Below are 253,357 nucleotides of genomic sequence, written 5' to 3'. Positions count from 1 at the left end.
CAAGCGCTCATCAATTGGTCCTGCCATTCCCTCACGTTGCGAGGTGGTAACGTGGCAGCGTTCTTTGCTTTACGCTTGTCCAAAAAAAAAAAAAAAAAGGTGTGCAGCAGGCGCGGATAATTGGGAGTTTACTGTATTTAATTGTGGTACCCTCGGCGGAACGGGTTGTTATGTTGGGAAGTGAACCTGCAACTGAAAGTTCCATTCTGAACTACTGGATTTTGAATTCTTTGAATTGAATAATGGATTTGAGTGCTTTGAAAGCTCAAAGCAAAGGGCTGAGAACAGCATTTTCTCTAAACCTAAAAAAAGATTGAAACCGAAATTAAGGAAGAACCGATTTATTTGAACCTACTTTCGATTTTGAAAGTACAAATTATGGATAAATTTAAGAGATTCGACACTTGTCAGAATCAAGTCTCTGTACAATTCTTGGAAACGAAAAAAAAGCCGAGCTAACTATATTTGGATGATATGGAAGAAGCAGAAAGCTACCATGACCGTTATATTGAAATTTGTTCCCGAGTGGATTTGAAATTACAAGAAGCTACTATTCCGATAGAGACGGAAAGACAAATTTTGAAATTGCCTGAAATTGAATTGAAAAGATTTAGTGGTGAAGCTAAAGACTTTTCGGCCTTCTGGAGTCAATTCCAGAAAGTTCATAATGATAGAAGTATTGTGGGTGAAGATAAGATGCAATACTTATTGCAGTCCGTAGAACCGAAATCGAAAGCAGAATGATTAATTTAAAGTTTTTCTGCTACGGCAGATAACTAACTATCCTGCCATTCAACAACTAAAGGAGAAATATGGCCATGAAGATTTGCTTGTACAAATTTATGTTCCAGAACTTTTAAATTTAGAAGAATTATTTTTATGAAGAATGTTGTTGGAAGAACGAAAACGGATTTGCCCTCCTTGTACGACGAACTTGAAGGTAAATTGCGGTCATTAGAGAGCCTTGGACGAACTCAAGTATGGAGTCTTTTTAATGCTTTTGGTGGAATCCTGTTTACCTGAGGAAGTCCTGGTTGCCTGTGAGGGAAAACGAAGTAATGAGACGGACGCCAAAGGATCGCGTTCTTTAGAACATTTAATGACTTTCCTTCGCCTAGAAGTCCAAGGGGACGAGATGGTGTAACTGGCTAAATCCGGTTTTGGAACATAGAAAGAGAGATCCCCCAACTGAAATGATTAAACCTAATAATTTTATGACTGCATCATCCCTGGTAAGCTCCGAAAATTCTACAGGTAAGAAGAGCAGCAATTGTATTTTTTGTGATAAATTTCATCCTAGTGAAAAAAAGCGACAATTACTATTAAGAAAAGGTGCTTGTTTTATATGTTTGAAAGCAGGTCAATTGAGTAAAAATTGTGAATTTAAAAATAATATTAAGTGTTCTAAATGTAATTATGTGCTCTAAATTGGATAACAATTATACATTTTATTGAGTGTCATTTCTAATTATTTAATAGTTAGATTCTGGATTAACAGCTATTGAAACTGTTGGGATGAAACGAGCGGACTATTTTTCTCGCGTAGGAATATCTGTGTGACTCCGCTTCTGGCGCTTCGTTCCGGCACCATTCCTCCCGCGAACAAGATGCTGTGTGCTTAATTGTAAATACCTGTGTTCTTTTCTTTTCTTTTCTATGTCCAATAAATGTGCTGTCTTCAAAAACCATGCTGAGATTATTGAAAAGTAACAACAAATTGGTAGCAGAGCGTGGTTCTGGTTCGTGGTAAATGTTTCGTTAAAATTTCTAAGTGAACTGTGTGACTGAAACGAAACTGTCAAAAACGAAATTGCAAGCATGGATAAAGTAAATATCCCTGAGCTGAATGGAACTAATTATTTCATTTGGGCATTGAAAATACAGGCAGCGCTGAGTTTGAAAAGATTGAACTCTGTTATATCCGCGGTGAAACCAGATAATCTAAGTGAAAAAGATGCAGCAGAATGGAACCAGAAAAATTCTGACGCCGTTGCTTACATTAAGTTATCATTGTCAGACGAACAGGCCCTACAGTTCGCAGCAGAGGAAAATGCAAAAATTCTTTGGGATAAAATAAAGTCAACATTTACGGGTCAAGCAGAAGACCGCAAAATAGATGCCGGCAATGAATTGAAAAATCTTCAAATGAAAAATAATGAATCGGCAAACGATTATGTTGCCAGAGCAAGAGGAATTGCTACAAAATGTCATTCTTTAGGACTGGATGTCACACCTAGGGAGCTCGTTTATTATACAGTGCGCGGACTAAAAGGAAAATTCTCTAAAGTGCGAGAAATTCTCAAAACCCAACGTGGCAAGTCAATGGACGAAATATTAGAAATTTTACGTGAAGAAGAAAATACCTGTTATTCGCCGACGAGTACTCGCGCTGAAGGAATCAGTGCGGAAGTGTTTTATTCTAGAGAAAACAAAAGTTCTGGTGTAAGGCTCTGTTACATCTGCAGACGCCCAAATCATATCGCCAAGGACTGTTTTTACAGGAATAAAAATGCTAGTAGAAGTGCTCCATGTAATGAAAATAATCAAAGGAGCTTTGGCACAACATCGTGCCAATCAATCAACAAAACGACGAAGTGTTAGTGATGTGTTTACTACTTCTCATCAAGAAGAAAGCCTAAGTGATAAAATATGGCTGCTGGACAGTGGAGCTTCTTGTCATATGGCCAAAGACAGTATGTGGTTTGAAAAAATAATCCCTGAAACAAGGGATATTTATTTAGCTGGTAAAGACTCTAAAATTTTGTGTGATGGAATCGGAACAGTTAAAACAAAAACTGCAAGTATTAATCCTAGAAATTTAACAATTACTAATGTTAGCTATGTTCCTGAACTAAGATATAATTTATTGTCAGTAACTTGTTTGATGGATAAGGGTTGTAAAATTAAATCGAATAATAATTGCATGTTGATTTTTGATAAAGATAATAATTTAGTTACTAAAGCATTTAAAAATAACAATAGATTAGAATTATATTTGGAACCATTGTATAATTCAGAGTGTTATTTTTCTAAACAATCCGCTAGTAATTATGAGATTTGGCATTACAGATTATGTCATTTAAATCCTAAATATATGCTTAAAATGAAAGATTATATTGATATTAATGATATAAATGATTTTAGATGTGAAACTTGTGACATAAGTAAGATAACCAGAAAAACTCATCCTAATATTGATGTAAATCAAAGTTCTGAAATTCTTGAATTGATTCATGCTGATCTGTGTGGTCCTATTAAACCTGAATCATTTGGTGGTGCAAAATATTTCATGATATTGGTGGATGATTTTTCTGGCATGTATTTTACTTATTTCTTAAAAAATAAAAATGAAGTGTTTAATATATTTTCACAATTTAAAGCCAAATATGAAAATTTAACCGATAAAAGAATTAAAAAATTAAGAACTGACAATGACTTAGAATTTGTAAATGAACAACTTGATACTTATTTTGCTAATTCAGGAATATTTCATGAAAAAACTATTCCGTACAATAGTGAAAGTAACGGTAAAGCTGAAAGGGCGAACCGCATTCTTTTAGAAAGGGCTAGATCTTTGTTATATGAAAGTGAGCTTCCATTAAACTTTTGGGCCGAAGCCATTAATTGTAGCACCCAAGTGTCTAATGTAACCCCACGTAAAGGAAAAGAAAAAATACCCCTTGAAATTTGGACAGGTAGAAAACCGAAATTAAATTATCTTAAAAAATTCGGCTGTGTGGCTTATTTTCACGTTCCGAAAGTAATGAGAAATAAATTTGAAGTTCCAGGGAAACGTGGTATAATGCTAGGATACGCTAGAGAAAGAAAGGGTTATCGAATTTATGACATCAAAAGCCGAAAAATAATAGAAGAGAGATCAGTTAAATTCAATGAATCTTTAAAAGGTAGTACGTATTTGGGGAAAACGAAAGCAGAAACTTGGGATATTAATTCACTTCTTGAAACTTCTCCAGCGGCATGCGAGATAAATCAAAAAACAAAAAGTGAAATATCTAGTTTAGAAATTCCTGATGAATCGGCAGAGGATGAGAATAGTGATTCATCAATTCTATACCATAGTAGAACTTCGCGTCAGACAGACGCCGCTATAGGGGATGAAAACGAAACACCAGATGTTGAATCAAGTAGTAATAATATCGTAAATCAGATTCCAGTCAGACGTGCGGAAAGGCTCAAATCTAAAAGGTCAGCTAATGTAATTTATAACATTCCGAATACATACTTAGAGGCAAAAAATAGTGCTGATTGGAAGAACTGGGAAAGAGCAATGAAAAATGAATTGGATTCGTTAAATAAACATGAAGTTTGGGAAATAGTAAATAAGCCTGCATAAACAAAATTAATAAAAAGTAAATGGGTATATTCTTTAAAACAAGATAACTCTGGTGAAACAAAATATAAAGCGAGACTTGTAGCAGCAGGTTTTAATCAAATAAAAAATAAAGATTTTTCCGAGTCTTATTCACCCGTTGTGAACATCGAATCTTTCAGAATGCTAATGGCACTTGCATCTAAATTAAATTTATTTTTTAAGTTCTTTGATGTTAAAACTGCATATTTATATAGTGATATTGAAGAAACTGTTTATATGTTACCTCCACCTGGTTATGAAAAATTAATTGGAGATGAAAAAGTTTGTAAGTTGCAAAAGAGTATCTATGGCTTACCACAATCTGGTAGAAACTGGTATATGACTATAAAAGGTGAATTAGAAAAATTAGGATTGATGCAACTGGCCTCTGACAATTGTGTATTCATTAAAACTGTTGGTAAAAATATTTTTATATTATGTATGTATGTAGATGATTTAGCAATTTTTTCTAATAATGATGAAATGTATCAAGAGATTGTAAATAGCATCAAAAGCATATTTGAATTACAAGAGAACAAAACCGGTAAATTTTTAGGTATAGAAATTGTGAAACATGAAAATGGTATTGGTCTGTGTCAATTTGAATATATTGAATCATTATTGGTTAAACATAATCTAGAAAAATGTAAAAGTGTTAAAACTCCAATTGTAAAAGGAGAAGATAAGAGTTTCCCTTCCACAAATGAACTGGTTGACATCACGATGTATCAAGAATTAATTGGTGAACTTTTATATTTAGCTAATAGAACGCGGCCTGATTTATCATTTGTAACAACATATTTGTCACAATTTAATCATAAACCAGAAAAAAGGCACTATAATTTAGCTAAAAGAGTTCTAAGATATTTAATGGGTTCAAAAGATAAAAAATTGTTTTATGACAGTAAGTTTGGTTTTCTTAATGCAAGTTCTGATGCTAGTTGGGGGAATGCAGAAAATGGCAAATCATTTTCTGGTGGTGTAATTAAATTAGGTAATTCATTAATTTCATGGAAATGTCATAAACAAAAAAGTGTCAGTCTGTCAACATGTGAAGCTGAGTTATTTGCTATTTCTGAAATATGTAAAGACATTATTTGCACTGTAAACTTATTAACTGAGTTAAACTGTAAACAATTTATAAATAATGCTGTAACCTTAAATTCAGATAGTCAAGCAGCAATTCAGTGGATTAAGTGCACCAGGTCTTCAAATAAATCAAGACATATGAATTTACGTTTTCATTTTGTGAAAGATTTGTTGAAAGATAATGTAATTAAATTAGAATATGTTCAAACAGAATGTTTAATTGCAGATTTTCTTACAAAAGCTGTTAGTGAAGAAAAACTGAAGTATTCTGTGAAAAATATTTCGTTAATTTCTTAATTTTTGTATGTACATATAATTTTTTGTATTGTTGTGTGCATTTAATTTTTATTTGTATTATAAATGCTCGAAAAATGTCACTCGCAGGAGGGGTGTGTTGGGATGAAGCGAGCGGACTATTTTTCTCGCGTAGGAATATCTGTGTGACTCCGCTTCTGGCGCTTCGTTCCGGCACCATTCCTCCCGCGAACAAGATGCTGTGTGCTTAATTGTAAATACCTGTGTTCTTTTCTTTTCTTTTCTATGTCCAATAAATGTGCTGTCTTCAAAAACCATGCTGAGATTATTGAAAAGTAACAACAGAAACTAAACTAGGATGGACGGTAATCGGAAAATTAAATTCGAACGTTAAAAATACTATGTTAGCGACATCTTCATTGCATGCAAGGAATGTTGGTGTTAAAGAATTATGGGAATTAGATGTTTTAGGAATAACAGGCCCTTCCTTAATGAAAGCACAAGTTTGATTTAATTGATTTTAAGGATAAAATGAAAATTCTTACCGATGGGAGATTTGAAGTAATGCTGCCATGGAAATGTAATTTTTCGAATTTGCCTAGTAACAAAGAACTAACGTGGAAGAGGCATTTACCATGATAAATAATTTAAGAAACTGTAAATTTTTTGATGATTATACAAATGTATTTAGGGAATGGGAAAATTTGAATATCATTGAACGTGTGCCATTAGCCGAATTGAACAATGATTGTCATTATTTTCCTTATAGACATGCGATTAAATTAGATAGTGCGGCTATAAAAATAAGACCGGTATTCGATGCTTCCGCCTGTGAAAAAGAACGCCTTTGAACAATCATTCAAAGGAAACCCACCTTTGAATGATTGTTTATGTATAGGCGTAAATTTTATTGAACTAATACCTGCCATTTTGAATCGTTTTAGGCTTTTTGTTGCTATCTGTTGCATCGAAAGATAGAGATTATCTCAGCTTTTTTTTTTTTTTTTTTTTTTTTACCGCATGCAGTGGGAAAACAATTAGTGTACAGACATTGGCGAGTTGTCTTTGGGGTGTCTTCCAGCCCTTACTTATTGAATTCATCTTTTGGAAAACTGTAGTCCTGAATTTATAGAAGTTGCACAAAAATTAGAATCTTTTTATGTAGATAATTGTGTAGCTAGTGTTTTCAATGTTGATGAAATAGAGAACTTCATTGAGAAGACTAAATTGATAATGTCTGGAAGATGTTTTAATTAACGTAATTTTGAGAGCTATGTAGCTAGTAGAAGTTTTGATAAACACTCCGGTGATACTTTTATTTTGGGTATCTTCTGGGACTTTGACAATGTTGTTTTGAAATGTTGCACTAATTTAGAATCATTAACGTGCGAAATGAAAATCGCAAAACGATTAGTTTTGTCTACAATACAGAAAGTTTTCGATCCCATTGGGATGTTAGCGCCATCTACATTGCCCCCCATATTGCAGGAACTATGGGAAATGAAAATTGCATGGGATCAGGAATTACCTAAAAATGTTGCAAATAAATTTTTGAAATGGTTTAATGAAATTCAAATTTTGAAAGATATAACTGTGCCACGTTACATGAAAATTGATTTTCTTATTTGATTGTGTGTATTTGTCGATGCAAGCAAGGAGTCATATGCGGGGTGTGTCTTTGCTAGATCAATAGTGGATTCTAGAGTTAGTGTAATTCTCGTTAGAGCAAAGTCTAGAGTCGCTCCACTCAAACCTTTTGAGTATACCGAGTTTAGAACTAATGGCTTGTTGTATAGATGCTCGATTTGTAAATTCTGTTTTGAAGGTGCTTAATATGCCAGACTTGAAAGTTACTCTTTGGTCTGATTCCACTACAGCACTTTGGTGGATTAAGGAATATGGAAATTGGTCAGTTTTTGTAGCGATTAGGGTAAAGGAAATTAGACAAGTGACTGAAGTTCAATCATGGAAGTACAGTACACTCCCGATTATCCGCGGAATTGGGTGGCGCGGCAACCGCGGATAACAAAAATCGCGGATAATCCGAAAAAAGCTAAAAACGGGTATAGCAAAAGAGAAAACAGTCCTTCCAACTTTGAAACATCGTTTTATGTACAATAAAACATAAAATAAACAGCAGGAAATGTTTAACTAACGCTTAATATTTTAGTATATCACTCAAAACTAACCTAAAATGCATTGTGTTAATGAAAACAGAAAAGTGTTTTAGATGATGTATTTACGAGAGGCGTCAAGGATACACAGAAAAATTAATACATATGTACTGTTTTAATACTGTAATATATTATGTAATTACAAAAGCATAACTGTAAAACCACACCTTTTTGAAAAAATCAGTCAAAAAAAAAAAAAAAAAAACTTTGTGCGGCAGGCGCGGATAATCCGCACCGCGGATAACCCGCCCGCGGATAATCGGGAGTCTACTGTATGTCCCAAGAAACATGAATATCGCGGATTTGCTATTTCGTGGTTGCTCTCCACGACAAATGCTTAATTCTAAATGGTGGGAAGGGCCTTCCTGGTTGAAACCAAATCCGGAACAATGGCCAGATGGTGAAATCAGTTGTGAGCCTCGAGAAGTTAATGTAAAAAGAAAAAGCTAGAAATGCAAATGTTTATCTGGCAAAATGATGCACCTCCCTTGCTTATATGTAATGTCTGATTATGATAAAATGATTAGAGTATTTGCGTAGGTTTTAAGATTTGTGAATAACGAGGTGACGTAAAAGTCACATGTCATGAACTTCTGCGCATGGCATTTAAGTTTCATTCGCGACGCTTTCGTCGATTAGTTTGCCATTAACATTTCTCTTTTTATGTGTTAAAAGAGGAAATTCTAGTGTGCTGATGGATGCTTTAATGCGAAACACGAGTGATTGTCATGATAAAATGTTTTCTTATTTTCCTGTCAACAATCCTAACTTGGGTTGTTAGCTTTGACATAGAAGGTTTCAAGCCTTCGAAGTCGGTGATATGCTCCGATCATTTGAAAAATTCATTCAGTGTGTGTCCATTTATTAAATATAGCTGTTGCAGTAATTTTTGTCGAAAAACTCTTCGAAGAAAAAGAAATCGGTAAGCGATTTGCCATCAAAAACAGTAAAACAAAATCGTGAGTGCATTGCTAATTTACTTTATTCACATTTGATGAAATTTCTGATAATTTTGAATATGCTTAGAAGGTTTTAAAATGTTTACATGAATATTGCATTACATTTTTCCTACAAAATCTTATCTAAATTTAATTAATGTAAGTAAACAAACTCCTGTTGCAAAAATAACTATCATAATGCTGAACTTAGGTGGAAGTGAATGCATTTCTTAAAGATTTTTTAATAAGTGAATCCTTTACTAACTATTGAAAATCCAATTTTCTTATTGATTATTATAATATATATATAATTGATGTATTTTATTAAAACTGCTCTTAATTTGATAAATTGAATGCTACATATAAGAAATTATTTTTACTAATTTTCTCTGATATCATGTGTCATTACTTTTATTTATTCATTTATTTTTAACGTAACCTTGGGGTTAGATAAATCTAATTTATTTGGGTAAATAATTTTTCTTGATGTCAAAAGCAGTATGGGAAATTTCAAATGCAACGCTCTTTAATATTATGTATAAGACCATGAAGACACAAAAACTCAATATTTTAAATAATAATATAAAAAGAGTCATTTGCAATTGTACAAAAATTTAAGTATGCAATTCGAAATAAAACAAAAATACACAATATAAATGTCGAATTTCTGTAAATAATAATAATATTATTGATGAATTCACTTACATCGATTGAGTCAAGAACTTATGATGGAAATTTTTTTAGAACACTTCTTGATGAATCACAGGAAAGCAAAATTTTGAGCACTGGAATATAGGGCAACTATTTTAAAATTGAAGGAAGGTGATTATTATTAGTGTGGCGAGAATGGAACACAAAAATGACGTCTCGGAAATCTGGATGGGTCATTTGGCACATGCAAGGCTGAATGGAACTTCTGTAAGATGAAAAGGAACACAAAGGAATGAAAGCAGTGAAGGCATGCAATGATAACTGGTCACTTGGAGTTATGGATGGCGTAAGATACTCCATCGGCGGCGTGGTCCGGATCCGAAGGCTGTGAAGAAGTTGAGTCTCGTTCCCGACTAAACGTGGCCGGTTAGCCGGGACGAAATTAGCGGCGTTGCCGGAAGCATTGCGTCGGCATTATCTTGCTTGCCTCTCCCATAATTTTATTTCTTTAATTATTTGAGTTTTTAAGGGCAGAAAACTAATCCTGTCGACTTACTGTAATGTAAACACATATTTTTAAGCAGCTTCGTAGCCGAAAAGAGAAAGCACTTTGAAAGTTTAAAACTTCCGATTTATTCCATCTCAAGAGGCATAATTTATGTACAAGAAAGAGGCGATGATGGAACTGACGTCTATCCACAAACAATACAAAAGCAGAAGAGAGCGAAATATTTTTCCCGAGTGAATTTATACTATAATTTTCTGATAAAGATTTTCTTTCCATTTAGTTAAGGGAATTTAGGCATCCTTTAAAAAAATTGCTAGACTTGACATATTTTTATCCCTTTACTTGGAGCATGTGAAAGTGCTGATTAAAGCAGTTTTACTGAGCTCGTGTAGCATTAATTAAATTAAAAAAGGTGGAATTGGAGTAGGAAAAAAGAGAACATTTTTGAATTAAGTTAATATTATTACGAATTTACTTCGATTCCACTTCTAACTACTAAGCCCGTAGAGTCACCGGGTTCGTTTATGGTGGTGTATTGTGTGAAAACAATCTGCAGGCCTCAGTAGAAAACAACAACGACGTTTATTTAACACGAAGACATATCTACAGCCGAGACGAACACAGGACAGCACACTACAGCAAACAGTAGCCCACAAGTAGTAATCGACCACAGCACACAAAACGCCCAGACAGAATTCAGCAGGAGAGGGGATCCTCGGAGCTTCACTCTACTGTCTCTCCAAAAGGCTGAAATTCTCACTGTCACCTCGCTTTAGCTGTATCCAACTGCTGATTCACTACCATACGACTGGCTACACCACACTCAACTAGATGCTGCTTCCACAATAGACAACAGGACTCGGCAAACAGCTCGGTTCAGCAGTAGCTTGGGCTCCACACAACGCTGGCACTCCGCTGTTGCTTCGCTATCCTCTCGAAGACGTGTTACTTGTCTCCGACTACGCTTCCGATCTGGTTCATTGCAGCTTCACACTACCATCCTTTTATAGTGCAACTACTCAGTGCAAAAGCTCCAAAATTGGTGAGTATTCTATTCAAGACATGGGGAGACAGATTACGCAAAAAAAAAAAAAAAAAAAAAAAAAATAGTTCCTTAAACACCAATCGATAGTGCTGTACGAAAAAAAAAAAAAAAAGGCTGAAAAGACTCAAAATACACTTTTGTAACACATTTTATTCGAGCGTATCAAACATTTAATCACAAGGACTTCATCCTCTTCAGTCCTAAGGCACACATATGTGTTATGAATGTAGTTTCCATTTCACATCAATAAATAGCACTACAGTTCGATATTTTTTTCATATCCATCGCTATTAATTAGAGACATAACAAAAATGGCGTTGTACAGAAAACACAGCAAATATAAGTACATTTTTTAATATTTATTATTAAAATTAACGCTTGTATATTTTTTTATAAAATACTAAGTGTCTGGTTAAAATTATTACCAAATTATATATTGTTATCTATACTTATATAAAGCTCAATGTGTTTGTGTGTGTGTTAGCGCTCTACAGGCCAGTTTGTTCTACCTACAGCTACCAAATTTGGTACATTCATTCCTCGGAGGTCGAGAATGTGCACCTGTGGTCCCTTTTTTTGAATTTTTAATTCTAATTTTAATTATTTATTAAAAACTAACTTTCCCGCCAAAAAAATCTTTTCATTTCCCCACCGCCAAATGAGTAAGGTTTCAGTTTTTTTCCCCACGCTAACAAGGATAGGCTTAACATATATTCAGCCGATTATTTCAAACGATTCTGTTTATTTTCTTAGTATTTGATGCATTTAAAATTAAACATTGTTAATTAATCGATCTTTCAGATTCATTTTGAAGTACTTTTGAATTAAAATGAAAGAGAAAAAAGGAAATTAAAAATTTCTAATCTGCGTAGCGTTACCCCAACCGGCGTAGAAAATTCACGCATTTGCGTTACCATAACTGGTGTGAAAATTCACGCATGCGCATTGTGTTCTGATTGTTGACAACTATTTTCAACGGAAGCGGACTTGATTTAAATTATTTTTAGGTTGGTTTTATGCTTTTGTAATTAAATTGTATTTATGTTTGTCATATATTTTTTGTATATGCTTGTAGTTTTAAGTGCATTTTTTAAGCAGTTTTTTTAACCTGTTTTCGACCTATTATTTTAAACGATTCTGTTTATTTTCTTAGTGTTTGATGCATTTAAAATCAACACTGTTAATTAATCGATCTGCTCATGATGAATCTGAGAAAGTTTTGTTGACAAATTCTTGAGATATTATATAAATTAAGAAACATATTCTTTAGTGCCCATAAGGTTTAAATGCTCAGTAACTCTGTTTTCAATAATCATATTATTAAAAAAATTCTTTGTTTCAGTAAAAAGTATTATTATATTAATTGCAGATTAATCATTTCCACTTCAATTTAAAGCATAAATTCTACGGGAGGTAAGAGAAAATTAGAGAGATACATATTACATTATGACTGAAGGCCTTTATATATGAGTGAATTATAGGATTATCAAGATTTGAAGTTTTGAAATATTTTAATGAAGAAGCTATTAAAGTAGGAATTACATAAAATATTTAATTATTAAAATTTTAACGAGCATTAAGATTGGCGGACTGGTAGCCAAAGGTGCCTAGTCTATAATAGAATCGGTGAAAATACAAATTTAACTGTGCACCTCAGGCGTTTTCGATCTCGTTTCCTGACTGCTTGCGATCCATTGCTCTGTTTATCTTTTGAGCGCTTGTTTTCAAATTGTCATTTCTTGTCCTTGAATATATATTGTATATCTTTTTTATATATAATAAATTATTCTTATGTTCTGTATACTTTTGTAATGTAATAAAATATAAATTAAAACATTTATTTTTTAACTTTAGTAATAAATTTAATTTTATAGCTGTCTTGTAGTCAGTAATTGATATTTGAAACAGACATCATGTATAGAATATACGGAATTTTATAAGCTAATAATGATTTTTTTTCACGTCAAGTGGCTTTAACTCAAAAAGATTTATTGAACTTTTAGGAAAAAGTGATTTTAGGGGAAGCAATAGAATTTCTCATGTATCGAAAATAATGAAACCTGGCAAATAGGATGAATAGATCACAGACGATAGTCAAATGTGCCTTGTCAAGTAGAAAGATAATATATCCGTGACTATTATCCACATGTATAGGTAATGAGCCAATTGGAATAGGCAGAAGACAGACAAAATAATTGAAAAATAAAAGCTGATATAAAATAATCTGCTATTGTAAAAGCATATAATATGGGATGCATCGACCATTATTTTGCATATTACCGGTATGCAGTAATCACAACCGACGCGAGCATTCACGCATTTTCTAGATTTAGTAGTTGTCAAATGCTTGATATATTATAAAATGGTGGCAAAGCGACAAGCTGAGCTATCAGGAATGAAGCCGAAAATGTTTTGACCTTATTGAAATTTCAAATGCATATAATTCGATCCCTGTTGAAATATGAAGGAATTCTCGTCATCAGCAAGAAAGGAAACCAAGAAAAAGTAAAAAATCATCTTTTAATGATAACAAATTAATAGAGGAATAGTCATGAAATGATCGAAATGCAATTAAAAGATCATTGGAGATTTCATTACCACCATCTGGTAAAAATAACTCTAAAAGAGCAAGAAAAATTGTCCTTCCCAGTTAAAAAGAAATAAGACTAGATATGTCAAACTATCTATAACATTACATGAGCAATAAGTATGTATCAAAATGCAGGTATTCAGGATGTAAACTCTAGGAGAAGAGTCAAGTGCTCAAAATGCAGTATCTATTTACGTAATATTTTTAAAAAAATTAAATTTCATTCAAAATAAGCTTTAATAGATTATTAATATAATAAATTTTGTATTTTTTTTATTTATAAGGAAATATAGCTATTAAGTAACCAGGAAAATTAAATATTTTTTTTTTGTCAAGGATGCTTTAACTTGCTTAAGACCTGAGGTAAACATTTGTGTACCTTACAATTATGGGACTTAAAATTGTTTGATCAGCAAATATTTTTTTCCACAAACTATTGAGATGTGACAAAGGTAAAAGATCTTGAAATCAAATTTTTAAACCAGTTTTAAAAAAGTCAGGACGGAAGAGGTTATCAATGCAAGGGAAACTGCTCAGCGTGGTTCCCTTCCTCCAGATATAAAATCTGCATTCTGCGGACAGCTTGTTCAATTGCAGATTCTAATTGGTCGATTGAGATGTTTCTCACATGCAAAGTGATACTGTCTTTCAAATCTGCCAAGGTTACCAGACGTCCTCGATAAACAAGATTTTTTAAGTATCCCAAAGCCAAAAATTGCAAGGATTAAGATGTGTAGAAGGAGATGGTTAGGTTGCCGGCAACGCACGACTAATTACTATATCATTAGTTAAATGTTACCGAAGAAACTGCTGTACACAGAGTCAAATGTGTGAAGACGATTCATCTTGCAGAAAGGTAATTGAATCAAGACATTAGCGCTGTTGCATTACAACAAAAGTTTCAAGAATGTTTCGGTACCTGCTGGTTCTTTGCATAAATTTTTAAGTCGACGAAACTCTCGAAGTGCAGCTGCAGCATTTCCTTCGTTTTCATAAAACAACTTCACAAATAAAGTGCGAAGCCATCGCTGATAAGAGGGACATTTTCCCTGCTTTATCCCTTTTATGCCTAGAATAGTAGCAGCAAACAAGGATGTATGCAAATTTTTCAGCTTACAGTGCGAAACTGCACTTACAATGACAGTTTCAGTTTCTTCACTTTTTGTATCTGCTTCTTCCTCATTTTTTTTTTTTTTTTTCATTTTTGCAATAGAAATTAGAAAGGAAAAAAAAATCCATATCGCTTTTTTTTTGTGGGTATAATTATTTTTATCTTTCTAGCATGTTTTCTGTTGTACAACGCCATCTATAGGAGTTTCTGGAGCTAATTTTTTTCGCGTAGCCCCCCCCCCCCGCATGCCTTGAATAGTATGTTCATAAATTTTGGAGCCTTTACACTGAGTAGTTCTTTGTATAGCGAGCACAGAGTAGTTGTGTTTTAATTTTGATTACCTTGTATATATAATATATGAAAAACATAAATGTCATTTAGTTATTTCAAAATACTATATTGTTTCAGATTTTGTTCATCAGTAAAGTTCTTAAAACCAATGCGACTTTTCCTTTTTTTAAAAATTTATTTCTGTGCTGTTTATTCTGGAAAAGGAGATATGCTGACCGGATCAATCATATAGGTAATTGGCCAAGGGGTTTTCAACTTTACGGCACTTTTATCGAATCAATGCATTTTGAATTTTAATTGAATATACGAAAACGATTTGCTAGAACTTATTCAAATTAAAATAATTATGTATCGTTTTAATTTTAGAATCTTATTCAAATATTCTTCCTTACTTTTTTATAAACATTTTATAATTCTAAAAAAAAAATGCTTCATAATTTTCTAAAAGAATATCCGTTTCTATTACCAAACAGCATTCATATTATGTTAAAACGTTTTGAATTTTATTATTATTCCTAAAAAGTTATTTTGAAGCTTCAATTAGCAATTGTTTAAAAATCGATATGCCGAAACCAATTAACTCTCTTAAAAATAATTCATTGTTTAACTTTTTAGTATTCAAGTTTTTCAAAAGTTTCTTGAAACTGCTTATATACAGGGTGTCCCATAAATATTGGGACAAACTTTAAGGGGAGGTAGGGGACATCACAAGGATTCAGATTTGCATAGCAACTCGTAGCCCGAAACGCCTTCATTCGGCGCTAGGTGATGTTTAAGGAAGCAGACCTGCAATCCCTCAGTCATTTGAGCTGCGATCGCCCGCAGAGGAGTATGGAACGCTTTACGAACACGGAGCTGGCAGATATGCACCTGATTTATGGATTGGCAGAAGGAAATGCAAGAGTGGCTGAAAGGTTGTATCGGGAAAGGTACCCACAGAGAGATGCACCGGACCGCTGGATGTTCAGTAATTTGCATCACAATTTGTGTGAATATGGGTCGTTACGAGGTAATAGAAATAGTGAGGGCAGGCCGCGAGTGACTTTAACTTCCAGGATGGAAGAAAAATGTGTTGGATACCGTTAGAAGGAATCCGAGTGCCAGCGTACGAGCCGTCGCTACCGCTGTTGGAGGATCTCGGAATAGTGTTCATCGTGTTTTGCAACGTGAAGGCTTACACCCATACCATCTGCAAAGCGTACAGTTACTGCTTCCCGCAGATTATCCTCCTCGTGAACGTTTTGCACGGTGGTATCTTGATCAATGTTGTAAGAATGCAAATTTCCCATTCTACGTTTTAATGACAGATGAAGCGTACTTAACGCGAGATGGGATGTTCAACTATCACAATGCGCATTTATGGGCTGGCGAGAATCCCCATGGCATAAGACCACATGCTGCCCAACATCGCTTTTCAGTGAATGTTTGGGATGGTGTGGTTGGTGACGTCTTAGTCGAACCTAATTCGTTGCCATCTCCACTAACATCTGCACAATATCTCATCTTTTTGCAAGAGGTTCTACCAACATTATTTGACCCTGTGCCACAACATATCAGACACCATATGTGGTTTCAACATGATGGGGCACCTCTCTATTATGGCAGATGTGTATTAGAACATTTGAATCAGGTGTTTGGTCATCGATGGATTGGTCGTGGTGGACCAGTTCCCTGGCCACCACGCTCTCCTGATTTAAAAAGCATCGATTTCTTTCTTTGGATTGCACTGAAAAGTGATGTCTACGCAACACCTGTGGATTCAGAAATAGATCTGGTTGCAAGAATCGTCCGTGCTGCTGCGGATATCCATGGATAATCCGGATGTATTTGAGAGAGTTCGCCAGTCTATAGTCCGACGGTGTAACGCATGCATCGCTAACAATGCTGGAAACTTTAAACATCTTTTGTGACATTTTCAAATATCATGTACCACAGCACATGTAACATCTTTGACCAATAAACATTTCAAATCTCAATCTTGTGTCTCTTCATTTCTTGTACCTGTCATACTACTTTCCCATGGCGTTTCCGACCACGGGTTACTATGCAAATATGAATCCTTGTGATGTACCCTACCTCCCCTTAAAGTTTGTCCCAATATTTATGGGACACCCTGTAGACATTAAATTAAAACTAAGAAAAGATATCTGGACTTCTAAGATAAAGGACTTCTAGATAGTTTAATCAAGCCTGGAAACTTGTAACAGGTTTAATAAACACCAGATAACATATAACCGTTTTTAATGAGTATATATATATATATACAGGGTGTTGCCGAATTCGACCGACAAATTCAGAGGGGTGATAGTGGGCATCAAGAGGATAAAGAATCACCATACAACATGGGGTCCTAAATAGAGATTGCAATACCGGGATACCGAATACCGGTATTTTGAGCCATTTGTACAATTTTGTAATACCGGTATTCTCAGGTTTAAATACAGGTTTTTCGGTATTTACTAGAAATTTTTAAAATTGTCTCCACTATATGTTCAGGGATCGCCAACATAGCAAAATAGTATACGTTTTTGTTTTGTCTCCCTAACGGGCGAAATTAATTAGCTAATTAATGGCTTAATTAATTGCTTAAATCTAAATTAGCGAAACATAGATTATCTCGGAACGGAGATATTGTATCCATAACGACTGATGGAGCAACAGTTATGAAAAAAGTTGGAAAGTTGATTGGTGCAAATCAGCAATTGTGCTATGCCCTTGGAATTCAATTAGGAGAAAAATAAAGAACAGAAGAATCCAAATACTGTGGATATAGAAACTTCGGATTCCAACTTTGAAGAGAGTAAGAGTGATATTGACAATGAAGATAATGATAATGTAATTGTTAAAGAAGATATTGCTAATGAGGATGGAATATTAACCCATCAAGAATTGTTTCCTATAATTTATAAAGTTCGAAAAATTGTTAAGATATTTGTATGTTCCCCTATAACGAATGACATATTACTAAAATATATACTAACTGAAAATAAAACAGAATATATATTAATATTAGATTCTAAAACACGTTGGAACAGTTTACTCCTAATGATGGAACGATTTTTGAAACAGAAATCGAATCCAAAAAGCAATAATCGACTTAAACATGTAAATTAATTTTTCAGATAGTGAATTCGACTTAATATCCCGAACTGCATCAACTCTACTTCCAATAAAAGTGACTATTGAGGCATTATGTCGGAGAGATTCTAATTTATTAACAGCTAATGCAACAATAAATTTCATGTTGCAGTCACTGAAACAACAGCACACATCATTATCTGAAGAATTATATATTACATTGAAAAATCGCACAGAAGAAAGGCATACCGAAATAGAAAATGCCTTAAGGTATTTACATAATTATAATGATTTTAAAAATGAAAAAGAAGAAAAGAAAATAACCATTTTAAATCTGATCAAGTTTATAGCATATTTTCATACATTTTTTTTTATTCACAAACCTATCCATTTTCAGAAGAACTCGATACAGTTATCGAAGATTATGATGACACTAATGTCGATAGTGAAACGGAATTGTCTCTTGAACAAAAATTAGAATTAGCGATAAATAAAAAAATTTCAACGAACCAAAATACAATACAGAAATTAGCTATATCCAAAACCATTCGATGAGAAATCTATTTATTTGAAGATGAGAGAATTAGAGGTAAATACTTGGAAAAAAATATATCGCGCATTGCTAACAGCACCACCAACTATCATAGATGCCGAAAGAGCGTTTTCGACAGATGGTAATTTTTGCACAAAATTACTTTTCAGGCTTAATGACAGTGCAATTGATGCATTATGTTTTTTAAGATCACATTTCAAAAATTTGTAATAGTACCACAAACTGAATAGTGATATTTACACTTTTTTGTGATTTATATAAATAAGACGTTCCTTTACTTTTTTGTGATTCTTCATAAGTTAGAAATTTTTTTGTGATATTTACACTCTCTAATAAAACTGGCAAATAAAGCAAAGAAACACTTGTGTTTTCTTTCTTTTTCTAAAATTTCTAATACCGGTATTAAAACCGGTATCCTGGTATTAAGATCTAAAAAATACCGAATACCGGTGTTGAAATTTTGTTTCGATATTGCAATCCCTAGGCCTAAACGACGTTTAGGGAGTGAAAATCGCAAAAATATAGGGAGTCGGAGAACTGTTGGAAACTGTAAAAAATTAATAAAAAAATAACAAATAGTGTTTCAACTATGAATTTTTTTAAGTGAAAGTACATTCCTAAAGGCTAGTTTTCATGAAAGTAAGATGCTGATTTTATGAACCAGGGGGGTCGTAAATTATTGAAAACGAAAAAGTAGTTTAGAACCCTTATCTGCAAAAATATTAAAACTTTAAGAAAAATAAAAGCTTGAAAATATAAGGAATTTTATACTCTTTAATTTGATATAAGTTTGTAATGTGAAAACTGAGGAGGTTTTAAGATATTCAAGAATAACTAAAATGTTTGCCGAGAAACATCGCAGCAACATCGGTACCGATGTTTACAGAGGGTGTTGCCAAATTCGGCAGGTAAATTTAGAGAAGTGATAGTAGGCATTAAGGAGATGAAAAATTATCATAAAACATAGGGTCACAGGACACATTTATTCTGTGAAAATCGCAAAAACAGATATCGAAGAGACAATTAGTCTGGCGAAGAGAATAGCTCTATGAATGCGAGAATTTGGAACCAGGTAGTCGAGAAGAAGCTTTCTCGTATGTAAATTTTCCATGCATTCGAGGAATATAAAAGCAGCGAGCATTAAAGAATTGATGGTTCGAGGAATATATATATTCACCACACCACAGCAGCATTGCAAATATTGATCGATGGTTGCGGGAGACAGGATCCTTCAAAATAATGAGGCCAAATGTACGGCAAGAATGCAGTGTGCGCACACCTGAAACAGAAAACTTGAGTTTTGCAGCGCTTTGCCGATATCCCATTGACAACCTGAATGCAGCTGCATTGGGATTAGGCACGAAATGGTGTGGAAAGTGATGTGCGCTGAAAACGTGTACCTCTTCCACTTGCAGAGAGTCCAACTCCTATGCGATGTCGATTTCCCATGTCGGATGGAGTTTACACACTGGATTCTTGGTGTCACATAGGAAGATGCACTCTTTCCTGCAAGAATTTTATTCTCAGATAAAGCCTGCTTTACTAGAGAAGGCGTCTTCAACACGCACAATGCACATATTTGGTCATCTGCAAATCCCCATATCACTATCTCGTCGAACGTGCAACACAAATTTAGGATTTACATCTGGGCAGGAATTCTCGGAGATCATCTGTTGGGACCGTATCTTATGCCCTAACGCCTCAATGGCGCAAAGTACCTTGTTTTCTTGTAGCACGTGCTTCCGGATTTACTGTAGGGAATACCGTCCATTGCACGCCAGAACATCTGGTTAATGCATGATGGTGCACTACCTAGATGATACATATCCTGGGAGGTGGCGAGGACGCAGTGGACTGTTGATTGACTCCACGTTCCCCAGACCGCAATCCCTTGGATTTCTTCTTATGGGACCACATGAAATCTCTTGTTTATCGGACACATTTGGATACAGTGGAAAATCTTGTAGCAGGGATCATAATCATTGCTGGAGAAATCGCAAGCACACCTGGTATGTTTGAACGCGTCCGGCGGTCCTTTAAACGTCGATGTCAGTTGTATAATGACCTTCGCGGCTGCAACATTGAGCAATTTTTATAAAAGTTTCTCATCGTCTCTTTTCTTGCGTTAAAATGCCTGTGCTGTAAATGTATGCTGTATCTGTATTCCACCAAATAAATTTTCACCTCGTTTACGACTTTATATTTCTTTGGAAACTTATCGCCTTGATGCCTACTATCACTCCTCAGAATTTTTCGGTAGAATTTTGCAATACCTTCTGTAAACATCGATGCCGATGTGCAGCGATGTTTCCTGGCAAATATATTAGTTTTTCTTCAATATCTTAGAACATGCTCAGTTTTCGCACTACAGACTTAAATCAAATTAAAAAGTATAAAATTCCTTATATTTTCAAGTTTTTATATTTCTTAACGTTTTAATATTTTAGGAGATAAAGATCCTGTACTATTTTTTTGCTTTCAATAATTTACAACCCCCTGGTTCATCAAATCGGCATGTTACTTACATGAAAAATAGCCTTTGAAAATGTGCTTTCATTAAAAAAAAAAATCATAGCTGAAATACCATTTGTTATTTTTTATTAATTTTTTACTGTTTCCAACAGTTCTACAACTCCCTATATTTTTGCGATTTTCACCCCCTAAATTTCATATTTAACCCCATGTTGTATGGTGATTCTTTATCCTCTTGATGCCTACTATCACCTCTCTGAATTTGTCGGTCGAATTCGGCAACACCCTGTATATATATATGTAATGATAATTTAAACTCTTAATTTAATCCAAATTAATTTCCAAAACTTTATCTTAATTTAGCCCATCGTAACTTCATTCTAAAATATTCTCTTATTTCGTGATTCAATTCCACTTTCGGTTTAACCCCTTTGTAAAAATTATGCGCCATTAGAACTACGTATTAAGAAAAAGTGATATCTTCGGTTGCCCTTGAAAAGGTGTCAATGGTCACCATGTGTATTGAATTGGCGCCTGGTCAGAAATCCTATGTTATATAAGACTAGTGATTATTTGCTCGCCCCTTTTTGCCTTATGCTTTTGTGCCGCAGTGCGCCTTCTTGTAAATAATCATGTTTGCCTCTCGAGAGAGAATAAAACGAAATTAAAACTACAAAGTCTCTTCACTGCTACGAACCTGCATTGTGCTTCAACCGAAAATATGTTACATATTATTTAACCGACAGGATTCAAATAATATATATATAATATATACTCATTAAAAAAAAATTTTCCTAGATCATTTGATATAATTTTATTATTTTGATTATTAAACATCGTTAGCTTTTTGAAAAATGTCTGTTGTTTTGATGTTAGGACAGATTTTGTCTCAGTAGTTCCTTCACATACTGATGTAACAGAGGTTATTTTTCCTCATATATATTTGTTTCACAACCTTTATTGCATCTACAGGCTATCAGATACTCTACTTTAGAGTAGTATATATAAAGATATAATAGATGCTTAAAAAATTAACATGTATAACTTTTTCATTGTTATTCATATATATATATATATTTATATTTCTTTTCAAAAGATATATATATATATATATATATATATATATATATATATATATATATATTGTTACGAACTTTCCGGGTTCGTTTGGATAGTGGAAGTTATATGGTGTGGAGAGCGCTCCATCAGCAGGCGGCAGTAGAAAAAAAAAACGACGTTTATTTACAAGAAGACACACAGGACAGCACAAAGACGGAAACTATATACAGCACAGAGAGGGCAATTATCTTCAGCTGCGAGATGTGCAAACAGCAGCACACAGCAAGACTCTACTGCAGACAGTAGCGCACAGCTTAGTTCAGCACTAGCTTGACTCCGTCGCTGCTCTGCTAATCCCTTGAAGACCAGTTCTTCACCGTCGATTCCGACTGCTCTTCTCTGTCGGTTCCGACTACTCTTCTCTGTCGCTTCCGACTACCCTTCACCGTCGATTCCGACTACTCTCCTCCGCCGCTTCCGACTACTCTTCACCGTCGCTTCCGACTACTCTTCACCGTCGCTTCCGACTACTCTACTTTGGCACTTCCGACTACCCTTCCCTGGCAGTTGCGGCTGCCTCCTTTTATAGGTCTCAGGAAGGGGGCTAGAAGCCTCTCAACTAATCAGGAACGTTCGAGGCGTATCTCGGTTCCTACTGGACGGATCGGGAAAATTCTCGATGTTTCGGTTATAATCTATTTTGGCGCCAAAGTCTCGAAATTCGTCGTCAAGTCGCGAAATGGTTGCCAAGTTTGTCGTCAAGCTCTGGGGCCTCCAACGCGACACCCGGACTCCATCCAATACCGATGATTGTAAAACTGTGTTTCTGATGCTGGGAAGCCGCATCACAGATTCGTAACAATATATATATATATATATATATATATATATATATATATATATATATATATATATATATATATATATATATATATATATATATATTGTTACAAATCTGTAATTTTGCTACCCGGAACGAATATTGTCATCGTGGGAAAAACCGTTGTAAGATCTGTCCTGTACGTGCTGAGCTCAATAAACTCAGAGCTTAGCGACTAAATTGGCGAGCATTTGGCTGTTTGGCGATGAATTTGGCGACAAAATGGATCATACTGGAAAGTTCGAGAAGTTTCACGCTCCATCCAGTAGGAACCAAGATACACCCTGATTGGTCTGGAAGATTCTAGCCCCGCCTCCCGGAACTATAAAAGACGGGCACTCTGAAGCTGCAGTGAAGTGCTTTATTTACACAGCTAAAAAGTTTCGAGACCTAACTCGTAAATTTTATCCCTTAATTTCTCGAAACTCCAAAATGAGTAGACAAAATAAAATGCTTATTTACTCTGCCTACTTGCGTCCAGTATTAACTTATGCCTGCCCTGTGTGGGGATATGCTGCCAAGACTAATCTTAGACTTATTGAACGCCAGCAAAATAACTTAATTAGAAATTTCTGCAATATGAAATAGTACATGCCCAATACAAATATGTACTTATGCCTAGACTATCCACCTCTTAAAAAATTCATTAAAAATCTAGCCACTAACTTCTTTAAAAACATAGATAAGAATGAAAATGAAGCAATAGCTAAAATCCCTAAATATAAACCATCTACAAACTCTAGAAGACCCCGTAATATACTACTTTAATTTATCTCAGCCCTTTAGTTTTTCTTCCTAACTTTTATTTTTTCAAACTCAAATTAAACAGTATCTCAATAGACAATTCTAGCTGACAAGCAGTAAAAACTTACTAAGCCCAACGGCAGCGTAACCTCTCCCCCCACCCTCACCCTAATATCGGACAATCACAATGAGTCTTGACACTCGTCATCTCCAAATTTCGTCGAAGACGGCCACGGCAAAGTATAGACAGCAAAGCACTATGAAGTCTCTCCTTACCGGGGATAAGCCCCTGCCGGGGCTAGGCGCCCCGTCAACCCAACCATCAAGCTGCAGTGAAGTTGTGTGGATCGTCAGAAGTCGTGTGTGAGAGAGTCGGAGTCGCCGACAAATAGAGATTTTAGAGGATTAGACAGCAAGCAACCTGGTGAACTATAGCGATTAAATGCGTTACGTTATTATAATTGATCGACGGTATTTTGTTGTAGAAAATTTTTTGTAGCAATATATATATAATGAGTATAAATCTTTTAAAGTATGATAGTATCATTTTTTATTTGTATTTCACCTATGTAATAAAAGTTCCGCACTAGCAACCATTTGAATTATAAAATAAGAATGGAGAAAATTCCTTTATTAAATGTAGCATAAAATTTTCGAACTGATTTTTATAAAATTTATTTTGAAATATTCTTATTTAAGGGCTGTCCTTATCTAATGATCACTGTGAAATTATTTGTAATGTTTAAATCATATCAATTCCAAAATATTTGATATAGTGATGTGCAAAACTTAAGCAACAATATAAGTTTTAAGCAGATAACCATGAAATTTCAGAAAAGGGGTTATTGCGATCAGTACAATGAACACGCAATTCAGTAGAAAGGTGATGCGTGTGTAAATGTCAGGAACAAAACATCATGGGCGACGTGAGTGTTCGCAAAACGCGTACAGTCGGCGCACACAGCTCAAGACTACAAGGAAAGGAAGAACGAAGGCACAATTAAAGACATTCACTACAAGTGCAAGTGAGCTCTTTCATGAAATATGGCTAGAAGAAATCACCTGGACGACCTCACATATGGTAGAATGATCGGAAAGCTGGAAAAGAGGCGCAGTGTGATCAGTGTAACTGAAGAGTTCGGAATCAACAAAAGTGTCGTTTCGCGTGCTTGAAAAATCTTCCAACCATAGGTACAGTTGTTAGAAAGGTTGGTGGTGGCTGCACTAGGAAAACAACTGCAGTGGATGATCATATATCGTCCTGCAGGCGAAAAGAACCCGATACCAGTAAGAAAGCACCACTGCTCAGCAACCATGTACAGCAACAGGGCGACATGTGTCCGATTTACTATTGTCCAACGGTGGGCAAATAGGCTGCCTTCACAAAGGTGGCCTGAACGCTGCATCCATTTGAAAGTTGGCCATCGGTTTCACCGTTAGAGTGGTGTAAGGAGCTCAAAAACTGGACATCTCATCAATGGAGTCGTGTCCTCTTTACGGATGAGAGTCGTTTCAGCACCACAAGTGATTCTCAACGCTAGTTGATTTAGAGAGAGGTCTGGGCACGGTTTCATCCCAGTAACATCACGGAAAGAGACCACTACGGTGATCCTGGAATTGTCGTTGAGGAGGCATTACACTAAATAGGTAGACTGGGCTTTACGTTTTCGACAGAGGTTCTGTAACCGGAGAACGCTATTGTAAGGAGGTGATCCTTCCCCATGTGTTCTTCTCCGAGGTGCTATTAGACCAGACTTCGTTTTTATGGATGACAATGCACGGCCACACCGAACTGCTAATGTTCAGCAGCTACTGGAAAGTGAAGATATCACTCGAATGGATTGAAAAGCATTCTCTCCCGATTTAAATCCCATAGAACATGTGTAGGATGCTTTGGGGAGATGCTCCGGGGAAAACCCAGCAACTGAAGCAGATACTAATTGAGGAATGGGCACTTACTTCAAGAACTGTTGGACAATTTAGTGCTGAGTATGGAGAGACGGTGCAAAGAAACCATTGCAGTAAGGGGAGGGCATATCCCATACTAAGGAACATCTGTTTTTCGTTTTTCCTCTTTGACATACAATCATGTGTAACGCAACTATTCTTTCGTCATCGTTTAAGTACAAAATGCGGTCTCTCATTTGTGAATTACATGTCTCTCAGATGATTTCTCGTGAAGTTATGGCAAAAAAAAAAAAAAAAACACTCACTGCGTAAGTTTTGCACACCAGTGTATATTATTATTTAGGCTTAGTTGTAATTTCAGACTTTACCTCATCAATATAAAAGGTAAGAAAAAAAATGAAGGTTGCGTTTCAAAACACAGAATGAAGGTCACAGTGTTGGTATTTGGCCCGGGCATCTTTTTATTTTTATGAGGACACGCTATTGGGGTGGGGCACATCATATGCAAGAATTTAGAATACCTAAATCCACCATGAATGCTTCACAAAATGCATCATTGAAAAAGCTAATGGCATTATACAATTAAGTCAAAACAATTACAATATTTTGCATTAACTAAATACAAAATAAATAAATAAATAAATAATTCAGATGCAATTAAGCCTTTTTTTCACACTTTCAATGTTTATAAATTTAATTTATGACTAGATTTCCAAATTTTATGTTTACAGAAGGTAGCCTGTTCAATTTTAAACTCTGTTACAAATTTTCTCTTCCAAAATAAAATGCAGAGAACATTTTTTTTCAAGGGCTAGATTGAATAAGCTGATAAGAACATCACTGATAAAAACAAAGTATTTCGAATATTTAACTAAATAATATTTATTTATTACATTTCAAGTTTGGATTTTCAATTAAATCTTTGACATACTTAAAAAAAATACAGTCCTTTAAATAAAATATATTATTACAGGAAATATAGGCTAGATATAAGTTTTAATCTAATTTAATAATTTGTACAATAATTAACTGCTTTTACAAACAATCATAGTTGCAATTTGTTTTATAACTGTTTTAAGGTTAGATTTATTTTTCTTTTATTTTATTTCAATGGTTTAAGTGGAATGTGAATAATTTTATTATTGCCCATCTATTCAATAAATTGACTTTAAAAATTTATTATTTATTAGTGGGTGTTGAAGTGTTATGATTAAAAACTTCACGTATATTTTCCTTTAATGAGTATCTAATATAATAAATTATAAGTTAAAATGAAAGATATAATTTTTGAATCATACATTTGTTCCAAAACAAAATTTGAGGAAGCCTACGAATCTAGTGGATTATCATTTGTTTCGTAAATCGAGAAATTCCTGACTTTTAACAAGAAACTGGAGTCACCCGAGTCAGGAAAAACTATAAGAAGAAGCTTACAATTTAAATATATATCAGAATGCAAAATTCTACAATATATCTGGGAATATAAGCAACAACCATGTTTTCTTTATATAAGAATTATTTATAAATACCTGAACCACTCTTTCAGTGTCTAGCAAGTTTTTCTTTTTCAATGTTTGCAAATAATTAATGAGAGGTAAACTGAAAGCGTTTATGGATAGTACTGACTTTTTTTTATTATTAAATTTTTCATTTGACAATACATCTTTTTTCTGTTAGTGAATTATCATTTGCTTCCATCCAGTTTTAATTTGAGTTTTCCTGAACATTATTGGATTGCAAACATCTCATTTTTTTAACACTGTTTTCTGGCAAAGGTTAATGAATTGAGGTCTGCTGATTCATAATGTTCTTACTTTAGATGGAAATTATTACTAATCTTTTCTTTTAGCATTATTTTTATTTTGGACTTGTCATTTTATTTCTACAGAAATACAGATTTCAGCATTTTTTTTTTTTTTTTTTTTTGAGCATTCAGCATTGAATCTTGCCATTCTCGAGAATAGTTTTTATTTATGCAATAATTCTACAATATTGTTAATATCCCAAGCCCTTTTTGCATTTTCATTTTATAAAGTTCATTTTGTTTTTGTTTGTTAGTGAATATTGATTTATTTTTGTTAATGGATCACTACTTGTTTGAAACCGATTCTAGTACTTATATTTTATTTGAATGTCCGTGAGTATTATGGATAAGAAAGATCCTAATGTAAGGAAATAAAAACTTTTGATGTTACTATATATTTAATCTAAAGTGAATTACAAATAATATTTATTATTATTTCTAAAGCATATTGCCTTGTACTTGAAATCTTTTAAAGACTTTTGTTAGTTCATCTGTGATAATCATAATTGAGATATTGTTAACAAGACAACAGCTTGGCTAGATGGTCATATCTTCTAATTAAAATATATAATTTCTAGGAAGCATGGTGTTTACTGGTAAAAAGCACTCTTAAAATTTAATAAAGCAGTGCTTCATTTTGCTTTTGTGATCATAATGCGAGTTTACCAATTACAAGTAATTTTTCTTCATTATAAACAGTTATACCTAAGTTTAAAAATAGGAATTGACTCAAAAACAAAAGTTTCATGAAATACATTTATTCTAAAATTTCTGGCACTCATAAATAAGCAACAAAACAGTAAAAACTAAATACTAAAACATCTGAATAATTTCAATATATACAGTGCATTATGATGCTATGGCCAACGAAATGAGCTTATGATGCAGTTAGTAAACATATAATGGCATTTTTGTGATTTTTTTTAAAAAATACTCACTATGCTGAAATAAATAGCAAAAACATGAAGAAATCAATATTTGCAAAAAAATCTAAATGCTTATGATATTAAAAAAGTCTGTTAGAAATTAATAGTTTACCATTTTTATTTTAACACTAATTGTTCAGAATTCCTCAATTGTTTTTAATCAGCAAAATGAACTATATCAGTATCTTGCAATAAAATTATTAATATGCACACAAACTGTGTCAACTTTTCAAATCTTAAGTAGCAAGCACGTCATTTTAGTATACTCTGTGTAAATCATAATAGATGAAAAACTATTTTAATGAAAGAAAAAATCTAAAGATATAAGTACAAAATTATCACGCAGAGAACAAATTTTTCAGTCTCAATAATATAAAATGACTAGCTCTTGCAATTTTTAAATTCCAATTCATAAAACATGGGGAGGGGATTCTACATAATATCACAAAAAGTGCAAAACTCCATCCAACAAACACAATCTACATACGATTTTAAAACTTCATTTTACTTATCAAATTTAATACTTCAGAAAACTAATATAAATTAAGAGATATATATATATATATGTAGTTTGACATTTTCAATAAAAATTAAAGCTTTAATTCTTTCAACTCAGTCTTAAAATATTAAATGAGCAAGCTTTATAATACAGTTTTGCATGAAATACCAGGAATTTATCACAGATACTTGAAGTATATTTACTTATTCAAGAACCAATATGAAAAATAAACAATATAGGAGGCAAATCCTTAGCAACAAATATACTGCTAAATTGGTTGATAAATAAATATATTTATAAGATTAAAAAAATAATAGGAAAAAGCGATTTTAATTCAGTCTATTACAGTGGATTCAAACTAAAAAAACAAAACTATTTTTAAAAATTGGTATACTGTTAAATATTTCTTTTTTACAGCAATGAAAAATCCTTCAGTTAGAAAAATATTACCTTGGTCACATATTTCAAAGAAAAGCAGGCATTAAACACCGAATATAAAATAAGAAAGAAAATGTATAAAAGCTGATACATAATAATAAAAAAATAATCATATTTAGCAATAATTAAAAGTAAACCTATGTTATAAAATCTGTTCCTCAGCATTAGATAATGAAAAAACATCAAAAAATATTTTCTTTATACCATGTTCAATTGAAGTAGTATTGAGTGGAAGAAAATCAATTAAAAGATCTTGATATACAAGAAGGAAAATACAAGAAGTTGCATTTTATCAATGTTTTTACAGAATTAGATGTAAGTACCTGAGGATAACGTTGAAATTTGATCATACATTATTCACAGATCAATGTAGATTAGAAAAACAAATGCATTTAAGTACAATAAATTTTCATAAAAATAACAGTCCATAAAGAAGTAAGTGCATGGTTTATATTTATAAAAATAAATTTTCTTTAAATTTCTGAGATTATTTTCAATGAAACAACAAAAAATCATGCATCAAATTTTGCTTCAGTGATTAATACATTATTTTTACATTTAAATTTGAAGATTAAAACTGCATATTAAAGTTTCTATAATACTTTGATTATTCACGCCTCTAACTTTTAAATAAATTTAAAAGTTAATTTCTAAATTTTTTAATATAAATTAAAATGAATTTTAAGTTCAGGCAACCTCCTCTCATCAAAACACATTTATAATGTACAAATGAAAATTTTGATGTCATTGATAAAATTCTTAAAATAGTTTTGTTATCAAAATAATTTCATACAGGTCAATCAAATAAATGCATTAATTAATTCAAAATACTTAGTTAAAAGTACAATTTTTTTTAAAGTATAGTATTTGGACCCATTTAGGAATATGTATATATATATATGTGTGTGTGTGTGTATTAAACAACATTTCCATAACAAGCTAAAATATATTTTGCCAAGTACACATTTTTCATACATAAAGGCAATGATATATCTCATTATAACTGAGACATATTTTTATGCAGTGTGATTATTTGCATATGAAAAAATAGTTTTGGAACTTCATAATGCCATTTAGATTTACCCTGTCATATAAAATATAGAATTTGATATAATCTTGGTAGATAAACAACAAATACTTCTGAAAACAACTTTTATAAGAAGTTATGACAGTTCAGGCACTACACACAGGCCATAACAAAACAAGATTCGGACCATCTTTTTTGAAGGCTGGATGGACTGTAATGTTGGTTGATTCCACAGCAAGAGTTCTGCTTTTATTCCCTAACATACACTGAAGCTGTGGATTTACTATAACTCTTAAATCCTTTCCTTGCAATCTGAAATAGAAACAACAAGCCTTCAATGAAGTATTTACATATACTTGAATTTTTTTAATACTTTTTCTATTGGATTAACAGTAACTGTAAATTTATAAACACAAAATATTCTGTAAGCAATTTATAACAAGCTGTTTATTAGCAATCAAAGTGAATGCAATTAAGAAAAAATGCAGAAACTTTTTATATAAACTTGAAAATAAACATAGTTTTGTTGCACTGGATATTAAAAAAATTTTACACTGTAACATATTTAATGCAAATTTTAGCTGATAATGATATTGCAAAATCCCTTTTGGATTAGCAACAGTATTATATGCTTGTTTGTTTAAATACACATCTTTTTTTCTGTATGGGCATATTTGTTTATTATATTTCCAATAGATATTTTTACAACAATAAATAATTTTAAGTAAATATTTTCACAAAAATTTTCAATCAAGATTTAAAAATTTTAATGACAATTTTTATCACCACTATCATTCTCAACATTTCAGCTATTTCATCAAAATAATAGCATTAAAAGCTATCACACAGCTAAGTTATTGAAGGTATTTTTTTTTTGTCCCCACATTCTTTTTTAGTCAGTTATTTAAAGGACGATTCTTTTTTTTTTTTTTTTTAATAATGCAACATAATTTAAATCACCTGGTGGTTGGGAAATTAAAACCTTCTGATTAGAAAAAAAAAAATGCTTAATCATACATCAACAAAAAAAGACTATCTATCCATCTAACATGAAATATAGCTTTAAAGTTGCAATGGATTATTATAAATGCTTAAATATAGTGTAGAAGCATCACTTCAGATTCAACATCCTACTTTCTCTTACTGGAAGAAATTTTTAAAATGCTTAATAAAACATTTCCATTAATAATATTATCATAGAAATTCAGCAAAGAAAATAAAATTAATATCAAACATCTAGTTGTATATAAAAAAATTAAATGCCCTTATTCTAAGAAAAATCAATTAAAAAAATTGAACAAAAATTCATTTTAACAAGAAACCCACAACTATAACAATACAGCAGATTTTGTTACAGCAACAATAAATATAATTAAAAAAAATATGTAGACTCACTGGAACCACTGATGAACGATAATGCCTACAAGCTCCCCAACTCTATCTTCATCTTGGCAGGATGTTAAGGCAGTAACTAAATCATTACCTCCTCTCAAGTGAAGAATGATCATTTGATCAGGACCAGGTGTTACACTAATGCCAGTCAACTAAAAAAATAAATTTATAATTACTGACTGACATGGCCACTGATGTTTCTTATCATAAATGAGAAAAAAGTTTCTTGAAATAATGTACTACATTTAAAAACTAGACATATGAATATCTGTAACAAGTAACATAATTAATATAATCATACTTACATCTGTAATTGGTATAGCAGAGCGAAGAGGTTTAAATCGTTTACTGTCAAGTTTGTAGATAAATTTGTCAGTTATAACAATAGCTCTTTCAGCACATTTATTATGCTTGTTAACCTAAAAAATATGAATATAATTATAAATCAACAGAATGATCTTTAAGGCTATAAACATAATATTATATATTATTGAATTTTTTCATTGGTAACATTTTTAACATGAATTGTTTTGTATATATAATTATTCCGTAAAAAGTCAAATTTAAAAGAAATGTCTCTTCTTACAATATATTTGTATTCAATATTTAACAAACTAAAATACAGGGTGTAGGAAATGCTAATAGATATGAAATATTTTAATAATTGAAAAAAAAAAAAAGGAAAAATAAAATAAAATAAAAACACAAACAAAAAAGACAATTTCTGCATTTCAGTTAATATCTGGCTACAATAATATTTACCTTTTTTATAAAACTGGAAAAGAGAACTTTCTGAAAATGATCTTTAGACTTCAGACTTCCCATTGATGATACAAATGAAGCTGTATTATCATTTTCAGAAGTCTATTAAGAAATAAAATTTGTTGAAAAATACAGAGAAAATTAATCATTATAAGGTAAATGGATGAAATATAAGTTGAACACCACAAATGCTTTTAAATAAATGGAATTAAAAGATAATACATCATGATTATCAAAAAACTATTTCAAAATACTTTATATATAAGAAAATAATAAAAGGTTCAGGATAAGTTCATAAACACTTAACAAAATATTCTTCCCTAAAATTTTATAATTAAACACACCCACCCACCCACCCACCCACCCACCCACACACACACACACACACACACACACACACACACACAAAAAACAACAACATTATAATGATTTAAATTATTAAGAATTTATTATCATAATATAAATTTAGAAGACATTCAATAGAATAAATTATTTAGTAAAAAAAAAAAAAAAAAGAAAAATATTTAATTACCGAAGCAAGATAATTGCCTTCCCATTTTCTATGATAGCCCCAATTGTCCCGGCGTCCTCTAAGAACTTCAGCCGCAGTAACTTTCAAATGCATCTCTGGCCACTGTTCTCGGGGAATTTTACGTAGGACCATATAAGCACGCCACCTGTGCATAAATTTCTTTTAATAAATGCTTTGAAAATTAGAGATCTTTAAATGGAAAGTAATGGTATATTGAAGTAATGTTAAGACAAAATTAGTTCAATAAATTATTCTAATACAGTGTGAAAAAAAAAATTGACAATCTTAAATGCTATTTTTTAAAAATTGCCTTGAAGTTCATTAACTTCTGTATTTTAACATGAAATTATTTAAATTTGTACTATTCTTTGTTATTTTCTTTTACTGCTTGACAATGAAAACCTATTAATGGTTATGAATTCATTAGGTGTACATTTGCAATCTTAGTACATAAATATATAAATTTATATTTGTTCATTCATATAACATCACCTTATTTATATGCCAAGTAATACATATTAATAATCAGAACAATCAAAGGTCACAATTTCTATTTTCCTTTTTTTGAAACAAAGATATTTTTTCTAAAATTCCCAACTCCATTGGGAAATAAGATTAGAGATACCTTTAAATTGTGGATTAACTATTCTTCCCTTTACACATTAACAATATATTAAATACCAAATGGCCAGATTATGTGCTAATTATAAGTGATTAAAAATTCTTTAGATTATGGAAAGTGATATTTTAATAGTTTAGAGATAAATGATGGTTAATTTAGAAAAGGTAAAAATTAATATAAAATCTCAACCACTTACAAAGGAAAAATGAAAATTTCTGGCTGAGTTGAAATCTTAATATTGCTTACATTATGAAAACTTTATAACGTTTATTTAATCTTATAGTTTCCCTTTACTCTTTAAAATGATTGAGAAAATTCTCGATTTCTAAGAGCCTTTTTTATTCTTTTTTTCAATCACTTTTTAATTTTTTTAGAGGGGGGGGGCGTAATTGCATGTATAATTTAACATTATACAAAAGAAATTCTAATATAAATATAATAAACCTGGTTCCAATGATAAATGCTGTATATTTTCATAAATTACGATGTATTCTCTCATAATATTAAAGATAAATTTTTCATTAAAAGTTACAGAAGATATGAAAATAAAGAAGAACACCACCATTTTCCTTTATTTTTTTTAAATAGATAACTTAAGCAATATAGTGGCAGTCTTATCTGTCCAAAAACAATATAAGAAAGATTCCATCTTCTAATATTTTATTTGGAATCACATAAATAAAATTATTTAACTAACAGATATATATATATATATATATATATATATATATATTTCAAAGTTCATAATTAAGAAATCCATTTTGTGGATATCATATAAAAAAGTTCATCTAAATCTATATTTTTCCCATCCTATTTATTAAATTTACTTTTTACCATAAAATACACAAATTTAAATAAAAAATGAGTAAATATATCATAGTTAATAAATCTAAGTATAATTATAAGATTTCTACAATAAAGTAAATAATCCATACCTGTCATGTATTTTATGAAGTGTGTTGGCAAATTCCTTATGTGCAGTCGGTGCAGGGGGCCAGGTTATTTTTTTACCATAATCTTTCATTGTCTTAACGTTTCTATAAAAATTAAAGATAATTATGAGAAATAAAATAAACAATGGTGAAAAAACATACAGAGTAATAAAAATGTATGAAATGATTTTATTTTAATGATAATTTCGTAGAAATAAAATTTGATGAAAATAACAAAATTGGTATAAGAGGCAGTCAAGGGGGGGGCAATTTTCTCCCCCTTATCTGATCTTTCAGTTAAAAAAATATTAACTTTCAATTTTTGTAATATTAGTTAAAAGAATTTCAAAACTAAGGAGAAAAATCATTGTAAATATTTTACAGTCAGTCAAAAATCTTTAAATATCTAATTGAAAATTCTTTTTTTTTAAATTTAAGAAATAAATACATTGAATACTTCTGGGTTGTTTACCAATAGTACCGGTTATGAATAAATGACAATCAACTATTATTTTAATAATACATATTCCTACATTTCACTCAAGGATGAAAAACTATCTGTATAGCAAGATTACACTTTAAAAATTATATATTTTTGATAAAGTAAAAACAATAAAAACTTTAAAGTAGATTGTACAGTTTGAAATTATAAATTAAAGCAATGTAAATTTGATCTGCTATGCAACAATAAACTTTCAAATGCTAATCATTTAAAATTTTCTAGTTGTTGCCTTTTTGAATTGATTCAAGGAATATACAAATAGTTGCTTCAAAGTTAATAGTTATAGAATTTGTAATGAACAAAACTATACCTGAAAGCATGATTTACTTGATCAATATATTTTCGCAATTTTTGATGTCTATAGAATTTTATAATGGCCAACATGGCAAGCATTTTTCGGTATCTTAATCTAGCTATAGCACCTCGCCACATCTGGAAAAAAAAAATCCTTTTATAGAGCACAGAATAACTAAAATAATAAAAAATAAGACCTTTTTGAATCATGTAAAGATTCATTTTAAAACTGGATTGATGCCAATTGTTTATCAATATACTTATAATGATAAAAAGAAATTAACAGATAAAAATAATAATATTTTCCTAAATTAATAAGAATATCATAGATTTAAATCCAATAATATAGTTTCAAGTAGGGAATTTTATAACTAAAAAGTTTAAATAGTTTCATGAACATATTAATATTTAATTTAAAATATCTAATAGTATCTCAACAGAAAAAAAAAAAAAATTAACCCTTTCTAATTTTATGATGCCAATTTTACATCAATGGAGCAAGATGCTTTTTTACACATTTCTGTTTTTTATTTGTGCTGGAAAGACTAAGTGAAAAAAAAAATTAAAGAATATTATTTGATAAGTCTGTAATTTAAAAAAATACTTTCTTATCTTTCAAATATTATCTTTACTTTTATTAAGAATCTTTTAAGGTCATATAAGCAAATGATTTTCAAGTTGGAGTCTTATATTATTAGTACTAAATAATATAAATTATTTCTGCTATTAATTCATCTTAATATTATTTCCTTATAAAAAAAAGAATGTGTAAATCATTTTTTCAGAATACTTTTTTTGAAAACTTGAGCAAATTCTATGCTAAAAAAGGAAAAGAAATAACTAAGAACAGGAACCTTAAACAAGGAAAGAAAAAACACTTTTCCACTCACAATGAATATTTTTAATAATTTTTTTTGCAATAAATCACCTTTTGTAGGAATACAACAATTCCAGGTATTAATTCTAAGCGTAGATATTCCAACTGTGATATAGTTTGTGGAGATCGAATAAATATCTTGGTTGCACCATATTGTACATCATCGGAAAAGTTTTGCTCATCAATAAGAACTCTACAACCATCTTTCTCAGATCCACCTCTAAAATTTGGCCATGTGTATTTTGAAATCATTTTGTATCTGGAAATGAATAAGCAAACAAATTTTTTCATTATAAGCAACATTCAATAAAATTAGGTAAATAACTTTATGAAATAACTTTGTAAAATGTATATCTTGATATCTTTGAAAAGTTTCGAGCTCGGTTGAAGCTAAAATAGTTATATGTAAACAATTTTCATAGGCAGAATTAAAAAAAGTCCTGAAATAACGTTTTTGGTTGAAAATTAAAAGAAAATCTTCAAAATAAATAAGACAACTTTTAGCGTATGTACTATAAGTTTAATGGAAACACAAGGTGAATTTTTGGAAGAAATGCCTTAATTGTTAATTAAAAATAAAGTTGAAACAAATAATGTTTGAATACCATGCACCAACATAATATCAAACTTACAAATTTTTAAAACAATATTAACCATAAAAATGCTAAAGTTTCTTTTTTCATAAAAAAAAAATAATAATAATGTAAAAACGTGAACTGAAAATTGTCACGGAAATACAAATATTAAATTGAATTCTCAAATCTTTCTAAGATATCTTTTGACTGGTTGCAAATATCACTGAATTAGAACTGTTAGCTAAGCCAAATGATACAATCATTCATTTTTTTATTGCACAGAACAGTGTTATTACATTGTATTTTTCCTCAAAACTATTTCAAACATTACATATGATTAATTAATAAAAAAATTATTTTTTTGATCCCTCAGGATTTTTTTTTTTTTAACATTACTTACCTGCGTAAAAATCGATTATAGGTTTGACGATAAGCAAAACCAGCACGTCTCACTCGAACATTCTCTAATAATCCAAGATAAGCAACTTGGTGTTCCACCATAGTATCATCAAATAAAGCTGGTGACTTTTGATCATTAGGTTTAATACACCGAACATAATAAGGTTCCTAGATAATGTAAAAATGTTTCACAAAACACAATTAACAGTCCATAAATTATACAAGTGGCATAATTTCCTTATCTAAATAACAATCAAATATTTCCTTCTCTATTTAACAGATTTTATTTAGCTTAATTTTTAATTTGATAGCTAAACAGAATTGTGTAATTCATAATATGCTTTCATTTGGTTATCAACTTTCATACCAATCATTAAGAATTAAAAATGAGAGTTAAATAAATTTTGTATTTTGCATCTAAATATGCATCAAACATTACATAAACTAACAATTTTATCATGGCATAAAAAAAAAAATCAAATTTTTATATAGAAGTGTTATACAATATTTAGCAAAAGAAAAAAAAAAAAAAAAACAAAACAAAAAAAACACCTTTATAACCATGCATGCAAAATAAGTATAAACAACTTTGAATTTTCTGATTGAGTATCAACTGAAACAATTATTCTACATATTCAGTAATTATTTCTGATAAATGTTATAGTTCCATTTATTATAACTTGATTTAAGTGCAAAAACAACAAACTATTTTTTTAAAAACTGAAATTGTTGATTTCTTTTTACGAAATACTTATATCAAGATTCACATATTTAACTACTACTTCAAATAAATTGAAATTACTTTAAGGGTATTATATATTTTTAAATGAGCTAAAATAAATCAAAGATGTGCATTTATCAGATAAACATACAAATATAATCTATATGTTAGAATATTAAAGCAATGAACCAGGCTTATCATCATTCAATCAGTAATAAATATTTGCATCAAAGCCATGCACTTATTAGATAAAGATACAATGAGTAGAGAAAATGTAAACATATAGAATGAACTTTTAGAATTTTGTTCAATTTTTTTTCAGTAAAGTGAAGTAATAATAACACAGCTTTAGAAAAATGATAAAAATAATTCCGTTTATCTGGTACCTTTGAGCCCAGATTCTTCACAAGAGCTACCATTGAATTTTTGAATAATGTCCCAGCAGTTAAAGGTCTCTTTGTAACCTACAAATGAAAAATGTTAAAATATTACAAAATTAATGTAAAACTATAGAAAAGAATTAGATTACATTATCAAGATAATGAGTATGAGCTTTTATGATAAATTAAAACATCAACATATAAAAACTTGAGTACCTGAGTAATATCTTTATCACCATCTGGCCACATTTGTGATATTAAAGGATCAGCACTAAAAACAAAAACAAAATTTATCAATAAATGAGATCTCAATGCAGAATTGTCTAATCCACTGTAAAAAAGACAAATCTTGAAAAATTTGACAAATTTATATAAAATGCTATTAAAGTAGACTAAAACCTTTAATTGGCAACTTTGCATTCTATAAGTAGACAAATGATATTTCCTGGGATGTAGTTTTTAATAATAATTACAATCAGTAGCAGATTTCCGATTAGGCAGCTTCCTACAGCTGTTAGATTGAAAGGTGGCAACACATATGAGGATTAAAAAATATTATCAACCTAGTTGCTGCATAAATTTATTTACAATATTATATAAATTCTATGATTATAAAATATTAGAATAAAACTGACATTGTGTCAAGTAACTGATCAGATTTATATCTATTTCATTAGATTCACTTTGTATAACTCATTCACTTTATTTTCACTCATTCATAACAGAGTTTATAAAACCACGCATCTGCTTAAATATTATGTATAAACGCCATTTTAGTCATGATAATAATAAATAAAAAAATATATTCCCAAAGTTAATAACATTTTAAAAAATAATATTGAATTATTATAATGCTTATTATATTCAAAATGTATTGAAATTTATGTACTGAAATTATAACCAGTTTGTTATAAGAGGAGTCTCATAATGTGCACTACAAATTGTTACAAACTATCTAAATCTACAACTGATCACAATAATAATGTATTTTTTAAAAAAGAATTATGATTTATATAAGTCTTGAAATAAATCTCACAATATTTAAGCAATTCAAAATATAAATAAAAACAAGTTTTACCTGCAGAACATCAGTCTTTTAAAGTCTTGATATAAAGAATCCATATTTTTCTCCATAAAGCCAGTAATAGAGTAAGTCACATCACCAGCATAATGTCTTATTCTAAAATCACGACGATGTTCTAATGTCTTATCAGTTGGAGCAAGCTGCCAAAAAAATATAATTCAATTTCATAACAACTTGTACAAAAAAAAAAAAAAAAAAAACCATAAATATTTTTGAAGCAATTCTAAAATGACCATTTGTTGGTTTGCCTATTCTTATCTTCCCAAACTATAAAACTATTTATTATATAAGTTATAGTATAATAGGGCAGAGGTGAAACTATCTACAAAGCAATAAAAGATACAACAGATTAGTAGTATAAAGATTCAACGTGATATAGTATATGAATTAGATATGCATTGCCATTCAGAAGACATTGTTTATTATTATAAAATATATTTATTAGTAAAAATTTATCAATATTTTGAATATTAATTAAGAATACTTAGTAAAGCATAAGTTTAATTCGAGCAAATAGTTATATTTAAGCATATAAAAATATAGAATAGCATAAGCACAAATTAAAAATTTCTATGTAACAAAGTGAGGGATGATGGAAGTGCATATATTTTGAAGAAAATGTAGTCACAGTAATCAAAAATCCGCTTATTTTAATTTTGAAGCATATTTCTTTATAAAATGCAAGATGAAATTAAATCTTTCAGAAGGCATTTAAAAGTAATTTGAACCATAACTGTTTGGCAGGAACATTACATGTAAACATCACTAGTGAAAAATGAAAACAAAAAATGACAATTACAAAGACTTGATTCAACCTTTATTTGAGGTTTACGAAATGCATGGGATGTAATAGATCAATATCAGATAATTAAAGTTTTTTAATGCAATTTTGGAAAAACAAACAGCCAAATATAATGCAGCTCAGAAGTTGAAGTGTTTTTATCTTTGAATTTAAATGATGAGAGCAACAATTAATTTTAAACAAGTAGATAAATCAAATTTATTACAAATGGATAAATACTAACATCCATGAAGATCAATAATTTTTAAAAATTTAATATAGCCATGTTAAAATGAACATATTTTATAACAAATCAAATGAATATATAATTTCAAATCATTCATAGAAAATAATTCATTTCTTTTTAAAAGAAAAAGTGATATTTTCTAAGATAAATTGAACTACAAACTAAGATACTATAGATGGAAACTAATAACCCAGATGCAAAAATTTATTCAATCCAAGAATGAATTTCAGATATCATCAAAAACAGATAAGGCACATAACATACAGGATATTATTTAATATAAATTGAATCATGCTTTAAACAGTATATCTTATAATAACATTCAATATTTACATAAATAAAAAAATGTGTAATGAAAGGAATTTAATTTTTCAAAAAATGATAAGTTTTTTACTTTTTAACTGAACAATTCTATTCATTGCATAATGACATTTAATAATATTAATAAAGGTAAAAAAGAAGAGAGAAAGAAACATAATGATCCATACTTTGCGACTAGTATAATGTTTGTGATTAGCAAGTTTGTTATCCATGGCTTCTATTAGCATCTGTAAAAACATAACAAATCAATTGTTTTAAACAATTTTCAAAATATAAATAATTTCACTTAAATAATAATTCCAATGCATAAATAGTGAGTACCTCATCTGTAATTTTTCCAACAGAAAGGCAAGCTTCATCAGCAATTGCAAAGATTCCTTTATGAGGTTCATCAATCAAGGTACATATTATAGCATTGTTAAAGTAATCAATATTTTGCCACTGAATTCCTTCTCTTCGATATTCCTCCTGTTCTTGTTTCAAAACCAATTCAATGAACAGCTGCTGAAGTTTCTCATTGCAGTAATTAATGCAAAACTGTTCAAAACTACAAGTACACAGCAGAATAAAATTATTTATTAATAAAAAGAGTAATTAAAATGATAATATTTATAAATAAGCATAAATTCGAAAACCAAATGTCATCCATGTGAATTGATATTTATCTTTTGTAGGCATCAAAATTAAATATATAATTAAAATGGCAATTAAAAAAAACAAAATTTATCAGATGACATTTTAAATAAAAAACTTTCAGATTTTTTTTACTTTTTACAATTCATTTACAAACAAAATTATTTTCATGTCACTATGATACAAAACCAAACTCATTATTTTAAATGGAATATTTTTATACTTGTTAGGAGTGTATTCCAAAATGTTAAATCTTTCTCTTATACAAAATACACATGCATACTAAATTTTTTCAGTATAGCAATATATTATATATAAAATTTATATGCAATCAATTGTGTAATTGTGAAAATATATAAAAAAAAATGAAAATTATTTACAAAACATTAATAAATCACAGAATAGGTAAAAAGTAGATATATACTGATTTCTTTTGTATCTCATTTATTTTTCTATTTATTTTTTTATTTTCAATTGCAAAGAACTATTAATAGTTTTGAATTAGAAGATCAAAATGAAATAAATTAAAATAAACTAAAGTTTTTTTTTTTCATTTGTTAAAAAAAAAAATTAAGAATTGTAGTGTAATTGTTTGGAAGTTAACACACAATTATATTACAATTGTTGAAATTATACTGATATATCTGTTGTCATACAAAATCAATTTTATCTACATGCATAGACAAATCTTCATTAATAATAAAGACATTTCATCAAATTAAATTCATTCTTCAAACTAATTAGTATAATTCTTGAGAAATCCAAAGTAATGTAATATTAAAATAAAGTAATTAGTTAAAAAAAAAAAAAAAGGATGCAGATGGAATGGATTGCAAAATAAAACTAAAATACTTTATCTTCAGTTAGATAACTTTTAAAATACAGGGTGTTTATAAAGTCCTGGACCCATTTTGATGTTTAATAACTCATAAAATAATGAAGATATAAACAAACTTATGGCATTTATTGATGGAATAACTCGTATATTTTCCTTTTCATGTTTGAATATTTTTACCTTTGTAAATATCGTCTGCACGTGTGGTTAACTTCAGATAATTTCATTTTCCAGTCTAAATATCTGTACTTTTCTAAATATCGTCTGCTTATTAATTGCATTTTTCTCTTTTGTTTTTGGCAACTATTGCAATGTTATGTTTACTTTTGATGTGTTTGTTCTATGTAGTACTTTTGTATGTGATGTTTTATTCCAGCGGATATTAAGGAGAATGCATACACACCACAAGAGAAAGCACAGATTTTATGGTGGTTCATAGAAACGAAATCGATAGTGCAAGCACTGAGAAATTTCAGAAGAATATACCAAAAAGATCCTCCATCCAAAAACAGCATCTTGCGGTGGAAAAAGAATTTTCTAGAAATTGGAAGTATCGCAGATAAGAAACGTTCCGGAAGTCCTTACACAAGTGATTTTGATGTTGAGCGTGTCAAAGAGACATTTTTACACAATCCTAGAATATCTGTGAGATCAGCGGCAACAGAATTGGATATGCCAAATTCGATGGTGTGCAAGGTTATTAAGAAAAAATTAAGACTGCGTGCATACAAAGTTCAAATTGTTCAAGTTTTGGAACCGAACGATAGACCTAGGAGGATGGCCTTTGCAACAGATATGCTAAGGAGGATAGAAGATGCTACCTGGCGTGAAATTGACTATCGACTTGATATTCTCCGTGCGACAAAGGGGGCACACGTGGAAGTTCATTGACAAGGGTCATGAAACTTTTTGAGTCTATTTAACCATTTATGTTATTAATTTTAATCTATCTTTATTATTTTATGAGTTATTAAACATCAAAATGGGTCCGCGACTAAATAAACACCCTGTACTTTTAAATGCAAACATAACTAAGAAAAAATGGAAGATATTATTTAAAGAAAAACACCTGTTCAGTTCAAAAATTTCAAATCCATATATATCTAGAACACCCATAACTGTGTTGTTCTTTTTTAGACCATGTCCATTTGTCCCAACCTCTATGGCGTCATTTATGCGGTTCACAATAAAGCAGAACAATCTCTCATATATAGCCTAAAAATATATTTAAAAAAAGGTTAACATTTAAGAACTTATAGATTTATAATAAATATTGCCAATTCAGATATTACAAAACATCATAACATGAAAACACTATTGTTTGATAACAAATATGGCTTAAATGCATTTTGAAGCTAAACTCATGAGCAATAATTGAATTTAGAATAAATAGTAAAACTAAAATCAAAGTTTATGTTCGAAATGCTTAAAATTTACTAAAATCTTATAATCTAATATGCTATTAATAGATAAAGTTTTGAATTCAAAATTAATTTATTAAACAAAAAAATATCACAATCAGATAATATTTAATTCCATAAAAATAGAATTCTTAAACCAATATTATATTAAATTAGTCTAAATATTTTTTCATAATAGTATAAGTAAACATTTGATTTGAATATGTCACAGAAGAAGTACACTTTTGTTGCAAATATATTTTTTATGTATGTAACAATCTTAAATAAATTAAATGGATTATTTGAGATTTAGACATTCCAGCAGCATTTCTTTAAACAATTCATTGGATAAGCTGAATGAAATTTCATAAATACAAGTTACAATGAGCATAAATTACACAACATATATTAGTGTAAACAAATTTTTAAAAAAATCTTTTTTTTTTTTGAAAAATGAAAGGGGCAGAAATTATAATTTAAAGTTTGGTAAGCAAAAGGCATATATTTACCAAGACTTTGGGAAAAGTGTTATAAAATAATATTTTCATTAAACAATGAAAATATGTTTAACAGTTTTCGGAAAATAAAAGTATTTATTATTAAAGATTTGAAGTTATGAGGCACTGTTCAGAAATTCGGTAATATAATGATGTTTATTCATGCAATAGATTTCAAATTGCTCTGATTATTACCTTAGCAAATGCATCTCTGCCATACACTGCTTCAGATACAGTATGGACCTTTTCCATGACTTCTCCTCTGGCAGCAATAACCCTTTGACACAAAGCCTTTTCAAGCTCTTCCTCGGACACACCTAAGCATTGAGAAACAGAAGCAAGGTATTCTGGAGTTTTTATTGAAGTTGCATCATTTTCATGCTCAAATTCCATATTTCCCTGAAAAATAAAATAGTTAATTTTCAAACCAGTTTATATAAATGATAAATATATTTTTATATTATAGCAAAAAAAAAAAAAAAAAAAAAAAAAAGTGAAAATTCAAATATTTAAACATACATTTTAACACCAAGAGGCTGATTTTTTAAAACAAAAAATTGAGAGTAACCCTTCTTTTCACAATAAACATTTTTAAAACAGTTATTTCATCCCATATATACACATAAAAGTGAACAGTATGTATATCTTAGTATGCAAATGTAAGCTAATATAACTAGCTTTCTATCATATATATATATATATGAAATGAATTGCTACAACATAATTTTTATTTCAGAAGTATTTTTCTAATTCTAAGTATTACACAATAATAACAAATAAATGACTAAATCAATGACAAAAAAACTTATTTAATATACAATTTAACAAAATGGAACAAAACTGTAAATCCTTCAGATTAGAAATATACATATGTAAGTAATTAAGAGAAATAATAAAACAAATATTTACTAATTGCAAAATTGCTGCAAGTATCCTCCATAAAGTTTCTGATTGTTGTTGGTGGAATCCAAGAACTTTTAAAGCATTACAAACAGCTTTATGATCTGTTTTATCATTTATTGAATCAACCTACAAATGTAAAGACAAATAACAGCATGAGAATATATATTATATATATATATACACACACACAATACATTTAAATAAACTGAACATTTTTAAAGTTTGGCGAGCAATAATTTCAATTAATATGTAAAAAAATTTTCTAAAAACAAATTTATCATCCTTCCATTTATAGGTTTTAATTTCTTTTCTGGGCTTTCACAGTGAAAGAGAAAAAAAAAATGATAAAGCAAGTTTTTTCTTAAGAAATCTAGAAATGCAATGCAAAAATATACAGTGTTGATATTAAAATATCAACAAATTTTGATTCAATGGTCAAACACAATCAATATGAAGCATTCTGAATTAAAAAAAAGAAAGAAAAAAAATTAATTAATTCGATTATGAAAAAGTATCACTTAGATTAAAGGCAATAATGAAACTATTTAAATTTAAAGATGCTAAGAGATAAATTTGTCTTTGCTGAACCATAACATTTCATATATGCAAACAAAATATTTGTGTTAACATATTGACACATAATATTCAGTAATAGTTTCTTCTAATTTAAATATAATTTTTCTTCAAGAGACCTAATATTTTCCAAACTGACCTTAGGACTTCCTCCTTGTTTTGTGTAATTATATAAAGATGCATCTCTCTTAACTCCATATTTTGATAATAAAGCTTCAGGTGTACCAAAAAGAAGTTGATAAAATGCATGGAAATTTCGTTCACCTTTTTGTTGAGCAACAACACGAGACTGAAAGAAAGAGGAGGGGGGAGAATTACTAAAAATCTGCTTAATGAAAAATAATAGAAAAAAATATCATAAACACAAATATATCATAAATACAAAACTTTCAGTATAAAATAATAACATATTACATAAAAAAAATACCAAAAGGTTAAAAATTTTTTTTATCTATTACTGGATTTTTGAGTTTCATAAAATTCTACATCTTATGCTAAATTAATTCAAAAATGGGTGTAAGTTATTGCTTTAATTATAACGACAAAGCCAGAAGGACTTTCTCTTAACAGTCTTATTATCCTCTGCATATATTGTGCCTTGTATTATAGTACAGATAACTAAGGAATCTTTTTCTAAAAAAGTTTTTTCGTCAACTAAAGCTAAAAGTTGACCAACAACTACAATTTCAATAAAAAGATCATATACCAAATTTCATTTATGCATGTCATTGCATTTCCGAGTTATCATATGTATATGCTTGTAAATTTATAGATTGACAGACAATCAACCCTTTATTGGATTTGGTTCAAAATTTCATATTCTTCTATGCTTAGTAATTATCTTGTTCATTTGCTCCAAGATAGAAAAATGAACTTTTTGTGTATAGAATTTGCAAAAAATCTATGAATTCGGTGTTAATCAGTCATCAAATTTTATCATATATTTTATATTTTTAAACATATCAAACTTTATTGGTCTAGCTCAAAGTATTTTTGAGTTATGTTCACGGACAAATAAAATTCCAAAATGCATTTTTTGGACTTGGAGGTCTAAAACGTGGGGAAATATCAAAATTTCCAAGTCAAATTTTTTGATGATTTCAATACTTTCTCTTTACATATGTTGCATTGGAAAGAACAAAAATGGAATAATATATATCTGCAACTGTCCCTTCTCCTTCCCTTTTTTTTTCAAAAGAAGTAAAATTGGAAATAAAAAAGTTTTTGAGTTTAAATATTGTTCTTACCTCCTTCTGCATTATGAGGAAAACTATATTATAAACAATGTGATGGAAGCAACTGGAAAACAGTAAGTTGCTACATGTAGCATTAAAATGAAATACGCTTTCAAATTGAATGGGCTAATACAGATATATGACTTTACGAGCTAACAATGTGTTGATAGATCGCTGCTAATGTTTATAAAACACGAGTGAAAAAAAAAAAAAAAAAAAAAAGAACTGTAGTTTCTATAAGATAGAGGCAAGACATAAAAGAAAGTGCAAGGATTCCACCAAGAATCCATAACTAGTTTAATTTGCCATTTTTAGGAACAGTGCATTGAACAATAGTAATAGTAATGGTAAAATGAGTAGAGATTACAAAACCTTCATTAATCATAGTAATATAAAAAAATAACACTTTTGGAAAATGTAGTGAGATATACTTGTCACTTGTCAAAAAATGCAGAAAAAAATTGTTCTTGATTTTTTTTGTGTGGCAATAGCTAATGGCTAGATTAGAATTTGCAGAATCAATTTTAACTCAATGCTTATTATTCGAATACACAATTAGCTTCATGTGGACATTTTTAAAATGTAAAAATGCATACAATAATCAACTTGCACCTAAGAATAATATAAAATTCATTTTGGCACATAACATAATTTGTCTTTACCAAGTTCAATTTCAACCCTTTTATTATTACTGTTGAATATATATGACTGGAAAAAAATCCTTTGTCAAGTAACTATTTGTCTAAAAAATTTTTATTATTCTTGACAAGGATTATCATATGTAGTTTAATTTCCCACTAAGAATTAAAACATAATTTAAATATCTAATAAAATTTATTCTCACTTTTTCTAAAAGATAATTGCTAATGTGTCCACCATAAGGATCACCTTTGAAGTCAAAGTTGATGTCCATGTATTTGCCGAAACGACTAGAATTATCATTTCTATTTGTTTTTGCATTTCCAAACGCTTCTAATACACAATTTGATTGCAAAAGGATATTCTTCACTCTAAAAAAATGTAAATAATTCATTAAAATCAACATTGTAAAGCATTCTTCTAACAGATAAATATAGTGGAGAAAAATCGGAATCGAACATTAAAATTTAATACCTTTCAATTTCTTTTTGGCCACTAGTATTTGTAATAGCAGCAACATATCTCATTATTATTTTGGATGCTTCAGTCTTTCCAGCACCACTTTCACCTAAAAAATATAATATGATTAGAAACTACCGTATTATTTGAGAAAAAAAATAATTACATTAATACAAAAAAAAAAAAAAAAAACCCACATAAATAAAGAATGAAGCACAGCACATTTACTCAGGGGAAAAAAAAAAAAAACTTATAACAAAAATTCCAATAAATGAAGCTTAGTGTTCATAATAAATGTGATGTCAATTAGCTCACTAAAATAAAAATAATAAAATGAATATAGTAAGATAAAAAAAAAAAGGCAACAGGGGCGGAGGTAGGCAGGACAGGAAATATAAATTTTAATTCTATAATCAAAAGATTCTTAAAAGTTCAAAATAATAGTAACTAATATAATTTTAACACAAACATTAACTATAATTTTAATCTTGATTTCAACATACATGTATGAAGAGTATTCTTAGTTGACATTATTATGTTCTGCAAAAAAAAAAAAGGGAGGGGGGAGGGTTGACTCTAAATATACACATACTTAAGTTGTTAACTGGTCAATTCATCTCCCACTATACAATGAGTTTCATTTTCATGGATGTTCTCTGTCTTCTAAAATATGACTAGACAGTCCATCACCTCTGAACACAGCAAATAAAGACTAAAAATGCTAAATAATTACTCATAATTACATGGCCAACCATTTTTCATGTGAACAAAGCTTTACAAAGTGATAAACATGAAAGTCTCAACATAGTTCAAAACAGTATGCAAAGAAGTCACTATCGTGAACAGTAGAATGCATTCATGAAACTTAGTTGTTCAGGGTTATTTCAGAAAACAAAAATAAATCAATACCTGATATGACTATACATGTGTCTACAGCATTACGTTTCATGGATTTGTATGCAGCATCTGCTATTGCAAATATGTGAGGTGGCCTTTCAAAGATTTCTCGACCTTGATAACTGTTGATATAATCTTGTCCATAAATGTTCATAGTTCTGTAAGGATTTACAGATACACATACTTCTCCAATGTAGGTGTAGATATGGCCTGCATTATATCTAAAAAAAATATTTACATATTTAAAAATATTTTAATAATAAACAATAATATATTTCATCATTTCTTTTAAAACTACCTTCATATGATTGCAATATCAACAGCAACAAAAAATACAAAGAAAATAACGACAGGTAAAATATAATTAAAATGAAACTGAATTGAGCTAAAAAAAATTAGCCCAAACTTAAAAAATCTTTAAATAATAATAACCTTTTATACAATCTTTAAATAGAAAATGCCAAGAGAAAACAAGATTCATGATAGGATGTATTTTGAGACGAACATTTATCATTCCCATGTTCACTCAAATTTTCATAAATACTCTATATAGAAGTTGCTTTAATCAATGATTGTAACATAGGATAAAATAATTTTGCTGAAAATTTGTGTATATTACGATATTTAATTCCAACCTTTTTACAGTTTTTCAAATGTTGAAAAATTAATTTAGTTCATTTGCAATGCACATAAAAATTTGCGCACATTATCCTAAAATCCTTTTATAATAATAATAAGAAAAACTGATTAGGGATTTTTTTGGAAATTAGTATTGAATAAACTAATTTAATTGAATACACAATAGAGAACTTAGAATCCTTTGTCAATCAGTTATTTATACAAAATGGCAGATTATACAGAGGCCTAGGGTCACTAAACTGAGAGAAGATTACAAGCAGGTCGATTAAAAAACTTTATTATTTTCCAAGTTCTCCATCCAAAAAAATGGTTGAAAAAGTACAAATGCTATGAATGATATAGTATTAGAATATTATGAACATTTTTCAAATATAATTCAAGTAATTTCAAGATTATTATAATTAATCAAGTATTATAATAATTTTTCCAGTATAATAATAAAAAACAAGAAATATAATTTTCCAGTATAAGAAATTATTTCAAGTATAATTTCATAATTCAAGTATAATTAATTTTTCAAATAATTATTAACCAAGTATCAAGTAAAATTTCAAGTATACAAGGAAGTATAATGAAGAATTAATTGGCAATCAAGTATAATCTGACAAATTAATCAAGTATTAATTGGTCAGACTTCTATACGTTCTTTATTACGCTCACTTAGTTATTTGAATAATTATAAACATGGAGACTTTACTTCAATAACAGTGTGTACAAATGTGAATGTTGAGTAAACGTGCATCATAATAGACACAAAAATTAATCCATTTTCACAAAATCAATAAAAAAAAGTTTACATAAAGTAATCATTAAAATGTTAAAAATGAGAAACTAAATTGGCACCTTTATTAAAAGAAAGGCATCATTATCTGCATCGATTGAGATCACAAAATACCTAAATCCATCACTGAATATTTATATACAGATTTGAAGCCCATAAATATTATATCTAAAAATGTACATTTAACTAAAAATTATTTTTTTTGATAATTATTTTAATGCAATATTATATAATTTTAAAACGAATTTATTATATATAAGTATAGCAATACATAAATCTATACACGCATTATCAATGCTATAACTGAATAATGTAATGATAATTAAACCAATTTATAATAATGGTGTTCATGAAACTGTCCAGAATATATGAGATATCATTTCTATGTTGCTTTAAGCAAATTTTTTCAATGGCATATTTCAGAAATGTCCTTTCAAACATATTGAAATTCTCTTTAAAAGTTAAAATTCTATTGTCTAATTTCGAGAAAAAAAAAGCGTTCGAAATTTTAAAAAAAAAATATGATGAGTAAAACTGAGATTTTAAAAAGATAGTTCCCAAAATGAAATAAAGCAACATGAGTCATTAAATTTTGTTGCATTCTCCTAAACGGTGAAAAAGTACTGCCATCATCCAAAAAATTGACGATTGTTATACTTTTTGATGAATTTCCATATTTTAAAACTCCTTAAATTCCAAGGGGGGGGGTTATTTCCGGAATTATATCTGCTGTCTGTGTGAAAACGAAACTCACTCGATAAAAGCAGTATTTCCAAAAACATACTTTTATTGTATGTAGCATGAAACAGAATTTTAAATAATTATTTACTACCCTTTAGTGTTTGATTTAAAATACATTGCTAAAAATGTTACAGAATTTTGAACACATCCCCCCCCCTCACATTCGCTACTAGGAGGGTCATTTTCATGGAATCAAAAGTTATTTAAATTGATTGATGAACTGTTAATTAAGTTCTGAATATATCAATATAATTTGGCATCGAGAACACATAAGTGTACAAAATTTCAAAAACTCTAGAACATTAAGAAGCGAGTTAAAAATTTCCACCTGGACAAACATGAAACAAGTCAATTTAAATAAGAGCGAACTATGCGCAGAAAAGCAGTTTTTCGATTATTATACTAACTTTACTACTTTTTTTATCACAGGTATGGAAGTACTGTTTTAATTATACATGCGGAATAACATGATTATTAGTCAGCTTTGCACGCAAAGCATTGAAACGGCATTATCAATCCAGTTACTGAGACTGGGGATTTTCAACAAGGTTTTATTTTAAGGCATTTCTAGAAAATGGTGATCAGCAGAACGTAATAATGGATAACGTATCGAAACATAAGCACACATCCCCCCCCCCTCACATTCGCTACTAGGAGGGTCATTTTCATGGAATCAAAAGTTATTTAAATTGATTGATGAACTGTTAATTAAGTTCTGAATATATCAATATAATTTGGCATCGAGAACACATAAGTGTACAAAATTTCAAAAACTCTAGAACATTAAGAAGCGAGTTAAAAATTTCCACCTGGACAAACATGAAACAAGTCAATTTAAATAAGAGCGAACTATGCGCAGAAAAGCAGTTTTTCGATTATTATACTAACTTTACTACTTTTTTTATCACAGGTATGGAAGTACTGTTTTAATTATACATGCGGAATAACATGATTATTAGTCAGCTTTGCACGCAAAGCATTGAAACGGCATTATCAATCCAGTTACTGAGACTGGGGATTTTCAACAAGGTTTTATTTTAAGGCATTTCTAGAAAATGGTGATCAGCAGAACGTAATAATGGATAACGTATCGAAACATAAGCTTTCAAGCAAAAAAAAAAAAAAAAAAAAACTGGTGAAATTGGTACCATGATTGGGACTGGCCGATAGTCATGGTTTTCCTCCTATAGAGAATGTACAGTAAAGTATCTTTTCAAGATTTTTGCCGCAAATGAGGGTTTGTGAGAACCTGATGACCGCATTAATAATTTATCTAAGTGTCGAACTTTCATATTTAAAAAATCGTCGAAATCAGGTTAGTGGTTGGGGCTGGAGGATTAGTTCTTTGATTTTTCAAATTATTTTAAATGTAACGATTGGCGAAATCAAATTAGTTTTTAAACCAAAGGGATGCGACGTTGTTCAAAAAATTGTGATACCTTTAAAGAAGAAAGGTCGGAAAGAGAAGATGACAACTGGTGATGTTTAAATGTCTTTATTATTTTAAACACACACACACACACACACACACACACACACACACACACACACACACACACACACACACACACACACACACACACACACACACACACACACACACACACACACACACACACACACCAGCCAGATGAAAGAGATTCAATATGCAATTTTCACATCAAAAGGATAGATTTCTATTAAATAGGGGAGAAATTCCGTCTAGATGAATTTTTTTTTTCTTCTTATTTCTATGTCAACATGTTTACTCATAAAATGTAACAGGTAGAAAAGGTGCAATTTAGTATGTAATCTACACATCTTGATTTAATTTTGGATTAAATCCTTCAACGGATACACCGCCTGTTTGTTTATGTGTAAATGTGTATGTAAAACATGATAATCAAACAATGCAACAAATTACATAAACGAAATTTGTATGCAGTCTTTCTAACGAATTAGCAGACATATATCCAATTTTGGATCCAATCAGTCAGAGGGAAACGATCCAAAATGTATACTTTAATTTGTTCACTATATTGTGAAAATAGCCGTTTTAAATATATGAAAAGGTCGAGGAGTACATTCCAGCAGGTCTGTACATTAAAGGCTTAGAAAGCACTGAAATGTTAAGGTTGCATACCTTTAGAGAGTGAAAGAAATTGAATTTCAGAATGCAAAAATCTAAACTTAATCAAATTGTACTTCAGAAAAAGAGAGAATAAAAGCTGCTGTTAGTATCAATGAAGTCTATTTTTCATCACATGATACATATCAAGCGTTTCATGACTATTTAATTTTGAAATCCACCGTGTATCTTTTAAGGGGGAAAAAAATTACTAAATCCAATGTGAACTGTGCCGACTTAGAAACGCTGCTCACAAACACGCTTTTGAAGAATCAGCTCAAAGCACCTATATGTAAGATACAAAAACTAAATCTGAAATAAACCGGTTTGGAAATCACTCATTTCAACATCGGGCAACGCTCTCAGTTCTCAGAGAACGGTAATAATAAAATTAAAGAAAATAAAGAAACACAATGAAACTGAAGGGCTTTTAATGCCAGGAGTATTTCTGTTGTTTATATGAATTATCAATAATATATGCATATTTTACATTCCATTATTACAAATACATTTTGCATTCTATTTTTCAAAATAGAAATAATTCTATTAACGTGCATTCTGAAAATATAAAATTTGGCATGCATTAAACCAAAATAGAAAAATGACAACTGCTTGATGGAGAAGTGCACATCTTCATAACTGCTTGAAGTAAACAAATGTCAGTAAATTACGACTTAAATCTGTATAACAAAATTATTGTTGAAATACAATAAAACATACACATATACATATATATAATATATTTTGCTCTGTTCTTTGTTTTTACTTAGGTGCATTTCTTTGGATTCTTCCACGCAGATTCTTACTGTTACCGTTTAAGACACAGCTAAAACTGCCGCATTTTTTAAATTCAAGAACTCTTTTCAAGGCAGTCACAATTATTTAAAGAAGTAAACTGGAGATACTTTATAAATGAAATTGACTAGTTAAAAAAAAATCCTATTTTTCTTTCCCTTCTATCATGCTCTTATAGCGAGGAAAACTTGCTAATGGTGAGGAATATAACAAGGAAAATGAATAAATAAAATGTATTGATATTTTCCACTTCCTCATAAAAAGCGATGTACTCAATTTTTTAGAGTAATAATATTGCTTATATATTAATCGGCCACTTTCCGATTCTCTGCAAACAAAACAAAAATACGTGAAATTATTTCAGTATGCAATTTTTAGTACCTAATCATCACCGTAATTTTCATACACAATTTTGTTGATGAATTACAAGAGTTCAATGTATATGCTTACCAAAATATTAAAGATATTATATATGTAGTGACGAGCGCCTGTTGGCGAGCGCCATTTGCTGGTTGTTAGACGGAGTTGACGCTGGTTAGACGGAGAGCAGATCAGACGGATCTGGACGAGAGAAAAGACGTGTCAGATCAGACGGATCTGGACGAGAGTGTAGACGTGTCGGATCAGACGGATCTGGAGGAAAGTAAAGAAGTGGCAGATCAGACGGATCTGGACGAGAGAAAAGACGTGTCAGATCAGACGGATCTGGACGAGAGTGTAGACGTGTCGGATCAGACGGATCTGGACGAGAGAAAAGACGTGTCAGATCAGACGGATCTGGACGAGAGAAAAGACGTGTCAGATCAGACGGATCTGGACGAGAGTAAAGACGTGTCAGATCAGACGGATCTGGACGAAGTAAAGACGAGACTAGACGAGACGAGACGCGACGTATTCGACGAAATCTACTGAATGTTCAATTCTTTTATGTTAATGTATATATATCCTAAATGTCCTAATCGTCCTAAATGTAATTAAATGTGCGTTCTAAAATAGTAGTGATTTCTGAGTCCTACATATATATTAGATTTCAAATATATATAGATATTAGATCAAATTTTTGGTTGCTTGCGATAGCAAACAAAACAATCATACAGCACTAAAATTTAAAAAAAAAAAAAAAAAATCCCTTGAAATGCTGGATATCACTGTTGTAGCGGGAAATATTACACAAAACCAAAAGCACGCGTTCAAAGTCATTGAAAAGTGTGTAAGATCGAAAATAAACACGAATTCAGCAGAAGGGAAAATATATTGTTATAAATCGATAAGTTTAAATTAATTTTAAAAGATTAATTAAAATAAAAAAAATATTCGTTTGGAAATAAAATTTGTGAAATCGATTTTTTAAAAATTTTAAAATGGCGTAAAATTAAATTTTGTGCAGAGATATGTTCCGAAGTTAGCAGAAAACTGAATGCCATTCCACTCCCTTCCATTTCATCCTTCTAAGGTGCTAAAGAACTCAGGGGTGTTTGTGGGACCCCAAAAAGTCCCCTGAAACTTTTACGGACTTACTACCGGCATTTTGGAGTTTCGAGAAGGGGGGGGGAGAGAAATGAAAAATTACAATTATGAAGTATTGAATGACCTAATTATAAAAGTTCAATGAATTACTTTTTTTGCAAAATTAATAACCATAAATTTTCAAACATATAAACTACTACATTTTATGCAAATATTTTAAATTACCTGAATTAATTCTTTTAAAAAAAATTATCTAATTTCTGCTGCTTTTTTTTTATTTTCTGATGTTTGTGGGCTTGTCTTTCTTTTGTGGTGAACTTCATAATTGCAGGAAGGTTGACTTTTATTTTCCTCATTTACAGTTGAAGAAATTTCCTCGAGAACAGCACATGCAGAGGTAGAAGCTTTTCTGCTAATGTAGAAGGTTTTTCAGAGACTTTTATAGGTGACTCATCTGAAATACATGTTTTTAAGTCCTCTTGATATGTTTTCCAACTTCTGTTCATATTCAGTAAGAGATCTTTTGTGAATTGGATCAGTCATTGGATTTTTTGAGCCATATTTTTCACATGAGGTTTCTTTAGAAGCCATTAAATCATATTTAATAGTCTGCACTGCATCTAGGGAATCAATCTTAAGAGAGGTTCTATAGTCAGTGACAAGTGTATCCATTAAGTTGAATGCACTTTCCACTAATGGGCCATGGAAGCAGCTAAGGCAGGCTTTGACCAATTTAGCCAATGTAGGATACTTATAATCATTTGTGAAATCATCTTTTAAATTAAAAACTTTAGACCAATATTTATCAATTGTACACTTGACTTGATTTCCACTTTCATCAGATGTGTAGAGCATTTCTTTGGTGATATCAATATCACTCTGGTATAACCTTATTTCAGCTTCTACTTTTGACTTTTCATTATCACTAAAAATATGGGACATAAAAGATGATAATTTTTCAAAAGCTAATATTGTACTGGTTTTACCTCTTAGCTCTGGATCTAATGCTGTAAAACTAATTAGATATGAATTTTTAAGGGGTAATTTCTGTTTCATATGCTGAAATTTCTGAATGAAATTCTCTTGCGTACATAAATAAAAAAATATTTCAATAAGCGAAACGAAAAATTTACACGTGCATCAATAAATGAAACGAAAATTTTACACAGCGAAGAAAAAAAAGTTCCGAAGCGATCAATGACAAATAGCTAATACGGCGAAAAATTCCCCTTCTCTATTTATTGGCGCCACGCCAGGAGAGATAAGACCTTTGAACCCAGAGTCACGTTATCGCACATCTGGTCGAACGAAGTCTCCCCCTTTTTTTTCTGCCGCGCTTACTTGCCGAAAAGAATCCAGAAGAGAATGTCCGAGAACCGGGGGAATGAGTCATAACTCGCAATAAGGAAAGAACAAAAAAGAAGTTTTTCCCCCTTTTCACGCATTATCACTGCCTTTGGAGAAAGAAAGGAAAAGTTTTCGCCACACACACTGACCTTGCGTTTTCTGCTTTAAAAGCAAACAAAATTACCCAGATCAAAATAAATAATTCATTATTATTCCTACTTCCTTTTGAACGACGATCCCCGGAAATTCCGGGGATCGAAGTTCAAAATCCCCGGAATTCCGGGGTTTCCCCGGAGCACAAACACCCCTGAGAACATATATGAATTTTGTGAGACTCTGTCAAGGGGGTATGGTTCAAGGCATAAGGTTCAAAGCAAATAAACGAATATTCGATTTTGTATATAACGATTAAACAGTGAAGAGATTAATTTCAAAACTATACTGCATATTTCTATTATCATAAACAAACGTTAAGAATAAATTCAGAATAATTTTAAAAAAAATTGCTTTATTAGTGTTGTTTACTTTGTCTCAAATATTTTACTTACATTGTTCAAATGGTATTAGTGTAAATTTACAAATCGGTTAATTTAAAGTAATAATAATAATAATAATTTTTACAATGCGAAAATGTTCCAGACCAGGAGTTCCCACACTTTTCAACATTGCGGCCCACTTTTAAAAAACAAAACTTACAGTGAACCACTTCATCTTCGATGTACTGAATTTTTCCAAAGACGAATAGCACACATTCTTTACGAAAGAGATTTTTATGGGACAAAAAGGAACTTTTGCTAAGAAACAACATTTATTAACAAATATAACTTCACAAAACAAATTTCTAATGTGTAGTTTGATAAAGATTATGCGCCCACATCACATTTCTGCAAATGGTGGAAAGATTCATATACATTCAAGGTCTGGTTGCCAACCATAGTTTGGGATCCTCTGCTTCACACAAAAGTCTGCATCGTGACATTTATTGTGGGAATGATAGTATCTAATTTTAAGTTGCGGTTGGTCGTGATCTATTACTTATTCTGCTAATAAGATTAATTATAAGACAAATAAAAGATTTATTTACAAAAGATGCAATCATTAAATATAAGACTAGGGTGAATTAATCTCACGGTGTTTAACTTGCGCACATAGGCTCAATCCAGTTTCCACAATAAAGATTGAGGACTAAGAAGACTTAGTATCTGGAGAAATGCTCTGAATAGATATACAGAAAGTACAAGCGCTGCTTATCATTCTTCTCGTAAAGATCTACACAAATATACTACAAAATATTTAATTCTTAATATATAACGGCCGAGACCTTTCTTTTCTTTTCTCCCCCCCCCTTTTTGTATGGTTGTAATAAGTTGCAATATTTGATAAAGAAAACTACAGCGATGACAAGTAAATGAAATTAAAACTAAATTCCCAGTATTGGGACCTTTTGGCTATTAAGGGTTAAAGCAAGTTTGAATTTCTACGATAATATATCCCAACATGATAATGTTTTAGCCTTGATTCGTCTATTTTGATTTTATTAAAAAAAATTTACTCATATTTATCACACAACGATAGAATGCACACAAAAAGCATTATGAATATTGTCACAATATGCATGAATATAAATTTAATAACTAAAACAATAAAAAAAAATTACTGTAAATTTAAAAAAATTACTAAATTAAGAGAGGAAAATTACACGAAAATAAAATTGGCAACACTAAAAAGCTTATGTCATGAATTAAAAAAAAAGTGTAAAAACAGCTTTCATATGCAAGAATATTGCCCAAAGTTTTTGATAAAAAATATTAACTTTGATTTGAAAAAAGAAAACTTTATTAGTGAGCATCTACTGTTCAGTAAGAGAACCGCAAATTTGGTACCTTTAGGCCCAAAGGTCTGCCCTGTGGAACGTTTGGAATGATTTTTAATCCTGCATATTGCAAACAATATGTTAGGTTATTAAAGCATATCAAAAGAATATTTAAAATTTCAATCTACTTAAGACAAAAAAAAAAAAAAAAATGCTAGTGAATATGTAAATAAAAAAGAAAGAAATGGACCAATAAATAAAATGCGATTCTTAAATCAGTTTATCAACAAACATGAATACTATTATGCCGGCGGTAACTTTCTCCACTGGAATTTTTTTTGCATACTTACATAATGCGGATTTTTTGTTCAGCTTTGTTAGTCGAGATAATCAAATATGTTTTTTTTTTCAAAGACTTAATTTGATATGAATCTAAAATTTATTAAGTCACATGCCTAAGTTAATTTATCTTGTTCGGTATGTTTTTTTTAATGATGTTTATGTACATAAGAACAAGCAGTCTAACTTTTTACGGACTGTCAACAAGATAATGTTAATGATCTATGCTTTTGGTGCAAAAACAATATATAAATTCACTCAGATAGAATCGCGAATTTCAGATCGACAGCCAATCAATCATTTAACAGATCTAGTCCACAATTTCATACTGACCTACAATTCCAGTCAAAAGAATACAACAGAATATATTGACATAGAAAATTTCGCTTTTAAGGTATCATGTTCATAATCAAATAAACGATTAACTTCCAGGTTACAGATTTAGTCCAAAGTTTGATAAAAAATCTAGAATTTAAGTGCATAGACTACATATCAAATTTCATTCATCTAGCTTTTTATTGATGGTATAGTATTTCAATAAGTTATGATTTTTAGAGACATACAGGTTTAATTTATTCACCCTTACTCCACCCCACCCCGGATCCTGAGATTTAAAACATGGTACTTCCACAAAATCTCGATGCAATATTTTTTTGACAATATCCTTCGTATATGAAAAAGTAAAAACTGAAATGAAGCCAGCAACAACAGAGATGGAAAGGTCAAAGATATCATAAATAAGCTACAGTAAATAACAAATTAAAGAACAAAACAGGTTTATTAATTATCCCAATTCAATCAGATAAGATTAAATAACACGAAATAATGAATTTTAAAACATGAGAAATAGTAATCTCACTTTCAGATATAAAAGTGAAACGAGAAGGAAATGATAAAAAACGCGTCGAATCTAGGGTAGAATTATAAGTGACACGCAACAGTGACTGAAAGCAGGTCGCGAGACGATTTGGTGATAACCCATCACCTTGCTAAACGAGCACGCGCAGCACTCCACGGTCCGTCAAGTCAAACAAATCATACCTCGATCTGCACTTCCTATGAGGTCAGATTGACAGGACTGCCTGCAATACGGAAAACATAACGGTGTGGAATTATATGAACGTTGACGAATTTCTGACAATTTTCCCGCCAATTCCTTTTTTAAGTGATATCTTCCTAACTTTTAATCATCATAAATCGGTGGCGACGGGCACGCTTCGGTTATTCTGACATGTGTAGACGAACCTGCTTTTGTTTTTTCTCTTGTATCAATTACGCGATATGTCACAGGAACTTAATAAATCCCTTGAAATTAAATTAGTAGGACTTATTAGAAAGAGAAACAAACTTTGAAATGATGCTTCATCCGGATATTTATAACAATATAAATATTTTCAATCAATTTTTAATTTCTTAATCATTTTAATCATTCTAATTAAGAGCAAATCTATAAGTAAAGAATGCAGTCGCTTTTTCTTAACGCTAGAACTAACAAGACCGGCATTTTGATAGTTTTCAAATTTCATGCCTAAAAATTGCTATATAATTTATGTATTGCTCTAGAACTTTATGCCGACTATTCAACTTCTACTCAGCCATTTTAACTTGCATAAGCAATATGACTTAAACTAATTTATACTAAGACCCAATTTATAATGACGGCTTTAGCAATTTCAAAGTTTATAATATGGATCATCTATGCAATGATGGACATCAATACGTATTTAAATTCATTTATACATCTCTTTCAGACATTTCCTGGAAAAATTTGAATTACATTTTTCATATGGAATTATATTGATTGATCCAAAGTGTTTGGAAGCCGTTATAATAATTAAAATTTCCATTATGAATATTATTAATAATTATAATTATTTTATTTCGATTATGATTCAGTTTAGAACAAAGAGCTCTAATTGGATATCCTCTTATAAATGCAAATACAAACTGTTTTCCTTAGGGTTTTTATTAATAATTAATGAATTATTATATTAAATGTTGTTTTTGTTAAATTATATTATTTTATTGACATAAACTAAGCCAAAAGTTACACTGATGATCAAAAACCCGTCAATCTGAAGGGTGTGGTAAAACTAGGTATGTATTTAACATCGGTAGTTCTAGTGTTGATCTACAGTATTTACGTGGAAAGAGGAAAATTTAGTGGACAATTCTTTGGCATTAACTGTTGCGATGCAATTCCAAATGAAATAAATAACAATGAAGAGAGCCTGTTTCAACACGCATCAGGTAGATTTGGGCAATGAACTGCAGAACCAACAAAAGGAAAGAAAATTCCTCGTCATTGTTCATTGATGTTATATTCTAAGTTAAGATTATTCATTTTCATATTTAGCATCATTCAAATTGTATTACTGTAATTCAAAATGAAATGATAAGTTTTAAAAGAAAACTTTAGATTATCTAAGCTGACTGGGACAGCAATCACTTCGGGTAATCGAAAATTCGGTTAATAGAGACTGCATTTTAAATTGCGACTTTTCATTCGATAAATGTTTCCAAGACCGATTATTTGAAATTATACAAATAGGCCCGTAAGTACTAAAACGTATTAACCATTAACATGGATAGTTCTAGTGTTGATCTACAATATTTACGTAGAAAGAGGAAAATTTAATGGACAATTATCTGACATTAACCAATAAAAGTGTTTGCTATAATGCTATCAGAATAATTACATACATATTTGAAGCACAGTTTAACTTTAATGAAAGGAATATAATTAATTGTCGTCTGCACTTTCTCAATGATTTTTTTTAAGGGAATGTACATTTTCCCTCTCTGAATAAAGCGAAACGCTTTTATAAATGCCTTACTTTCCTGGAAATGCATGGAATCTGATTATTATTAAGGCACTTAAGAATAGAACCTTTTTTATTTACTTATCTATCTTCTCTCCTGCCTCCACTGAACGGCTTAAAAAAAATAACTACTGATAACGACCTTTACAAACCTCGCATCATGAAAAACGGATCTAATATGATCTTTGACACATTTTCTTGGAAAATTCGATAACTCTAGATAATAGAAACTTTAAACAAAGGAATCACACCATGAACATTTACCTATAAAAAATTGGATCTGTTTGCATTTGATATCTTTACTAAGCTAATATATACAAAATATCAAAAATAATTTTATACAATAAAGCCATTCTAGAGCAATAATCCTCTTTTCCAAGCAAACCTAGTTGTTCAGAAGGTTTGTTGGTAGCTCTGAAAGGTATTCATTTTTGCAAGGCAAAATATTTATCAAAACAAGCTCTAATTTATAATTTCTGACACAGTGAATTTTAAAATGTATCTTAAAAAAAAAAGCTTAAATAAAAGTTCATTCCCCCCCTTTTGTTTCTTTATTTTAAAGAAAATACAATTTGTGTGCTCTTAGATCTTTTTCTTGTACATAATATTATCGCTATCATAAAAATTCCAACTCTAGATTTTTACGAATCTCCATGTTTCAAACCTCATTCTCTCTGCAATTATGTTAACCCAAAAATGCTTGAAGTCAGCCGAATAAAATTTGGCATGTGGTCTTTATACTAAATACGTTGATTTCCACCAACTTTTGAATGAAATCCATTCACAGGAAGTCTGTCAGTCTGGCTAACAGTATACAAGTGAAGGTAACGACAAAATGCAAAGAGAGATGGATAAAATTAAGTGCATAGATTTAGCATTTAAACTGTGAATCCCTATCAACTTAAGAGGCAAATCCATCATGGAATTGGATGCTTATCGGTTTGTGCTTTTGTACGAAACACGACGTTCATAAACGCAACAATTAGAACAAAAGAAATTTGGTACACACTTTCATTATCTTAAGTATAGATACGTATCAAATCTTGAGCCAAATTTGCCATAGGATTGACTGACTGTCGATCTATGTAAATGCGAAAACTAAAAACACAAGCATGTAAATGCGAAAACTAAAATCGCAACGACTTAAAATACATGAGATTTGGTAAATGATCTTGTTCTTAAAAGTAGTCATAAGTCGGATTTTAGTTTCAATCAACTGAATAAATATAGTGCAAGATGCAATTTCGGTTTCTTTACTACATTATGAAAAACAAAACCTCATTACTTTTAATCATATTCGCGCATCACATTTTAACGTAGCTCTCGATTCTGAAAAATGCACTTGGACATCATTTAGATGTCAAAGGGCTTGATGATGAAAATGACTCCTTGCTTTAAATTCAGTAACCACAGTTATTTGAATCTCCCAACCAGTAAAGAGCGAAGTTCATTTTTCTTTCCACATTGGGAAATGTTTGATTTCGATTTGGTTTTAAGTGTTGCTTTTAAATGCATCTACTCTTAGTTCCTCTTTCTTTAAATAAAACATCCAAAGTCAAAAATAAAAAATTTAATAAATCTGTGAAATTTCACGGAATTTTTCCAAGTGAAATGAATAGTGCTTCTAGAAATGAACATTATGTCTAGGAACTATAAATTGTATATTAATTAAAAGTGACAGCTGAGAGAGGCTATGAAGGGGTGGTAGCTTAATATAAAAATTTAAGCGTAATTATAATTAATTTTAAATTAATTAATTAAATTAAAAATCTAAGTAAAGAATGCCTGCAATTTGTTCGTTAAATTTTGATTCCATTAATAGCTTGTATACAATGCGAAAATCCAGAAAACTTAATATCAATAGTTGATACACGATGTTTAAAAGCCAACTCACTCAAAAATAACTTTAAAATCTTAGGAATCAAAATTGTAGTTCTGTCCATACGGAAATTGCGATTTAAATTTCATTTAATGCATTATTTTATGTTAAATTATTTTCAATTCTATACATAAATTTTAATGCTAATAATCATCATTATTTAATCCTTAAACTTCAGTTTTTTTTTTTTTTTTTTTTTGTGTGTGTGTGTGTGTGTGTGTACGTGTACGATATAATGAGAGATATCACCATCAATAATTTCGACTCGATGATTTTAATGAATCTTCACGTTTTCGTTTGTTTCTCCCCATTCGATAACAAGATTAAAAAATGTCTGTTTGGAATTATAGTTTGTTCATTTGTGTAAACATGATAACTGAAAATGGCAAAAAGTTTGATAAAAGAAATTCGACGTACGGCTTTATTAATAGAATTAAGGTCTAAAAGTGGGAAACTCTTAAGGTCTTGAAGCCGACATAATGTTTGGAAATGAGGGGGGGGGGTTCGAATAGCATGTAGGAACAAAGCACATGTAACATAATTTTAATTTAGTACTGATATGAGAACTACCGAGCAATTTTCCCGTTTATCTCGTTATAAAATATTGTTCAATATACACTTTAACATCAAAATATGTCTGATTTTTTGTATTTTTTTTAACCATCTTAATGTAATATGACCCCTTCCATGGTTTTAATCTTCAACTGTAAGTCTTTACCAAGTTTCGGGTCATATTCCCCCCACGACCTCATTGTCTTGTCAATCTAACTATTCATGCACATTTGAAAACGAAAACAGAAATACAATCATTTACACAAATAAGACTCGGCGTTTGAACCTGAAACTAAAACTGTCGATGTGTATCAATTCTCAAAGGTCAAAGAACTCTTGATTTTTTTCACTATCATAAGAAATCTTATAAACAATGTTCAATATTTTTTTAAGTACGTAGGGTCTCGATAATCCGGATCTGTACCAATTCGGTTTCTCTCATAATCCGGCATTTTCAGAGATTCAGTTCAGTTATGTTAACGTCCCGTTTTAAAAGCAACACTAGGGCTATTTTGGGACGGACCTCGTATTTTGAACTGTGGTCAGATGAAGAGGACGACATCTGAACTGGCACTCCCTCTCCTAACTTCTGTAACACACCAGCGGGAGGACGTTTTGACGCGACGGATTCAACGTGCACCAAACCCGCTTACACGACGGTTCTTCGGTGGAATCAGGTTTTGAACCTAAAGCCCTCCGGTTCCGAAACCGAGATCTCACCACTAGGCCATTTCAGCCCCGGCATTTTCAGAGAAGCGAATGGATAGTGTTCACTGGCGGATTAAAGCACCGAAAACGATACATACTATGATATCTCACTTTTAACAAACTGATAAATTAGTTCAAATCTGTTCATATTTTTAATTTAATCAGCACTGACATAATAGTTTTTTTTTTTTAATTTTAGTATTTTTGTGAAAATACATTAGTTCTTATTGATTTATTTATTATAACTCATTCCAGTATGTACATAAATTTCTAGTACCTTCCAAGTATTTATAAAATTATATTTAAGCAGACACTAGACGTATACAAATACTATAATTGTTAAATGAATGTAATGAAACAGGTAGAACTTCACCAATTATAGTTAACAAGGTATTAACAGTATTCTAATATTTTGTTACTCAAAGAATTTGATTTCTTTTTTCAAATTTATTTATTTGGTAGAGAAGTTAATGAAAGTCTTTTTAAAATAGATCTAACTTTGGTGCTCCCAAGGTTTCAGCGCCTCTAGGCCACTGCCTAGACGAAGCCCGCCACTGGGAGCATTAAAAGGGAAAGAGGAGAAGAGTAAAGTTTCAAGTCTTTAGATCATCGGGACATCATTTTAAAATCGATAGTAAAATTTGTACCAAACAGACAAACAAGAAGGCTAGCTAACAAAAGCATTAAAATATAGTTTTAATATCATCATAACGTGTGTGTAGAAATGTAGTAACTAACTCAATAACTAAATGAAAAGTTTTACAAAATAAATTTAAAACGTTTTGGAAAAATCATTAATTTTTTTTAAAAAAATGTAAGGAAATAAAACTGGTATTATGGAAATGCCAGTTTTTTTTTTTTTTTTAATTCCACAATCGTACAAAAATGTGTGTGTGTGTGTATGTATACAATAATATGCTCTGAAGTTATTGAGGGAAAATGGTAAGACCTTTTCTCAGCGGATACCTAAAACCCAAGAAGTAATTACGCGCCACATTTTGTAGCTTTAAGGCCAAAGTTATGTCCTGCAAACATTTTGAAACATTCGCAATACCTGACAGTATGCACATTATAAATATAATCACGTTAAAAGAAAGCCCTTTCTAAAAAGCCAAGTTTTTATGTTTTTCTATAAATTTTTATATTAAATGTAACTAGTGAGAGAATGTCAACATGGTGCATTGTAAATTTAAATAATACTTTATATAAAATTGTCAGAAGAACGCTTGACTCTAGCAAGAAATTTAATCCGTATATATAAATCTAAGGGTTCGCGTACATCTAAATCCAGTAACTAGGCCAATTTTCGTATCACGGAAACATCTAAACTTCTAACTTTCTAAGCTATCTAATATTAGATACCGGAAGACAGCATGAACTCGAAAGCACATCAACATTTTGACCCATTTTTACGTACAAAACTCGATCAAGTGAAAGGACTGAAAAGCGCTTTTTATTAGTTATAAAACAAAACCACACATCAATGGAATTCCTCTGGGTAAAGACTGCTTTCCAAATCATAAAATTCATTATTCTCATGTTAAATACAATTTTACTTTGAGGCTGATTATAGAATTGTAGATGTTCTTCCTTTAAAAACTTTAAACACGTAATGCTTTATGAGTAACATGATGATGCAAAGACTAAACAGAATTCTAAGGTGTGCCACGCAGACTTGTTTCATGAAACCATTTTTTTATTGTAGTTTTTTTCCCTCTCCACAAGCGTGCATTCCAGAGGCAGTGGCTTCCAACTTCTCTCACGTGATAGGAAACGGAAAGCTTGTTTCTGACTAGCTTATCAAAATGAATCACATCTTCCTTACTTAAAAATGATGCAAAAGTAATGCATCACATTTGAATAATTATTTACGGGCTTACATATATTTTTTTCAAACAATATAAATAGACATGACTATCAAATATTCATTAGAATTTTCCTATGAAATCAGTACTCTATTTATACCAAATGAATGCACTCACTGATTTTTCAAGATTGAAATACATTGGAACATGAAAAATTTAAAATGTTGATAATTTGAATTTTCTTTTGGTCAGTTTTCAAATTTCCAATTAATTAATTATAAAATGTCACCTAAAATTTCAATTTGATTAATTCTAAATCATAAATCGTACTAAAAAGAATTTATGAATCATTTTCGTTATTTTGTGTAATAGGTTCGTACCTTATATCCTCGATGATCGTAACTGAATAATTTTAAGATCCTAAATTCCCTCGAAGACTTCGCTGTACTACGATATATTAAATCAAAAAGCTAAAAAAAAATTTCCCATAAAATTTCGCACTAGTGGATTATTCTGTTTTTTTTTTGAGGCATTAATGGATAGTTGTATTAAAAGTGCTGCATATTGCTTGTTTCTTAAAACTATTAATTTATCTATTGAAATGATTGTTCTTTTGTTTATTAAACTTTTGGGTGTCGACCCAAAATATCGTTCCAATGAGAAGAATTCCATGTGAATTTGACGCTTTTGCTAAGGTTTGAAATACAGCTCATGAAAAACAAAATAAAAATGACGTTTATAAAATTCAAAAAGGTAGATACTACGAAATAAAGGGAAAAAATTATTGTCAATTGTATTTCAACATTTGTTGAAAAATAAGCTTCCATCATATATGCAACGATATATCTTCTCTGATAAGTTCCGTAGCTGTTATCAAAGATGATATATCGTCATTTGGCACTAAACGGGTTACTCCTTTTTAATCAATTATGTATTATTTATTTACAAATTTAATTTTAAGCATAAATCTTATCATTTTCATTTCAAGAATAGTCACTGCAATCATTTTTAGACTATTTTTTTCTCAATTCGGATGTTTTTTTAGATAAATTGAATTTATATTAAGAAACTTCCTAATTACATACCCTTTCCAATATTGGTTACTCCTGCGCATTTTTTACCGATTTGTTACATATAACGTAGTATGAACAAATTATTGAAAAAAAAAGTATTTCTAAAGAATTTTAATTAATTTAATTTTAAAGTTAATTAATGTTAAAATAATTAGTAATAATGATATTAATTAATTTTAAAACAAATATTTTCCAACATTATTCGAAATTTTTTTGTAGTGATTTATTATTAACTAAATATATAAGTAAAATATTTTTTTTAAAAATCACACAACACGATTTTGTTGATCATATAAATTCCAGTGTTTCTGCATTCATGCTAGAACAGGATTCCCTCTCCCCTCCCCAACTACTGTGAGCGAAGATTTAGGTAAAAGATCTTTTCAGCTTTTTTTTTTTTTTTTTTTTTTTTTTTAAATTTTCTATAGTTTTTCTATCCGTAATTCCGTAGTTTTCACCTAATTTTCGTAAATTCCGTAGCAGATGGTGGTATGTAATCAGCCAAGTTTCACTGCATTAATAACGTGTACACCTCAAAAAAGTGTGCAAAATGCTTATAGATTTAGAATGATCATATTTAATTTCAACACAAGAAGGAGTTTTGATATAAGAGCACTGCCAGTGTGGTCAGATTTTAATTAAATGAAATTAGTTGCCGATTATGAAATCAAAAGGGAATTATATTTCAATGGTTAAATGAGAAAATCAAGAGGATTCCAAAGAACAACTGGATGCAATTAAAGAATTGAAAACAAACCACCATTTTACGGATTTATGGTTGGCCAATGAAAATTGAACCCAAATATGCGTAAGAAAAAATTGAAATAAATACAATCCGTTGCGGAATAGATTTCTAATAAACCAATCATTAATTCTGAAAAAATGCAACATCAGAATTTTTTTTTCCCCTTCTTCTGCAGCGTTTTCCGTAAACAGCTGTACAGCAAATATCTTCGTTTAATTCACAACACTAATTACGAAAGCTTAAACATATATAATAATTCAACATGGAAGGATTTTATTTATTATTAACAGCAGAAAACGCTTACGTTCATTTACATTCATAAAGATAGAACAAAATTTTACTATGGAGTTTATTTAAAGAACAGACGGGGAAATGTTGATGTAAAAATTAATAATCCGAAAGAATTTTTTTTAGACCGCCAGCACTTCGAAAAAATATAGGAGGTCGAATTAAGATGGCAATTCTGCAATATTAATCCACAACTTACTGATTGGTCCGAGTGATTTGTAGGGGCAAAACTTTATCGTGAGTACCAACTTATTTATGTCACTGACTTCACATCAGGGCCTAGGAAGATGACACTTGCATGCCTACCAAACTAACGATGCATGGTAAATTCGATTTTTATCAAAATGCAAAAGGAGAAAAAACAGTTTCCATTTCCTTTTATATTTAAAAAAAAACAAAAAACATTCCAATCAATTGAAAAATAAAATCACTAAATGAAAAACTGTCTTAACTACGATCTGAAATAAAATTCGAACTGAAGAGAAAATCGAGGGACGGGAACATAACAGATTATTTTCCAACATTATAAGTCCTGACATCCAACTTCAGAGAATCTAAATTTAGAAATTGCTCAACTTGTGCGATAAGTGGTTTGCAAAAATAAAGAGTTCGAGTAGCTGACGCCACCAGTCAATAAAAAGTAGAAGAGTGAAAGTCGTTTAACCCCGTGACGCCCAATTAAACCGCTCTCTTGATGGGGGAATGAGTTTTATTTCAGACATGTATTTTCCATAAATGAAAAAAAAAAAAAGAATTAATTAGATACTTGAAATATTAATCCTTTAATGAGCCAAGATAGAAATGAGTTCCAAACCAATAGGGAAATGGGATATAGGTGCTATAATCATAGGCAATCCAAGTATACGGCACAGGAAGTTATGAGCAGTCGAATAAATGGCAGATGGAATAGTATGTGTTTCTACATGTATAAAGTCAATAAAAAGAGATAAATGAAATTAAACTACAGTTTAAATATAACTTCCGTTTAAAATGCTTGTTATAAGAATATCAATATGTGGCATATAGATGAATTTATAAGTTACTTTTAAATGTATAAGAATTATAATCAGGAATATTTCACTTATACATATACATAGATAAATTGTAAAATGAACAGTAACGCTAAGTTAATTACGTCCATAATTTTTAATAATTGACAGCAGAAAGGAAAAAAAAAAAAAAAAATTCACGTTCAACATGAAAAAGTTGCTTAAGAAATGATTTCTTTAAACATTTATTGTAGCTATATTTTCAAAGCTTTAAGGTCATTGACTATCTCTCAATTAGTGTAATGATAAATCAGTTTTCATAAATAGACATCAGAGCCGACAGGTGAGATATCTTGCAAATAACTTAAACATAAAAATCTGCTCTGAAAAACTGCCATATCAACTTAGAAGTTCCACTCTCTTTTCATCGCAAATTCATGAAGGTACATATGCAAGTTACATGTACTAGTGGCAATACAAGCAATCTTTACATATATTCGCCAAGCAATGAGATTAATGTCATTCATCCAAAAACCTTGGAGTAACAAGTATTTAACAAATAATAAATTAGAATTGAGGGTTTTCAACCCTTTTAAGGAATTGAAAATAAAAAATCGAAAACTGTCCAACCTAAAAATATGCGTGTTATGCTTTTTCTTTCATAGACACAGAACAGATAAAAGCAACGGCCAATAAAAAATATATATACCAAAAATTATTATATTCATGTCACACGAGAGGAAAATGACATTAGATTAGGTTAGATAACGATCATTCTTGATTAATGACCATCTTGACCATTACTAGATTCAGATCTAAGTCAAACTTTTGAAGTAGAGTTTCTTTAAAAATTTTAAAATTAAATTAAATGAAGCATTTTTCGTAAGGTACACGTAATACTGAACGCATCAATTTCCACACAAAATTAAGTTTGTTCTATTTTATTTGGGGACCAACTTTAGATGCTAAATGAAAACATTTAAATCCTCTTTTTGTTTAGAATGCATATAAGTACCGCAAAACAAAAGGAAAAAGAGGAAAATTTAAAATACGACTTAGAAAGAAAGGGTAAAAGTATACAAATAGCAACAAAACGCAGAATTCCAGTCATAAAATAGACCTCTTTCGTGAGCAGCGTATTAAAAAAAAAAAAAAAAAAAAAGGTTAAAAACAATAATAACAGAAAGATCGAAATAAAAGAGTTGATAGGTCGCAGAGAAGAATTTATAGATTTTTCCTCGCATTTTAATACTTAAATATTCTTTGAAATCGTGAACAATTCAAGTACGCCGAATGATGTATCGGTACTTACCTTGTATTTCCTTCAGTTGCCACAATTCCGGACATTGTGATGTCGTAAGCTATGACAATAAAAGCCTAGATTCGACAGCTATAAATAACAATTTGGTAACAAATATGTAGGCATTGAGAAATCGCTAGTGTTCAAATAAAGGCTCTGAGAAGTTATGCTGCAATTTCTTAATTTCTTTTCTTGAAGATGTAAAAATAATTGAAAACAATTTAATTTAATCAAATGTCTTAATTTAGCTATCTTCTAAAAAGAATATCAAATTAAAAAAAAGAAATGCTAATTCGATACATGCTATTTTAATATCTAAAGGAAAGTAAATTTCCAAATATTGCCTAATCAGTTCCCGAAATTTTATCACAATCATTTCTATTAAGAGTAACATAATCGTATAATATATGCATCATTTAGTTTCAGAATTCAGCAACATCTATATATATAAATGTGTATTTATTTCTTCGAATATCATATAATTCCACACACAGACATGGATTCGAAGGAAATTTGGCCCATATTTTCTTTAGCGCTTAGAAGGATTAGATACATTAAAAAAAAAAAAAAAAAACACTTTTAAAGGGAGTGAAAGAGGGATGAAAAGTTTTAATAATTTTCAGTCATCATTTTAAAACATATCACTGCAAAAAAGATAAAATTCACAAACATTTACTTTTCCAATAATGCTTAATCCATTCTTACAATTATTTCTTTGATTTTTATCTACTTTTCATAATTTTTCATTTAATTTAAATGCAATTTCTAACAATTGCCTTTTTTTCTTTCTTGCAACATCTAAAATTTAACTCACTGTTTAATCATATCTATTACTCGCACACTTAAAAAAATTAAATCAATTCCTTCAGGCGTTTTTCGCTTCTATTTTTACGATGTAGAATAAGCACTGTAAGTACAGTAATTTGCCTTTAAAATTATTATTTTTTAAATTATTGCATTCTCTTTTACTGTTTCGGTTGGAGTATCATACGAGTCATTTGCTGTTTTTTTTTAAAAGTTGAGTTCACTAATTTTATTTCCTAAAATAATAATTTTATCAATTTTTATTACATTATTTGATATTTAGTCTACTTTTTAAAATGTGTCAATGGGCATTTCTTTTTAGCTCTGCATTTTCTAACCACAGAATTTGGCCTATTTTTTAACTTTGTTATGTCTATAATTCAAACTATTTTTCCTATTACAGTCATATCATCAGAACTCAAAATCTAAATACTGGACTTTTAATATTTGATTAAACATTAGATTACATCACTGTTCTTAAAGTAGAACGGCAGTCTCCGCTTAAATCTGTGAATCTTCTAAAAACGACAATAACAATCAAGAACTCCATGTTTCTCCAACGATCAATTATAATTATTAAACTCTAGAATGAGTCTCAAAAACACTATCTTTACATATAAGCCCCAGACGTATAGTCTAAAATTGCTATTTAATCAAAAGTTTAATAGTAATTAATTAGATATTATTAATTGAGTTTCAGAATCTTAAAACCTCTAAAAGGGTTGAATATAAGAATTCGAAAACTGTAAGACTTGTAAGATATGCGTTGCTGTTTTTACTTGCATACGTACAGAATGAATAAACGTAGGCAAAGTCGCAGATACAGCAGCTAATATTAAATATAGCTTATTGTTTCTTTTATTACTAACTTCAATCGGCTGTATCATTATTAGCAGCTTTTCAATTCTGCCTGAAGTTGAGTATATGAGTGAATAAATATATAAGTGATCATCCTTTTATCTTTCCTGTGCTTCGGCTTTTTAAGTATGCTCAACGTGCCGTAATTAAAAAATGCAGTACTACCCACGGGACTAAGAAACTATCAAAGCAGTGGTTTGTCATCGCAGCGTAATATAAAATTAACATTTTCAACATGTTTCAAGCGACTCGAACAAAATAAATAAAGCGAAATTCAAGAAAAGTAGATATTCCAAAATTAAATCAATTGAATTTTTTCAGGAAACCTATTCTATTTGCAATGTTAAAACAAGAGGGGGTAATTATCAATTAAACTTTTAAATGAAAGAAGTCGGTGAAAGAGTAAACGATGTATTCGGAATATAAAAATTTCGGTTTAAAGGAAGAGGAAATGACTCAACTATTTATGAACTTCTAGCAAACAGGTATTAAGAAACGCATTCTTACTATTACGCAGTGTCAGAAATATAAATTTATCTTGAAATGACATCACATCCGCGTTTTCATCACACATTTTAAATGGATATAAATACTATTTACGAAAGTATTACGAAATCTGATTTCACAATTTTAATACTTGGTTTTAGGCAGAATCTCCGATCTGAATCCAGAATCTCCGAATCTGAATACTTAAACGTAAATATTTAAAATAATTTGCAAACAAAGCACAATCAATGTACTGCGCTATAGGAACTTAATAGTCTTAATACTTTGCACTAAGAACGTAGCCTCACTTTTCTGACAGACATACACAACGAATGCTTGTGCGCAATAACGAGATTAATTTACTTTATATTTAAAAATCATGCCCGCCAGTAAAGTGCTAAAATACACATTAAAAATTCCGATTTCCAGATAATTAACAAGAATGTCACTTATAATATATTTGAAATAATTGTATTTAAGCTTCACGGAATAAGATATCCTCATTTAGTATCAATATAAATATTCTTATATTATACTAAATTCCCTATATCATATAGTTTTACCATTCTTTTCCGTATTCAAAACATGAACTAATTATATTCAATTAACTGTTAATTCAAAGACATAACTTTGCCATCCAGAAAAGAGACCGCGGATGTCAAAATGATATGATAAGGTTATATATTATTGCATAAATAATATCTTAGTTTAATTTAAATCCTAATTATTTTTCTCATTTTAATCTTAAATTAGCTCATGTTACTTTATTCTAAAATTTTCTCTTATTTCCTGATTGAAATCCCACTTTAATTATTTCTAAAACGCGCTCTAAAAAAATGCTAATTTTTTTTCCACGTTTCATTAAAATCCCTAAAGCATACAGCATTTTTTCAAAGATACCTAAAATTCCCTAACCTAAATTGATAAGTGTCAAAAAATCCCTATCAGAATATAATAGTAAAATTATTGAAAGGAAAAATTGTCTCTTTTCTCTTGTGTTCTGGTGCGAACATACATGTTCCGCCTTCCGTCCTTGTAAATACAGGGTGTTTATAAAGTCCCGGACCCATTTTGATGTTTAATAACTCATAAAATAATAAAGATAGATTTAAATTAATAACATAAATGGTTAAATAGACTCAAAAAGTTTCATGACCCTTGTCAATGAACTTCCACGTGTGCCCCCTTCGTCGCACGGAGAATATCAAGTCGATAGTCAATTTCACGCCAGGTAGCGACAAGCATGTCAGCAACCACAGAGCCATTTGCGCACTTTATGGCGATTAACAATGCCAGAAACATGAAAGGATGCTTCATCGGAGAACATTATGCTCTTCAGAAAATCAGCAGCATCTTCTATCCTCCTTAGCATATCTGTTGCAAAGGCCATCCTCCTAGGCCTATCGTTCAGTTCCAAAACTTGAACAATTTGAACTTTGTATGCATGCAGTATTAATTTTTTCTTAATAACCTTGTACACCGTCGAAATTGTGATATCCAATTCTGTTGCCGCTGATCTCACAGATATTCTAGGATTGTGTAAAAATGTCTCTCTGACACCCTCAACATCAAAATCACTTGTGCAAGGACGTCTGGAACGTTTCTTATCTTCGATACTTCCAATTTCTAGAAAATTCTTTTTCCACCGCAAGATGCTGTTTTTGGATGGAGGATCTTTTTGGTAAATTCTTCTGAAATTTCTCTGTGCTTGCACTATCGATTTCATTTCTATGAACCACCATAAAATCTGTGCTTTCTGTTGTGGTGTATGCATTCTCCTTAATATCCGCTAGAATAAAACATCACATACAAAAGTACTACATAGAACAAACACATCAAAAGTAAACATAACATTGCAATAGTTGCCAAAAACAAAAGAGAGAAAAATGCAATTAATAATCAGACAATATTTAGAAAAGTACAGATATTTAGACTGGAAAATGAAATTATCTGAAATTAACCACACGTGCAGACGATATTTACAAAAGTAAAAATATTCAAACCTGAAAAGGAAAATATATGAGTTATTCCATCAATAAATGCCATAAGTTTGTTTATATCTTTATTATTTTACGAGTTATTAAACATCAAAATGGGTCCGGGACTTTATAAACACCCTGTATATTGAAGCTCATTCCAAAAGTTTTTGGCACACATTCGTAAAATTATGCTCACAATAAGATTATATACATTTACTTTTAAATTTAATTATAGTCATATAAAGGGTCGTTCAAATAAATTTGTTTGGTATTGCCAATCCACATGAATATAAATGTAAAAATTAAAAACATACTTAGGATTTTCATGTTAATGGCAATGCGCATGTAAACAAAAAGTATCCTTGTAATTTAGGTTCGTCCTTTTATGTAGCTTTTAATGTAAAGAAAAATTCAAGCAACCTCAGGCAAATTCTTAATACTAAAGGATTTCATCTAAAATTTTAAACAAACCTATAACTTTGACCTAAAGATTTCATGATAAATTCCAACTATTTATCTAGCCTGATTTTTTGAATTATTCTACACACATAAGTTATATATATATATATATATATAAATGTTTTCTTCGAATGAAATAGGTCTAAAATATAATGATATTTAGGCAGGAAATAAGAATTAAATTTCTCGCTGATATACGAAATTCATGAAGGAAAATTCTGATGCTGAAAAACTAATTTGACTCTAAATAGCGATCTCTTTAAAAACAAAACGCTTACATTAATTTAAATCAAATCAGCTGAATTGTAAATTCAACATTTGCATGCAATTATTTGGCTAATGTGTCTATAAACTCTAAGAACTCCAGTGGATAGCCAAACTATGAATATACAAAATTATATTCTGTATTTTGGTGCTCAAAAATATGTACATGATGAATAGAAACACTCGATGAACAGATGAATCAACGTGATGAATTGAAATTCGAACTTTCCGAAGGGCAGAGCCGGATTAATCTCTCTAGGTACCCTTAACTAATGCATCTTTCGACGCCTACCCTTCCCCTCTTTCACTTCTAAAACAAGAATTTTATTATTGATTTCAATTAAATTTTCATAAAAGCAGTTTTAAACAATTAAATTTTGACGAACTAAAATAGCAAATGCTAAAATTCTAGATCACTTTTTAAAAGATCATATTGCGGACAAAAGATGTGGAATTCAAAAATAATTTTACAAAAAAATAGTAGACTTTTTACATAAAATAATACAGACTTTTCTACACAATCTAAATATAACTAACTTATAAAATTGGAGTTTTCTTTAAAGAAGTATAAAATCACGGAATATAAAACTTACAAATGGTAAATAATTAAAAAAGCTGTCGGGAATATTGTGGCAAAATTTAAACGATATTCGATTTTAATTTGAATAATTTCGAGTACATGATCTAGGTAGTTGCTTATTTCGACTATTTAGTAATCCGGTCCTGTTTCTGTAAATGAGTTCAGTTAAATTAACATCGCGTTTTGTTACAATATAAGGCTATCTGAGAATTCCATAATTTCGAACCGTGGTCAGATGACAAGAACGATAATTGTTCAAACTTCCATGTCACATTACTGAAAGACTTTTCAACATCAAGCCATCATATTACTATAATCCTATATGTCAATGAGATTAGAACCAGTATTACTTCCCACAGAAAAGGATAGTCTTTGTATTTTCTTCAAAACGGGAACAATATAGTTTTAGCATTAAGAAATAGTGTGAAGTGAGGGTAATAAACTAATCACATGGCTTACTCCTAATATGATTAAAAGAACACATTTCTTCTATGACAGCTGAAAAATTCTAAAAGCTAAAGTATTCAATTGCTATTAAAAACAAAACAAAAGAGAATTAAAGATCAAAGTTCGGTTCCCGAGTGGAAACAGTTCGACCTTCATACACAAATTTACAGCAAATGAGTATTTCAACAAATACGAGAAAAACAAAAACTACTACCAAACGATTTTTGATTACTATGTTTTTAAATAAGCATATAGCAAGTCAAGTCAATTCCATTTACAACATCATCCGTTCAATGTCATGGCTTGAAGAAATTCAATGTTGCATGAAATTTATTCCAATCGATTTACAATTCTTACGCTTACGATTTCACCTTCATATTCAGCAAGGTCAAGTTCTTTGTGGTAATTTTTTTAATATTGTTTGCTCAAAGGTCCGTATTTTTTTTTTTTTTCAATTAGAAGAACTAATGAACAATTGAATTTACACTAAATAATAAAATTAAACAAGCAAAATATGAAAAAGTCATTTTCTTTATATGTTGTAAAATGTTATTGCTTGCGTATTTGATCCGTCCATACTTTTGTACATTTAATTATTCACTACTTATAATTGTTTTCGTACCTTCTGGATCTTATTCCAGCAGCCAGGTTTGAAAAATTTACCATAATAATTCCTTTTACTTTTCTCATTACTAAAATCACTAACCAATGTAAAATTAGGAACACATGACAAAGATAACTAGCATGTCATTAACAGCACACTGCCTTCAGTTAGGGATACGATGTTACATTTTTATTATTTTTTCCCCCTCCTGCGTGATACGTAATGGATTCCAAAATTAAATTGATGCGTATATATTACGATACATGATATTACATGTGGATAATATCGAAATGGGATCCTTCTCCACTTTTTCTTTTTATTATTATTCATTTCGCTTAAGCAATTTTAATACGATTAAACGCGATAATCAGAAAATGTAATAATACTTGAATAAAAATTTGGTTTATAGTTTCAGTAATTAAAAGAGTAGATTCTTATCAAATTTTGTTCCAAATCTGTCAAAAGGCTTACCATTTATCTTTCTGTATTTTCGCTTGCATGTAAACGCAATAACCAAAAAGCAGTGAATTAAATAGTTGAAATTTGATACGTGATCCTGTGACTCACTGTAGTTCCAAATCAAATTTTCGTTTCAATCCATCGGGGAGGGGAAAAAAAAAAAAAGACCAAAGTGCATGTTCAATTTTCTCGTATCTATGCATAAACAAATCGTATGAGAGCGATTAATCGCCCCAAAAAAATGCTGAAGATCGCACTCTAGATTCAGTAAAAATGCTAGATTTACAGAAAAGAATAAAATTTCGTTTTTTTTTCCTTCCTAACTTTATATATATATATATCTATATATATCTTGTTCAAATTTTCAATCGTTAATAAAATACTTTTTATTCATCCACTCAAGTTCAAATACATTTTTTTAAACGTGTAGTGGATGACACTTTTGACAGATTTTTTCTAATATTAATTAATTAAATTTATCCAGTATATTTGGTCGCCATATCCGTCGCCATGTTGCTAAATGATCGCCAAATTTGTCGCAAGTTTAATAAAAAGTTTTTTTTTTTTTTTTTTACCTAAGTAGGAATTGACTTAATTTATATATATATATATATATATATATATATATATATATATATATATATATATATATATATATATATTACTTGTTCTTGTTTTGTTTTGTTTCCCAAAGCCACATTGGTAACACACGCACTCGCTATGAGCACTCGTGGCTATAGATTTGGCAACAATACAAGCATAATCACGTGATTTCTCTTTCAAAACGTAAACAAATGCGATTTTCATTCTAACTGTTTATTTTTATTACTTAAACATGAATCTCAGCTATTCTTTCAATATTATGGGGACACAGAAATAAGCCGAATTCAACGGGCAAACGAATCTATCGAAAGTTTTGAAAGATGTTCAAGAAGATGGATTATATTTTTTCAACACGCGCAGCCAGCTTGCGTACTATATGTGGATGTTCAGAAAGTTGATGTGGAAGAGAACTATCTGTTTTGGAGCTTGTCTTTTGGAAAGTGAAAGAAACACTTCCAGTAATTGTTGCCATGATGACAATGTCCACTTGCCGGCGTTATCGAGCTGTCCAGAGTTGATGAAAGAGCTTTCACGCTCCGATTCACCGGAATCCCGTAACTACGGGTTACAAATTCGCAAATACAATTGCATTAACTTTCCCGTGTATGGGTGTAGAGATAAATATTCCAAATGGTATTCTGAGGATGAAGGTGAAGATATGAAAAGCAAATCAATTTAGGACTTTCATTAATTCACAAAATTGGCTTTTTTTTTTTTTTTCATATTATATATATATCAGTGTGTGGTGTGTAATGATATCTCTTCATCTAATTTAAATCGCAATTAATTTCCTAATTTTTATCTTAATTTAGCCCATATTAACTCTTATGTTCTCTTATTCCCTGATCCGATTCCCACTTTTTTTTATTTAATTACATTTAAAAAGAAGAACGCTCAAGAAGACTTCAAATTCAGCAGGTTCTCGACGCTCTCAGAAAAGGGATAAAAATCCAAAATGTTTGCGACATTCTTTTAAAGATACCTAAATTTCTCTATCCTAAATCGCCACGTGTCAAAGAAATCTCTATAAAAAATCTTATTGTAAAAACCACTGAAGGGAAAATTTCGCTCTTTTCGTCTCTTCTGCTCTTGTGTGGAGATATAAACCGACGTATTGCTTACCGCTTTTTATCTGCATATATTATGCCTCACAGGATGGAATAAATCAAAGTTTAAAAATTTCAAAAGTTTCTTCTATTTGGCCACGAACTGCTAAAATATGTTTTACATTACATATACAACAATTATATATATGTGTTTGTGCGTGCGTGTGTATATAATTGTGTTATGTATGATATGTCGCGCAAGGAATTCTAAATCTAAGTTTTTTTGATTATTTGACTAAATAATTTCTATTCAGGATTCTCTTTAAATAATCTTAAAACTTTTATTTCCTGCCTTTTGCACTTTCATAACTTTTATTGTTATTTCATTTCTTTTCTAAATGCTTACAAAAATAAAGAAACAGGCCCTTTTCAAGGCCAAAAAACTTAATTTTACACTAACTAATGAAGGCGTTATAAGCAAATGAATTAAACTCTCTCTTTTAACAATAATTAAGCTAGGACGCAGGGTTTTCACGTTAGTGAGCAATGTTTAAGTAGCAAAACTGAGAGGACAGCAATGTACTCTTCCAGGGATTGGCGTGAACAAGAACCTTATTAGATGATATATTCGGGATTGCTCGGTATAACATTTTCAAGTTTTTAATTAATGATAAATGTCTAGTGAATTGTCGCAAAAATTCATTAAAAGTTACTTATATTTCAGTATTTGTCCACAAAATGTAAAATATTTATAACATAATAGATACTTACAGAAAAAGTAAAAAGTTATTATGCATCAAATTAGCAATTAAAAGCTAGAGATATAAACACAGTATTTAAGAACTTAAAAATATATTTGATACCACTTGTTGGAATTCCCACGCATTCGCAGACAAATTCTTTTTAAATAACTTATTTTTAACGTAAAAGTTTACTTTACATAAAATATTACAACAAACAAACACTTTTTCATCGTCAGCAGCACAATCTTAATTGAAAATGCGAAAGTCTGTTTTAGCAAAGAGATTTAATATCTCTTCACTTCTCAAAAAATTGTAGATAAACTCAAACAATTTTTCAGTACATCAGAAAGTTTTTTTTCCAGTAATAATACAAAAACTTAATTAAGGATTGTGATTGATTTCTTAATATGTATTTACGACAAAGAATACAAAGGCAGATATTTTCAAACGTGAATTTCAATATTATTAACCATACAAAGAAAATATTTAAATTTCGTATTTTTTACATCACAGAAAAAAAATAACAGTAAAATAATTCCTATTTAAATTTCTCTTTTCCCTGCGTTTTGGCTACTTTAAATTTCACTTAAGAAATAAATCTTGGTCGCCGCCATGTTGTTAACTGCAGAAATACTGCACATGTGTAATGGAGACAAATTTTTAATAAAAATTAACAGGTTAGTTAATAATTAATGCGAAATCTACTCTAAATCCTGCCTTACAATATTTCGAAGAAAAATTTGCAAAAAATCTATTCAATAGCTTGGATTTCTACAGGAAGTAAAAACTGGTATTTCAATTTTATTTTATATCGAAAAAGCAAAGGTAGTAAATTTTTAATAAATTAAATGTACTTTTTTTTTGTTTGATGGAAATTAGTGTTTTACTTGTATAGATAAAAATAAGAAAGTAATAATAATAGCGCACATGAATCTGTAAAAGGCTCAGAGAAAAATCCAAAAACCATAAAAGTTCATTCATTTCGCAGAGAATAACCATAACTTGGGCAATTACCTTACCGAAAGGTATAATTAAACCTTTAGATAGTTTTAATTATACCTTTCGATTAAATGAATAAAATACGAATAAGAGCATACCTTAAAAAGAAAAACTGACATTTAAGTTCACTTGCACAATCACTAACAAATATTAGAAGCTTTTTTTTTTTTTTTTTCCAAACGTAAACACATAAATACAAAATTATTTTCACATTTGAAACACACATTTTTAAACGGGAAAAACAAAGATAATCAAGTAGCCGAAAAAATAGTAATTCCCAAAAAATTACTCAAGAAGAGATGAAATAATAATCCCTGCGCCAAAATTTCAACACCGAAATGAATTAGATGGTGGATAAAATTTAATAAGGGCATCTTTTAACTGTTTTTTTTCCCCCTCATTTGGAACGCGGAAATGAAGCAAGGAGGAAGACAAGCAAAAGTTGAAATTTCATAAGAACTAGGTTAAAAACTACAATGAGTGGATTTTAAAAAGATAATAAAAAAGTAGCAGTCATTAAATATCATTATAGAAATCAAGAGTTCAGAGAGGGGAAGAAAAAAACAAACAAACTGCTGAATAGTAAATGCGTAATTGGTAAACATCTCTTAAATTTGGACATTTATCAAATCATGTTTCCTTAAAGTAGTATTTTTCCGCCTTCATCTGTCGTACATCAGCGTATCGACATTTCATTCAAAAATCAAAATTGCACATTAAAGTAAACTAACATAGAAAACATTCGTGATTTTTTTTTTTATTTTATCGAGAATGAAACATATGCAAAGAGAAAATATCGTAAAAGTTTAAATCATTCGATTCTGAGATTTTTATGAAAAAATTTAAAACGTGAAAATGAAAATTAATAAGTAGTCTACTACAAAATTCCATGTATGTATATAACTTTAGAGAAAATATCATACAATGTTTGTCTGCCTGTGAGCTTATAAACAGAAGGAATTTGATGTATGAAATCTGACATAAGTTTTTTATCCCTAGAATTGCAGATGAGTAGATAGACCAAATCTGTCTTTGGGTTGACTATTTGTCGAACTCTACTAATATGTTACTCGCTGCATGTCGATATTGTTTATTTATCAATTACCCCCCAAAAAGTAGCAAATTAAATGAATTGTAGTATATGAATCTCACCAAAATTGTAGATATTTATCAAATTTTGGACGTAGTCTATCAACAGGAAAACATCCAAAATGCCATCTCAAACTACAATCAAATAAAGAGGACGAAAGATGAGGTAGCAACCAGTCTCATTTCCATCACACAATATGAAAACATTGACTCATCACAGCAGATTTAATGTGAACCAGTACCATATACAGGAAGGTGGAATTGGGTTGCAAAAAAACGATATACCGATATTAGTTTCTAGTACTAAGCTACAGCGATTCTCCATAACTTCTACACACGATAAGTGTCATGTCAGTAACGGTGACTGATACTTTCCAATCGAACTACGTCAGCTACTTTTATTTCTCATTTCGAAGTCAACAGTGATTAACTTAACACTTTTCGTTCATGCCACATCAGTAACTGCTGACTGACAAAGTAATTTTAATTTATTTTGTCTTACTCATTACTGATTGATGATATAGATTTAAAGAAATTGTATTCTCTAAATAAATTTTAACATGAAGATCACAATGCGGTAAATACATGAAATCTTATCGCAACTTTCCATAAATCTCTGACTGTCAGCATATAAAAGAAATAGAAAATGGTGGGCTAGACAGGAAGTATACCAAAATAAGTTTGGACCTTAACGAGTGTAATTACTATTGATCTCTCTCGTGATATAAACGATAAAGTTGGAAATTTTTAACCATGCGAAAATAAAACTGTGCGTACAAACAAAATCAAGCTAAAACACGAAATCGCACACACTAAGAAAACCACATCGAAATTGTCCAGAATCGAAACAATTTTGATATTTAATTGGACTTAACTAACAACGATTTTTCATCATTAACAGCTGTAATGACAAAATTTTCAGCAGATATTGTTCCTATTACAATCATTCTTTTTCTTCTAGACAGTTGCAAAGAAAATAAACTATCGATTCGGAAACTAAGCAGAAGCATAGTGACCACACCTTAGCTCGCGGCCTATGTCTCCAAAATGTGTTAACTGGAGAAGTTCGCGATTTCCGCCGACAGCACTGGCTTGCGAAACCGAGCACGTTTTTCCATGCTTGGTACTTAATGTCCGCAGTAATAACAATTACTCTCACGTATTCGTCAACGTGTTGCAACGGGAGAAAGTTCGAGCATTGTGTTTCTACTTCACCTTCTCTTTCGATCTATAAAAAGCACGTGAGATCACTTCTTTTTTTGGGGCAGTGACATAAACGGAGGTATACGAATAAATATATAAGATTCAAGAGTCCCCCCCCCAAGGTAAAAAAGTGCATACTTATTTCTAGCCTTACGACATCGACTTGTTCTAAAACATCCCGTGTATTCCTTTTTTTCTGCCAGCAATTCCGGTAATTACATTTTTAATAGACAAAATAAAGGGGGAAATCTTTCAGTGATTATCCTCTTACGATATAGATATCTTCCGTTAGAAAATGTTTTCAAACTAGTTGGAATGGTCTCCCCGCAACTTTCCCGCATACTCTCCAGTCATTATTCCCTTAAGTTAAATTGTGGATCATGAGTAAGACTGCGAGTACCTTGCATTGCATTGGTCAAAAATAGTTACGGAAAGATCTTTGGCGTGAATTTTATTGAATCTAGAGTGCAATCTTTGGCGATTAATCCTTGACATGGTGAATGCACAAGAACCAAAATTCGGAAATGTAACTTTGAATCTTTTTTTTTTTCTGGCTGATTGAAACCTAACTTTGACATAGAATTACAGTTGTAATCATTAGATCGAATAGTGAATTTCATTGATTTAAATTATTGTGTTTACTTGCATGCGAAAATACAAAAAAAGAAGACGGTCAACCCTTTGTAATATTTGCTTCAAAAATTTTTAAGAATTTATATTTTAAATGTCAAACCTGTGTAGCAAATCTCTTTATCAATCTAGGCACCTGTATACCAATCCAGTTCTTTAAGCTTAATAGTTATAGAATTCACCTGCACTCGAACAGTCAGGCAGACAGACTTCCTTTGAACGGAAGTCGTTTAAAATTTGATACAGATCTATAAATTTCGTCTGAAGTTCCATAAACCGAAATTCATCAGTCTCGCTCACAGTATTTTTGAGTTAATAGCGTTCATAAACAAATTGATGCAGTTACAAAAATGTATTTTTCGAAGTCAGAATTTCAAAATCTCGAATTCGAATTTTTTGACAATTACAATATTTTCTCTATATTTTATATATATGAAAGTAAAAGTGTATTAGAATTAAGATTTCACTGAATAAGTAATAAACATTATTTGAAATAACTGTAGTTAAATTATTCACTAATTCAATAAAAAAGTGTCCATAAATTGTTTATTTATACAGTCATTTTTTAAAATTATTGTTCCAAATTACGTATTTTATCTTAATTTCATTGCGATAGTGTTGCTTTCCTCTTATCTCTCTCTATATATAATTGAAATTCCGTTTGTTTGTTTGAACCTTACACAATTCCACAGCTTTCGACAGAATAGAAAAAAATTTAGCCTTTACATATAGGATTAACTACGCTATTAAAAAATTTCTACAATCCTCCCTATTGGAATAAAATACGAGAAGAATGATTTTATGTTTTTCCGCCATAGGTCTGGAACATGTCATTGCAAAAAATTATTTTTACACATCTTAAAAATTTTAGAAGTTGGCTCTTGAGTGACATAAATAAGTTTCATATCTGTATTACTATTTTTCTAATTAAATTAATTTTTCAAAAATAAAATTAATTTAAATTAGAGCAGTACAATTCGTAACAATGGCCATACCTTTAAAATATTAAACTTTTTATTTCTTTCTTTATTATTATTTCTACTGTTTAATCACATTTCGCACTTGCATGCTTTTGCCAATGTTAAAGTTTCGGACATTTTCACCTTTGCTCTTATTTCTTAATAACTTAAATATAAGAACCCAGTAATTTTAATATTGTCGGACTTAAATTTTAAGGTCTCGTTTGACATATCATATGTCTTTACCATTTCTGTTTTTTCAATTGTTATTATTGCATTATCAAATTATTAGTACAATTATTATTATTAGTATTAAATCAAAGTATCTTTTAGATTGTCTTCTCTTAAAACTGATATCCTCTTAAATTAAAATTAAATCTCTTAAAACTGAAAGCATAAACTTAAAAACTTCATATTTCTTCTGCAACCAAATACTATATGTTACAAAATTCTAGAGTGGTAATTCCATTTAAACTTTACATTTATGCAACAAACGGGAAAACCAATTGTTTATTTAAAATCTTAAATAATAAGGAAAATCAGATGTATTATACTTTTTCTCACATATATACAATTCAATTAGTTTGAGTTCTTTTGGCGCAATAGCCATGATGTTGCCTATGTTGCGCCAAATTGATAAAATCGTATAAATTTTATCATGGATTTTAAAAATGTAAAAAGTTGAGCATGAGGTGTCTTATCAAGTAAGAAAAAATAAAGGAATGTTAGGCTTTTGAAAAAGAAAACACACACACACACACACACACACACACACACACACACACACACACACACACACACACACACACACACACACACACACAGTACAAATAATAAACACAGCCGCAATTTTTAACCGTGATCAAATGAAGAAGACAGCTCTTTACATTAAGGTCTAGTGCACACATGCGATTTGTATCAGATAAGTCATTAGCGACAAATGTCGAATGATTAGTGAATGGCATGAACATTGATAGCAGGTGTGGGCACCACATTTAATCAGCGAGAGAAAGTTTCACCAAATACATATTGTACCTTCGGAACACATATAAGAATCGTAGTTACCTAAATCTGAAGCCAAATATTGGACATGATGTGACTAACTGCGAGCTTCCTTAAAATGCTCTGAGCGCATTGCAACAAATTTTGATCATTTCATGCACCAAAAAAATCAGCCTCAAAGTTACAAGAAGAAATTTTTAACATGGATCGCAAAATATAGTGGAAACAAATTGTACAGGACTTCCCTCCATTTGACTTTACACTCCTCATATTTCTACAATGACACGTTTTGAGTTTTGCTTTGCCGCACAGTGAATAACTTAGCATGCATTTTGGAATAGTACCTCTTCCCACATACCGATTGTGTTCAAAATTTAATGTACATCTGTTAATTTTCATACTTAATTATACTCCATATATACTTTAATTATATTTCATGCTTAGCGAATTTCATTTTTTTAGTTTGTTGCGTATTTGAGTTAACATGCTCGATATAAGCCGACCAACAAAAAGTGTCCTCTTTGATGGAATTAATCTAAAATTATATATAGATCTACAGTTTTGATGTTCAGAACGCAAACTAAAAAATCATCCAATCTCCTTATTGCATTTGTAAGTATTGTGTTCACACCTATGAACATGTATGCCAACAGAAAGTCCATTCTATGATATATCATAGAATTCTATCTCTATGATATATCATAGAATTGATAGTCTGTTCCCAGTATACTGGGTATGTATAAAGTCTTTCCCTTATTGCAAAGCTATTGAATAAAATACTATAAAAATTCTTTTTGAACAGTTCGCGTCCTTAAATTATTTTTAATCCAAAAAGTACAACTCAGAATAGTGATTTTACATTCAGTTGTAATCAAAATGGCGTTAATGACGCGGGAAAAAAAAAAAAATTTAATACATTTTTTGAGATTAAATATATTTGTATTGATAATAAACTGTTAAACGCCATTACATTTTAATCTCAATTCTCTTTGAGTTTACATAAAGAACACAAGGTTTGCAATGCCAATTGATGGTACTGATCCACTCTGAATTACGATCACAGATGCCAGTGTGACAGCGGAAATGTCGGACGATAATTGAAAAGAATTAAGATGCAGCTATAACATTCTTCGAGGTACAAGATTTTCACACTTAAACTTATTGATATTAAGTGGATGTATTAAAAATTTTATAAACGATTTTACAATATATGGAAACTACCATATGTCAAATTAATTTTTTTTTGTAATTAGGGGGGGGGGGGAAATAATGAGACCACCTTGCATTTCTCTCAAAATTTAATATACGCATATAATTATAATACGAAAAAAATAATATTTAATCTATTTAATTCGTTGTGTACAGACCATGTGTGTAGTTAAATATTCTTTTGATATCTTACAATTTTATTATTATTTTTATTTCGCCCAAAATTTGAGAATCTACAGTTTTGGTATAAACCTTACATAACAAATCTTATCTGAATAGTTACCGAGTTATCAAATTCACAGGCAGATGCATTAAAAAATAAAAAGTTTCTTGAACTCAGGAAATTTTAAAAAGTGGAGACTCCTGAACACCTGGAAGTAAAATTTTCTTATAACTAAAATAATTCCTCTTTCTAAGAGTTCGCATACCAGAAAGTGAAAGAGCTGGATTATAGGCATAAATTAAACTTTGAGAAAGCAGCAATTACGAGGGAATCATTAAAACGCATGACAAGCATGAACTCGATACGACAAAAGTATGGAAAAGAAAAGTTTTTTCCTTTCTTTCCCATGCTTTTCAAAAAAAAAAAAAAAGTAGCTATTTTGTGGAAAATGTTTATTCTATACATATGAATGACAGTTTTCTTTTTTATATAAGAGTCGGGAGGGGGGGGGATCAACCACGGTTCTTGATTTAAAAGATGAGCCGCTTTCAGGGCCGGATTTTAGGTTAAGTAAGCATATCTACAGTCTTTCTACCGGTTCTTTCTTTTCAAGAATAACAAAAGATGTTGTTGCTGAATACAAAAGAAAAAAGTAATGAAATAATGCACAGGATCCAAAACGATGAATTCCAGAATAATACATAATTTGGGCTTTAGTAAAACTTTTCAATTTTGGAAAGATTGTAGATCACCTTAAAGCATCAGCCCAGAAAAAATTAAACAGATATCTACAAAATTAGATATAAAACATGTTATTTCATTAAATAATTCGATTATTTAAACTGATAGGAACCAATTCAAATATTTGAAAACTCGATTAATAAAGAGAAATTTAAAAAAAAATCTTCAGAACAGGTTTTCCACGAAGAAAATAAGTATTGGCACATATTAATATTCTCAACAAACTTTTATTAGTCACCGAACTTCAAGCATGTAATTTCTATAACATTAATTAAATTTTTATAAAGAATTCTCAGTTATATACATATACAATCAACGAATATATAACTTAAATACCTCATAAACGAAAAAGTAAAATAAATAAAAATAAAAATCAACGAAATGTATATTATGCACGCAATTATCAGAATCTCGTTGCAGAAACAATTCACAGATGTTTAAAAGATCACACTTCTTGCTTTCGATTTTCTATCTGACCTGTTCACATGGCGAGATCGCTGCAACGTTTGGAAACCCTTTGGTATGGTATTCCACTTTCAACTATTTATCTCTCTCTTGAGGCAGATGGCAATAAAATATACAGTTTACAAATTTTCCACACAACATCGTTTCCTCTTGTACTTTTTATTAATTGTTATATTTTAACCCTTTAAAGGGCCATTTTTTTTCTAGTCATATAATGTAAAATATCTTTAGGCTTGAAATTAGAATAAGAAAAGGGATTCATTTAGCTTATTAGATAAATTTAATTTTATTAATTAATTTGGTTAATTAATAATTAAGTACAAATCAAGATACATCATTTTGTGTGAGATAAAGAACTGAAGCATCTAAGTTTCTGTCTTTCTAAAAACATTTGTCAGAACTTATGCCAACCTACATAATTTCATACAAAGATTGATAAATTTGGTGGGAAGCATATTTTCTACGGCCCTAGAAAGGGCTAAGTAAATCCTCAAATTTTCTTGTGCAACCACTTATTAAGTGATCTCATTGCCATACCATTACCCTATTCACATGTTATGTTCGGAGGTTAAGAACCTCGAGTTCAAGCACTCCGTGACACTCTCCACAAATCGGCAAATTATACATGTCATCTAACAATTATATTGCGATGTTCAATGGCAATATATCCTTTCTTTTCTACCCTAAGATTTATAATGGACTCTTTAAGTCGAGCGAACAAATTGACATAAGCATGACTTGATAAATTTATTTAGAATATTTTTATGAATGACAGCAAAAATTATAAATTGTATTACTTTGACCAAATCTTTTTTTTCCCCTTCTTCTTCCCCCCCCCCCAATTCGTGCCATCGCTTCAAAACATTTTGATAAAGAAAATACAGGCTATTATTTTTTACTCTTTCGACCAGGGGTGTTTGTGGGACCCCAAAAAATCCCCTGAAACTTTTACGGACTTACTACCGGCATTTTGGAGTTTCGAGAAGGGGGGGGGGGATGAAAAATTACAATTATGAAGTATTGAATGACCTAATTATAAAAGTTCAATGAATTACTTTTTTTGCAAAATTAATAACCATAAATTTTCAAACATATAAACTACTACATTTTATGCAAATATTTTAAATTACCTGAATTAATTCTTTTAAAAAAAATTATCTAATTTCTGCTGCTTTTTTTTTATTTTCTGATGTTTAAAGGCTTGTCTTTCTTTTGTGGTGAACTTCATAATTGCAGGAAGGTTGACTTTTATTTTCCTCATTTACAGTTGAAGAAATTTCCTCGAGAACAGCACATGCAGAGGTAGAAGCTTTTCTGCTAATGTAGAAGGTTTTTCAGAGACTTTTATAGGTGACTCATCTGAAATACATGTTTTTAAGTCCTCTTGATATGTTTTCCAACTTCTGTTCATATTCAGTAAGAGATCTTTGTGAATTGGATCAGTCATTGGATTTTTTGAGCCATATTTTTCACATGAGGTTTCTTTAGAAGTCATTAAATCATATTTAATAGTCTGCACTGCATCTAGGGAATCAATCTTAAGAGAGGTTCTATAGTCAGTGACAAGTGTATCCATTAAGTTGAATGCACTTTCCACTAATGGGCCATGGAAACAGCTAAGGCAGGCTTTGACCATTTTAGCCAATGTAGGATACTTATAATCATTTGTGAAATCATCTTTTAAATTAAAAACTTTAGACCAATATTTATCAGTTGTACACTTGACTTGATTTCCACTTTCATCAGATGTGTAGAGCATTTCTTTGGTGATATCAATATCACTCTGGTATAACCTTATTTCAGCTTCTACTTTTGACTTTTCATTATCACTAAAAATATGGGACATAAAAGATGATAATTTTTCAAAAGCTAATATTGTACTGGTTTTACTTCTTATCTCTGGATCTAATGCTGTAAAACTAATTAGATATGAATTTTTAAGGGGTAATTTCTGTTTCCAATGCTGAAATTTCAAAGTGAAATTCTCTTGCATACATAAATAAAAAAATATTTCAATAAGCAAAACGAAAAATTTACACGTGCAGCAATAAATGAAACAAAAATTTTACACAGCGGAGAAAAAAAAGTTGCGAAGCGATCAATGACAAATAGCTAATACGGCGAAAAATCCCCCTTCTCTACTTATTGGCGCCACGCCAGGAGAGATAAGACCTTTGAACCCAGAGTCACGTTATCGCACATCTGGTCGAACAAAGTCTCTCCCTTTTTTTTCTGCCGCGCCTACTTGCCGAAAAGAATCCAGAAGAGAATGTCCGAGAACCGGGGGAATGAGTCATAACTCGCAATAAGGAAAGAACAAAAAAGAAGTTTTTACCCCCTTTTCACGCATTATCACTGCCTTTGGAGAAAGAAAGGAAAAGTTTTCACCACACACACTGACCTTGCGTTTTCTGCTTTCAAAGCAAACAAAATTACCCAGATCAAAATAATTCCTTATTATTCCTACTTCCTTTTGAACGACGATCCCCGGAATTTCCGGGTATCGAAGTTCAAAATCCCCGGAATTCCGGGGTTTCCCCGGAGCACAAACACCCCTGTTCGACCTAAATTCAATATATAGGAAGTAAAAAAAATAAAAATAAACTGTTAACTTTGTAGAAATTTAAAAATTTAATTTATACGAATACCATTGCAGTCTCAATGAATAACATTGATAATAATAAAAGAAATAAAAGTATTTAAAATGAAAAATAATTTGTCTGAGAACGAAACAACAAGCCAAAATTTACAGTTTATTGATGATTAACATAAAAAAAAATTGGATAAATAAAACAATGAAACAAAATAACTAAGTATTTAATAGTTTTCATAAACAAACGATTCAATGGATTATGCATCAAATATGCAGAAACCTACAGCAAAAATTTCACTTCCAACATAAATGAGAATTTCACGCGAAACTTCATGTTGGAAAAAAAAAGGGGGGGGGGGAACTGTCAATTAAAAAAAAAAGCCATATGATAAATGAATATTATTTCCATTTGAATATAAATATTTTTTTAAACCGTTTCTTCTATAAAGTGGGAAAATAAGAAGATTTCGATTATTGCGCTATAAAATAAAGAACATAATATGTAAACTTATGATAAAAAGACAGACATATATTTTTTTCTCTTCGGTAGAGAAGGGGGGGGGGGGTAAGATTTTGATAATATATTTGAAGAAATATGAAGAGGGATAAAAGGAAGACATGAAACAACATACAAATATGTAATTTTCTTTACACAATGTCTGTAAAATATCCACGCAAGCAATATAAATTTTTCTCTTAAATGGGAAAATATATCTGTCACAGACATTACAAGCCGGCGTCCTGACATAGGGATTGCGAGTCTTCCCCGCGATCTGGGCGTCCCGGGTTCGAGTCCCAGTTCGGGCACGGTTATTCTTCTGTGTTCTATCTGTCAGGTGTGTAAATGTTCCCTCCTATAAAAAGGAATTGTGCAAGCGAATGTGATGCATGAAGTAGCTAAGTCGTACTCTTGGCCCTAGTTGGCGATACTGGAAAAACAAGAGACGCTCACTCGGTTTAAATCGCTGACAGATAACTGTCAGCGGGCTTCTAAAGTGCCTTAAGTCACAACACAACAACAACAGACATTACGACTATAGTAAACTTTCTTAAATGCGTTCAAGGAACCACTCAAAAACAACATATAATGTATCTTGATTCAAAATGTAATTAACTACTTTTTTAACGCAATATAATGGTACAAATGGACTTTTAGTTGAAATTTCATAATCATTTTAGAATTTTATTATGCTCTTATGAGTATAATAAAACTCTAAAATAATTTGTTCCGACCTGTCACTGTGCTGCCCTCTTGCGGCAAAAGGGAAAACACTTCAGTGTATCGTGTAGCGTTAGCGAGTGTGTGTGCGGTAGCAGGGCAGCTCCTGCTAAGCAATGATGACCAGAATAAAAGGAAAAAAGAGTCCAAATTTATTCTTGTGGTGTGATTTTTTAATAATGTGAGAGCTATCGACATAAATTTAGTGCATGTGTAATCATATGGTCCGTCTCGGAGGAGATAAAATAGCGATCAGCGATGGATTACGTTTTTTTTTGTGTGTGAAAATATGCGAAGTGGATTAGCGTAGGCTTAGGAAACGAAACTTGTGCTTGAGTGGTGTTTTCTGTTTCTGTTCTCTGTGTTTTCGCTTATTCTCTCGTCCCAATTCTCAAGGATAATTATTGTGGGTAAGTGTTCAATTACTTAAATTTTCATTATGTCTTTGTCTAGTTTGAAGAAAGACGAATTAAAGAGTTTGTGTACGGAACTAAATATTGAATTTGCATCTTCCGCTAAAGTTGTAGATTTGATAAGTATAATTGAGAATAGTGACATTTATAAGCAAAAAATTGAGGTCGTGAAAAATTTAATTAAAGAGATTTCAGACGAAAGAAGTAAAAATTCGGATCAAGCCGAAAACGAAAGGCGTTCATTAGAACAAAAATTGGAGATTGAAAGGCTTTCGCTTTTGCGTGTAGAGAAAGAAATAGAGCTTTTAAAACTCAAATCCTCATCGTGTGAGCTTAACGATAATGAACAGAGTTTTAGTTTAGAGAATTTAATTAAGAGTATCAAAGTTTTGACGATTCCTGTTCCCAAAAATGCTGAATGTTTTAATCTCTTTTTCAATTCGCTCGAAAAAGCTTTCAAAACAAAAGCAGTTAGTGATAAATTTAAAGCGGAAATTCTATTAAATCTTTTAGGGGATAGAATTGGCAATTTAATGGTTTATATCAAAGAAGAAGAGTTGAGTGACTATGAAAAAATTAAATCTATTGTCTTAAAACAATTTCAACCAACTTATCAAGAATGTCTAAAACAATTTAAAAGTGCAGTAAAATTGCCAACAGAAAATTATGTGCAATTTGCTTCAAGAGTTAGATCTGTTTTTGAGTATTACATTCAACTTCGTAATGTGAATGATTTTTCTAAATTGTGTGAGTTAATGGTTTCTGATCAGATTTTTAGCACTCTTCCTCAAGATTTAAAAAGTCATATCAGTATTAAACAAGGAGAATCTGTTTTTAATGTGCAGGAATTAAGTAGAGAATGTGATTTATTTGTGGCTTCTAAAACCAAAACCAAAACTGAGTGCGTTTCGTTTTCCCGCGCATTCGTTACGAATAGAAATGAGCAAAGGAATTTCGGTAAAGGAAATTTTGAGAATCGTAATAGAAATGTTTCTAAAGTGTTCTTATCGAATACTAATTCTAAATGCGTTATGTGCCAGAACAACCACTCAATATTTAAATGTCAGGAATTTCAAAAACTTTCTGTTAGTGATAGAGTTTCATTTGTGAAATCCCAAAACTTATGTTTTAAATGCCTCTCACCAATGTGCAATGTGAAAATGTGTTCTGCAAGAAATTGCTTTTGTAATAAACCTCATAATAGGTTACTTCATTATCCCAGAGAGTTTGATCATTTCAGTGGGAGTGGTAAAAACGAAACTAGTACCATAGTTAATAAAGGGGAAAGTTCAACTTTAAACCCGGAAGTTAATTCCTTTTATCCAACTTCTTGCGCAACTAATGAAAATGTGCAATCGACATTTTCAGCTACGAGTACGGTTGAAAATAAACAAATGAGAACTGGATTGTTAAGCACGGCTAAATTTTATATTCGAGATAAATTTGGGAATCTGCAATGTGTTAGAGGGTTACTGGATGTAGGAAGTCAGTCCGATATTATGACTTCGGAGTGTGCAAACAGATTAGGGTTAAAACAAGAAAAAATAAATGTAACAATTTCATGTTTAAATAATTCCTCAATGACTGTTACCAAATTTATTAAAGCTGAAATTTCAAATGCTGATAAGAGCTTTAAGCAAAATTTTGAGTTTCTTGTTGTAGATAAAATCACTGAGTTAACCCCAGTTAAATATTTAAGTGTTAAAGAACAAATTCCTTCTAATATTAATTTGGCTGATAATTTTATGGTTCCCCAAAAAGTTGATTGTCTCCTAGGTGCTAAATCGTTCTATCATTTGTTGAGGCCAGAAAAGATCTACTCATCAAATGCAGAGTTGTTTTTTCAAAATAGTGTTTTTGGATTTTTGGCTTGCGGTAGTGTAATGGAATTTGATTCCCCAAAAATTCATTGTGGGTTAATTATTGATGAAGATTTAAACAATACCATGAAAAAATTCTGGGAACTAGAAACTGTTGAGTTAGAGACCCCTAAATCCCATGAGGCAAAAATCGCTGAGGAACATTTTGTTAAAACTCATTATAGAGAGCCTAGTGGAAAATATGTAGTCACAATCCCACTTAAAGAGGAACCTAGTTGTTTAGGCGAGTCTAAAAGTATAGCATTAAAAAGGTTAAATTCACTTTGGAGTAAACTATCTAGTGATAAAACTTATTTAAAATTGTATGAAGAATTTATTAATGAGTATGAAAAGTTGGGACATATGAGAGACGTGACGCATGAGACAGAACCAGAAACAGTGTATTACATGCCCCATCATGGAGTATATAGACCAGAGAAAATGACCACTAAGCTTCGTGTAGTATTTAATGCCTCTAGTGCAACCACGAATGGAACATCATTCAATAGCTTACAATTTAATGGGGGAATTGTGCAGGAGGACTTAATTTCAATTATGATGCGATTCCGCAAACATCCATATGCATTTATTGTGGACATTGAAAAAATGTATAGGATGATTTACATTCATCCCAGTCAGCGAAACCTACAAAGAATACTTTGGAAGGACAGTGAGTATGGTTCAGTGAAAACGTTTGAACTGTCGACAATTACTTACGGTACTACTAGTGCCCCATTTTTAGCTACTCGAACGCTAATTCAAATTGCAAGGGATGAGGGACACAATTTTCCCCTTGCAGCACCCGTTGTTGAGAAAGATTTTTATGTGGACGATGTGCTATCTGGTGCTAAGACTTTACCTGTGTGCATAGAGATGCAACAGCAGCTCACTTCCATGTTAAAACGAGCTGGCATGAACTTGCATAAATGGCGAGGCAATCATCCTCAGTTGTCTACCACTTCTGGATGCAACTACGACTTTGCAGACTGTGATAACAAAACTTTAGGTGTCACGTGGGACCATACTAATGACTGTTTTTGTTTTAAGGTGTCCATAACTTCAACGGATGTTCATACTAAACGAACAGTTCTATCCACAATAGCCAAGTTGTTTGACCCTCTGGGCCTCCTTGGTCCTGTGATTTCACTAGCGAAGATCTTTCTACAAAAATTGTGGCTTCTGAATCTTCAATGGGATGATCAGCTTCCTCCTGAAAATCATAGTGAATGGGAGAAGTTTTCAACCGAGTTACAGTGCATTAACAACATCAAGGTGAGCAGATGTATTCTTCCATTTTCCGACGTCGAAGCTATAGAGCTTCATGGTTTCAGCGACGCTTCTGAAGCTGCCTTTGGAGCTGTTGTGTACTGCAAATCCCAAACACCTGCTGGTGAGGTTGTTGTCAAGATGGTGGCCAGTAAATCCAGAGTGGCTCCACTGAAGAAGCTCACGATCCCGAGATTGGAGCTCTGTGCTGCTGGTGAAATTGATGCAGCGTATCCAGTCGGCTCTTCGACTGAAAGTGTCCAATACCTATTACTGGAGCGATAGTATGATTGTGCTGTCATGGATTAAAAAAGAGACGTCCCAGTTAAAAACCTTCGTGGCAAACCGTGTAGCCACACTTCAAGACCTTTCGTGTCAGGAGCAGTGGAGACATGTTTCATCAGGTGATAATCCAGCTGATCTTATCAGTCGTGGTGTAAATCCGTCCAAAATGCTCAAGAGTAACTTGTGGTGGGAAGGCCCTGCCTTTCTAAAAAACTGAGTATCCGTGCAGAGAAATCTCTGACTCTGTGATAAAGGACGATGTAGACTGTGAACTCAAAAAAGTTGACTGTGAAAGTGTTTTAGTTACTACATTGAACAATTCATGTGTTACTGATATTCTTAATTGTAGTAATAGTTATACTAAAATATTGCATGTAATAAGTTATGTTTTCAGATTTCTCCACAACTTGAGGAGTCCAACTGAAAGGAGACTGGGTTCCTTGAAAACAGAGGAAATTAGGAAGGCTGAAACCTTCATAATAAAGGAAATCCAGAGTAGGGAATTTTCAGAAGAGTTAAGGTGTTTAAATAAAAATAAACCTGTTCTTGGCAAAAGTATGTCACCGGATGAAAGATTAAATATTATTATGGATTGATGAAAATTGTACAACTTTCGATTCTGTTTCACCATTATGGTAATGTGATAGAACTGCTGTTTTTTGGAAATTATTCTGTTATAACAATTTTGTGAAATTTTTATATATTAACTGTTAAACTGCTTCATAGTATTGCATAAGAAATTGTGATTTAAATTAATGTAGCTATTTATATCAAACTCATGTGAAAATTCAATATGAGATTAATATCTGTTAGTAAAATATTCGAAAAATAATTTGTTATGCATATTACTTACTTTATTAAATATTTTCTATTCTCTAGCTTTGTCCACCCCCTCAAAAATGGGCATTAGGTAGAATAATTGAGTGTTATCTGGGCGAAGATAAAAGGGTCAGAGTTGTAAAAGTTAAAACTCATTCTGGAGTTTATAAAAGAGCCATTTCAAAATTTTGTATTTTACCTATTGATGTGTAATCTTATATTAGTGTTCTTTATTGTGTGATTAATGTTATTACCTTGTAATGTGTAGTGTTTAAAATCTGAATTTGTGTGTTTTTATTCAGCATTGTGTATTGAATTGTGATATTTCATAGTTTTTCCTTGTGTGTGTGTGTTGACAACATTATGTCAAGGCGGGCGGTATGTTCCGACCTGTCACTGTGCTGCCCTCTTGCGGCAAAAGGGAAAACACTTCAGTGTAGCGTTAGCGAGTGTGTGTGCGGTAGCAGGGCAGCTCCTGCTAAGCAATGATGACCAGAATAAAAGGAAAAAAGAGTCCAAATTTATTCTTGTGGTGTGATTTTTTAATAATGTGAGAGCTATCGACATAAATTTAGTGCATGTGTAATCATAATTATTTTCAGGCAATATTAATAAAATTCTGAATATTAAAAAAATTTTACCATTTTTTTTTAATTGAACATTTTTTTTTTTTTTTTTGCAATAAGCCTTGTTGAATAATGAAATATAGATATTTCTTCTTTACTGAATTTTTATTCCAATACATATAACAGACGCAGAAAAAAAATATCCATTACTGGCTATATTAAGATATTCTAGATAATCTTTGAAAACTGAATTTAGATCCTTTTCTCCTGTGGTTTTAAGCAAGGTACTATTATACAATTTCAAACAACAAAATGAACAGGTATTAATTAGAACTAACACAAAACAAGTTCTAAAGAAGATTCACACCATTTTGTTAAAAAACTGCATTCAAAAAATGCTAGTTATCTAAAAGTTTCCAATTTGAGCTAAAACTGATTTTAAAAAGGGTTTTTTCCCCCTCTATTTAAATATAATTTGAGCATTATAATACTGATAATCTTAAAACAAAAATTACATGCACACTCAATATCAATTATATTTGGCATGGAAAAAAGAGTGAAAGTCGGTAGCTAGCAAGTAAGACTCAAAAGCACAGAAGGATTGAATTTCAAAAAGAACTATTTCATTGGGTTCCTAATGAAAACAATTATATCAATCTTCCGATGACAGAACAATTTGCAGCATTTAACATTTCAATTTCTCTTTCATAAAATTAAAGTTCAATTAGAGCAGAATAACACTAATCAGAGCAAATAATAAGATTTCATGCAACTGGAATACGATTTAGTCTTATAGAATTAAAAGTGATGACAGGATTCTCTGCACAGGATTTTCATTTCGCGACACGGTCTAGTTCACAATAAATTTGTACAAAACTAAACAAGACCAATGGATTTCAGCAGGACAAAAAATCGAAAACATAAATGAAAAAGAAAAAGCATGCTCCAGTTTCAACGATTATAATCATGAATCTTCTTTCTAGTAGTCATCTGTGTATTTTATAATCCACTCTAATATAATCCGAGTAAATGAAAATCCAAAAGAAAAAACAAAAAATTAAGGAAATTTAAACAAATAATATTAAGCATAAAGAGAGGAAAAGGTGATCATACAAGAATTAGATTATTGTATGCAAAATTCTTAGTATGTTTCGAACCAGATTAATAGCTATAAAAGGTAAAAGAAATAGTTATAAAAGTATAAAATATATATTTTGGAAAGTATAATTTTTATATTCATTTTGCTTAATTATAATATTAATTTTTATTAATATTATAAATATACCTAATTAAATATTTACTTATTTTAATCATAAAATTCAAACAGAATAAAAAAAAAAGTATATATATATGTACTGATATTTTAAGCTTTAATTTCAATTTAATTAATTCCCAAGATTTTATCTTAATTTAGCCCATAGTAACTTCATTCTAAAATATTCTCTTATTTGTTGATCCAATTTCACTTTCTCTACTTAATTAATTCAAGAGAAGCTTTATAAAATTGCTGAATCGGCTAAACGCCGACACATTCACACGCTCCGCGTGAAGGGATGGAAAACTGTCCAGTAAGCACATTCTTTTTAAAAGATCCCTGTGTTTCCCTTACTTGTGATTGGCATGCGTCAGAAATCCTTATCAGAATCTTAATAATGTATTAGCACTGTAAAGAAATATTTTCCCTATCCATATCTCATGTTATATAAGACGAGGGATATTTTATTTCGTTCTTTTTCGACTTCTGCTTTTGTGCCGCGCTGTGGCGGACGTTGCCTTGTCCGCGCCTTCTTGTAAATAATTATGCTTTCCCGGAATGGATATTAAAATTAATTCAAGAAATTGAAAGTATTTTCACTGTCTTCAAAACTGCATCCTGCTTCACATAAAATAATGCCTACATATATTATCTTAATATATATAAGATAGATAGATATATAGAGACAGATTAAAGTTTAATTTTTTTTTAAACACAGTACACTCCCGATTATCCGCGGAATTGGGTGGCGTGGCCGCCGCGGATAACAAAAATCGCGGATAATCCGAAAAAAGCTAAAATCGGGTATAGCAAAAGAGAAAACAGTCATTCCAACTTTGAAAAATCGTTTTATGTACAATAAAACGTAAAATAAACAGCTGGAAATGTTTAACTAACGCTTACTATTTAGTATATCACTCAAAACTAACCTAAAATGCATTTTGTTAATGAAAACAGAAAAGTGCTTTGTACTTACGAGAGGCATCAAGGATACACAGAAAAATTAGTACATATGCACTGTTTTAATACTGTAATGTATTATGTAATTACAAAAGCATAATTGTAAAACTGCATCTTTCTGAAGAAATCAGTCATTTGTGTTTGCTTCTTGCTTTGGAAGCATTTTCTCTTTGCTTGGAAGCAAAAAAAAAAAAAAAACTTAGTGCGGCAGGCGCGGATAATCGGGAGTCTACTGTAATTCAATTCGGTTAAAAACGAGAATATAAAAGTATTTTGATTTGATTTGCATAAAAAACAATAATGGCAAAGAAAGTTCATAAAAATAACGTTTATTTATGGAAAAATTATTAAAAGCGCAATATTTATTTCATGATTTTTCATCCCAATATTTATTAAATTTTATATTTATTTCGGAAACATTAGATGATGCTTTCTAAATCGAAATATTTTTTGTTTAAGAATTCGGTAACGAATCCGCTCCCCCCCCCCTCATTGTACATTTTGGAAGAAAAATTCCATTTCTCCTAAAATATCATTTCTACATCAAAATGATATTTTTTGTTTAAATATTGGGCAACGAATTTTTTTTTTTTTTTTTTTTTTTTTTGTCCATTGTATAATTGCATTTCCATAGGTGCTCTCTAATAATTTCGAAAACATGTACATCTACGCCAACGCATTTTTCGAACTTCTTAAAGCAACCGTTTTCATCATAATACTGACCTAATACCATTATTTTGATATCAGACTATAAATAGCGTTTACAACTACAAGGCACTAAATATTTTATCATCGACATCCGTTTCTTCCTTTTTCAAGAAAGAATGAACGGGAGAGAGAGACACCCTTGGCGAGTTTTTTATTGACACTTACCGGCAACCGCGACGCTTTCCCGTTAGGTGACGCAAGCGGTTGCGTATCAGTTCCGTTTCAACGGTTGCAGAACTCTTTCGAATCAGAAGACGACTCTTCGAAAAAGATTCGGTCGCAATGACATTGTATTTGCGTGACTCAGGCGTTGAGAAATTCGATATCCCCTTTCTCTCCACCCAACATTTGTGTCAAGAATATAATTCATATCGTCTGCAGCCTTGTTTTGAATGTTCTAAAGCAGTTTGAAATTCTTTTCAAAACATTCTGTTATAGTTAAAAGAAGATTAGAATTTGAATAGCATATACAAAAATGGAATGTTTTTAATAGTCAATAAGGTCTTAATATCTTTCATCTTAAAGCATTTTTGTCCCACACGTGCAATGTTCAGAATTACAAAATCTCTAATAATGAAAAAGAATACGTATTTTTGTCGGTCACTGGTTTACAGCTAGACCGTTTAACTTAGAGCTGTCAAATTAGCACAAATGCTCTTTGGAGGGTAAAAATGTTGACGTTGGAGTTATTTTTTTATTTCAATTTCAATTATTTAAAAATTACGAAGGATTTTAACTTTTAACCGTAATAACATTCGAAATTTTAATTGCACAAAAGTAATTTTTGCAAAGCATAATTGCAGCGTAATTTATTTTTCTTGCAATATATGTATGTATATATTGCATAATTTTCTACAATACTTTTTATTGTAGCAATGAAACTCGAAAAATTTCATTGTTTTGTGAAATATTTAATAGTGCGATTTTTTTTCCATTGCTAAAAAAGAAGTATTCTCTTTATTATTTCGTCAATTTACATGAGAAATAAGAAAATGAAATATTGCGAAAGTCAATACGCAATTAAAAGATAGATTATCCAGACAGTAATGTTTTGAAATTCAATATGACATGGGATTTGATCTTATTAGGAAGGTTTGAAAAACCTCCCATTTTGGATTGTCCATTCTGTACATAAGGTTATATAATTACATAGAATTAAAAATACTTCGTTTGGTGTGTGTGTGTGGGGGGGGGGGGGGAATCATGGACATTTATAGTTATGCATAAGAGATTTAACTAAAATAAACACAAAAATGGTCACTAAAGATAGCTAGTTATAAATTATAGAAGAAAAATTATATACAGTATAAATGTAAAGTATACAGTTGTGTGAAGATAAAATTGAAAAAAAATAATAATAAAAGAAATTACTGTTTTATATTTTTATTATTATTATTATTTTGAGACGCTAAAATTGACGAGTTACGCAAAATTCACGCAAACTGATAAATGAACGATATATTATTATAAATAAAAATTAAATAATAGGAAAGTTTTAAAAAATAAAGGGGTAAAAGTTATTAAATTTTTTTAGAGATATACCCTAGGGTAAAACTTATAAAAATTCTGACAGAAGCAATCCACATTTTGCGCATTTGACTTAAGATCAAGTAATACTGTTTCCTTAGCAATTGGATATACTTTTCCCCTAAACTTTTAATCGTTTATTCAAGAAAAATCGATGGATGATTCTGGAAATAAAATTTCATTATTCCTAAACTTTAATTTGTCCCACTAAATGAGAAACAAGATAATTAAAGGTAGAAATAGCCTATCGCTTTGAACTTTTTGCATGTATACTAAACGGATGATGGTTTAAACTAACCACCCAAAGTTGATTAAATAATTTTTATTCTGAATCATGTGAAACTGGAACATCAGTTCAAAAATTAGGAAGAGTCAATTGTTCAGAGAATGAAAACTTAAAAATATCTATTTTCCCATCTTACATAAAAAGAATGCCATCCAAAAATGATTATGTTGAAAAACATTCAAAGTTTTGAAATATATTAAAAAAGCAAAAACAAAATGATAATCTAATTTTTATTTTGCTTAGTCAAGCCAGCGAAAGTGGTCTCCCTGAAACTTTCTCACACATTCTCTAATAAAGCTGTTATCCTCCCTGTATTTTCATAAAAATGTGCACTTTACGCAAGGTCGTAAACGCCACGAATACTTAAGAAAACCGATACTTCGGTCTAAATATGCACTAACAAGATTTCACATCAATTATTGGCATTAATTTATTCCTTTTACTGGATCTAACTGGATTGGATTGTGGGATTTATAGACGCAAAAGCCATAGCTGACTATGGATTCTAACCGCCAGACATACGGTTAGAATAGAAAAAGCACGTCTTTATGTAAAAACCTGTAAAATTACAAGCTAATTAAAAATTACTTGGCAATGTCTCTTAAAATTAGAAACGAGATTAAAAAATGGCAACAAGATGAAACATTAAATTAGATGATATAAACCAATTGCTTATAAAAATTTAAAAAGATTTTTGTGGGGACGTTCCCCTACAAGCATTTGCATGTCCGCTGTTGAAACATTACAAAAATCGTAAACGATGATGATTAAAATCAGGGCATTCAATTAAAAGGTGATGAACCGTTAAAATCGTTTGGCATCTGGAGCAAAAAGGAGCTCCATCATCTAATAAAAGATGTCTGTGTGGTAAACGAGTGTGACCAATGCAGAGTCTAGTTAATTACTGGATCTAACAGCCGATCTTGGCGATAATCGTTAAGATGCGGTTAATACAATTATAGTCACAAGATCATACACAAAATTTTATTTAAGTCGGTGCGTTTTTTCAGTTTTATCGCATTTACATGTATGAGAAAGTGCAGACCGATACTGATGTCAACCCCTTGGCGGATTCGGTTCCAAATTTTGTCTGTAACTTGTTATAAGTATTTCGTTCACTTGTAATCGGACAGTCGGACTTTCTCTGAACGGATTTCATTCAAAATTTGATAGAAATACATAAATTTTTAGTGTAGAATTATCCGTTTTTAAGTTATCATGTTCACAGACAGAACATAATTCCAAAAATTCGTTTCTTAGATTCAATGAGATCTGAAACATGGAGATCCGTCAAAATATCAAGATCGAATTTTTTGACAATTACAATATTTTCTCTTTGTGTGCTTCGTATACAAGAAAGAAATAAGAGCAGTTAAATTATTGACTGATACCCACAACTGCTATTGTATAGCAAGCAGTAAAAGGAAACAAACTCGTGTTTAAAACTTCGAACAATTTAGTAAAAATGAAGAAAAAAAATTAAAGGAGATCCTAACCTTTAAGTCTGAAACATCGTGCCGTGATATTGTTTTAGATTTGATTCTTCTGTTTTCATATTAAATTTTAAAATTTTTCTCTTAAAACACACAAATTCATTAAAAACTTTGCAATATGCGTGTGTATAATTACAATTTAAAAAAATGTTGTGATGAAAAATATATATAAATATTCTTTACAAGATTATTAAATTTAAGGAAGGGGATCTAACAAAAGTGGTCGCCCAAAATTTTCTCGCATACTCCTGAATAAAAGTATTATCCCCCCCCCCCCCCACACACACACGCTGCATAAAATTGCAAACCTTGGATAATCTCACGCATGCTTTGCATGATAGTGGCGAACAAACAATTGAGAAATATAGATGCTAAGCGTGAATCGAGGTTTCTTTGCTGAATTTATCGCGCTATCTTTGGCAATGAAACCTTGGCATGCGATTAATACGCAAATATCCGAAAACCGAATACATATTTTGGATGACTTTTTTCAGGCCGATTGAAACTACGATTTGACACAATTTTATATCTGTATAAAATTTTAAATATTTAAGATATTATATGTTTGCATGCATACAAAAATACAGACCAACAAACGGCCTACCTTTTGACAGATTTGGTTCAAAATTTGATAAGAATCTACATTTTAAATTCTTAACTTGCGTACCAAATTTCATCAATCTAGTTCTTTATGTTTTGTAATTATCAAGTACACTTATACCTGAACACAAATACAAATTACCTCTGAATGGATTTCGTTCAAAATTTGTCAGAAATATACAAATTTGGTGTAAAATTGATAAACCAAATTTTATCTACCTGTGTGAAAGCGTTTTTGAGTTATCGTGTTCATACATAGATAAACATAATATCAGAAATGTATTTTCCGAATTCAGGGAAATCATGATCGTGAAAATTTGTTAAAATTACAAAATCGAATTTTTTGACGCTTACAATACTTTTTTTATCGTATCCTTGATATAAGGGAAAGTAAAAATGATATGAAAATAAAATTAGTTTCATTAAAAAATTATTGCGGATTAAACATTTCGATCTAATTAAAATGAAATAAAATTTTTTAAAGTCCTTTCGCATCTATTACCGAAAAAGCAACTACATGCCACATTTGGTTCAAAGATTTGTTCCATGGACTTGAAGCGTTTTTGCTTTTACATATAGTATACTAGCCTCAAAACGTTATCTTAAAAATGATATATTTATTAGCCAGCGATTAAACTCAGAATAAAATTTACATGTATATATTATAAATTCATAAAATGTAGATTAACAAAGCACTACAATGGCCTATATAAAGCAAACTTATAACAACCACAGAACGAGCAAGAGAAAAAAAACTTCTGAAACTTATAAACTAATCAACAAAAATATTTAATGTCTTTCCTCCAGGTCAGTCATGGGGAAAAAGTCTCGGAACACAGCAACTTGGTAACAACAAGCAGATAAAACCCACTAATAAGAAGAAATAAACAATCGTTATCCATTTGCTACAATAATGGTCGAACAAATATGTCAGCTTAGACAAATAGAAATAGTTTTATAGCATAAAAAAAATTACAGAAGACAAGTACCACATGATAGAACAGAACTTTCATTAATTTTCAACTATTTCTCGCATTTAATGTACTTCTATTCAAAACAAAACACAAACCGGCAACAACTATAGGTGGAATAAAAACTGTTTTTAATAAACAGTGGGGAGAACACCGGACTGGTATATGTAAAATAAAGTGGATGCAAATCAGAGAAGGGGGAGAAAAAAAAAACCCGAAAGAGAACTAAAATTAATGCGGAAATAAAGTATTTCGAGAAACTATTAAATATTTTATAGTAGATAAAACAAAATCGCATAACAGGAATGCAAAATTTCTGCATTAAATTTTATGAGAAAAGAACAAAATTTATAGTTTAATTCATAGAAATTGATGCAGCAGAAAGACCGTAGGCGTGAAAGGTTTTTCCACAGACGAAAAGTCAGCAACCTTGCGCATGAAACATCAAAAATTTTGATAGACGGAATAGTGCTCATTAAAACTGGCCCATTTATTTATAATAAAAGTTTCTCTTTTAGAAAAGATACTTTTGCGGTTTAACCGATATTTTTAATTCTCACCCTTACTACAATTCCTTCAATGTGTTGTGCTTTTTTTTTCTTTCAGGTTATTCCCAAACATCTGGTAAACAAAAGCTATTCAACTTGCCTTATATTTAATTAGCGTAGAAAAATCATATTACCTATATATCTTTCAGATTAGTTTCTCTATTCAGATTTAATTTACACCCTACGAATATTTAGAAGTGACAAAGAAAAGAAAGGAAAAATAAATAAATAAATAATAATAAATACAGGATATTCCAAATTCTCGTTATCGTTTACAAGACTGTTCATTGTGCCTCTTCCCCTTCTCAGATTTCCAGGATATTTTTACCGAAGTTAATTTTCCTCCGATTTAGACCATTATTCCTCTAATCTTTGAGAGTATAAAACACGGGTAATGTATACACATACATTGGTTATGTTTTTTGACAATAAATAAATAAAAATTGATGGACATATTTCTCCACATTATGACAAACTGTCTGAAATTTTTTTAACTCTTTTTGTACAAGACTTCCTTTCCACATAAGAACTACATTTTTATAAGAACCAAAATTTTCATCAAAACTTTGATAATTTTTTAAAAATTCTTCTCTATTTTCAATATAAATAAAGGTGAATGCAACTATATGGATAGCAATTTTAAAAAAAATGCAAAATCAAGGAAACCATAATTTTTAACTTAAATGTTTAATATGCATTCAAACTTAATAAATAAACCCTAACTTTTATCTAAAAATTTGTTTACTGATTCTGTCCGTTATTTATTCCCCCCCCCCCTTTGTTATTATCCGTCCCATTTGTTATCGTAACAATAACATTAGTTGCTAAGCACCTGAGGAGTTGAACGAATTTCAAGACGATTACGAAACTGCTTAAAATGAAACGCTGTTCTTTGATTACTTCAAGTGAATATTTATTTTTGTTTACAACCGCAAATGATAATTGTAGAGATATGTCAAAAGAAAAATAAAAATCTTTTTTCTGTAATCCAAAAAAAAAAAAAAAAAAAAGAAAGAAAGAAAGAAAGTAAGACGATAAAAATGTCTCATCCTTTTCTCAAGAAATTCGAGTAACGCATTTTATAAGTAGAACTTTCAGAGGTAAAACTATTTTCGAATACACATCAAAACTTAACTCAGCCGATATTTTTAGCTGATAGCTTCTGTTGATTTTCTTTTCTTTTCTTCGCCCGTATGTAAAAACTTTAAACTAATGTATCCATAACGATTCTTCTTTCAATAATTTCAATTCAAATGGTAAATCATCTGAATACATTTCTTTCTCTTTAAGAAAATTTGAAAGAACTTTATCATTGTAATTTAATTTAAATCCAACACGCATCTTTACTTAAAAAATTTTTTTAAAGAACTCTTACCGACTTTTAACAGATGGAGTATGCTATGCTATAAATATAATTTACATAGTTAAAAATGAATGAATTGTTTATTAAATTCATTTACAAATCGGCAGTTCAGAAAATATTTTTTAAAAAATGATTATGTTATGTAAAAACTATATTTAATAGATTAATTTTCTGTGAACTTTGAAAATTATGATAATATTACAAACATGAATAATTTATAACCAGTTTCAGATTTCATTACATTTGCTTATTTTTCTATATAAAAAATGTCCCATCAATTAGAATTTTTTTTAAAAAAAAATTACTCGTTTATATAATGCACTCCCCCCCCCCCTTCAACAAACCCTAAAAACACATTTTTACAACTCATTAGCGAGATTTAAAATGCATCAATGCAAGGATAAATAAAGTAAGTTAACCTTATTTTTAAGTTCATAAATAATTTTTTGTGCAGAAAATTTATAAAAAATAATAAGTTAATAACATTATAAATGAGGAATGTAGTATAGTAGATAAGCAAAGGAAGCCATATCATAAGAGGAAACAAAGAAAAAAGAAAAAGAAAGAAACCAAGAAGAATGTACATTTCTAGTGTACTTAAAGGAATTATTTAAAAAAAATCAGATTACAAAAAAGAATATTTGCAACAAAAATACTAGCAAAAATACTTTATATGTTTACTATTTGCATTTCCTCATGCTTTTTTTTTTTTTTTTCCTTTCTTTTTGGTATTACCTGTAATTTTTTTAAAAAAATACATAGTAGTTTTTCTAGCAAAATATCAATGAGAAACTAATTCAGTTTAGTTTAGATTATTATTGTCTGTTTTGAAGCTACATGAGAGCCAATTTGGAGGAAACTTCATAATTTTTAATCATGATCATATGAAAATAATGACACTTGAATCGTCTTACCCTCAACAGATTTTATGTGCCAAAAGTCCACATGCATAACTGATATCCTGTCAAAATGAATTCCAAACTGGTAGCCCTCTTGTTCCAAAATTGTGACTCTGCTATTGCAGTTATTATAATGTATATAATATTTAGTAATATATATATATATATATATATATATATATAGTATTTTATATATTTAGTATTATATATAGAAAAAATTCTAGCAAAAACTAACGATGACAATCAAAAGGAACAGATAAAACCATTTACAGTTTCATAGTAAATCCTTTAATCAAACATGGATTTATATTACATTTATCAACCAATATCTTCAATAAGTAGCAAATTTGCAAATCCAAAACAAGAAATTATAATTTTGTCATATTACTGAAGTAACATGAAACTAGTTTCTTATTTTTCCTTTGCATATATTCAAACAAAGCAAGTTAAAGGTTGCAAAGGCATGTTAGAAGTTCACATGCTATAGTAGCAGATTTTTTTAACACAATAAATTATGCAATCTATAAGCTGTGTAGTGCAAAAATTATGTGAAAAAAAATTAAAGAATCCAGCAGAAGAATGTGTTGTTATAAGGCAAATGGATAAAAGGCAGACAGATGGACAAAAAAGGTAAGTAAACTTTTTTCCCCTGTAAATTATGAGATATAGAAAGCATTGGATGCAAAAGTAGCAATCAAGTAGCATGAAACACTTATAAATAACAAATATGCAGTGATATTTCAGACCAGAGATCTGAAATGTTGTATGTACCACTCCCCCTTTGCATATGTGGATACTAAACTATGGTACCAACAACTCACAAGGACTTTTCTCTTTCTGACCATTTCTGTCACACAAGATTAGAATATATGTGGCATTCTATTTTGGTCCTATTACATCACAGCATGATATTGAATTGATTTCTAATGAAGAGTAAAAAACTATAAGTAATTCCACAGATGTTATGCAGGAACTTTATTTTTAATTCCTCGAATGAAATCAAACATTCTGTGAAATTCAACCCAAGTGAAATCAATTTTCTGTCTCCATATTTGATTAATGAAATATAACAATTTTTTGTATTTGCAATCTATAAGGCAAAATGAATAATTATTGATATTTATATAAAGAAACTGATAGTTTATAAAAGTTTTTCTTATGGAGACTTCACACAAAGTTCCAAATAGAAATCTTATTAGAAATGTCTATCAATTTAATAAATTTAAATACTTTGGATGAATGAGATAGTTATATTCACTACAAAAGGAAGAATGGAAGCATATTAACAACAGAAAGTTGAATGGTACAGGAATCAATAAAAAAGTTGACAAGATTAAAAAAAAAAAAAAACTTTTATATTAAACCTGCCATAGTATATGTCACATACAAAACAAAGAGTCAGTTTTACTATTCTTTTTTTCCCTCCATTCCTATACAATATACACAAACTTTACATAGTAATTAGAGAATTTTTACTATATATTTATTACTTATATATGGGATTTTTGTTAAATATTTCAAATTATACAAATTTATTGCATCTGAACTATCTTCATTCAGCATTAGCCAGATATATTTTTTCATAAATACTATTAATATATTTTACAGTACCATAAAAATTTTAATTGTTCTCTTAATCCAAAGCCATCTTCTAGCATTAAGGCTGATATAGGAAGTATAATTTACAGGCCTTAATGACAAGTAATTTAAATTCCACAACACTTGTTCAAACAGCATGGTTACTAACATAAAGTATTTGCATACTCAGATTTTTTTTCCTCCTCTAATTACAAAGCAGAATATATATATGCCATTATTGCACTACTTCAGTCTTTTTCGTATGATCAATCCATTGATTTCTAACTATCCTGCTGACAGTTTTATTCCTCAGTTCTACAGGAAACTAATATATGTGATGATTAACTAATGACGGAAGACAAGAAGAATAAGTAATTTACCATAAGTAAAGAAGCCTTATTTGTGCATATTTTGAAAATGAAACTTTGTTTCCTCAACAAAATTACTATTTCAAAGAGATATTTCATATTTCCTCTAATTATTAATCTTATATTTACATTTCTTTCACATAATTAAGAGGATCCTTTTAAATTGTTACTCTATAATAAACATCTCAATTTTTAATATCAGTCTTGAATTAACTATAAAAATGAAAGCAAGAAAGAAATAACTTGAATGATGCAAATTTATTTTTTACACTGAACTTTTTCTACTTTTTTTTCTTTCTTTCTCCTTCCTTTTCAGTTTCATATACCAAATCATATGATTCAAGTGTACTACAATGGTCTCCTAATAAAAAGCCAGCCACCCTACAATATTTGAACACATGAAAAATATTTTTACGCCATTTAAATCCTATCTATTCATATTTTGACTCAAACTGTAAGAAAAAGAAAGCTGTAATTCCATTCAACTAAAAAAATTAATATAATGTTCAACTTATGCATTCAATATACTTGATTTGATAATTTGATTGACTTTAAAATGAAATAAACAAGCACTTTTACAAATATTTAACACTTCATTAAAAAGAATTCAAATTTTCATAATTAAGCAATTAAAAATCCTACTAAATAATATTACATAATTTAGTGAAGAAACTATTAAGGCAGATTAATTTATCATATCTATGTCAGCCAAGTAAATAAATTAAAGCACATATAAACATTTAATAAATCATATGGTTTGCTTAATTGAGTGATGAAATCAAATTTGTAACAATTAATGCCTAGGAGATAAAAATGCTATTTTTTTTATTTTATAGACTAATTTTTAGTATAAAATGAATAAAAAAATTATTGAACATACTGGGTTCCAATGAATTATTTGCTTTATATAAAAGACAATTTTTCTCTTAAAATGTCAGTCAACACTGATTTTCAAATCAATTAATTTTTAAATCAGCTATCAAATTACAAAATGCCACATGTACAAAAAGATTTGTACTATTAAATAATTCAGTGTCAATTTTACCACAGTAACAAATTTCTAATGGAGAAAAAGCATTATTATTATTATTTTTTAACTTTTAAAATCTAAGAGATCAAATTCTGTTTTTTTCTTCATGAATAATACAATTTAAGGAAAATATAAATTCAGTTTTATCGATATTTAGAGAATTATTTGGATTTTAATAACTTATTATCTCTTTTTGCATAAAATTTCAATAAATCAGTATCCGGCGAAAGTTTTTTGAAATAAATATAAGTTGAACTATTTTTTTAAGAATTTATATTTTTCGAAAAAACGTTACGAATCTATTTTTAAGGCTACATTTGTTAATATATCATTCTCAGATCTCAAAATCCAACCACATTTTAGAAGTCATTCACTTTAATACGAATTTGTTTTCATGCCCTGAAAGCACATCTTGACCGGTAAACCATGCTTTCGCAAGCAACACAAAGGGAGGGGCAAGTTGTCAAAGTTGTTGTTTACAATTTTTACAAGCAGGACAAGTTAAGAAAAATATTGCTTTACCGTATCTTCAAATTTTTCATAAATTCTTCCATGCATATATCCTCTAGGAGCACAAAATCCCCTATTCCAGCTTCGCCGAAATCGGCCATTGTTACGTTAAATTTGTGACAGGGCTCACTCAAAATTCAATGTTCAGTACACAACACCAAACTAGAAATGCTTCTCCTGCTTTTCCACAAACAACGTTTAGTCGGTTAGAAAGGTTGCCACATTGGGCAACTCTTGGCGAAAAGCTTTTATCGCCAAATGATTGACGTTGGCAACTCATTGGTTAGATTAGAAAGTGAAACTGAAAATCTCCAACCGCATCGAAAAATAATTTTATCTTTATTTTAGCGTTGATAATGGTAAGTTTATTAATATATGTTTAGAATTACGCGGAAATCTAGAAAAGTTGTTTAATTATGTCGAGAATATTAGCATTAGTTTTTATTTGCATCTTTCGGACAGTATGATTTAAGACGGCAGAATATATGTCTTAGAATATATATGATTTTTCTGTCCCATTTCTACTTTTTTTTCCGGTTCATATGTGGAAATCAGCTCAGTTTTTAAACGCTCATAACTATAAATGACATGACAAAATGTAGAAATCTTCTAAAATGGTTGTATATTTTATTTCAATAGAAAGCAGAAAATCAATTCATAAGTCAGCGTCCGCATTTTAAAAAAAATATTATTATTTTATTTGATAACTTTTTACTCTCTGAGTTTTTCAAAATCTTACGATTTTTTTTTTTATTATTCATTTCAGAATTTATAAACACCCTAGACAACCGAGTATGCGGCCTAATATACATGAAGACAATGATAAACAAAAAAGCCAGATATTTAATAAATGCTCATTTTCTATCTTTCTATTCTTTTTTTTATATCAAAATTCCCTCATCATATTTCCTGATCTCATAACAATGACTAGATCTTTATGAATGTTTATTTTATTTAGTTATTGTGCTAGATGGTATAAGCGGTGTTGAGCAGGATTAAAATCCCGTCATAAATTCTTTGTATAAAATATAATATGCAAAGCCTTTGTTCAGACTTATATGTTGAAATATAAGGAAATTTATATACTATATATATATATATATATATATATATATATATATATATATATATATATATATATATATATATATATATATATATATATATATATATATATATATATATAAGCATAATTTTTTCTGAAAGCAGAAGACAGTTTCGAAGATAGTGAAGACACTTTGCATTTTTAAGTTTGCTTTAATCCATCCCGGGATGCATATTTATTTACAAGAGGTGCTGATAAGGCATGTCAGCTCACAGCGCGGCATAAGAGCGAAAAAGGCAAGAAGAGAGAGAAATAAATTATCCTTGGTCTTATATATCATATTTTGATAGGGTAAATATTTTTTCACAGTACTTTTTTACTATTAAGATTCTGATAGGGACACATGTCGATTCTGATAAAGGAAACACAGGGATTTTTTAAAAGAATGTGCTTGCTGGACATTTTTCTATCCCTTCACGCAGAGCGTGTGAACCGCTGACGAAAGCATTTTTACAAAGCTTCTCTTGAATTAATTAAATAGGAAAAATGTGGAATTGGATCAGGAAATAAGAGAACATTTTAGAATGAAGTGAATATGGGCTAAATTAAGATAAAAATTACGAAATTAATTAAATTTAAATTAGATTTTAAAATATCATTGCACCCACACACACACATATATAAATATATATATGTGTGTGTGTGTAATTATGTTTTTTAATCTAAATTAAACCCTAATTAATTTCCTAATTTTTATCTTAATTTAGCCCATATTCACTTCATTCTAAAATGTTCTCTTATTTCCTGATCCAATTCCACATTTTTATTTTGTTCTGTGAAAAAAAATGGCAAAATATTACTTAATTTCTCATAGCCTGAAGTCGCTAACTGTCTTGAACTTCTGCTGCATTTGCTGGCCAGAGCTTTACTCTTCTTGCCTTCATTTGACTTACACCTACTTTTAGGCATTGTGTGTGTTAAATGACTACTTCGAAACAAACAAAAATTTAATAAAAAAATAAAATAAATAAAATTAAATAAAACAAAAAATTAAAAATAGTAGTAGGGTACTTCAAAGTTAACATTAATATAAATGCATTTACATATTTTTTTACAGTTAATAACAATCGCAAGAAATATTGTACAGAAATGAAACTTATTTTATGGAACTATTAAAATTTTGTATTTTCGGACGGTTAAAAATATTTCTTCTGGAGTAATTTGTCTTGAAATTACTGAAGGGGGGTGGAACTTTGGTTAGTTTCAAATTAATTGAATATTTAATTAATTTCGGTTGTTTAGGAGGAGATGTGGAACATGCATATATAAATACATATTCAAACATAGTCACTATAATTTTTATTTATACCAAAATTGTACGCCTTTCTTATAGGAATTTCAAGGAAAAAAAAACTATTGCATGCATTTCATGACACCTTTTATAACGCTTAACTGTAGAAAGCAGAAAATCACGCGTAATATACACTATGGAAACATGCAGTCTTAAAATAAAGAAATCATTAACATAAAATGTAGGGTTAAGTCTTTCAAAAATATTTAAACTTATTTTACTTTTTATTGATAAATATTACTGTAATTTGAAAAGGTAAGTAGTTCCTACGGTTCTTAGATGAAAGATGCAAAATTGACAGTTTTTAATTTTTTGAAAAAGTATAGCGCTTTGTCAAAGTAAATTATTTGTTTTATCACAGAAAATTATTTTTTTAGTAAGATTGGTTAGTCGAAAGCAAAGCATTCTAGAATTTAATGTATTTCAAAGTCTGCAAAAATGTGGGAAATTTTATTTAATTAATAATGAATCAGTAATCACAATAAAGTTAAAAATAATACAAATATTTATTTGAAATTTAAAAAAAAATTTCCACAGTATTTGCAAGAATGAGTGAATAAACACATAGCTGATTTTCAATGAAATTTTCTTAACCTTTTTAAAAACTTATTTACTGCATGAAAAGTAATAATTGTCTTAATCACGTTTAATGCATCTTTATTAAATAAATAGCTGATCACAAACCTTTTATATTTGACAACTTGTTATTAAATTTTATCGAAACTGTTTCCTGTACAAGTTAGGTTATGACAATGGCAATGAAGAATTGACAATTGGACAATGGCAGTGGCAATTGTATTAGTACGCCATTCACCCGGTTTGGATGACCGCCGAGAGGCCGAAACGTTATTATTATCATTTCATGTTCTTGAAGCCAAATAGATAAGAGGCGAAACAAATACTTTGCCTTAAGTTTCATTTACCTTTCTTATACTAATGAATTATTATTAAATGATTTAAATAATTTAGCTTAATTCAAAAATGCTTATTAAACAGAGAAGTTTTTATTCAAAAGAATATATTAATGCATTTTATTGAACTTCTTATAAAAATCCTCGATCTCTTCCTGCAGGCAGTCTGATCGTAGAGACAAATATATTGTTAGAGCGTCGATCGATCTACTAATTTTTGAATAATAATGTTCAGAGCACAAGACTGCAGATATTCTTTTTCTTTTAGTCGCCTTTCATATTCTTTTTCTTTTCTTCTTAGATAAAACAGTTATATTAAAATAAATTTAATATAATTAACTACTCTGCATTTGAATACTGGATATATTTCATACTAGCCGCCTTTGGCGACCAGCCGGTTCGCCATTCTTAATGCTCGTTAAAATTTTAATAATTAAATATTTTATGTAATTCCTACTTTAATAGTTTCTTCATTAAAATATTTTAAAACTTCAAATTTCAATTCACTCATAATATTATAAAGACCTTCAGTCATAACGTAATCTATATCTCTCTAATTTTCTGTTAGCTCCCGTAGAATTTATGCTTTAAATTAAAGTGGAAATGATTAATCTGCAATTAATCTAATAATATTTTTTACTGAAACAAAGCATTTTTTTTGTAATATGATTACTGAAAACAGAGTCACTGAGCATTTAAACCTTATGGACACAAAAGAATATCTTTCTTAATTTATGTAATATCTCAAGAATTTGTCAACAAAATTTTTTCAGATTCATCATGAGCAGTTGTTATTAATGAACAATGTTTAATTTTAAATGCCTCAAACATTAAGAAAATAAACAGAATCATTTAAAATAATCGGTCGAAAACAGGTAAAAAAAATACTTAAAAAACGATGAACTTAAACTAACATAAATACAATTTAGTTACAAAAGCATACAACTAACCTAAAAATAATTTAAATCTAGTCCGCTTCCGTTGAAAATAGATGTAAACAATCAGAACACAATGACAATGCGTGAATTTTTCTACGCCAATTGGGGTAAAGCTATGCAGATTAGAAATTTTTAATTTCCGTTATTCTGTTTTATTTTAATTCAAAAGTACTTCAGAATGAATCTGAAAGATCGATTCATTAACAACGTTTAATTTTAAATGCATCAAATATTAAGAAAATAAACAGAATCATTTGAAATAATCGGCCGAAAAATGTTAAGCCTAAGCCTCATTAGTGTTGGGAAAAAATGCTGAAGCCTTACTCATTTGGCGGTGGGGAAATGAAGATTTTTTTGGCGGGAAAGTTAGTTTTTAATTAATAATTAAAATTCAATTCCGACATTCCCGACCTCCAAGGTATACACGTACCAAATTTGGTAGCTGTAGGTCAAATGGTCTTTTCTGTAGAGCGCCAACACACACACATATACACATTGAACTTTATATAAGTATAGATTTTTAGATAGATTCTTTATACCTACTGCAATGAATATAAATGACTACATACTGCAATAATTCTTATAACACGACTTTGGAAAATTTTTTGAATCTTCACGCAATATCATTTCTAGAAGTCAGAATCACATTCTGTTCAAAAGTTTATAATATATTGGCAGGTCGTCCCCAAAAAGTGGAACAATGCTAACTATTGGAATTAGAGATATACTTCTAAACGCAAACTTCAATCAAATAAGATATCCCGATGTACAAAAATACATTGGCTTCTGTAGAGGAGGAAAATAAAAACGTACAAAAATTAAATTTTTATACAGCATCCAAAGAAAAAAAATATCAGTGAGTAAAATGTTTTTCTTATACACATCCATAAGGACAAAAGTTTTCATGCTTCCGTATGTGGAAAATATACTAAGATATTAAAAGACAAATTGAATGACTTAGAAAATTTATCCATACCTCTGACCACTACTGGAGCGAGACTTTCGTCACATTTTTCAGGGATAATACACGAATAACGAAAATTATTAAAAGGACAAAATCAGGAAATAAAAACGCATTTATTAATATTGATTTAATTTTTAGCAAATAGTCAAATAATACATAAAGTAAAATGATTAAAAATTTGTTCAAAATGAACATTTTCGAGAAGTATACAAATTTGCAATTTTTTAACTATACCTGCGCATATGCGATTGAGTTCATCTCGTATAATTTAAAGAGAGGTTTTTTGGATTCGTCAGCAAAAAAGGAGAGCGTAAATTGGCCTGAATCAATTCGCCTTTTAGTTCCGATGTATTGCCAAGCAAAATTGACTGAATATATCGATCATCAATTAGCATACTGTTTACAGAGTGGAACCAGCCAAAGAGTTTCTAAACATGCTTTAGCACACATCTATAAAAAAATGCCATTAACGATAAGTTTATTGTACACAGAATAGCTTCTTAGTGATAGTTTTGGATATTAATGTTTATATCTTGATTAAAATTATGTTCGTCCGTCTAAATTGCATTTTTCAGAAAAGAAGAATTTGATTTTACTTAAGGAAGGAACCAATTATAAAATTCTATATACTGATCGTGTAGCTGTTCTGCCAGTCCTGGAAACCACAAATGCCGTATGGATGTCTGTTATTATATTTTGTACAATGTCAGCTTTGAAACTTTGAGTTTTGATCTTTTCTTCTTCTTCTTATGCTAGCATGAAGGTAACTTGAAAAAATAAAACAAAACGTCAATTTATGCATCATATGTATAATAGCTCTTGTTTCTTTACCTTTCCAGGGAATTTAGGATCCTATAATTCCTAAAATGTCGCGATCTTGGAAAACGACGTTTGTATTCTAGTATTTAAGGCTTTATATACATGCTTATACAGGATGTCCACTCTGATTGGGTCCCAATACATTATTCCTAAACAGTTAATATTAGATTTACACATCTAAAAAGAAAAATGGTCTAAATGAGATAAATAATATTATTTTAAGCAGCTTCAATCAACGCACATTCTGTGGAATATTACGAATTTTATAATTTTCTATAGGTTTTCGGTCCTATGAGTCATACTTAGTAAAATATTATTCTTGAGACACTAACATTTTAAGAAATGCTCACTTTATTGCGATTAAAACTGAATCACATATAAAAATTTAAATATTACTATATTATAAAAAGGCGAGATTTTTAACTACTTCATTGATTGTTTCAAAGAATGGTTTCAGCAAAAAAGTTTCTGAAGTTTAATCGCTTCAATTTCTATTTAAAGTTCAAATTTTGTAGGAACTGACAAATACATAGTGCAATGAACAAAATGATATAAGGCTTGTGTAATTGTATGAGTTGTAAGATTATCAAAATGTAAAGATTAAAGATATTTTGCTGAAGAATATTTTTAAGAGACTAAGTTACATTAATTTTTATTTGGAAATTTTAGCAATCATCGATCCCGGCAATCCAGCTAGTCATTAAAGGCAGCTAATTAATAATAAATAAAATTTATACATCATCTCTATTATACCGAAATATCGCATTTCAAAAACTTTTTTTATTGCAGGAATTTTATTATCACGTGAGAACGTGATGTTGTTTTGGTTAGAAAGCTTTGAAGCTCAAAATCACATAGGCAATGAATATTGAAGCTCGAAATCGCATAGCCAATTAATATTGAAGCTCGAAATTGCGCAGTCAATGAATGAAGCATAAATGGCAATATTCATCATCATTTTTAATCGCATATATAATTTTTTATCTGCTTTTACCAGTATTGCATTATTATTATGTATGCTTCTTTGAAAGTAGGCGCGTTTTTAAAAGGTTGACCTGCTTTTACCAGTATTGCTTGTTTGACAGCAGGAGCGTTTTTAAAAGGTTAACGTAGAATTATGACATCATAGCTGTTATTTCCATAGAATGCAATTTTTTTCGGAGGAAATTAAATAATTTAATTTTTATAATATGTTCAAAAAAACTTCAATCGCGTTTATTAACAATTTTGATAAAAGTATTTTCTCCTTCCCCCAATGGGGAAATATCACTTCATTCATTATTATGTGTGAAACATTGAAGGATTTGACTCCTGTTCTAAGATTAATCCATTATGAAACTGTTTTATGATCTCAGAAATTAGAAAATAGCAGTTTGTTTACAAAAATCTTGTTTTCATAAAAAATGTATATAAATTAATATGTTTAAAAATTTAATGATAAATAGTTTATCATTTGAAAATCGCATTGCTCTCGTTATTCAGGTTCCAAAAGTGGCATTCGTTTTTGCGAGAGCATGATGTTGTTTTGGTTAGGGGGTTTTGAAGATTGAAATCGCGTAGGCAATAAATAAAGCATAAATGGCAATTTTCATTTTAAATTTTTTTCTTTTCTGGCAAAAAAGTTTTGGAGCTCTCACAAACAGGTTTAAACCGATTAATGACTTAAATTATTATTAATAATAATAACAGGTTTAAACAAATAATGTCTTAAAAATAATAATGTTCTCATATGATAACTTGAAATTTGCGATCGTAGATTTCATTTTCTTCTTCTTCTTTATTTATTTATTGGATCTGTAAATACAAATTTTCTACTCATTATGAAAAATCATAGAAAATATTCAGTTTTACACTAAAAACGAAGCTGAATGATTTTATCCTTACATACTTTACGAGTATGTTTTATTTTAGCAAACAAGCAAAACAAAGCTTCAAAAATACGAAGAGTTAAATGCCTATCGAAATTCGAGGTTTAAAATATATAGTTGAACTAATCTTTAAAAGCAAACTAAGTGTAATAATATTGAAATTTTTAGCTACTTTTAATCCCAGCGAGCCAACAGATCGACAAGGGCATCTTATGATTTATAATTTTGCGGGAATTTTGCAAAGAATTATTTTCTTTCTGATTATGCATTTATTGCATTGCCACGGAATTTCGATTATCTATAGGGGAAAAAGAACTTTCAAAAACTAAGATTTTATAGTAAACATCACTCTCTTTCTATTTGCTCTGTACTTTTATTTAGATGAGATCTGTGCTTAGAAAAAATGCTCTTGAATTATTTTTTTTCAGCGAGAACGAGCCAACTAATTCCTTTCGTTGAATTGCAAATAATCCAATTTAATTGAAACGCAGCGTTAATTTGCCAAATCTGGCAACCTTGATCTTTTATGTATTCTGTCTCGTTCCTGTTGGCGAAAATAACCATTTATGTAAGTGTAGCACCGATTTGTTTGTATCGTGCAACACAGCTAACGGAGGTATTTACAGCTGACTGGTGAAGTGTGAATCAGCGTCTTTCATTATATTACGTCTAAATGATTTCAATTAAATGCTGCATTACCTTTTCAGCAATAAAATATTTTTTATTTACTTTGATAAACTCTGTTTAATAGAGCCGTATGGCTCAATTAAGGAAAAATGTGGAGTATAATTTTCTGATTTTTTTTAAAATAGAATTTTTTTTGTGCTGTGTCTTTTTAAGTGTTTTTTATTAAACTAATAAAAGTATATTATTAAATTTATATGGCATTAAATAATTTTGTATATAATTTTAGTCCTGTAAAGAAATATAGTATTTATGAAAATTTATTATATCATATTAATATCATTAAATTAATAGGTTTATTTATATTAATGTATATAGAGGCATTATATTTCAGATAAAAATTAAAATTACCAAAAGAATAATATTTTTTTTTCTTTTAACTTTTTAAGATATTTTAAATCACACTTCTGTTAAGTTAGTACTAGATTGAGGTTACGTCTATAAAGCAGAACATCTCTAATGATATAGCGAATCAATTATGGATGATAATTAATATATATTGGTTGTTGGTTAAAAGTTAGTTGCAAAGAACATCAGTAAGCAGGAAATTTTTAATTTAAAAAAAAGTGTAAAATGTAAAATTTCCTTTGAAAAATCACTCTATTTTAAAAATTATTTTGTTTTATTCTTATGATTCCAGATGGACATTTTTTAATCGTGCATTTTTAGTTTCCATTTTTATAATTTTCTGAGATTTTTTTTTGGTTTATTTTAACTTTTATTTCTTTATTTTTTTGAATCTTAATTTAAACATTTCTGTTTGAACATATCACTTTCTATCATTGATTTGCTTCAAATTTTTCGGAATAATTTCTAAGCCTGTATTTGTACGTTTTTAATATGATTTGATCAAATAACTACTACATACCACAAAAATACTCTTTCAATGACAAAATAATCTTCTCTCTTTGCATAATTGATACGATTAGACAAATCATAGGCATTCTCTATAAATGTATTTTACTCTCGGGACATTACAATATTACTTCACTTTTAGACTTTCGTCTTTAACTGTTTCGCCACATTTACATTCTTTTGGTCGGTTATTCTTAGATTTCCTATATTCAGAAAAATTTAAAATTTCCAAGTTTATACTTCTGAAATTTTATATTTTCTCGCCTTTTACAGCAAGTTAAATATCATGGGGAAAAAAAATAACCCTCGAAGAAAAGCAGCGTCGTGTAGCAAAAGGGTGAAAATAATTTTCGATAATCCTTATGAACTAACATTAAAGACAATTAAAAAAAAAAAGCATTTGGATTACATGTTTTTGTTGGAAGTAGTAATTGGTGTTCTTCACCTGTCTATAAATAAATGTCTTTTAATATTGTAAATAGATTACTAGCTATTAAAATTTAAATATTCTATACAGAGGAGTTCTTTTATTTCATTTTATGTAATTCTATATCCGTATTAAGAAAGATAGCCAAAGCAGAAAAATATGTTATACAATATTTTAGTTACTCTTCTCCTCGCTAATTAATTACAAAATTACAAAAAAAAAAAAAAAACGAGTAGTATCAGCGAGTAATTTGAATTGAATATTGATTTCTGGAAAGCGCTAAATAAAAATAATGCTTTATAACATCAATAGTGTAGATTTTTGAAACTTTTACCTCTTTTTTTCATGGCCATCTTCACTTAATTAAGTAATGTTCCCATGCATTAAGTAGTGTTAATTTTGGAGAGCAATTTAATTTGAAAAATATTGAATATTCAAATGAAAATGGCGTACCAGCATGTTGAATTTATCATAAACATCATTGCTGCTGGGGCTTAACTGAGGGAAGAATATGTATTCATTTTCTGTAGCAAAAAGAGAAAATTAAGATAACTAATATAGCAATGTAAAAGAGTTTGCAAAACTTCTATATTCAATTATTCGAAAACAAGCTATACATCTTTCTGCAAAGTTTAACTGTAAGAAAACAAAATCAAATCTCCATCTTTTTAAAAAAAAGAAGCGAAAATCAAGGTAGTCTGGATGATACTGTATAATCTTTTGCCAAAATCTCCAGATTCAGTTTTTTGTAAACGATCTGTACATTTTTAATGACAGTTTATTTCTAAAAGTCCTTCTAGTGGGTAAATGTGACAACCTTAAATTTCGATTTCAACTCTTTTAGATAAAATGGTTGTCGGCGACAACTACTTGAAAATGAAAATATCTAAATCGCTATAAATCTAATTTGCATGGCTATATAATTATTAAAAAAAAATATTAACATGGGGAGTATGATTTAACTGTTTACTAAATGATTACTAAAAGTGTATTTGATAAAATGCTCTTGAAAAATCTTTTATGAATAGATTATTTATGACCTTATTTTAGTGCGGACTTTTAAGTATTTAAATGTTTTTAACTTTTAAGTGTACATGGATTCATGAAGTAAAATATAATGAGGATTTGCATAAACTGAACTGATTACCATTTATTTTTAAGTTAATAATTAGTAAACTAATCAGCAACTAAGTATAACCAAGAAAAATAAGCCTACGGAAATTATAACTAGCAGAAGTTAAGCTTCCTAGATGGATGGTAATCCAACTTATAGAAGGAAGTTAATCCCCCAATTTTTCAAGGTCGCAGCACGGTTCAAAGACATTCTGCCATACAAATGTGATTCCCAAGCATTTACGTTGTCATTGGCAATTAACTCGTCCATGTTATTGGTTCTAACTTAACTTCAAAATCTTAAGCCGACAGCCAACAATACGCCTTTCTCGTACAGCTGCTTTAAAAAGAATTTTGTTCCTAGTGTTTTAGAAGTTGGGGTCGAAACTGGGTTAATTGGGGCGTTCCTATCTTTGAAGATTCGGATGATATCATTAGTGCAAATGGATTTTTCCAGTGGGTGCCTCTGACTTCATGCTGGTGAATGGTATAAAGAGTTCTTTTCTCAATAGCTTGAGCTTATTACGTGGTCGCTTCGCTCATTTCCCACGCAATGCACTGTTAATAGAGAGTTTTAATAGCACATTCAGTTTGGTAGATTTCTGTTCAAGTATATTTTAAAAATAAGCTCACAAAATTTATTTCTTTGGCATATTTTATTATTGTTAAATTTTTGATGACGGTGGAAATTAAAACATAAGAACAAGGAAACTTCAAAGAATACAGAGCTTAATATTACAACAAATTCTCGCTTATTCGGTTATTATTAAGCTGCAATCCTGTTTCTTAGGCATAAATGAAGACTACTAATCTTAATATAAATAACCTGGAATTTTTATTATTTATATTTAGTTATATTATATATTGAGGCTATTAATGTGTATATGTATATTCCACATCTCTTCCTAATTTAATCGCCCTTTATCAACTAACATTACATTCTAATTCAGGTCTTATTCAATAATTAATTATTTTTTCTATGTTCATTAATTCTCAAATTAGACACAAAACACAGGTTGTAACTTAAATTTTGGGGGGCAAGTGTATATGCCTAAGTGCAGTATTTAAGGAAATAAAAACTTGTTCTACTTTTTTGGGACACTTGTATATTATTTTCACTAAATATGTAGGCACTATCCACATTAAAATAATTTTCATAAATATGATGCTGCCGTATTTCAGAGTAGGAAATCATGTGTAAAGAAAAAATAAATATATCTTCTGATTGGTAAAATTTTACCAAAATTTGATAAACATTTTTAAATTTGAGATCAAAAATAGATGTTAGATTTCATTCCTCAAGTTTGAAATCTCTTTGAATTGTAATGTTAGCATATACAGGAACAGAAGACAAACTTCCCTTTGATGACGCTGTTCCAAAATGTGATACATATCCACAATTTAAATGCAAAAAAATAGCTTGTCAAATTTCATCTATCAAATTTATTGTATTTTTAGAGTTATAAAATTCGCATACATATGAACAAACAAGCGTTCTTCAAGAATTAAAATAAAAATTACAAAACATTCTAAAATGTCAAAGTTATCATTTTTTTCAGAATCAAGAATGCAATATTTATTCTGTTCTAATTTCGTTCACAAGAAGTAAAAACGAAACAAGAAAAACTATAAACGGCTAGAAGCGAATTCTACCTTTTATTTTTTTTAATTCGATGTGATGTAAACATTAAGCTAATATTTGTTCAAGTACATTTAATTCATATTGTCATACAATTATCCATTTATACGCCCATTTGAGATGTATTTTTATAACTTACAGATATAAGAACTCATCAAAATAAAAGCAACTGAAACTGACTTCCGCTTGAATCTGAAATATTAGATCATTTCCTGCCAATGGATGTTTTCCAGATGGCTTTAGATGTTAGAGATTCACGCTATATTTAGAGCTAAAGCTCACTTTCTCGACAGAACGAATTGTTATATTTTTTTCAACTAAGCTTGAACTTTCGCCGAGCTGTTAAAGGGATCTTTCTTTTAAAGTTGTCCAATATTTGACATTCTTGTTATCCATTTGTTTGGCTATCCATTTAAATAATACTGAGCTGATTAGACATCCAGTTTTTCATATTAGATAGAACATTTCTGAATTTTGAATGTTAGCCCTGGATAAAAAGCCATCCCTGATTTGTCCCGAATTGAATTAAATGTCTCGGATTGTCCCGATTTCTATATAGTTCATATTTAAAAATCAAACATAATATTAAAAGAATGAAAAAACATTTATAGATTACTGCCACCTTAATTTTGTTAGAGTAAGGGAAAAAAAAATCTTCTTGTAAAGTTATCGCAAGTCCTTGATTTGTCTTAAGTCAAAAAGTCGTCCACATTTTTCACTTTTTGTACCTGATTGAAATAATAGAAAATACTACTTTTATGTAAATAGTTTATTTAAAAAGATAACTAGATTTAATTATTCTGAGTTTAAAAAGTGATCTAGAATTAAATTCAATGTTTCCGATTTTTAAAAATTAATTTATATTTATTTTTTTACTTATGAGTTAACGCTGACCCGTCACTAAATTTTAAATGTCTTTTATAATTTAGTTAGTAATAAATTATTTTGATTTACTTTTTAGTTAATTACTTTTTAGTTAATTTTAGTTAATTACTTTTTAGTTAATTTGATTCCCAATTTTGCTCTTCTCAGTATGCATCAATGAGATTGAAGATGAAAACAATACCCAAATAAATCGAAAAATGTATTGTTTATTTTTTTTATTCTTTTTTTTTTTAGAACTTTCAATAAATGATAATTTAGTTGCTCCAAATTTCTTATTTAATTTTTTTCTATTTTTTTTATTTTGTCCAATACGTCCAATTTCAGATTACTCGCATCCGAACATATCCGTCCAATTTCAGATCCTAAACATTCCGAATTAAAATTTAGCAAATATATTATTTTAATAAATTAAAATTTAGCACTTCAGTAACGCATAATTCTTGTTAACAGATAAATGATGTCTTAATTACATTTTTTAGGCGATGCTTCTTCTAAGAAATGTAATTGTTGCCACGTTTTACTGTTCGTTTCACGGTATTGAGATTAGCACTTTTCGATGATTGTACTTCGCTAAGAGGTGATGCGTCGAAAGGCGAGTAATTATTACGTTTCCTATTCCGCGAATAATCTGAGTTCATTCTATTGCGAAATGTAAACATCTCCTCTGTCGATCTTTCCTCTCGCCCCTTTTTTGGTGAAATAAACGCTTCTTGACGCATGCGCAAAAGTGTGGAGAATTTTCGAATCCGAGAATGAACAATATCTTTACTCATTTGTAGTGGAATACATTTTACATTACACGATACATTTTAAGTTCAATATTCATTGCCGATTTAGAAATAAATGTGTGCTTGTAATACAATGTGTAATTAAATGTCATATGAAATGTTAAATTACGAATTAATCGGACAATTTTTATTTAAATTTACAATTACATTTAATTTGTATCCATGATGTCACAGGTAGAGACTTAATTTTTCATTTCATTTATTATTTATGAGAAAATGAATACGATATATAATATTTGGGAGAGATTTTCAGAATTATTTCAAATTTTACTTGTATTTTGAAGTAATAAAATTTCAGGTAATTAGTAATTTGTACTAGCTAAATTTTCTAGCGTGTCACAAAAAATATTAGCTTCAGAAACAAAAATATTTTAAATATTAATATTACTTGAAATCAAATTCGAGATCATCTAATGAATGGATGGATTAGTTGATTGACTGAATGAAGTTCCACTTTATAGCAATAACATAGCGAGGATGAGATTTGTGCTTTTGAAACGCGATCAAATAACGATATCGACACTTGACCCGGAGCTCCCTTTTCCTAACTTTCTCAGCGCATTAGTGAGAACCAGTCTGACCTCAACTAATTCGATGTGCATAAGGCCGTGACCATCGTCATTTCGCCCCTCTAAAGTCACGACAAGACCAGGATGCACGAATTTGTAGAAGAATAGAGTGTCAAACCCACGTCCTTCCGATCCCGAATCTGAGAATCTATGGCAAGGCCACTGCGGCTCTATAGATTTCTTGGGACGACATCTGTTCTTTCCCATTCATAGATGCTCATAGCAATTAAAAAAAATTATTTCTATACAAGTGATCTTCCCCAAACATTCTCGCATACTATCTAATAAACTTGTCATTCCAGAGAGAAGGCCTTACATGACATTGGCGTACAACTGTTACGAAATATTAACTTTTGGCTGGAATTTAGCAGTTTTAGTAAATCTGTCGTATCCCCTTGGTGAATTATTTGGCCATTAATCCCAGGCATTCATTAATAGTATCCCAAAACCAATTTTGTGTGCTAGACACATTTTTCTTGACCGATTAAAACAAAAATTGGAAACAAAACTGCAGTTATAGTTACAAAATCCCAAACCATATTGGATACATTTAAGTCATTGCGTTTTCGAATTATCGGGTTTACGTATTTCTGATAGTATAGACCGACAGACAGACAACCCGATTTGGCTCAAAATTTGACAGTAATCTATACTAGACATATTACATCTGTGTATCGAATTTTATCTATCTAGCTCTCTTCGTTTTGGAATTATCGCATTAACCGTCGGACAGTCGAACAGACGGACTTCCTCTGAATTTGTTATAAATACTGTTTACTAATGTTTAGCCGGCGTCCTGGCATAGGGGTAGCGCGTCTTCCCCGTGATCTGGCCGTCCTGGGTTCGAGTCTTGGTTTGGGCATGGTTGTTCTTCATCTGTTCTATCTGTGAGATGTGTGAATGTGCCCCCCCCCCTGTATAAAGGGGCTGTGCAAGCGAATGTGATGCGTGAGTAGCTAAGACGTATTCTTGGTCCAAGTTGGCATCACAAATAAACAAGAGACGCACCCTCGGCTTAAAAAATTGCTGATTTCGTCAGCGAGCTTGTCCATGGCAAGTGCCTTTAGATAACAACAACTAAATTTTAACTGTCTAGCTCAAAGACTTTTTGAGTTATCTTTGTCACAGACGGACATTTTCCAAAAATATGTTTTTCGAACTCATTGAGATCTAAAACGTGGTGATTCGTCAAAATCTCGAGTTCGAATTTTTTTGTCGATTACTACACTTTCACTATACTACGTATACGGAAAAGTAAAAATTTATTTGTAGTGTAAAACGAATATTCACAATGTTTTTCTAGCACCAAAATTTACTTCTCTTTAAAACTGAGTATCTTAAACTGAGTATAAATTACTTTTAAAAGAAAACAAAGTCTTTTTAATTACTTTAATTTACTGTATGTATAAACGGTATTTAAGAAACTTATATTGGGACAAATTGAAAAGAACAAAACATTTAATTGCTTGTTACTTTCAAGAGTATTGACGTATCAAAAAAATTTAAAATGTAATTTTGAAATAAAATAGCAAAAAAAAAAAAAAAAAAAAGAATAAAACATTTTTAACACAGTCTGATATTTAATAATCCTGCCAAAGTTTTCTAGGATTATTGACTTTTTAGTTAATCAGTCAGCTAATTACAAAGATTTGGACCACACTTATCTAAAACAAAACTTTAAAACACGAAAAACAATTTGGAGAATAATGTTCTAAAATTTAATCGTTAATCGATTTTAATTTGGATACATTTGAGTACATGATCTATTCAAATCAAATGAAAACATAATATTGGCAATGGAAATACCGTAAAATAAGTCTGGGAGCCTTGGGGTGCCAAGGGAACTGATCAATAGTAGATTCTTGGGGTTTTTTTGTGATCCTAGGCACAATATGAGACCCCTTTTTAATGACAGGGTCAGTTTATTTTTATATTTTCATGCATTTTTAACATGTTAATGATTTTTTTAGGTTAATATTATTTATTTTCTTAATTTTAAGGATAGTATTTGTTTTTATTTTTCCATTGTGATTCCAGATTAATTGCGAGCGACGTCGGGTATATAAACTAGTTAATTATAAAAGATGATGTATATGTGCGTATTGGCGATGTCAGGGTAGACCGTTCAACCTAGAACTGTCTCATTTGGCACAAATATACTTAGAGTTTTGAATGTGTACTTGGAAGCTAATTTTTAAAAGTTTAATTATTCAAAATTCAGGCGAAATTTTGATATTTTTCTGGATGACTTCTGAAATTATTATAGCACATTTTTTTTTACAGGATCTAAAAATTCAACTACTTTTTCTAGATACCAATTTAGATATAACAAAATTTTTTTTGTTTACTTTCAATCAATTAAATAACAACAATTTTACAACAATATGTTTCCTCGTTGCAATGAATCTCAAATCGCTTTCATTGTTACTAAGCCTTATTGTTTTATTCTGTATTTTTCTTCCATTATTAATGTTGAAGATATGGCTTACTTTTTCATATTTAATATCTGTGTAAATTATATTTTTAATAATTCTTTTAAAATATTTGTTGTAATTGCAAATAAAGTGTACTTTCAAAAGTAAACAATTATCAATTTTTTAAAATTCGTATTTTCTCAAGCATTGCTGCTTTTTACTGCTTCCTTAAATGTAGATGCTTATTAAAGTACCCTAAAATTTCTGTTGAATCCAGAATTTTCGTTGAATAATCCTCTGAGATATTATTAAATTGTGAATATTAATAATAATAAACTGTAGAGTTTAATTCATACTCTGTAAACACAAGATTTTAATATTTAAAGGCTATATGTTCTATTCTTATATATTTAATAAACATGTTTGTGTCAGCAAAAAAAAAAAAAAAAAAAAAAAATGGATTAGCTGACATTTAATGTCATCTTTTTCAAATTTTAGGTAAGATGACAGAAAAATAGGTAGATACATAGAACAATGAACAGAAGGTGTAAATCTTCAAAGACAGTACGGGTTAAATGACTATCAAAATTAGAATTCAAAAAATATGTTACTGAAAACCAAATTACATTATATATTGTATTATGTTTTTTTGTCGGAAATTTTTAGTAACCATTAATTCCAACTAACCAACTAGTCGTCAAGGGGTGATAGTAGTCTTAATATATAATTGATGCGTGAACTGCATTAAATGGGTTGGTAGTATGGTTAACTTATAATCTTTTTATCAAATACTGTTGGCGAGATCATTTGTTGAATTCATGGATTAAAGATGCCGATATGGCTATTGAACTCAGGAAGTAATGAATTAAATTGAGAAGTTTCGTAAAATAAAAGAAACGAAAAATTGCTTCACTTGTATTTCCTGTGATCCCATATAATAATAAGGAAAAAAAAAAAAAAAAAAAAGGTGAAGTCTTGAAGAGAACACTCTTTGAAGAGAATACATTTTTATTAGTTCTAGCATAAGTTACAAAAAAATGATACAATGTGTAAAACTGGATCAGGTCTTAAATTAAAATTTCGGGCTGTGTCCATTGTACAAATTTGCTCTTCAAAGCTATACAGTGCAAGCAAAGCCAAAACAAAACACGGGAATTGAAGAAGAGGAAGAAGAGATTAAACACTTCAAAGGATTCATTACAGCTTGGAAGTATGGACATGTAAACTCGCATTTTAACGCTCGCTTGCAAGCTTGGAGGCTTCGCTGAAAGAGAAAACAATCACTGGTTAGTATTTTTTTTTGTTTAATTTTTGAATCAAATGAAATGGAAGAATGAATTCATGGATTGTATGCATTACGTTCCGTAAACATTTTCATCACATTCCTTGAAAGTATCACGTTTAGAGCCTGAGGTATAAGATAAATAAAATTAAAAAACGAATGAATGAAATGTCCCCAAGGAGATTTCGGATTATCATTCTACTATTATAAATTCTAGTTAAAAATATTTTGTTTACTTTATTATGCATTCTTTTCATAATTTAACAAATCCAATAATGTGATAATTCTGATTAATAAGCCACCATCAAAACTATCGAATTCAAATTCGATAAAGTTAATTAATTATTTACTACTCTATATTCAAACAACATTAATAGTAACATCTGTTCTTTCCCAATCATGATGCACTCCCGAATTATTTATATTTTTGTGATTCATTACGAGTTCCTGCTGAGAGTAAAATTTGATTTGATGAATTTTTTTTAATTCTCAAACTATTAAATTACATTTAAAATTTAATTCTGGAATGAAATATACACAATTGTTTGAGCTCTTGAAATATGATGTAGCCGATACTATCTGTAACGATATTTCTCTTTGGTCACAACGAAGTTCTCATTTACTCAAAATATTTTGAGCCTTGCACAGTCATAATTACTTTTTAACTGCAACTACAGTACACTCCCGATTATCCGCGGAATTGGGTGGCGCGGCCGCCGCGGATAACAAAAATCGCGGATAATCCGAAAAAAGCTAAAAACGGGTATAGCAAAAAAGGAAACAGTCATTCCAACTTTGAAACATCGTTTTATGTACAATAAAACGTAAAATAAACAGCAGGAAATGTTTAACTAACGCTTAATATTTTAGTATATCACTCAAAACTAACCTAAAATGCATTGTGTTAATGAAAACAGAAAAGTGCTTTGTATTTACGAGAGGCGTCAAGGATACACAGAAAAATTAATACATATGTACTGTTTTAATACTGTAATATATTATGTAATTACAAAAGCATAACTGTAAAACCACACCTTTTTGAAAAAATCAGTCAAAAAAAAAAAAAAAAACTTTGTGCGGCAGGCGCGGATAATCCGCACCGCGGATAACCCGTCCGCGGATAATCGGGAGTCTACTGTATTTACAAAGATAAATTTTCCTCTTTAGAAAGCTGATAATGTATATAACCCAAGCCATATTTCCTGCAAAACAAGGCTCTACGTCAGGAATGAAGGATATGGCATCCCATTGTCAGATTAAAAAAAAAAAAAACGGTGTTTGTCCCCGCGTTGAAGTATTGACTCTTTGTTTCTTTTTACTTTTTTATGTCGGATAAAGCCATAGGGGGTATTGAAATCTGCATAAGTGTTTGTCGGTTATAGAATTTAATAATCTAGAGACTATCATCCCTTAAAATATCAATTCTTTGTGGTTTCCCTCTCTTCTATTGTCGATTAATTTGCTTTTACGGGCCAATATGAATTATTTTCAGGTCTATAAAAGTTGCCATTGCAAGGGAAATTTGTCTGTCTCCAATCTCTGAAGGTTGCCGTAGTCCACTTTGTTTTAAAAAGGGGGGTTGGGAGGTTTTCTTTCTTCACGTGATAACTATCGAACTTTTCCGTTCATAGTTCAGATACTACTCATTTCGGATAGACCACATTCGTAAAAACATTAGCGTTTGAAGAAATTATTTCGTAAGTCGATCAAAGAGTGAAGCAAGTTGATGCTGCTAAAAACACAGAATTTCATAAGTGGAAATTTCATAGCTATATTTTTGAAAAAAAGTAAATAGATATTGAAGATGCTATGGAAAGAAGCAAAGTCAATAAAAAATGAAAAAGATTCAAAGATAGCATAAATGATCATGTTGGCAAAGCTAACCTAGGATAAATCACGATGATTGCAAAACGTGCCTATTAGTGGACCTATTTCTGGAAAAAAAAAAAAAGAATCAAGAAAATTTGGTTCTTTACAAGGCAGCAACGATTTCAAAGCCAGCAATGGATTGTTTCCTCCCTCTCGTGAACATTAAGGAATTATTTTTGAAAATTATCGTGTGTGGGGAAAAAGCAGCCTCATTTAATGATGCAACATTCTGGAAACAAAGCTAAAAAAGAGAGAAGTTAGGAAAAATATGTTCTGATGATAACTAATACAATGCAGATGAAATAGGGTGTTCTCTCAGCTGAAGACAGATAAAGCATCCTTCTTTAAAGGAGAAAAGTGTAAAACTGAAAATTAATCGAAGTAGAGACTAATTATCTTGCTGTGATCAAATAGTACTGGAATCGATAGATTGAAGCTATTAGTCATTGAGAAGTGCATGCAGTCAAAGTACTTTAAAAATGCAAAAATTTACCAGTTGACTACAAGGCAAGTAAGAAGGCTTGGATGACAGAGAAAGTTCTTCAACTACTGGCTGCTTGATATTTGTAAGCTGATATTGGAAGTTTGACGATGATTGAAAAAAAAAAAAAAAGGAAAGAAAAAGAAGAATATTACTCTCGCAGTTAATAATTGCAAACCTCACAACACTTCCCCAAGGCGCCATGAAGTGTTTCAAAGTATATTATCGAAAAATATTAGTTCAGAACGTTGTTTAAAACCTGGATAACTAACTTCCAAACTCGTATGCTATTGATGTAACACATTAATTTGATTGGGACTTATGAAGCTAGAATTTTGTAACAGCATCCGCGCTCCAAAACTGTTATATGAAAGCTCATTATTTGAAGAAAAAAGTCACGAAAACACGGATATTGACCTTACTGGCATCGCCGGAAAAGAAGGTGAAGACAGTTTATCCGCAGCTGTTGGTGTTTTCCAAGCGTCGTCACCTTCCTTTTCCATTCAACGCTGAAGATATTTAGACAATCATGTGCAAAAACGTAAGTGATGAAAATGTTTTAGCAAAATCAAGTCTAGGTAATCAGAGTGACGAGGAAACAACGGCTGATTGTTCCAAAAACAAAATTTAAATTTCTCCTGAGAATGCCTTAATTAATACTTTTTAGGATTTTGTTGCAACAGTACCAAATATTTCTGACGTGCATCTAAGTTCGTTAGTTCAACGTGCACCTGAGTTCGTTAGTCCGAATTCCAACTGAGTTCGTTATTTGTTCGTTAGATTGAAATACATTTGCAAGTAATTTTTTTTTTGTATCAAAAAGTAAGTAAAGGAAATTAACAGATTTTTTTTCCTAAATAATTTTTTTCCTGTAATTTTCCTACGAAATAAACTTATATATCTCTTTTATGCATATTTTTATATTGTTGATTTATTGTTTAAAAAAATTCATTTTGAAATGCTTATAAAAAGCTTATAGAATTTAAAGTTTTATATATGCAAATTGTCTATAAAATCAACATATTTTTGTCAATATCCTAGGTCTCTAAAGAATCGTTATATCATAGTTTCAATGTTTTAAGTATCTGAGTAGCTGCACAAGTATGCAACATTTCCAGATTTGTAAGCATTTACTATGAATAAATTGCATACAAATATTTATATTGGATATAAGATTTCCAAAGTCTGTCCTTGGAATGTAAATATATTGCTAGGTATCGATTTTAAGTACAACATTTCAAGATACCATTGTTTATTCAAGCAATACAGAAAGAATTCAAAGATGCAACTGAAGATATAATGAAAAATATATTTAATATCGTCGCAATTCTCCTGAGTATAAAATCATGTTACAGAACAATAAAAAAATATTATAAAATATACATAAAATATTTTAAAATTTAATAAAATCAAAAATTGTAAGAAAATAAAACTGATATCTTTCAAATAAACTCATTTCATATATACCAAATCATACCTCATTTCATGCATACCATTCATATATACCAAAGTTATTGAGGATAAACTTTAAAATTCGATTAATTTTTAGTTAAAAATTCTGTTACATTTTTTAAAAATCCTTTCTTAATGAGCACTTTTTCCTGAAAACAACTACGTGCCAAAATTTGAAACTAGGTCCTGTAGAAAGCCCTGGATAATTTTATTTTTCATCATGCATGTCACAGTTTAATAGACAGCACATCAGCCTATAATCATTATCGTGTTAAAAAATTATAATGCTGAATTTTCACAAAACTAATTACTGTATAGAAGTTCGACATGTAATGGATTCAATTTTGGCTTGATGAATATACCCACTTAGGAACAATTTCTGATGACGATTCCATAATCTGCAAGATGAAGTTTATCGTTCAGGTATATTACCTCCATGTAGCATTTTAGAGCTATACGAAAGCCATGGAAAGGGACATCGCAATTTCGTGAGACAGTTAGTCCTCCAACACGACACTTGAACCAATACATGAGATTCTAATTTCCCACAACGTACAAATATGGAAATGTTTGAGTCATCATCATTGACTGATTGTGAATACGAATAAATATTCGATGGGAACTATTCACGAATTCTCATTGATTCGAGGCTCTGAAGCCGACACAGTATCACAAACATCAACACCTAAGTAATCTTCGAAAATACTAATATAATTGGTATATTGATATCAGAAGGAAAATAATAAAATATTTTGTTATTATATTTTACAATTAATGTCTTATACATCAAAATTATGAAGTTTTAACAATTTTGACACATAAATAAGAATAAAAAATCATGTGCATCATTGTAATACAAGTATGAAAAATATTTGTACGCTTATTACCATTATGAATTCAACACCTAAGTTTGTATGAATGTGTTTAGCTATCAAAGCACTAAGTAAAAAAGCCAGCTAATGGGATGTTTTGTTTCATTAACTTAATTTTTGAAAAAATCTACTACTCGCTCCAATATTAACCCCAGAATCATAATTAGCAAATAATCAATGTGGCTGGATATATAGACGTCAGTCTAAAGGGGGCGCAAAAACATGGTAAAATAAAAAAGTATCTGAATCATAAAGATTAAATCAAAATATTAAAATAGGTCTCATTTTATTTTTATTTTGAGCTCACATTTAACTCTTTTGTGCAAAAGTTGCACCACCAAAAGTAATTTACAATTAGAGATATTTATAATTTAGTTTGAGAAACGCTATTTCATATCAAACATTTTAATTAACCAAATTGTAACTCCTCGTTTAATATACAAAAAAGCTTATAGTTGATGCATTTCATATTCCAATGTTTAAATTTCTTTTAAATGAATAAGAAAACAGCTAATTTTCAGACTTCTGCGCACTGTTTTCCCGTATAAAGATAAAAGGCCAAAACGAAGAAGGGGAAATTTCTTCAATGAAAGTTGATAAGAACAACTCATTTATAAATAAGAAAGCTAGTTATTCATTCAGACTTATTCAGAGAAAGTCCAGAAACATATTTCTGTATTAACAAGAAACTTTTCCAACAACCTGGTAGGAAACATAACTTTACGAAATCGAACAGCAATCTCGTTTCGAAGATCCAGTCTATGGTTTAGTTCTTATGCGTCTAAGTCTAGCACAGTTGCATTTTAAAATTAGAAGTTATTTTTAAATTTTATTTCATTACAGGAATGAAAGGAATTGTCATGAGTTGTATTCATTCAAGATTATATTATCACAATATTTGATTTGAGAGATTTTAAGTGGGAATAATTCATTCATATTCTTGCATCTCATATTTTAACAACTGTTTTAAAACTGAAATAAATTATGAATTTTAAAACGATAATGAGCAACGATATAATATTTGCAAAATGAGTAATGAGTGTAATGAGCAATGAGCTTTATCCAATTTGGCATGCAATTACTCTTTGAATATTAGGTGTTAAATAAAAAGCGGGTGTACAAAATTTTCACTAGGTTTCTCAAATGAAAACCAATACAAAACTAATATACTAACACAATAACTTCAATTATTGCATAAAAACCTACGTGATTTTCTTTACATTATTTTAAATCTTTTTTTTTTTAAGTAAGCTTTTCAGTGAAACCAATATCAGTTTTCTCTAATTATACTAATTTTAAAAAATTATTTTTAAATATATTTTACAAATAAATTTTTCATTGATTTAGTTGTTGGATTTATTATATGGTAGTTACAACACTATTGATGCAAGAATTACCTAGCAACGAGGCTGAATGCTGAATAAGAGATGCGAGGAAAAAATCTCAAAATTCATAAAGTTCGGACAGATAGGTCATCCAACAATGAATCTTTGTTAAAGAGAAATATTTGGGACTGACATTAATATCTTATATTTTCATTATGACAATCGATAAACAATTTATTATAATGCAAATTCCGAAATCGAGCCTTTGTCTCCAATAGCAATCGAAATCATATTTTTTTTTTTTTTTTGTATTATTCTCGTTGTTTTTGAACTCTGAAAACAGTAAAAAAGAATACTAAAAGTATTCCAATAACACTTACTAAACGAATTAATAACATTTCAGTTCAATTAATTTAATAGAAATATTGAAAAAATTCTAATTAGACGTTAAAAATTCAACTAAATGATTCAGTCCAAAGAGAACTCAGTCTGAATTCTGAAAATATTAAATTTTATAAAGTATAATTTTATACAGTGAGGACAACAATGTATTGATGCATGCGTGCATATGTTGATGATGAATTTTTTCTGTTTATCAATTAAAAATCTCTCAAAAAATAAAACTGCCTTGCTTTAAAAATTTATTAACACTTTTAATGAAAAAGGTTCTTAATTTTACTAATGAAAAATAATTAATTACACAAAATATCCTAAATTTGATATTTAAATAAATATATAATTCGGAAATATTTGATGAAATAATGAAATTTTGTTATTTATAACTAGCCGTCTTTGGCGATCAGCCGGTTCACCAGTATTAATGCTCGCTAAAATGTTCAATTAATACTTTATGTAATCTGGTCCCATAATAGTTTTTTTTTAAAATTAAAGTTAAGTTAAAATATTTTTAAACTTTAAATTTTAATAGTCGTGTAGTTCACTTATACTATTACGTAGGCTTTAAGCCATTCTCTTCATTGTACTACGGATCTCTCTCTAATTTTCTATCAGCGCCCGCAAAATTCAATTTTAAATTAAAGTGGACATGAGGAAACTGCAATTAATATAATGACATTTTTTACTTAAACCAAACATATAATTAAAAAAAATTGAGAACTTAAAGCAGAGTCGTTCAGCATTGAAGTCTTATGTGCACTACAGAATAATTTTCATAATATTTGATATCTCAAGGAATGATTCAACAAAAATTTCACGGACTCATCTTAAAATTCAGCTTTTAGTTTTATTTTCAAAAGGATGTAAATGACTTCAATAATAATATTTTATTTTTTTGGGTTTACAAATACACTTTAAAAATTATGAAGTTTAAATTTTAGACAGTCCTAAGGAATCATAATCTGCAAATTATTCTTGACACTTCAACTTTTAAATAACTAAATAAACGTATCTATCTGTGGTGAAATTTTACCTATTTATTAAATATTGAAATTACAATTTTAGAACAATAAAAAATTTTATATTCTTGGCTAATCACTCGTTAGAAACCCTAGGAGGTGACTGGCTTCTTTGAAACGGTCAATGAAGCAATCTAAAATCGCCCGTTTTTATAGAATCGTGATATTTAGATTTCCATAAATCTGTCAGCCTTAATGATTGATTTAGTTGATTGGAATGTAACTCTTTTTATTTAAGATATTAGTGTCACAAGAATATTTTGTTAAATGTGATTCACAAGGCAGAGGATATATGTAAAAATTTAAAATTCCTAATTCATAAGAGCATTTATTGATTCAAATTACATAAAAAATATAATTATTTACTTCGTTTTGTTGGCAGATGTATGCCCCAAATTAGCGTTGGACCCTGATTAGAGTGGATATCCTGTATATATTACACTATGTATGCCTTAATTAAAACTGAATTAATAATATAGCTATTTTAAATCGTCAATGAAAACTTTCTCTCGTAAGTCTTTTCCTTTTGTAGAGCACCAAAGCATACAGACACACACGCATACACAAACACACATGCATGTAATAATCACCCTTGGAAAAATTCAGAGTACCGATTGGTGTATTTTTTTCTAAAATCGTTCGGTGTAGGTCTAAAATCGTTCGTTTTATAGAACAATGATATTCAAATTTTCATGAATCATTCATCCTTAATGATTGATTTAATTGACTGTAGTGTAACTCTTTTTATTTAAAATATTAGTGTCACGAAAATATATTGTTAAATATATTTTTGAAGAAAGTGGATCTATGTAAAAATTTAAAATTCGTAATTCATTTACATTGAGAATTTATTGACTCAAGTGGCATAAAATATAACCATTTACTACATTTAGAGCATATTGTTGACAGAAGTATGTCTTTTGTTAAAAGTTTACCAAGTAGATATTGGGTTCTGATTAGAGTGGTATCCTGTATATACTAAATCCATATTTGCATCAAATAAAACCCATTTATTCAATTAATAATAGAGGTACAGTAAAAAGTTAGGAAAATTTTTCTTGCATTTATTTTTTAGAAAATATCATATTTCATTTCATGCTGACACGTGCTGAAAATTACTCATTTCTAGATTTAATTTCTAATAATAGTCAACTTATTTTTTTTTAAATTAGAGCTTTATCAATGTTATGGCAACACGTTCATGAAGGCTACTTTTTTCCCATGAAACCGAAATGTGGTCGTGCCGTTTAAATTTTATTTTGCATAAAATTGTTGAAAAATATAATTAGAATATTTTTTTAAAAATTCATTAAAAATAGAAACTTAAGTCCTATGTTAAAACACTTGTATCATTAGAAAGCTAATTTTTTTATCTTTAACTTGATATAAAAATCATGTTTGTGCGATAATGTTTTTGGAAGTTATCGCAAAAAAACACCGAAATTTCGCTTATTTTTTAATTAATTAAAATTCTAATTAAAAGATAAAAAAATCGCTCCGAGGTGCACATTTCCGGTCTCTAAGGTATGTACATGCCAAATTATTATCTTTATCTCGAACGGTCTGGCCTATAAAGTGCCAACACACACACACACACACACACTGAGCTTTATTATAAATATAGATATATATAAAAAAACTTAATTTGAAATCTCTTTATTTAATATGGCATGCTTAAAATGCAATCTATATAGCATGATCAGATTTGAAGCATTTTAAACATGAATGAAATGTTCATGAATATTAATTCATGAGTGGAAATAGTTAAAAAAAATAGAAAAAGGAATTGCTTACAGTCATCAGATCATTCCAAGAAAATATATTTAAGAAGTCGTCATCTCTTGATTAGGATGATTCCATCGACTTCCAGAGTATGTTTTGTTTTTATATATTTTTTATGATGACAGCACAAGACCATTTTTTTTTTTATTAAATACAATGTTAAATCTATTAGCAAAATCAACATTTGTTATTTCCAAATTCCGAAAACAAAACATTTTAAATGATTTCAATAATATCACAGAATGAAGATAGATGAAGATAAACATAGATATTCTTCATAGATATGAAGAATACCACTTTGACAGAACAAAAAGTGTAGGAAAGGATACCATAAAACGGGAGATTGTCAATTTATTGATTGATATTTTATACTGCTCTTTTAAAATTAAATCTATTCATTATCTTTTATATGTTTCAGAAGTTTATTCTAATCTTCGAAACATATTTTGAAAATTTTGTGCACCTTACTTATGATTCGCAAATAGCTTTCTTTCTTATTTTATTAACACTGAAATATAAAATTCGGAGATGGAAAAAAAGTCACACATTGTTATATCAGGTAAATGCAGAATCGTTAATTATTAAATTTTTGAGCAAAATTTAGGAATAAAGTTAATTTCCTATAAAGTGCAAGATGCCGTAAAATATTTTTCTCTCTTTGGAGTTACGTCGTACTACTAAAATGAATGAACGAAATAAATGAAATTTCATAAACAGGCTGTGGAGACACAGGACAAAAAATTATTAACAAAAGTCGCCAATAAAAGACGCTTTGGCGCTGCCGAAACGAAACTGGGTCACAATAAACGCTTGGAAACATGGACTTTGTAAAATTTCATCAATATTCGCATAGTAAAAAAATAACATGTAGAAATGAATGATACGAAACTTACAGGAAATAACCTTTTATTAATTACATTAGAGTCACCTGATCCGTTATATAACATTTCCAATGAACTGAATTTTTTTGTGTACAAGATACTGCATACTAGTTTTTGGTAATTTTTTTGTAGAATTCATCTTTATATGCCTTTGTAGTTTGCTTATGAAATATGGTTCCATTCCTTTCGATAGTCTTAGTTGTGGAAATTTTCAAACAGAGAAACTTATTTTATGGTCACCCGCTACTTTTTAAGGAATTTCCTGTTATGAATGTTCGAAATAAATCATTCGTTATTTTTTGATCAGAATAATAGGTATTGATATTTGTAAAGATGACCAAAATATCTCTTTATGCATATGTAAGAATTTGAGGGAATATATTTCTAAATCCAGATTACAAGGATTGGTTTTACGCTTTTTTCCCCCCACTATATGGGATTTTTTTTCCAATTGCACTTTTCTTTTCTGTTTTGCAGGTGTTTTTCAATGTGGCGTTATTGTTAAGTCAACTTTGATCGGTTAATCAGAATTTTGATGGTAAAAATGTGAATTTAATTAATAAATAACTCAAAAGAAGTACCCAGAGAGATTGCTTAAACTCTTATTATTTATAATAAAACTCCTCTTTTCAGATCGTTATTGACATATTTTGCATCATCATATCAACTTCATATAAACAAAAAGCAAATTAAGTACTTCCATGAGTAGCAAAATTAGCATGGCAAATTGCCACATAAAATCAAAATTATAACGACAAAACATATTGATACAATAAGCATGTAATAATGTAAACAATAGAAATAAGTATCAAATGAGGAAAAAAATGAAAATGGAATGGAGTTACATTTAGTAACCGTAAGAAATACACATATTCATACAATAGCAAAAAATGATTGCAAAAAAAGTGTTTTATCAGTTGATTTTTTTTTCTCTTTTAAAGGTACATGATGATGTAATATAAAGACAAAGAAATGAACAAATAAAAATAAGGAGCTAAACAAATAAAATGACAAATGTTCTTTTTGAACATTAAAATGAACAAATAAAATGACAAATGTTCTTTTTGAACATTAAAATGAACAAATAAACAATATGAAATTGTGCTAATTTTTCTTTCATTTTATGTACATTTACCCGAATTTCAAAAGAAAATGTGGATTACCTGATGAGTTTTAGAAGACTTGAATGCGATGGTTTTCGCGGTCGCAAGCCAGTATCTGTCCCGTCGGAGACACTGCTACCCCTTCTAAGCCTTTGAACTCGCCGTCTCCAGAACCCCATGTGCCGAATGCTTTCAGGAACGTCCCGTCGGGATGGAATATCTGAAATTTAAAGTAGGAATGGAGGTAAGAATCCAATATGTTTGAAGAGACAAGTGTATTTTAATTTCACACAAGCAACCACAAAATAAGATAGCTCTTTGTTTCAAAAACATTCATTAAAAAGGAATTAACGCATTATGAACATTGAAATTTTGATGAACTAATATTCTGTACCGTTTATAAATGATATGTAGGATTTTTAATGACAAGTAACCATCTTCTCATAAAAAGAAGTGTTTTTTTTTTAATACGAAACAGAATATATATATATGAATCTTGCATTATTAATTAATAATTTTAACATTTAAGAAATAAAAATTCACTTTTTTTTCAGCTTTGCAAATTGGCAATTGCCACTAAAACTAAAAAGGAAGATAGAGACTCTGAAATCGCTCTGATTTGTCAAATACAACTAGGGTTCCAGATATGAAATTTTGCTAATAGCGTCCTTTTTAATTCATTACAGCCAGTCACCCCATTACCGCACAACTAAGTCGTATAAACAGGGATTATTGTGACTGGTTGTTATGCTCTTAACGCTCTAAATTTGAGCGTAAGAAAACAACGGCCAACAAAAGTTCAAAGAATCTTAAAACTGTTAGTAATGCTAATAGCGTCTGGAAGGAAAATTACATCACCCGTTTTCCTTTTTAATTGTAAAGATGCGACTGATCACTGAAGTTTCATGCTGCTCCAATCAATTTAAATCTCAGAATTTCCGATTTTCAACCTCAGCTTAGCTTAGTATGTCGTAGTGTAGTACGTCAGATTAGCTTAGTATGTCGTAGTTCTTAAACTGCAAACTATGTTAATCAAAACAAATCGTCATCCGCCAACACACCATGCAAACACCAGTTCCCGTCATCTTAAGCTGGAAAAGGGAAATTAGTTTCGTTCGTGGCTATTGCAAAACAGCTTAAATATCACTCAGCTTTAAGGCCGTGAGCCCCGTAGTTGGAGACTGGCCGTAATAGCATTCCAAATTATAAACCCCCACCTGCGCGCATGCGCCATCTAGAGGGAATTCCACTATTCTCTGTTAAACTCTGACTTCTTGGTTTGTCAACTTTTTGATTTCTGGATATTCCATGTCCTCGCCCATCCATCCCCAGAGTATATTGTGGTCGATCATTGAGCCGGGTAGACCTCACCTGTATTCTGTTGTTTCCGCTGTCTCCGACGATCAGATACCCCTGGTCGTCCACAGCTACACCTCGTGGGTACTTGAACTGGCCTTCTTCTGACCCCTCGGTGCCGAAAGTGGACAGCAAGCGGCCGTTCACGTCAAAGATCTGGATGCGGTGATTGTTGCTGTCGCTCACGATCACTCGGTTTGTTGTACTGACGGCCACGTAGTGGGGATGCTCCAGCTCTCCAGGGCGTTGCCCGATGCCTCCGAATTTTGTGACGAACGTCCCGTCTCCCTGGAACACCTGAAAGATTCGAAACAAACACATTTTGTATCAATAAAGCCATGTTTAAAGTGATGGCGAGTGGAAATTGGATCTGATATGAGGGACAATAGTATAAGGATATAAATGACATCCTGATGACATAGTGCATATTTTTGTCTCCCTGAAGAAATTATCTTCATACATTTAATTTTTAAAAAATTATTTTAAGTTCCAGGATTTTAATTCCAGCTTTAAAAAAATCTTTAATAATATTAAAGATGAATATATATACAGTAGGCAAAATGATTATTTGTACACCACTGTATATCTCCCTCTCTGTGTGTTGGTGTTCTACAGACCAGACAATTTGACCTAAAGCTGCCAAATTTGTCACATATATATCTTTAAAAAGTAAAAAATATACGCCTTGGAGTAATTTTTTTTTTTTTTTTGAAAATTTAACTAATTGAAAATTAAGCTGAATTTTGGCCTTTCTTCTCGATAACTGGCAAAAATATTACTGCACAAAATGAATTTTGCACTGTATCAATTTTTTTTAAATATTGTCTTTTTAATGATAGCAATGTAATAATTAAGCAAATATTTTTAAAATTTGTTTTTTTTGATTGGTGAGGAGTACAGCATTTCGGAAAATTTGGTTATTCTATTCAGTAAGTTTATTTTTAAAACAAAGGGGAAAATTTTACCTAGAATGAAGGTGAATTAAGTAACAAATGAAATACATAAACTTTTATTATTTTTTTTTACTATTTCAAGTATTTTAAAGTTTACGAAAATATTAAAGTAATTTGATCAGAAACAAATCTACGGATTTTTAAAATTTGTTTTATTATTACTCAAATTCAGAAGTATATGAATGTTTATGAGAAGTAAATCACTCTCATCACTTAAAAAAATGATTATTTTAATCCACAATTACATGCGAAAATCATAACAGGATTAATTTATTTCTGTTTAAGAATATGCTACTTGTAATGTTATGCTGACAAAAACTTTAAAGATTTTCCTTTGAAATGCCTTTGCAACTAAAAATCCTTTTATCTGGAACAATAAAACATTTACTTAAGTCTTGAAATAAAATATTATATGGCTGTATTATCAGCGATTCCAATTCACGAATTGAAATATGCGTGCTTTCTTTTGTGCTGCCATCTATTGAGTAAATGATGCACTAATAAGCTCAATCGTAAAAGATCATTACAAACTATTAATATGATTAACAAGCTTTTTCTGCAGAGAGTCATAAAAAAGTTAACCCATCTGATGTATTATTCTTTTAAATTCTAGTACATTTTTAAAACAAAATGCATATTATTATTGTTTACTAATAATGGGTACAATCTATCGATAGTCCTAAATAAAATTATTTACAATTAGAATTTGATACATATTTGAAATTTTTTTTCATAGATTAATTCTATGATTGTTAAATTAATAGTAATCTTTTAGTAAACTTTATGTAACTTTTAGTAACTTAAGTAGTTTTATGAGTTAATTTATTAATGTTTTCTTTCTATAGAAGCATACTCATAAATGCTTAGTTCCCCAGATATTAATTTTTATTTCGAGGATTTATAAAAATATCTCAAAGTAAAGGAAGGATGAGGTAAGTCAAAATTGAGCGTACAATTTCAGATGGAAACGAAATATTTTTGCAAATACATAATACAAAAATTTTATCTTTTCAGCCAAAGTGAATGATATCAACAACTGTTCATAGAATAGAGAGAAACTCGATTGATTATTTTTGGCTTATGAATTAAAAATAATCTCTTGATCACAGCTAATTATATATTAAAAGTTAAGTTTTTATTAGGTTAAAAAAATTAAGTATATTGAAAGCAGTTAGGTGATTAAGTATATATAGCAGTTAGGTGATCGAAAAATGAATAGAAAATTATATAAATTCTTAAATTTTTTATTTTCTTTCTTATAGATAATAAACAAGCATACAAATTTTTAAGAGCTAAATTTTCACTAGTACTTTATATTTAGATAAAATTTCAAAACAGATGAAATTGTGATTTGTATTGTTAAAAATAACTAAACAAAAGAATTTTCCTCCTAAAAATAAATAATTTCTATTACCTTTGTAATGGGAGGTAAAAAAATTTTGATTAGGGAAGGATGAAGGAATTTTTATTAAAATTAAAGTCTGTATTTACATGCATATGAAAATAATGCATATTTTCTTGAAACCGAAATACGACGTATGAATATTTTATTAAAATTTTTATCATTATTTTATCCGTTATATTAATTATTTTATCCGTTTGGATAAAAAATACAATGACAAAACTTAGAAAAATATTTCAACGATGACAATGAGCACCTTAGAAATGCTCAATCGTAAAATTTCAGTTAGACTATGCCTTTAAAATGTTCACCTGAATAATATGCAGTTGTCAGAATCAAACAGCTGACTTCATTATTGCTAAAGATATGACAGATTGCATAACAGGTTGCAATAGATATGAAGTGTTATAATCTTCCATTAAATTGAATAATATATCTAACACATCATCAATTTACATTTTTTTAAGAGTATATGTTTTTTTTAATAAATATACGGCTTACATGCTTACACTATTATCTCTTCTCATTTTCATAACCAGTGCATATACTCTTTTTTTTTTGCTGGATTGCTATGTATCGATGCTCGGTTAGCCTGACTCTTATTCATAAATGATTCAATCATTTTAGAATAACAAATATTTTCGATAATATGCGTACTTTCTCAGAGATTAAAACAGAAAAATGATTTTCAAAACCAGGAATTGAACTAAAAATGTGTTTCAGAAGTCGAAAGATTATATATAATATGTTTATGTATAATTAATTGAATTTTTGATTACTTTGGAAGTTCCATAACAAGAAAGTAATTATAAAAGCAAAAAGTTTTACTTTAATTGGGGCTTACAGGTTTTGCATGAAATGCGCTTTATTTGATTTTTCATCGGTTTAAATTTATTTAATTTATCGAAAAAACCGCTTACTGACAACTAAGAATTTTTTTTATAATTCATTTATATAAATGTTTTCTTAAACCTCGATTCTAATTATTGAATAAAAATTTTAATTGAGTTGGCCGCAAAAAAAAAAAAAAAGTGCTTTCGTTTTTTTTAGTCTGTCAACAAACGGCTAGTTGTGTGTAATCAAGCATTACGCTGCCTTTAGATAAAAAAAGAAAAAGAACAAAAAATAGTAGTGAGGGCCTACTTCGAATTCTAGTGGTGCTATTTCGGTCATAAACTACTTTTAGATTTCGAAGAAATATCGCCAAGCTTGTCAGTATATACTGTCCTTACTAATTGCGCAACAGTAAACCTAGCTTTATTCGGTGAATCCCCCTCACAACGTAACAGCATCGTAACGAGATGTAAAAAAAAAAAAAACATGTTCGAGTAGAAAAACAGTGCATCGCCACCTCAGATGCGGCTAGAAAGAAATCCTCATAAAGTCCAAAAATAAAAACAGTTCTAAGTGCAAAAGTAAAAACAAGATGCAGGTCCCAAAGTATGCCATCATTCTTAGTTTAAATGGCACAGTTTTTCCACCTCATCTTTCGTCGTCTAGTTGAACAACTTTTTTGCCACCTGGGACTCAGGAGGAAGGAATGGTTCCCAGTTCCCATGCCAGACATCCTTTAGCGTAAGAAGGCCTGCGGATGAGACTATTTGAAATGAAATATTGTAGCAAATATTACTTTCTTTTGATGGTTGAATAATAGACGATCACAAACAACTGCTTGAATAACATTCATTGTGGTTGCATTGCGAGCTATAAATAGTTACTTAGGATTTCTTAATAAAATAAATTTGTTAAAGGAAACGAAACTGAGGCTTTGGAACAGTTTTTTTGTCACCCTTCTGAGTCATTTTGAAACAGTAGAAGACATTTTTAGGAGAAAAAAAAATCATCACTCAGTTTTAAGGCTAAAAAATTTAATTTAATTTGTTTACATATTCAACATTCTGTAATTTTGCTCAGAGCATGTCAAGATTTAATTCTTAATGGATTAGATAGATTGAAATTTTTAAAAATGAAAACAAGGAAAAGAATTAAGAAAGGAAGTAAAAAAAAAAAAAATTGAATAATCATATCTGTAAGTTTATTTGAATTTAAAAACAATAAAGCGCTATAACAATTACGAAATTATGAAGCAATAATATTAATAAAAAAATAGTGTTGATGATACAAAAATGATTTTTCTGACTTTATAATATTTTATAACAGAATAATTCCATAGATCCTTCCATAGTTGAAACAAATCAGCAATAAAAAATTGATTACCAGCATAAATATATTAGAAATTTTGTTAGTACATTATTTCTTTTTAGACTGAAGAAAATGAATAATTTTTTTTTGATGATATGATGGTTAGAAACACGGATTATAATTGTTTCTATTCGCTTTTTGAATTCGAGTAACAAGTCTGGATGAAAAAAAATTAAAAATTAAACTGTAATTTAATTTAGCAAAATTGGAAATTTTTTTTATGGATGGCTGCTAAAAATATCATTTATAAGATAGTTTTTATAAATAAAGTTTCAAGTAAATGTAAGACAACTCAAATCAAAAGTTTTCTTGCTGAGGAAGCATAATTAATATTAGATAATGTAGCGGTTACATAACTATACCCTCTTCTCTTTTGATACAACAGATGGCGTTACCTTATTAACATCAAGGTATATTTCCCATGATCCTTCTTCGGGGGGGGGGGTTATTAGATTGTATACGAAGTGAATGTCGTATATTTTTGTGTCTGTGTTTGTTTTATCTTGTGAAATGTGGAACTTAAAAATAATTAAGTAACTTTCCTGAAACTCATTTGTTATTTTCATCTACTTCATAATGAAGTTATAAAGAGTCTCGTCCCTCTACAATAATTAATTATGTTGCCAACCTTACAATTTACAATTTTTAAGATAAAAGCAATCGAAAGTTAGTTTATGGAAAATAAAGCTTACATACAATTCTCCTTTGTTTTACTATTACTATTCAGAACTTTTTCAAAGCTTTATTTCTTCAATTATCCTAATGTTTCTACTTGATCAATTAATCAACAAAATCAATTGCTCTAAATTTAGCTATAATATCATAGGAAAGCATTTTTATTTCTTAACTAATGAATTTCATTTAGAAAAGTGAAATAAACGAATTTTTTATCATGGAATTGTTAAAGATGGAGAATTCTTGTCTTAGATGTTTATAAATTATGGTGACCTCTGAATTTTTTTCTCATTCAAGAGGCGTAACCCTTAATTTTGCTTCATTTGATTACCAAAGTTACTGCTTAGACCTTCAGTCTGGTTGGAATAGACTCACAGTCTACGAATTTCTGAATAGGAACCTCATAAGAACAGATGAGTAAACTGAAGAAATCGTCACAATCTATTTAGAGCTCTAGAGGTTAATGGGAATGCCTAGAATTGTGACTAACAAATCAGGTATGAAAACACAATGGGATGTCACAATAAGGCAATAAGAATTGCGTGAAAGTTTTAATTTGCCTCACCTCGTAATACATACATTTTCTATTCCAAGGACAAAGAAGGCGCTTTTTCTTCGCCATAAATATTCCCCAAACCTCGCCAACTCTTTCTTCTAGAGTCCCAGGAAATACGCAAGAATTTTTTTTTTCTTTCGTTTCTTTCTCTTCGAGTCGAGTTGAAAATTTTAGAACTGTCAAGAATACAGCAGGCAATTTTCCAAGACATTGAAATAGGTAAATGTTTCGTATTGTTCCCCCTCGGGGGAAAAATAAAAGAAAGAAGAAAACTTCAAAGGCTCTTGTGTTTGGATAGAAAGGGGAGACATCTTTTTTTAAAAGCATTTTTTTATTGGTATGTGAGTAGAAGTAAATCTTTCCTTCGAGTTTTGGAAAAAAGATGAGCTTTTAAGGAGCATGTGCAATTTATGCTGTTTTCTAGACCCTAATTATCTCCATTATTTATGTTCACCTAATATTGAATATAGCATGGTTATTTAGGGCATATTGTTGTTCCAATCAATGACTTCATTAAAGTAGAAAACCAGAATACCCTGCTTTTCGATACATAAAAATTATATCAAATCAAGTTGATTTAATATCCTGTTTTAAAGGTTCATGAGAACTCTTTTGGAAGGGCTTCGTAACTAATAGCCCTGATCCGATGACGGAGGCAACACATAAACTGGCAACCCTATCTAGAAAGTTCCGCAAAACATCAGCTTGAGGGCGTTTGTCCCAAAAGATTTAATGTGTATCTGGCATGTAATCATGGTTGATCATCAGTCGATGTGGGCTTTCGGACCTATGACTCTTTAAATATCAAGCTGAGACTCTGCCACCAAAACACAGCGGTCAAACGAAAGTTAGAAAAGATCAGGCCTATCCCTAACCAGTTCTCCAAGCAAACATACGCAATGGAATATAATGCAATAAATTCTCGAACTCGTGACCTTCTAATTACGAATTGAAGACTCCAGATTACAAGGGGTCCTTTTTATAGATTTCTATCAAATTTTGAGCAAAATCTCTTCAGTGGAAGTCTGTTTGTCCAGCTATTCCAATATAAGTTAACACGATAAATGCGAAACGAAGGGGGCTATACAGATAAAATTCGGTACACATAATTAACATCTACAGTATAGATACTTATTAAAATTTGTGCCGAATCAAACAGGGGATCGATCATCTGTCCGTCTGTACTTTCAGAAATATGTAAACGCGATAACTCAAAAACGCGATGACTTCAATACATCAAATTTGGTATCGGTTCTTGTGATTACAAGTGTAGTTTTGTGTCAAATTTTTCTTTCAATCGGTTTGTAAAACAAGTGGCTGTAACACAAATTCGATTTTTAAATACTATTAACCGCATGTCAGGAATTAATCGCCGAGGATGACACGATAGACCCAGTAAAAATGTTAAATTCACGCCAAAAGTTAATATTTTATGACTGTTACTGCCACTGCCAAAGTTCTATGGGATAACACCTTCATTAGAGAGTATGCGAGAAAGTTTTGGGGAGACAACACCCGCTGGTTAATATTATTTAAAAAAGGCATATAATAATCATTGAAATCCAAGTCGGAAAAAGCATAAACAAATAAGTTAGTCATAACTTGGGAAATTTTTCCATTTGAAACACATCGCTACTTACCTGTATTCGATGATTCTCTTTATCACATACGTAGATGAATCCCAGGTTATCTGTTGCTACTCCCCAAGGGTAACTAAACTTCCCATCCATTCTGCCTTCACATCCGAATGCTCTTATGAATCGTCCGTTCGGATCGAACACCTGTAGCCTATGATTGTAGCGATCGGACACTATAAACTGCCCAATTCTGTTAACAGTCACACCAGCCAGGCAATCAAATTCACCTTCACTGCTGCCGTAAGATCCGAACTGCTGAATGAACTTCCCGTTCGACGTGAATACCTGAAGAAAAAAAAAAGAGTTGTTAACAATATGCATAAAAGCATATTGCAATATTTTTTTCTTTTTAAATTATAGTGATAATCTATAAAAGGAAAATATTGACTACTGATTATTATTGTCAGCATCATATTAACTCTAGATAACGTTAATTAAAAATATTATTTTTTCATAAAAATAACATTTTTTATATCAGCAAACATTATATATTTGAAATATTATCTTCATTCAAATAAAAACGATATTTACAAACAAATATGTACAAAAGTGTTTCGTATATACCTATTATGTACGCCTTTAAGGCCAGCAATGAGAGAATATTTGCCGCAATTACAAGGTCATTTGGTTTATCATTGTAATGTGACTATCATTCATACTAGCTTATTAAAGAATAAATATTGACGGGATCGTAATGAGTTCATACGAGTTTTTAATTTAGGTTAATTCTATATCAGTATAAACTCTGCTTTATACGATTCATTTCTCTAAACAAAAGATAATTTTTTAGAAATATGAACTTTAGCAATAAAATATTAATAAATCCTTTTAAGACATCCATTTTTCAGAGTTCACAGCTTGGTTTTAGCTGTGGTTAATCTATATATCTATACTTATAATAAAGCTCAATGTGTGTGTGTGTGTGTGTGTTGGCGCTCTACAGGCCAGACCGTTCGACCAACAGCTACGAAATTTGGCACGTGTATACCTTGGAGGCCGGAAATGTGCACCTCGGGGTTATTTTTTTGAATTTTTAATTAAAATTTTATTTATTTAAAAAATAAGCGAAATTTTAGCGTGTTTCTGCTATAACTTCCGAAAATATTACCGCACAAAAAAGATTTTTACATCAAGTTAAAGATCAAAAATTTATCTTTTAAATGATACCAATGTTTTAACCTTAAAATTAAATTTCTATTTTTAATTAATTTTTAAATAAATAATTTAACTATATTTTTCAACAATTTTTTTCGTACAAAATAAAAATAAAATTTAAGCTGCACGAGCGCGTTTCGCATTCATGGGGAAAAAATTAGCTTTTTTCAAAGTGTTGCCATCACATCAATTAAAGCTCCATTTAAAAATAAATTAAATCTTTTTGGCAATGAAATCTGCAAAAATATGATTTTCGTCACGTGTCTGTAGGAAATGAAACAAATATGAAATATTGTTTTTTTTCTAAAAAATAAATTCAAGAAAAATTATTTTATGGTCTTTTACACTATCTATATTATTAATCCAATAAATCAGTTTTATTTTAAGGCAAGTTTTGTTTAATATGAACAGGATATCCATTCAAATCAGGGCCACACTGCTAATTTGTAAACCTTTAGTAATAGACACAGATCTGCTAAAATGGTCTAAATGGAAAATGATTATATTTTATGTAACTTGATCCAATAAATACTCTAATATATAACGAATTTTTGATTTTACATGAAGCTTCTGCTGTGGAAATCACGTTTAACAAAATGTTCTTGAAACACTAATATTTTAAATAAAGAATTAATTTCCAATCAACAAAATCAATCACTTAAACTGACTGATTTATAAAAATTTGAATATCACTATTCAAAAAAAAAAAAAAAAAAAAAAAAGGATAATTTTAGATTTTCCATCGATCGTTTTAAAGAAAATACGCCAATCAGCGCGCAGGCTTCTCAAGATTAATTGGCCTAAGATTATAAAAATGTTGAGTTTTTCTAAATTTTTAACATTTAAAACTTCATAAATCAGTCTTAGTTAATCGTGGAAAATAGAAACATTCATTCATTTATTTAAAATTTGGTGTATCCAGAATATTTCTCAGAATATGATACCTTACTGCATAAAATTTAGACTTCATAATTTTTGAAATATATTTATAGGCCAGAACAAAATATTATTATTGATTTCATTTCAATCCTTTTGAAAGCAAAACTAAAAACTGAATTTTATGATGAATCTGAGAAATTTTTGTTGAATAATTCTTTGAGATATTACGCAAATTATGAAAAATATTTTGTAGTTCACATAAGACTTAAATACCGAACGATTCTGTTTGCAGTACTCATATTCAATAATAATAATAATAAATAAATAACAACAAAAATGATAAATAAAATAAAACGCTTGGTTTCATTAAAAAATATCTTTATATTAATTGCAATTTCAGCATTTCCACTTTAAATTAAAGTTGAAGTTTTACCGGAAATGACACCAAATTAGCAAAATATATATAGTAAATTGAACGAAACGATCTAAACAACAGTATAAGTTTGGTATGACTATCAAAATTTGAAGATTAAAAATGTTTTGTTTGAGAATCTATTAAGAGACAAGTTACTTAAAATATTTAATTGAAAATTGTAGCGAGCGGTAATACTGGTGAACCGGCTGGTCGCCAAAGGCGGCTAGTATAATATAAAATGAAGTCTCCTGAAAGCGTCTGTATGTTGAAACCCTAAAAACTCGCTAAATACTTAACTAATTTTGGAAATATTTGTACCATTTTGTAGGGCATTTATTGGGGAAGGTTTTAGTATATTGAAGACATATCAAAATAAAAAAAGGAGTTCTTTAATTGCGATTTTAATTATTTTCCTACTACGATTCGCGCATGCGTAAAGCAGCAGTATCTGTGCTTTGCACTTATTCGCGCGTGAACGGAAATCTCAAACTTCGCATGAACAAATAGCAAGAGCTGTGGTATTCATATGCGATCCATTTCTTTGTTTACGTCTGATTTTAAACAGCGGTTCAAATCTCATTATCCCCAAATAAAGGAAATCCAACCTTGGCCGGAACACATTAAATGCCAAAACGCTTCGTTTGTTGCGCGATAATGAAAATGTAGAGGAAAGGAACGTTAGGTTAGCGAATATCAGATAAAGAATGTCCACACTTTCTTCAAAGGTGAGTCTTTGGCTGAGCGAAGTAACCGTCTCTCTTTAAATCGCAATGCAATTGAATTACAGAGACAGAATGAATCTCGCCTGTCTGCTGACAGAGAAAGGCATTTAAATTTGAGACACAGGAGAAGAAGTGAAAGAACAAACGTTCTTGATATTTGGTCAGAAAAGGAATACGCCGCTCTGAATTTCGATCCATGTGTGGATTGCAGAAATGATGCTTCGGTTTCAATAGGAACAATGTCTATAATCTGTCCATATTGTTGAGCTTTAGAAACAGCTTTGATATACAGTTATTTTCGCCAAAAAATAATTTTTATTTTTTATTTTAACGAAATGGCCGAATGTGGCGAGAACGGCAGCAATAGGGTAACGGTAGTAAAAGTGACACCAAAAAAGTGCCAACCTCGCAAGGAGCAAAATGACTGTATATGAAAGCTTATCCCAGCTTTAAAATGGAAATATGAATCAAAAGGCGTGTGCTGTTTACAAGGGAAAATTGAAACCATTTCAAAAGTCTAAATATGGAACAGCATTGATATACAGTCATTTTCACCCACAAAGTTTATCGCCAAATTTTAGCGAAATGGCTGAATGTGGTGCTAACGGTAGCAATAGCGTTTCCAATCTGAAGGTTCCGAGGAACGCTGCAGCAAATTAACAGAAATATAGGAAAAATAGTCAATAAATGCAGTAAAATGAAATGCATGCAAAAAAATTTAATGGAAAAAAAATGAAAGAAATCAGAAGAAGTATGTGCAGCAGAAACAAATCATGGGAAATGAATAAGAAAGATCGAAATACAGTAGCATAACATACAGTAACATAAAAAAAATGGCGGCCACGTCAACCCCCAAAAAAGCGCCACCGAAAAATTGCCTAACTCGCAAGGCGCCAAATGACTGTATATCAAAGCTTAGCTCTAAATATTTCTGAATATGTGCTAAAAAAATTGTTTTGTAGTTATTTTTTATAATTTCTAAATATCTTTTTGATCCCGCATGACATTCTCATATCATATCGGGTGAAGGCTAGATTTAAGAATAAAGCTAATTTTTCCTTTTAAATGTTATGCCACGGGCAACGCTGTGCGGGTACTGCTAGTTTTATATAAGTGTTAATTCTGCTTCATTATTCAGTTTTCATTCAGTTTTTTTGGTATTTTTTCCTCCTTATAAGTTAAAACTGGAAGGACAAATGAAAAAATTTGAGTTTTCCCCAAGAAATATTTTAAACATTAACTTATTTTCTATTCTGCAAATCAATATTTGAGAAGAAAAGTAAAAAAATATTGTTAATAATTTTCTGCTCTTAATCAAAACATATTAGTTTTTTCAGAAGGTTGCATGATGATTCATTAAAACATTTTTCACGGAAACTTATACTACTTAAATAATTTTTTTTGAAAAATCTCAGATTATTTTCATGTTTCCAAACATTAAATAAATTCTTCACGATTTAAGCAAAATTCAAATTCCAATTTCATGCAAAATGAAGTAATTAATCCATTAGTTAGTATAATAGTTAGTTAGTATTGCACATAGCACTGTTAAATGATATACTATTTATACTTAATTAATCCACGTTTGAATTTTTTTATTTTTGTTCATCCTGGACTTCAATCAAGTATTAATGGTTGAATATTCTTGCATTATTAATAAGTTATAACAATGTTTCTTATGTTTAGCTTTTTAGAAAGTAAATTAATTTTTTAAAACTTAAAATAAAATTAGTTTTTTAAAACTTAAAATAAAATTAGTTTTTTAAAACTTAAAATAAAATTAGTTTTTAAAATTAAAAGAAAAAACTGAAGCATTTTTTGTACCTGCAACATAATAGTGGCAATTTGCAATTTTATCAATGTGTCCTCTCTCTCTCTCTTCCCCATTAGAGGCACTTTATGTGACATCACTGTCTCTCGATAAATCAATGAAATTTAACATTTGTCCTTTATTTAACACTAGCCGCCTTTGGCGACCAGCTGGTTCACCAATCTTAATGTTCTTTAAAATTTAAATAATTAAATATTTTATGCAAGTCCTACTTTAATAGCTTCTTCATCAAAATATTTTAAAATTTCAAATTTTGATAGTCATATTATATACTTATAATATTATAAACGCCTTCAGTCATAAAGTAATATGTATCGCTCTAATTTTCTTTTAGCTCCCGTAGAATTTATGCTTTAAATTAAAGTGGAAAAGATTAATCTACAATTAATATAATAATATTTTTTACTGAAACAAAGTATCTTTTTGTAATATGATTACTGAAAACAGTCACTGAGCGTTTAAACTTTATGGGCACTAAAGAATATCTTTCTTAATTTATGTAATATTTCAAGAATTTGTCAACAAAATTTTCTCAGATTCATCATGACCAGATCGATTAATTAACAATATTTAATTTTAAATGCATCAAACACTAAGAAAATAAAACGAATCGTTTAAAATAATCGGTTGAAAACAGGTTAAAAAAAAACTACTTAAAAAACGATGAACTTGAAACTATAAGCATATACAAAAAATATATAACTAACATAAATACAATTTAATTACAAAAGCATGCAACTAACCTAAAAATAATTTAAATCATTGAAAACAGGTTAAAAAAAACTACTTAAAAAACGATGTACTTAAAACTATAAGCATATACAAAAATATATAACTAACATAAATACACTTTAATTACAAAAGCATGCAACTAATCTAAAAATAATTTAAATCATCCGTTGATAATGGTTATCATGTCAACAATCAGAACACAATGCGCATGCGTGAATTTTCAACGCCAGTTACGGTAACGCAAATGCATGAGTTTTTCTACGCCAGTTGGGGTAATGCTATGCAGATTAGAAACTTTTAGTTACCTTTATTCTGTTTTATTTTAATTCAAAAGTACTTCAGAATGAATCTGAAAGATCGATTCATTAATAATGTTTAATTTTAAATGCATCAAACATTAAGAAAATAAACAGAATCGTTTGAAATAATCAGCCGAAAAATCTTAAGCCTAACCTCATTGCTGTTGGGAAAAAAAAAATGAACCCCTACTCATTTGGCGGTGGGGAAAATAAAAAGATTTTTTTGGCGGGAAAGTTAGCTTTTAATTAATAATTAAAATTCTAATTAAAAATTAAAAAAGAGACCCTAGGTGCACATTCCCGACCTCCAAGGTATACATGTACCAAATTTGGTAGCTGTAGGTCAAATGGTCTTTTCTGTAGAGCGCCAACACACACACACACACACACACACACACACACACACACACACACACACACACACACACACACACACACACACACACACACACACACACACACACACACACACACACACACATTGAGCTTTATATATAAGTATAGATTACGCTGTGACGTTATGTCCTATATTCTTTCATAAGACACGCAATGGATATTAAAATTACATGGTTGGGGATATATTTCATATGCTGGACATGGATTGATTCCATTTTTCTTAAAAGTTAAAAATTTCATGCAACATTACCTAATAACAACTATATAGGTGTAAAGTTGTATATCTATTTTTAGCAAAAATATATTGTTAAACATATGAGCGCTACTATGAAGAAAAGAAAATTAATTTATTCACATTATTAGATTTATATATTGGCTAAATGTAGGAAAGCTAATCAATAAGAATAATTATTTGTCACATAATTAAAACCGGTTCAGCAGGTGAGATGTGTAATGAGATCAGCAAGCGGCAAGCTACTAGTTACCATTGTATATGGTAACTATATTGTATATGTATCTTGCCATTGTATATGGTAACTATCATACATTGTAGCTACCAATGCGTATGTATTTTCAAAAAAAAAAAAAAAAAAAAATCCGAGGAAGTTAAATGCATTTTTGAAAATCATAACATTGTAATACAAATATATAAAATTAAATCGCATCGATTAATAACGCACCATTCTGTTAAATTAAGATTTTCACATTCTTTCTCTTACCTGCACTCTATGATTATTGCTATCTGCCACAACAATAGTATTATCAGTTCCAACAGTAACCCCTCTTGGCCACGTAAACTGTCCCACATCAGCTCCTCTCGAACCGAATTTAATGCAAGACTTTCCTTTCTGCATGTAAGTCCTTCGTGGGAGACTGAACCCACGTGGCGAGCTGCTGTCTCCTCTCCTGCCATACTCACGCCTTCGTGGTGGAGTATCTTCATCAGAACTGTTCTCACTGTCGCTTTTTGGAACGGCAAGAGATGCTGAGGTCCTACTCCGTACCAGACCAGACCCATACTTGTTCTTCATGTACTGAGACCATGAATGTGGGGGCGTTTCCTCAGGGCTGGCCTCCCTGTTTCTTCGGGCTCGATACCTATTTCTGATGGCTGTCAAGACATCATCCTCGGGGCTGTCATCAGCTGGATACAAATCATGGGAACTTTTGCTTCTAGCAATGCGATTCTTCCTGGCAGCGTAGCTGTTATCCTCGGGACTCTTATCTCTTGTTTGTGCACCAGAATTGACACTGGAACGCCGACGTTCGAGAAATCGACTGTATGGTGAAACGCGCCCTTCTGGTTCGGCCACAGTGGCTGTTTTACGCCTGTAAGTGAAGTTAAGATTTCACAAGTGCATATAAATTTTTTTATCAAAATTTTTTTTTATAAGTTGATAGTATAAAATGAATGCAGTTATACAATCGCAAATCAATTATCGTTTAAGGAATTTGGCTTTCAATATCGTAAACTGTATGTAAATGAATATATTTTGCTATGAAAAATTGAACTATTTTCAATTTGTTGTACAACAGATTGTTTAGAATTATTAAATTTGGAAATGAACCGTTTTATCACAAAAATGTGTGTTCTGGTGATTTCCAATTATGTAATTCTAAAATATATGTGTTTTTAATATATAATAGAGAATTCAAAAATTTTTAGATCTTTCATTTACAAACAATTATTTTAGATGATGCACACATGCTAATGAGTGTATTAGTAGCAAAGCAGTTGGAAGAAGCAGTTTATCAGAATGAAATTAGTAGTGGTGTAAACCCCAGATTTAGTGGCTGGAATTGAAATTTGATTGAGATTTCTAGAAAAATCATATCATTTTTATTTTTCCCATTTTGGAAGGTAATTTTTTTAGAAATAAACTTATAACGACTTAAAGGATCTTTTTTTTAAAACTATCCATATTTTTGATTTTAAAAGCAAGCAATACTTTTGATCATTTTAAAATACCAAATTTTTAAAAAATTGCTGACTTTAATGAATTTATACAGATAGTTTTGGTGAAAATGTGGCGTCCAAAAGTAGCTTAGTGATTTGAAGTAGATATTATTCACTGGAAGAAATAATCTCAGGAACACTCATGCGTTAGAAGTTGCAAATCAGTTTAAAAAAAAAAAAGGGGAATTTTTTTTCCAGATATAAATTAGAATGTCCTAATAATTTCTGCTCCTTTTTATATCAAGAGATAAATTCTCACCTTGACGATGAGATACTATCTTTATCCCTGGAAGGTTCGTCATCTTTTCGAATATTATCTCGCCATGATCTGGTGCCTGGCCTTGGAAGTTTGTCGTCAGGTCGACCTAAGAGCCTAGCCTGAGTCGAGGCACTCTGCTTCCTGGCCTGAGCACTTCGTGCAAGAAGCGTGTTGACAGACGGACTTATGTCACCTCTATTCACAGCGGTTTCACTGTCCACCTCGTCACTTTCACTGTCAGAACTAGAGCTACTATCACTGATGGGCGGAGAATTGTGATCTGGCCTTATGGCGAGGCGCAGGCTTGGCCGGTCGTCCTTTCTGTCCAAAGCACTAGGACGGCCGGCAGAACTTAGATTCGAACGGCGTTGCATCAAAGAAGGAGATTTGGTGGTTTCGGTGGGAGAGTCCTCTCGATCCAAAGAGGAATTTTTTGTTAAGTACGAGCGACCCGCAGGTCTGTTGCTGGAAAATAAATGAAATAGCGAAGTTAGTCAGAACTACAGCATGTTTTACGGAGCAGCTAACATTTTTTAAAAATTTCTTTTCTTTTTCTTTTTTAAGGAATGTATCAGGTAATCAAATATTGTTAGAAGCGTCACATCAAAAGCAAATTAGTTCTAGGTTAGTTGAAGCATTTGATTTTGCAAAATTTATAAAACTTTGATCTTTAATCCAATAAATGTCTTATTCTGAAACATAAACTGAAAAATGAACTTCTTACCAGAATATTCAATTTTAAAACATAAAATTCCTTCTATTTTGTTTGTTGTTCTCTATTTTTGTTGTATTTCATTTACCGGATTCTATTTGGGGAATGAATTTATACAAAGTGATCCTTAACTTTTTAAAGTGTGGTGATTCATTTCCTGAACCGCTTATACCAAGATATAAATAAAGATTTTAATTAATATTTTTATTAATTTTTAAAACATTTAATGAAGAAAGTATATTTTCAAAGCTTAAAAATATACTTTTGAACCTGAACCTTTAAAAACTGAAACCACAAAATATTAAATATGTTAATCAAAATATTTTAATAAGCTCATATATCTACAATTAAACGTGAAAGTACGAAATATTCTATAATTGTTATATAAGTAGTAATATCCTTGATATTAATGGAAATATAAAATAAATTTTCCACCTTTTATTAGGCAATTATTTGAGCATCCAGAATCAAATTAGGAAACAAAAAAAAATTGCTTTTTCTTCTTTTTTTAATAAAGTTTTGTTTTATTGAATTCTTCTGAAATTAAATAGTAAAAATACAAACCAAAACCTGTATTATTTTAATAGTTTTCTTGGGTTCATTTATTTCTGGCAGATAAATGACTTTTTGTGAGCATATATTCTTTCTTTAATGATGAGATTGAAATGTAACATTTTTATCGGAAAAATTTCATAGATTTATTGGAGAATTGATTAAATTATAGAGTAAAAATCACCACCATATGTTGTTATTTCATGACAATTACATATTATAGTGTCATTTTATTAATATATATTGATGTTTTATATAAATGTACATTGTAATTTTATTAATATACGTATTGTTATTTTAAGGGAAATCAACATAAATGTTGTACCTGCTTGGGGGAGGCCTAGGAGAAACAGGTGGTTTTTGGGTATCTCTATTCCTGGTTGGTGAACTAGGAGGACTCAAAGAAACATCTCGTTCAGTAGCAGCACTACTAGTGGTTCTCCAGCTTCTGATTCTTGGCGGGGGTGTTTGCGTTTCTTCTCTTGGGCTTTGCCTACCAGCAGGTTCTTCAATGGAAGTTCTGTTTCTTGGCTTTGGTGTACTAGTATCATCGACAGATGACCGAGTTGAACCGTACCTTGAACTATAGGAACGGCTTGTAGGTTCGTCATCTTTTTTCAGAATGGACGGCTTTGAAGTTTTAGTTGAAGTTTCTGTTCCTGAAGTAGCCTTTTCAAAAGAAAAGTTATCAAACATTTTTTTCTTTCTAAAATTTCTTGATAAACGATTATTACACGTATTTTGAAAGAAATTAAGAAGAGTATAGAATACCAAAAAGTAGGATGAAATGAAATCTATTTAAAAATTAGAATTTTTGAACTATTTCAAAGGTTTATATTTTTTAGTGAAACTTAATCTATGTTATTCGAAAATCCGAAATCCATCACTCAATAACTTTTCTGTTTAAATAAGAAAATTTTATCTAAACAAAGCATATTTAAAATCTAAAAAATGATACTAATACTCTTGGAAGATTGAGACTTCTTAATTTCTTGTTACTGCATTATCATAGGTAAATTATTCAGTCAAATAATCCCTATTCCAACAACTTGCTGTTATTGTTGTGATTTAAGGTATCTCCTTTATATTTGTAATAAATTTATTTAACAATTTCAGAAACAGAAACTGAAAAAAAAATATATATATATATCGACAAGATTTGCAGTTTGTACCCCCCCCCCCCAAAAAAAAAAAAAACAACAACAACATTCAAACACGATAGTGGAAAGATTTTGTCTGATAAATGTGTATGTAAATTTTTAAGATAATAATATACTTAAAATTATTCTAATTAAGATAAACTAATTTATCTATCAAACTATTTTAATTTCTAAATTCAAACTAATTTATCTTGTCTGTAGTAGATATCAAACCTTAGAATTAAAGATTGGCTATAACCAATGCAAAAGGGCCTTTTAATTCTTTAATGCACTTTGAAAAATCAAAGAAGGATATCAATATTCAGTGGTGGATTTCTGACTGTGCAGTTGCGTTCTTTGCCCGCTAGACTGAAAGAAGTCCTAATGCTCCTCGCGGTACATTATTTCCCTAAATGTCAAATAAATAAATTTGTTAAAAATACAAATTTATTGAATTATAAAACACTGGCATAACGTTAATACCTTTTCAAGTAAAATTGTGTCAGTTTCTTATATGTTTTATTACGTTCTTTCTGTCATTTGAATATTTATAAAACCGAACGTATATCTCAATAATATTGTTTGCAATCATAATAGAAAAATACCTTTCTGCACATTTTATAAAATAAAAAAAAAAGATTATCCTAAAATGAATCATTAACATGTTAAAAATGTGTTGAAACACGAAACTTAATTGTCCAGTTCAGAGAGACTTCATAATGTACACTGAATCCCCCAAAATCAATATCTATTATAAACAAGATTACTGATGTGAACGATCAGTTATCCCATGGTATATTAATGTTTTGGAATGATTTAAATGCTATTAACGATTGATGACCGTGAAATAATTGTTTGCAAGCGAATATGCTAGAGTAATTTTGCAACAAGAAAGTGTCAAAATTCATAGGATTAATCTAATATATGCTATGTCTTCTAAGGCAAAGAGAAAAATTATATAAACTGACTTTAGAATAGCATACTTTAATACTTGAACGTCAAGTAAAATTTTAATTGTAAAAATAAGGGTTGCACATTTCAGTTACCTTAGCTGTTGCAGTATTGGATGCTGTGTTCGTCGCTGCAGAGGCAGCAGCAGCTGCTTTATTTGCTTTCTTCTGTTTTTCGATTTCGTCTTCGCTCAATTGTCTCGTCATGGGCCTCGAAACAGGAGGAGGAGCAGGTTTCGGCATTTTAGCCTTCCTTTCCTCTTCCTCCCTCTGTTTCTTCTGCTTCACTTCACTATGGTGCAACCTTTCCATCACGTGGGGACTGTCCAGTATCTTGATGACCCCACTTAGAGGTCCCTTTGTGGCATCCTCCGTCTCACTGACCCCATCTCTCACCGGAGAGAGTGACTGATGATTCCTGGAAGACGTATTTTCCACTTCGTAGTCTCCGATTTCATCAATAGCTTCTCTGGACGCAAAACGTATCTTTTGACTGCTTCTGACATCATCCAGCTCTCTCCTCCAAGAGGAAGGAGAGTGATCTCGATTGTTGGAATTATCTCTCTCGGAACTTTCTTTGTCCTTGACAAATCTGTCCCTAAATCTCCTCGACAAAGGCTCAATTTCCTCATTCTTGTCTTTTCGTTTTTGAGATTGTCTTTGATTGCACAATTTGTGGTCACTTTGACTCCTCGACAAGGCGCTGCCTTGGGGTGGTGTTAGAGTTACAGTAGGGCCATTCACATTTGTGGAACTATTGTACATACCACCATTTTGGGTTTCCCCATTGGGAACGGGATTGTGTATAACTTCATCATTCAATTTTACTTCAGCAAAGTCTATAAGGGTCTTGTGAATAACATCTGGATCTGAGCGGGGATGAAATTTGACCTTTCGGACGCAATCCGTTGGGTCAGAGTCAAAAGCTCTTAAGAAGTCCAAAGTTTTCATGAATATTTCTTTGTAGTCAGTTAGTTCTGCGTCAGTCCAGTCTACTCCATTATTAACATATTTATCTACTAAATCACAGTTGCTGTTGACATTATTCAGTTCGATCTGAAGATCGTGCTCCAGTTTTTTCATACTCCTGAGTTCTGTTTTAAGATACACATCTAGGTGATGTTTTAATTTTGCTTCTGTGCTTAACAAATCTCTTGTATAGCGTCGTATAACTTCTTCAATTTCATCCTTCACCTGAAAAAAATATTCGGTGTTAAGTAGAATTAAAGTAATTTCACATCTCTGAATACCAAGAAATATTTTTTTAATATTATTAAGCTTTAAAAAAACATAAGAAGCCCATATATAAGTAATATATTATATAAGTAATTTATAATAAGTGATTACCCTTAAAAACAAACATGTTCTTTCAGAAGAAAAGATTTTAATATTGCAATAATGCTATACAATATGTGACAATGCTATACAATATGGCTTTTGTAACTATCATTTTCATAATACAGAATAAAATCTTCAGTTAATAATGAGATTACGTTTTAAATTAAAGCACAGCCTGCAATTGTATTAATATTTACTGTTATCATAATACTTTTTATTGATATTTTTCTAATTCATTCATAATTTTAAAATTTTGTATACTTAAAAATCGGATAGTAAATTTTCTAAATTATATATTTTTACATGCTTTTATGTCTATAAAAAAATTAAAAACTAAAAGTCGAATGTAGAGAAAGAAATGATTATTAAAAATATAAAATATGTAATAAGAAAAGACAATCCCTTAAATTTTAAAAAGAAAGGTTTGCATATTAACTGCATATTTGGAAATCTCAAATACTTAATTTAATTATGAATCCTTTAAATATCATAACTTGAGATACTAAAACGATATCATTTTCTATAAATATTAATGTAATATAGAATTAAAAAAAAAAACTTAAAATTTTTTAACAGCATTTACCTGGCTATAGTTCTTCTGTAGTTTATCAGCATTTTCCTCAGTATCATGAAGGGATTTGCTGAGTTGCTGAAGGCCTTCCCTTACTTGCTCATTGATGAGGGCGATTTCTTTTCGTAGAATTTTCACATGAGCTGCTTTACACTCTTTACAAACTTTGCGATTGCAGTGAGCACACATCTCCAACTGGCCTTTCTCTTTACAAGTATTACACCTCTGCATGGAAGCCGGAAGATCGGGTTCAACCCCACTGACCTGTTGACGGAGTTCCAGGAAACGACCTAAGGTCACATTGTGCGGAAATCCCTGGACGCCACCTTTGATGGGAAGTCGATGCTCAGAGGAACATTCCGGACATTTCACTGATCCTTTGCCCTTTTCGATGCATCTCGAAAGGCAGGGCTCTGCACAGAATGTGTGGTTACAAGGCAAAAGTTTCGGATTCCGAAACCTGTCCGAACACACCGAACATTTCAAAAGTTGGTCCATACGAAACCAAGGGCCAGACATGGTGGTTGGTGGTAAATTGCACACTTCGGAGAGAGAATATATTAATAAATTCTAACGTCTTTTGATTTATTCCACTCAGCTGACTGAAAAGAAGCAATTTAACCACACCATTGTATACGAAATGTTTGAACTGTTATGTAAAAAGATGAAGAAATGCAACTGCCAACTTCGTTACAATTGAGATTCTTTCATGTTGGTGTCATAAAACTTTAGCTAAGTAATTTGTCTGTAATTTAGTTCTGAAGGATTACATTATTCCATCGTATAATGACTTCTGTTTACCTGAAGGAATAAAAAAAAAGGGTTCAAAGAAAGCTGCTATTTATAACGCATAATAATGATAGAACAGAATCTTAAATTAGATCCTTACTAGATGCTTCGTTGCTTGTTGTTTGCTTCTTGGTGTGCAAAGAACTTAAGATCTGCGAATTAAATCGTGATTTGGTGACGACTCCATTCAGCATCTGGTGCGATAGAGAGGGTTTTGTACGGAGATCTATTTAACCACTGCATCATTGTAGCGGAACAACAGGTGTTGGTCTGCTTCCAACTCTTACGGGGAAGAATTCCAGTGACACAAGGATGAGTCAGAGAAGTTGCTAAAATAATCTATTCTTCAATGCCAAGTATCTAAGTTTGATCGGTTTGAAACAGCCTCTTGATTTTTATTTTCTGGGTTATTTATCTGTAATGGAAAAAGAGAGTTGTAGAATTTGCTTATATAAAATTTTTACTTTGAAAAATAGGGGACTAATATTTTTATTACCATTCAATGAGCATGATACTGACAGAATAAATGTGATTTGCGTATATTGAAAAAATTAATACTGAAATCTATTGAATAATTAATCAAAATTGTAATAAAATAATAAATGATAAAAAAGAGCCATTATAGAAAATCATACTAATAATTTTCATAATCATTTTCGATACTAGGCGCTTAAATGGCCAACAAAAACATGAAATTGTATAGAAAACGATCTATATTCACGCAAATGAAAATCTCCGCATATGGAATAATGAAATATTTTTGATATAATAGATAAAATATAAATTTATTATACAATTTTATGAAAATATATAATAAATATAGTTTTGATATAATAAAAAAAATAAGTTAATATTTTATATTTTACTATGCTCTTGCTGTTGGTTATATTCACCTGGCGATTAATTATTTTCTTACTGAATACTATTATTGCTTCCTTTTATCTATGTTAAATCCAATAATAATATCTGTGAGGGAATGGCCTATCAATATTCAATATGCCACTCATTCCGATGTCAATGTAACTAGTAACCTGACGATAAAACAAATCACCTTCTCAGCTTCATTAGCTTCCTAAGATGTAAAAAACCAAAAGCAAATATCAGAGCTCAAGCATTTATAAAGCTTATATCCTGCGCATCATATGTAGCGTATTTTTCGTAGTTTTTTTTTAAAAACTATGTTATAGAAATAGTACTTTTTTCTCTTTATTTTTATGCACATCGAGCAAGGATTCGCGTTTTGAGCAATTTGTAGACCAAATAATTTCAAGATAATCATGAAATTATTTCTAAGAAACATATAATGGTACATTACGTTAAGTATAAGGATGTAAAAATCAAACAAATCTTTCAAAATAAAATATAAAAATCAGCTTCTAAAAAAGTATTATACCAATGCAGCTTTCATCTAAAACATTTTTATCGTCTTGTTGTAATAAAAATGTTTGCTTTTGTTGCTGGTAAAATAATAATGCCATTAGAGTTTTAATATTGGTGTAATAAAAATATGAAGTAGCAGTCATTTCAAATAATATTTCATTTATTTTCTACCGCAGATACATAAATGCTTATTGCATGAAATAATCTCACAAAAATTATAGTTCCTGGATTTGAAAGCGATAAACGATATCATGCCATTGATGCATAGCTGTAACTGTATGTCGCAACTGCTCAGAATTGTTCTTTAAATGTTCTCGATTAGAATTTTTTTTTAATACGTCAAAAACTTTTTTCTGTGTATGTTGATTTTGTGTTCGTGATTAAATGTTGACAGAAGAGTAATGTTGGTGATTCAATGTTGGGTGAGGCAATGATTATTTTTTAATTGATCCTCACTTCATTTTTTTTCATTTATTTTTATTGGGTTTTGTTCATGACACATCGAGAGAGATATTAATTACATATTAAACGAGGTTTTATTGAAATACTGACACTTCTTAAAAAATAAATAAGAGTATTTTTTCTTTTACAGAATATTAAAAATTGGTCACCGAAAATGCTTCTAGATGGTCTCCTTTGTTTTGTTCCAAGGCATTTCCCAACATCTGGCATCCGTCCCCGGCCGCAAAAGATTTTGAAAACACTGAGCGATTTTCTAATTTTAGAAATTCTGACAGGTGACATTGCCACCCCCCAGAAGAGACGTTTTATTTATGTTTCGAAAAGTCTCAGTCTCTTCTCAATAACGTCATTCATTAATGTCTGAAATATTCCTCAGGTATGTTTTTCGTGATTCGTATCGCGACGGAGTGGTGTTCTGAATCACATGTTGGCGATTGCGTACCTCTGATGCAATCGCAGGTTTTTGGCCGAAATCTGCGACGCCAAATGTGAGAAACCAACGCAACGAGAATTTTTTCTTCATTTATTTGGCATTTAGAAGTTTAACGCCGGAGGAAAAAGTATTACGGGAAGTAAATGGAAGGAAGAAAGAACAATCCCAGTGACCCGTGTATTATTAAATTAAATCTTAATAATAACTGCAGCACTTAGCTAATTATTTTTGATGTCGATTGCTTTCAAAACAAGAGGAACTAAATAAAAAAAAAGAAATATAACATAAAAATAAAGCAAGAATTTTTTTAAAAAAATATTTTAATACATTATTTTGTATTCTTGGATTCCGAAACATAAATTGCTACTTTTGACAATCCATTCTTTTATGTTCCTATTAATGCTACTTATGCAATTTTAAAGTAATAACTGTTTTTGGGACCACATTTTTATTAATATACTAAAAAGCAGAATTTTTCATTTTAACTTGTTTTTATTTCTCAGCTTTGAATTTATAACCTATTTTTATAGATATTTCCCTTATTAGCGATAACCTGAAAGAATGCCCATTCTCTGAAAAACTTAATTCAGTGTAATTTTCAAGTGAATCTCAGGAGTTTTTTTTTTTTTTTACATCCCCCCCCCTTTTTTTTTCTTCTTTTTTTACTGAAGTCCATTATTTTTCAAATTCTTTTCTGGATAATGTCATTGTTATGGATTCAAAAGTAAGTTAAGTTAATAATGAATTAATATTTAATTCATGAAAACTGTAAAATGATGCGTCGTCATCAAAAATGCAAAAGTGAAAAAAAAAAAAAATTCAAATCTTTAATTATAGGATCTGTATAAACCCATCTTTACAAACATGAAATAAATCATATTAAAGGAAAAATGAGTAAAAACGATGCATATTATCAACAGATCAATGAGTTTCATTTAACAAAAGTTACTTTTTTCAGTTCTTTGAATAAGCTTTCAAATATTTGTAGTGATCAAAGAATTAGTTTTAAAGATTCTTCCTGTAATCAATAGAGTTTTTAATTATTGAATTGAAGTATTGTAGGTACTATTGACGGTTATAACTTGAACACAGAAATTGATATTCAGAATTCAGCTTCAATAACAACGGAAATTCCCAATTAGCGATAACATGAAAGAATGAACCATTCTCTGAAAAAAAAACCCCTAATTCAGGGTATTTTCACGCTAATCTCAGGAGTTGTTTTTAAAATTAAGAAATATTAATTACGTATTATTATGTAAAATCTTCAATAAACACTTTTTCATCAGTTGCCTATAAGAATAGTTTGTCCTCCCTTTCGGAATTTTGAATCTCGTAAAAACCGAAAATAAATTCCTTTTGTTAAATCTATTTTATTATATCCGTTTTAATGAGAAAAATATACTGGAGACTTGTATGCTACCTTCCTCGTTTTATCAATAGGAAATTAAACCACTATTTAATATTCATAAAATTATGCATTGCTAAAGATATAATAAAAGTATATAATATTTAATAATACATATTATATATTAGTAAGCGTAAGATTCGCGTCCCTTAGGTTGCGAGTTCGAACCCCGCCGGCCGAAGGTCCCCCGGGTACTCGGTGGCTGACTCGCGTTAAATCTGTCGTGGTCATAAAGTCCTCCATGTCGAGAGTAATACCACTGGGGGTACTGGATCAGGGGTGATCGTTCTCTGATTCAGGTCTAAATTACGATCTGTGGTTGAGTGAATGAAATCCGCCCCGTATAAAGGGTTATGACGTGCGTGTAGCTAAGTCGTTCTCTTGGCCCTAGATGGCGCTACTATAGAAACAAGAGACGCCCCCCCTCAGGCTTAAATCGGCTGTCTTCGAACAGCGAGCTTGTCCATGGCAAGTGCCATAAGAAACAACAACAACATATATTAGTAAAGGTCATGAAATCAAAAAAATAATAGACGAGGATGGTAGCATACATATATGATGAATGTATAACTATATGCATTATCATGGGGTAAAAATTCTAGAATAAAATAAATAAGAAGGTAATATAGCAATAGTAAACGAGTTAGAAATTTTGTGCAAAACAAAGAAGCCATGAAAATAGTTGGTTGCCTTTTCTTTTCAATTTATGATTTCTATAGCGAACTTTTGATGCAACGGTAACCCTTTCATCTAGACATTCAACGAAATTTTCCCCATTTCATTCATCAATTATATATACCAGGACTTTTTATTGATTTATTATGTTCTCAAGTGAACATATTTTTATCACTTATATTCATATTTTAATATGAAATTTTTTCCCTATAGATGAGTAAATTAGCGAAATACAATTTACATCTAGAGTATGAAAAGTTCCTGGTCCGAGCATTACACAAACAATAAAAAGAGAGAAAGCTGTAATCTGCGACCGACTTGATATTTCTGAAGATGACCATACCCTTGTTTGCATGTATCTTGAAACAAAATGATGAAGGTATGCATCAGCAATGCAATTTTGTTTTCTAAGAATTATTATCGGGAATTTGCTTAATTGCATTGAATTCTAGATATTTAGGGAAAATGGAACTATAGAAAAGAATTAATATTTGTAAACCGACTTTCAAGAGCAAATATTAATAGATATTAAATGTTCACAACGATATTACCACGTCATCGCAGAAAAAAAAAATGGATGCACCTTATACTAATCTTGGATATAGAAATGGATTAATTAATGAATTTCTTTTTACTGGTTTTTATCTAGATAACATCATTAGAACTGAACTGTCAGATGGCTTCGGCGAGTTCATGAGAAATTTAAAATTGTTTAAGGGAAAAAAAAATCCCCTCTCAGTTAATGTTCATTAACATACTTTTGTCTCCTAAATGTTTCTTTCTTTTCTTTTTTGTAGTGAAGTCAATAGAGTCTTGGAGCTCCACATTTTTAAAACTATGAGGAACTTCAAGAAAAATTCTTTTTAAGAAATGTCTTCCTATTTAGGATGGATGCTTACAAAAGTAGCTAAAATTATTCTGATTAAATGTATATTTTCATTTTTTTTTTTCGGAAATTTCTAGAGCCAACTTAGATTATTTGAATGTTGATATTTTTAAGTTCGGTTGGAAGAGAAAAATTAATGCAATCAACCATTAACATGTATTGAAATGTGCAGGTGAAAGGTCTTTGATGTACATTCGAGTTACAGATGTTATTAGCGCTCCTTCTAATGTAATTAATATCGAATTGATTGGGCTTTACAAAACTAAATATAAACAGGGGTTACATGCAATTATTGTTCAGTATATTTTTAGAGGGTATAAGTTTTTTTTTGTTGATATTTTTACCCCCCCCCCCTTTGCATGTTCTTAAACACTAGAAGTATTTAACCATATTAAAGTGAAAACAATGATTATTTTTAATCATTTTTCTTTTATTATTTTAGTTTAGGTAAAATAAAATCCTAAGGTATATTATCACGTTTATATATCCCCCCCCCTCTGTCCCCAGCTTCTTTAAAATTAGAAATACATAACATAGAGTGATAACCATGAGCAGAATGCTTTAGAACGGATTGACAGAGTTTTTTTTTTATTTAATACTCTTCTTATGATCCCTAACTTTTTATAAGATTTGTTTCTAACATGTGTATAACGAAGGAAATATGGAACAATACATTTTGAATATTACGCATCTCTTCCTATTTACTCTAGGCGTAGTTGCAACAATTTAGTCTTCTATTTGGCTTTCACAAGAGAAAACTTTTTTTTCTTCCTCTTTTTTTTAAAAAAAAAATTTATGTAGATGTTATGCTGTTTCGAAATGACAGAGCTATGAGGAAATGTAAATTTTATTTGTTCTGGGTGTTCTACTGAGAACTACGAGGAAAGATTGTTATTTAGCAGAGCTATAAGTAAACACATTTCTGGTGTCTTCTGTCGTTATAAAATGAGAGGAAAGTTGCTATTTTTAGCTTCTTAAATCCGAGTTTTGTTTGTTTTTCCGTGGATGTTTAAAACTAAATTCCCCAGAAAAAAATCAACAAATAGGGAGCTAGGGTAACGCTCTCATTTCTTCACCGGACTGTAAAGCAGACACCAAACAGCACGAGTGATGAAAGCAGGCTGCGCAACTATTTGGCGACAAGACTAACAAAAATTCTCGATTCTTCGTAGCTGAAGTGAAAATAAATATTTTTATCAGCTGAACGTATAAACAATCAATAAACCTGACAACCTCAGTCGAATAAAATACTAAAAATGGCAAAAAAAAAAAAAAAAAAAAAAAGAGTAACAGACGAGAAAGCTCCTTTTTCTTGGTTAAATTTTAAAAAATTATCTTAAAATTTTCACGTTACTGAGATCTTTAGTGTTATTGATAATCGTGTAAAATCATTTAAGAAATAATATATTTTTAATAGAACAGCTAATTTGCTCTTATATTTTCTATCGTTCATTTACCTTAACTGTAAATGAATATGATTGATTCCATTTACATAAATTGTAAATGAATATGGTTCATTCCATTTACTTTAAGTACAAATGAATATGGTTCATTCCATTTACTTTAAGTACAAATGAATATGGTTTATTCCGTTTACGTTAAGTGTAAATGAAAATTGTTGATTACATTTATGCGGCTAACGGCCCGTAAGATTTTCAGCAACGGGATTCAGTAAGCTGTTCGGGATGAATTTCGAAATTTTAAATACCTTCTTTCAAACGATAGCTCTATGCTTGTCTCAGATTTTCACATATATAAAACACCCAAGCCATTTCTCTTCAGTGACGGTACATACAATAACATGAAAATGTGAACGGAATACCAGAAGTGCATGACTAGAACAAGCGACAATAATTCAAAGAAAAAAAAAAGTCTTCTGTCAATATAAGGAAAAGCATTTGTTCTCGGCTCAAAGAACTGCTTGAAAGATTCAAATAATGTCACGATGAGTTTAAATTCAGAAAAATGCTAAGCTAGTTTAAAAGGGTTAATATTCAAAAGTTCCATATTAATTAATTTAAAGCATAAATCTTTAAACCACATTTTTTTTATCTCATTCTAATGTGGTTGATTTATACTCATATTAAAACATGTAAAATGAATGCACCTATTTAATTTCGAAATTCATTGAGCATTTAAGGAGAGAAAAAATAAAATATATTTTGATGCAGTTCAAGAAGATGAGTAGTTAAGTGTCCAATTTTCTCTTTCAACACCCTCTGATGACACGTGAATTGATTCCAGTGAATACCTTTGAAAAACAAAGATGACAAGTACTAAATCTTTTTTCTGAAGAAAACCCGTGAATAATCAGAGGATTTCAATTACAAACATTACAAAAACATTGTAGAACATTTTTTTGTCACTTCTGTCACAAAATATGCGGAGTCTGTCTTTCAGAATAATTAATCTTCATAGAATTTAACAAGCCGTCTTAAAGAAAAGTTCCATCACCTCTTCCAAATTTAAAAAAAGACAACCCCTAAAGAAAATTAAAAAATTTACCTCATCTTTTTTTGAATGGGGCAGACATGTTCTACAGAAACAAAATAGTACGAGAAAATATGCCACTGTATCTGAATGATGATACTTCCGCCTGAACTTTAGGTTTAAAGAATGGCATTCTTGGATGGTTGTGACATGCCAGTTTTTGGGAGGAAATATCCCTTTCGAAAACATTCGCAGTTCTCCCTCCCCCCGGTAGAATTTTGTTCTGTTTCCTAGTTGTTTCTTCTTTGAGTGGTATCCAAAGAAAACACTAACTTGAAAACGTTAAACAGGATTCGACAAAGGCTTTGAAACTACTGAACTGGTATCGAATATCAGATAAGAGATTTGAAAAATTACGTTAGTAAAGTTAGATGTAATTCCAAGAATCTGTAACAGACTCAAATGTTTTTCGATTCAGAAGCCAATGATTAAATAACGTCATACTTTTCATTCTCTTAAGATACTCATCAAATTCAAAGCATAAACTTCCGTTAGGATCTGCATTCAGAAGAAGGGAACGTTATAAGCATCACGAAAGAATTTAAGGCATAGTTGCGTTAACCCTTTATTTACCAGCGGTACTTTAAAGTAACATTTAAATCAGGCAGTTATCTTTTTAATATAACTATTTTTTCTAATTGTATGCAAAAGAACAGGAAGAATGTATCTCCAATAGAAAGCAACATTTAAAATCTTTTAATTATTAATTAAATTATTTTAATTAATTAGAAAAGTTTTTTCTTCTTCCTCGGGTTTATTCAGTACCAAAACTTATCTAATGGTTCAAAAATAAATTTGAAGAATTGATGGTAAAATAGTTCGGTAAATAAAGGGTAAAAAAGGACATTGGCATCAGTAAATATGTTTATGATACTGATGTGACATCGCGTAGTTTGACTATTTTCTACTTCTTCTTCTTCTTCTTTTTTTTTTTTTGTCATATTTATGTCACATGACAATGGGCTTTTCTGGTTTGTGCTTCAATCAAATCATTTAAACTTTCACTAATTTTTTTAAAAGAAACAATCTAAAATTTTAAAAACATGCATTGATGTGATTTTATTTCTTTTTTCTGTAATAATAAAAATAAATTGTTCATGCAGATAGTTTTTTATTTCCGATTTTTCATATCAGTATTCATTAAGGGATATTTTTTGCAATTTACATTTAACCTTTTTTTTGTTATGAAATTCTATTTTGAACAGTAATTGCCTGTACTTAAAAAATCTACATCAAAATGGAAATTACTGCAATAAAGATATAAAATATACTCCCCCCCCAAATTATGTCTATCTAAAAATTTTGAGTTCTTTTAAGAGGCTAAGAAATATTATATAAATATATTTGTTTCATTTCCTAATAATCATTCTGAGAATTTTGGGCTTATATAATAATCGTTATCAAACAAAAATCAATTGTATAAACCAACATGGAGAATCAAATTCGACATGCTAGTGCAAGGAATTAATAATAAATTGTTCTTGAAACTTTCTAATTTAGGAAGAAATTAAAATTCTATAAAAGATTACATTGCTGTGGGAAGTACTTTTGAGCATCCATCTAAGATAAAATAACATAAAACAATTCGTAACAGGTTTTCTTATTATACTTTATACTATATTTTCACAGGTTCTTTTTGTAGTTGTCCGATGAAAATGAAGTTTAATCGATTTCAATTTGATTGATATTGATATTCATACACAATTTAGCATCACTTTGGGGATACACGTGATTATTTTAAAAAGAATATGAGAAAGAGTATGATATTTACTTGACATTACGACTCTACAATATTGTTTTAAAAATTACTATGTCCTTAATATAATAGAAATTTGACAAAAATGAAAATGTGCAACTATTTTGAAGACGAAGAAAATGTTTTGAATCATTCAATTTATAAAAGATCTTCAAACGAAAACTTTAAAAAATTCGGAATTTTAGTTAAGAATATGAGAAAAATGAATTTCGCATTATATATATAAATGTTTTATTACTTTAATACTTGGGAACCATCTTTCTGTCTTTTTATTCTTTCGTATCAATCTATAAAATTATATTTTTCACTTTTATTTTCTAGTTTTCAGAAAATAAAATGACGAAAAACTTCATATCATAACCAACCTTTTGGAATCTGATTTTTTATTTATTTATTTAGTTAGTTTTCTTGTTTATGACAATGCGCATGCCTTCTACTGTTGTTTTATCAAAAATGGTTTTTTTTTTTGTCAGGAATTGGTGCATTTTGTAAAATACAGCAATTACAGTACATCAGACCAAAACTGACATCTCAACATTGCTTTAAAATTTGGATTTTTAAAAGAAAGCATCTTTAATAAAAAAGTAAGCTAATGTAATTTGGATTTTTAAATTTAATGCAGTTTTTTCTTTCTTTAAGAGAAAAGGCACATATACTTACAATGATAATGAGATTTAGTTTTAGCAGTATAGTATAATTATACACGGATATCTATTTTTACGAACAATTTTGTTATATTTGAATATTATATTTTAATATAAATCTTCACAGTAAAAGCTTAATTACGAGCATTAGAATCCTATTAAAGGATTATTGTTAAAGAAAGGAGTAAAAGGCAAAACAAGAGTAAAAAAAAAAGATAGTTATTAAATTTTTTAAAAAAAATAAAAGTGTTATGCATACCATTCGTAACATTTTAAAAATAAATACTATCAATATGTCACTTGATGTATATAGAAAATTTTTTATTGAAAAATAATGTGCAAGATGAATTTAAATGAAATTAATAGCTAATTTACTTCCGACAGAAATGATAAAAATATCTTTTAATGGAGATTGTTGTCAGAAAAATATGTGAAGACTTCAGTATTTAAAATTTGTTTGAAAGAAGGGGTTGTATGCAAGCGTTAAAAAAAGGGACAGGGGTAGGTAGTTTATCAATTTCATAAGTTTGCCATCGATTACAAACATTATGAAAAATTTATTTAGCTGATAAAAATAAGTTTCAATTCAGTGTTATCGGTTATAGTTCATTTGGTGAATTCTCTATTTTATCAATACCTATTTATTCTTATCCTTATTGAAGAAGCGAATAAACCGATGAATAATAAATCTCTTGTTATGATACTCATCAAATAATAAACGATTAAATTTTCTTCCTAGAAGGAAAAAAATAAAGTAATTCCAAGCATCGGTTTTGAAAGCAGTTAAAAGTCGTTAAAGAAATAACATCACCTCATTGTGAACATTTTTTTCTCCTTGTGTTTTCTAAATATTTAAGATTAGCGCTGTTTGGTGTTTTGCCAAAGGAAAGTAGGCCTGCTTGAAAAATAAACTTTAATAAAAGAAGAGAGAATGAAAAATAATTTTCTTCAAAGACCTTACAAAATATTTAGTGAGACAAAGTCACGTCTATTTTTGCAATCTTACGAAAAGAGAATAGAAGCCATTATACAAAGGCATATTTGAAGTGAATGGAAGAAATCAGATGACACCTTAAAGTTTTTGTATTTTCACGCCCTCTTTTAGGGAGAAAAGATTAAATATGAAAGTTTTTGAGGTATCTCTTGTGGTCATTTGGTGTGAGAAATCCTGAAATAAATATTTCATTCCCAATACCTATTTTCCTACAGATTTTTTAAAAATAAATCAAAATACTGAAAGTCAGGATAACAATAATAATATCCAATGTGCATTCATGTAATCATTGTCATCCAGTAAAGTTTCTCTGTTATTAACCACGACGCAATTTGGAGTTGCCCAGAACAATTTTTAGATGATTGAACTTTTAACAGAGTTATTACTTCCACTTTTCCAATATTTATAATGAAAGTAATTTAGAAAATCATTTGAACGTAAAATTAGCCTTAAAATCATGTTTCTTTGAGTGTACGTTAATTTAGTGTTCCATTTTCTAATTTATTTTTAAGTAATAAAGTCACGATAAAATTTTTCAGACAAAAATGAGATTTCGAAATTGTTTACTATTCATATGGCCTCTTAATCAGAACAAATTTGTGAAATCCTATAAATATGTGGGAAGATATTACGATATTATTATTTCATATATTATTTATCTTTAAAAAAATAAGGAACTCAATTACTGTTGAATTTATAAATTTAGTTAAAAAAGTTTAAAAAAAATTGTTGTTTAAAATATTTTTTAAAAAGAAATATGGCGAAAAGTTTTGAATCTGTTTGAATTTTATTAATATTTTTTTCAATGTCTCAATATTTCTCATCTCTTTCCTCAAAGAATATTTATAGCCTAGGTCAATTTTTGTAAAATTAGCGCCATAATTCTCATTTCCTTACATAATGAAGAGAAAATGAAGTATTAAAAGAATAATTTTTACCAAAAACAGTCCAAATTGAACACATATTCACTAATTTGTACTATCAGTCGCATGACAAACTTAATTCATCTAATTTGTTTTAATTTTAAAATATAATTCTCACACTCATATTCAAAATTTGACATACACACTATCGTTGTGTAAAGATCGTATTCGGTTTTTCATCCTTTTATCTTGGTACATTTCAGAGTTTTTGTTCATATATTACAAACAAAGAGACAATCAGACGGTCAATTATAATTCCAAAAATAATTTTTACGGACTCGGGTAGGTTTAAAGCATGGAGATTCATCAAAACCTCATAGATTGAACTGTTCCATGATTACGGCGCTTTCTCTTTATTATACTTTACATTTAATAAAGTGAAAAAAGAATAGACTATTTAACAGTATTAATGTTTATATTAAAAATTCTAATTACCAATCATTCATTTAGATTTCTATATCTAGTTTGGAAAGGTACTTTAATATATTTAGCACATTTTTAAATTGGCAAATAAAGTATACACATTCATTAATAAATATATTTATTTATTTATATTTTATATTCTAATTAATTAAATAAATCGAATATTTTTATGGTAATTTAATGGAAACAAGTACACGTTTAACTACGTTTGAGATACAAATTCATATTTTTGAAGGAACATTTTGCTATATTTTTAAGGTGACTTTTTTCTGATTTCTGCTTTTTCAAAGCATTATCACTTTATACAATCCTATGAAAATCATTTTAGAGTAAGTATTTTAAAATTATCATTTTAAATCAGGAAGTTCTGATGGTTACTGAGTGGTGTAGCTCTGAACGCCGGCGTTAAAGGGTTCGATAAAAAATAAAACTTCAGTGCTGTTATGCCACTTTTTAAAGAGAACATAAATGGATGAAAATATACAATTCTTGTATGCCATTTATATTTTTCTAAACCAATAATGGCGATTGAGAACAAAGAAGATATTATGTTTCACTCGTCGATTATCCTCGATACGACACTGGATTTATGTTAAACATTTAATATAAATTAAACAATTTATGGTAATTAATATGGTAATTTATGGTAATTAATTAAATAATTTATATTCAATACCGTGCGATAATAATTTTTAACAATACCGTGCGGTTTAAATGAACGCAATTCGAAATAATTTTTTCTATTCAAATAGTTAAGGGAAATATTTTATAACAATACTAATATTTTATACAAATATTATATATAAATATTTTATTAAGGGAAATATTAAGATACGTCCTAATTCAATTATTTTTTAAAATAGGATAAGACATTTATAAATAAAATAGTTTATAGCTCTAATAAAAGAATTTTGATAAAATAAAATTTCAACAATTTTATTGGAGATCAGTAACATAACAAGTTTCAGCTAAAGACACATCCTAATTCAATTATTTTTTCAATTTTTTATTTTAGAAACATTATTTAAACAATGTTAGCTTAATTTCAAATTATATTCGACGATAAAAATAATTTCATGAACTTTTTACCCAGTTCTCAGTAAATATATTCTTTTATTTCATACATAGTGTGCATGCAGTGTCAACATCAACGAAGAAATGAAAAAAAGTGCCTATATTCTATTGTGAAATTTTTAGTTCATAAATTCAAATGAGAAATTAAAAGCATTTAGCAGAATTCTAAGTTTCCAGAAAACTTGTAATGGCTTACTCCTGTTTTGATTTCGTAAAATTATTCCGTACAATGATATTTTTCACGTCATATTTTATCACTAATTTTTTTATATAAATTATTTAACACAAATATGGCATTTAAACAATTCATTCTAGGGCAGTTCTATTTTCAAATATTCTAAAAATATTCTTATCCAAAAATAGTAGGTATACAATATCTGTTAATGTGAATCCTTATCTGAATGACTAGTTCATGAGACTAGTGAGCTTAATTATTTAATTTTATAGTTTAAATAACGAAGCATTTATCTCACCAAGATGTTATTGAATAAGTAAATAAATATACATATAAATTTATACCATATCCTCTAACAAATATAAATAAGAAAGGCAACAGAGAGTATAAATCAATATACTGTTAATCAATACTGAATAGTAGTATGATATTACACATAACATAAACATAACTTATTCAATGATTGTTAAACTGATAAGTACTGAAATATTAGAATATTTTAAAGAAATATCATAGAACTTTTTTACATAAAAGCATAAGAAATTCATCAAAATTACAAAATCCCAATCAGGCCAATTATTACAATATACAATCAGACGTACAAGCGTTCGATAGTTTACTTTTTCACAGCTTGTTATTTATGCATGCCTTATCAGCTTTAAAAATATCCCACCGCATCAAAAATAACAGTTCCGTCTCAGTGCTAATTCAACCAAGACACAAGCATTTACCAAATGATATCCACTGTTTTGACATATGACACCAAACTTAACCTTACCTTTCAAGATGCCCAAAACAATGGAATCCAGAAGCTAGTTATACTTTCACAGTTTCTTGCAACCACACTATCCTCAAGCAAGCACCCGTCAACACGCTGCCCTGACTTCTCCAACGGATCTTTGGGAAAAACTAACTCACCTCTTCCTCCGAACCTCGGATTTCTGAAACGTCTTCGCGAGTCACCCCCAAATCAGGCTGGACTATTTTTAAACTTCGTCATAGGGATGGATCCTGTTAAATGGAAGCTGGGAATGCGCGCGCGTATGCGTGGTGTGTGGGGATGTATGTGAGTCAAAATGTGACAGGTTATGCTGCGGCCTTTTTTCTTTTTTGAAGTTAGAATGAAAGTCAACCTGAAAGAAGTTTTTTTTTCACGTGTAGGCGGATTGAAGAAGATTAAAGAACGCGGAATGTGGAGAATTCTAGTTAGGATACTGGATATGAATAATTAAGATTTCAAGGTTGGAGCAAAGAAAAGTGCTATCCATGTTTGCTGACCTAAAAAAATAATGTATCTGAAATGGAAATGAGTCGGTGTTCAAAATTTGCAAAAAAATTAAATTAATAGTAATTAAACTTCAGTGAATGACTTGAAATTAAATCAATTCACTGAAGAAATTTTGGCAAAAATTTTTATCAAACAAAAAGGAAAAAGAAAATTACTTACGTTAGAAATGAATTAAAATGACTTATCTTCATAAATGCATAATACGACACTAGCAAAATCATCTGATTGTTTAAAAGGAAAACTATTTCATGCAACTTTTGTTATTTTTTAACTCTTTTGGCCATGATGAGCTTATACGTCCCTGCGAACTGACTTCATTCTCTTTCGGGTAGATAAATCATACTTTCACATTGGTTATCGTAGAAAGAACAATTTTTACATGGGATTTAAAATTTTAACCACGCAAAGTCGGACCAAAAGGGTTTATATACTTTTGAAAGGTGGTAATAGTAAATATTTTATGTATATCATGTTTGAAACACGTTTGATTTAGGTTTAGTTCAGATTTTTCACTTTCTATACGCAAGCAGCATTGTTTCAAATGTAATACGAAGAAATAAATTTTTCATTTAACTCAGTTTTTGCAGCATAAGTCTTCGTTAGAGATAATCAAATATGTCATGGTAAAAAAAAATATACATAAAAACTACTACGCTCATAATTTTTTTTTCTTTCGAAAGCTTCTATTCTAAGTAATAAAATGAAGTAAAATGAAGTTTAAAGTTTAAAAAAAGTGACATATGAAAGGAATAGAAGGGAAGTTCTTCAGTGTTTTTACTTTCTTGTGTATGAAGAGAAAGTATAGCAATTCTCAAAACATTCGAACTTGAGATTTTGATAAATGCCTATATTCTAGATCTCTCTGAGTCTGGAAAGCACTTTTTTGAAATTACGTCCGTCAATCACTCTGTATTTCTCTAAACGCGATAGCTCAAAAAAGGAAATTTAGTGTGTGGTCTTTATACCAAATTTGAAGATTTCTGTCAAATTTGGAATGAAATCCATTGACAGGAAGTTTATCGTTTCTGCTGTCCGAGTACAAGTGAACACAATAAATACGAAACTTAAAGAGCTTAATAGATAAAATATGAAAAACGAAGATTTAGTATTTAATTGTATATCAGTATCAAATTTTAAATCAAACATATCAAGGGATTGATCGACTTTGTTTTTTCATGCACGTAAACTCGATGCATAAAAATACGCATGGAGTTAAAACTGGTACATGATTCTGCTAATTAAATTGTAGCTCTTTTCCAGTTTCGATTTTAATCAATTGAAGGGAAAAAAAGCGTTCAAAATGCTTATTCGATTTTCTTTACTAAACTTCGAAGCACGAAACTCTCACGTATGGGACTCTAAAAATAAAAATCTGTACATTCATAACATTATCTTTGCCTAAACTCCAGACGGGGAGTGGAGAGAGGATCTCAAATCCAATCCATGCGGGAATGGGATGGAGGATTACTACTGTATTTGAGAGTATGCGAGAAAATTTTGGGAAGACTACTGCCGCTGGTTTTCTTTCGAAAAAGTTAATACAGGGGAAAAAAATTAAAACTGAATTGTATTTATTTATGAAATATTTACCGATTTCATTTCTTTGCCTCTCATTATTAAAATCGGTGCTTTAGAAAAAATAAAGGAATATTAATGAAATTGCACCTTTCTGGATATTAAGGTGTACGTATACACTGGAAGGTTTTTTTTAAAATTTTAACTTTAAAAATCCAGTTTTTTCACAGTAGATTATTAATATATGTTTAAACTCATTTCAGTGAGAGAAAAAAACCATATTACACTAATTATTAATTAACTAAATAATATTTAAGGAGCTAATTAGCATATTTTTTGAAACATGATATCTTAAATTCTAATTTGTACAGATATACAATTCTAGTTGGAAATTATGCCTAATATTAGTCTTCATGTTGTCCGCCTCAATCAAGTTATAAAAATATAGTTGTTGCTTTTTACCAATTTTTTCATCAACGATGAATAGAAAATGCGAGATTTTTTTCTGTACTTTTACTAAATAGCTATTAAAATTTTATTTCTATAAATTAACTTTGATTGAGGCACAAAACATCCATTGTTTCATACAGATTATTTTGATATGTAAATAATTGTATTTGGTTAATTTTTTGTTGAGTTATGATTGTTTGAATGAAGCAACATAGTGGAAAAATATCATTCTTCATAAAATGAGTTTAAAAAAACCGAAGCTAGAGATTTTAGTGAAAGTACTTCAAGAAAAATAATTATAACTCGAGAAATATTCCGAATATTGACAACATCTTGGTATCGTTTGAAATATAAAGGATCAGAGAACATTTTGAAGCAATAAAAAAATATTCGATATTTTGAATGATTTTCGAAGTGTCAAGTGTGTACGTACACCTTAAAGTCACTTTGTTTTGTATCTTAAAAAAAAGTCGAGATTCCAAATTTTAGGATCTTGTTCGTCTGATATTGCGCTATCAAAACGAAGACTTGAAGGAAACTTGGAAACGTTAGGTGGTTTGAAATTCAACACATTTTCACAATATTTAAAATTTTAATAAATATAGAACTATCAATATATGTTTTATTGTTTTCATGCTTAAAATGTTTAATCCGTAAGTAGTTATTAAATGTTTCAGGTAGATAATTTTACTAAATGTGACTAAATTATTTTCCCATCCTATTGCTATATTCGATGTCAATCCATTCCTATTCAAGGGAATGCTGATAAAGTTTTGTAACTTAAATAGTAAAACAACAATTTCATTCTAAAAATGTTTTTCCTTATGAAGCATTTGAAATATATGTTCCATAAATTCTGTACAAAATTCGGAATACATTTCACAAGAAATAATAATTGTCTAAATATAAGAGAGAAAGAGAGTCATAAATATTTTTAATTCAGTTAATAAAATCATACAAATTAGGTATACTCTTTACAGAAAAAAAAACTCTTAATGTTACTCTATCATAATAAATATAATTTTCTTCTTAGATAATAGTTTGGAACATTTTTCCTCACAGCTAAACTCACTGAAATCCGATTTTAATACATCACACTTTAAACACCGTTTTGCAGCTATATGGGCGTTTATCTTTGGAATTTCCGAAGAGGAAGGTAACCATCATCAAATTCTGTGGTATTGAAAGATCCAAATGTGTTTTTAGACAATGCTTTGTGATTAAAGCTTGAAGAATAACTCCCTTCACTTGCTGAATACTTGATCTTCATTTTCAGTTGATGGGATGTGAACAATGTTTATATTTTTCTTGACATATCAGAAATGTCGAAAGCCACTGACAGTATTTCAGTGGCAATCGCAAGTCAGCATGCATTAGTCAATCATCTGGAGTCATCTTGTCCAATCATGTTGCCAGTCAGCGTCTCAACAAAAATGTTAATTATGAGAAAGAAATTCAACATAACATTACTTAATCTCTTTTTTTCCACCTTTAACATAAAATGTCTTGATTATATTCCTCCTGTGAATTAAATATTGGTAATTACTACATATTTCGGGAAACGAAGATAATATAAATATTAAATATATATATAAATCATTCTTTGGTGTTCTTTGCTCTAGCGAAAACAGGAACCTACTTAAAATATGAAATGCTTAACATTTCGCATTTTAGGAAGAAAAAAAAAAGATATTATCAAAATAATGACATCTAAAACCACTGTCTATATGTTGGTAAGATCATTAACATTTTCAGCACAATTACTAAAGAAACTATCCAAAAGTCCATGTAATGGTTTGTTCAACCCATATTTTTAAAGTATTCTCTGGATGTCCGACCAACCAATTGTATTAAACGCATTTTCAATATCTAATAACAAACATTTTCAGCTGCGTGTTTTATGTGAAGAAATACAGGACCATATACTTCTTCATGCCATCTTATTAGAGTTTTGGATAAATTTAAATTTGCTGAGTTTGAAACAACTCTGTCTTCAAGACAGCAGATAATTATATATCCTTCGTACTGATCCCATGAAATTTCTATCATTAGGAAGTGAAATAAATGTTCTTTTATTCTCATCTGCATGTAAGAAATCGTTGTAAATGTAGTGGATTTTCAGAGTTGTGCCATATGGATTGCAATTCCTGTTTTTCAGAAGCGGTTAAAATTAGACTTCAAGGGAAAGGAATAATATCTAGCGCATACCTGATCAATTGCCTATATCAGGTGCCTGATCCATTGCCTGCTGTAATAAAAAGATGTGAATGTATGTCTTATAGATATCATTAGAGCAATACATAAATGCCCTTATTTTCTTTGAAATAAGTGTTGTGAACTATTACTGGCTGTTTAATATAGCTGCAAGAAAGGTTCTTCTACTATATATCTTGCCAAGCTTAATTTTATTCTCTTCGAATAGATTCCCCTTGAATCTTCTCTTGGGATAGATTCAAATTGAATGTAATTGATTTTATTCGTCTTATTGCTATAAAACTTATTTCAGAACTAGGTTAAATATAAAACCTCGGAATTTAATATCTGTCTGTTTTTTCTAAGCAGCTATAAAGAGTATATTTTTAGAAATTTCAGAAAAAAAAAATGGATTAAATAATTAGGGTTTAAAAAAAATTTAAATGGAACATTCATTTGCGGGAGGGAGTTGGTATTTTTTTCAGCGATCCCGTTCTTTCCGCTCTTTAGTCAAATTAGTATCAAAATGAAATATGTCGTCCTTTAAACAAAACCAGTTACTTTTTATATGCTAACCGGCAAAACTAATTGATAGAAATTAAATTTGCAAGAATTTTACTTAAGATTTACATGCATTTAAAGAAAATAAAAAGAAGCGTTCGATTTGAAAAATCTGTTACAATATTTTTTTTTCTTGGGCAGAAAAGACTCAAAATTACAAAATATTATGGAACGTGTATACATGCATTTTGGTGTACTAATTTCAATGTAATTCACGATAAGTGAGATAATATAACACAAAACTTTCATATACTCATATTACAAAAACTTTTATTGTGCGTTTAATTATTTTGAGTTATTCAGGAACAGAATTGAAACACAATTACCATGAAGTCAATTCATATTGCTAGGGAAATTTTCCGAAACTCAGTCTGTGGGTTGTATGGTGAAAAGTCCAACAGGCTCAGTAACAAATATTAACACTTTATTAATGAGTGTTTATTACAAATACAACACTCATTAACACATATTAACACTTTGTACCGTGTCTATTCAAAGACATGGTACAAAGGTATAAGTACAAATAATTAGCATAGATGAAGCATATACAAAATAGCACTACAGTAAACAGCAGCAAATCGGTAAGAAATAAACGTATCAACGCAAAACACTCGAAAGAACTCACAGGAGAAAGTTTTTACTCCTTCTCTCACTTCTTTACTTACTCACGTCCTTACTCCTTCTCTTCTTTTACTCCATCTACTCACTTCTCTCATCTGCTACTCAGTCCACTGGTTCGGTACTGATTGACTCCTAACATTTTCACTCTTTTTTTTAATAAGTTCCAAGATAAGGGGCAGAAGCTTCTAGAAGGATCGGCATAACTCGAACCCTAATGAAGCTATCGTCAAAATTCTTCTAATTTCTGGAATCTCTGATTTTGTCGCAAAAGTCGCCATGCTGGTCGTCCATTTAGCAGCTATATGTAAAATTACTTTCCTTACTAGGAGATTTATTGTCTTGAGAAGTAATATTATAAATTAGTAACAATATAATGTCTGAACCATATGAATAAAGCAACTGAATATGAACTCATTCACTTGCCATTCTAATATTTTAATTTTCCCGAAGACGTTTGCTTAAGTTGCCTTCAAGGTTTTAGAATAGAAAAGCTATTAATTATTCATCTTCTGCTTAGAATAAAGAAAAAGAGAAAAATGCGAACACGCGAAAATGTTTTCTGAATTTCTTGAGTTGTTAAAAGTATAAACAGTGAAAATTCGAATGGACTTCCATATCATATTATACATTGTATTTTTTTCAAATATAAAAGTCTTATGATTATGATGTTTTCAGATTAACATTTTTGCACATATGGCAAGGATTATTGCAATCATGTCAGATGAAAACAAGACAGACGGATCAAGCATAAAACTATTATGCTGCGACTTTTCCGATTAGAGATTCCAAATCAATTCATTGATTAATCATATTTCTTAACTAAACTGTAAAAAAAATAAAATAATAAATACTTTAAATAAAATTAATTAAACCTATTATAAATTCAAAAAAATGTCAATACAAATTAAATTATAGTTTCTTAATAAAACTAACGATCAAAAATAATTCTGTCATAAACAAAAGGAAAAAAATGTATTAAATAAATTAGGCAATGTTTAACAATTAACAAAAATAATAAAAACTGAAACATATTTTTAGTATGATAATTAAAATGCAATTAAACTATAATTTTAAACAGCAAAAGAAATGTCTTTAATGTTATCAGCAGCAATTGAACAGCATAAGCAGATCCAAAAATCTAAATGGCCCGGGCCACTTAACGTTTATCATGTGATCATAAGTTATCTTTCGAAAAATTATTTGATATTCGTCATCAGAGAATTTACCCTTTCTCATTCTAAAGAATTCAATTGAAAAAAAATGTACATTCTGCATTAATTTTCGAAAGTGCAAAAAATATTAATATAGAACAATGAATTAAAATAAACCTAAATACTCATTTTCGCAGCTGAGAGGAATGAAATTCTGATAGAGAACTGATTTAATTTCGCATAAAAACTTTTATTTCACCGTAGTAACTAATGACCAAGTACCTAACCGAAAGAAGTAAATTTTAAACGTCTTGCCAATTTTGTGTAAAAATTCTGCAAGAGCCTTTTTTAAGTATTTTATGCGAGTTCGCAAATTGTACAGACTAACTCTATGGCAAAGGATACCGACGTGCTCTGATTGGTTTCAGCCTTGGCATCTTTTTGGCAATGTTTTGCACTCATAATATTGTAGTTTTCGCTTATTTGGCTCAAACCTTGCAAAACTGTGCCAAACTGTTTCAGATCTATGTTGATATTCTTGAATCGATTCCTAAAATATGTGTTACAAAAATGCAAGAAATAAGTATTCAAAAGAAATGTATAAACTATTTATATATTTATAAATCTTAATATTAAGTTAATAACAAATATCCGGATTAATAATTAGATTGTTAATAACTATATGAATCTAAATATCTTAACAAATATTGCACATTTGCAGATAGACATCTTATGGTAATAATTTGAATATGAAATTAATAAATAAATATCTCTTTATTTTATTTTGCATGAATATTCAATAAGATAATGATTTCTATTCCGTTTAATGTCGTCTAAATATTTTAATAAATATAGCATATTTGCATATAAATATTTATGGTAATGATTTTAACGTGAAAATTCAATAAAAAATATTGGCCGATCATTTCCCGTAAAATAAAAGCTTAATTTTCAAGTCTTATTTTAATAATACTCCTTAATTATCCTTAATTTAATTCCTCCATTTTGAAAAATGACAGGCAAAAAAATACGTAGAAACCAAACAATGCAACAGGGTTGCAACAGCTACAGCATAGAATGCCAGTGCGAAAGAAATCGGCCAATCAGAGCACGTCGGTATCCTTTGCCATAGAGTTAGTCTGTACAATTTGCGAACTCGCATATATATATATATTTAAATAAAATTTTATCTAGGATGCCACAATCACATGATGAAATACAAAGAAAAGTAAAGGGGATTAAAATATGATTTTATACAAACTACAGAATAGCAAACAATAAATCATGTTGCAAATAAAAGCAATTATATTCAATTAACAAATCTTATGACGAAGCGTGCTTCTACAAGTTTAAAAAAATTATTAAAAATTAAGTTTTGAGTATATATAAGTTGAAATACACTACTACATTACTTGCTCAAAATTATAAACTCATGACATTTTCTTTCGTTTCGATCAGAATTTAAACCAGCATGAGTTTGCTTAAAAAATAAATAAAAAGAATTAGAAAAATCTTCTAAACTTAATATGTCTCGAAAACAATATAAAAAATAATATTATAAAGAAAATGCACGTTTGAAATTTTAGTGTTACTTAAATCTGGACAGAATTATGAACTCAAAGGTAGAAATTTTTGGATTACAATATTTTCTTTTGTAATAATAAAATCATTTTTCGAATAAAACATGGAAATATGTGCCATTAATGGCCGCTTATTTTCTTTATTGTTCATGAAAGTATCAAACGATAATAATCCGTAAAAAAAAAGTTCTAAGGCCTGAAATTCTAGATTCTAGGATGTTTTGTTATATTTCGTGCAATTTATGAGAAAAAAACGAAAACGAATTACAATTCTTAACAGCATCAATCAGTCTTTCTATCAACTTTTAATTTTTTTTATTTTCATTTTGTACAAAAAGTATCATAAAAGGAAAGCGGTTTTTCCCAGTAGGCCAAGAAATTATAATTTAAAGCAAATATTTTCCATATTTTTTTTCATCCTGGACTGTTTAATTAAAATTCTATCACGTGATTTTTAATTTGTATCAGATTAAGTAGTGGCTCTTTAATTTTTATTTAGTAAGTTTTAAGTATATGTTGTTTATTCTGTTGAGGAACTATAAATTATTTCTTGGTTCATTGAAATAAAAAAAAGAAATCTGAGTTGGAACTTGATTTTGGTTGATGAAATGGTGATTGACATCTGGTAAAATTTTAGCTTTCAGAACTTTTGGAAAAGAAAAACCAACGTAAAATTGTTACGCTGTTGAAATGTTGACGGAGCAATAAAAAAAAATGTTCTAAAAGATCCACTTGCTTTTGGAAAAAAAAGAGAAAAAAAGTGTGGAGGAAAGTAGCTGCTATTCGAAAATAAAAACGAAGAGAAATTGAAGTGCGCATGGTATGTGCAAAACAGCACACGGCATGGTGGAACTTAGTCATTTGGATACGTGAAAATTTTTTAAGTTAGGCAACTCAGGTGGTTTAAGATACTATTAGAACAATATTCAGTTGGAACAGAAAATGTTCCATCTTATTTCTTAAGTATTTCATATCCCTGCTATATTTCAAGAGTGTAACTAACCTGTACAGATAGTAGTCGTTATACAGCAAACGAAAAACTTATTGAAATGCCAAGGATGTACAGTACAACGATGCGATCAATCGCAATGCTAATGGATCTGCAAAAGGATAGAAACGTACATTTACCACTTCTCGACATCCTTCTGGAAGATTTATTTCTCGATTGGAATAATGAATACTAGAAAGAGTAAACGTACATCTTACAGGACAATTAGAAAGGTCCAGATTTCACTCAAATGATGAAGATATTGGTATTTTAGTTTTCTTTTGAAGGATAGGCTTAGCTTTTAGCTTACTTTTGCATCCTTTTAGTTTACTTCACTTACTTGAGCTTACTTTGCATCCTTCTGAAAGATTTATTTCTCAATTGGAATAATGAATGTTAGAAAGAGTAAACGTACATCTTGCAGGTGAATTAGAAAGGATCAGATTTGCTCAAATGATGAAGATATTGATATTTCAGTTTATTTTTGCAGGTATCCATATAGAATGTATAAGCCAGTAATTGCTTCACAATTGAATGTATAATGTACAACAGTGTGAAAAACATTGAAAGGGGGAAAATACCCATTCATTTTGCATTCATAATGTGCAAGGGCAAGTGTCAACACATTGTCAACATCGTACAGATTTTTATAATTGGACTCTTAATCAGAAAGATGGAAATCCCTTGTTCCTTATAAGGATAAATTTAGACTGACAAATGCTGTTAGAAAAAAGATAGATGCGTAAATCCTTAAAATGAATACTTCAGGTCTAACACATATCCATTCGTGGTAAGCGATATTCATTATCAAAATTTTTTTTCTGTGAATGCATAATGGGGTTTTTTAGATGTTGATGTTGATGTTGGTTGAGATTTATTGGCGCAAGAGCCATGTTTTGGCTAAAACTGCGCCAGACATACGATTAAAATATTTTCCATAACAATTTAAAAGCGTTATAAGAATTAAGTTGATCTGACCAATGTTTTTAAATTCCACATGTAAATTTAAAAAGTAAAACAAAAACTGGAACAGAGACGATTTAAAAGGCAATAAAAACTAAATAGAATTATAAAAACCAATGGTTTTTAAGAAGCGAAAAATATTTTTGTGGGGATATTCACCCACTAAGTCTAGAAGTGTTAATGATAATGGCGAAGAAAACAAATGATTGCGATGATGATTAAAGGAGGGACATTGTATTAAAATGTGTAAAACAGTGAAGTCTACACGGCATGTCGGACATTTCGGTGCTTCATCTCCAAACAACAAATGTTTATGGGTAAAACGGGTGTGCCCTATGCGAAGACGAGTCAGTTTTACATCAATCTCTCGCATAGGTAGAGCAGGCCACAAATTAACAGAAGTTTTTATTGAATGAAGCTTATTATGGACCTGTGTATCCCAGTCATTCTGCCATAACTGATTAATAAAATAAGAGAATGCTCTCTTCGCATCCGTATATACAAGAGATTGTTGCAGAAACAAAGAAGCTTCTTTTGCAGCTTTATCCGCCAACTCATTTCCAAAGACACCAACATGGCTAAGAACCCAACAGAAAATTATATTAAAACCATTATTATTAAGCGTATGTAGAGAGGATAAAATATCAACAGCAACCGGGTGAATTCGGTTGCTAAAATTAGAAAGGGTTTTCAAGGCACTCATGCTATCAGAGTATATACAAAATTTACGCTGGGTAGAAACTCTAATCTGCTGAAGTGCACAAAAAATGGCTGTTAATTCAGCAGTAAAGACTGAACAAGAGTTATGCAGGCGATGACTGTGAATAGTAGATCCAAAAACTATTCCACAGCCAACATGTTCATCTGCTTTTGAACCATCGGTGTAAATAGGTGTGTAGGAATGATAATGGTTGCGATGAGAATTAAAAATTTGCTGAAAAACAATCGGAGCTGTTGTGGATTTGTCAAAGCCAGAAAAAGGATTCAAGAAGGAAAAAACTGGTATATCCCAAGGTGGAAAAACCGAAGGGTCAGAAGTTTGTAAAGTAACGTTGCTCAGGTTCGATTCGTGTACAATGCCTTTGATTCTCTCACTGAAAGGTAGTATGTGAGAAGGGCGAGCTTCATAAAGTCTACGGAGGGAAGCAGGAAATTGAATATGAGAACTCGGATGTTGTGGGACACAAAGTGTTCGAAAATAGTATTGAATAGAGATTTTCTTTCTGCGTAATTCGAGCGGTAACTGATGGCATAAAACATAAAGGCTCTTCACAGGTGAAGTGCGGAAAGCACCAGAGCAAATTCTTAGAGCTGCATGATGAATAGTATCTAACCTGTGTAAAACAGAAGATCTGGCAGAACCATAAACTATACATGCATAATCCATCCGAGATAAAATAACAGCATTGTAGATACGAAGAAGGGATGCGCGATCAGCACCCCAAGATGTACAGGAAAGCACCTTAAGGATATTTAATGACTTTTCACACTTCTTCCGTAATTGCAAGATATGCGGGAGGAAAGTGAGTTTCCTGTCGAAAACCACTCCCAAAAACCGCACTTCGTCAACAACAGGAATAATAATATTTCTTATTGACAGGATAGGGTCAAGATGAATGCTCCTTTTTCTACAGAAATGGACACACTTGCTCTTTTCAGCTGAAAGTTTATGTCCATTGTCATCGCACCAACTCAACAATTTGTTGATAGCATTTTGTAATTGCCGTTCAATTAAGTGCATGTTACTCCCTTGACAAGATATCTGCAAATCATCGACATATAAAGTTCCGTTGACAGATGGTGGCAAAATATTTAAAATTTCACTAAAATGCAGGATAAAAAGTGTTACGCTGAGGACACTTCCTTGCGGAACACCCTCAGCCTGAATAAAAGCATCAGAATAAAAATTTCCCAATCGTACTCGAAACGTACGAGTCGACAAGAAACGTTCAATAAAAATTGGAAGGTTTCCTTTAAAACCCAAGTCGAAAAGTGTTTTTAAAATTCCATAACGCCAAGTACGGTCATATGCCTTTTCTATGTCAAAGAAAATGGAGACAAGGTGATTTCTACGGACAAACGCGTTACGAATTTGGGTTTCTATTTGAACAATGTTATCAATAGTTGAACGTCCTTTACGAAAACCACTTTGTTGGGGCGGAATGCAAGCTTTCTTCTCCAATTCAAAGACAAGTCGGGCATTGACCATACGCTCAAGTGTCTTACAAAGGACACTAGTTAGAGCAATCGGTCTGTAATTCAGAGGGTTAGCAGGGTCTTTGCCCGGTTTCAGGATGGGAATCACAAAAGCTTCTTGCCACTGGTATGGGAAATTTTGCTCACTCCAAACTCTGTTAAACAGATATAGGAGATTGGAGAGCGATACCTCATCTAAGTGGCGAAGCATATTATAAGTGATACCATCTGGGCCAGGGCTGGTATCATGAGCTTGAGATAAAGCTGAAATTAATTCAATCATCTTGAACTCACAGTTGTACGGAACAGGTTTTCGAGTATGAAATTTCAAAGACTGTTTTTCCGCGCGATTCTTAGTTGCTATGAATGAAGAACTATAGCAATCAATTGAGGAATTTTGTGCAAATGTCTGCCCAAAAATATTAACGATATCCAATGGAGCAGAGTGAGTCGTACTTCCAGTTTTAAGAACAGGAAAAGAAAATTCCTGATAGACTCCATTTGCTGCCTTTACCTTCTTCCACAACTGTTTACTTGTAGTACAAGATGTAATCGAAGATACATATTTTCTCCAGGAATCCCTCTGACTTTGACGACGAATGCGACGAGCAATGGCTTTGGCACGTTTGAATGCGACGAGATTTTCTGTGGTGGGGTACCTTCGGAAGATGTTCCACAGCTTTTTCTGCTGTTTGTGGCTGTCACGACAGGCTTCATTCCACCAGGGTTTTCGGAATTTCCGTAAGCGTGGTGAAGTTTTAGGAATTGTTTTTTCAGCGGCACTAATTAAACATTTAATGACGTTTCGTACTGCTTCCGTGATGCATGTAGTATTGACCATAGACTTTGTAATTTTTGCCAATTGTCTGAAAGTCTCCCAATCCGCTCGCTGGAATAGATAACGCTGTGGCAGACAGGTTCCACAGCCTCTATCAGCATGCGAGACAATTAGAGGAAAATGATCACTATTATGAAGATCATCCCCAACTTTCAAATTCAAAAATGGTAATAGCTCGGGGGAACATATGGCCAAATCGAGATTATGGAAGGTACGTGTGGGTTCATGGAAATACGTTTTATCATCCTTATTGAGCAGACAGAGACAGTTATCAGTTAAAAACTGTTCAATCTGTCGCCCACGAATGTTTGTATTTCCTGAACCCCACAAGGAACTATGTGCATTGAAATCTCCAATGATCAAAAATGGTGTTGGAAGCTGGTCCACCAAGTTGTTAAGTGCTTGTAAGTTAATAACATCATGAGGTGGTAAGTAGATACTACAGACTGTAACCAGTGTTCTGATATGAACTTGTACAGCCACAGCCTGTAGAGGTGTATGTAAATTTAACGGTGTGCTTGGGTATAGATTTGATGTCAAAATACAGACACCTCCAGAATTGTGCACTCCGGTGCCTGCATCTTTCCGAACACAATTATAGCCTCGTAGTTTTAATGGAATGTTGGGTGTCAAGAAGGTCTCTTGAACACCAAAACAAACAGGATGAAAGGTGTTGATAATGGTCTTCATGTCCTGAAGTTTGGACCGAATGCCGCGACAATTCCACGAAAGGAAGGTACCCATTAAGAGAGATGTGTCACAGAATTATAAGGAGCAACAGTAGGAGTTGCAGAAACGTCGCAACTCATATCAAAATCATCCTCATCTTCCGATGGGCGCAGTTTAAGGTCGGGACTATTACGTTTACCACCGAATACGGACGTCAAGTCCTTATGTGCTAAACCTTGTGCCGCTAGTCCCAAAGCGACAGAATTTTTTCTAATAGATTTCTTAAGTTTCGCAGATAGATCTTTCTGCGTTTGGCCACGCTTTGCAAGTTTTAATTTCATTGACTTTTGAGGTCTAGATTTGGTTTGAGGTTTTACTTGTTTGTCAGTGTCAGAAGCACTGTTTATGGATTGTTCTGTATCCGATTCAGAGGTTTTCTTTCCTGCTTTGACAGATTTCGTACAACTGGGACATGTACAATTTGCACAAAAAGATTTTTGGACAGCAGACGCATAACTTACACCAGGCGTAGGCGTTTGTATTGCGATTTTCCGCCTAGCCTCAGGATATGAGATGTTTTCCTTGATTTTAATTGTTGTTATTTTCTTTTCTAAGATCCAACGTTCACACGATCGAGAGAAGGATGTATGATTTCCCCCGCAGTTCACGCACTTTTCTTGTGCGGTACACTGCTGGCTATCATGTTCTTTTCCTGCACAGCGGGCGCAAGTGAGGGTCCCGCGGCAGTTCGCCTTCGAGTGGCCAAAACGCTGGCAATTAAAACACCTCAGGGGATTAGGTATGTATGGTCTGACAGGTCGCCTTATATATCCCACATATATAAATTCAGGTAATTTTGGGGACTTAAAAGTTAAGATATGGTGTTTTGTCTCAATTATATTGCCGTCTCTCCGGATGGTAATGCGGCGGACATCTGTGACACCTTGAGACTTCAATTCCTTTGTAATTAAGTCTACAGGAAGATTCAGTATTTCACCACAAGTTATGACACCCTTAGATATATTTAGCGAGTGGTGAGGGCTGACACTGACAGGTATTGTAGATAACGCTTTCAATTTTTGAATTTGCTGGGCTTGCTTTCGGGAATTTACCTCGACAAGCAAGTCACCAGAACGCATCTTGCGAATAGATGTAATGTCACCAACAGTTGCAGCGATAGCCTTTTGCACTAAAAATGGCGAAACGGTTTCAAACGTTTCATTATTTTCGGAAATACGTTTGATGACGAAAAACTTATCAAAATGGTTTTCAAAATTGACTTGTTGAGGAATAATGTGACGCCCACTAAAGGGACCTTTCTTGGGAGGAGCCATATGATATTGAAGGAGATTCGGGCCCGACGGCACCGCCCACCACGGAGCCCTACAAGGGAAGGCAATTACCGGCTCTGGTCTTTTCCAGCCTCGGCATACACCTCAGTGCTAGCCGAAACCTATACGCTGGGAGTTACCCCCGGGGACAGTGACCACCCTTAACGCCAAGCCCAAGGAGTAACCCCTTCGCTTGATCCCTAGCAGACTAGCCACTCGGGTGACCATCTACCAGCCGATTGATGCACAGGGGACCACAGTACACCACCCGTCTTTCAAATGGGTCGCCACGCACGGCCAACACGTGGGACATTGGCTGTCCATGAGAAGCAAGAAGCAAACAGAGTGGCGACAGCTTCTCATGGAGAGCTCCCTCGCTTGCCGTCGAGGGAAAGAAAAAACAAAGGCGACAGCAGAAGGCGCAGAGGAGAGTAAACCTAAAGGGAGTAAAGATCCCTGGGTACCTCGGGATTGGGACACCCGTACTCACCTATAGTAGGTGAGCCCCTGAGGGGTGGGGTTTTTTAGAAACCGCTTGCTTGGATCCATACTGTATAAAGACACCTCGATCGGAGACAAATATGTTATGAGTTTTTCCTGATTTTATGTATTATTATGATTTTATTCCTGATTTTATACAAATAAATACTATTTATTTACGTAATCATAGCTTCTTTTCGCAAACGATCATCCGACATGATTTTTTCTCTTCCCTTTGCGAACTCATAGCTGAGACGTGGTATAAGACAGTATTTGTGTATTTTTATGTATCTGAAACTTTTTTTTATGATAAAATGCTGAAATGTTGCGCATCAACTTCTTATTGTATGGGGTACATTTTACTTATTGTATTATTTTTTGTACTGGAATTGATATGAAAGAGGGAATCATTAATATCAAGTTAGACCTAAGAATTGAAATTAAACGCAACTAATATTCCTGAAGAATCGGTTGATCACCAAAAGAGACTAACAAGATAAATTTTAGAACTAAACCGAATGTGTGATCAAATAAATAAATAAAATCTCTATTTTTCACAAGCTGTCAACTTCGCGTTATTCCCATGCTCTGATCACCAGTTGAAAGTCATATTTTTGATTTCTTGTATACGGAGAATAGAAAAATATATTTTAATCATGAAAAAAAAATTCAAACTCGGCATTTATATGAATCTACATGCTTTAGACTTCTCTGAGTTCGAAAAACACATTTTTTGGCATTATGTCTGTCTATCTATGAATTAAAAATTCAAAAACACTTTAAAGTAAATGGGTAAAATTTTGTATATAGTCTACTTTGTAGATTTCTTCCAAATTTTGAACGAAATGCATTTAGCGAAAGTCTGTCTATCCGGCTCTTCGAATATGAGTTCACTCTTTGCACTCGGATGTCTCCTCTAAGACATCATTCAAGACGGTGCATCATTTTGACATTTTACATATTTTAAAAAAAAAAATGTTTATTAAAAATATTTACAAAGTGATAAAAAGATGTAGATTAATTTTTCGGGGAACTTCATCTTAAAACAGTTATATAAGTTTATTTTTCGGTGCAATAAGCATGCCCTTGTATTATGTGAATAATTATGGATCGAATTACTTTCCTGAGTGCAAAGGATTGACAGGATAACAACAAAATAAAGAGCTAGATGAATGAAATTTTGTTCATAGATTTAACATCTAAAATATATATGATTATCAAATTTGGTTCTAAATCGGTCAGATAGTCGACAGCCTATCGGTCTATATTTTCACAAGAATGTAAACGCGACAACTCTAAAACGTTGAAAGATTGATATAGGCATCAAATTTGATATGCAATTTTATGACCAAAATTGTATTTCTGTGAGAAATTTTGATTTCAATCGGTTTGGAAGAAAGCATCTAAAACTCAAATTCGATTTTCGCGTGCTATTAACTGATTGTCTGGTTTTAATCGCCAAAAAACCATAGATTCAATAAAAATGCTAGATTCGTACCAAATCTATATTTTTTTCACAAATGTTTAACAATGCCATGCAAAGTATTCATGGATTTGCACAAGGTCCTCGATTTTACATTTCTCTTACACCTTTTAAAAAAGAGCACGAGAAAAGTTTTGGGAGACTAATCTCGCTGCTTTTATTTGTTGTCTATACATTTTAACATTTTCTGTCCATATGCCAAATCCTTACTGTTCTTCAACCCAAAATAAAATTATACTGACGCATGAAAAGATATACTAACAAAAGAATGATTTGCAATTGCATCAAAACTGATTCATAAATAATGCATAATGATTGATGTTTATGTGCCGAGAAAATTTATTCCATGAAGTAATTTTTCATCAATCTTGCATTCAATAATTTTTTTTTGAAGATAGCCTTGTCTTAAGGTTTTGGATGGATTCGAGGGCGTAGTTCAAAACACGATTTTACCAAAACTCCGTCGTATTTGCAGGCTTGATGCAAATTAAATATGACACCAAAAGTCAAAGGTCTGCCGTTAACATGATGTGAAATATTCGAGATAACAGTTTTTACCTCATGTATGCTTTTGTCATTTGACCATGTATTTAAAATATGAATTTCGTCCAAAAACGCCTTTTGTACTGCTTTAAAATGGAATGTTAATGTAAATAAACTTAATTAAATTATATCTTTCTCAAACATTATCAAACAGAAATTGTAGCAAAGACAAAATCCAGTTTGAAGTACAAACTAAACCTTCCTAAGATATTTGCTGTCTTAAATTCAAGACAGTTGAGAAAATCTATGAACTATATCTACGTAACTGAGATGCAGTCTTGAAAAACGTTTAGTGCCAGCGGAAGAACTCTTTAGTCGCGCATTTAGAATAATCATTCACGGCCCATTGTTAATGTTCAAGGAAAATGAGCCACCATATAACAAAGGCTTGATTTAGATTGTGATAAGCGAATTCTGTAAGAGTTTTTCGCTGTCAAAATTAAGCAAGAAGAATATTTGGAAGTTATCCAGTTATGGTTCCTTTGTTTCTGAGTTTCGATAGATGGTGGGGAAGAAAAAAAAAATACAAGCTTGATTATTATCTGGTCGCATCAATCATTTTCTTTCCTAATTCGTTTAATCCTGTAAGAAAACACATACATTTATTGCGAAACAGTTTTTGAGATTAACGTGTGGCGTTGAGACTATCTGAGGACTATTTAGAGATGAACCTCGTCAATTTGAAACATGGTCAGATGACGAGATGACCTCCCTATCTCATTTTTCTTTTCCAAACCATACCATCAGGGTGTTGAATTCAATAGATTTGACATATATCGGGTCTGTTTATCATACCTATTTGATGATCCAAGAGGGTCGTAAATTACTGAAAATTAAAAAGTAGTTTATAACCCTTATCTGCACTAATTTTAAAATTTGAAGAAAAATAAAAGCTTGAAAATGTAAGAAATTTCATGCTGTTTAATTTCATATAAAGATATAGTATGAAAACTGAGGAAGTTTTAAGATATTCAAGAAAAACTAAAGTGTGTACCAGGAGACATCGCTGCAACATCGGTACCGATGTTTGCACAGGGTGTTGTCAAATTCGAAATACAAATTTAGAGAGGTGATAATAGGCATTAAGCAGATGAAAAATTACCAGAAAACATAGGATTTCAGATAATGTTTATTCAGTGAAAACCGCAAGAACAGACGTCGAAAAGACAATGAGCCTGGCGAAGAGAATGATCCTATGAATCAGAGGATTAGGAACAAGGTAAACAACATTCAGTTGATGCATGATGATGCATCAGCACATTTCAGTTGCATTCATGAAATCTGACATGCTATTTGAGAATGAAGTTTAACGACTATCAATTCTACAATGCTCATTAATGAATACTTTCTCGCAGCTTTTAGTTTCCTCGAACGCATGGAAAATTTACTCACAAGAAGGTTTCTTCTTCTCGATTACCTTGTTCCTAATCCTTGCATTCATATGGCCATTCTCTTCGTCAGGCTCGTTGTCTTTTCAACGTCTGTTTTTGCGGTTTTCATCGAATAAACGTCACCTGCGACCCTATGTTTTATAGTAATTTTTCCTCTCCTTAATGCCTACTATCACCTCTCTGAATTTATCTTTCGAATTTGACAACACCCTCAGCAAACATCGGTACCGATGTTGCAGCGATGTCTCCTGGTACACATTTTAGTTTTTCTTGAATATCTTAAAACCTCCTCAGTTTTCATACTACGTGTTTATATCAAATTAAAGAGCATGGAATTTCTTCCATTTTCAAGATTTTATTTTTATTCAAGTTTTAATATCTTTGCAGATAATGGTTATGAATTACTTTTTTGTTTAAAGTAATTTACGACCCCCTGGATCATGAAATCGGCATATTACTTACATGAAAAATAACCTTTAAGAATGTGCTTTCAATTAAAGGAAAATTCATTGTTGAAGCATCATTTGTTATTTTTTAATTAATTTTTTAGTTTCCGACAATTTTCGGGCTTTCTATGTTTTTACCATTTCCACCTACTAAACATCATTTGGGACCCTACGTTGTATAGCGAGTCTTAATCCTATTGATGCGTACTATCATCTCTCTGAATTTCTCTGTCAAATTCGGCAACACCCTGCGTATTTGATAATATAGTTTTTTTTTGTATGATAATAATATAATGCGCAAATGTGCAGCGACGTATGCTTTATGTTTTTTTAAAAACTATTGTCAGATCGGGGATGTCAAGCACAATTTTAAGCAAAATATATGTTTTTGAAGTTCTTCTATGCTATAAAAAATCATATAGAATACGGCGGAAAGTGTAGTTCACCCAGTTATGTTACTGAATGGAGCGAAGTCACATGAAAAACTTATAAAGTGTTTTTTCCGATCATTATTTTCTCCTATGCAATGTATGCTATAAAAGTTGCAGTGTCAACTGATAATTCAAATTGTTAATTTAGTTAAACACTAAATTATGATTTCGTAACAATATATAAAGTTTCATTTCCACCCACTCTTAAAAGGCTCACAAATGCTTAGTGTAGGGCACTCCATTCAGAATCTCAGGTATTAGGAAAGGAGCAATATTTTTTTCTTTATCAGATTTGTCAAGCCAGCACAACATTAAATGATATTTATTTAGTTATTCTTCTGCCAAATCATAAAAAAGTGATATTGAATACTACTGAAAATGTGGTTCATTATCTGACACTCGGCTACTGAATCGGATATTGAAATTTTGAAAATTTGGTACTCTAGCCATTGCTCCATCCTGTGTAATATAAGCTACCGAACGATTACAAAAATTAATTATGGTTTCGCAACAAAGAGTCCGATTTCATATCCGTCCTTTCCGTACAAACAGTATTTTTTTATTTACATTTGCTTGCGAATTGTTATTTGTTAAAGTTGTTTCTAAATCATATATTTTTATAATTTCTGAAAAACTTAAACGAGATCCCACTGTAGATATAGAAATCAGATTCTTGAGACAATTTGCACCACTAATCCTCGAATCAAGATAATTGACACGAACAAAACTATTTGGGTTGAAATGAGAAGAATCTGATGTGTTTTCTCATAATTTCATAGTCAAATGTCATCCTTTTTGTTTCCGCTCACAATTATTACAGTATGTAGGAATGAAGAGGTCAGCTAAACAAATTCTGTCCTATTTTGAAAATAATGAATCTTAAAAAAGTAATTAAAGGAATAAATTAAACTAATAAGAATTAAAGGGCTTCGCGCAGATTAAATATTGAAATCTTTCTCGCAACCTGCTGTCGAAAAAAATACAATATTACGGTTCACGTACAGAAACCACCAGTTAGATGGTATGTGAAATGTGCAGTTACATTTTTTTATGGATGCGGCATCAAAGGAAATGATACAGTGGAATTAAAAAAGAAAACTTTAGTAACAAGTTAATTCGACATAAAAGACAAATTTGATCTACATTTCAAATCTCTTTAATAAAAATACCAGCGGGGTTGCAAATACACAAATTAAAAAAAAAATGACAATTTTTCCACAAACAAAATTATTTAAATTCCTTGGTAAATAGGTAGTATTGTTATACTTCATCAAATTTTATATATACCCTTTAATAGTAATCGCATCTTGCAACATCCGCAACAAAGTTTTAGGTCACCCACATTTTGTGATTGATTACACGAAATGTTATATTACAATCGCAACTGAGAAGAATGTTTATAAATTGTCATATAAATAAATGTTTCAACTCTACCTCGAAGTTATACCTTTTATCAAGAAATGACACCATCATTTGACAAAGGATCCATCAGCGAGAGCTTTTTCGAGTTACCCCAAGCGCAGTAATGAAATCCGACACAGTTGCCGCACTATCTGCTTCAGTCATCGTTCGTTGGAGTCACTGTACTTGAAATCGAGTCCAACTCGTTAGGCCCAGACAAAAATGTCTTTCTTGGAATCCCTGAATAGAATTACGCAATTTCGGAACGTTGATCTTCATCTGAAGACATGCTGTCTATGCTGTATTTTAGGACTTCTATCCATCAAGACTTTAGCAACTCGAACTGTTCTAAATAACCTGGCATTTATAGGCTGTGATTGTTTAAAGAACCACACAACGTGCATCTAAGCAAGCGTTAATTACCCAATCATCAACTTATTTCAGATTTAAAAAAATATTCATTCGTTCTAGAAAAAAAATTAAGAAATAATTATAAATATTTTTACTACATTTATTTATTTGTATTTGATTTACAGAATTTTTGATATATAAATTTATAATCATGTCAAAAAGCTATGAATGTAAAAGAAAAAAAAAAAGCCATTTTGTCTCACACATGTATCCCAAATATCAGTTCCTCTTTTATATAAATTGAAATATCAATAAATGTAGTAAATAATTATTTATAAGGAGGTCAAAATCAGTCTTGTACTTGGATCAAGAATTAACCATTTGCAGTTGGAAAAGTAATTCGATACAAATTATTCAGTTAACACAAGGACTTGCTTATTGGTATGAAAAAAAGTATATATTATCGCTTTAAGTTGAATTTTACCGAGAAATTAATTTACATCTTTTTACCATTCTTTAAATATTTTTAAAAAATCAAAATTGGAAAAAAAAAATAACTGAGTAAAATGTCAAAATGATACACCATCTTGAATGGTGAGGGAGAGGCACCATCCGAATGCAAAGGGTTAATAATTAAATATCTATTTTACTTGAATTCTATAATAAGCATGAGTTTTTACCTCTACATATTTTAAAGTCATTTAATTATTTTTAAAAAATACTGGAAATCACCTAAGAAAGTTAAAAAAAAAATCGATAACATAGAATACTAAATGTTTATGTGTTCAGAATCTTGCTCCAGAATTTTTTTTAGAAAAATTAAAAATCCATACTTTTCAACTTTGATTTGATTTTTCATTTCGATCTCTTTTCTTAATTGCGTAGTTTGTTGCTGCATTTTTATCTGTTTGTTACATTTTTATTGAATCCGGTTTTTTTTTGTGTGATGGAAATAATATTTACAAATCTCACATAAAAAATTACATTTTCCATTTATTCTATGAGATATTCATCATTTAAATATGTAAAGAATTCCATATCTGAAGTATTGGACAAGCGGTGAAAACACTTTTCTTTTTTTCCCTTCCAAATCGTAAAAAAGTAATTATGGCGAAAAGAAGAGAAACCTTACTTTATTTCTCCTGACAGTTTTGGATGATCATATACTCTATATTTATTACAGTTTTAAAATGAGGCACTACTTAGAAAAATTAAATTAGCAAATCATTTTTAATACGATATTTTCTTTATCTTTATAAAGTAGTCATATCTTTTACGATCAACAAACTATCATACATATTTCAGATTGCTTCATTCATTAAATATTGTCACAGATGTATTAAACTCAACGCTTCGCCCAGTTATTTAATGGAGTTGCAAAATTTTGTTAGAACTATTCTGGACGTGTTTCACGAAATGAAGATGTTCAAAGTACATTCGATAAGAGGAAAGAAGATATAAATGAAATAACGAAATAGATTTCGGTACTTTTCCGTTAGCCGGGCCAAATGTCGCCAATTGTGAACCAAACGCAAATTTGGCGTAAGAAATTTGTTGGAATTCTACATTATTTGACGATTTGTCACTTGAGCCCAGCTAACGGAAAAGTACCTAGATTTCAAACGAAAAGTTTAATCGAGGTCAAAAAATAGGTTTACCCATCTCGCGATAAGCAATCGTGGTTAGGTTTTAGATTAATTAACTGTTTCTTGACAAGCACATCAAAATCGTGCCAATCGTTCAAAAACTCGCCTAAAAACTGCTATTCCGGATGGATACCAGAAATGGTAACAAATGGTTTTTAGAGATTGGAAAAAAAAAAAATGGCGACAAATTACCTCAAGCTATTTCAATTTTGGCAACCATGGATTAATTTATGTCAAGCCATATCGTTATGAAGTACCTATGGAAATTGTTATTCATATTATCTGAAACAATTGGCTTTCAAAAAATGACCTTTGCACTGTCTTTAGACTAATATATATATATATATATATATATATATATATATATATATATATATATATATATATATATATATGGGAAGCGCTGACAGATCCCGTATCCTGTATGGCGCCATGCTGGCCATGTTGCGTCACGTCATTAATCACGTGATGCTTTCCCGCCATTATTGGCAGACGAGAGTTAGGCAGTGAGACTGCAAGACATGTAGCTCACGCTCATGTATCTTTTATGTTCTATGTAGTAATGTTTTGTCCTTTGTACTTTAATCCTAATAAATATATTTCAAATATTAATGCTGGTCGTTGCCTTTTCCCACATTTTTGGGGGCTCGGCCTTTCTCGTGAATACCCCTAGCAAATCCCGCCAAATTGTTGAAAAGCTGTGGACGTTAGTACAATTTAAGACGTTAAATTGATGCTAAGAATTTTGATAAGAGTGGATTTTTGCCGTGGATATTTTAATGGACGTTAGTGCACGTTTTGGATGGATATGATTCAAGTGGAAACGTTAAAGGTTCAAGTACTTCGTGTTCTTGTGCAACTGTGCTGACATATACTGGCTGCTTTAAAAAAAAAGGAACTTTTAAGAGTGAATAATTCGACTGCTCCCAACCAGGTAGGCGCAATTTTTTCCCAAGTTTGTAATTTATAGTATAGTACGTTACTTTATTCCATTCTCCCTTTAAATTTTAATCCCGAGTGAATGTGCATTAGTTCTGTTTTAATTCATTACAATGTCTTTAAAACTAGGCGATATTGAATTAATCGCTAACTCCCTTAAATATGCAAAAACTAATTCCGTAAAATTGCTTAACTCTGTGTTAGGTTACAGTAATTTTGACCATTCTTCTCGAAAAAGAATGAGAAATTTTGAAAGATTTGAAAATTTAGATGTAGAAAAACATAAACAAGAATTGCTGAAGATTTTTTCTTTATCTGACTTTATCTCCGTTTCTAATTTATTACACTTAGAAGTAACTGAGACCGACAAAGATGCTTTGTGTGAAAATATTTTTAAAGCCCTAACAAATTTAAATGAATTTCAGAACTCGCTAGATACTAGTTTTTTATCGGAAATAGAAGAAAAACCTTTGTCTCCTCAAAAGGTTTCTCAAACCAAAAGTTCATCTATTTATAACAGCTCTATGAGTAATACGGGTAATAATTCTTCCTTCCCCATCCCCGTAACTTCAGACGAAACATTAATAAATAACAGTCAGGCATTAATTACTGGCGCCAAAAGGGAATCACTCGAAAATGATCCCTCGAATAAACAAACGATGAATGAAATAAACCTTCAGTTTTGTTTTTTATTACGCGATCTCTGTGGTAGTAGCAGAAACTTCACAGGAAATGATTCCTATTCGATTAAAAGTTTTTTTTATGATGTTGAAGAGAATTTTTCTCTTTTTCCTTCTTTAAGCGAACAACAAAAATTAATCTTTGTAAAGAGATTAGTTTCCGGCGCAGCTAAATCTTTTTTATTCTCTCAAAGAAATCTAAATTCCTATCATGCTTTTAAAAGTGCATTCATTAATGAATTTTCCGATAAAGTAACTTCGATTGAAATACATAAACAACTAGAAAGACGTAAAATGCGCTCGAATGAAACTTTTATGCAATATTTTATTTCCATGCGTGAAATTGCGAATCAGTCTGAAACCCTTATTGATGAATGTTCTGTTATTCAATACACAATAAATGGGATACAGGGTTCTCCTTCTGATAAAATTATTCTTTATGGTGCAAAATGTTATTCTGAGTTTAAAGAAAAATTACGAATTTTCGAAACTATCGTAAGTGCAATGAACGCAAATAATTCAAAGATGTCGTATTCTAGATATGCTAATGACGGCCAAAGACGTGATACAATACATAAAATCCCTGTCCAACAAAGAGAATCAAAATTGAATCTTAGTAATCCGACTAACAGTAAGACGCGTTGTTTTAACTGTAACGATTTTGGACATATCGCAAAGTCTTGCCCTAATCGTAATCGTGGTCCTAAATGTCTTTCTTGTAATTTTTTCGGACATAAATCTTCCGATTGTCATCGTACTACTCGGAATGACAGTTCTACCCCACGGGATAATGTCAACACTTTACATTTATTGCATTCTCCGTCGAATATGCATAAAGAGGTTGTTATTCTTAATAATACACTTTCCGGATTAGTCGATACTGGTAGTTTTTCGACACTTCTCAAACATTCTGCATGGATTAAACTAGGATCGCCGCCGTTGACGAATAACAAGATGACACTAACTGGATTCGGTTTTTCCCAAACTAAAATAATAGGTTCCTTTGAATCTGAAATTATTATTGACAAACAAAGTTTTCCTGTTTTTATTTCTGTGGTACCTAATAATTGTACTACTTATGACCTAATAATAGGTTGCGACGTAATAAATCAGGCAAATTTGACAATTAAACCTGACGGTGTTGTATTTTCCAAAATTTCTAAATCTGATGATCCTGTTGAAACTGACAGTTTTATAATGGCTATTTCTGCCGAAACTCCCACGTTTGATATAGGTCCGAATATTTCTAAACAAACTCGCAATGAGGTTGAACAGATTTTGTTAGCCTATAAACCTAACAAAACTAAAACCACGAACATCGCACTTGATATAACGCTTACTGACGATGAGCCAATTTTCCACTCTCCTCGACGTTTACCCTTTGCCGAACGTGATATAGTAAATGCGCAGATAGACGAGTGGTTAAAAAATGGAATTATAGAACCATGTTCTTCACCCTATGCTAGTCAAGTTGTCGTAGTTCGTAAGAAAGATGGAAAACATAGAGTCTGTATAGATTATAGAAAATTAAATCGTAAATTAGTTAAAGACCATTATCCACTACCATTAATTGATGACATTTTAGATCGTCTTCAAAATGCTAAAATTTTCAGTACTCTCGATTTGCGTAACGGATTTTTTCATGTGCCGGTAAAAGAAAAAAGTCGTTGTTACACCAGTTTCGTCACAAATACAGGTCAATTTCAATTCCGTTATATGCCATTCGGTTTAAGTTCATGTCCTCCTGTCTTTATGCGATACATAAATGCCGTTTTTCGTGATCTTATTGCAAAAGGCATTGTCCTCCCGTATATGGATGACATCGTCATTCCAGCAAATAATGAATCTGAGGCTCTCGAACGCCTTAACACTGTTCTAAAAGTAGCTCGCGATTATGGACTAGATATAAACTTTAAAAAATGTCAATTTTTGCATAGTCAGATTGAATTTTTGGGTCACGTAGTAGAACACGGCAAATTGCTCCCTTCACCCTCCAAAACTAAAGCCGTTCTTAATTATCCTGAGTTAAAAAATGCAAAAGACGTACAACGTTTTCTAGGTCTTACGGGATACTTTAGAAAATTTATTCCCTCATACTCTACTATAGCAAAACCACTTAGTGATCTTCTTCGTAAGGACAGCCCCTTTCTATTTCAAGCTCAGCAAAAAACTGCGTTTTTACGCTTAAAACAGTTACTTTCTGATAAACCCGTTTTAACTATTTTTAATCAAGGCAGTCCCATTGAAATTCATACAGACGCGTCAATTGATGGCTTGGGGGCAGTCCTACTACAAAAATCCAAAGATGATTACAAATTCCATCCAGTGTATTATATGTCCAAGAAAACGTCTGACAGCGAAAGAAAATACACCAGCTATGAACTGGAGGTACTCGCCATTGTAGAAGCTCTTAAAAAATTCCGAATTTACATCCTCGGATCACACTTTAAAATTATCACTGACTGTAATGCATTCGTCAAAACGTTAAATAAAAAAGAAATGAATTCCCGCATTTCGCGATGGGCATTATACCTTCAGGATTTTGACTACGAAATAGAGCATCGAACCGGTTCAAAGATTACTCATGTCGACGCTCTTAGCCGAAGCCCATGCTGCATGATCATTCAAGACTGTGTCAATCTTCAAATTTTCAAAGCTCAACAGACAGATGAGCATATTACAGCTATAAAAGCATTACTTCAAAATGCACCTTACGAGAACTACATAGTCAAAAACAACATTTTATATAAGAACTTAGACGGAATCGATTTATTTGTCGTACCTGATGATATGCAGGCCAACATTATTAAATCCTGTCATGAACGAGGCCATTTTGCAGTAAAACGCACGCAGGAAATGTTAAACAAAGAATTCTTTATTCCGAACTTGAAAGAGAAAATTGAACGATGCATACGCAACTGTGTAACATGCATTCTAAATAACAGAAAACGTGGCAAATTAGATGGCACTTTGCATCCACTTGACAAAGACGATACTCCCTTTCATACATATCATATTGATCATTTGGGTCCTCTTCCCAGCACTTCTAAGAAATATAAGCATATTCTGGCGATCATCGATTCCTTTACGAAGTTTGTGTGGCTTTACCCGACCAAGTCCACCGACACCGCTGAAGTTCTCAATAAGCTCGAATGTCAAAGATCAGTTTTCGGTAATCCTTCAAGGATTATTACGGACAGAGGTACCGCTTTCACATCTACGTCATTCAAAGAATATTGTGAACATCAGCATATCACCCACATTGCTATTACAGCTGGACTTCCTAGATCAAACGGTCAGGTAGAAAGACTTAATTCTACTATCATATCTGTACTCTCCAAGTTATCCATAGAAAACCCTGAGAAATGGTATAGCCATGTTGCTTCCGTTCAGCAAATTATTAATTCTACATTTCAACGAAGTATCAATTCTACTCCATTCGAAATTCTGTTTGGAACTAAAATGAAATCTGAGCATGATATAAAAATCCTCGAAATCGTCAACGAAGAGATCCAGTCTGCATTTCTCCAACAGCGTGATGAGCTCCGTAAAGATGCAAAACAACAAATCCTCAAAATCCAAGAAGAAAATCGCCGCACCTACAATCTGCGTAGGAAACATGCTCAAAAATTTATATTGAAGGATCTCGTCGCAATCAAGCGCACTCAATTTGGCCCTGGTCTGAAATTGAAACAAAAATGTCTCGGACCATATAAAGTGATCAAAATTAAAGCAAACGACACATACGATGTTGAAAAGTGTGATTTCTTCGATGGACCATCAAAAACTTCAACTTGTGCAGAATATATGAAACCATGGTCCAGCAATATAGAACATATCACTTGAATTGTGTTTCAAAAGAAAACACTGAACACTACTTAAAGAGAAAGAGAACTATTTTCCTTCTTTTTGTGTGTGTATATTTGGACGATATAGACTTTGATTTTTTTTTTCTCTGTTTATTTTGTGTTTTTATATTTTTATATGTTCAACACTAATATTATTTTTATTTTTAGTTAGTTATTCGATATTTCCAGTGCACGCTATTGTATTGCTATATACTTATGCTGTCACGGATGGTATGACTATTTTATTTGTTTTATCTTGTGAATATTTCAATTTTACAAATTATTTTCCTGTATTTGCTGTTTGTTTTATATATTTACTTCATTGTACTGTATACCATAAGGCGAGGTCGCCTATCCTGTCATGATGGCCGATGTGGGAAGCGCTGACAGATCCCGTATCCTGTATGGCGCCATGCTGGCCATGTTGCGTCACGTCATTAATCACGTGATGCTTTCCCGCCATTATTGGCAGACGAGAGTTAGGCAGTGAGACTGCAAGACGTGTAGCTCACGCTCATGTATCTTTTATGTTCTATGTAGTAATGTTTTGTCCTTTGTACTTTAATCTTAATAAATATATTTCAAATATTAATGCTGGTCGTTGCCTTTTCCCACATATATATATATATATATATATATATATATATATATATATATATATATATATATATATCGGTACGACCTGAGTTTAACCCCGTGCTTGCGCAATTTTCTAAAATCGCCAACAACGGTCTTGCTCCGTGTTTTGCGAAATGTTCAAAAGCGAGGGATCAGATGTCCAATCATAGCGCATAATAAAGGCGAAAGATAATAAGTTTGCCAATCTAGAGGAAACGGAGGTTGCCAGCTTTGGCGCGTTATCGCATCTTGGCGAAGAAGGGGGTTAAACTCCGGTTCAACCAAATATCCTTTTAATGATATCAATTTCACTTCTTCATAATTTCCTTTTTAAAAGAAATAATATTTTTAATTCAATTTAATACATCATCTAAAAAAATGTTTTTAAATTTTATGGAGGAATTTCTGTTCCGTTTTCGTACTTTGTACTTTACGGACCAGAAGTATATCAAAACTCGATGTTTTGTGTAATAAAATGGATGAAAACTTCTCTTCTTCCACTTTAACACAAACGTTTTTTATAGTTCAAATATATACTCTTTGTTTAACTTCCCAAATTTTCACTCAGAAATATATATTTATGGCGTAAATCATGCTTATTACTATCATCAAAGTAAGAAACTCTACTCAAAAGCCATTCTCAAAATACCATAACATTATTCCATTTTTATTACAGTTGCCATTCGGAACTTACAAAATATTAAAAAACAAAGATAATAATCAAGTAGAGCATCAACGTGACAATTTCAGCTATACATAAAAACGTTCAATCGCTTGTTTTTATCTGTCATTAACTCAGTAGTAGGATTTTTTTATTTCACAAAACATACACTTTTTTAATTTGCAATATACAGATTGAATTCATGTTTTTCAACCGTATCAAATAATAAAGCAATCATTTAACAATCTAAAAAGTCGATAAACTAGACGAACGAACTGGTTGCCAAAGATGGCTAGTATATTCTAAAATCATATTTAGGTATCTCATTTGTGAATCAATCATTGTAAAAAAATTTCTGAGTAGCGTCTTGTCATAAATGATCTCATTTCTTTAACTGATTTAGAAATGAAATCATTGTTTTTAGGGCATGAGAAATGTTTATTTTGGTTCCGAACAAGCAACCAAAATCGAAAAGCAGTGTCGGTCTTTCTTTTAGAAGTTAGGGGGAAACGAAGTGAGGAAGAAGTTTAAGAAAACAAGTTTCGAAGAAATGATTACTACTTTGTCTAGTACCGCATCTACTATAAGAGGTTACTTAAGGGTTTTTAAGAAAATTTAATAGTTAAAGGAATGAGATTTATTCTTATTTACTCACGTGATTACAATTGACAAAATTATAGGAATATTTGTTCTCTGAATTTTTAATTTCTTTCTGTCGGGGCACTCTAGACGACAGATAAACTAGTCGGAAGTCCCAGAGCTTGGCGACTATTTGGCGACTTTGGCGCCAAAATAGCTTATACCCGAAACATCGAGAATTTTCCCGAACCGTCCAATAGGAACCGAGATACGCCTCGAAAGTTCCTGCTTGGTTGAGAGGCTTCTACCCCCGCCTCCTGAGACCTATAAAAGGAGGCAGCCTGCAGCTGCCGGTAGTAGTCGGAATCGATGGTAAACAACGGGCCTTCCAGAGATTAGCAGAGCAGCGACGGAGCCAAGCTAGTGCTGAACTAAGCTGTGCGCTACTGTCTGCAGTAGAGTCTTGTTGTGTGCTGCTGTGTGCACGTCTCGGCTGAAGATAATTGTCTTCTCTATGCTGTATATAGTTGTCGTCTTTGTGCTGTCGTGTGTGTCGTAGTGTCAATAAACGTGTTGTGTGTTCGTCTACTGAAAGGATTGATCATTGTGTTGTGTTATCTTCATACCATACACAACCACTAAATACACACAAGTAAACGAACCCGATGGATTGATAGTGATAGAGGGAAATCCGTAACAATATATAAACAGAAGGGCAATATTAGGATGAATTGCAATAAATTATTACCATTGTACATTAAAATATGATAATCATATTCAATGATCCTTCTTCAATAGTTTTTGTTTAAAAGTTATTAAATATGTTAAATTTTTTTTCTGAAAACGGTCTGTTTAATATAACTAAAAAGAACTGCAAAATTGGGAAAAAATTTTTAATCGGGAAAAACTCTGGAAAAGGTGTGACAAAGAATGAAAAAAAATCGAGATTGTTGTAACTAATTCAATTTGGTATAGTTTAAAGAGTTACTGCTTGTATCTCAATTTGCAAGACGAATATGGATCTTGTTCACATATGAAGAAAATACGTATGTACGACTACTGCAAACCACTATATTAACAAATAATAAAGGGGAATGTATGTGTGTTGGTGCTCTATAGACCAGATCATTTGACTAAGAACTACCAAATTAGGCACATGCATACTTTGAAGAATGAGAATATGCACCTGAGAGCCCTTTTTTAATATCATTTTATTTTAATTAATTAAAAACTAAGTGAAATTTTAGAATTTTTATGCGATAACTTTCGAAAATATTCAATAAAATTGCAGTAAAATGATTTTTCAAGCTTTTTATAGTTGAAAAAATATATCTTTTCAATGAAAGCAATTTTGTTGCTGCAAAATTCTATAGTATAGTTTTAATTAACTTTTTAAGAAATTTTGTATGTTGTAGCAACTTTTGTTGAGACGGAAACCTGAATCGTTTTCATTGTTGCCTCAAATATCTCATCTTGGGCTTTTTTCTTCATCTGTTAACGATAGGATTTATATAAAAACCGACTTTTTGAAAAACCGGTTTTCGAATCCCCCCCCCCAAAAAAAAAACACGGTTTTTGCCGGTTTTCGAATTTTTATCAAAAGAGAATAGGAAAAAATATTTTTATATAATAACAAAATTTTAGTTTATATAAAGTAACAAAAATCAAAATCAAGGACAAAGTCAAAATATATATTTAAAAAAAAATGAGGATTACATAGAAGAAATTTATATAATAAAATTAAAGTTTTAAAGTGTGAAATAGAAAATACAAACATAAAAATTAGAAACATACTTAATACTTACGTTATTTTTGCCAAATATAGCAACTTTATATTTTTGTTTCCAGTTTTCACTTTACAGTATTAAGCGAACCTGTCGTGACTCGTGACGGATTGCACATATGTATATAAATGTAAATAATATAAATCCGTTAGGCACTTCTTTTCCGCAAGCGCAACTGCGCAATGCACAAAGCATAAGCACTGGCCAACGAAATTTGCAACGTTGAAAAAATGTGTTTGCTGGCCGTTGCATAGAATGAATAGCATATCAAATAAGTTTAAAATTAATTTTTATATAATAATATGAATTCTTTAAACCGGTTTTCTTAATTTAAAAACCAGTTTTCAAATGTGGCAAATTTACTTGACAAATTACCAAATTACCCTAGTTAACGATGAAGTTGTGACGATTTAATTTATTTATTCTCTATTGATTAGGTTTCTGTTTAGAGCTGGCTTTTAATAAAATTTTGGATTACTATGACAACTGCGGCTGAAGTTCGACTTAAGAACCAAGAAATAATGAATTTTTTAAAAATTCGCACATTTTTAAACATTTTTATAATATTGAGGTTTCAATTTGGCGTTTTATTTTTCTACGCTTTTTTTATTGAATCAGAAAAATTAATCAAATAATCCTCTGATATACTGCTAAATTATGAAAGATATTCTGTATTTCATCTAAAATCACAGTATTGAATTTTCCTTCTTTCTATTGATATCTTTTTTTACGAATGTGCTTTTATTAAGCAAACAAGTGACTGAATTAGCTGAAGTTTAATCATTTCTCCTTCAAAACTAAACTTCAAATTATGGTTGAAATGAATATAAAATTAAATAGGGGTAAAATAAAATGAAGAATATCTGTTTAAGACTTCTAAAATAGGTATGAGTTGCATGGCTATCAAAATTTAAAATTTAAAAATATTTTGATAAGAGAACCATTAAGACTCAATTATATTCAATTGAAATGAGATTCGATAAAAAAATTTAAGAAACCAATAATACTTATGAATCAGCTAACCGAAAAATCGGGCTTGTATATCATATATGTGGTATATCATTTTGCAGCTAATAGAATAATTCAGTGGAGCACCATATATCGAAACTCCTTAAATAGAAAATATCTATATATCGAATTTTTTCCAAGAACTTCAGATTTTAAATAGAAAAATCGTTTCTGCATATCGAATAAAATATCTATATATCGAGCAAAAAGTTTCACATAAAATATTTATGCTTACATGTTGCAATCAAAGAGTTGATTTCGTTCTTCTCAGTGCACCAAGGATATTTGCGAATAATTGTTTAAATAAAAAAATATAACGCATAGCGTTTTTAAAATGGGCTAAAAAAAATTAAATAATTTCTCTTAGATTCATATAGATTTCCCCGAAAACTGGTGATCACGAATTTAAAAATCGCACTCACAAATTGTCAGAACAGACTTTATAGAGGAAGAAATCTATAAAGAATTCATAGTCAAATGTTTTCAGGACAGTCTGAATGAGATTAGGAATCTGTATCGGGATGGGAGAAATTATTTTAAACTTTTTATCCCTTTTTTAACACTAAAAATAATTTCATTTAGATAATATTAATATTTTCTGCTTTTTAGTCTCGCGTGTGTACGAATTTTGCAATCGATTTTAAATTAAGTTCCCAATGAGCTAATGACTTGTCATCCGTCGATAATGAATGCTTTGAATCAATTACAAACTTTGTACTGAACCGCCGAACAAACAGACCCGCAAGAAAACGAGTTAACATTGCATTGCCTCATTCTAAAAATTTCAAATCTCTAGCTCATCGGGAAGTTAGTTTTAAATCCATTGAAAAATTTGTACTGAACAGACAAACAGATAGAGACTAAAACTTGTTAATAAACACATGTTAAATATAGATAAACACTTCGCAAGGAGTCATGTGTTATTCTGTTTTACTAATCACATTCCTAACTTGGAGAGATATTTTCTATTTAAATTCAGTTTATCTTTAAAATTCTTAAAGTGAATACGATCCCTAAACGGAAATCTTTAGGCTTCAAAGAGAAATTCAGCTTAACAGAAAAAATATGTCAAGAAAAAACAAAATAAAAAGGTGAGTAAAAATAGAAAGGTGAAGGCAAAAAAAGCACGAATTTTGACTATTAAGGTATTAATAATTATTTCCACACTTTTTTTAAATAAAATCTTTTGATAGTTTAATATTTTTAAGTCTTCTTTAACTTTACAAAATTAGTAATGAATAGTTTTTTTAGTGACAAATAATAAATTTGCAGTGTATATTTCTGCTCACTGAAATTTTTATATATCGAAATTTTCCTCAGGAATCATCAAATTTCATATAAGGAGATTCAACTAAACTGAGGAATTCGTTATTTCTTTTAGCAGTAACAGTTGGTGTGAGCTAACTCATGCCTCGAAAGATAGTGAATAAAATCCTTTGCTTCTAACGTTAATCACATCCTGTGACTGTAATATTTTACATATATACAGAAATAGATTAATTAGTGATATTCAAAAATCATTTATTTTTCTTTCAAAGGACATATGTTAAACAACGTAAAATGGAAGTTTTAATAAAAAATTTAAGTATGAATTTAATGTTTCTTATGCATATTCATTTAGATAAGTAATTTTTAATAATAAAAGAATTTTTTCAAGCTAATGCTATATTATTTAATCTAGTATTGCTACATTGTATAGGAAATAATTAATAAATTTTGCATTAACATAGTTTTATTATTAAAGGAAAAAATGATATTTCCATTGCATCTCTTGAATACTTTATCATAAATATCATTCCTTAATTATATGACTTATGTGCATAAAAATAGACATTATTAAAAAAAATCTTTAATCATCGTTTGACTTACTGTTTGCCTGTAAATAATAGGTACAGCATTAAACCTCGATTTAAGCTTATTAAATGTGTTTTCACTAATATTGCTACATCTATACTTATAATAAAGCTCAATGTGTGTGTGTGTGTGTGTGTTGGCGCTGTACAGGCCAGGTCATTTGACATACAGCTATCAAATTTGGTACATGTATACCTTAGAGGTCGGGAATGTGCACCTGAGGTCTCTTTTTTTGAAATTTTAATTATTAATTAAAAACTAACTTTCCCGCCAAAAAAAATCTTCCATTTTCCCCACCGCCAAATGAGTAAGGATTCAGTTTCTTTTTTCTCCCAACAGTAATGAGGCTAGGGTTAATATTTTTTGGCGTATTATTTTAAACGATTCTGTTTATTTTCTTAATGTTTTATGCATTTAAAATTAAACATTGTTCATTAATCCATGTTTCAGATTCATTCTGAAGTACTTTTGAATTAAAATAACACGGAATAAAGGAAATTAAAAATGTATAATCTGCATAGCGTTACCCCAACTGGCGTAGAAAAATTCACGCATTTGCGTTACCGTAATTGGCGAAGAAAATTCACGCATGCGCATTCTGTTCCGATTGTTGCCATGACAACCTTATCAACGGACGATTTAAATTATTTTTAGGTTAGTTGCATGCTTTTGTAAGTAAATTGTATTTATGTTAGTTATATATTTTTTTGTATATGCTTATAGTTTTAAGTACATCGTTTTTTAAGTAGTTTTTTTAAACCTGTTTTAGACCGATTATTTTAAACGATTCATTTTATTTTCTTAGTGTTTAATGCATTTAAAATGAAACATCGTTCATTAATCGATCTGTTCATTATGAGTCTGAGAAAATTTTGTTGAGAAATTCTTGAGATATTACATAAATTAAAAAAGATATTCTTGAGTGCCCATAAAGTTTAAACGCTCAGTGACTCTATTATCAGTAATCATATTATTAAAAAAATGCTTTGTTTCAGTAAAAAATATTATTATATTAATTGCAGATTAATCCTTCGCACTTTAATTTAAAGCATAAATTCTACGAGGGGTAACAGAAAATTAGACAGATACATATCACGTTATGACTGAAGGCCTTTATAATATTATGAGTCAATTATATGACTATCAAAATTTGTAGTTTTAAAATATTTTGCTGAAGAATCTATTAAAGTTTGAATTGCATAAAATATTTAATTATTAAAATTTTAACGAACATTAAGATTGGCGAACCGGCTGGTCGCCAAAGGCGGCTAGTACAAAATAAATTCGAAGTTTTTCAGTTCAATCCCCTTCGTCTTTAAAAGACGTACATTTTAAAATTCTTTTTTTCACTATAGCTTAAATTAGTACCAATCAATGAGTCCTTTATTGTTTCATTGTTTGAAAGGAAGGCTTTTGTCTTAGTAGTAATGGAAGAAAAAAGACTAAAGCCGAAAATTTGATAATTTCAGACCTGAAACAATAAGATTATTTGCAAAAGTTATCATGGGAAAATGCCAAAATTTTCCTTATTTTTTATTACTCAAAATAAAAAATAACTAATTCTTCAAATAAATTTCAAAGAATTTCTCCGAGGTACGTTCTTTTTATCCTTTCAACTGTATTTGTACAGAATTTTGGTAGCTTTATGTAAAAAAATAAAATAATAATAACTTATTTTACAGAAAATCAGCATACTTTCTATTTTATTACAACTGATATTTTTAATATTTTAGTTTAAAGCAATGCTGCTGTACCGTCTTGGAAGATAGAAGAACACTCATAGAAGTCACAATAAGCTTGTTAATTAATTTTATTTTCGACGTACACAGATAGACAATACTCAAAAGTACAAGTACAAAAACACAGATACTTATGTTATAACACTAAAAATGCAGCGATAAATACACCAAACGAAACTTGCTGCAGGAAGCTGTTATCAATAGAGAATTTCTCATGCTTCCACTTTTTCTCTTGCTCATAAAAGAAATCCAGTTTTTTAAAAATCCTTTTGCCAGATATTGCAGCTGTTACACAATTAAAGAAATATATTTTTGATTCACCACTAATAAATGTATTAAGTTATATATTTTTAAAATATTAATTCTAATTATTATGCAAAAGGAAGCAATGTATTCTTGGAACATCGTTTATTGAACAAATCGTTAATAATAAAATCGCAAGAGAAAGCTAACAGGTCGCAGAATGCGTAAGTATGCATATTGTGGACTTCAGTGGCAATTCCGATTTCGAATCTGGAGGGTCAGAAATATGATATATGATCACACCAAACATTCGTTGTGTGGGAGGATTTGTGTACGTTGTGGGTGTTTGGAGCAAGGTTATCAGTATACAGATGTCATCCTGGTCATTTGGCTACGATTCTAAATTATGAGATTAGTTCCAATATCATCATCGTATAGTTCCAAAGTGGGGTATAAATAGAATAAACTTCTAGAATGCAAATCTGAACAGTCTAATTAGAATTCTGATATTATTTATAAAACGAAAGAGTATCTTTCACTATATTTAAGAAATTTGTGAAAAAATAAATTTTCAAACAATAGCACCAAAATATTTCCAGCTTACAGAATATTAATTAAAAAAATTCCTCTCGGCAAGCTGGAAGGCAAAGCTTGCCTTTACATCTAAGTTACTATCTGGCAACATAAATTGTTGGTGTTAGAAACAATCAAAATTAGAGCTTGAGAATTACTTTTCAGCCCCTATCTTATAAGATATTGTAGTTATAGAAAAACTCTAAAGACAAAAGTTATTCTTGAGGCGAAAATTTGGTTAATTGGAATAGGTAGTTTTTCTATAGGAATCTACCTAAAAATCAATAAAAAGACAAAATAAATCATATTTGAATTTAGTAGCATTGCATTCCATTTAAAACAAATGCTCTAGTAGAAGTCTAGAATTCAATCGGAAATGAATTTTGGGTTAAAATTCGCAAAGTGTGTTTAAACCTACGCCATAACCAAAATGCTAATAATAGGGCGTAGTATAGAGGGTAGAAGAATGGAATGAATGTGCCCTCATCTTGTTCTTAATGTTAGATCTCATTTAAAAATTGTAAAGTCTGACCGAAATGTCTGTAAACCTTTTGTTTCCAAATGTATTCTGTGAAGTATCAGGATCCATTTGGAAACAAAAGGTTATTGCGATGGGAAAAATCTTTGGAACCCATATGATTATCTTGTTCAGAATTGCTTGGTTGATTGTAATCAGAATTATTTCCTTATTCGTGGATTATCATGACACTAAAAATCAAATATCAAGTATTTATTTTTATGAATGTTTTTATTTGCTTATCAAAAAAAAAATTACTTATTTAATTCGTCAGAGAATTGAGTTTTTTGAAAATAATTATAAGTTACAAAAAATTACAGGAATTTATAAAATTCTTAGCCTCATTGCCATTTTCTTTCGTTGAATCAAAAAATTCCTAAAATATTTTTAACTGAATTTCACTGCTCATACATGAAACATATGTACGTTTGTATAAATATTACAATTAATTTGTAATATTGCAATCCTGTGCAGCTAGTTTCATAATAAGGAGGAGAGTTCTACGAATACTGTTAATGGGTGCTTGGTCGAACAATAAACAAACTTGGCGACGAACTTTGTGATTATTTGGCAAATTTAGACTAACTTTACATCTTTTTGACAAAAATGAAGGTTTTGGAAAACACAAAAATCATGGTGATATCTCTATTAGGATTCAAGATCCAAAAATACTTTTAGAACTTTCTACACCCTCTCAGAGGAATATATTTAAAAGAGAGAGACAACTAAAACATGTAATCTAGCGAATGCTCTCTGTGAAGTATTGATCACAGAGTAAATTCTCTAGTTGTTTTAAGTTGAGTGATTTAATTAACGATTCTCTGTCTGATAGTGATTTGTTAAGCTCTCCAAATCCAGTGAGCACATTTCTTTTATTTTTTGTTACTGGTACCTCGTTTTCATGTAGAACAGAGCATGCTTATCCGTTATCGAGCAAGTAGTACTTCTTGCACCACACACAAACCGGATGATTTCCGTAACAATACCTAATCTGCAATACTCACTTTTTTTTAATTCCTTTGAAAATTGTAGGAGACGCAAATAAAAGGATATTAGACTTGTTAATATTTTATTACCTTTCAGAGAATCGTAAAAGCAATGATTTTAGGCTATTGTTTATTCATCAATTTTAATACATTAAATTATTTCATTGCATTTTTTCAGATTTTAATAACTACAGCAATGCTTTACAATTATGAAAAATTCTTGACACTACGAGTTAATTGATAGAACCAAGTATAGCTCACTTTGATCTCAGTTGTTTGATACAAAAAGAAAAAAAAAAAACCCGCACCTTTTCATTAGGTCCTGTGAATAGGTAATTTTGAACGAATTGAAATTTTTTCTTGGTAGTAGTTTGTTATGAACAATTTATTAATTTACTGAATAATGTATTTTTTTCTCTAATGTTCCTCTTGTGACAGATGCTGCAATAGTAAAAAAATATGCGATTTTAACGAATCTGTATTATTAAATCCCCCTTAGAAAAATAGTAATGATATGTATCGGTTGATCTGGCTAAGAGCAAGGAAATGCAAAACGCAACGAGTGAGTTGAATAAAATTTGTCATGTGATCTTTACTCGAAATTGCTGATGTCTACCAAGTTTTAGAAGAAATTTGTTTAAATGAAGTTTGTCTGTCTGTCTGTTTATCTAAGTGCATGTGAATACGATAACTCAAAAATATAACGAAACAGATAAATAATTTTATATTTTTGACATGTTTTTTTTAATCGAAATTAAGATGGAGACGTGTTTAAGCAATTTTTACTTGAATCATATACTTACATTATATGGAATTTTTCTGCCTTATAACAGTTGTTTTTTTAGGAAAGAGAAAAGAGTCCCTTGTGGGTGGGTGGATGGTTTATTGATGCCCACGATTTACTAATTATCGCGAAGAATACTTTTCAAACTAGAGGGAGTGCTCTTTCCAAAACTTTATCGCATACTAATAAAGGTGTTGTGTCAGAGAACACCTTCCATAGCATTAGCTTTCAAGAGTTACGGAATATAAACGTTTTACATGAATTTTGCATTTTTATTGAATCTATCGTTTGATTCAGAAACGTGAAGGTCAGTGGTATTTGTAGTGGTGTTTGTTTTGAATATAAAAGCTTAATAAAGTTTTTTTTTTTTTTTTTTTTTACTTTAAAGACATCTTTCTCAAAACTACATTTTCAGAGGTTGCGGGTAGGATTAAACAAAAAAGTAGTTCTCTCATCAATATGAAATTTTCCAGGTATACTTATATACACATAATAAAGAAAAATCATGAAAAATCAAAATATTTTTATGTTTTCTTCTTTCAGTGCTTTCTTTAGCATATTTCTTCTTTCTAATATGCTAAAAATATCTTTTAAAAAATTATAATCATGTTTTAACTGCATAAAAAGTAAAATAATACCATTGAGTCTATTAAAATATTTGTCGCTTTGCATGTTATCAAATTATGTTCTTTGAATGTAGATTGGTGTAACAATCTACTTTTTCCAGTAGTAGATTGGTGCAACAATCTAACTAATTTGTTAATATAAATTGCTTATTTTTTGAAAAACTTTGCTTGCAGACAAATTCCGTTTCCGACAATTTATACAGAACATGTTTATTTGCACATATATTTTAATTAATTAAAATTATTTTACTGACTGTAAAATTCATAATTATAAGGTTAAATTTCATATAAAACTGTGATAAAAATTCTATTAAGTCCAAGAATTTTTTCTTACGTTAGGAAGAGTCACATTTGACTAACTTACGAGGTCGATTTTAGCAGTTAAAGGTCCTATAATCCCTTAATCACATATTCCATTACTGCTCAAATATATCAGTTTATCTAAATTCTATTCTCTATACTTCGTACACTTGTAGGTAAAAAAAAAAAAAAAAAAAAAAAAAAAAAAAAAAATCTCTTGAACGCTAACAGGCCTCTAAAGTGGAAGCTCCCATCCGTTTAGAATCCCTACCCTGATGAATTTTTATTCGCCAAAAGTCTCACTATTTAAGAGATTTCACCTACTTAAACCATTCTTCCCCCGAATCATTCAATTCAGGTAACAGCCCTAATTAAGACCAACTCGCGTCCTAGAAATGTCAAGGTAGTTAAAAAATCTTCTCTTGGCAGCAGTCGATGACACACACAACAACACTCCATTGTTTATTATAACCGAAAGTAGGCCGAGTTTTGACTGTCGTTTTATCGCAAAATATTGAAACTACAGTGGAGTGAACGTATACTTTTTATTTTAGTCTTCTTTTTATTTGGAAGACTGTACATTTTTACTTTTTCGAAAAACGGCTTTTACATTGACCCGGTGATCTGAATTGCAATCCAATATTTAAGATTTGAAATTTCTAATTTTTATTTTCAAATTTGCAATAGCTTTCTGGTATAAATCCAACTAGATTTCTGTGTGTGTTTCGGCAGTGGCAAAGTGTCTAACTTTTGATTATCACTTTGGGCGGCTAATTCATATATATCCACATTAATATTTGGAATATTTGAAATTTAATCTATTGGTCACCAAAAAGAGAAAAACGTTTTAGTCTATTTAAAGTGGGAATTGTCTAAGTAGCAAATTGTCTTGTGTATAAAATTATTCAGTTTTAAAATTCTCTCGATATAATTTATTATTTAATACGATTGTCATTTTTCATTGCTGTTTATTTTAGGCCATTTGCTTTTTTACGAAAGATTTTTCGACTGGAATGGATATTCCGTATATATATAAACTATATTTGTCTTAAATAAAACAGATTTATTGAGTTAATAACATTGATATTTTAAAAGACCGTAGAACACTTTCCTCCATTTACAGAAAGTATCAAGTCCCATATTTATTTCTTTTCATACAGATAGTTGCTAAAAAATAGTAATCTTTATGTTCAATTTATCATGGGAATTAACTTGATCTTTTAATTTTAGTTTTCGTCTACGTAATGGCAATAACACTGATAAAAATCAATTTTTCTCATGCATGCGTAACGTACTCGTGCGAGATGAATTCTATTTTATATGGAATGTATTGTCGGAAAGCGTACTTAAATTATTATTTGAGAATTTATTAAAAATAGAAAGATTCAACGGAAAATTGGAATCATTTAAAAGAAAATATTTTGAAACTTATTCTTAATAAAATTCAAATTTGTGCTGTAATATTTTCAATTGTTAGCACGGAAAATGATAAAATCCTGCTTAATTTTTAATTAATTAAAATTTCACAAAATTGGTCCTTCGTGCACATTTCCACCCATCAATTATTTATGCCCCAAGTTTGGTGGCTCTAGATCAAACGGTCGGGTCTGCAGAGCACACGCAAGCACGCACACACTCACGCACATACATCTTTATTATGAGTGGAAATTTTATTTAATTACATAATTTGGCAATGTGTAGAAGAAATCTTTGTGTAAATAGGACAACTTCATCAGTGTTACATTTCGTCTTTCTCTCAAGTTTTTAAAAACTTTTTTTAAGTCGTATGTTTTTGATATTTGTTTTATAAATATTTAAGATGCCGATATGAATTAAGACCAAGTTGGAGAGCCATAGATATCAAAATTCTGATGGTACTGTGGTATACTTTGTTGTCTTTTCTGCGATTTGTAAGGAAATGAGAAGTGGAAAATCATCTGATATGTATAATATCCCTCGAAGAATCATTGAGAATGAAACCTAATGGCTTGTTTCGAAGAAGCCATACTCAACTGAGCGAGGATGAGGAAGAGATCATCCAACAGATGCTTACTTGTGTGGATTAGGAAATGTCTTTGGGGGCTCTTGATCAGCGGTTCATAATAAAAAAAATTCTCGGATTCTTTAGGGAGACAATTTCATTAATTCTATAGATGGGAAAAGACAAATCTCTTCCAAGTATTTCTACAGCAAATCAGATTAATCAGACTATTAGATTTATTAATCAAGAACAATAAAAGAAATGACCATAATTGCAGAATTGAATCGATTCGTGCATTTTTGTCGCATTACAAGTCTATCTTACACGATGAAATGTTAAAGATCAACAGACCCGGGAGTTTTATGATATGGTTCTTTAAAACCAAAGCTTGGAATGTTTGCTGTGGCAGATCTCTCTAGGGAAAAGAGTGTGAAGCATTTTGTTAATAACCTCACTCAACTGAATAGATAATGGGAGTTTGAGGTATCATATCTTGGTATAAATGACAAAAGAAAAACCTTTTACTTCCTTAAATGTGTGTGATGAAGCTTTACTGAATGTACAAGATATCATGTACATGACCAAGCCTTCTTACAATGAAAACCGTGGATCTTTTCTGACGAAAGTTTAAAATATATATATATATTTGTAGACTTAAGGCTTAAATTTTAAACGTTCCAATTTTTATGTCTTCAGTATTTTTACTTATTTTTCTATACGATAAAGAGTAATTACTAATGTGTAAATAACTTTTATAGTTTAAAAATACCTTTTTTTTCCTAAACTTCTTGGAAATTTCGACTGATTTTAACACAGTTGCCAAACGTGTCATTTGTCGGGGGTAACTTTGCCAAAAGCTCTTCTTTTAATGTCTTAACACTTAAATATCTATTTAATTTGTCATGTTTCCAATTAATGTAAAACTAGACATCAGGACTAATGATTTATGATGTTTTTGATGAAATTTTATATATTAATAGTTAACAAAGCAATTGAAAAAAAAAAGAAAAACGCAGCAGTATAATTTCTAATAAATTTAACTTTTTAAAGTATGCGTTACTACATTACTTTTCTTTGCTCAAGTTATTAGATTTAAACTCAGAATCGCGAAGACATCAACCACATTTTTTTATGCACATTTTTGCTGTTACATAACGAGCAGAAAATTTTAAATATAATGAAGATATAAGAATCAAATATGAAATATTATCAAGCTGCGATGTTTCGTGTTTGAGATTCGAATTTTCTTTAAATTTTCGTCGATTTTTTTTTCATCATCTTTTTACGGACAAGCAGATTCTTAAAATGAACTCACTTCTTATTATCTTTCAATAAAGTATAAAAAAAAAGCAATTTGGGTTTTTTTTTCAGGTTTTTTAAAAGAGAGAGAAATCTAATAAGCTAAAACTTGTATTTTCTATTTGAAAACAACGTATTTAATTTATTTTCATGTGATAGTTGTCTAATGCGGCAGGTCAATTTAATTTTTGAATTCATTACGCATCTTCCAAAAGGAAAAATGTTGTGACATGATATATTTGGATGAGATACAAAATTACGTTTCTCATGTGATAATGAACATCATTCTCAATAAAAGCACATTCCATCAGGCATGGATTCTGCTTGTGTAGTTTTAAAATTTTGTCAGTCCTTTGTCACAATATAGTTTCCCAGTAACTATTAAAAGTGACTTTTGGCACTCACGATATTGGCCGTGGATTGAGGACTGACGCATAAAGAAGATGGCAATCAACTTAAAGTAGGACGTCATGTGAAGACTTCGTGCTCTTCAGTAATCATTTATCTTTTGTAGAAGAAGACCTCATTGTTCAACTGCCAACAACAGAAACTCCGCTGTTAAAAAATATGAGGCATAATGCTGGGTTTTATCTGTAGTTTTGTTTCATTATAACACCTCCTTGGAGCTTCTGTTGTACTTGATATTGGTGTATTTAAAGATTTTCTGTGTCCCAACAGTTGCTTAAAATTCATAAATCATTAAATTTTTGTGTCAGGCCAAGGTTCGTCTATAAATGGTGACATTATTAATAACATTAACTGTACACAGCTTGATACGTTACATTTAATACAGAAAAAATATTCCATTAGTTTTTCAAAAACAAGAAACAATTCTTCAGCTATAAAAGAAATTCATAACTGAATCGTAAAGTACATATATTCATATATCTTATAAATCGCATGAAAAATTTGCGTCTGTTATGCTCTTTCGCTATGCTGTTTCTATAAATCTAATGCAACTTGATTTTTATTGAAAGTATTATTTGATAAAGTGAAATTGAAAAATGCTTAATTTATTTCAACATTATTATTTAGAATGCATTTATCATTTACCATTCTTAACGCTTAAGAAGAAAAAAAATCGCCTGCTAAAGTATTTGAATGTTTATTGCAATCTTAACATTTTTGGTATTGTTTTTATATTTTTGTAAATAAGTCACTTGCTTTTTAACTTTCCTTTAAGGGTAAATTCAGTTATTATTCTGTTTATTTTAAAAATTCAATATAAGTCAAGCCAAGGGGGATTATTTCTTTAAGAACAATAAAAAATTTTGTATATTTTTACATACTTAAGAATTTCCCATTAACTATACGACTTTTATATTTCTTTAATCTCAATTTGTATCTGGAAGTGTTAAAAGTTAAAGTTAATTAAGTTAAAGTTGAAGTTAAAAGCTGAAGTTAATTGATATTTCCTACAATTTAACTACATAAAATTTTATAATTATTTATTAAACAAAACACATTCAACAGACTATGCTGTTTGCCATTAAATATATAAAGAAATTACACTTTAAGATTGCGCTTTTAACGTTTTTCTTTCGTTAGAACACTTCGAGAGAATCATAAGGATGATGAAATAATTTCGATAATTTTTGTGAACATGAAAAGAAATAAACCACATAAGAATTACAAGCAAAAGAGATGAAAATAGAAATCCATTTCGGATTACATATTTCGGTAAGAAATAGTAATTATATTTTACATCTGAAATATATATTTAATATAATTGTAATGATTCGAAAATTAGATGGATATTTAAATATGTAGCGCTTAAAAAGAACATTTTTTTTACATCTCTCCATGTCCATACTGGGTAAAAAAAAATTGAAAAGCTATATTGCATAATAATTCAATTATCTTTTTCGAAGTCTGTGTATAGCTGGCATAACAAAAGTAAAATAATGTTTATCTGAGGTATATTCTAACATTAAAGATGAAATATTCTATGATATCTTAAAGGTTCATTTGTAAAATGCTTGCCCGCTTTTTCTTTCTTTTTTTTTTCTTGAACGCTTTTATTTGCGTGAGTGATTTCGCACCATTTCCTATACTATTTCTATGAACGTTTTAAAAATATAATATCTAGGAGATGCAATATTTTATTTGGAAGTTGAAGTTTGAAATTCTTATGTTAGCAATTGGATCAAAAGCTGAGAAGAATTATTAACATTGAGGAAGATTGAGGAAGCATCTAATCTGATGATTACATTTTTTTATATTTCTTATAGTTTTTTTTACCACATATTATCATTTCTTAACCCTTTCTGGGGCCGTGGGAAGTATACTTCCCACCAAATTTATCAATATTTGTATGAAATTATGCAGGCTGGCATAAGTTCTGACAAATTTTTTTAGAAAGACAGAAACTTAGATGCTTCAGTTCTTTATCTCACACAAAATGATGTGTCTTGATTTATTACTTAATTATTAATTAACCAAATTAATTAATTAATCAAATTAAATTTATCTAATAAGCTAACTTAATCCCTTTTCTTATTCTCATTTCAAGCCTAAAAATATTTTAACATAATATGACTAGAAAAAAATGGCCCTTTAAAGGGTTAAAAAAAGTATATTCAAAACATCAATGACTTCTCATTTGTTGGCGAAATGAAAAATGCTAAGAGTGCATATAAGGTGTACTATAGTTGATAAGAATTATTTTTTTAAAAAACTATAGCTTAGAAATGCAAAATTGAATCAGGCTCACATGGTACATATCAAATAAGAACATTTATTTATTTTTGAAATTCAGTATGCTTATTCCTAGAGGAAAAAAAAGGATTTGCCAATAAAATATAAGATAGTGTTAGAGACATAAACAATTAAATTTATCATATGACAGAAAATAACATAACTCTTTTTCAATTCCTTTTCTACAATTTAAAATTTAACATGCATTTTTCATATTATCTTTTTTAATTCAATTTTGTTCAATGTTCCTCTTTTTGAAAAAAAAAAAAAAAATCTTAAAAGTCTTATGAAATAACCCTGCCCTTACCCTGCCACGCATTGTTGTGGCTCAGTCAAAGGGGGAAAAAGAAAAAGCACACGTTTATAATAAGTTTAATTTCACAACGCTTGAGGTTATACAATAGTTTTTGCTGTTCCATTGTCTTTGCAGATTCAGAGATTTTCTGATTTGTCGACACTAGATCACACAATATATAATGTGAACAGAAATTCATGTTTAGATTCAAGACTTACAATTTAAAAAAATTAGCCCCGAGAACTATTGATTGTGATTACAAAAGCCAATCACAATAGAAAATGCAATCACTTAAATTGAAATGGCATTTCCGTTTGCATCATAAGAATGCGAGAATGAGGATAACTGGCATCTTCATGTTTGTAAGGTGCTATCAAGATTGCTGCTTTTACGACGTTGCTCATTAATGTTCTTAATCCATGCCACGTGCCGTTGCAATGCTTTGGTTGTTGACATTTCGCCACATGGTAATTGGCTTGCCAATTTTCAATCGCAATACGTGCGTGATATCCCTACCAAATTGAGTGAATTCAAGATCCTGTTGCATAATTAGCTGCTTCATCTGCTTCCATAATAGTATGGTCGGATTTGTACGTAGCTGCACGCTTTCAATGTTAGACTGATAAATATTGTTAAATTCGTAGACATATTTGTTGTTAGCCATACGAATAGCTCTTTCAGTCAGCCAGTAGTGATTCTTATAATTGTTTGAATATTGGGGATACTTTTTCAACCAATTATTCTATTCATGTCACTATGAGGCAACGAAACTCTTCCTGAAGTCAAATCAACTGACATATTTCTGTTCCCAATTTCTAACAATCGATGTGAATATATATCAACTGACCAACTGTTCTGAAACTGGACATGCATATTTGTAGTTAATTTTACGATTTTATGAGTTGGCACAAAGTAGATTGGAAAGACATTTTGTCTGCAGAGGTCGCTGAAGGAATTACAAGTAATTTTAGCCTGAAATCTCCAGCAAGTAATATTTATGCTTTATGCATTTTCTTTCCGATGTTTCCACTCAAATCTTGCAATAATCGATCAAGAGCCTCGAGTGATTATTTTGTGTGCCATTGTGCATTCATCCCAAATAATAAGTTTGCATTGCTGTGATACTTTTTTGATGCCAAATGATTTGAAAATGCTGTACATGGATGTTTCATTGATTAGTATGTTCAATGACAATTTCAAAGCAGAATAGGAAGTTCTTCCACCTGGTAGTAATATCCAACTATTCAGGAAGAGCAAGAATCAAAGTTGTAGCGATCATCTAATTCTCTTGGAGAGAGAGCGCCAAAGTGTGACGTGTGTTTCATCTCCGTTAATCATCCAGTCGCATTAGGGTGCAACATTCCCTCCTCTCAAAGAGCGCGGAAGATTACAAGCAGAGTAGCTCCCAAGGACAAGGCGAGCGATGTTCTTGGTTGTAAAATAAAGATACATTTCTGATAATAAATGCAGAGTTATTGCTTCCATACCCTTATATGGAGTCAGATCATGATAAATAATATTATGGATTAATCAACCTCTTCAGTGGTGACGACGGACTTTAATTCAAATCTATTTCGTCAAGAAAATCGTTTTGGATATTTTTTTCCTTGTCAATATGGCGATAGCTGAAACAGCAGCAGTAGTAATCCCGCCATTCATATAAAGCCGGATCCTGCACTTTGGTTGCATATGCTCGACTCCACTTTTGAAGTGGCTTCTCCGAAAGTCATTACTGAAAGAAAAACGAAATACAATTAAGTCGTGACGCACTTGCCTTCAGAAATTGCCACTGTTGTGCGCGATGTAATAATTTGATCAGATTCCACGGATCCATATTCGGATCTCAAAACTAAAGTCATAGAACGCTGTTCTGCCTCAAAGACACAAGAAATTCGACGCCTTTTGGCTGCCCTTAGGTGATCAGAAGCCCAGCAAGTTGCTTCGCGTCATGAAAAGGTGAGCCGAAAGTCATAACATCAATGATTCCTTCTTGTTTGAACTGTTTAATCAAGCAATGCCAGTACCTGTGCAAACTATTTTGACCTCTATTTCACCGATTACTTTGGACAAGGCAGCAGATGTAGCCTATAGAATTCTGGATATCAATTCCACTTCAATCAGCACTATTTCTTCTGGAAGTGAAAGTAACTCTTTACCTGTGAAAGAGCGTAAATCGGATATGGATTTTCTTCGAGACGAAATTAAGGCATTCCTCAAGGAGTTGGGTGTCATCCGTCGTTCTCGCAGCCGATTTTGATCGCTCAGTAGTACGCGTTGTGCTTGCTCAAAATCACGGGACAATAGATACTGCTGGTATCATTTTCGATTCCAGGAGAAAGCTAAAAAGTGCATTCCGTCTTGCTCTTTTAAGGGAAACCCTGTTCAGGAAGAGTAGCGGCAGCGGTCTCTTCCTATGGATATACTTCTCGCCGTCTCTTTCTACGCGAACATAATACAGGTATTTCTTTTTTAATCGATTCCGGCAGTGACGCCAGCTTAATTGTTCTTCTAAAAGAGAAAGATAAATGCCTGTTATGCAAACCTTTTGTGCCACAAATGGCACTACAATAAATATTTATGGTAGAAAGTCTATAACAGTAAATTTTGGGTTACCTAGAAATTTCACTTATTCATTTTTTTATTTGTAATGTTTCATATGCTATCATTGGTGCCAATTTTTTTGTATCAGTTTAACTTATCACCTGGTTTAACTTATCATCAGTTTAACTTATCAAATCTAGAAATCTGTCTGTAAAATCTGTTTATGGTAAATTGTTAATGAAATATCCTGCAATTACTAAACTTCCAGACCCTAATCAGCCTGTTAAGCATAATGCTGTACATTATATCAATACCAAAGGTCCTCCTGTCTCAGCTAAACCTCGGAGGTTAGCTCAGACAGGCTAAAAATTGCCAAAGCTGAATTTCAGCGCATGATCCATCTCGGTCATATGAGACCTTCTAAAAGTACATATTCTTCTCCTTTGTACATGGTGCCTAAAAAAAGGGTCTGTTGAATGGTGACTGGTTGGTGACTATCGTGCACTTAATGCACAAACCATCAAAGACAAATATCCGATTTCTTGTATTGCCGATTTTACATCTGAATTGCATGGTAAACAAATGTTCAGTCTCATCGATCTCGTCAAAACATACCATCGAATTCCTATCAACCCTCATGATGTGCATAAGACGGCAATATGCACTCCATTTGGCATATGAATGCAGTTTAGTTTTTGAAATGCCTCATCAACCTTCCAGTGCTTCATTGACGAGGTCACAAGGACTTACCATTTGTTTACGCTTTTGTTGATGACCTACTGGTTGCTTTTAAATATGCAAATGATCACTTAAAACATTTAGATATCTTATGTTTAAAATTATATGGATATGGTTTATGCATAAATGTTGGAAATGTCATTTGGACAATCTACAATTGAATTTCTTATTATTCTTGATTCAAATTATCAAGGGAAGGAATTGAACCTTTATCTGATCGTGTAAAATGTATCCTAGAATTTCCCCAACCACCAACCGTGACTCAATTCGCCGTTATTTAGGACTTTTCAACTTTTATCGGCGTTGCATTCCTAAAGCTGCTGATATTCTAGAACTCATTGTAAAATTACTTGAAGGGCACAAAAACAAAATGAAGCATCCTCCTTCCAAAGCTCCCAATCCTACTGAGCAATTACAATGGAACGATGGAGCAACAATTTCCTTCAATACTTCTAAAGAAGCAATTGCTAAAGCAACGCTATTGAGGCATCCCATACCTGGTGCTCAATTACGCTTGTGGGTAGATGTTTCGAACGCAGCTGTTGGCGGCTCCTTAATGCGACTATAGAATAATCAGTGGGTACCAACAGCATTTTATTCTTCAAAATTAAGTAAACTTCAAAAGGATTGGTCTACTTATGACCGTGAACTATTTGCCGTTTACACCTCTGCCAAAAAAGTCCCACGTATGGTTGAAGGTAGAACTTTTGTCATTTACACTGACCAAAAACCCATAACATATGCCTTTCATCAAAATATTGAAAAATGTAGTCCTCGCTAATTGCGCCATTTGGATTTCATATTCCAATTTCCTACCGATATTAGATACACTAAACGTTCTTCTGAAAATACTGTTGCAGATGCACTATCTCGAATTCATATCGATGAAATATCTCCTACTGTAATTGATTTTAAGGAATTCGCTTCTGTTCAACCAAATAACGAGAAAATGCGACAACTTTTGATATCCAGTAATTCCTCCTAAAAAATTGAGGAACAGTATTGACTCTTAGAGAACATTCATCTGTATTTTGATATATCTCAAAAACAACCCCGACCTTTTGTTCCTAAAAACATGTGGCAACAAATTTTTAAAACACTCCATTTTTTTTCTCTCACCCAGGAATTGCAGCTTCCATCGAATTAATCGCTAAGCGATTCGTATGTTCTGGCATGCGCAAAGATATAAAATCTATGGTTTGCAGCTGTGTTAAATGCCAACGAGCTAAAGTAACGCGGCCTACAAAATCTCCCATTGGCACATTTGCCTTACCAGATGTCCGCTTTTCCCCCATACATATAGATTTTTTAGGTCCTCTCCTTTCTTCCGAAGGCAGCAAATTCTGCATGATCATCATTGGTAGGTTCATTAGATGGTCTGAGGTAATCCAAACGCCTGATATGACTGCAGAAACAACTGCTCGGGCCTTGGTGCATGTTTAGATTTCCAGATTTGGATGTCCAGTCACAATTACAACTGACCAAGGTGCAAATTTCCAATCGAATCTTTTCAAAGAACTTACTCACATGTTAGGCTGCTATAGAATTCGCAGCGTATCCTATCATTCTCAGGCGAATGGGATAATTGAGAGATTTCATAGGCATCTTAAAAGTGCTCTTAAGGCACATAACAACAGGAAATGGACTGAAATACTTCCAATAGTACTATTAGTTTTGCGCTCAGCTCTTAAGGAAGATATTAAAGCTACCTGTGCACAATTTGTTTATGACACCACCCTCCGATCTTGTGACAAGTGGTTCAATCAATCAAACCCTTAACCCCACTTATGGGCAAAATTAATAAACGCAATGAGGTCTTTGAATCCAGTTTCCACTGTCCTTCATGGCATCCCAAAAGTTTACGTCAATCCCTCTTTGAAAAATTGTTACATATTTTCTTAAGATCAGATAAGGTTAACCCTCCGCTGACGCCACCTTATACTGGACCCCACTTGGTTATTAATAGAAACGATAAAAATTTCATTATTCATTTTAATGGAAAGCATAGTACAGTATCAATTGATCGAGTAAAACCTGCATATCTACTCGCAGACGATACTGATCAACCAGAACTTTCTCAATCTCAACCAATCCTTGAGAAGTCTTCTACTGCTCCGCCAAACCCTACTAAACCGTCCAATATCACTAGATGCGGCCATGCCATCAGATTTCCCAAGCATCTAGTTGCTGATTATATTGTATAAATGTAACCTGTATTCTACCATTATTTTATAATCAAATTGAATTTTGCATACATTATTATTCTCAATACATATGCATATATTGTTATTTTCATTCATTTTGTATATCCTACTATTATCTATAAGTTGAACCTATGTCAATTTGGCATTGTATGTAAATGTTTTTCATGCACTACCTTGGCATTGTATTCTAATTTGTATATATTGTATATATGTTACCATGACTTTGTCACTGTCGGCATACTCTGTAACGATCGTTCTAATTCTCTCGGAGAGAGCGTGCCAAAGTGTGGCGTGTGTTTCGTCTCCATTAATCATCTAATCGCATTAGGGCTCAGCATTGTCTCCTCTTGGAGAGCACGGAAGATTACAAGCAGAGTAGCTCCGAGGGACAAGGCGCGCGATGTTGTTGGTTGTAAAATAAAGATATATTTCTGATAACAAATGTAGAGTGATTGCTTCCAAACCCTTACATGGAGTTAGATCATGTATTAATATTACGGATTAATCAACCTCTTCAAAGTTATGCCATTTTGGGATCAAATTTATGCTAGAATAATTTTAATTAAGAATGTTTTATTAGTTTTTCCTAATGCATCTGAGATGAAGATTTCTCTATAACTCCTCCGCCATTGACAGTTTGCATTATTTGATCGTAATTGTCTATTTGCTCAAGTTTTAGCTTAGGAATATTTGATTGCAGATACGACAAAAGATTACCCACATCTTGGCCATGACACATTTCTGCACCGAGCGAAGCAGCAGAAGATTATTTCGATAATGACATTCCCAAGTGATTGAGACCTTGTTCGCGATTTCTAAGCACAAATTTTCAATCATTACCAATGCATGGCTGTGCATTTCTGTAGCGAAATTCATGTTCACATTTGAATTTTTCTTGCGCATAACAATTTTCTTGCGCAATAACGAAAAGTATTTTCAGCCATATGCGATTTATATTTCTCTCCTCATAACTCTATTGTAAATAAAGAATATCAGGCAGTCAGTTATAATTACAAACAGTGCACGAATTTTATTTGGATGTAACGTGTTGCACGTGTAATTAACGTATATATCGTATCGGTCGTTCTCCAATAAATTCAGAATTTGACATGAACTCCCGAAAGTGGCATGTATAATGCTGTTGACAACTCTGAATTGCGAAGAAGACGTTTACCGTGCACATTTGCCAACAGCCTGCGAAGAAAGAAGCATTCATCTTGATTAAGATGTGTGATGTACATCTGCCTATTTCTTTCATCGTACCAGATTATCGTCAGCTCGCAATTTCTCGTTTCCGTCATTCAAATGATTTTCTACTCACATTCCATGTGTAATATGTAGGCATTTCTGAATCATCAGTGTTTCCGTAAATGTATCCTTTTGATATAAAATGAAAAACACACTTAACATTGTAATTGGTGGAATCAGAGCTATTTGTTCCGAATTTGCAGCTGTGAAATTTGTTGTAGCTATTTGTTCCAAATTTGCAAATGTGCAGCAGCAGCCAAATTTAGAAGTTCTGCTAAGTGAACAACAGTTGTTTGTCCATGTATAGAAAATGAAAGAATTCATTACATGGCTTCATTTCTGCTTATGCATCTCCCGGCATGATATTGTTAGATTTCGTCGATATATATGGTTGCATTCCTATCTCTAGTTGCACGCCAAAAACTGCCATCTCGCTATGTTTATTCATATACTTGAAAATGTATTTAATCGATATAATGGAGTTACATTATTCCATGTTTTTGATTGCAAGGGCGAATATGGAATAACCCACCGATTATTTACTTCGATATCACCGTTTCGCATTTGTATGTTACTAATTTTCCACCATCTTCTGCCGATCTTCTTTTATATAAACCGTGTCTATCTTTTTCTGTAACTGGTTTTCCCAAGTTGAATGGCATGTGAATGCAATGAATAGGCCTGAATCCCGCCCCCTCCTATTGACAATCATGCGCGAGTCCATCATATCCTATATATATCTTGAATTTGACGTGTACTGCCTGTGTATGTAGATGGCAAAATCGGTCATCTTTCAAATTTAGTTGTATTTCCTTCATTTATTACTATATGTTGCAAATAAATATATTGTTCAGAGCAAAGCTTAGTCCAATTCAAGCAAATGAATATCAACGTTCCGTTTCGCTTTTTGCGAGCATATGTGCCATATATTTATGAAACAACTGACGCCATTTCAAAATGTCATTGTCTTTATTTTCTCAAATTCACTCGAACTGCCAGGGCTGCCACCTTACGTGCTGCGATTCAAGATTGGCATTATCATGTTACGAAATATCAACCAACCAAGCGTTGCAACGGCTCGGCACTTGCAGTAAAAAAAGTTAATGAGGAACATCGTAGAAGCAACAATCTTGGCAGGACTTCTCAAAGGTGAAGATATTCTCATTCCTCGTATTCTTATGATTCAAACAGAAAATCGTTTCAGTTTAGAATTACACTTTCAAAGGACTGTAACAAAAGAAACACTAGTCAGAATGATCTGATATCATGTAAGTGTACGTGAAACATTGGCTGTTTGTTGTTTGGAAAAGGAAAAATTTTAAAAAGTTAACTGATAAATGGCGCTTTTATAAAATGCGGAAAAACCCGTTTGTTTTAAAAGACATATTAATATTTTAATATTAAAATGTTAATTACAAGACCTAATATGCATACCGCACATTACATTTTTGATAAAAAGGCAAGAAACATATAGTACCTGTTATTTTGCTTCTAATAAAGTAGTTATGACTATAACATTGAAGGATCATGCTATGCTTGTGAAATGCTTTTACAAGAATGGTGACTGTGCGGTAATTGCATTGAAGAAATTCTGGACATTAAAGGATTTAAGAAATGACTCTGGTCCGATGATTATATGCAGTTTGAAGAAGATGATTGATAAATTTGAAGAAATGGATTCATTTGACATGAAATTTGGTAGAGGGCGTAAAGCAATTACTTCGACATCAATGGAGGGTGTAGTGATAACCTTACAAGAAGCGTCAAGGCTTGGTTTGGAAATACCCATTTCACAGGGAATTTTTTATATTTTTGAGATCACTTGCAATATGGTTCGTAAAATTTTATGAAACATCCTGCAATACTATACATTCAAATTCTGTTAAGGATTTGTTTCTTGCTGACTTGCCAAAACTAGAAGCTTTCGTCCTGCCATTTCTTGATCGAATGAAAACGGACAATACAAGAACAAGGAGAATTTTGTGGATATACGAAGCCCATTTCCATCCAAAAATTTCTGTTAATGCTTAAAATTGCAGAATATGGACAAGAGAGAACTCATCCAAATACAAACATTGCCTCTTCATTCTCCAAAGGTCACTGTGTGATGCGTTTTTACGGCAGCATGCATCGTTTGTCCTTTCGTTTTAGAAAAAATCGGTCTTTTGGGCTCTATAGCTTGTACAGTCAATGAGACGAATTATGAATTTCTTTTGTGCAACCCTCTCACTCCGATGTGTGGATAACTCAATTTTTATGCAAGACGACGTTCTCTGCAAATTGCAACATCAGTGAAGTATCTGTTGAATCTGTATTTTGGAAATGACGTTTTAGTTAATCGCCCTTCTCCAGTAGCTTGCCCAACATGGTCATCTAACTTGAATCCTTGCGACTTCTGGTTATGAGACTACCTAAAAGTGGTTTTATATAGCGCCCGATAGCGAACTTAAGCGAATTGGAAACACATATTTCACAATATATTCTCAATATCACCTATGAAATACTCTGATCTACTCTGGAACATGCTTTTTTTTTCTTTTTGCGCTTTCATCTCGCAGGAGAAAACGGTCGATTGCATATCGAAAATTTCTTACGCAAATCTCCTACAACTTCCTTATATTTTCTTTGGTTTTTGCTTTTTCTGCAGGTTTTATATATATATATATATATATATATATATATATATATATATATATATATATATATATATATATATATATATATATATATATATATATATATATATATATATATATATATATATATATATATATATATATATATATATATATATATATATATATATATATATATATATATATATATATATATATATATAGTTAAAACTTGATTTCACTTTTGCTTTTTCTGCAGTTTTTGGACTAGGGTCAATTAAAAATCATTTTTTTTTCCTATCCTTTGTGGCACCATTTTATAGAGGCGGACGGACTTTAAACAAAGAATGTCGTAACAGCGACATTCTTTGTTTAAAGTCCGCCCGCTCTATAAAATGGTCACATCTTTAATGTCATCATCTCTTCACATATGTCACATCTTTAATTAGCCTCTTATGAGAAGTGCAGCGCCATCTGTTTTGACCTATTTTTTTTATCTAAAAATATTTTCATTTTTTTATGTATCAGGTTATACTGACTAACGGGGTTTTTACAGACTTCTGAAAGCGCAATTTTAATTATAACCACCTTGTATATACAGGGGACACCATTTGTAGTGATTGTGTTGGAGTCAAAGCACCCATCACATCCGAATGACAAAAAGCTTTATAATAGGTAATGTAAGGACGCTAGAAAGAAATTTTTCGTACGATATCATTCCTATTATTCATTCGTGTTAATTAAAAACAGAAAAATCGATACAATGTATAAGATTGAAGAATTCTTATTTGTATTTAATTTTTGATACTTTCTTAAAGAGTTGTTGTGACTATCGAATGTGAGTTCTCAAGTATTTGTTGAATGATCTTTTCATACAAATAATATTCAGGCACAGATTCAACTTGATTTTAAAATGATTTTCTTAAAGGCTTTGGTCTTCTGACAAACAAAGGTGCACTCACACATTCGCCTTTCACACAATCCTTCAGTGCACGTTTCATGTTCACACCCTTCCCGCATTTTTTCGTTCGCTTGTCAAAATATCTTTCTTCTTGATTATAGATTAGTATCTCCTTTACATTTCAGCAACAATTTAGAAATTTTCAACATATCTGCATTTTTATGCTGACCTAATCCAGGAAGACGAGCAAACCTTTTCAAAATTTCGCATTTTCCTTTCATACTCAACTCACAACATTTGCTTACCATGAAACTGACGATGTTCTTTGGTCACAATCGTTAGCTCACTAAATGGAGAAATTAAAACACTGCAGTGGGTAAAAGGAGATAGTTGATTTAGTGAAAACAACAATCTAGAGAGTCTTTTTTTCTCTCCTTTGATCATACCGCCTGTTTCCAATTCGACCATTCGAAATTCATCATTGTAAGTGATTAATCACTAGAATCCGTGGATTTATAAGTTTAAAGATATGAGACATTTCTTCCACGCTATTTTGATATTTACAACTGATTGATCTTTACATCCATGATCACAACAAACAGCGATAACAGTAATTTTGTTTAGGTATTGTGTTGCTAATTATTTCCAATTGACATCCATTAAATTCTTATAATAATATTCAAAATTATTTTTTCCACAGACGGATTGTCATTATACTCTGTTTCACCCTAACTTGGCAGTACTGTATATTCTACGCGTGCCGAATCGCAGTCGTTGTCAAGGGAACTGGGTTACTTTAAAATACAAAGTACAAGAAATGTAGATCGCTAGGCGAAACTTTATCTCCCAAACCACTTTTTTTCCCAATAAAAATCTCAGCTGCATGACGGACGAAACCTTCTTCGCTTCCGATATGTGTAATAATAAGTCTTCTTCCTTTTCCTTTTGATGCCGACAAATCTACTGTTAAATTTGAAGAAGAGGCTTCGTAGCTATTTTTAATTTTTGTATCTTGCCATGCTCGACTCTGAGTTCATTTACCCATGCCTCATCAAGATAATAAATCGGCATTTTTTGTTTCTTATAATGAGCAATTTTTCTCAAATAATTCCTCCGCCACAAAATAATATCTTGTATCTCTAGAAGTAATGCCTATCTTTTTCGTTTTTCAAAAGAAAATCCCAAGTCTTTCAATATTCGGTAAAGTGTTTTCGGCTAATGTTTTTCGAAAAGATATCTCTGTCATCGTTCACATCTTTCAAAACTTTATCTAATGTTGGGATCTCATTTCTGCGAAAAAATGCATGGATTTTTCGTCGAATTCAGGATAAGGTAAAGTCATCATATTTCACAAGTCTTGATTGTTTACCTTCTGAGGCTGGTCGCTTCTTTCCAGGGGTACTTAAAGGACTGGATGCCTTTTTTTTCCTATTTCAAACGGAAAACTGTTCTTTGCGAAACGCCCGTAAGATGTGGAACTTTGTCAACGATTTGATTGAAAGAATCTTGAGGGTTTTCTTCTCGGAGTCGAGAATAAACACTTAATATGTTTCTACGTGCTGCACTTTTTATTGGTTTCCCTCATCTTGAAGGTGTATATAGAGCGTAGTCGGTGACAACACTTTTTCAGACATTTTAGAAATGACGACTTGAATAAATATTCAACAATCGAAAGCGAATGTGATTAACAATATCAGAAAATATCAGCTGTAAAAAAGTACGTGTAATGATAATAACGGTTGAGAACTAAACGAAGCAAAGCTGGCAGGTTCGTACAAGAGAAGCGCGCCAAATATTTGATTTTGGTACCGGTTCTAGCCAAAGTGGAATTCATTATGTCAATCTTTAGGTTTTATTCGTTCGCTTTATTTACAAAATATTTAACAGTGAAGCACTTCTAACTTGAGAATAATTTTAAATACATGCCGATAAAAATAAAAAAATAAAACGATTTCTGTAATTTATAATATAATTTGATAAATTTCAGCGCATTTTAGTCATTTTAAAGTCAAATTTGGTGGGGAACTCTTTCCCAGCGCGGAGCGTCACATTTTATGCCTTTTACAATACTGCCAAGTTGGGGTGAAACAGAGTATAGTTACTTTTCATTTTGCAATGATAATTCGCATTTAAAATTCGTTCAGTAACACCTAGAAAAATGCATGTCAATTTAAAATTTAAATCATCGAAAATAATCTCCCCAAAACTTTCTCGTGTGCTCTTTAATAAAGGTATTATCTTATAGAATGCCTTGCATGGCACTGACATACAATAATTACGAAATATTAACCTTTGACGTGAATTTTGCATTTTTACTGAATCGATGATGTCATCCTTGGCGAGTGTTTTGAGATTAAAACCTGGCACGCGGTTAATATTATCCGAAAATAGAATTTGTGTTTGAGATACGTTTGATTGAAGATTGAGAACCGATTGAAATAAAATTTGATATATTTCAGTCATTGCGTTTTTGAGTCATTGCATTTACATGTTTCTGAAATATAGACTGATAGACGGTCAACCCCAAGTTAGAGACTCAAAATTTGATAGGTGTCTACACTATAGATGTTATGTGTACCGAATTTTATCCATCTAATTCTCTCCGTTTTCAATAAACTCATTAAACTATATTCTAACAGCCGGACAGACATATTTTCTCTGAACGGATTTTTCACAACTTGGTAAAAATCTACAACTTTCGTATAAAGACCTATATTAAATTTCATCCATCTAGATCAAAGCTTTTTTCAGTTATATTTGTCACAGATTGGCATAAACGGATATTTTTCAAACATGTGTTTTTCGAACTCCGGGAGGTTTACAATGTGGAGATTCTTCAAAATCATAAGTTCGAATTTTTTGACGATAACAGCATTTTCACTATATTACGTATGAGAAAAAGTAAAAAATTAATTCAATGATAGCAGCTTCATTACTTTTATAGTTATCCTGCTGTTGTTTTTCCCGAAGTTTTTAAAAATTTAGTTTTAATGTCCGGCAGGTTAAAGTTTACTAGTTTATGATAATGGTACAAATATATATGTTTAATAATATTCTCACTAGACAAAGTGGCCATGAATTTATGAGTAAACTAATTTATGGATAAACTGAAAAGGAATATAATTTTCTTCCTGGATGTGAGCAACAACAGCAATTAAAGAAAGGAAATAATTAAAAATTCGTATTATATGTGAATGAATTTGGGTGGTGACAGATCATGGTGATTCCATAGCAAAATGAAGGAAGTCATTTATAAATAAAAGCTATTTCTTTCAATGGATTTTTCAATGGATTCCAATCCTACTTCAAATATAAATATTTCAAAAGAGATATTGATATCTCTTATCCTTTTAGATTTCTTTTCTTTGTCTTTTTAGTTTTCTTTTCTTTTTATCTTTTAGATTTTTTTTCTATATCTTTTTAATTTTCTTTTACTTTTCAGATTTTTTGTCTGTTATCTTTGTTATATCTGTTTGCTTGTTTTATCTTCCGATAAGTTAAACATACATAGTTTTAAAAATAATTTTGGAAGGGCAAGGAGAACTAAAACACGGAATTTTATAAGAATTTTAATTTGGATTTTCTGACAGTTGCAGTCTTTTATGTATGTGGGCTTCATATGTAAAAAAGTAAAGAAAAATAAATACATGAAAAATTAATTTTCCAATATTTTACGAATTATGATCAGCTGATTTTAGTAATTAAATATTGGAGAGGATATCTAAAATAACATAGCATAACGACTGTCCACATAGAGGACTTGTACGCTTGCTATGTATAAACTTATGTTGTAGACATGCACAGAATCTTAGTATTCTCAAAAAGTTTCCAACTACCTTTTCCATTATTCTAACTTGCTTGTTTTTACTGTATCTCAGCAACTTTTAAATGAAGTCGGCAATTTCTTACTTGTTTCCTAATTTTGATTTAGCTGAAAAAAGTTGTAAACAATTTTCTTTGGTCATTTCGTGAGATCATGGCATCGTTTAAAGTATGAGGCAATAAGGATGCCGGAAGATGTCTCTAACAACTCAGTGAACGCATTTTAACAGTGATAAAAGCAATTTTAATTCCACATTATTTGAATAACCGAAAGAACAGAAAAATTGTTACATCAATTTTCTCAATAAATGAGATGTATCTGCAAACGAATTACTGCCAAATGCATAATGATATAGAATATATATATATATATATATATATATATATATATATATATATATATATATATATATATATTTCAAAGAACAAGTATACTTGTCACACAGATATGAATATTTTGAGAAAACATATCTTCAAAATCGATGGTGTAACGAGGGATGGAAAGGGGCAACAATGTTTCCATACTAGTTTTATTAAGAAGACAAAACGATATTTTTTTCACCTTTTGGAGCCAAATATGATAAGGGAGAAAAGGGATAAATTATGTCACTAGTTACACTTCCTAAGCCTACAAAGGAAGAAATTATATTATTCCATGATGTTAAAGCGGGGAATGATATAAATTCTGGAATTATAGAATCGTGGAAAAATAGAGATCTAATAATCTTAATTAAAATAGAGGAAACATTTTTTCCGTGGTATAAGTTGAAGGTGAAATATGAATATTGTTTTCTGTCTCAAGACATGTATTTAATTATCATTTGATTTCCTTATGGGGGGGGGGGAATCGCGAACAAGTTCTTTTTCTCTGTTTTCAAGGTATATTCTAATCAAAAGTGACAAAGATTACAGGAAAGATGACGCGTGCATTTTAAAATACTGTAATTTTTGACAATTTCGGTTGTTCCATGAGATTTGGAATATATTCATGTGTTTATCTATTCTTCGGTTTCAAAAGAAAAGAAGTAATTCTGATTTTCCATCTATGAGTTAATATTAATTCCATAGATTGTTAAAAATATTCACTTCAGTGATTGGCTACTTGGTAAAACATAATATTTGAAACTTTAAATATGTTTTTTTTCAATCCCCTCCCCCTTCCTCCATTTCCGCTTCCGAAAATATTAAAACTGCTGCGAAAATTTGATTAAGAGTTTATTATATCATATTTCCATCTTGCAGAAAAACTGGAATTTCATGTTCGTTTCATATCCAGAAAGAAACATATAAATTTTTAATGACAACTATTTTTTTAATTGTGTGAGGGCCTTGGTGTGGTGGCCCGATAATGAAGATTCAGATTTGGACAAGAGGATTCCCGAAAGCTTCTGCTAGAATGTCATGTATTCTATAGCACAAGATATTGTACGATGTCTCCCCGTTGTTGTGCGATATTCTGAATGTAGGCCAACACCGTGTAGATATATTAACAAGGTTTTGGGGCATTTTGTGCTAATAGGGAAAACTTTACAGGGTGGGGAGGATACTCAGATATGTAATGAATACCATATAAGCCGGTTAACAACTACCCTACCAGAGCAATTGCTTTTGTATCATAGTCATGTTACTGGACTGCAAACCACAAGGTCCCAGGTTCTATCCTCGCTTATCGCAAATTCGCCACAGATATTAAAATTACAGATTTCTTCTTCAAATGGTTTTCTCGTTGCTAGGCTTCAAATGGCTTTAGATCATTTAGATAATGATCTAAATTTCCTGAATAGCACTATGATGCAGCAAAATGCATTAACATAAAGCTAGAATTAAAAAAAATAAATATATATATTAATGTTCTTTTAATCGTCACCTTATTTTTTCAAAGATGATGTTTTAATACTTCTAAAATGAAGACAAGTTTTGACATTCAGAGGCGCCATAATGGTCGAAGTTGTTCTTCCCACCAAACCAAAGGAGGATATTTAGTTGAAATTAAAAAAAAATTTTTACTGTTTTAAGCTACATGCTGAATAGACTTTCCTGTTAAATAAAGAGATAGTACAGATTCGATTGCACTCAGATATTTGCTGCTGAAGACAGGACATTTTTCTCTTAATCTTTGTAATGAAAGTAACTTGAACAATTGCACTTTGATGGTAAAAAGAGAATATAATAATTGGATTTAATGTGAGGCCTTAATTTATAAAAAAATGTGAAGAAAATTCAATATAACCAACCATTTTTTTTTCAAGTTATAAAGTAACCTATACAACCAATACAAGTGAATCATACAAATAATAAAAGTGGTTCATATAACTAAAATTGCCTTCAATTCTAAGTTGATGTTAATGTCGTACAACAGCCATTTGGCCGACTCTAATTTCAATGATTGCGAAACCATACGAGTTAACGAAAACAAATTGGCAACATTGAGTTTACCGGTCGTTTCTATCTGTCAGTTCAAGATGTCTGCACCGTTGACTGGAAATCCACACGTGTTTTTAGATATAAAAATAGGCGAAGAAAGAGGTATTGTTTAGTTTCTAATGTTTTAGAAAAACTTATTGTAATCAATTTCCAGTAATGTCATTACTTACAGTTTCTATTGGTAAATATCTGGTGTTGTAAAGAGAGAAAGAAAGAAAAAAATTCTAATTGCTGAAATAATGTTTTTAAACAATCAGAAATATAAATACGATCTGAATTCTTAGTTTGTCGTTGCATTATAATGTTATTTTCGTAAGAAATGGAAAACATCTATAGTCAGAAGCATTTTGCTATTCAAAATCCACTACTTTATTTTCTTTATTTAGCCAAAGTAATAAACTAAAAAGTAGTTTTAAATTTATGTTTACAAAATAATATGACTATTGAGTCAGATGGTACGTAAAATAAATTAATATACAATCTTTTATATGCAGTTAAGAAATATGAATTGGACATTTCAAAGATTTCAGAGTTGTTTTTTTGCCAATATTATTTTGCAATAGAATTTTAATTATAATATCTATCTGCATAAAATACCCGACTGCATTGTTACGATATCTAATCAATGTTTTCTGCCATTTAGATCTAACATTATGAAATGCTAACAGAGTATAGAAAAAAACGAAATTTAGTAAATGGTAGATATTGCTTGATGGAATAAAGCAGGTAACTTTCTTTAAATTGAAAGTACTGAATTTAATACTCATGAAACGGTTATGAAGTTATGTATATTATCTCCTAACGTTTTTAAACGTAATAATTCTAATTAATAAAGCAATTAAAAAAACTGTTACTTAAATTGTGTGAGTGATGAGAATGATTTCAGGTATTATTACTGTTTGATAAAACAAAATAAATAATTTTGTGTCTTTAATTTGATCATCTTTCTTTCTTACTGTTAAACACTAAGTTTTATTATTTTAAGTTTTATGAATAGAATAAAATTCCTTGTTATTTGTATTAAGAATATATATATATATATATATATAATTAAAATTTTTACAAAATATTTAAAGTCCTTTGTCAAGAAAGAATTTATATCAAGGATTTTTTTTTTTTTAATTATGGAAATATTACTATTTTGTTTTTATAGTTTGGACTGATTTAATTCATCACAATTCCATTTAAATTGTTTTCCATAATTTAAAACTTAGCTTATTTTTTGTTTTTATTTTATGACGTGATAGTTGAAAATTCATTTTGATATTGATAATTAAAACTTCAAAAGCATTTTCTTACTGCAACTGATTCTTGGTATGGGAAAATTTTAGAAATTATCATTTAATGTTTGATTAAATATTATATAGGTAACAAGTGAAAATTTCTTTCTGTTATATGGTTTTAGAGAAATTTGTTCAGTAATATGTAAGTGAGAAAAAAAAAAAAGATTTTAATCCACAATCTTCCAAATATTTAATTATTTGAATTAATTTTATAGCATATTTTTAAGAAATGAATTCAAAAATTGGTTTTAAAAATCAAAACTATATATTATCAAATAGAGAAAGGAAAATACAAAATTTAAAATGACTATTGTAGAATCTTTATCTTTTCATATTAGTTACTTCAAGATTAAATTGTTTTTAACTGTCATATGTATGCATATTACATAGAAAGAAGTAACACACGCACGCACGCACACACACACACACACATATTGCATATAAAAAATAACAGTTCTTACAGTTAAATGTTATTATTATTAAAAATATTCTGATTAGTTACGACTTCATTGCAAAATTCTAAATATTTTTGAAGTGATAATAAATGCAATCTATAACATTTCTTAGTGCATTTAAATTATTTACATTAAAATTTTTGTATATTTTTCTTGGAATAAAAAAAAAAAAAATGCTTTTCAAATTTTGCAATTTTTTTTCTTATTTATAATTTTTTCATTCTAGTTGGCAGAATAATAATAGAATTATTTAAGAACATAGTACCTAAAACAGCAGAGAATTTCCGAGCTTTATGTACAGGTGAAAAAGGGATAGGAAAGTATGGAAAGCCTTTGCATTATAAAGGCTCTTCTTTTCATCGAGGTAAGTTGTATCCATATTTTAAATTAAGATTTTTTTTGAAGTTGTGGCAATATCTTGGGAATGTAAAGAATATTTTGTATTTAATTTAAGTATACATGTATGATTTGTTACATTTTGGTAATTTACATGATAATAAGTAGTTCAGAAAGGAGAAATATGGTTATTACCATTATGTTGAAAACATCTTTCAGTTTCTGTATATGCAAAATAATGCAACTTTATATTTTTTTATAAATATTACTGCATATTTTTTATTTTAGTTCATAAATATGAAATTTGGAGCCTAAAATTAAAAAAAAAGAATTCTTTAATATTTTTTCCCCTATTGATGATTGTACTGTATTGTAAATGGTGTTATTTTAGCTTTGAGGAACAGTGTTACCTTATATACTGATTTAGATTGCCTGTGAAGTACAAATATATAGAAACAATCAGAAATTTTGATATAAATTTACTTAAAAAATGATTGACTTAGATTTTGTTTTTAAAATCATTTACAATTCAATCTCAATGATTCAATATTCACATTCAGAGCCTTGGGCATCATTTTGACAACAGATGACCTCAACCTAGAAACTGGATTCCAACAAAAATGTGCTAAATAATATATATCTAATATATGTTAAATCCACCAATGTTAAATATCTTTTTGGTGGCATGATTTGGAGATGGTGTGCTGATTTAGTTCTATACTTACTTATCTAACAGTGATCTAAAATTATGTAAAGTGTTTAAAGTTGCCCTTGCTTATTTTCAAGATTGAATGTTTATCTTACTGAACCCCAAATATACAGAATTCAAATAATGTAGCTGATATTTTTAAGTTGAGCTGCTACCAACTTTTTTTTCAAAGTGTTCTAAAATTTGTTTGAAGTGTAACAAATTTGTTAATCAAAGGAATATAGAAGCTGAAGATCTAAAATATACATAGATTTCCTGAAGTATGGTATTAGCATAAAGTGTAAATTTTGTCTCTATGAAGCAAGGGATTTAGAATTTTGTATGAAGGTACAAGATGAAATGACTTTTTAAAAGTAAGGAGTGGGTATTCATTTGTAATGTGATAATCTCTTTCTGATCACTGAATTAAAGAATAATTGGCTTAATTAATTTGTATTATTTAGTTGTTGCTTCTGAAGATGAATCTCAATATTTATGTTTAAAAAAAATCTATCCATTTTGGACAAATCCTGTTAATTGCTTTAAATGTAAAGAATACAACCATTGTGTCAAGTGAGAATAGATAAATTTTGAAATAATGTTGTATTGTTTTGCCGTGCAAAAATGTAATTACAGTGGAACTTTACTTAACAAGCATAATTCATTCCTTTATCTTATTTGTTATTCAAGACTTGTTAAGTAAAAACTTTTTTCATAGGAATTCTTGTAAAATAGGACAATGTGTTCCATTCTAAAAAAATTAACTGAACATATTTATTATTATTATGTAATTTATCATTTATATTGCATGTTTCCATTAGAAAATTATTTTGTTACATTTCAAAATTTGACAAAAGCACAAGCCATTGTTAAATGAATTTGTAGTGTATTTCGTGATTGCCTTATAAGAATGATGCTTCTCAATGTACGATGTAATAATTTCCCACACTTTTACCATCTCCTTATTTCACTGGAAGATTGTTGCTCTGCTGGGTCTGTTATCTCCTCCTATTTTGACTGAATCTCCTACACAGCTTTTTGCTCTATTACGGGATAAAGACCTATGAGTTCATCAATAGTTTTGACTGTGTTCCTCCAGCAATTCATCAGTGTCATTGTGACTCACCTTTGTCCCCATAATCTTGTCAATTAAGCTTATACAACACTAGCTCAAATGCTTTAAAGTCATATCCAATCACACTATCCAGCCAAAATTTCTTCCATATAAGGGTTTATTTCAAAGATATAAGGGTTCAACTTAATAATAATAATCCTTATATAAGAAGATATGAGGGTTCATTTCAAACAAGTACTCAACATAGACTGATATAGGCCAATCTAGCATATAATGATATCATAGTGTCTCCTTGTCACCCATTCTGCAAAACATTGTCCGTTATGCTGTATTTTGACTGTATTTCTTTATATATATATATATATATATATATATTATCTATCAAATCTCCTTTTCTCTCTCTCTCTCTCTCTCTTTTTTTTTTTTCCCAAGAAGAAAATTTTACATTTTATTCAATATTGCCTCTTAAATGCTTAGCAAGTATGAAGGTAACTCTTTCCGGAATATTTAAATTATACATTTTCTTAAAAATTTACTCTGCTAATTGTTTTTACAATGTTAATTATCTTAATTTTTTCCCCCTTTTTTGTAGTAATTCGTAGATTTATGGTTCAAGGAGGAGATTTTATCAAAGGAAATGGCCAAGGTTCCGAGAGTATTTATGGTGAATGTTTTGAAGATGAAAATTTCACCTTAAAAGTAATATATATATGAATTGTCAAAGCTCATTTTTCAACTGTTATTTATTTATTGCATTCCTAAATAGTTTTTAAAAATAAAATTACTTCTTTTTGAAATTTATTTTTGAAAAAGTTATTTTTCAGGTTTTTTTTTTTTTTTTTTTAATCAATATTTGTATGGATATAGATAGTATCGTAGAAAGGTTCTTAAGTTTTATAATCCTTAATTTTTCACTTTTCCAGAATTACAATATGCAATAATTTTTACTTTTATAAACAATTTTAACTTCTTAAATTAATTAGATAGATTGCTGTTTGATATCTGCATGGCAATTTTATACATTCTTGGAATGATTTTTTAGCATATTTATATGTGGGATACTTTTTTTAAATTTTATCATGTTATTATTATTTATGTTGCAAAAGTTATTCAAGCCATTTTTGGTGCAGGCTGTTTGACTTAAAGCTGTCAAATCTTTTATGTATTAGGTGCTTTTTAAGAAAAGGTGAAATTCGGCTGATTTTTTAATGCTTCTTTAAAATTAAAAAAAAAAGTTATACTAATGTTATCTTCATATAAGTTTTTCTAATTTCAATAAACTTTTATCTCTGTTTTAAGTTTAGAATATTTTTCACTGTTTTATTTGCTGAATTTATATGCACATGTATTAGTATTAAATTTTTATGTGCGTGCATATTGTTATTGTTATTAAGAATATTTTTTTAAAGAAAAAAAAATGTAAATGAGTCATGCTACAATGTTTCAGACTAGATGGTCAAATTTTCTTTATTATATTAGTGATAATTATTTTAAATTATTTTTTTTGTAGCATGATCAGCCAGGACTTCTTAGTATGGCTAATAGTGGTCCCAACACTAATGGCTGTCAATTTTTTATCACTGCTGTTCCTACACCACATTTAGACAACAAACATGTTGTGTTTGGAAGAGTGAAGAAAGGAATGGGAGTTGTGAATGAATTAGAGAACACCATTACAGAAAATGATGAACCTTTAGAAGTGAGTAAATAGGAAAATACCAAGGGAAGGGGGCAACATCTTAAGATTTATTGTATTGTCAGCTTCTTATAAAAAACTAAAGTTTTTTTTTTTTTTTTTTTTTTTTTAGTTTAAACATAAGATTAAGTTGGGGATTTCTTATTATTCATTACATGCTTGATATTTTAGTTAAAATTAAGAATAAGTTTTTATATTATAAAACAAATTATTGTAGTACACAGGTTTTTTTTTATATATATAAATATGTAATGTCAACTTATGTACATTACATTTTCATGAAAATCTTGGTAAAAACAGATTTCTAAAATCATCACATTGGAAATTTCAAGTCAAAAATATTATGTGTATATTTGAAAAATGTTTCAAAATGTAATTTATATATATTGTACTTTAGCAAATTATCTTAATATAAATAACAAAATGGTGTTGCTCTTAAGTTTATATTTAAGAAATTTGAAGAAAAGATATTTCTTATGTCCTTTTAATGATTTATCTCTTGACATTTAATTAGTCCTATTTAAATTATGACGATTAAAAAAATAAATTGATGAAAAAGGTTTGCTTAGTATATATTAACTTAGCTTTTAAGGAATCCGATAAGAAAATTAATAAAATATGGCTGTTGATGTTAATATTAAAAAAAATATTCTAAATTAGTGAAAGGATTTTAGAAATTTGAATTAGTGAGAAAAAAATAGTCCTAGATAAAATTTTTTACATTTTTATAAAGATGTGTGTGTATATTTTAATTTGATATCTGTAATAACTATTATTTCCAGACCGGGATAGCCTGGTTGGTAGGGCGTTGGATTCGCTCCCCTTGAGTTGCGAGTTCGAACCCCTTCGGCCAAAGACTCCCCGCATGTGTGGTGGCTGACGCACGTATACATCTGTCATGGTCACAAAGTCCTCCATGTCGAGAGTAATACCTTTGGGGGTACTGGATCAGGGGTGATCGTTATCTGATTCATATCTAAATTATGATCTGTGGATGAGTGAATAAAATGCATGAATTAAGTCCGCCCCTTAAAAAGGGTTGTGACGTGTGTGTAGCTGAGTCGTTCTCTTGACCCTAAATGATGCTAAGTCAGTGGACTTATCTAGACAAGAGCCATTAGAAACAACTATTATTTCCAATTAAATTGCATTTTAGTTTACTATTTCTATACATAAAATTTTACTTTATTCTGTAACATGACTTGTGGTAGATGTTCTTCATTTTTCCAGAAATATAAAGAACTTCTACCAAAAAAAAAAAAACTTTTGATAGAGGGAAGCAATAGATTTGTTGTAACAATAGGTAAAACACACAGCTTTTGCCTTTTTGATGATTTTTTTATACATTAGCAAGTATTTGACTTTTAAATTAATACTAATCTCATGTAATGTTTCATTAAAACTATTTCTTTCATTAGCCTTGTATAATTGAAAACTGTGGAGAAATTGAACCTGGTGAAGACTTCGGGCTAAATGAATGTGATGGGACTGAAGATACTTATGCACCGTTTCCAGATGATTGTGGTGAATTGGATTTTAAAGATGTATGTGTGTGAACTTTCTGATGTACATATGTAGAGAGGGGCAGTAAAATTTGTGGTATTTTTAAGAAGAAGCTTTCTTTTTGATTTTTTTTTGTTAAGTGACGAAAGATTTTGTTGAGTGAGTTAATTTTTAAGTGAGGAATGATTTATTTCTGATATATTTTGAAATGACGAATACCAGACTTCTAAGAAATATTTTTAAACGATTATTTTGAAAAATCTTTGTATTATATTAGAAAAATTATTCCAAATTTTCTATCAATTGAACAAAAATGTGATACTGTTACTGATGAAAATTTTTATATTGCACTGGAGTTTTGAAAAACAAAGAAAATCAGTTCATATCATAGTCATTATGTAACATTTCATGATAACCTTATTTCAGCAAAATCATGCTAGACTTATTTCTACTGCTTTATTTCTCGAATTCCAATATAGATCATGCTTAATCTAGGAGAACGAAAACTTTTGTTAGGTTTTTGAATCCCAGTATTTTTAAATTATTTCTATATGAAGCAATATAAATCATTTATAATTTTTAACATTGATAAATTATTAACAAAAATCTTTAATTTACATTTAGCATATTTTTAATAGATAATTCAGTATTATATTTGATTATTTAATGTACTTGAGTCTGTCAATCCATTGATATTGCATTAATATATGGTCAGACATTTGTTCAAGTTATTTTAGAGGTTTTTAGCTAGCACTGGCTAAAAGAACTGCAAGATTAAGAATATTTTATTGTTTTATTAAGTAAAATGAAAATTATATAATGCAAATCATAATTTCAATTATAATTAATCATTAGTTGTGAAATATAATTGATCTTTTTTCACTTAATTTGTCAATTGTATTCATGTAAATTATATCAGTTAAACTGTAAATATTTCCCCAATAACTAAGCAGTGGCAATTTATTTCTGAATAAATGCTAGTTTTCTTTTGCACAATGGATAAATGTGTGTGTGTGTGTTTTATCGTTAATAGAATTTTGCAAATTTTACTATTTATTAATTTCCTTATAAGAAAGAAAGGCATGTAGATATGTAGATCATGATTATTCACTTAGATGAAGAACCATTATATATATATATAATAACTGTGGTTTACTTTCATAATTATTTAAATAATTGTTATGTCTTAAAATTTTTAAATAAATGAAATTTTAATCTATTTATATCAGTCTCCAGAGGTGTAAAAATGAAAGGAAATATGAATTATTCATCTTGATTATTTATATATCTAATTTGCATGAATTTGTCATGTGTGATGAGAAATACTGACTGTTCTAATATTATTGTCATCCTCCCCAACAAAATTTTACATTTAAGATTTTCGCACCTTCCTATGAATATTGAAATTTCCTGAAAGTTAGAAAAATGATTGAATGCTTATTCGCAAAAAATGATTTTTTAAGCACTGATATTTTGTAGATTAGTAGGTGTTTTATTCCATATAAAAATTCTTTGGTGGTTCAGTTGATTTAATAAAGTTGTCCAAAACTAGATAATATGAATCTACATAGTTCTTTGGCTTGATCCAGATTCTGCTTTAATGCAGTTCAGTTTCAAACCAAAATATTTCAAGTTATAAGTGATCTTAAAAATTTCAGTTAATTTTAAACTTCAATACTTTACTTTTATAGTTAAAACAGAAACAAGAAATAAAACTGAGCATTAAATGCTTTAATAATGAAATAATTATGATTCATTAAATAATTGAGGTTCAAGCCTTAGCAGAATGCTACTGAGTCATTGCTTGATGTTTGCAAGATTTGTGTTACATAATGCAATAACCAGCCAAGTTTGCTGTTTATTTAAATAATTTTTAAATTTAAGCATGTTTAATTGTTTGATGCCTTTCAGCAATTGATCACACAATTAAAATACTTCTAAATTTTCTTATTATTTTTGCAAATAATATCAGATGTAATTGTAGTATCTCATATATGAAAATCTTTTTCAGATTGATCACATACTCTGGGTTGCTGAACAAGTTAAACTGTCAGGAAATGGTTTTTTCAGAAAAGAGGATTATGTTACTGCCAATATGAAATATAAAAAAGCTTTAAGGTATATTTGATTTGCTTATTTTTTTTTCTTTTTAGTTGTAGGAAGGAATTATTTAGTTTACTAATTTTTCTGTTGTGTATATTTTCTTATTTTAATGTAGTGAACTTACAGGTATCTTAACAAGTTGCATGAAGTAAATGAAGTGGATGCAGAGCTAGAAAAACGTTTAAATGCTGTTGTCTTACCTTGCATTTTAAATAGGTATATTGATTTGATTATTTGAAAGTCATTATAGTTCATTCATTTGAA

The 253,357-nt window shown here is 30.5% G+C and overlaps 4 protein-coding genes across 5 annotated transcripts in view; 1 reads left to right on the top strand and 3 right to left on the bottom strand.

The window, feature by feature from the left end:
- Nucleotides 1–28,264: 28,264 nt before the first annotated feature.
- Nucleotides 28,265–112,183, bottom strand: LOC129957398 (unconventional myosin-Id-like). Its single transcript, XM_056069703.1, has 22 exons — nt 112,015–112,183; nt 48,917–49,125; nt 48,023–48,116; nt 47,754–47,919; nt 45,814–45,963; nt 45,108–45,227; nt 44,394–44,597; nt 43,371–43,516; nt 41,155–41,380; nt 41,001–41,060; nt 39,479–39,624; nt 38,617–38,671; nt 38,407–38,484; nt 37,301–37,467; nt 36,377–36,584; nt 35,465–35,586; nt 34,656–34,757; nt 33,099–33,243; nt 32,567–32,668; nt 32,110–32,223; nt 31,808–31,956; nt 28,265–30,724 (listed from the first exon to the last, which is right to left on the bottom strand). Exons 1-22 carry the CDS (start codon nt 112,101–112,103, stop codon nt 30,559–30,561), a joined length of 3,018 nt encoding a protein of 1,005 aa, XP_055925678.1. The 5' UTR covers nt 112,104–112,183; the 3' UTR covers nt 28,265–30,558.
- Nucleotides 112,184–130,262: 18,079 nt separating this feature from the next.
- Nucleotides 130,263–179,884, bottom strand: LOC129961922 (RING finger protein nhl-1-like). Of its 2 annotated transcripts, XM_056075558.1 has the most exons (11): nt 179,713–179,882; nt 165,312–165,626; nt 164,435–165,223; nt 162,610–163,707; nt 160,750–161,093; nt 159,161–159,625; nt 157,664–158,273; nt 150,519–150,800; nt 143,106–143,387; nt 141,795–141,954; nt 130,263–130,536 (listed from the first exon to the last, which is right to left on the bottom strand). In XM_056075558.1, exons 3-10 carry the CDS (start codon nt 164,939–164,941, stop codon nt 141,805–141,807), a joined length of 3,738 nt encoding a protein of 1,245 aa, XP_055931533.1. In that variant the 5' UTR covers nt 164,942–165,223; nt 165,312–165,626; nt 179,713–179,882; the 3' UTR covers nt 130,263–130,536; nt 141,795–141,804. The 2 variants fall into 2 exon arrangements, with proteins under 2 accessions (XP_055931533.1, XP_055931534.1); XM_056075559.1 differs by lacking the exon at nt 159,161–159,625 and having other exon boundaries at nt 179,713–179,884.
- A 14,137-nt stretch (nt 179,885–194,021) lies between these two features.
- LOC129962323 (uncharacterized) lies at nt 194,022–195,281 on the bottom strand. Its single transcript, XM_056076069.1, has one exon. It carries the CDS (start codon nt 195,279–195,281, stop codon nt 194,022–194,024), a length of 1,260 nt encoding a protein of 419 aa, XP_055932044.1.
- A 48,693-nt stretch (nt 195,282–243,974) lies between these two features.
- LOC129959768 (peptidyl-prolyl cis-trans isomerase D-like) overlaps nt 243,975–253,357 on the top strand; it is an 18,969-nt gene continuing 9,586 nt past the window's right edge. The window contains exons 1-7 of the mRNA XM_056072664.1: nt 243,975–244,056; nt 245,919–246,056; nt 248,384–248,490; nt 249,302–249,490; nt 250,906–251,031; nt 253,002–253,108; nt 253,220–253,309. Coding sequence (XP_055928639.1) covers nt 243,993–244,056; nt 245,919–246,056; nt 248,384–248,490; nt 249,302–249,490; nt 250,906–251,031; nt 253,002–253,108; nt 253,220–253,309 — 821 coding nt within the window. The 5' untranslated portion in view covers nt 243,975–243,992. The remainder of the gene's footprint in view (nt 244,057–245,918; nt 246,057–248,383; nt 248,491–249,301; nt 249,491–250,905; nt 251,032–253,001; nt 253,109–253,219; nt 253,310–253,357) is intronic.

Source organism: Argiope bruennichi, chromosome 2 (genome assembly GCF_947563725.1).
Source record: "Argiope bruennichi chromosome 2, qqArgBrue1.1, whole genome shotgun sequence".
NCBI lineage: Eukaryota > Metazoa > Arthropoda > Arachnida > Araneae > Araneidae > Argiope > Argiope bruennichi.
This window is presented reverse-complemented; position numbering and strand designations above follow the sequence as displayed.

Excerpts from the sequence above, each read along its gene's own strand:
- LOC129962323 (XM_056076069.1), bottom strand. The coding sequence starts at position 195,281 with ATGGCTCCTCCCAAGAAAGGTCCCTTTAGTGGGCGTCACATTATTCCT.
- LOC129957398 (XM_056069703.1), bottom strand. The coding sequence starts at position 112,103 with ATGGCCGATTTCGGCGAAGCTGGAATAGGGGATTTTGTGCTCCTAGAG. Across the intron at positions 49,126-112,014 it reads ATGAAAAATTTGAAGATACG|ATATAATGCAGGCCATATCT; the intron begins GTAAAGCAATAT and ends TATTTTTTTTAG. Across the intron at positions 41,381-43,370 it reads GAAATTTTTGAACTGAACAG|TTTTGAACAGTTTTGCATTA; the intron begins GTGTTTTTCTTT and ends GTGTACTTGTAG.
- LOC129961922 (XM_056075558.1), bottom strand. The coding sequence starts at position 164,941 with ATGTCTGGCCCTTGGTTTCGTATGGACCAACTTTTGAAATGTTCGGTG. Across the intron at positions 163,708-164,434 it reads TACAGAAGAACTATAGCCAG|GTGAAGGATGAAATTGAAGA; the intron begins GTAAATGCTGTT and ends TATTTTTTTCAG. Across the intron at positions 150,801-157,663 it reads GCAATAATCATAGAGTGCAG|GTATTCACGTCGAACGGGAA; the intron begins GTAAGAGAAAGA and ends TTTTTTCTTCAG.